The 288,358-nt window shown below is 45.7% G+C and overlaps 3 protein-coding genes across 4 annotated transcripts; 1 reads left to right on the forward strand and 2 right to left on the reverse strand.

The window, feature by feature from the left end:
* Window positions 1-24,094: 24,094 nt before the first annotated feature.
* LOC115476624 (protein-glutamine gamma-glutamyltransferase E-like) lies at window positions 24,095-95,025 on the reverse strand. The gene is made up of 13 exons (XM_030213101.1): window positions 94,961-95,025; window positions 60,974-61,138; window positions 57,931-58,176; window positions 49,459-49,577; window positions 46,983-47,111; window positions 43,446-43,623; window positions 40,952-41,087; window positions 36,748-36,851; window positions 35,022-35,264; window positions 34,589-34,933; window positions 29,902-30,059; window positions 27,060-27,193; window positions 24,095-25,068 (listed from the first exon to the last, which is right to left on the reverse strand). Exons 1-13 carry the CDS (start codon window positions 94,965-94,967, stop codon window positions 24,885-24,887), a joined length of 2,148 nt encoding a protein of 715 aa, XP_030068961.1. The 5' UTR covers window positions 94,968-95,025; the 3' UTR covers window positions 24,095-24,884.
* Window positions 95,026-120,660: 25,635 nt separating this feature from the next.
* Window positions 120,661-212,885, forward strand: LOC115476654 (protein-glutamine gamma-glutamyltransferase E-like). 2 transcript variants are annotated; one of them, XM_030213142.1, is made up of 13 exons: window positions 120,661-120,791; window positions 154,183-154,356; window positions 156,506-156,754; window positions 159,254-159,372; window positions 163,262-163,390; window positions 167,152-167,329; window positions 174,068-174,203; window positions 192,409-192,512; window positions 196,994-197,236; window positions 199,519-199,848; window positions 205,594-205,754; window positions 209,016-209,149; window positions 212,670-212,885. In XM_030213142.1, exons 1-13 carry the CDS (start codon window positions 120,764-120,766, stop codon window positions 212,815-212,817), a joined length of 2,133 nt encoding a protein of 710 aa, XP_030069002.1. In that variant the 5' UTR covers window positions 120,661-120,763; the 3' UTR covers window positions 212,818-212,885. The 2 variants fall into 2 exon arrangements, with proteins under 2 accessions (XP_030069002.1, XP_030069003.1); XM_030213143.1 differs by lacking the exon at window positions 120,661-120,791 and adding an exon at window positions 135,905-135,990.
* An 8,248-nt stretch (window positions 212,886-221,133) lies between these two features.
* Window positions 221,134-273,852, reverse strand: LOC115476416 (protein-glutamine gamma-glutamyltransferase 6-like). Its single transcript, XM_030212786.1, has 14 exons — window positions 273,777-273,852; window positions 261,682-261,852; window positions 258,747-258,980; window positions 253,909-254,027; window positions 253,198-253,326; window positions 251,651-251,828; window positions 248,500-248,635; window positions 246,224-246,327; window positions 238,495-238,737; window positions 233,703-234,023; window positions 232,648-232,805; window positions 230,166-230,299; window positions 227,971-228,132; window positions 221,134-221,829 (listed from the first exon to the last, which is right to left on the reverse strand). The coding sequence occupies exons 1-14, from the start codon at window positions 273,787-273,789 to the stop codon at window positions 221,670-221,672; spliced, it is 2,262 nt and encodes a 753-aa protein (XP_030068646.1). The 5' UTR covers window positions 273,790-273,852; the 3' UTR covers window positions 221,134-221,669.
* Window positions 273,853-288,358: the final 14,506 nt, after the last annotated feature.

The raw sequence follows: 288,358 nt of genomic DNA on the forward strand, positions 1-288,358 counted from the left end.
GTGGCCGTGCAGGCTTCTGTTTCTGTGAGGTTTTTTTATTTTTTTTATTTTATTGCATTTGTATCCCACATGATCCCACCTATTTGCAGGCTCAATGTGGCTTACATAGTTTTTACATACGTGCAGGACGTCAGACTCACAGAAACAGAAGCCTGCCCTTGCAGATCTGCAACATGGCCGCACAGGCTTCTGTTTCTGTGAGGTTTTTTTATTTTTTTTATTTTATTGCATTTGTATCCCACATGATCCCACCTATTTGCAGGCTCAATGTGGCTTACATAGTTTTTACATACGTGCAGGACGTCAGACTCACAGAAACAGAAGCCTGCGCGGCCGCGTTGCTGATCTGCAAGGGCAGGCTTCTACATAGACTGTTGCCAGTGGAGGAGTAACCTAGTGGTTAGTGCAGCAGACTTTGATCCTGGGGAACTTGGTTCGATTCCCACTGCAGCTCCTTCTGACTCTAGGCAAGTCACTTAACCCTCCATTGCCCCTGGTACAAAATAAGTAAACTGCTTTGAATGTAGTTGCAAAAAACACAGAAAGGCAGTATATCAAGTCTTGTTTCCCTTTCCATTTAGTGAATGCCTCTGACCTGCGCATGCCCCTCCCACAGCCACACCCCCTTTTGAGTTGCACGCTATAAGATTTACATGCAGATCTTTATCGACTAGCACTTACCAAGATACTTTTGCAAATCCAACATGTTGGCAATTAACACCAATAATTGATCATTAGCGCCCAATTAGCACTAATTAGGTCATTAACAAATTCAGCTGCACACATCTCAGGATAGAGCATAATGCTGTGTGTGGAAATTTGCATGCCATTTATAAAATCTGCATGTAGGCCACTTACATGCACCTTTAGTTGCTTTGCCGCCACTTACCCGCCTGGGTCCACTTACCTGTGAAAGTTCAGATATTCAGTACATTCTTGTTTACAAGTGGCACTTAAATACATTTTACAGCCTTAATGCGGATACACTGTTTTAGCTCCTTCGCTGATTCTTTAATAAAGGTCTTTTTAAAGACCAACTATGAACTACAACATCTTGGAGATTTATCCATTCACGCAGCTAACAAGATTCCTGAGGCAGGCCTGTGGCCGAAACATAGATCTGTGTCGAATCTTCAATAAATTACTTCAGATATTTGTCTGTTGTCTTGGTCTCTTTTTTTTTTGTTGTTACATTTGTACCCTGCACTTTCCCACTCATGGCAGGCTCAATGCGGCAGGCAATGGAGAGTTAAGTGACTTGCCCACAGTCACTTGAGTCACCAGCCCACTTCCCACTGTTCTTTTCCACTTAAACGTGGAGCCCTATGTAACACCAAGTGTCTATTTTCTAATCTATTACCACCAAGATACATTGTGTAGCTGGGTTGCCCATCCAGGACCCAGCCAGGCTTGACCCTGCTTAGCTGCCTCTTCCTCCACACGACTGTTGCCTTCACTCCACAGCAATCTGGCTCCTCTGAGCCTTGGCTCCAGGCCCTGCGAACTCCCAGGACTTCCTCCTCTCTCCGTTCCTTTCACAGAGGCACATTCAAAGCCCAATGTTTATAAGTAAGAGCTTTTATTTTCTTGCTTCAAATCAACAAAACACCCTTCACTCCAGGTTGTTTAGGCTAGCAGCCCAGAGCACAATTCAGGTTCAACACCGTCAAATTCAGGTTAAAAAACAGTCCATATAACTTCAAACTCAGGTTCAAAAACAGTCCATATAACTTCACTTTAGCTCAGATTACTTCACTTAGGGAACAGTACATTATCAGAGGGAAAAACCCAATAGCTTGGTAGGTTGCAGCCCAGACCTTTTTAGTATGAAACAGTTTACACAGTCTTTCTTGTACCTTCTTACAGCATGGTTACACAGCTTTATTCCCACCTGGTTCAGGCTGGGGTTTCAATTGTGCCCAGCTCTCTTTCTCACCCACAGGCTGCACCTGTTTCCTCTTTAGTAGAGATTTCCCCCAGTGCCTCAGCCTCTCTCCCCCGGTCTTCCACCAGTCTCTCCAAGGTACAGCTAGCCACCCTCTTACAGCAGCTTTTTGGGTTTGAGCCAGGGCTCCAATCTCCATCTGTTCCTCCCCTAGTCCTTCAGTAATCTCCATTTTATCCTCCTCTTCAACTTCCCCCGCCCCCAATCTCTCCAGCTGGCCCTCATCACCTTCCTCAGAGACCATTTCCCAATCTCCTTCCCTATCTCCTTCCCTAACTCTTGCACAGCCGGGTGGGGAAGAGAAGGATTCTGGGACTGGTAGTTCCTCCCCTTCTTCCTTAACCCAGCCAACCTCTCTGCCTCCGGTAGCCCAGCTTTCTGGATGTGGGTGTTGTGCACATGAAATCTGCCCTGTTGGGATTCCCCGGCTCCCTGTACCCCCTTTCTTCATGCCTTCCCGGATCCCCTTTCACCTGCACTCTCACAATTGTAAGCCACATTGAGCCTGCAAAAAGGTGGGAAAATGTGGGATACAAATGCAATAAATAATAATAATAATCTATCTGACATAACATAAATGTCAAGAATGCATTCAAATTGATTCTTATTTTATTTCTATACTGACTTTGGGGGAAATTCTGTAAAGGGCACCCAAGGGGGCACCACGAGAGAAGCAAGAAAAGCCAAGGCACTAATTGGTGTTCTATAAGAGTATATATATATCTAATATAATAAAACGCACCCTCAACGTTCTGAGGACAACGTTCTATGAAGCCTTGAAGCCTGAAGCCTTGAAGCCTGAAGCCTGAAGCCTTGAAGCCTTGAAGCCTTGAAGCCATGAAGCCGTCTGACGTCACTCCCAGGCTGAAGGGTTCGCACCGGATTCGTGGTGTGAAGCCTTCAAACCAGCCGCCTCAAACCAAACAAATCCGGAAGCGAAGCGTCAGGGAAGGAGGCGGCGCTCCCGACGTCTAGCCTTCCCTTCGCTGTGTTCCGCCTTCAAAAGAAGGCGGGAGACAGCGAAGGGAAAGCAAGACGTCGGGAGCGCCGCCTCCTTCCCTGACGTTTCGCTGCACGAACCGCCACGGAGGTAAAGTTAAAACGAAGAAGAAAAAAAAAAAGGGATGCATGGATGCGAAGGGGGGGGGGCATGGATGCGAAGGGGGGGGATGCATGGATGCGAAGGGGGGGACATGGATGCGAAGGGGGGGGGGAAGAAGAGGGCGGGCCAGGCTGGGACATGGGAGAGAGAGGAGCATGGATGCGAGGGGGGGGGTCATGGAAGGGAGAGAGGGGACTTGCTGGAAAAGGATGAATGGAGGCGGCAGGGGACAGAGGAGCATGGATGGGCATGGAATGGGAGGGCAGGGCTCAGGGAGAGAGGGGAATTACTGGAAATGGATGAATGAAGGGGCCAGGGGACAGAGGAGCATGGATGGGCATGGATTGGGAGGGCAGGACTAAGGGAGAGAGGGAAATTGCTGGATAGGGATGAATAGAGGGGACAGATGGGCATGGATGGATATGGATTGCAGGGCAGGCCTCAGGTAGAGAGGGCAATTGCTGGATAGGGAAAAATGGAGGGGCCAGGTGACAGATGAGCATGGATTGGAAGGGCAGGACTCAGGGAGAGGGAAATTGCTGGATAGGGATGAATAGAGGGGACAGATGGGCATGGATGGATATGGATTGCAGGGCAGGCCTCAGGCAGAGAGGGGAAATGCTGGATAGGGAAAAATGGAGGGGCCAGGTGACAGAGGAGCATGGATGGGCATGGATTGGAAGGGCAGGACTCAGGGAGAGGGGAATTGCTGGATAGGGATGAATGGAGGGGACAGATGGGCATGGATGGATATGGATTGCAGGGCAGGCCTCAGGCAGAGAGGGGAAATGCTGGATAGGGAAAAATGGAGGGGCCAGGTGACAGAGGAGCATGGATGGGCATGGATTGGAAGAGCAGGACTCAGGGAGAGGGGAATTGCTGGATAGGGATAAATGGAGGGGTCAGATGGGCATGGATGGATATGGATTGCAGGGCAGGCCTCAGGCAGAGAGGGGAAATGCTGGATAGGGATGAATGGAGGGGGCAGGTGACAGAGAAACATGGATGGCTATGGATTGGGAGGGCAGGGCTCAGGGAGAGAGGGGAATTGCTGGAAAAGGATGAATGGAGGGGGCAGGGGACAGATGGCCATGGATTGGGAGGGCAGGGCTCACACTCTCTCTCTCATATACAATGTCTTTCTGACTCTCACTCTCACACACTCTGTCTCACACTGTATCACATTCACTCTCTATGTGCCACACAGTCACTCACACACTCTCATTCTCACACACACACTCTCTCACAAACACACTCACACCCAGACTCACTCTCTCTCTCACACACTCACACTTTCACTCTGACTCTCAAACAGTCACTCTCACATACACTCTCCCAAACATACACACTCCAAGGAAAACCTTGCTAGCGCCCGTTTCATTTGTGTCAGAAACGGGCCTTTTTTACTAGTATATATATATATATATATATATATATATATATATATATATATATATATATATATGGAATATAGGCATAAGGCGAGACTTATGCATGAATGTGTAACTGCCAACACTTATATTATTTTATAATTCTATTTGTTTATTGATCATATATAATTTTTTATCACCATTCAAGACGTTATTTATGAATATGTCCATGGTTATTAAATTTGAATTTTATTATGTATATGCACACTTTAAATGTATTCTTTCTAATTGTTTAGCATATTATATTTTATGTCCTATTGTTATTGTTACTCATTTTAGACTCCTGAAGCAGGCTCACTGCCGAAACACGGCACTGTGTTGAGTCTTCATCAATAAACATTTTGCCAGCATCTGAAGTCTCCTCATTTGTTCCTGGTCAGCCTGGTCCATTTCTCACTCCCTTCTCTCTCACACGCTGCCAACACTTATGCCATGCTAGTGGCTAGTGTGTTTGCACCTATGTGGGATGATATTCCCGTGTAATTTACAGTATCGTATAAGTTATGTGAAGGGGCATTTTCGATTTGATGTCTAAGTTCAACTTTGGACGTTTTGCTCAAAATGTCCAAAATTCGAGTGGAGAATATAGCCATTTTCAAAACAGAAAAACGTCTATGTGCGTTTATTTTTTTGGACCATTATTGGAAAAAAAAATATGTACAAAATCAAGCAATTGGGATCTAGGAGGAGCCAGAATTCTTAGGAGATTGTTACCCAGCCAGCTTATTATCGAAGGAGATCACCGGCCATCTTCCGACACATCCTGAAGCCGGCCAAATCGGTATAATCGAAAGCTGATTTTGGCAGGCTTCAACTGCTTTCCGTCATGGAGCCGGCAAAACTTCAAGGGGGCGCGTCGGTAGGGTAGTGAGGGCGGGATGAGGGCGTGCTCACGAGATGGCCGGCTTCGCCCAATAATGGAAAAAAGAAAGCCGGCCTTGACGAGCATTTCACTGGTTTTACTTGATCCCTTTTTTTTCACGACCAAGCTTCAAAAAGGAGCCCCAAGTGACCAAATGACCACCGGAGGGAATCGGGGATGACCTCCCCTTACTCCCCTAGTGGTCACCAACCCCTTCCCACCCCACCCCCAAAAATATATTTTTTGCCAGCCTCTATGCCAGCCTGAAATGTCATACCCAGATCCCTGACAGCAGTATGCAGGTCCCTGGAGCACTTTTAGGGGGTGCAGTACACTTCAGGCAGGTGGACCCAGGCCCACCCCCCTACCTGTTACACTTGTGGTGTTAAAATAAAAATAGCTCCCAGGTGCATAGCTCCCTTCCTTTGGGTACTGAGCTCTCCAAACCCCCTCAAAACCTACTGTACCCACATCTAGGTGCCCCCCCTTCATCCCTAAGGGCTATGGTAGTGGTGTACAGTTGTGGGGAGTGGATTTCGGGGGGATTTGGGGAGCTCAGTACCCAAAGGAAGGGAGCTATGCACCTGGGAGCTATTTTTATTATTTTTTTTAATTTTTAGACGTGCCCCCTAGGATTCCCGGTTGGTGTCCTGGCATGTGAGGGGGGCCAGTGCATTACGATTGCTGGTTCCTCCCATGACCAAATGCCTTGGATTTGGCCGGGTTTGAGATCGCCGGCATTAGTTTCCATTATCGGCGAAAACCGATGCCAGCCATCTCAAACCCGGCCATCTCTGACATTTGGCCGGCCCCAACCGTATTATCGAAGAAAAAGATGGCCGTCCATCTTTTTTTTCGAAAATACGGTTGGCTCCGCCCATTTACAGAGCCGGCCCCGGAGATGGCTGCCCATAGAGATGGCTGGCCCCATTCGATTATTCCCCTCCAGATGTCCCAGAAGAGCAATGTGACATGCTAGGGAGCACTACAGTAGTGACCTAGTGGTTAGGGTGGTGGACTTTGGTCCTGGGGAACTGAGGAACTGAGTTGGATTCCCACTTCAGGCACAGGCAGCTCCTTGTGACTCTGGGCAAGTCACTTAACCCTCCATTGCCCCATGTAAGCTGCATTGAGTCTGCCATGCGTGGGAAAGCGCAGGGTACAAATGTAACAAAAATAAAATAGATACTATTGGAGATTCTACATGGAATGTTGCTACTATTGGAGATTCTACATGGAATGTTGCTATTCCACTAGCAACATTCCATGTAGAAGGCTGCGCAGGCTTCTGTTTCTGTGAGTCTGACGTCCTGCACGTACGTGCAGGACGTCAGACTCACAGAAGCAGAAGCCTGCGCGGCCACATTGGTGATCTGCAAGGGCCGACTTCTACATGGAATGTTGCTAGTGGAATAGCAACATTCCATGTAGAATCTCAAATAGTAGCAACAGTGGAGGAGTGGCCTAGTGGTTAGGGTGGTGGACTTTGGTCCTGAGGAACTGAGTTCAATTCCCACTTCAGGCACAGGCAGCTCCTTGTGACTCTGAGCAAGTCACTTAACCCTCCATTGCCCCATGTAAGCTGCATTGAGCCTGCCATGAGTGGGAAAGCGCAGGGTACAAATGTAACAAAAATAAAATAGATACTATTGGAGATTCTACGTGGAATGTTGCTACTATTTGAGGTTCTGTTGCTACTGTTGGAGATTCTACATGGAATGTTGCTATTCCACTAGCAACATTCCATGTAGAAGCCTGCGCGGCCACATTGAGTAGTCTAGTGGTTAGAGTGGTGAACTTTGGTCCTGGGGAACTGGGTTCAATTCTCACTGCAGGCACAGGCAGCTCCTTGTGACTCTGGGCCAGTCACTTAACCCTCCATTGCCCCATGTAAGCCACATTGAGCCTGCCATGAGTGGGAAAGTGCAGGGTACAAATGTAACATAAATAAATAAATGCTCCCAAGTGCACATCTCACCATTGCTTCCTTATCTTGTCTGCTGAGCCCCCCAAAACCCACTATCCCCAACTATACACCACTACAATAGCCCTTATCAGTAAAGGGGACGCCTATATGTGGGTACAGTAGGGTCTGAATGGTCATCTGATCATTTAGGGCACTCTTTTGTGCCTTATTCATTCTAAAAACAGGTCTAGCTCAAAATGTCTTAGTTTTAGTCCTGGACAGTTTTGTATTGTTCCATTATGGCTGAAAAACTCCCAAGTGTTAGGAACGCCCAGATCCCACACTTAACACACTCCTGATACACCCCCTTGTGACCTGAACACGCTTCTGACGGACTTCATAGCAAAACGTCTAAAAATTTGGGAGGGGGGGGGGGGGGGGAATACCAATTTGCACAGTTTTGTGAGAAAAAAGCAACCTAATGCAGATTCATTCCACTTTTTGGACATTTTTCTCTTTTGAAAATGAGCTCCACAATGACATAGTAGCTGACGACAGATAAATGACCTGTACAATCCACTCACACACACACACACACACACACACACTTAAGCGCATATTTGGGAAACCTGTCCATTGCCTGACCAAGCGTGGCCCTTGTGAATGCCCTCCTTCCACATACATGCTAAAGGGACTGCCCATGTATGTTACAGAATCCCAGCTAGCATATGTGCAGGTAACTTTCAATTAGGGGTCCTTTTACTAAAGTGCGCCGAAAAATGTACTGCGCTAGTGTAGGCGTGTGTTTTGGGCGCGCACAGATCCATTTTCCAGCGTGCCTGTAAAAAAGACCGTTTTAAAATTTTTGCCGAAAATGGACGTGCGGCCAAAATAAAAATTGGCGCATGTCCATTTTGGGTCTGAGACCTTACTGCCAGCCATTGACTTAGGGGTAAGGTCTCATGCAGTAACCGTGCGGTAATTGTCTACGTGTGTGGAATGACGATTACCTCCCGGTTTCCGGCGCACATAGTGAAAACGCGTAAAAAACAAAACTGCCGCCCAAGCCTCGCGGTAGCCAGGTAGTAACTCCAAATTAATGCGTGTTGGATGCACATAGGCACCTACGCGGCTTGGTAAATGATCTCCTTAGCGCTGCCTTTTACCCGTGCTTGTGCCAGCTTTCTGTAACATATGCAGATATGTGTTGCTTTGTAAAAGTGCCCCTTTGGTTTGAGGGATATCTGAATTTCTCTTCCTGCAATCTGCAGTTGGGGGGAAGAGGGAGTGGTGGTTGGGAGGCGAGGATAGGGGAGAGCAGACTTATACGGTCTGTACCAGAGCCGATGATGGGAGGTGGGACTGGTGGTTGGGAGGCGGGAAATACTGCTGGGCAGACTTATATGGTCTGTGCCCTGAAAAGGACAGGTACAAATTCAAGGTAAGGTATACACATATGAGTTTGTCTTGGGCAGACTGGATGGACCATGCAGGTCTTTTTCTGCCGTCATCTACTATATGTCTATCAAACAGTTTGTTCTTTCTAGCTAAAAAGGTGCCGGTACTCAAATGCTAGGCCACCCTTCAGGATTGGGGTGATCACTGAGAGGCCCCCTGCAACCAGCCACATAATCTATGACAAGACAGAATTGGAGTGTAGAGCCTGAGCTCTATCATTAAAACTTGGGGTCCATGGATCAATTTTAACAGACAATGGAAAAGGTGCCGGTCCTCAGTACCCCCAAGTACCCCCTCAAAAAAAAGCCCTGCTATCAAATATTTGAACTTTTTTTTCTCTCATAGCTTCTCTTTTTCCAGTTCTGTTTTGCAGTGATTGGTTAACTTCAGGTCATCGGAAATGCTTACTCTCAATTCCCCTTTTCTTTTCTGGTTTCCGGGTCTCGTTCTTCCAAATGATACGTGGCTCGTGGATGGTTGCACCCCAGATGTGTGATTTGACCTTTCTTGGCGCTGAAGCTCATTTTCCAACACGCCTCCACTTTTTCTCCACTCTTTGCAGATTGCAACAGATATCACAGGATCTGGTACAGCATGCTGCGTGGGCACACACAGCACACACCCTCCTGTTGAGTGCAGGCAAGCATCGCCACTGTTTCCTGCCAAGGAAGTCGTTTTTCTTCTTTTTTTAAAGTATTGTTTTCTCTGCTTCCTCACCCCCTCCAAGAGAAGCTTGCATGAACAATATTTTCTTGCTTTTTCAGTATGAAAATCAATGTTGCCATGCAGTTGTGGCATTCTGAGGTTGTACAACCTGCATCGGACTGTTCATTTGTTTTTGGCAGATATTATAGGGCACAATCAGAACCTCACCTTCCAGAAGGCTCTATCCAAAGATGATTACATAGTAACATAGTAGATGGCGGCAGAAAAAGACCTGCATGGTCCATCCAGTCTGCCCAACAAGATAAACTCATATGTGTATAGAGGAATCCTGTGCAGAAGGAATGGATCCTCAGAAGCTTAGCTGAAATTGGGTGGCGGAGCAGGTGGGGGGAAAAGGGGTTGGTGTTTGGGAGGCTAGGATAGGGGAGGGCAGACTTATACGGTCTGTACCAGAGCCGGTGATGGGAGGCGGGACTGGTGGTTGGGAGGCGGGAAATACTGCTGGGCAGACTTGTACGGTCTGTGCCCTGAAAAGGACAGGTACAAATTCAAGGTAAGGTATACACATATGAGTTTGTCTTGGGCAGACTGGATGGACCATGCAGGTCTTTTTCTGCCGTCATCTACTATGTTACTTTGATTTGTACCTGCCTTTTTCAGGGCACAGACCGTACAAGTCTGCCCAGCAGTATTTCCCGCCTCCCAACCACCAGTCCCGCCTCCCATCTCCGGCTCTGGCACAGACCGTATAAGTCTGCCCTCCACTATCCTTACCTCCCAACCACCAACCTCTCTTCCCACACCTGCTCCGCCACCCAATTTCGGCTAAGCTTCTGAGGATCCATTCCTTCCAAACAGGATTCCTTTATGTTTATCCCACGCATTTTTGAATTCTGTTACCGTTTTCCTCTCTACCACCTCCCGCGGGAGGGCATTCCAAGTCAGTTGCTGTTCAGACTTAGAAGGAGGAGGAGGTGCAGCCGGAAGCTCTGCAGGTTCCAGGGAAGGGAGTGAGGCCTAGCTCCTTCCCTGAGGATGCGGAGGGTCCCTGGGGAGCGGTCCTCAGGAAAGGCCCAGGCCATGGGGCCTTCTGGGGCCAGGGACCAGAAGGCCGGGAGAAGCAGCTCTCTTTCCAGTCGAGCTTCTGACAGGAGGGAGAGGAGTCCTGTTGATCGCAGAGAGCGGAGGCCTAGGGGTGGAAGCCAGTCCAGTAACCCCCCCACACTCCAGCAACATCTGGGAGGTGAGAGTGAAGATTGTGGGGAGGGGAGAAAGCTGGTGGAGGCCCTGGAAGGGCACCCTAAGCAGAGAAAGGAAAATGAAGCTATGGAAGTTAGCTCAGAATTTTTTCCTGCATTTGATGAGGCAGAAAGTGAAGAGAGTGGGTCTTCAGAGGAGGAAGAGGAGGAATTCCTAGATATTCCTTATGACCCTGAGGACCCAGCACGTAGTTTGATCTGTACAGTGCGAAGAATTAAACGTGTGGAGAAAGAACTGGTTGATTTGGGAAAGCGTGTGAAAATGACAAAAGTTATGAGTAAACTTGCTCCAGCAGAGCACAAGAAAGGTTATGTGAAGGAGGAAGCCCGTTTGAGAAAACTGATACAAAAGAAGAACTGTTGCTGAGGGGTTTAAAAAAGGGACCTGAGAACCCTTTAAGAGAACTATATTGTAATCAAGAACGTATGGCTTTAAGGTCACAGTCTTCAGGTCAAGGGAGAACTGTGTCCCAGCAAGAGTCTGCAGTTCCCAGGGAAACAGAACTGCGGACATCGGGTTTAGCCTCCTTGTCTCAGGATTTGTCTAAACCAGAAGACTTGCCAGACTCTGCTAGTACATCCACTTTGGCATTTATAAAAAACCTGGCAACTCAGTCCAGGGGACTTACTAAGCAGGCAGACTGCAGGGAGGCAGCAGCAGGATGTGGTTCGGGGGCAGGGTTGGTGACTGCACCTGTTGGAGAAGAGAAAGCAATTAAAAAGCTGGTTAAGACCTTCCAGATTGTGGAGACAGAGGAGGGAGTTTCAGGCTGTCGGCTTTTTTCTACAGAAGTAGTGGCAGAGGTGTCCAGTGAAGGAGATGGTGACTTACCAATATTAGAACCTCCAGAAAGAAAGATTGCAGCAGCGGAAGCAGAGCCGGAAGGATTGCAGCAGAAGCAGGTGTCTTTATCTGCAGCTACATCTCTGCCTCTATGTTTGGAGAAGCCCTGCCCCCGCGCAGCGTCCGGGGTGCACAACGGCATTCTTCTGGAGGGAGAGCTGGCAAACAGTGAGTCGGGTGGTGGATGCGCTGTCCCCGGCAGAGAACGGTTTCCAGAGGCACCGGGAAAGGCTGGCAGTTCATTACTGGATGGTGGCATTTCAGATGGTACAGAGGGGCGAGTGGCGGCGATTGCTGGATTGGAGAGGCCCCACCCACCTGACACGGAGCACCAGGAGACTCTGGTCAAGCAGGCAGCAGGAGAAGGACGAAACTTGCTGGTCGTTGGCAGGCAGGCAACAGGGAATTTGGATCAGAAGAAGGAACTGACTGAAACGGAACTCCCTGTTCGTCTCGCGCAGGACCTGTCGGCTGAGGAGTGGCATGCTGAGCCAGCTTTACAACAGACGGCAGATAAGTTGCTGAACACTTTTCCTGACATTGCTGTGACTCAAGTGGGGGGAGTGTTGAACTGTGAGGGTTTGTGTCCGACTGTTGACTCTGTTCCATGTTTGGGCAAGGACGATGGGGGGAGGCTTGGTGTGCAGGAAGGGGGAGGGGGCAGGGATTGCGGAATGGAGGGGATGTGATTGACATGTCTCCTCCTGTTGAGGGGAATAGGTTAGCAGGTGTGGGGGGTCCGGGGGATAAGGTTCAGGTTGGAGAAGGGGGGAAGGGAGGGGGGGATGATAGGAGCAAGGAAGGGGATGGAGGGGGCCAGAAGGGTTTTGTAAAGGGGGGTTTGGTGTGTGCAGGGCAGGAAGCCTCGAGCGCCAAGGGTGGGGGGGGGGCGGGGGGCTCCTTCTTTTGCCACGGTGGTTGGTATGGGGAGGGGTAGGGGGGATTTGGGCAGCGAAGGGGGGGACAGGGGTGGGTGAGGGGTGGTCTGGGGGGTCTGTTACCAAACGCCGGAATGTGGTTCAATTGCGGTGGGTGGGGGAGGGGGGGATGCCAAGTAGGGATGTGGTGTTAAAAATGGTTCTAGGGTTAGGATTTCTCCTGGAAGATCTGTATGCTTGCATTCACCCGGCGAACATTCCAGAGTATGATGTCAGTTTTTTGACCCAACGGGGAATGGAGATTTTTTGGGAGAAATACGGGGAGGTTAAAGGGGGGGGGGACTGGAGAAATTTTCGAGTTGTGCCTATTAGTAAACCTGACCTGGTGCAGGTGACTCTGTTAGTGCGGAATGAGTCAATCTCGGGGGCGGATTTGACCTACTGGCTGCAGAGGTATGCAGAGTTAAGGACTCCTCTGGTCAAGCTTCCAGACCCTAGTAAGGTATGGGCAGGGGGGTGGGGGCGACAGTGAGGTTATACCAGGTGGGGCACGTCACCCAACACATTCCTTCAGCGGCTTTCATCGGAAGAGATCGGATCTTGTGTTTTATAAGGGACAGCCTAGGCAATGTTTTAAGTGTGGTTCCTTCCGGCATTATAGTATGTCATGCCCAGTGGTTCAGTGTGCAAAGTGTGGGGCGAGGGAGCACGTGGCAGAACATTGTACCTCCATCCGGTGTAATTTGCGCGGGGATCTGGGGCACGCCTTTCGGGCTTGCCCGCAAGCCTTTCATAATGGGGGGGGGGGAGGAGGAGGAATGGGGAGGGGAGTGTGATGAAAGGGGAGATCGTGCTGGGGGGAGGGGTGGAGGTTTGGGGCGGGGCAGTAGAAGTGATTGGACGGGGGGGAGGGTAGAGGAAGAGTTGGGGGAGCAGGGGGCAAACGCTCGGAAGGGTGAGAAGAGGCAAGGAGGGGAGGGGGAAGGGTGGACGCGAGTCTCTAGGAAGAGGAAGGGGGGGGGACTTCTGGTGGAGGCTGGAAGGAAGTTAGGGCAGGGAATAGCAGTGGAGAATAGATTTCGGGTCCTCGAAGATGAGGGACGGGGGGAAGAGTATGGAGAGGAGAACGGAAGAGAGGACAGTGAGGCATGGCAGGGGGTAGGTGAAGAGGGGGAGATAGGGACAGAGGGGGGCGGGAAGGGTACGAGGAGGGGAAGGGGGAGGATGGGGAGGTTGGAGATAGGAGATGGTATGGACGTGCAGGAGGAGGGAGGGAGAGCAGAGGTAGGTGGGGGAGAAGAGGAGAAGAGGAAATTAGGAAAGGTTCAGGGGGAGCAGGGGGTAGAGAGGGGGGAGGAAGGTGGAGGGGAGGGAGGGGGGATGGCGGGTGGGGTGGGGGGGGAGGGGGTGGGGGAAGGGGGAGAGACCGGGGTTTTTCCGGTGAAGGGGGAGGGGGGGAGGAGAGGAAGAAGAAGGGGAGGAAGAAAGCAAGGACCAGGGAAGGATGGAAGGGGGGACCTTTGAGTTTGGGGTTAGGGACTGGGCGGAGGAAGAGGTGGAGGAAGAAGCTGGGCCTTCAAAGGGAGGTCTGGAGCAGAGAGAAGGAAGGATGGGGAGGCAGGGCCAGGGGAGGCGGTTTTCTAATTGATAATGATGGCAGGTTCCTTGTTGGCGTTCATCACGCTGAACGTGGCAAGTATTGCCTCCACAAGGGCGAGGTGTCTGGCCTTTGAGGGTCTTTCCTCCATGTCGGCTGATTGTTTTCTCCTGCAGGAGACCAGGCTGCAGTCTTTGGCCGATGTGAGAAGAGCAAAGCAGGCTTGGAGATGGGGACCCTCTGTGTGGGGGTTGGCAGGGGAGAAGTATGGGGGGGTGGGAATTTTGTTTAAATCTCACAAAGCGGTGATTCAACGGGTGGTGGAGTTAGGGGTAGGGAGGTGTTTGGTGGTGGATGTTGTGTTGCACGGGGTGGCGTTAAGGGTGATAAATGTGTATGGGCCACAAACTAAGAAGGGGAGGTCACAGTTATTTGGGAAAATCAAACCCTATTTGTATTCTTCACGTCAGTTAGTGTGGGGGGGCGATTTTAACACGATTCTGAGGAAGGAGGACAGTGGGGGCAGGTGTGCACAGGTGAGGTATGACGGAGTTCGTTTAGTGTGGATAATGAGGGGGGCAGGGTTAGTGGATGTCTACTTGGAGCACGGGGGTGGGCAAGGGGGTTTTACTTTTTTTAGAGGGAATTGTAGAAGTCGGATCGACCGGTTTTTGGTTAGGAGAGGGACCTGCGTACAGGCTCCCGAGTTGGTGGTCGTAGAGTTTTCGGACCACAGGGCGGTGCGGATAGAAGTAGGGGGGTCGGGGGTCCATAGGCCAGGAAAGGGGATGTGGAGATTAAATTTGAAATGGTTAAAGGAGGGGGAGGTGCATAGAGAGTATGTGGAGTTTTTGGAGGATCAGCAGACTATCTTAGGCATCTTCCCCTCGGTAGGGAGGTGGTGGGAAGCGGTGAAACAACGCACAAAGGGGTTTTTTCTTAGACAGGCAAGGCAGGAGGGGAGGGAGGCGACACGGTTGGGAATAGCATTAAAAAAGAGGAGGGATAATTTAATTTCCAGGGGGGGGAAGAGGGAGGATATAGAGGCTATACAGGTGGAAATTGAGCGAGTTCAGTATGACCGGTACTCCTCATTAGTTTATGAGAGGGATTTTGGCAAATTATTGAGTCCGGACCCGTTTGAGTGCTGTAAGGAAAGAAGGGAACGTAGGGTTATGGAAGGGTTAATGGACAGGGACGGGGTTGTTCAGGATTCGAGGGAAGAGATTTTGCGGGTGGTAGGGGAGCATTTTGGACATTTCTTCTCCGATCTACATTTGGATGAGGAAGACATACGGAGGTATGTGGAAGGGACTCCGGGGGTGGGACAGGGGGGGCCCCATCTTCAGGCCTTGCTGCAGCCTTGGACAGTCAGGGAGGTGGAGGCGGCCATTGAGGCTCTGCGGCGCAAGACGGCACCGGGGCCCGACGGTCTCCCGGCAGAGTTCTATCAACGATTTAAAGTTCAGTTGGCACCTATCTTGTTGGAGGTATGGGAGGAGGCCCGGAAGGGAGGTTCTCTGCCAGAGTCCTTTGGGAAATCGGCCTTGGTTCTTCTCAGTAAGGGGAAAGATGCTCGAGACATAGTAAATTGGAGGCCCATTGCCTTATTGAACAGTGACCGTAAGATCTTTGCTCACATGTTGTTGGCACGTATGCGGCAGGTGGCAGGGAGGGAGTTGGCGGTGTCTCAGGGGTGTGGGGTCCCAGGGAGGGGGGTGTTGGCAGCAGTGGCCTGGGTTCGGGAGGGGGTGGAGCGGAGCCGGGGGGGGGCAGGAGGGTCGTCTAGTAGTGGCCTTGGACCAGGATAAGGCCTTCGACCGGGTGCAGTGGAGGGTTCTTTGGGAGAGTTTGCGGTACTATGGTTTTCCGAGGGCTTGGATTGAGCAGCTCCAGTTGTTGTACATCGGTGTTCGCTGCTTTCCATTAGTTAATGGGTGGAAAGGAAGGGAATTTGACATCACGGCTGGGGTGCGACAGGGGTGCCCGTTGAGCCCCCTGCTGTACACTTTCGCGATTGATCCCCTGGTGCGCCGGTTAGAGTGTGGGGGGGTGGATGGGCTTAGAGGGATAGAAGTGTGTACGGGGGTGTCTCTGCGTGTGGTGGCATACGCAGATGACATAACAGTTTGGGTGGCGGATCAAGGGGAAGGGGAAGTTTTGCACAGGAAGATTGCGGAGTACTCTCGGGCGACAGGATCCAGGATTAACCTGCAAAAGTGTACTTCCTTGTGGGTAGGTCCGGAAGGGGCTCGTTTTGAGTTAGGGGGAGGGTTTCCACCAGGGGTGGAAATGATGCGGGTTCTAGGGGTTTACTTTGGGGGGGGGGGGGGATTATGGACAGTGGAACTGGGAACGGAAGATTTTGGAGGCCAAGGCTAAGGTAGAGAGGTGGAAAGGGTGGAGGATGTCGATGACTGACCGGGTGAGATTACTGAAAATGCAGGTGGTGCCCATGTTTTTGTTTCTTAGCTATATTTGTTTGTTGCCGGAATGTTGTTATACAGGGCTTTATAGTGTTTTTTTCAGTTACTCTGGGGGAACCGAATGAACCCTGTAAAGAGGAATATTACATATCTGCCACGGGGAAAGGGGGGGTTGGGATGGTTAATCCGGTTCTTACGTTCAGTTCTTTCTTTATCCAGTTTAATTTGGGGAAGGCGGTGGGGCGAGATGCTCCGGGATGGGCGTGTAGTGTTGTGCAGTGGTGGGAGGAGTTTTGGGGTCCGTGGTTGGAAGGGGGGAAAGTGGTGGGCCGACGGAGGGGTTTCCCAGGAAGCGTTGGGTATTACAGGACATTGACTAAACTGGTGCGGTTGTGGGGGATTACGGTGGAGGAGGTTAAAGAGGGAAGGAGGGAGGTATGGGTAGAGAGAGTGCGGATGCAGCGATTCTCCTCTCCTTTGGCACTTCGGGACGCTCCAGAGCCAGTTCTGCAACAAGGCTTGCAGTTTGTGGCATCAAAGCGGATTCCACACAAATATCGTGACATTGCCTGGCTGTCCCTACACGGGAAACTGTATGTGAGAGCAAACTTGAATTATAGGAACGTACAAGATCGTGATTGCCCAAGGGGGGAATGTGTTGGTTGTACTGAGACGATGGATCATTTCCTTAGGGAATGTCCATTTTCGATTCTGGTATGTAAACGTGTGGCCTCCCTGCTTCATATCCCCAGCTTTTGCACCTACTCTTATGCGGATTGGGTGTATGGGCGGGGGCAGGGGTCGGGGGGCTTGGACCCAGGGACGGAGTTCTTGCTCTCGGTCATTGTCCGTTTCTATCTTTGGATGGCACGGTGCGGAGTCTCCCTGCGCCAGGAGTTCAGGTCAGTAGAACGGGTTAGCTGGGATATTGTTGGAGCTGTGTGGGAAGTGGCACGTTGGGAGCGGGTAGAAGTAGGGAGGGGTACATTTTGCAAATGGTGGAAACATGTGCGATTGAAGCCACCTTGAATTTGTTTGAATTTATTTGACTGTGTTGGGGGGGGGTAGGGGGTTTGGTCTGTCTTTGTAAATAGGGGATTGAGGGGTATTTATGTACCTTTTAGCTTTTATGTATCTGGTTTTCCGTTTCCATTAATAAACGAATTTTCCAAGCATCCACCACCCTCTCCGTGAAAAAATACTTCCTGACATCTTTCCTGAGTCTGCCCCCCTTCAACCTCATTTCATGTCCTCTCGTTCTACCGCCTTCCCATCTCCGGAAAAGATTTTTTTGCGGATTAATACCTTTCAAGTATTTGAACGTCTGTATCATATCACCCCTGTTCCTCCTTTCCTCCAGGGTATACATGTTCAGGTCAGCAAGTCTCTGCTCATACGCCTTGTAACGCAAATCCCATACCATTCTCGTAGCTTTTCTTTGCACCGCTTCCATTTTTTTAACATCCTTCGCAAGGTACGGCCTCCAAAACGGAACACAATACGCCAGGTGGGGCCTCACCAACGACTTGTACAGGGGCATCAACACTTCCTTTCAACATTAGCCCCCCCCCCTCCTCCAAGACATTCAGGGGTCCTTTTACAAAGGTGTGCTGAAAAAATGGCCTGCGGTAGTGTAGGCGTGGGTTTTGGGTGCATGCAGAATCATTTTTCAGCGCACCTGTAAAAAAAGGCCTCTTTCCCCCCCTCGAAAACGGACATACGGCAAAATCAAAATTGCTGCGCGTCCATTTTGGGTCTCAGATTGATTTATCATGGTGTTTTCCCCACAAAATAGTAGATAGAAGTCTCAACGAAACTGATTAGTGAAAGTGCCCCAATGTGTGCTGAAGAACAGGCAGATAAGAGGCCTTGAAAAATAGAAAGTCATTTCTTTTTTTTTTCTTTTTAATTAGCTGCTTTTGGCCTTGATCCGGTCAGGCTGGTCCATTATTCGGCGCGACTAGGTGGATGCTTAGAGCAGCAGCTTCTGGGGGGGGGGGGGGGAGCGGGGCAGGAAAGAATAGCTGCAGTCAAAGCAAAATAGTTCATGACAAACTGAAAGAACCATCTTTACATACGTTTTACCTGTTGAAAGGGTGGGCAGTTTTCAGATAGCCCATTTGCCTAGGTGAATGACATTTCACTCTCTCTCCAAGTGGCATCTGACGCGTGTAGGTCATTACCGCCCAGGGGTGTGCTGGTAAATTGTTAACAGGGGGCTCTCTCTCGCCAGCAAAGTAAAAGAGAATTCAGGAGGGGCCCAAGCCCACATTTTGGGATCCATTTGTTAAAGTAGCCATGGAGAACCGGCTCCCAAAATTCTTAAAAACTTAACAAACGGCTCTCGAGAGCCTGTGAGAGCCTGCTCCAGCACACCACTGTAAATACCGCCCCAATTCTTTACTGCTGGGTCTGTAGCTGGTGGTAAGGTCTGAGACCCAAAATGGACGTGCAGCAATTTTGATTTTGCCGCATGTCCGTTTTCGGGGGGGGGGGGGGGGGGGGGAAGAGGCCTTTTTTACAGGTGCGCTGAAAATGATTCTGCGTGCGCCCAAAAGCCACGCCTACACTACCGCAGGCCATTTTTCAGCACGCCTTTGTAAAAGGACCCCTGAATGTCTGGGGGGGGGGCTAATGTTGAAGATTCCCCTAGGGCAGTAGTTCCCGAACCTGGTCCTGGAGGCACCCCAGCCAGTCAGGTTTTCAGGATATCTTCACTGAATGCAGATCTCTCTCATGAATATTCATTGTGGGTGTCCTGAAAACTTCATTTTCCCGCACCCCCATTTTTGGCAAGATTTTTTTTTAAAAAAGGCCTTTTTTACAGGTGCGCTGAAAAATGATTCTGGCGCCATCTTTGTGTGATCAGTGACCAGGACTCAGATCTTCAAGTCATTTTGAGTTTTTGGATTGAAGCCCAGCACCCTTCCTGAAGCAGCCTTTGAGTAGGCGAAACAGGGCGCACTTGTTGAAGGGTTCTACAGAAGCTGTGGCCAAAAACAACGCAGGAGTGCCGATTCACCTCGCTGAATAAATCGATGTTAACCCTGGGCGTTCGGGATCCATCACACCCTGAAGCTAAGTACTGTCTGTTAGCTGTTTACATTTCACCTGGATGGTCTTCAGGGTTGTTTGTACGGATTGATTTATGTGGGAGTTGCCAGGGGGTGTATACAAGGGGAGGCCCGTGCAGCCTGTAACATCTATTGGAGCTGGATACAGTTTATTTAATTTTAGTTTGCTGTTTGGTGTGCCCCACTTAGTGTGTAGTAAAGAAAAAAAGGGGTTATTTTTTTTAATCATTCGTTTTTCTCACGTAGAGTGAGTTTTTGCGTTTGATTGGTTTTCCTCTCTTTTTTTCCTTACCGGAACCGATGATAGAAATGGACTCCTAAGCAGATAATGGTGTTTCAATACGTTGGTATTTTTCCCTATCTGGAGATTTTTTTTTGTTATATTTGTACCCCGCGCTTTCCCACTCATGGCAGGCTCAATGCGGCTTACATATACAGGTACTTATTTGTGCAGAAGGAATGGATCCTCAGAAGCTTAGCTGAAATTGGGTGGCGGAGCAGGTGGGGGGAAGAGGGGGTGGTGGTTGGGAGGAGAGGATAGGGGAGGGCAGACTTATACGGTCTGTACCAGAGCCGCTGATGGGAGGCGGGACTGGTGGTTGGGAGGCGGGAAATACTGCTGGGCAGACTTGTACGGTCTGTGCCCTGAAAAGGACAGGTACAAATTCAAGGTAAGGTATACACATATGAGTTTGTCTTGGGCAGACTAGATGGACCATGCAGGTCTTTTTCTGCCGTCATCCACTATGTTACTATGTTACCTGGGGCAATGAAGGGTTAAGTGACTTGCCCAGAATCACAAGGAGCTGCCTGTGCCTGAAGTGGGAATCAAACTCAGTTCCCCAGGACCAAAGTCCACCACCCTAACCACTAGGCCACTCCTCCATAATTATTTAGTTTTGGGGTCATGCCCGCAAACTAATCTAGCGAACACTATTGATTGATAGAATTGTTTTTATGGTGGTTTGCTTTTCCCTGTTTCTACATAGAGTTTTTCAGATTTAATTCAATACCACCTCATGACTTAAGTCAAGAGACGGACTTTTCTGTGTTCTTGTGAAGCCTCTTGTCGTGTTCTCATGATGCTTTTTTGCAGTTTCTTTTATGACTTGTTTTCTAATTCATTTCTGATATTTTTAAAGTTATATTTAGTCTGGCTTCTGCATACCAATATCGTTCTGAGCATGTTAGCTATGTTTTTATACTGACTAATGGATTTCTAAAGAGGTGGCTTACCCATTTTTAAACATGTTTTAAAACGTTCATTTGGAGTTTTTATGGAATGATCATAGAACCCATATTTGAGCACCTGGTTATGTTTTTCGATGTTTTAGCACCATTGGAGATGTTTTTAAGATGCTCTTCTAGGTTTTTTTTTATGGCATTCTGAATACTTTGAAACCCATATTATTTATAAAGTTCTTTTAGCTTGTTTTAACATTTCTGATTGTTTGAAATGTTATTTTGCCCCTGATGCAGCCAGTGTCTTGGCGAAACGTGGACATACCGGGCACAGATGGTTGAAATCCTGGGAGCTTTTTACTGAATAAAGATTGTGTGTTTTATTTACAAGATCCGCCCAGTTGACATTGTGATATTTAATACGATGTCTGTGTAAATTGATTCTTGTCTTTAGCATCTGGCTTGTTTCTCCATTACAGCACACTTCTTCACTCTTTTTGCATTGAGTGATATATACCACATTTGACGAAGAGCATGTGTAGGGTCCCCTTAGGCTGAATGTTTTTCCCATTTGAGTAGCTGTGGGATCCTGTGCACACCCTGCCTCCTATCACTTCCTCAGCCATTTTTCCACAGACCTTCAATATCAAGCCCTATTCTGTCCCTAGGATATATTTTGTCGCATTTGTGTTATACTGCCACCTTGTGGCCTGCAATTATCTGTAAATTTTGAAGCAGTAGCTCAGGGATTACACTCCTGGTTAATTGACCTACTCCCACTGGATTATCCCAATGTCCATTTCTAAGCAACCTCACTGCATTTATGCAACCCAACAGACTTCTTTTGCTTATGGTGGTTGTTGGTAGCACAGAACCCTGCTTCTCATATTCAGATTTGGTATAGGCCACCTACTCTCAGCCTCCCCAGCTATCGGTTTCCCCTGTAGTCCTAACAGCCTTTCTTAGGCCACAGCTAACAGGCAACAACACAACCCATTGCCGGTGGTGGGAGGCGGGGCTAGTGGTTAGGAGGCGTGGATAGCGCTGGGCAGACTTATACGGTCTGTGCCAGAGTCGGTGGTGGGAGGCGGGGCTGGTGGTTGGGAGGCAGGGATAGTGCTGGGCAGACTTATACGGTCTGTGCCAGAGCCGGTGTTGGGAGGCGGGGATAGTGCTGGTCAGACTTATACGGTCTGTGCCAGAGCCGGTGGTGGGAGGCGGGGCTGGTGGTTGGGAGGCGGGGATAGTGCTGGGCAGACTTATACGGTCTCTGCCAGAGCCGGTGGTGGGAGGCGGGGCTGGTGGTTGGGAGGTGGGGATAGTGCTGGGCAGACTTATACGGTCTGTGCCAGAGCCGGTGTTGGGAGGCAGGGAGAGTGCTGGGCAGACTTATACGGTCTCTGCCAGAGCCGGTGGTGGGAGGCGGGGCTGGTGGTTGGGAGGCGGGGATAGTGCTGGGCAGACTTATACGGTCTGTGCCATGAAGAGGACAGGTACAAATCAAGGTATACACAAAAAGTAGCACATATGAGTTTATCTTGTTGGGCAGACTTTTTCTGCCGTCATCTACTATGTTACTATGTTACTATTGCCACTTGCTTGTTCATTTGGGACTGTCAGCTGTGCCCATAAAATAAAAATAAAGGGGTCCTTTTAATAAGGTGTGCCAAAAAATGGGCAGTGCTAGTGTAGGTGCGTGTTTTGGGAGTGCGCAGATCTATTTTTCAGCACGCCTGCAATAAAGGCCTTTTTTTTTCTTTTTGCCGAAAACGGACGTATGGCAAAATCAAATTTGGTGCGCGTCCATTTTTGGGTCTGATACCTTACCACCAGCCATTGACTTGGCAGTAAGGTCTCACGCTGTAACCATGCGGTAATCATCTACGTGCGAAGAATGATGATTACCACCCGGTTTCTGGCGCATGCTGGAAAATAAAAATTGTTTTCCGGCGCGCGGAGCAAACGCGCAGAAAAAAACTGAAATTAACAACCTGGCCTCATGGTATTCGTGTGGTAACTCCAAATTGATTCACGTTGGGCGAGCGTAGGTGCCTACATGGCTTTGTAAAAGGGCCCCAAAAATAATAAAATGTTCCCTACTGCTATTTGAGCTATGACTAGCTCCTGAATTGTCCTCACTGGCATTGCCATAGGCTCTTTTGCAGAGGGACCCCGTCAGTGAAGACCTCGTTGTTTGCTCCCATTGACTCCGAAGCAGCTTCCTGTGGTCTCCTCTGATGACCTCATCACCATGCGCCACCAATATTTTTAAAATACCTATTTACATAACCAATAAGATACTGCAGATGTCAAAAAGAAGTATAATTTTATTATTAGCAATGATGTTTGGATTTGTTTATAAATTAAATCCAGACAAAATAGCAGCATTTCATGATAAAGACAGTATAAATAAATGAACTGTATTCAGTCCTCCATGTCACACTACAAACTTTAACTTCATCTCAGAAACATTGTAGAGTTACATAAAGCAGAAACTTCAGAATTACTGTAAAAATGCAAATATAAGTTAACCATTTTATAAATGCTATAAATCAAAGATGATATTCATATGTATGTATGGAAGTTTGTATATTGTTGCTTATCTATGTCTATGTAATTAAAATAAAAGTTTTCCAACATTTTTTCACAGATTTATTTTATTTTCTATGATAGTATATTTTAGTATATTTTTCTAAAAAAAAAAGCAAAAAAAAAATACAGTCTTTTGTCTGTGCAGTGGCATTCCTAGGGGGGGCGGTGGGTGCGGTCCGCCCGGGTGCACGCTGCTGGGGGGAGTGCTGCGTGCCTGTTTGCTCCGCTCGTTCCGTGCTCCCTCTGCCCTGGAACAGGTTACTTCCTGCACCCAGGGGGGAGTTGTGTCCTTTCACGGGGGGGGGGGGGGGGGGGGAGGTGGCCTTTCGCCGGGGGTGGGGGGGTCGTGCTGCACCGGGGGAGGGGGGGGGGGCGCATCGGCGGTCCGCCCCGGGTGCACGCCACTGGGGGGGTGCCGCGTGCCTGTTTGCTCCGCTCGTTCCGTGCTCCCTCTGCCCTGGAACAGGTTACTTCCTGCACCCAGGGGGGAGTTGTGTCCTTTCACGGGGGGGGGGGGGGGGGTGGCCTGTCGCCGGGGGTGGGGGTCGTGCTGCACCGGGGGGGGGGGGCACATCGGCGATCCACCCCGGGTGTTAGCCACCCTAGGAACGCCACTGTGTCTGTGCATACAATGAGGGTAATGTCATAACGGGGAGTCTATAGGGCAGGAAGGTGTCTATTTGTTTGCCTTTTTAAATAAACATATAGGACCTACGGTTCCCTCTAAGCTGAGAGGGAGTCCTCCACCTATAGCCCTGCCAGTAGGGGGAGCTGTTTCACTATCATATTTTCAATAGTGAGGGACAGGCAACACTCTAGAAAACCTGCCTGTCCCTAGCAATTGAAAACACAGCATTGAAGCACCACCCCCTACTGGCCGCAATGCATTTGGAGGACTCCCACTCGGCTTAGAGGGGACAGTGATAGGGGCTCTTTTACTAAAGTGAGTTAGCCACTTAGGGCAGATTCAATAAATGGGGCCCAAAATTTTAGGCTGAAATAAGATCCGCAACAAGCTAATATTCTGCATAGAATGTCTTTTACAGAATTTCCAGCTTGGGGTCCTTTTACGAAGTTGCGGCGAAAGGGGGGGGGGGCCTGTGCTGGCGTCGGCGCTTGTTCTTGACGCACCCCGAGGCCCTCTTTTACGGCAGTGGGTGAAAGGCTATTGTACTTAACCAGGTCATTTTTGGTGTACCACCGCTGAATATTGGCGGTACCCAAGTAATTCTCCCTGACTCCGATATGCAACGCTGGTAGCCAGTCAGGAGCTGGCACTGAATATCCAGGGTGTAAATCAGCTGCTGGTGCTCACAATTGCTGATCACCGTTAGTTGAGTATTGGCCCCATCAGATTTTACTTCAGAGGTAGTTCAATATCTTAGTGAATTTCGCTGTCTTCAGTGTTCCTGGTTTGGGGCTTCGCTAGGTGGGCTTTTCCCAGCTCTGGACTGTCATCTGTATCCCTGCTGGCTTTCGAGGAGCTGTCGGCAGCCTACAGGTTTCTTGATACAGCCCGGGCAGGAAGAGTGTTAAGGCTGCTGCAGCTGAGGATTGATGCGGACACAGGAATCAAAGATGGGAAAGTATATTGCAAGCTGTAGAACGGGGAGTAATAAAGCTTATGGCCATATACGTTACTTGTGCAGATAGAGACCATTCATTATTGAGGAGGATGCCACGGTTGTGCACCAAAGGTACCAAATTTGTTCACTGTAATATTGTGGAAACCTTTCAAAGTAAAACCTGTGGATTTTATTTCCACCAGCAGCTGTCTGTAGCCAGTCCGGTAAGGAGTGAATTCAACCCGGAACTTTGTATTCTGTTTGGGCCTCAGGTAAGACAATCTAAAAGGACAAGAAAAGATGGAATGATATATACATATATATATATATATATTTTTTTTTTTTACAATGAAAGTCACAAACTGAATTTGAAAACAAAGTTGTGCATCGTTCCATCTCTTAGGCTCTTTTAGGAATTCTTTCTCTATCAGATTTATTATTCTGGTTTTTGATGATTATTTTAATTAAATATTTTTATTTTTTGGCGCACGGGCGGTAATCAGCATTTGGACGCGCGTTGACCATTACCGCCTGGTTAATGCGTGAGACCTTACCGCTAAGTCAATGGCTGGCGGTAAGGTCTCATACTCAAAATGGACGTGCACCAATTTTTATTTTGCCGCATGTCCATTTTCGGCAAATTTTTTAAAAAAAAGGCCTTTTTTAGAGGCGTGCTGAAAAATGGATCTGTGCACGCCCAAAACACACGCCTATACTAGCGTAGCCCATTTTTTCAGCGCACCTTAGTAAAAGGACCCCTAAATAAAAGTAAGAGGAAAAGAAGGCTGCTTTGGTTCTCAAAAGTAGTAGCTGAAAAGGTAAGGAAAAAGAGGTCAGCCTTTATAAACTACAAGAGATTGCAGAAAGAGGAAGACAGGCAACAATATCTGGAAAACAGTGGCGTAGCCAGTATGAGGCCACGGGGGCCTGGGCCCCCATAGATTTGCCCCTGGACCCCTCTGCCAATGACCCTCTCGACCCTCCCTCCCACCGCTAACCCGCCGTCGCCTACCTTTGCTGGCGGGGGACCCCAACCCCCACCAGCTGAGCCGAGGTCCTCTTCTTTCCAATCCCATGCAAGGCTTCGTTCTAGTCTGACGTCCTGCACATTGTACGTGCAGGACGTCAGACTCACAGAAGCAGAACTACTACTACTACTACTACTATTTATCATTTCTATAGCGCTACAACGAAGCCATCTTGCAAGGCTTCATTCTGTTTCTGTGAGTCTGACGCCCTGCACGTACAATGTGCAGGTCGTCAGACTAGAACGAAGCCTTGCGCGGGATTGGGAAGAAGAGGACCTCGGCTCGGCTGGTGGGGGTTGGTGTCCCCTGTCAGCAAAGGTAGGTGACGGCGGGTTGGTGGCGGGAGGAGGGGTCAAGAGGGTCATCAGCGTGGGGGAGGGATCAAAGTTGGTGCGGGGGGGGTTCAGTAATGGCGGGGGAGGGGGGGCTAAAATGTGCCCCCTCACCTCGGGCTCTGGACCCCCCTCCCGCCGAAGTCTGGCTACGCCCCTGCTGGAGAAGCTAAGAGAAGCTGGTAGAGTAGTCAGGAAAGCAAAGATGCAAATGGAATTAAAAATAGCCAATATGATAAAATGTGGGGGGAGGGGGAAGACATTTTTTTTAGATATATTAGTGACAGGAGGAGGTTCAAAAGTGGCATTGTGAGACTCAAAGGTGAGGGAGGAATATGTAGAAGCTGATAAAGATTTAAGGCAGAATTGTTTAACAAATATTTCTATTTTGTCTTCACAGCTGAAGAGCCAGGATCAGCACCACAGAAAACAAACACAGTGCGCCTTTTACTAAGCTGCGTTAGGCTCTACACACTCCCAACACGTGCCAAAATGAACTTACTTCCCGACTACCACGTGCCTCTTGCAGTAATTTCATTTTTGGCGCACGTCCGCTAGGCGCGTCTGTAAATTATATTTTTTTATTTTCGGACGCGTGCCGAGTGGCATAGGTCCTTACCGCGCAGATTCCTTACCGCTAGGTCTATGGCTGGCAGTAAGGTCAGACTCCCAAAATGGACGCGCGTCAATTTTGATTTTGCCGCAGGTCCATTTTTGGCAAAAATTTTTTAAAAAAGGCATTTTTGCTACGTGCGCTGAAAAATATTTCTGCGCGCGCCCAAAACCCGCGCCTACACTATGGCAAGCCCCTTTTTACCGCGGCTTAGTAAAAGGAGCCCACAAACAGGAATGGCTGGGTGGTAGTCCCTGAATGCCGCTGCGGTGAATACTAGAAAACAATGTTATTACTTACTGTCCCGTGAGCTGTCCGGTTATCAGACCGCTGCCTTCTATCAACACAATGCAGTCGTCTACTGGTTTGGGAAGAGGATTCGTAAACGAAACCTCAGCGGTTGCCAACTTATTTAGCACAACCTGTCCGATGACCTGCACAGGAAAAGAAGGTAGGAACATACACAGGCAAGGAAAGGGTGGTTAGTTTTTATTGCTTTTCCCACACATTTTTCCTGATTCTCAGATTTATTTTAGCTAATGTGACAGCATTCAATACATAGATTTAATGCACACTTACCAACAAGTTAAGGCACAATAAATCAATTAGTGCATGTTAAATCAATTTAGCATGCACTAAATTTTTAAAGGCGTGCTAATGAACTGACTGTGTACTAATACATTCACAGCTCTACGAGAGGCATATTAAGAATGCAGCTCTCTGTACAAATGATTTCTTTACAGCTCAGCACATATTCGTATGGGGTAATAGCAGATGTAGAAATGTTAGGATAGAGTTTAGTCTGAAGGTGAGAAAAACGGAGGAGGCCAAACCAATTAGGGAGGCGGGACACAACTGGGTTGTAGGCCAGCGGGAAGGAAAGGGTTAAGGAGAATAGGGAAAGGGGGGGGGCGGGACAGAGAGGGAAGACATAAAAGGCTTCAGCAGGAAGGTGAGAAAAATGCTGACACAACTTTAGACTTTTTTTTTTTTTTTCTTTTTGTGAAAACCTCATTGAACTAAAAACTCTTTTTAGAGTTTCAGGCATGTTGTATTGCTCTGCAATATTTCCAAAGCATACACGGTAAAGATCAATCATGAACCTCGATCAGCTGAAACGTTTACTGCAAATTCATCAGTTTAAAATGTTTGTTTTAATGCTGCTTCTTATTATTAAGCAGTAGCAGCAGTGGCAGTGCTCAGATCAGTGTGACAAAAAGACCCTCTTGTGAAATAGAAGCTGATTGACCCACACCTTCGGCAACTTCAGTATTGGGGGAAACGAGGGGAATGTCGGACAGACCTCTATGGTCTGTATCCCATATCACTTTCAAGATTTGTACAATTGTACACAAAATCATCCACGGAGACGCCCCGACTTACATGCTAGACCTTATAGACCTACCCCCCAGAAATGCCAAAAGATCATCTCGCAAATTTCTTAACCTACACTTCCCCAGCTGCAAAGGACTAAAATACAAGCTAACAAATGCGACCACCTTCTCTTACATGAGCACGCAAATGTGGAATGCACTACCAACAGACCTGAAAACAATCAACGAAACATCGAACTTCCATAAATCTCTGAAGACGTATCTCTTCGACAAGGCCTACAAAGAGAACCCTTAGCTTAACTTTACTACTCCACCAAACTACCTAGCTCAGAAAATCATCTTTCTATAACTATCTGCTTAGATCTCTCTTCCTATCTATAATCTTTTTGCATTACCAATTGTATTTGACATCCTGGAATGGCGATGCCATAACAGGTCTCTGTAAGCCACATTGAGCCTGCAAATAGGTGGGATAATGTGGGATACAAATGCAATAAATAATAATAATAATAATAAATGACAAAACACGGGTGAAAGCTTCAGCAGTTCCAATGTTGTCGATCACCACGTCACATGCTGCAAGTAAGGATGCTGTGCAGCTCAGGGGGGAGGGGAAGACATCTTGACTGGTAAGTTGAATACTGTCAGCAATACTTGGGGATGATAGGTGGTTATAACCAAGATTATATCATCTTTGCCTACCTATATGGTTGGCATGGTGGAGATTTGACACCTAACGTTTAAACGTGGGTGACTGGTGCCCACACAATCTCTGGCTACCTTCTTGGGCAGACTTGATAGACCATGAGGGTCTTTATCTGCTGCCATTTACTGATAATACTTGTGATATCATAACAAATATAGATGAATCAGCAGTATTTAGTACCTTTCTTATCAATCAACACCTGCCTCAGGGGTCCCAATATTTAGTATAAAGATACACAAGCGGGGAAATCCTTTGGATACATATGTAACTCCCCCAAATTTTGATCACAAAAGTTCCTGTCAAAAATCGTCAGTCAGAAAAGGCGGTGACTACGGGGGCATAGCCAGACAACAGATTTTGGGTGGACCTAGGCAAGAAGTGGGTGGGCACCAAGTGTTCTCCACACCACCACCACCAAAAAAATATCTAAGCTGGCAGGAAAACGCTTCTTTCCACCTTGGCAGTCTGCAGAAGGCATACACTGAAAACTGAGCATTCACAGGTTCCGGTATCATTGAGAGTAGCATTTTTGTTACCATTAGGCGGAAGTCTTCAGCTGACCGAGCTTTGGATCCCCACCAGCTACCGCTAAATGTGTGCTACTGTTGGGTGGGCCTGATCCCTGCCCACCCAGGCCCACCTGTGGCTACGCCACTGGTGGTGAGTGCGTCTACTCTTCTCTGGCCTCCATAGGAGCATGGTGCCAGGATCTGGTGACAGCCCAAGAGTGAGTGAGGGGCAGCAGTGGCGGCTGCGTTCCAGATTGGGCCCAGAGGCTACATCCTGAGTGTGGGTGGGGGGCCAGGCGGTTGCATCCCGAGTGGGAGGCACTGGCGGCGGCCCTGCACCTGGCCCGGCTCTGTCTCTCAGCGGCCCTGTTCCCTGCTGGATTTGACCTGCCATTCCAAAAAGAAAAGGCTTCAGGCGGCATGTATTGTGACTGATTCACATTTGGGAAATTTGGGTGATGAAGTGCCAAATTCACAAAATTCAGACTGAATCCAGTACTTGAACTTGCTCATGATTTGTTTCAGTTTCTTATCCTTAAGTCAGTCCTCACTCACTTTTCTTTGACATAGAATTGATAGGACACTTTGTTTACCTTGATGTTGATGGATGGGTTTTCTAAGGATATGTCCTTTCGTACCACGAGCTTTCCCCCGTTCTTCACTTCACACATGGCAGACACTTGTATCATGTTAGGCATAGACAAATACTTCTCATACTCAGAGTAATATATCTGTATGGGAATCTTTTCCTCTGGAATGTAAACATAATTAGAAAAACAGTTTAGGGGCTCATTTTCGAAACAGAAAAATGTCCAAAAAGCGGCATTTGGATGTTTTGGGGGTTTCTTTTAGCTAAAATAGCCAAATCGCTATTTTTCAAAACCCAGTTTTGAGATGTTTTTTTCTATGCAGTTTGTCTGCAGTGCGTTCAAATCACAGAGGAGTGAGTGCGTTGGGGTGGGATTTGGGAGTTCCCAAAATGAGGACAATTTTCTTCAAAAATGTCCAAGGTTACAAGTTAGACATTTTGGTCTAGACCTGTTTCAATTACGACTAAGCCACAAAAAAGTGCCCTAAATGACCAGATGACCACTGGAGAGATTACGGCATGACATCCTTTACTCCCTCAGTAATCACAGACACCCTCCCCCCTTCCCCAAGATTTGAAAGAAACAGTACATACTAGCCTTTATGACAGCTTCAGATGTTATGGAGGGGCATAATCGAACGGGGGCGCCCATCTATAAGGGTGCCCATCTCTAAGGACAGCCTCGTAAAGCGGCGTCCCCGACCGTATTATCGAAACAAGATGGGCGGCCATCTTTCATTTCGATAATACGGTTGAGGATGGCCAAATCTCAACATTTGGGTTGACCTTAGAGATGGCCGACATTAGTTTTCGCCGATAATGGAAACTAAGGACGCCCATCTCAAAACCGGCCAAATCCAAGCCATTTGGTCATGGGAGGAGCCAGCATTTGTAGTGCAGTGGCCCCCCTCACATGCCAGGACACCAACCGGGCACCCTAGGGGGCACTGCAGTGGACTTCACAAATTGCTCCCAGGTGCATAGCTCCATTACCTTGTGTGCTGAGCCCCCCAAACCCCACTACCCACAACTGTACAACACTACCATAGCCCTTAAAGGGTAACGGGGGGCACTTAGATGTGGGTACAGTGGGTTTTGGGTGGGTTTTGGAGGGCTCCCATTTACCACCACAAGTGTAAAAGGTAGGGGGGCTTGGGCCTGGGTCTGCCTGCCTGAAGTGCACTGCAGTACCCACTAAAAACTGCTCTAGGGACCTGCATAGTGCTGTGATGGAGCTGGGTATGACATTTGAGGCTGGCAAAAAAATGTTTTTATTTTTTTTTTTGGGTGTGGGGGGGTTGGTGACCACTGGGGGAGTAAGGGGAGGCTTGGTTGTGAACAAAAAGGGACCAAGTAAAGTCGGCCAAATGCTCGTCAGGGACGCCCTTCTTTTTTCCATTATTGGCCAAGGACGGCCATCTCTTAACCACGCCCCCGTCCCGCCTTCGGTACACTACCGACACGCCCCCTTGAACTTTGGCTGTCCCTGCGACGGAAAGCAGTTGAGGACGGCCAAAATCGGCTTTTGATTATACCGATTTGGGCACCCTTAGGAGCAGGATGCCCATCTACCGATTTGTGTCGGAAGATGGGCGCCCTTCTCCTTCGAAAATAAGCTGGATGGCCAATTCTATTAGAGCAGCAAGCAGGTCACTGGAGTAGCTTAGTGATCAATGTAATGCACTGTAGAGAAGGGAACCCAGGCTCATATCACACTTTAACTGTTACACTTATGGTGGAAAGCATGAGCCATCCAGAACTCACCCAAAAACGTACTGTACTCACATATAGGTGACACCTGCAGCCATAAGGGCTATTGCAGTGGAGTACAGTGTGGTACAGTAGGTTTTTAGTGGGTTTTGGAGGGCTAACCATACAATATAAGGGGGTAACAGTGAGATGTATACCTGGGGACCTTTTTTTGTGAAGTCCAGTGCAGGGACCCCTAGAGTGTGCCATTGCTCTGCTGGGATGTCTGTGTGGCCAGTTTACTAAGAATGCTGGCCCCACATACGTCCCAATGACATGATTTTGTGTGTTTTTTACTTGGGCATTTTTTTTTCAAAATGGTTCAAAAAGATAGATGCACTGAGCACAGTAACATCTAGCAAATGGCCATTTTCAAAACAAAAAGATAGACTTTTTCTGGTTTGAAAATCGCTATGTTCGCCACTAGAATTTTGTACGTTTTCAGCAAAACATCTAAATTGGATTTAGACATCATATCAAAAATAGCGCATACTAAAACCGTTAGGTACGCCCACAGAAATATATGGACATCTCTAACATTTAGCACATGTTTATTTTTAGCGTGTGCTAAAAACGCTAGCGCGCCTTTGTAAAAGGACCTCTAAGTTAATAATTAAATCGAACATCTACCAAAATAAAAAATGAATAAGGTGAATTTTTAAAAAATGTAAAAATGCGAAGAAGGGAAATTTTAAAATCCCCATGCTGCTTTCAATTGTAAAGCGCTGCGTACGACTGGTAGCACTATAGAAGTGATTTATAGTAGTGGTAGTACTGCTTGCAGGTCCGTGGTTATTCCACTGTTGACATAAATTCAAAATTCAGTCACCAAACAGTTATCAAGGTAACTGAACAATTATGCAGATAAACTCATGATAAAATTGTCCTACTTAAAGACTATGAAAGAAATATAAAAATATAGGGGTCGATATTCAAAGCGATTTAGCTGGCCACTGACCGGTTAAAGTTGCTTAGTTGGGGCTAATTTTCAGCAGCATTTAACCATCTACGTGCCACTGAAATTCACGGTTAGTACCAAACTCAAAGTCAGTGTAATGGAAGATGTAAAGGATTGCTTTTCAACCCTGCTTTGTCCAATAATACACTCTGAAATCTTCTGTCTTTGACCGAAAGTAACTTTCCTTGTAAATACAAAAATAAGTTGGAATGCAGAAGATAAGACACAGCTCTAATTAATTTGGTATGTGAAGAGGAGGATGGTGCTTGTTTTCGAAGTTCAGACTGGCCACCTGGACTTGGAAACATGTGACCACATTCCCATAGTATGGCTTGTTTTCCTATTCTCAAGCATTCTGTAATTTTCCTTGGCTCTGAAAATAAGCTTTAGCGTAATAAAAAGGGGGGCTTGTTGCAGCAGAGTTTTGAGGCTCATCTGTGGGTGGACGCACTGTGCAGAAAAGACTTGTTCCTGGTCATAAGGAGACTTCGGGCTTTCGCTGCAACGGGCCTACTACTACTACTATTTAGCATTTCTATAGCGCTACAAGGCATACGCAGCGCTGCACAAACATAGAAGAAAGACAGTCCCTGCTCAAAGTCCCAGCTGATGAGATAAGGGCCTGAAATTCCTGACCAGTGATGTTGTATGTATAATATGTATATATCTGTCTTATAGCTTTCTTTTAGTTAGATGATTTAATCATTGTATATATCTTAATCACTGTAGATTTTAGCACCTCTAATAAAGGTCTCATTTACCTAATACGAATCCAAAAGAATCCAAGGTAATTATTGAGTAGTGTGTGTCAGTGAAGCAGGCTGTAAATCCATAGCAGTACAGTCAGCTATGTTGGGAGCATTCCAGGGGTGGCGTCAGCACTTGGTCAATGAAGTGCTGATATTCAGCCCTTAAGGGCCAGATTCTATATATGGCGCCTGAAAAATCCACGCGGAAAACATTTCCACCCAAGTGTACTCTATCAGTGGTGCCTAGATTTAGGCGTGGTATAAAGAATACGCTTAGTTGTTATCCCAATGCCTAAATCTTTGTGTCTCCATTTATACCAATGAAAGCATGGTGTCAATCCTGGCAAGTAGATTTAGACGCACAGGGTCATATTCTACAACAACATGCATAAGTTCTGGAACAGCCATTTAATGCCCATTTCCCCACCCATAACCTTGCCCCTTTTTGCCTGCATGCATTAAAATATAGGCATAGTGCATTACCGAACATGCTTAGGGATTTGTGTGTGTAAATTCTGATTAGTACTCATTATTGTTGTGTAAGGGGTCCTTTTACTAAGGCGCACCGAAAAATGGCCTGCGCTGGTGTAGACGTATGTATTGGACATGCATAGCTCCCAAAAGAAGGCCTTTTGGGGGGGGGGGGGGCAAAAATGGACGTGCGGCAAAATGAAAATTGGCGCGTCCATTTTGGGGCTGAGACCTTAACGCCACCCATTGACATAGTGGTAAAGTCTCACACGTTAACCAGGTGGTAATGATCTATGTGCGTACAATGCTGATTACTGCCCAGTTAGCGCCGTGTGCTGGAAAATTTCTGGCGCGCTTAGTGGACGCAGATAAAAAATGAAATTACCGCCCGGGCCAGGCGGTAGTTCAAAATTGATGCCCCTAGGATGCACATACGTGCCTACACGGCTTAGTAAAAGGACCCCTAAGTGCTGTTAAAAACGCTGATTGGCTTGTTAAGCTAACTAAGTTATTCACATTGTTATAGAATATAGCTGGATTTCAGCATGGAATGCTAGGCGCGCTATATAGAATCTGGCAGTAAGTGGCCAGGTTTAGCGCATAAATGGGATCGCTTAAAAGTCTGCCCTATTTTTACGTGCTAGTCCATTGCTGCTTAAATGGTAGCCCACAGTAAGAAAGAGAATGACAGAAAATGAATATATTGTTTACATGTCAGCGTTCAAATAACTGGATGCCTTTGTTCTTCAGTTGTCATAATTTACCTTGATAGGGACTTAAAAACACAGATCTAAATTCCTTCAACAATTCCCGCGTCGGTCGCCCGGTGTACAGGATGGAAGAGCCACTGATGCTCACTTTGACACTCTTGAATTCAGGTGTTACGTTTTTAAGATTCAGTATTAGGTTGATATCTTGACCAACTATAGGGGATGCAACCAGCTTGAACTTCCCCAGTATTCCAGGATTTTTCACATCCCCTGTTGTCTCCGAATTTTCTTCTAACCCAGTGCTAGGATTGCTGCTTGCTACAGAATTTGCTCCTCCGGGTACACTCTCTGCAAGCTTCTTAGAAACCTTACTGTATACTTCTCTTTCCTTTGCGGAGCCTGGTTAAAAAGAGAAAGATAACATGGAATGAATGTTGACGTCTCCAGTACAAAATGCTGGCTTCTTCTTGCATCTACTGGTCTTTACCTTCTCGATACTTGTAATGATGGGTGATGTCTACAGGTTGGATGCTGCCCAATGCCTTTGTGCTGATGCGTTGGCCAATTGCAGCAGTGTCCGAGTAAACCTTTTCTTTTGTTTTATCGCTGCGCTGAACCCAAGAAACACGGTCTGAGTTCACCTCTGCATACACAAACATGCAATCATAGTCGAGGTCCACGTCTCCTTCCTTGACAGCTGTGACAGAAGTAGGTCCACAGCAATAAATCCCTAGAACAGTAAAATAAATGTAATGGGAAATAGTGGAGGAATTCAGCAAAGAAATTCAGCATGATATCAAAAGCTTTTTCTTATCAGAGTGCTTTTGGAAACAGACACAGTTGTTATTCTCATGTAAGCAAATTACTTTTTGTATTATAAGTTTTCATTTCAAATATATTTTTTAAATAATCCTTATATGAGAGCTTCACAAAACTGTGTTTGCACAGCCTGTCATGTTTTCAGGATATCCATAATGAATTTGCATGAGATCAATTGTATACATACTGGGTCTCCAACAGTGGCGTTCCTAGGCTGGCTGACACCCGGGGCGGATTGCCGATGCACACCCCCCCCGGGTGCAGCGCGGCCCCCCCCCCCCCGGCGAAATTACACCCCCCCCTGGTGCAGCGCGCCCCCCCGGGTGCATTTTTACCTGCTGGGGGGTGCCGCGCACCTGTTGGCTCCGAGTCCGCTCGTTCCCTGCTGCTCCCTCTGCCCCGGAACAAGAAGTAACCTGTTCTGCGCAGAGGGAGCAGCAGGGAGGGAACGAGCGGACTCGGAGCCAACAGGCGCGCGGCACCCCCCCAGCGGCGTGCACCGCCCACCCCTTGGTACGCCACTGGTCTCCAAGATAGGCAAATTTATCTCATGGTCATTTAAAGTGGATAACTTGAAAACTCAACTGACTGTAGGGAGGGTATGTCATCAGGACAGGGTTGGGAAGTTCTGTCCTAAATGTGGAAGAGCTATTTGTTTGTTTTCTGTATGTATGTGTGTGTGGTGATTATGTTACGTTTTACACCGTCTACTGTATGATGTGACATACCATTTTATTTTATATTGATTTGTTATTTTAGATTCTTGATGCTGACATCTGTTTTACGTATAGAGTTATATTGTATGATGTTGTTATATACTTTACCTTCAGTTTTTAGGAAAGTTAAGTTGGGTAGCAATATTCAAGATGGCCGCTGCCTAAGATATCCGGGATATGTTATATGGATATCTTTATGCAGATTTTCAGCCTATCTTAGATTACTGAATATGTAGTCTCAAACTCTAAATAGTTAAGTTATCCATTTAAATTAATACTGCTCTATAAGTGGCCCAGTTAAATGGATAAATTATCTGGATAGTGACTGAACATTGTTGTTAACCACATAACTCTTGAACCTACCCCTAGAACACACCTGGCCCCTCCGCAACTTAAACAGCCAAATTCTGATTATAATTCAACTTGTAAAGATAAAATTTATCCAACCACTAGTGATAACCTTTTTGTTTTAAATGCCCAATACTGCTCTTATAAGTGCTTTTGAACGTTGACCAGAAGGTGATCGATTGGTTGGTTTAATTTTCTTTAGCAAGACATTCATCCATGGGATATTTGTTTTTACAGAGGCAAATATTTTTGAAATGAAATATTTTTTAGGGAGTGGAATTCACAATAGCAGGACATATTACCACTATCTTTCCATTGTCACCATCTTACCTTTACTAGGCTCCTGTGGAGTGGAGTCCAGGACCTGCCATCCATCATAATAGGAACCCAAATCTCTTCGAATAAACCAGGACTCATTCCAAACATGGAAATTCCTGTACCATTATTGGAACAAATTGTAAAAAGCTCTTTGAAGTTAAACCAAAATAGACACAAGACTGTTCGACAAAATAAGACATACAGAAATCTAGTGGTCCTCAGTCATGTTCTTGAGGCCTACCTGTTGGATTTCCTAACTTTACCAGTTAGCAGTCTGAATTTCACTGCTAACCAGATCACATCACCACTGATTCCAGATATTTAGCATTGGCTGAAATCTGGTGATTGGTACTGAATATCCATTTCAGTGGTGTTCCTAGGCTGGCTGACACCCGGGGCGCGGCCCCCCCCCCGGCGAAATTACACCCCCCTCCCCGGGTACAGTGTGACCCTTCCTGGTACATTTTTACCTGCTGAGGGGGAGGGGGGTGCCACGTGCCTGTTGGCTCCGAGTCCGCTTGTTCCCTGCTGCTCCCTCTGCCCCGGAACAGGAAGTAACCTGTTCCGCGCAGAGGGAGCAGCAGGGAGGGAACGAGTGGACTCGGCCAACAGGTGCGCGGCACCCCCCCAGCGGCGTGCACCAGGGGCGGACCGCCCCCACCACCCCCCCTTGGTACGCCACTGATCCATTTTTCCTTTAACCATGGCAGCAAGTAATTAAAAATAATGCTAACCACCACAGCTCAATAATGGGCCGCTAGAAGCATAAAATATAATGACAAGGAAAGATTATAAGGCCTATGTCATGCAGTTTCATTTCTGGTGCAATTGCAAGGATCACAGTTCATCTTGAGCTTTTCTCTCACCTCTTTGCAAGAAGGAATTTTCCGTGTGTATCTTTGGTTTTCCGCATAAAGGAAGTTGAATGGATTACTTTTAAGTAGATAAGTACATACGTATTGCCATACTGGGACTGACCAAAGGTCCATCAAGCCCAGCATCCTGTTTCCAACAGTGGCCAATCCAGGTCACAAACCCCTGGCAAGATCCCCCAAAAGTACAAAACATTTTACACTGCTTATCCCAGAAATAGTAGATTTTCCCCAAGTCCATTTAATAACGGTCTATGGACTTATCCATTAGGAAGCCGTCCAAACCTTTTTTAAACTTTGCTAAGCTAACAGCCTTTACCACATTCTCTGGCAACAAATTCCAGAGTTTAATTACACGTTGAGTGAGGAAAATGTTTCTCTGATTTGTTTTAAATTTACTACATTGTAGCTTCATCGCTTATTTTCTAAACCTTTGCTAAACCATTGCAGAAACCTCTTATTAGCTTTTACTCAAAAGTGTTTGAAGAAAATATAATGGTGTTCTATTTAACGTTAGAGGCCTCCAGTCAATTTATGCAGAAATACTGAGCTAAGAATCCTTAACATTGGTCGCTGCATCTCAAGAAAGATATAGTAGAATTGGAAAAGGTGCAGCGAAGGGCGACTAAAATGATAGTGGGGATGGGACGATTTCCCTATGAAGAAAGACTAAGGAGGCTAGGGCTTTTCAGCTTGGAGAAGAGACGGCTGAGGGAAGACATGATAGAGGTATATAAAATATTGAGTGGAGTGGAACAGGTGGATGTGAAGCGTCTGTTCACGCTTTCCAAAAATACTAGGACTAGGGGGCATACGATGAAACTACAGTGTAGTAAATTTAAAATAAATCGGAGAAAAAGTTTCTTCACCCAACGCATAATTAAACTCTGGAATTCGTTGCCAGAGAATGTGGTGAAGGCGATTAGCTTGGCAGAGTTTAAAAAGGGGTTGGACTGTTTCCTAAAGGACAAGTCCATAAACCACTACTAAATGGACTTGGGAAAAATCCACAATTCCAGGAATAACATGTATAGAATGTTTGTACATTTGGGAAGCTCGCCAGGTGCCCTTGGCCTGGATTGGCCGCTGTCGTGGACAGGATGCTGGGCTTGATGGACCTTTGGTCTTTTCCCAGTGTGGCATTACTTATGTACTTATGTACTTATGACCCAGGGAGTGGATGGCCTGATGCAAAGATCCAATCTGAGGCTTTCCAAGTGACAGTGGACCAGTTAAAGGGCGATTTTATACACTAGGCTTAACATTTATGCACCTACCCCGGGATTCCATATAATCATGCCTTAATTTCCATGTGGAAATCGAAGCGTATTCTATAACAATGCACATAACTTAATTGTTTAACGAGCTAATCAGCGCTGTTAATTGGATGTTAACAAACAATTATCAGTACAAATTAGCATTAAGATTTACACGCACAACTCACTAAGCGTATTCTGTAACGTGGTGCACCTAAATTCTAAGTTGCATAGTTGAAAAGGGAGTGTGGCCATGGGTAGACCATGGGCATTTCTAAAATCTTTGTACCTGGAGAGGTGCTTGGTGTAATTCTATATACCACATGGAAATTTAAGCCTATTCTATAAAATGTAGTAGTACTAAAGCGAATGTGCCTAGGCGTATTTTTTTCCACATGGAATTTTCAGGCAGCATGAATAGAATCTAACCCCTAGTGCATATGTAAATGTTTAAAATACTAGTGTACACGTCAGGGGCATAGCCAGACCTCGGCAGGAGGGGAGTCCAGAGCCCGAGGTGGGGGGGGCACAGTTTAGCCCGCCTCCCCCAGCCGCCGACCCCCCCGCCACTTTTGACCCCACCTGCCACCGCTGATCCCCCCGCCACTTTCGACCCCCCCTCCTGCCACTGACCCTCCCCCGCCACCACTGCCTGGTACCTTTGCTGATGGGGGTCCCCAACCCCTGCCAGCCATCTCTGGTGCCTTCGCTGATCTGTTTCTGTGAGTCCTGACGTCCTGCGTGCGTTACGCACGCAGGACGTCTGGAGTCAGGACTCACAGAAACAGATCAGCGAAGGTGCCAGAGACCGGCACTGAAGAAGACTTCAGCGGCAGCGGGAGAGGGGATCGTCAGACTCAGAAACAGAACGAAGCCTTGCGCCGGAAGAAGATGACCTCGGCTGGCGGGGTTTGGGGTCCCCTGCCAGCAAAAGTAGGTGACGGCAATGGCGGGTTGTTGGCAGGAGGGGGGTCGAGAGGGTCATCGGCAGGGGGGTTCAGAGCCAAATCTATGGGGGCCCAGGCCCCCGTGGCCCCATGTAGCTACGCCACTGGCCAGCTCTATGGCTGGTGTAAGTGTGGTGCCTAAATATTAGATGCACTAATACCAAGTAACACTAATGATCTATAATGGAACCCAGATGCCTAGGATCCTTTATAGAATAAGATATTACTGTGTGACCCCCGGGGCATCTAACTGGAGGTGCCCAGCTATAGAATTATCCCCTTACCCCCAAATTCTATATATGGTATCTTAAGTTGTGTCTACCAATTTGACCTCACGACCAAATTGCACACACAACTTAATTGATTAACAAGCCAATCAATGCCAATAATTAGCTATTCAAAAGCAATTAGCGGCATTAATTGGCTTTAATGAGAATTTATGCACACGACTTTCTAAGTGTATTCTATAATGCGGTGCATGTATATTCTAATGCGTACAGTTGGAAAGAGTGCATGGCCATGGGCTGTGGAATGGGTGGGTTGTGGGCATTTCACAAAAATATATGCGCACTATAATGGAATACACCCAATCTGCGCCTAACTTGAGTACAGGTATTTAAGCCTGGTTTTAGGTGACCTAAATGGGTGCGCCTACATTTTAAGCTCAGGAATAGCATATGACTGTATTCTATAAAGTACGCCTAACTTTAGGCGTAGTTTATAGAATCGTGCTAACCATGTGGTTTTACGGTGCTGATTTTTAAGTTGCCATAGATAGAATTTCCCCCTGAGTGCATCAAGCTAAAACATGGAGTTCTATGGAAAACATTTTTCTTTATTTGAAAATAACTTGCAAAAGCGGAATTAAAAAAAAATAATTGAGTAATTGAGGGTATCATATATTTGTGGTGTATTGTATGTCACTTGAGTTATTGAGACCTTTCTTAAAACTCTTCAGGTGATCAATCTCAACTTAGGTCCTAATTAAAATTTCCACTATGGAATAGAATATTGTACCACATTACCATAGACGTGTTTAATTCATTTTCAAACATTGTTTTCTTCATACTTGAATTTGATGAAAATGACACCAGAAGACAATCGATACATAATTCTAATAGAGTAATTGCAGAATATTTACCAAATACTGTCGTCATGTATGTCCAGGACCTTTCCATCTTCATCGTAAAATATGTCGATGCTCAGGACTCCATCTGTGTTATGCGCTGAGTTATAGTTCGTGGTCACCCGAGTAGGAATCCCCAAACACCTCAAGACTAATACAAAATGAAGAGAAGAAATGAAATGACCTTCATAAATGACCTGACATCAAAACTCTACCAGAACCAGACAAAATCGGACTCTCTATACCTGTTTGCTTCAATTAATTTGTCACTAATGAACGTTAATGCATCACCCCCCTTATTTCTCACGCCTGAAATGTACTGTTTATCTAACTTACTTTACAATTTATTTTAACAATTATGAACTTTAAATGTATTACTACTTTGTATTTCTCTTTCCGGAAATGGCGATCGCCATTACGGCATAACGTAAGCCACATTGAGCCTGCAAAGAGGTGGGAAAATGTGGGATACAAATGCAACAAATAAATAAATAAATAAATAAATACCCCAGTCTTCATGTCAAACTGTTAAAGACTGTTGTTTGGAGTTTTCATAGAGTGCCAATGTGAGAGGAAGAGGCAGACAATACCACTGGTTGCCAGCGATAAGCCAAACACACTTGGTTTATTCCTTTATTTGGTTATTTATTCATGACATTTATACTCCACATTAGACCGAAATAGACTTCTAGTTCAATGTGGCTTACAAACAAACAATAAAGTGAATAAAACATAATAATGTTTAGGTGTTCTGTTTTTTTTTAAACTTTATTTAAATTTCATGGTTCTACATTTAAACTATGTATCTGCAAAATATTTGCAATGACCCTAGCATTTGTCATGCTTCACCCAAGCCAGCCACACCCTAGTGGAGGAGTAGCCTAGCGGTTAGTGCAGTGGACTTTGATCCTGGGGAACTGAGTTCAATTCCCACTGCAGCTCCTTGTGACTCTGGGCAAGTCACTTAACCCTCCATTGCCCCTGGTACAAAATAAGTATCTGAATATATGTAAACTGCTTTGAATGTAGTTGCAAAAACCTCAGAAAGGCGGTATATCAAGTCCCAGTTCCCTTTCCCTATTTGAGATTCTACATGGAATGTTCCTACTATTTGAGATTCTACATGAAATGTTGAGATTCTGTTGCTACTATTTGAGATTCTACGTGGAATGTTGCTATTCCACTAGCAACATTCCATGTAGAAACCTATGTGCAGGACGTCAGACTCACAGAAACAGAAGCCTGCACGGCCGCATTGCTGATCTGCAAGGGCAGGCTTCTACATGGACAGTTGCTAGTGGAGGAGTAGCCTAGTGGTTAGTGCAGTGGACTTTGATCCTGGGGAATTGGGTTCAATTCCCACTGCAGCTCCTTGTGACTCTGGGCAAGTCACGTAACCCTCCATTGCCCCTGGTACAAAATAAGTACCTGAATATATGTAAACCACTTTGAATGTAGTTGCAAAAAAACCCTCAGAAAGGCGGTATATCAAGTGCCATTAACAAGATTCCATGCACAATCTCAAAGAGTAGCAACATTCCATGTAGAACCCCAAAGAATAGCAAGATTCCGGAATCCCAAGGAGTGGAAGAGTAGCCTAGTGGTTGCTACTATTTGAGATTTTACATGGAATGTTGCTAGTGGAGGAGTAGCCTAGTGGTTAGTGCAGCGGACTTTGATCCTGGGAAACTAAGTTTGATTCCCACTGCAGCTCCTTGTGACTCTGGGCAAGTCACTTAACCCTCCATTGCCCCTGGTACAAAATAAGTACCTGAATATATGTAAACCGCTTTGAATGTAGTTGCAAAAACCTCAGAAAGGCAGTATATCAAGTCCCATTTCCCCTTTCTCACTTTATCCTTGGCACATTCTAGTCATTTTAAATTCTACTCTATTATATTTGACACATTGTAAACTGCTCTGGTGCCTCCAGGTGCTTTGTGGTATAAAAAGGGATGGAATAAAGTAAACTCTACTCTTCCTTCCTCACTTCCATGGTAGCTGTAACGTATTTTGACCTTGGATGGCACAAATTGTCATTTTTGTCCATGGTTGGCGGAGTATCAATGTACGCTTGTGTATTACATACTCTAGGAACATACAAGCACCATTTCTGACCCCCCGCAGCACACTACAATGAAAGTGAGAAATGTGTAGGAGCTGATGACTATAAAGCGGAATTGATTAACACTTCTTTTTGTTCTGTGCTCACGGATGAAGGGCCGAGAGTAGGATTGCAGAAGGCAAAAGGAAAGGAAGTGAGATAGACCTTAAAAACAGTTTTCAGAAGAATGTGTTTTCGAGGGGTTAGCTAACCTGCTTACTTTCGAAGGAGATGGCCGGCCATCTTCCGACAAAAATCGGGAGATGGCCAGCCATCTCCTAAACCCGGCCAAATTGGTATAATCGAAAGCCGATACCGTGTAATAGAATTGCCCTTTCCAGCCTCACAAAAGAAGTGCTCTCTCAGGAGGACTTAGAGTTCAATTGTTCCTAAAACGTGGCATACCTGTACACATTACCCCTGCAAAAACCCAGCACTGGCCGTATTTGACAGGCTGATACCCTCCTTTGCGCCAGTTTAAAAGGATCTCAGCACTCCCATTCCAGGTAGTTGGGTCAACTCCTTCACTGAAGTCCTCTTCCCACTTTCCCTCCAATACTCCATTTTCATCGTTGCTGTTGATCTGTTCAAAAATGCAAGAGTTTTCATCTTTTGTATGATAACAACAAAAACAAGGGGAAAATATGTAAATGGATAAGAGACAAAAAAACAAACAAACAAACACAACGTGGGTTTGGAAAGCAAAACCAATGAAAGTTTCTGGCCTTTTTTAGTTGACTTATGCAAGACGATTTTGAAAGAATATAATAATTATTCTTTCAAAATAATTTTGCTGATAATAGTGCAGTGTTGTATTTGTGGGAGATCAGGGGGGGATCGATATTTATCTGGTGGTACTCAGCATTTTGCTGACTGCTGCCGGTGTTACAACGCTGTGCCGTGTCTGGTCTCGGCATTGAATTTCTGGGTTTATGAAGCCACCGAAACCATAGCTGGACTAGCTATGATGAACTGCATAAAGATGGAACTGACTTTTATGCTGTCCTATTTATGCAGTTAACCTTGGCCAAGTGCTGCCTCTGCCTCTGGAATGCCCCCAAAGTAGACGTTTTTGAGTTGGGCACTAACTGGCCATTTTCATCAACACTAACCAGTTAAGTGACACTCCTGCTTATTTTCGAAGGAGATTCCGACACAAATCGGGAGATGGCCGGCCATCTCCTGAAACCGGCCAAATCGGTATAATCGAAAGCCGATTTTGGCCGGCTCCATCTGCTTTCCGTCGCAGAGCCGGCCAAAGTTAAAGGGGGCGTTTCAGAAGGGTATGGAAAGCAGAACGGGGGCATGGTTATGAGATGGCCAGCTTCGGCCGATAATGGAAAAAAAAAGGCCGGCTCTAACGAGCATTTCGCCGGCTTCACTTGGTCCATTTATTTTTAGGACCAAGCCTCAAAAAAGTGCCCCAATTGACCAAATGACCACCGGAGGGAATCAGGGATCACCTCCCCTTACTCCCCCATTGGTCACCAACCCCCTCCCACCCCAAAAAAAATGTTTTTAACATTTTTTTGCCAGTCTCTATGCCAGACTGAAATGTCATACCCAGCTCCCTGACAGCAGTATGCTGGTCCCTGGAGCAGTTTTTAATGGGTGCAGTGCACTTCAGGCAGGTGGACCCAGGCCCATTTCCCCCTACCTGATACACTTGTGGTGGTAAATGTGAGCCCTCCCCCCAAACCCACTGTACCCACATGTAGGTGCCCCCCTTCACCCCTTAGGGCTATGATAGTGGTGTAGAGTTGTGGGGAGTGGGTTTTGGGTGGGATTTGGGGGCTCAGCAACCAAGGTAAGGGAGCTATGCACCTGGAAGCAATTTTTGAAGTCCACTGCAGTGCCCCCTAGGGTGCCCGGTTGTGGCCTGGCATGTCAGGGGGACCAGTGCACTACAAATGCTGGCTCCTCCCACGACCAAATACCTTGGATTTGGCCGGGTTTGAGATCACCGGCCCAAATGCTGAGATTTGGCCGGCTCCAACCATATTATCAAAACGAAAGATAGCTGGCTATCTTTTTTAGATAATACGGCTTGCCCTGAACAAGCGATTTAACCAGCCAGGTATCATTTCTGACCTGTTAAATTGCTTGGAATATCGACCCCTAGGAGTATTTGCTAGACTTGGCGGAGTTTGAGTATTCCAGTTTGTCATTTAACTCCCTTAATAAAAACAGGTCGACAAATACCAACCAGGTACTGTTAAAGTTTCCCCTATAGATCTCAATAGAGCAACAAATTCCTCTCAACCTTCCTCTGTATGCTCTATTGCTCTTCCAAGAAGCCTCATTTTGGAGTCATTATTCCATACTTATTGCTCTTGTTAGCAACTAACATTATATCACAGATTTAGGGTTGGTAGAGGCTGTTGGTACTCTTGGGGCCCTTTTTACTTAAGCATGTTAAACAACTAACACAGAAATAACTAGGACTCATTTTCAAAGCTCTTAGACTTGCAAAGTTACGTGGAGGGGCATAATCGAACTGAGCGCCCATCTTTAAGGGCGCCTATCTTTAAGGTTCAAAACAAGATGGGCGGCCATCTTTTGTTTTGATAATATGGGGGGGGGGGGGGGGTGCCCAAATCTCAACATTTAGGTCGACCTTAGAGATGGCCAACCTCGGTTTTTGCCTATAATGGAAACTGAGGACGGCCTTCTCAAAAACATCCAAATCCAAGCCATTTGGTCGTGGGAGGACCCAGCATTCGTAGTGCACTGGTCCCCTCTCACATGCCAGGCCACAACCGGGCACCCTAGGGGGCACTGCAGTTGACTTCACAAATTGATCCCAGGTGCATAACTCCATTACATTGGATGCTGAGCCCCCCAACCCCCCCCCCCCCAAACCCACTACCCACAACTGTACCACACTACCATAGCCCTTAAAGGGTAATGGGAGGCAAATAGATGTGGGTACAGTGGGTTTTGGGTGGGTTTTGGAGGGCTCCCATTTACCATCACAAGTGTAACAAGTAGGGAGGGGATGGGCCTGGGTCCGCCTGCCTGAAGTGCACTGCGGTACCCACTAAAAACTGCTCCAGAGACCAGCATACTGCTGTCAGGGAGCTGGGTATGACATTTGAGGCTGGCATAGAGGATGGCAAAAAATATATTTATTCGTTTTGGGTGGGAGGGGGTTGGTGACCACTGGGGGAGTAAGGGGAGGTGATCCCGAATTCCCTCTGGTGGTCATCTGGTCAGTTCAGGCACATTTTTGAGGCTTGGTCATGAACAAAAAGGGACCAAGTAAAGTCAGCCAAATGCTCATCAGGGATGCCCATCTTTTTTCCATTATTGGCTGAGGACGCCCATCTGTTAACCACGCCCCCGCCCCGCCTTCGGTAAACTGCCGGCACGTCCCCTTGAACTTTGGCCGTCCCTGTGATGGAAAGCAGTTGGGGACGGCCAAAATTGGTTTTCGATTATGGTGATTTGGGCGCCCCTGAGAGATGGACGCCCATCTCCAGATTTGTGTCGGAAGATGGGCGCCCTTCTCTTTCGAAAATGAGCTGGCTAGAAACCTATGGAACTCTGTAAGTCTAAATTCTTTGAAAATACGCCTCATAGCAGAAACATTAGAGAGAAGGCATCTAATGAAGCAATCCAGCAGCGTGTTTATCAGAAACAACCCATGGATTTTATTTCTACAGGATAATGCAGAGATATGGGCAAAATGGGACTGACCAAAAATTTGTGGAAGTTAGAAGCTGGAAGCTGTTTAATTTAAATACTGCTGGAATCTGGGAGGCCTTGTATTTTTTGTCAATAAACATCTGCTAAGCAATAATTGTTTGCCTGTACTGGGTAAAGGATGTGTGGCTAGATTATCTGTTCAATGTGACATTTTTAATATGTTCTAATTCTGAGAATACTATCAAGGAAGCAGCACATTTATTCTAATGGTTATCAGCGTAACACTTTCCTTACCATTGCACTGATCACCCTGCCCACATATACAGGATCACCCCTCTTGGAACAGTCAGCTACCGGATCCTGGGTGTATTCCAGACTCTTATCCAGAATATCCAAGGAAATGTCCAGAATACCTTTCTCAAACTGTAAACGAAACCAGATGAAGCTATCAGTTCTGATATGTAAATGACAATGCTACAGACAACTTCATGACCATGATTCACTAAGCTTTAATTCCCATACATAAAGAATGCAAGAAAACCCTTAGGGATCATTTTACTAAAGTGGGTTAAAAGTAAGAGGCTTTGCAGTATGTTATGCATGCTAAAATGCACGTTAAGTACATAAGTAATGCCACACTGGGAAAAGACCAAGGGTCCATCGAGCCCAGCATCCTGTCCACGACAGCGGCCAATCCAGGTCAAGGGCACCTGGCGAGCTTCCCAAACATACAAACATTCTATACATGTTATTCCCGGAATTGTGGATTTTTCCCAAGTCCATTTAGTAGTGGTTTATGGACTTGTCCTTTAGGAAACCGTCCAACCCCTTTTTAAACCTTGCTAAGCTAACCGCCTTCACCACGTTCTCCGGCAACGAATTCCAGACTTTAATTATGCGTTGGGTGAAGAAAAGATTTCTCCGATTTGTTTTAAATTTACTACACTGTAGTTTCATCGCATGCCCCCTAGTCCTAGTATTTTTGGAAAGCGTGAACAGACGCTTCACATCCACCTGTTCCACTCCACTCCATACCTCTATCATGTCTCCCCTCAGCCGTCTCTTCTCCAAGCTAGGTAGCATGTTGCACTTACCGCATGCTAAGTGGCTAACAAGTAGCTCATGTGGGCCCACTTACAGACTCCTAAATAGGAGGTACTAAGTGCTTCCACATTAACAGTTGTCAGGTTGGATGTGCTAAAGCAAACACTAATATGAGACCTAAACAGTAAAATACTGGTCCTTCCCCTCCCCTTCCCCCCCCCCCCACCCAACGTTGCATAAAATTTGCAGCTACCACACGGTATAGTCTCATGAAAAAACACAGTAACTGCAAATTTGATCACACTTTAGTAAAAGGGTCCCCTTTGTAAATCAGACCACATGCCTGCTTTCTCCTTGGTCTTATGTATAAAGTGAAAGATGTACAGATTTTTATTTATTTTATTTTTGTTACATTTGTACCCCACGCCTTCCCACTCATGGCAGGCTCAATGCGGCTTACATGGGGCAATGGAGGGTTAAGTGACTTGCCCAGAGTCACAAGGAGCTGCCTGTGCCTGAAGTGGGAACCAAACTCAGTTCCTCAGGACCAAAGTCCACCACCCTAACCACTATGCTACTTCTCCACTATATTGAGATATTGAGGCAGACTTTAGATGAGTTCACTTGTCCAGTTCAGGATATGGGGAATTCCCATCCTATTTTACAAGAGGATCTGCCAAATGTAGAGCATCTTGTAAAACGGGTCCAGGACTGCGCACCAAAGTCCTTTCACGTACAAAGGGACAGCGATTTTACAAAGCCGCACACGGGGAAAACAAATTCTGTTCATCCCACGTAGACATGGGAGAAACTTTTGTAAGATTGCTGCCTCCAGAATTTGTTCTCCCTGTCCTCGTTAACTACTCCCCACAGTATAAACACCCCCATCCCCCATATATAGCCCTTATCATGGCTGCAACCCCACTCCCAACGGGAACCCCCCTTACAAGAAGAGCCCCCCTGCGACATTGCCCCCTGATATGACCCCCTTTTATCATACGGATAAAGCCTGGGTAGAGCATGGGTAGGAACTCTAATGTGCATTTATAGAATGCCATAAATTATACGCTTATTTCTTAAATCTAAATGTACACATCTGGAATTTTGGTGGGAATTTTCCCCGGACAAAATTTGAATTTTGGCGGGAAAGTCTGATGGTCACAAATTGTGACCAATGGCCTTTCCTGTCAAAATTCAAATTTGAGACCAACAGACCTTCCCCGTCTCAATTTCCTGTAGAAATCTATGGCTGATGTAAGTGCTCATGCCAGTGGTTCACAAACCTGATCCTGGAGGCACCCCAGCCAGTCAGGTTTTTCGGATAGCCACAATGAATACTCATGAGAGAGATTTGCATGCAGTGGATGTAGTATATTAGTCTAGCATGGGAATGATAAAACAGGACACTAGGGATTGGTACCAACATTTTGCTTTTAAGAAACATCTAAAGAACTATGGTAGTGATCACAGCCCAGATGCATTACTTATAGTTTTTTACGTGATTTAGGAATTCTCTTCACACCTCTAGTCTAAGAATATGAGAATATCTTGAGGGTCCCCCCCCCCCCCCACACATTTTGCTTTTAAGAAACATCTAAAGAACTATGGTAGTGATCACAGCCCAGATGCATTACTTATAGTTTTTTACGTGATTTAGGAATTCTCTTCACACCTCTAGTCTAAGAATATGAGAATATCTTGAGGGTTCCCCCCCCCCCCCAGTTACCTGGCCATAGTTCCATCCAAAGTACTGCAGGTTCTTCACAGTTCCCATGTACATGATTCCACTGTCATTCAAAACGTACTCTTTTCTTTCGTCTTCATTTGCCATGTAGACATCATCAGCTGAAAACCAGAAAGAAGGCTCTGAGAATTCAATCGACTCTTCTATGTAAATCAAACCTTACTTATTATTTAATGTTCCAACAGTAAGAGTTTTGTGAAAACCAAAGATTAGGTTCCCTACTTCTTTTGTGCCAGTTCTTTTCTTTGCCAAAGTATCTATGTTTAGAATTTCAAAAAGGACTGAAATCACCGAAAGCCCATCTTCAGATAGCGGCGGTCGGTGTTTCTTGAAATGTTGGTCTCTCCTGGCTAAATTAGACCTAGTTATTTACTGTAGTGCCTGCCCCAATCTGAGGACCAGATCTGAGGGGTCCTTTTACTAAGCTGCGGTTAAAGGGGGCCTGCGCTAGTGTCAGCGTGTACTTTTGACATGCGCCGAGGCCCCCTTTTACCACAGCAGGTGGTTAGCTTAGCGGAGTTTAAAAAAAGGTTTGGACGGCTTCCTGAAGGAAAAGTCCATAGACCGTTATTAAATGAACTTGGGGAAAATCCACTATTTCTGGGATAAGCAGTATAAAATGTTTTGTACATTTTTGGGATCTTGCCGGGTATTTGTGACCTGGATTGGCCACTGTTGGAAACAGGATGCTGGGCTCCATGGACCTTTGGTCTTTCCAGTAGGGCAATACTTATGTACTTATGTTCTGGAAAAGATTGGCTATGCGGTAAGTGAACCACTTGCCATGCAGCCATTTCAGGGGGAAGCTCCCGCGCTAACCTGATGGTAACCAGGCAGCGCCACCGGCGCTACAAAAATAGATTTTTTTTTTAGTGCCAGAAATGGAATGCGCTGGGGGGGGGGGGGGGGGGGAACTACCACTGGGCTTTTATATTTATTGCATTATATTTTATGCTGTGTGTAAGTTGTTGCATTACTTATTTCTTTTCCTTTTTTCATGGTAAGTGCTCTCGCTAACATTAACGCATGGCCATTAATAAAATAAATTGGTAAAAAAAAGCCCTTTTTGATGGCCGTGCTAGAAATGGGCTTAGCATGTGGGAAAGATTTGCATACGGGCATATATAAGCCCATTTCTTAGTTCAGCCTAGTAAAAGGACCCCTTAATTAACCTGTTCAATAAGGCATAACACAATGATCCATCCTAAATACCAGACAACAAAAGTCAAACCAGAACTGGATAAAACCTAACTCCATATACTCGACTACCAAGGTCTAGTCTACCACGAATGAACTTCAATGCAATGACACCACATCTCTCATTCTGAATATGAACTCTTCATAATTGACTGCCTAATCGACTTATTTTCCGCCAGAATCCTTATGCCCACACTAGCCCACTCCTCAAGTCACTTCACTGGCTCCCTGTCCGCTTCCGTATACAGTTCAAACTCCTCTTACTGACCTTTAAATGCATCCACTCTATGACCCCTCATTACCTCTCCTCTCTCATCTCTCCCTACACTCCTCCCCGTGAACTCTGCTCTCTGAACAAATCTCTCTTGACGTCCCCCTTCTCCTCCACCGCTAACTCCAGACTTCGTTCCTTTTATCTTGCGGCACCTTATGCCTGGAACCGTCTTCCTGAACCCATATGTCTAGCTCCATCTCTACCTGTTTTTAAATCTATGCTGAAAGCTCACCTTTTCACTACTGTCTTTGGCTCCTAACTCATTTGCCCTACTCCCCCTGTTCCTCTTTACCCTGTAATTCCCTTGCCCGTAATGTCTTGTCTATCTGTTTTTATCTAGATTGTAAGCTCTTTGAGCAGGGACTGTCTCTCTATGTCAGGTGTTCAGCGCTGCGTGCGTCTGGTAGCGCTATATAAATGCTATTAGTAGTAGTAGCAGTCAATCATGATCTTTAATGTAATACCACTTGTATCTCTCATTCCAGAAATGGCGATCGCCATGACGGAACAATGTAAAGCCACATTGAGCCTGCAAATAGGTGGGAAAATGTGGGTTACAAATGCAATAAATAATAATAATAATAATTGTTTAAATGGACAAAGATTAGCTTTAAAATGGGACATGGTTTAAGGGTGCAAGGAGTGGCAAAGGGGTTCTTTTACAAAGGCGCGCTGCAAAATGGCCTGTGTTAGTATAGGCGTGGCTTTTAGGCGCACGCAGAATAATTTTTCAGCGAACCTGTAAAAAGGTCTTTTTTGTTTTGCCGAAAATGGACGTGCGGCAAAATCAAAATAGCCGTGCATCTATTTTGGGTCTCAGACATTACCGCCAGCCACAGACCTAGCGGTAAAAAATGTGGGTGGTAAGGACCTACATGCGTCAGATGCCACTTGACTCACGTCCGCTACATGTGCCAGAAAATAAAAAATATTTTTCAGACGCGCGTAGTGGACACACGCCAAAAATGAAATTACCGCAACAGCCATGCAGTAGTCGGGTGGTAAGTCTGTTTTGGCGCGTGTTGGGCGTGCGTAGGCACCTATGCAGCTTAGTAAAAGGGACCCAAAGTTATCTGTTCGGCAGTGGAATTCAGCCATTAAGTGGATAACTTTTATGTTGAACTTCAAATGCATACAAGTCAAGAATAACTTTAAACTGATAAATTATCAGTTTAGAGTAAAATGTGGAGTTTTAACAACCAAGCATCTACATTTCAGCTTGCCGAATATCCACATATCTTTAAACAGATATCTTTTTTTTTTTTTTTTTTAATGATGTGGTCCATGGACCACTAGAACGTGACCTCAATTTCTTCACCTTCTTTTTTAGGCCAAGCTGAGTACCCTGGTGCACATTCTTAGAGCAACGCAGTCTGTACATTACTGGTAGAATTTATGAAAAAGAGGTCAGCTGAAGGACTTTTCTGACTAGCACAATTCGTGAGAAGGATAATCAACATTCCAAACTTTGCATATTGCTACACTGTATCATAGTAATCATTTTTTACTCTAACCAGTCATTTCCAATGATGCATCATGCGGTTTGCAACAGAAACAGGCCTCGCAAGGAATGAAAATTGTGGCCACTCTCCAGATAACTGTAGTAGGTGTCATTCTATGACCTTCAGAGAAAATTGTGCTTTGTCACACCAGTGTGATTGCTAAGGGGTTTGTCTCTAGCATGATTGTAATGTATGTTTAATTCTATCCATTGAATGCATTTTAGTGTTGCATGGATGTTTGATTCTTCACTGCATAGGATAGTCTTTGACCAGATTTGCGGGGTACAAGAGTTTCAAATTAATAAAAAACATTTGCTTCACTCTTTAATGCAATGCTACTTATTGAAACAGAAGTATCAGACGATCACACCCAAATATCACTTGGTTATTCAGGGCTAATTTATTTGTAATACCTAGGTCTTACCCAATGCCACTGACATCTACCTAAGTTCATCTCTCTCTTTTTTTCTATGTTCCAGACTCTAATGCCTATGTTTACTAAGCGGCGCTCTGGGAGCGTTAGCATTTTTAACGTGCCTAAATGGTTTACATGCATTAAACGCTAATGTGCCCATAGAAATGTATAGGCGCGTTAGCGTTCAATGCGCCTTAAATTTACACATGCGTTAAAAATGCTAACGCACCTTAGTAAACATACCCCTAAATTTCATAGATAGCAATAGTGATGGAGATTTTATGAGAGGGCGGCTAGACAAGAAAGGCACATAGGTGTATATGTTGCATCTACTGAATCGTATAAAGACAGTATATGATCTGATATGTGTGTATAACATAGGCAGTGGCCTCCAAGCTTTTCTATGTAAAGGACAGAAAGCTCCAGGGACCACCACAAGATTTTAGACGTACGAATGTAATTTTAAACATATTTTTTTTTAAATCACTTTCTTTTGGCTTGTTAACAGTTACAAAAACCATAAATCAGACTCTGTTTCTGTGTTACTATTAATCCTCTCCATCCCACATGAGCTCAAAGGAAATACATTAATTTATTCTTAATAGTTCTGCAGATATAAAAGGAAAAGAATGTACCGGGAGGTGGGGGTGTCCTACAAATGTAACAACCACTGGGTCACGTGTGACTATCAGGCTTATTTTTGAAAGAGAAGGGCGCCTATTTTCCGACACAAATCGGGAGCTGGGCGTCCTTCTCTCAGGGTTGCCCAAATTGGCATAATCGAAAGCCGATTATGGGTGCCCTCAAATGCTTTCCGTCGCAGGGACGACCGAAGTTCGCAGGGGCGTGTTGGAAGCGTAGCGAAGGCGGGACTGGGGCGTGCTTAAAAGATGGGCGTCCTCAGACGATGATGGAAAAAAGAAGGGCGTCCCTGACGAGCATTTGGCCGACTTTACTTGGTCCATTTTTTCTTGCAACCAAGTCTCAAAAATGTGCCTGAACTGACCAGATGACCACTGGAGGGAATTGGGGATGACCTCTCCTTACTCCCCCAGTGGTCACCAACCCCTCCCACCCTAAAAATTTTTTTGCCAGCCTCTATGCCAGCCTCAAATGTCATACCTAGCTACATGACAGCAGTATGCAGGTCCCTGGAGCAGTGCACTTCAGCCAGGCGGACCCAGGCCCTTCCCCCCTACCTGTTACACTTGTGGTGCTAAATGTGAGCCCTTCAAAACCCACCAGAAACCCACTGTACCCCCATGTAGGTGTCCCTCTTCACCCCTTAGGGCTATGGTAGTGGTGTACAGTTGTGAGGAGTGGGTTCTTTTTTTGGGGGGGGGGGTGGTGGGCTCAGCACCCAAGGTAAGGGAGTTATGCACCTGGGAGTCCACTGCAATGCCCCCTAGGGTGCCCGGTTGGTGTCCTGGCATGTGAGGGGGACCAGTGCACTACGAATGCTGGCTCCTCCCATGACCAAATGGCTTGGATTTGGTCGTTTCCGAGATGGGCATCCTCGGTTTCCATTATTGCCGAAAACTGGGGACGACCATCTCTAAGGACGACCTAAATGTTGAGATTTGGGCGTCCCCGACCGTATTATCGAAACGAAAGATGGACACCCATCTTGTTTCGATAATACGGGTTTCCCCGCCCCTTCATGGAGCCATCCTGTGAGGACGGCCCCAGGAAAACTTGGGCGCCCCATTCAATTATGCCCCTCTACGTGGTCACACATACACACATGGGGAGAGGCGAGTTGACCAGCACTTGCATGCATGTGCATCAATATGACCGTGCAGGCACACGTGACCCAGTAAAGCTTCACAGTGCCTTTTTACTATCTGCAGTAGCGGCGGGGGTTGCTGGATATGATGGCAGCAAAAATGGACTGTGGGAGCTGCATGCAGCCCAGGGGCCCCATGTTGGAGACTACTTACATGAGTTCTCTGAAAGCTCCTGCGCAGTTACACATGTTCCAAGGCTGACCCATATTGGATCAGACCAGTGGTTCATCTAGCCCACTTTCCTGCTTCCAACAGTGGCCAATCCATGTCACATGTACCTGGCAGCAGTGGCGTCGCGAGGGCAGCTGACACCCGGGGCGGGTCGCCGCTGCGCACCCCCCCCCCGGGTGCAGCACGACGCACCCTCCCCCCTCTGTAGTGCAACACCCCCCCCCGCCTGCCCGCACACGAGAACATACCTGGAAGGCGGTGAGGGGCGGGTGGGAGGGCTGCCGAGTGCACGCCGCTGGGGGGGGTGTCGGCGCCGCGCTGGTTCCTTGCTCTCTCTGCCCCGGAACAGGAAGTAACCTGTTCCAGGGCAGAGAGAGCAAGGAACCAGCGAGGTGCCGACACCCCCCAGCGGCGTTCACCCGGGGCGGACCGCCCCACCGCCCCCCCCTTCCTACGCCACTGCCTGGCAGAATCCCAGTTAGTAGCAACATTCCATGTAGAATCTCAAAGAATAGCAAGATTCCAGAATCCTAGAGAGTAACAAGATTTCAGAACCCCAAAGAGTAGCAAAATTCCATGCTACCAATCCCAGGGTAAGCAGTGGCTTCCCCGTGTCTATCTCAATAGATAGACTATAGATTTTTCCACCAGGAACATATCCAAACCTTTTTAAAACCCAGATACGCTAACCACTGTCACCACGTCCTCCGTCAACAAGTGCTGGTAAGTGTATGCATGGCAATGTATGCCCTGTCCATGCTTCACCCAAACTCTGCTCATCTGAACTTCCACCTGCAAAGCATGCGTGTGCCATCACATCCTAGTGCATACTTACAAAACACTGTGCAGTCAGAAAATTATCATAGTCAGTGCCGTAGCGAGGGTGCCTGACACCTGTGGCCGCTGTGCACCACCCCCAGGTGCAGGGCACGGCGCACCCCCCCTCCGGAGCGCACCCCCCCCCCCGAAACGCACCCTCCCCCCCGAAACGCACCCTTACCTTGCAGCGGGGGGTAGGCGGGAGGGCTGATCCGCCCCCAGTGCACGTCACTGGAAGCTGCGTCGGCTCTGCTGCTTCCCTGCTTTCTCTGCCCCGGAACAGGAAGTAACCTGTTCCGGGGCAGAAAGAGCAGGGAACCAGCGAGCCGACACCCCCCCAGCGGTGTGCACCCGGGGCGGACCGCCCCACCGCCCCCCCCCCTTCCTACGCCACTGATCATGGTAGACACTGAATGCAATTTAACCAGCCAGAAATGGATCCTGGCAGGTTAGATTACCTGTTCAGGGCTAGCTCTGATTTTCAGTGGTGTTTAACCAGTTAATGCTGATAAAAATAACTGGTTAGTGCCGAACTGCAAACTTGATATTTTTGGGGTGCTCCGGGGACTGATATTCAGCACTTAACCAGCCAGGTTAACTGCATAAAAGTCAGTTCTATCTTTATGCGGTAACTCATAACCAATTATGTATTGAGTATTGTACTTAGGGGGTCTTTTAATAACATAGTAACGATTGTAACGTAGTAGATGATGACAGAAAAAGACCTGCACGGTCCATCCAGTCTGCCCAACAAGATAAACTCATATGTGCTACTTTTTGTGTGTACCTTACCTTGATTTGTATCTGTCATTTTCAGGGCACAGACCGTAGAAGTCTTGCCTAGCACTAGCCCCGCCTCCCAACCACCAGCCCCACCTCCCCCCACCGGCTCTGCGGTAAGCCCAATGCAGGCTTACCTTTCACTAATTCAGAACTACTGCCAGGCTACTTCAGCAGCCCGTCAGTAGTTCCCACCCTCAGTGCGTGCCACTTCCGGGGCTACAAAAATATATTTTTTATTTTTGTAGCGCTGGTGTTTACCTGGCGGTAATCGGGCAGTGCTGTACGCTGCCCAGTTACCACCAGGTTAGCGCAGGAGCCCCTACTGCCACCTCAAAGGGTGGCGGCAAGTACCCCTGAAATAGACATGCGCCAAGTGGTTCATTGACTGCATGGCCAGTTCTTTAAAAAAAAAACGCAACGGTACAAGGGAGCCTCAGCGCGTGTCAAAAGCACGTGCTGATGCCAGCGCAGGCCCCCTTTTACTGCAGCTTAGTAAAAGGGGCCCTTAACCAGCTATGCGTTAGCGGGCTCTGCAAACCTGGAAATTCAATGCCGGTGTCTGGACATGGCTGGCGTTCAATTTCCAGATCCAACGCAGGCAGCGATCAGCAAAAGGCTGATTGTCGCTGGCTTAATATTGGGCTCTTAATTTATAATAGCGATTTTAAAAATGCATGCCAGCACATAAAGGAGTTTGTACCTGGGGACCAGGGGTTAAAGATCAGTACGAATTTTCCCAGTGTGTGAGAAGATGTGCCTACCTTTTTGATGCTGCTTTTAACTCCTAACCCTTATTCACTTGTTCAGAACCCTTATTTTATCACCCTAATATTCCTTTATCTCTTGTTTGTCCTGTTTGTCTGTCCTAATTAGATTGTAAGCTCTGTCGAGCAGGGACTGTCTCTTCATGTTCAAGTGTACAGCGCTGCATACGTCTAGTAGCACTATAGAAATGACAAGTAGTAGTAGTAGTACTCTTTGGGATTCCAGAATCTTGCTACCCTTTGTCCTTATCCCTTATTTGTCCTGTTTCTGTGTCCTAATTAGATTGTAAGCTCTGTCGAGCAGGGACTGTCTCTTCATGTTCAAGTGCACAGCGCTGCGTATGTCTAGTAACGCTTTAGAAATGATAAGTAGTAGTTGTAGTAGTAGTAGTAGTCTTTGGGATTCCGGAATCTTGCTACTATTTTGGGATTCCACACAGAATCTTGCTACTGTGGGATTCTGGAATCTTGCTACTCTTTGGGATTCTGGAATCTTGCTATTATTTGGGTTCCGGAATCTTGCTACTCTTTGGGACTCTGCACAAAAGCTTGCTACTCTTTGGGATTCCAGAATCTTGCTACCCTTTGTCCTTATCCCTTATTTGTCCTGTTTCTCTGTCCTAATTAGATTGTAAGCTCTGTCGAGCAGGGACTGTCTCTTCATGTTCAAGTGTACAGCGCTGTGTACATCTAGTAGCGCTTTAGAAATGATAAGTAGTAGTAGTAGTAAAGGAGTTTGTACCTGGGGACCAGGGGTTAAAGATCAGTACGAATTTTCCCAGTTTGTGAGAAGATGTGCGTTCCCCAGAGGAAATATCGATGCTGAGCTCATAACGTCCAATGACAGCACTGGCAGGGCTGTAGATAATGATCCTCAAGATGCTGGATGATTTGGATGATTGAACGGCATGCCAGGTACCATTACCATTTCCAGAATCAGACAATGGGAAGACGGCTTTTGTGTTATTAGTCACAGAAGGATCCGGTCCTTAAAAAAAAGAGGGAACAGTGAACATCTATCGTGAAGAAGACAAAGAGGGATCGAGCGTACACAAGCCAAAGCAGAACAAAAAAAAAACCAAAACCCACACAAGGACCTTCAAGATTGGGACAACAGTTATTCAGAAAAAGACCCGACACAGGCCGTGTTTCGGCGGTGGTCCACCTGCCATGGAGATGGTGGTGACTTATTCTCTGTGATTGCGCAGATGATTTATTGAAAACTTACCTTCTGTATTGTTTACTATTATTTTTCCTGAAACGCTTAAGAAGAAAGTTGGGACGTTTCTATGACCCCCAAGGCAAGTGAACCACTGCCGAAACACTGCCCGTGTCGGGTCTTTTTCTGAATAAATCTTCTCCTATTTTCCCAGTCTTGAAGGCCCTCGTGTACTTTCTTGTATTCCGTGTATCTTTCATACCCATTTTTCTGAACATGCATATTGCCTTTTTTTTCATGCATTCCAACTTATCAACGTTCCAAAGACGGCAATTTCTTAGGGATCGATATTCAAAGTGGTTTAACCGGCCAGAAACAGCTCCTGGCTGGTTCAATCACTTGTTCTGGGCTAACCAGTCATAGTGCCATTGAAAATGACCAGTACGTACTTAAAGCAAAACTGGTTGTTTTAGGGTAGTTCTGGAAGTGGAGTTGGCACTTGGGCTGGTTAAGCACCAATATTCAGCACATATTATGCACATTTAGGGACCCTTTTACAAAAGGCTTGGCAAGCCCACCATGGGCTTGCCGTATGCCAATTCGGCAGTACATCCGGGCTACCGCAGAAGCCTAGCAGTAGCGCCTGCCCCCAGTGCATGCCTTTTCCAGTGTGCCATTTTTTGTTTTTTACATTTAGCGCTGGGGGCTTAACCGGCAGTACTTGGGCAGTGCCACACACTGCCCGATTATGGCCGTGTTAGCACGGGAGCCCCTACCGCCTCATAAATAGGTGGCAGTAAGGCTTTCCCGGGAGATGGCCGCACTGCAAATGATTAACTTACTGCATGAACAAAAAAGCAACACTGGGCCTTCACGACTGAGATGATCAAAGTCTCTTGTTTATTAATTGACTGATAGACCCAACACGGGCCGTGTTTCGGCGCACTGGCGCCTGCCTCAGGGATCAGCTAATCCTGATCAAAAAATTGTAGGTGGTACTGTCACAGTGTAGAGTCTCAATTGCTCCAAACGAGTAATCAGCGTAGGACAATGCTGTATTTGGCGTTTTTTTTTTCAGACTGACAGCGTTGTCCTATGCTGATTACATGTCGGGTCTATCCATCAATTAATAAACAAGAGACTTTGATCACCTCAATCCTGAAGGCCCAGTGTTGCTTTTTTGTTTCTGTATTATTTTGTATGCTGTTTTACCCTCTCTTTTGTATCTAACTTACTGCATGGCCATTTCCTTTAAAAAAAAAAAAAAAAGCTTTTTTCCTACTGCAGAAAAAAAGGGGACTTTGGCACGTGGCAAACCTGTGTGCTGATGCCAATGTGGGCCCCCATTTTACTGCAGCATGGTAAACTGGGTCCTTAACTGGCTATTGTATAGCCAGCTTTGGAAGCTTGGAAATTTGAAGCCGAAGCCCAGACATGGCCCAGCATTGAATTTACCGGCATAATATCAGTGGCGATCAGAAAAAAAAATGATACTGTCACCTGCCACTAAACAAACAGTGTTTTCCAAAGGATACTATTGTTTGTTTATTGGCTATGGCAGTATTTCTCAACTGGATAAATGAAGCTTAAAAGTTGTCTGTGACTTGGTTCCTGGTACATATATATACCAGGGTCTACCATATATATGGTATATATGGTATATATATACCATTTTGGGATATGGTAGACCCCAGACGTAGGCGACACACACTGAAACACAGCTGTGTTGGGTCTTTTGCAAGCTTGATATATTTGATGTTTCCCAAATAAACCTTGGATTGCATGCATTTGGTCTTCTTGAAAGTCGCCTTTCCTTGCCTCGGTCATCACCGCTGTTCTTTCCACTGGATTTACTATTGTGGAGATTGTCCTCTTATTGTTTTCGGATTGTTCGATTAATCATTATTTATAATGAACATGACTATGCTGAGGCCATAATATTAAAGCAATAACAAAGGAGTGGAAATAGACCAGGCTAACCAGAGACAAAAGGGAAGACTTCAGTTGATTGTAGATAATTTATTGGTGAAGATTCGACACAGAACCATGTTTTGGTTGGTGGCCTGCATCAGGAGTCTTTAAATAAAACATTTAACAACATGAAATGGCCAATAGACGTAGACACAAGAAGATGGAACAATGCATCTACGTTTATTGACCATTTGATGTTGTTATGTATTTTATTTAAAGACTCCTGATGCAGGCCACCAGCCGAAACACGGTACTGTGTCGAGTCTTCACCAATAAATTATCTACAATTGACTGAAGTCTTCTCTTTTGTCTATGGTTAGCCTGGTATATTTCCCACTCTTTTGTTATTGCTGTTGTTTCATTGTGGGATCTCGGCGTCCCTCCGCCTTGGCGGACTCTCACCGAGCCATAATATTAAAACCACTCTTCAGATTGCCATGATGTTGTGATATTGTGGTATCATGTGGAACTGCCTATATGTGATTGGCATGGCAACACATTTCCAACTCCCTTTACTGTGATGCCAGTGTTTAATCTGCACAGATAGGTGGGTGTAGCTCTGATTGCCTTGTTGGGCTGACTGGATGTGTTACTGTGTGTGTTATAGTGTTATTAATCTTTTCCCTCATATGACAGAGGTCTATAAAGTTCATACCTGTTGCAACAGTAAATTCAATTTTCTGTTCAGGTTCAATGGGTCTGTTGAATTCTAATGAGACAGTGAAAGGTTGGGCTCTTCTCACTATCAGCCCGGGGCTGTTGTAGACATCGGTATGGTGTGCTTTCCGGTTTGGGATGCGTGCATGAAGGTTTTCATTTGCTGCATTAAAAGAAGAAACACAATACAGAAGCACTCAGAGATCACATCTCTAACAATTTGTCTAATATTTAAATAGAATTGAAACATAAAAGACCATAGCCCTCATTTGCTAACCTAGGTGGTCTGGGCACTTAGGTAGAGGCAGTCATTCCAGTAACATGGAACAATAATTGCTACTTTCTGTTAACTACATGATTGCTAATGCAGAATGAAGGTGTATTTAATCATGGAAATAATCTTCTACATTAACAGTTAATGCACATTAATGACAGTTGTGTTAATGGCACGACACACTCACCACCACTGTTCTTTCTAAGCTGAGTGGGAGTCCTCCATCTACAATCTTGACAGTCGTGGGTCCTGTCTCACTGTCACATTTTCAATAGTAAGGGATAGGCAAATTCTGCAGAACTCCAGGGAACCCACCAGTCTCTAGAGTTAGGGACTGTCTTTGTGACTGATGTTGTAGAAGGATTGTCTGGTAAGATTTGTCTCTTTGGGGACGATACCAAACTCTGTAATAGGGTGGACACCGTGGAGGGTGTGGATGGCATGAGGAAGGATCTAGTGATGCTTGAAAAATGGTCAAATAATCGGCGAATAAGATTTACTGCTAAGAAATGCAGGGCCATGCACTTGGGTTACAAAAATCCAAGGGAGCAGTACAATATAGGTGGTGAAGGGCTTCTGTGTACGAAAGAAGAGCGGGACTCGGGGGTGATTGTGTCTGATGAGCTTAAGGTGGCCAAACAGGTATAAAAGGCAACGGTCAAAGCCAGAAGGATGCTCAGGTGCATAAGGAGAGAGATGACCAGCAGAAGAAAAGAGGTGATAGTGCCCTTATATAAGTCTCTGGTGAGGCCCCATTTAGAGTACTGTGTGCAACTCTGGAGACTGCACCTATGGAAAGATATAAACAGGATGGAGTCGGTCCAGAGGGTGGCTACAAAATTGGTAAGTGGTCTGTGTCATAAAACATATAAGGACAGGCTTATGAACCTCAACATGTATACGCTGGAAGAGAGATGGGAGAGAGGGGATATGATAAGAGACATTTAAATACATCAGTGACATTAATGTACAGGAGGTGATCCTTTTTCAAATTAAGGGAAACTCTGGAATAAAGTTAAGAGGAAATAGGCTTAGGAGGAATCTAAGAAAATACTCTTTCATAGAAAGGATGGTGGATGCATGGAATGGTCTCCCGATGGAGGTCGTGGAGAAAAGAACTGTGTTAGAATTTAACAAAGTGTGGGACAGGCACCTGGGATCCCTTAGGAAAAGGAGGAGTTGGTAGTTATTGAGGATGGGCATACTGGATGGTCCATTTGGTCCTTATCTGCCATCATGTTTCTATGTCTATTGAAACACCACCCCCTACTGGTAGCAATGCAATTGGAGGACATCCACTCCTTCTCCAACCCTTCTATGCCTCCAAGCATATATTTCTAGTTTAGATTTTTAACAGAGCAATTATCACATGCTGCTGATGTGACACATCGGGGTTGTTTTACTAAAGGACATTAAGCCCTTACTGTACAGTTAAAGCATGCTAACAGCAACTGCAGCGTCGTGTGCTAACCAGGGGCGTAGCCAGACTTCAGCGGGAGGGGGGGTCCAGAACCTGAGGTGAGGAAGCTCATTTTAGCCCCCCCGATGCTGTCGACCCCCCCCCCACCATTAGCGACCCCCCGCCGACTCCCCCGACATTGCCGACCCCCTGCGCCGCCGCCAACTTTGACGACCCCTGACGACGACCCTCCCGACCCCCCTCCCGCCGCCAACCCTCCTCCGCCGTCGCCTTGGGCTGCCTTTGCTGGCGGGGGACCCCAATCCCCGCCAACCGAGGAGGTTCTCTTCTTCCTCCGAAGGCTTCGTTCTGTTTCTGACGTCCTGATCAGCTGATCAGCCAGGCTTCATTCTGTTTCTGTGAGTCTGACGTCCTGCACGTACAACGTGCAGGACGTCAGAAACAGAACGAAGCCTTCGGAGGAAGATGAGGACCTCCTCGGCTGGCGGGGATTGGGGTCCCCCGCCAGCAAAGGTAACCCACGGCGATGGTGGGGGAGGGTTGGCAGCAGGAGGGAGGGTCAAGAGGGTCATCGACAGGGGGGTCCAGGGCCAAATCTACGGGGGCCCAGGCCCCACGTAGCTACGCCACTGGTGCTAACCTGCGCATTAATGATTTTTTTAGCAGTATTGTTTTGGATAGGGCATGCAATGGGCACGGAGTGGGCATTCCCACATTATCTGGCTAGCACATTACAATTAGCAGAAACTAGATAGATAACACAGAGTTTACACAGGAGCACTTAGGACTAGATTTTATACATAGCGCCTATAAAATCCACACCAAACAAATTTCTGCTTAAGCATATTTATTTATTTATTTATTTGCTGCATTTGTATCCCACATTTTCCCACCTCTTTGCCGGCTCAATGTGGCTTACATTATGCCGTAATGGCGATCGCCATTTCCGGAATGAGAAGTACAGAATATTATTGCAATTAAAGTGCAGAAAATATAAAGTAAATTAGAAGTAAATAAATCAGTGGCGTTCCTGGCCTGGATGGCACCCGGGGCGGATCGCCGATGCTCCCCCCCCCCCCCCCACTAAATGACACCTCCCCCCCTCCAGCAAAATGACATCCCCCCCAGGTGCACGCCGCTGGGGGGGATGCCGTGGCGCGCGCCTGCTCCGAGTTCGCTAACGTCACTCGTTCGCTGCAGCTCCCTCTGCCCCGGAACAGTAACCTGTTCCAGGGCAGAGGGAGCTGCAGCGAACGAGCGAAGTTAGTGAACTCGGAGCAGGCGCGTGCCGCGGCACCCCCCAGCGGCGTGCACCCAGGGCGGACCGCCCTCCCCTTGGTACGCCACTGAAATAAATATACAATTCAATTCAGGTATTTGAGATCAAGGGTAATGTAATGTAAGCTACATTGAGCCTGCAAATAGGTGGGAAAAGATGGGATACAAATGCAACAAATCAATCAATCAATCAATCAATAAATAATGTGATTAAATTAATCAAACAAAAGAGTTCAATGTTAACTTGTTCTGGTAAAGTTTAGATGTCAGGTCATTTATGAAGGATCCTTTTGATAAGTCTCCTTGAACAGGTTAGTCTTTAGTAATTTCCCGACGGCTGCCTGATCGTGCGTTGTTTTTATGGCATTCGGTAGTGCATTCCATAGTTGCGTGCAGATGTAGGAGAAGCCGGATGCATATATTGATTAATATTTAAGTCCTTTGCCATTGGGATAATGGAGGTTCAAGAATGTGCGTGTGTATTCTATAAGCTGCACCTAAATTTATACGTGGTATATAGAATATACCTAAGCAGTTTATAGAATATGCTTAGGTGCCATTACTACACGTAAATCTATGCGCATCCATTTTCACCAAGGCAAATATGGCATAAGTGCCAGCACTCAGATTTCAGCATGGAGGGGCGAATTCTATAACAGTGTGCATAACATTTTTGGAACACCCACAAAATGCCCATTTCCTCACCCATAGCCACACCCCTTTTTGGATCTGCACATTAGAATTTAGGTGCAGTGCACTACGGAATACGCTTAGCGAGTTATCTGCAGGACGGAATAAAATGGGTCTTATGGTAGATAACATGTGCTAACCTTTAGTAACCCCCCCCCCCCCATGCAGTTTATTGGGAACAGGGCACTGTGGCAGGTTTTCCAAACCCCCCCCCCCCCCCATTCTGATTCCCTGATTTCCCAGGTCACTGATCTCTCAACCTTTCTCCAATCCCCACTCATCTGTCCCAACCCAATCCTTCCTCTATCCCTCTGGGCCTTACCCAATGGTGGTTCCTACTGGCCTAGTGGGTCAGGGTGAGAGTTGTTCCCTTTCCCTGCCCCATCCAGTTCTGGATTCAAAGATTTGCAGCTCTGACCCATAGCAGAAGTCGCATAGTATTACCGCTAGGGGATGCTAAATATGGTCATTTTCACAGTGATGTGTTCTGTACTCCTCTGTGAGAGAAAATCCGCTGGCAAGCGGAGAACTCAAACGCCCCACGGTAAAGACAACAGAGAACAGAAAGTGGGAGAGCGACCAAGGATATCAGAGACTGGAGGATGTTCTTAAAATGAAAGTTTATTAAGAGTTTCGAAGACTCGACACAATGTCGTGTTTCGGCCGTCAGGCCTGCATCAGGAGTCTATAAAAACATACATTTATATACAATGAAGAAACAATAAAATTACAAAAAATATATAAGATATATATATACACATATAGAGTAGTATATATGTGTGTACAATAAAGCTATGTATGTTAAGAAATGTGCATGACATATCTTATATATTTTTTGTAATTTTATTGTTTCTTCATTGTATATAAATGTATGTTTTTATAGACTCCTGATGCAGGCCTGATGGCCGAAACACGACGTTGTGTCGAGTCTTCGAAACTCTTAATAAACTTTCATTTTAAGAACATCCTCCAGTCTCTGATATCCTTGGTCGCTCTCCCACTTTCTGTTCTCTGTACTTCTCTGTAATATAAACCTGAGTACAATTCATTTTTACTGGATTTCTGTGAATGCTCATTGCATCATAATTAGTTTTCATTTGACAGGTAAGTACTGTACAATGAACCATACACAGGGCACAATTACTAATAATTATAGCATACTCTGCCAAAAACTATACTCAGTTTAGTGAAAGGATTAAGTAGGCAGATGGGGGTAATTAAAAAACCTATTCATGGATAAATCAGCCTTTTGAAATGACATGTCCTAGAATTGCCATAAATATATGCGCTTAAACAATTGGGGGTGATTCTATAAAGTGGGGGACAAGACGTAGCTGCCACTTAGGCCCATCAAAGGTGTCTTTAGTTGACAGGTAGGCGCCTATTTGCACAAGACTCTATTCTACATATAAAGAAATAAATGCAATAGTGCAAGGGGGATGTTCACGTGGGCAAAGCATGGACAGGCAACGGACATGTCTCCAGGTTATGTGCACCTAGGCACCTCAACTTCCACCTGTCATTGATATGGTGTAAGATGGTGTGCTGGGAACAGCAAAAAGGAAGAACATTTACGCCAAATCATCTGATCAAACAAGAGTAGAGGGTGACCAAAGGACAATCCAACGCTGGTGATAGTGCTTAAAAGAGGCTTTTTTTGCTGCTTGGACAAAAGGAACCAACAAGGTCTGTATTTCGGCGTCACAAAAGGCCTGCTTCAGGGGTCACGATAGTATTCCAAGGAATATACAGTGATACCTTGGTTTTCGTCGATAATCCATCCGAAAACAATCGGCGAAATCCGAAACTGACTAAAACCGAGGCAATTACTTCTGAGCAGTAGAACGCGTGGATCACCCTTTGTTTTCGCAAAATTAGCAGCGAGGTCATGTGGGCACACCGACAAAATCCGAGGCAACTGACGAAATCCGAGACAAATTTTTCGCGGAAAAAATCAACGAAAACCGACGATAACCGAAGTCAACAAAAACCGAGGTATTACTGTACTGAACAAACAAAACTGCCCGAAGGCATCTGCTTGAGAGAAGATACCAGCGCTACCCGAAAGAGTCGGCTCAATGTATCGTGACCCCTGAGACAGATGTTTTTTGACCCCCAACGTGGGTGCCAGTGGCAGTTCTACCCCTAGCATGTGGCACTTCCAGTGCTAGAGGAAATATTTGAAAAATATTTCTACAGGGGGTTACCACCAGGTTAGCGCAGGATCCCTTACTACCACCTCAAGAGGTGGCGGTAAGTGCTCCCCCCCCCATGAAATGGCCACATAGCAAGTGCAGCAAGGGAGAGACCACACTAGGTGTGGAGGTGCACTGGATCCCCACGAAAGAAATCCAATGGAACAGCAGAGAAGGAGTGGGGAAGGTAGGCTCTTTCCAAACGCAGAGACAGACGTACGATTAGAAATGGTTTATTGGTAACATCAAACAAATATATGACTCAACACAGCTGTGTTTCGGCGCCATAGCGCCTTCTTCAGGCGTTTTAGGAAGGACTATGATGTTAAAATCCAGCTAAATATATAGTGCAAGTGGGACCACGGTCCACAATCCAGATTGTCTTTGACGCTGCATATTCTGCTCGCAGAAGTTACTCGATCTGGATTGTGGACCGTTTGGAAAGAGCCTACCTTCCCCACTCCTTCTCGGCTGTTCCAACACAGCATGTGCAAACATGCTGCACGGCCATTTCATTTTTGGCCATTTTCACCCGCTGTGGTAAAAGGGGCCTTAGTGCGTGGCAAAAGTGGCTGCTGCCGCAAGTACCCCCTTTACCCATATTATTTATGTATTTACTTATTTGTGACACTTATACCCCGCGCTTTCCCACTCATTAGCAGGTTCAATGCGGCTTACATAGTACTACAGGTTAAACAAAGCAGCATAGAATGGATGCAGCTGTGATATAGTAAGTAAAGAGGTGGTCATTTAAATAGTAAGAGGAAATCCGCCAAAAAACGGAGAACTCAAACACTCCACGATAGAAACAAGTGTGTTCAAAAAAGTGGGAGAGCGACCAAGTTGCCAGAAACTGGAAGATGTTCGTTAATAAACAACTTTATTAATAATTTGAAGACTCGACACAACGTCGTGTTTCGGCCGTCAGGCCTGCATCAGGAGTCTGCTTTGCACAGTGCTGCAGGGCAATAATAAAGATAAACCTTTGGAGATCACACAGCAGACTCTAGGGCAAAATATTGCTGAGTAACATTGAAGATGATCCTTCAGTTGTGACGTAGTAGTCTTTAGAAAGACTGTTTTTAAAAAGAAAGGGGGACCGTCAGAAGCACTGCACGCGCTTCTACGTCACACCTGAAGGATCATCTTCAATGTTACTCAGCAAGATTTTGCCCTAGAGTCTGCTGTGCAATCTCCAAAGGTTTATCTTTATTATTGCCCTGCAGCACTGTGCAAAGCAGACTCCTGATGCAGGCCTGACGGCCGAAACACGACGTTGTGTCGAGTCTTCAAATTATTAATAAAGTTGTTTATTAACGAACATCTTCCAGTTTCTGGCATCCTTGGTTGCTCTCCCACTTTTTTTCACACGTTTAAATAGTAATACAGATAAACAAGTTAATATAAAATGCATGTAGATGTAATATAGTAAATAAAGAAGTGATCGTAAGATGTGGATAGGTGAGATGGGCAAGGAAGGAGGATGGTAGAGGTAGGGAATGGGAGATGGGTGTGTAATGGGGGTTAGCATGTTCTTTATAACGGGAGAATGAAAGGGAGGGAAGGATGCACTAGGATGTATAGGGAGGTGTAGGAAGCGGAGTGCACTAGAAGAATTATACGGGGGACACATTCCAGATTTAGTCTTCGTATTGTTGCATGTCATTTTTTGTGTTTGCTGTAATCCACAGGAAAGCACCCAGAGCAGCAACAGATAAACTATACTTGGTAAGCTCCATTTATGCTAAACAGCTGGAGGAAGTGCAAATCATTACATGGGCTCTGACCAGGGCTAGAAACCAACGCTTATTTACTGTACTTTCTGTTAACTGCATGACTGCTAATGCGGAATGAAGGTGTATTTAATCATGGAAAGGATTAAATCATTAGCCATGCACTAATTGAAAAATTAGCACATGGCCATTAAAGAAAAATATACAAATGAGATCATTTTACCGCCCCACTAAAAGTGGCCACAGCACATGAGAAACCCATGTTCTAACAACGGGGCTGGCCACTTTTTAGTGTGGCTTAGTGAAGGGCTCCCATGTCAGGTGTAAGTGGTCGTGTTGAAATTATAGACTACTACTAATCATTTCTATAGTGCTACTAGACATATGCAGTGCTGTACACATTATATGCAGGTACTTTCCCCTGTGCCTAGAGGGCTCACAATCTGAGGGGCTCTTTTACAAAGGTACGTCAGGACTACGTGCATGCAGCATGTGTCAAATCGGCTTTACCACCTGGTGGTAATTCCAAGTTTGGTGCATGCTCGGGAGCTCGGGAGCATATTCATTTTGGCCGGTTCAAATGCCACTGCTGCTCCTTGTGACAAGTCACTTAACCCTCCATTGCCTCAGGTACAAACTTAGATTGTGAGCCCTCCTGGGACAGAGAAATATCTAGAGTACCTGAATGTAACTCGCCTTGAGCTACTACTGAAAAAGGTGTGAGCAAAATCCACATAAATAAATATTAGAGATTCTACATGGAATGTTGCTACTATTTGAGATTCTACATGGAATGTTGCTGAGTGGAGGAGTGGCACCAGCCTTGCAATCCAGAGGTGGCCGGTTCAAATTCCACCCCTGCTCCTTGTGATCTTGGGCAAGTCACTTAACTCTCCATTGCCTCAGGTACACTCCTGGGCAGTGGCGCAGCCAAGGGTGGGCCTTGGGTTCAGGCCCACCCAGTAGTAACATATCTATGATGTGGCTGGCAGGGATTCCCAAGCCCCATCAACTGAAAACACCCAACAATTGCCCATCCTGCATATCTTGTAAATAGCATATCTTTGCCCGCAGCAAGCAGTGACTGATACATACTGCTTGCTTCGGCCCCACAGCCTTCCCTCTGGTGTATTCCCACCTATGTGGAAACAGGAAGTTGCATCGGTAGGAAGGCTGTGTGGGGCAACATGAGCAGTGTGTATTAGTTGCTGCTCGCTGACAGTGAAAATCTGTTATTTAAAAGATATGCAGGGGTGTGGGGATGTTTGAGAGACCATATGGCATGCAGGTGAGAAAAGAAGAGACCAAATCACCTGTGAGATGGGGCAGAATTCCTCTGCCCACCCATTTTGGTCCCAGGCCCACCCAAAATTAGGTGTCTGGCTACGCCCCTGCTCCTGGGACAAAGAAATATCCAGAGTACCTGAATGTAACTCACCTTGAGCTACTATTGAAAAAGGTGTGAGCAAAATCTAAATAAATATATGGAATGTTGCTACTATTTGAGATTCTACATGGAATGTTGCTACAGTGGAGGAGTGGCCTAGTGGTTAGAGCACCGGTCTTGCAATCCAGAGGTGGCCGGTTCAAATCCCGCTGCTGCTCCCTGTGATCTTGGACAAGTCACTTAACCCTCCATTGCCTCAGGTACAAACTTAGACTGTGAGCCCTCCTGGGACAGAGAAATATCTAGAGTATCTGAATGTAACTCACCTTGAGCTACTACTGAAAAAGGTGTGAGCAAAATCTAAATAAATAAATAAAACAAATTATCACATACATATGGTGCTGAAAAATTGGCAGGGATAACATTTTGCACTAAGCGTTATTCTACGAATGACACTCAGATATGGGTGATATTTATAGAATATCATTTGGCACCAGAATCTGTGGCCAATTTTAGGCACAAAGATTTATGCTAAGTAAAACCTGGTGCAAATGCTCAAACCTAAATTATGCGCGGATCTCCCTTAATCTATAAAACTAGACATAAATTCCAGGAACACCCCCAATCCACTCATGCCCCTCCCATGGCCACACCCCTTTTTAGGATCCACCGTAAAATTTATGCACGGATCCCGCCGCCTAAAAATGTGTGTGTGAATTTCAATTGATGCCAATGAACACTGATAATTCGTTATTGGTGCCCACTTATTGGGCACTAATTGGTTTGTTATTCAATTAAGTTGCACATGGACACTGGATGCATGCCCAAATTTCCACGTTCAGTTTTGAGCAGCATATATAGAATTAGGCTGATAGTGTGCACATGCTTATACACGATCAGGAAAAGAGTACACACTTTGCTTTCAAGACAACAAAATGTCCAAACGAAAATTCCAGGAAAAGACCCGGGAATTGACACAAAACTCAAATTTTCTTGCTCTGCTCTGCCTGAATCATGGATGACACCTGATACTGGTACATGTAATCGATACAGTTACCATTCTTGTTTCAATCACTGTATCAACATGCTTAAATGTTACTGTTGCATGGTTTAATAACATGCTGCTTAACAGTGATAATGAAAGCCTCAGATGAAAGAATTTCACATTTGTTAGCAAATGCAACAGTATTTGTGACTGTTCGACATAAACAGGATTAACATATAGTTGAGATGTGTTATAATCATGAGCTGTTACTCTCACATGTCATATGCCCTGAGCAAGAATTGACTAGTTGAGCAGGAATGTACTAGCGAATGTTGACCTTGCACGAAGTACAAACTAGAGTTATTAGTGTCACACTAGTTGTCACCATGGAGGAGGGGTGACTCAGTCTGGAAGGAAGATTGGTAAAGAGTCCACATTCAAGTTCTTTTCTTTTCAGTGGGATGTTTAATCAGGTTGAATACTTAAATGCATTAAACCATTGTCAAAAGCAATGAGTGAAAATTATTAGAAAAAATTCTATTGAGGACCTCCAGAGCTTATTTTTTTAAGTGAAAGAAGGTGCTTATTTTCCTTTCTAAAATACCTGCACATAATTTGGGGTGGAGGAGTGGCCTAATGATTAGTGCAGTGGACTTTGATCCTGGAAACCTGCAACTCCTTGTGACCTTGGGCAAGTCACTTAACCCTCCATTGCCCCAGGTACAAAAATTTAGCAGTCCTTTTACAAAGGCACGCCAAAAAGTGGCCTGTGGTAGTGTGGGCTCATGTATCGGATGCGCGCTGAACCATTTCTCCAGCACATCTGGAAAAAAGTTTTTTTTTGGGGGGGGGGGGGCTGGGAAATGGACATGCAGAACACATCATTTTAGGGCCTGGGCCCTTAACGCCACCCATGGACTTAGTGGTCAGGGCTCATGCGTTACCCACGTGGTAACCATCCAGCGAGCGCCAACTGCCGATTACTGCAGGGAATGCTTTCCTGCGCCAAACTTGGAATTACCACCAGGTGCTCTAACCACTAGGCCACTCCTCCACTATAGCAACATTCCATGTAGAATCTCAAATGGTAGCAACAGAATTTCAAATATTAGCAACATTCCATGTGGAAACTCAGATAATATCAACATTCCATATAGAATCTCAAATAGTAGCAACATTCCATGTAAAATCTCAGATAGTAGCAACAGAACCTCAAATAATTTATTTGGATTTTGCTCACACCTTTTTCAGTAGTAGCTCAAGGTGAGTTACATTCAAGTACTCTGGATATTTCTCTGTCCCAGAAGAACTCACAATCTTAAGTTTGTACCTGAGGCAATGGAGGGTTAAGTGACTTGCCCAAGATCACAAGGACTGGCAGTGGGATTTGAACCAGCCACCTCTGGATATCAAGACTGGTGCTCTAACCACTAGGCCACTCCTCCATTATAGCAACATTCCATGTAGAATGTCAGATAATATCAACATTCCATATAGAATCTCAAATAGTAGCAACATTCCATGTAAAATCTCAGATAGTAGCAACAGAATCTCAAATAATTTATTTGAATTTTGCTCATACCTTTCTCAGCAGTAGCTCAAGGTGAGTTACATACAGGTAGGCTGGGTATTTCCCTGTCCCTGGAGGGCTCACAATCTAAGTTTGTACCTGAGGCAATGGAGGGTTAAGTGACTTGCCCAAGATCACAAGGAGCAGCAGTGGGATTTGATCCGGCCAAAAGGAATATGCTCCCGAGCTCGCGCCAAACATGGAACTACCACCAGGTGGTAAAGCCGATTTGACACATGCTGCATGCACGTAGTCCTGACGTACCTTTGTAAATGAGCCCCTCAGATTGTGAGCCCTCTAGGCACAGGGGAAAGTACCTGCATATAATGTGTACAGCACTGCATATGTCTAGTAGCACTATAGAAATGATTAGTAGTAGTCTATAATTTCAACATGACCACTTACACCTGACATGGGAGCCCTTCACTAAGCCGCACTAAAAAGTGGCTGGCCCCGTTGTTAGAATGTGGGTTTCCCGTGCGCTGTGGCTACTTTTAGTGTGGTGGTAAAATGATCACATTTGTATATTTTTCTTTAATGGCCATATGCTAATTTTTCAATTAGTGCATGGCTATTACCGCAACCTATTTTGTGGGCGCTAAGGGCTGCCACACTAACTCCACAGTAATCGGGCAGCATGTCCACCCTAGCTGATTAGCATAAGGCACGCCTACTCTGTTCCCATAGTCACACCTCCCGCACTGAGTGCAAGCTTAGTGTGCTGATCGACACACTACCGCATCCTGTGGCAGTGCTTTTTGGCTGGTGGGGGTCCTCAACCTCTGCCATCTGAAGCACTGCTGCCGCAAATACCTTGGTTGGTGGGGGGTCTCCAACCCCCGCCAGCTGAAGACTTTGTCCAGTGTTGGTCTCCGGCACAGCCATATTGCCTTCCCTGCCCTCTCTTCCCCTCACGTCTGGCAAGCTCCTTTTAGTGTACCCAATGTGAAGGGATGAGAGAGCAGGGCAGGCAATTCGGCAGCGCCACTGCAGACCAGAACTGGATGAAGTCTTCAGCTGGTGGGTTTTGGGGACCCCCGCCAGCCAACCAGGGGCCCAGTGCAAATTTGGACTGGCCCAGGCCCCCATGGCCTCACCTAGCTACACCACTGCACCTAGCATTCTGTGCTGAAATCTAAGTATATTCCATAACAACGCATATGCTAATTGACTTAACAAGCTAATCAGCATTGATAACAGTGCCTAACAAGCAATAATGAGCACTAATTGGCAATAATTAGAATTTACGCGCACAACTCGCTAAGCATATTCTGTAATGAACTACATTTTAATTCTAATGCACGCAGTTCAAAAAGGGTGTGGTCATGAGTAGGGAAATGGGTATTTTATGAGCATTCCAAAATGTACATGTGTAGCTATAGAATATGGTCAAATGCATGTAAATCTATGTGAAGGGATTTATACCACATTTTTGTTGGTGTAATTGGAGGCACATGGCTTTAGGCAATAGGATATCAACTATGCGTACTTTTTTTTCTTACATTTGTACCCCGCGCTTTCCCACTCATGGCAGGCTCAATGCGGCTTACATGGGGCAATGGAGGGTTAAGTGACTTGCCCAGAGTCACAAGGAGCTGCCTGTGCCTGAAGTTTGAATTGAACTCAGTTCCTCAGGACCAAAGTCCACCACCATAACCACTAGACCACTCCTACATTCTATATTCTGTGTCTAAATATAAGCACCCCTTATAGAATATACTTAGGCAGAAATGTTTTCTGTGTGGATTTTCTAGGTGCCATATATAGAATCTGGCCCTATGTAACTCTGACAGGGTATTGTCTGGAGTTGGTCTTTGGCGATGAGAGATGTACATACATTGGGTATTCTAAAATTTTTGCATATGGGATGAGACTGTAGAAGTGTTATGTAACCATTTACAAGTGTAACATATTTACATGTGTAGATCAGCATGCATGGATAAGTAATGATTGTCCTTTAAACTACTGGGTGAATATTCGTCAGGATAGTCAATGTTTTTTTTTATTTGCAACGCTGGCCACCACTGCTGAAATAAATTTGGATATTTAGTACTGGAATCTGGCTAGTGGCTGGCACTGAAGATCTGGATAGGGCATTCAGATCTCTGGCTCCCAAAATGCGTACAAGGAAAATTGAGAGATCAAAAAAATATATAGTACAAATAAGATCGCCACAAAAGACTCAAATAAAAAGTACATAAGTATTGCCATTTTGGGAAAGACCAAAGGTCCATCGAGCCCAGCATCCTGTTTCCAACAGTGGCCAATCCAGGTCACAAGTACCTGGCAAGATCCCAAAAATGTACAAAACATTTTATACTGCTTATCCCAGATAAAGTGGATTTTCCCCAAGTCCATTTAATAACGGTCTATGGACTTTTCCTTTAGGAAGCCGTCCAAACCTTTTTTAAACTCCGCTAAGCTAACCGCTTTTACCACATTCTCTGGCAATGAATTCCAGAGTTTAATTACACGTTGAGTGAAGAAAAGGTTCCTCCGATTCATTTTAAATTTACTACCCCCTAGTCCTAGTATTTTTGGAAAGCGTGAACAGACGCTTCACATCTACCCGTTCAACTCCACTCATTATTTTATAGACCTCTATCATATCTCCCCTCAGCCGCCTTTTCTCCAAGCTGAAGAGCCCTAGCCGCTTTAGCCTTTCCTCATAGGGAAGTGGTCCCATCCCCTTTATCATTTTCGTCACCCTTCTCTGCAAGTACAAAAACCTTTTATTATGAAAAATTCAAAAATATTCAAAAAACCTTCTTCTTAACATTTTCTTCACAATCGTCACATTCTGTACATAAAATTTACATTCTTCCTTTGAAGATATCATTGGCTATTTTACTTATTGCCAAGATTGAAGATCTCAGTTGTTAATGAAGAATGAGTACAATGTAAATTTTAGGTGAAGACTATATAATGCTTGTGTAAATGCTGGTACCTAGTTCCAGGAGATAATCTACTATTACTACTACTACTACTTGACATTTCTAAAGCGCTACTAGGGTTACGCAGCGCTCTACAATTTAACATAGAAGGACAGTCCCTGCTCAAAGAGCTTACAATCTAAAGGACAAATGTACAGTCAGTCAAATTGGGGCAGTCTAGATTTCCTGAAAGGTATAAAGGTTAGGTGCCGAAGGCAACATTGAAGAGGTGGGCTCTGAGCAAGGATTTGAAGATGGGTAGGGAGGGGGCTTGGCGTAAGGGCTCAGGAAGTTTATTCCAAGCATAGGGTGAGGCGAGGCAGAATGAGCGGAGCCTGGAGTTGGCGGTGGTGGAGAAGGGTACTGAGAGGAGGGATGTGTCCTGTGAGCGGACCGCATAACTTATAGTATTTTATCATGTTACACATGTAAATATGCATTTCACCCACACCCTGCCCAGACTCCACCCATGTGTATGCCAACCTGCAAACTACTTGCCTTCAGAGATCTACATGTAGTTAAAGAGTAGCTCTTAGAGGGGATATTGGCATGTGTGTATGAACATACACACATGCAATGCATGTAGGCTGGCATTCTAAACATTGATGCCTGTAATTGCTCTTTCGCCAACATCAGTTTCAAAATTGCATCAGCGACTCCAAGCAGTAGGTCTTGCAGTGCTACCATTATGGGTTAAGCTGCTGTAGAAGGACAAAAGGTGCTTTGGATAATTGTGTGTGTTTGTGTTTGTGTGTGTGTGTGTGGGGGGGGGGGGGCATTAGACGAGTGGAGGAGTGGCCTAGTGGTTAGGGTGGTGGATTCTGGTCCTAAGGAACTGAGTTCAATTCCCACCTCAGGCACAGGCAGCTCCTTGTGACTCTGGGCAAGTCACTTAACCCTCCACTGCCCCATGTAAGCCGCATTGAGCCTGCCATGAGTGGGAAAGCGCAGGGTACAAATGTAACTAAAATAAAATAGATACTACTGGAGATTCTACATGGAATGTTGCTACTATTGGAGATTCTACATGGAATGTTGCTATTCCACTAGTAACATTCCATGTAGAAGGTTGCGCAGGCTTCTGTTTCTGTGAGTCTGACGTCCTGCACGTAAGTGCAGGACATCAGACTCACAGAAGCAGAAGCCTGCGCGGCCACATTAGTGATCCGCAAGGGCCGACTTCTACATGGAATGTTGCTAGTGGAATAGCAACATTCCATGTAGAATCTCCAATAGTAGCAACAGTGGAGGAGTGGCCTAGTGGTTAGGGTGGTGGACTTTGGTTCTGAGGAACTGAATTCGATTCCCACCTCAGGCACAGTCAGCTCCCTGTGACTCTGGGCAAGTCACTTAACTCTCCATTGCCCCAGGTACAAATAAGTACCTGTATACAATATGTAAGCTGCATTGAGCCTGCCGTGAGTGGGAAAGCGTGGGGTACAAATGTAACAAAAAAAAAGTACTCAGGGGCGTTGCAAGATGGCTTTTATTTGGGTGGCATTGGGAGCGGAAAGTCTTCAGGGCAGAGGGATATAATAGGGGATGGGGGAGGAGGCAGCAACCTGATGATCCTGGGATGGAAAAATACTGCCAGTGGTGTTCACTGAAAGCTGCATTAGATTTACATAGTCAAAAAAAAATGTTTTGCATGCATTTGTTTACATTAGCGTCTCATTACTGTGTATCCTACAATAACTTATCTTAACTTGTGTTGCATGATATACCATATGTTATTACCTTTTAACACACATTATGGGTAATAACACGGTGTAGGGTAATAATGCATGTTAAACTACCCTCTTAATCATGTATCCTTCAGGTTATTTGAATAGGTCTGTCATGTTGCTCTCCATCCTCCCTTCTTCTCAAACATTACAGAACAATGGAGTATAATATCACAGTTTTGTCATTAATTCATATTCCTGGCATATCAGAAAAAACCACCTAGAGAGACACAGTTCACAACAAATGAATACACTAATGCAGGTTAATAAATCTAGCTCTTAATCAGGGGATCTTTTACTAAAAAAAAGACCTCCTCAGTCTTTAGAGAATATATTTGGAGAAACATCTAACCTTCCCTACACGCCTTCCTGTGCACTCCGTTCCATGGATAAATCCTTCTTATCTGGGGGTTGGTGTTGGGAGGCGGGGATAGTGCTGGACAGACTTGTACGGTCTGTGCCAGAGCCGGAGGTTGGGAGGCAGGGCTGGTGGTTGGGAGGTGAGGATAGTGCTGGGCAGACTTATACGGTCTGTGCCCTGAAGAGCACAGGTACAAATCAAAGTAGGGTATACACAAAAAGCAGCAAATATGAGTTATCTTGTTGGGCAGACTGGATGGATCGTGCAGGTCTTTTTCTGCCGTCATCTACTATGTTACTATGTTCCCTTCTCCACTACTGCAAACTCCAGACTTCTCTCCTTCTGTCTCGCTGCACCCTACGCCTGGAATAGACTTCCTGAGCCCCTACGTCTTGTCCCATCCTTGACCATCTTTAAATCTAGATTGAAAGCCCACCTCTTTAACATTGCTTTTGACTCATAACCACTTGTATCCATTCACCTCCACCTACCCTCCTCTCCTCTTTCCTCTACACATTAATTGATTTGCTTGCTTTATTTTTTTGTCTATTAGATTGTAAGCTCTTTGAGCAGGGACTGTCTTCTAAGTTTGTGCAGCGCTAAATAGTAGTACTTATGCTAATCACCTGAATTTACTGGCAACAGTGAACTATACTGATTTAACACATTCATGCACATAGTTCTAGAACTAACCCGGTGCTAAAATCCAATCAACCCATTATGCCAACTATTTCCAAGTCATTTAAAAATAGAAAATGCCATTCAAATTTACTAGACTACTAACACGTGCAGAGCAAATGTAACAGCCTAATGAAATGTACAGCAGTGCATCACATGACATGATGTATCAGCTTAGCTCACCCAGGGAAGTGCTTTTCCAGTAAGTAATGGCTAGGCACATGAACGTTATTTAGGGCACATTATTTCACCAGCCTGTCAGTTAATCTGCACCATTGCTGCATGCCTCATGAGTAATGCATGAAAAAATGAGTTTGCTTCTCATGACTAATCATTCCAGTTATTCTATTCTTCATAATGTCAAAGTTCAATGGTTTAACGTAGTCTTATGGCTGTAGAATTTAAGGCAGAATTTGCTTATTACCTATTACTCTCTGTGCTAATAAACTTCTTATTAAGATTATGTTCCTAACTTTGCAGAATGTTCAGTAATGGTGCAAAATTCTTTTAATAGAAATGTATAGTTTTCAGATTGAGAAAGATTTAGCACTAAGAAAAGAAGCCAGGCAGGCAGGCAAATCGTGAACATTTAACTATTTTTCCCTAAATAAAAGAATGTGGGGATGCACCCCAATGCAGTGCAGGGGGTACTGATTCTAAAATGGACTCGAGTCTGGGCTCCCTGATTACTTTATAAAATAAGTACAGTAAACCTGCAAATCGCTTGCTTAAGTTTAGGGTCCACTTTGGGAGTCAACACCCAAGAAAAAGATTTAGGTATCATTGTAGACGATACACTCAATTCTTCTGCCCAGTGTGCGATGGCGGCCAAAAAGCAAACAGGATGCTAGGAATTATTAGAAAAGGGATTATAAATGAGACCAAGAAGATTATAATGCCTCTGTATTGTTCTATGGTGCGACCTTACCTTGAGTATATTGTGTTCAATTCTGGTCACTGTATCTCACAAAAAGATATAACGGAATTATAAAAGGTTCAAAGAAGAACGGCCAAAATGATAAAGGGGATGGAACTCCTCTCATATGAGGAAAGACTAAAAGGTTAGGGCTCTTTAACTTGGAAAAGAGACGGCTGAGGGGGGATATGAGGGAAGTCTATAAAATGCTGAGTAGTGTAGAATAGGTAAAAGTGAATCGATTTTTCACTCTTTCAAAAAAATACAAAGACTAGAAGATATTCATAATTACATGAAAATACTTTAAAAACAAATAGGAGGAAATATTTTTTTCACTCAAAGAATAGTTAAGCTCTGGAACTCTTTGCCGGAAGATGTAGTAACAGTGGTTAGCATATCTGGGTTTAAAAAAAGGATTGGACATGGGGAAGCCACTGCTTGCCCTGAGATTGGTAGCATGGAATGTTGCCACTATTTGAGATTCCATATGGAATGTTGATACTATTTGAGGTTCCGGAATGTTGCTACTAGTTGGCTTTCTGCCAGGTACTTGTGACCTGGATTGGCCACTGTTGGAAGCAGGAAACTAGGCTACATTGACCATTGGTCTGACCTGGTATGGCTATTCTTATGTTCTTACACCACACCAATGGCGCGTGAATGAATTAGGCTAAGTGCAGCACACTCCACCTACATGTACACTCCTTGCAGCTATGCACTGTCCCCTGGATTCTATTTATCATGGCTAAATTTCAGTGCTCAACTTTGCATACACAAAGAGATGAAATACACATGCAAATAAATTGACTAATGAGCTTGGACACATCAATAATTGGGTGCTAACAACAATTAGCCCCAGGTTACATGTACAATCTGATTGACCTTCCAGCCAGAAACGACTCAAAATCTTCTCAAACTTATCTCAACTTACATCTCCCCAATTGCAAAGGACGTAAATACAAAACTTACTACGCATCCAACTTCTCCGTCATAGGCAGCCAACTATGGAATGCCTTACCAAGATCCATTCGAACAGTCAATGACCATCTACCTTTCCGGAAGCTGCTAAAAACTTACCTCTTCAAGCAAGCCTACACAAATGACCTGACTTAGACTATGAGTCCATCTGCGCTACCCGGATCAGACTATGAAGACTGAACCTGGAATATGCTCCCTATTTCTAACACATCCCTCTTCCTACCCCTCCCTATACATTCTCCCATACTTAACTACACGCTAATCCCAATATACACCCTCCTCCCATTCCCCTACCTTTACCATCCTCCTTTCTTGCCCATGTTACCTATCCACATCTAAATGACCACCTCTTTACTTACTATATTACAGCTACATCCATTCCATATTACTTTGTTAACCTGATATACCACGTAAGCCGCACTGAACCTGCTAGTGAGTGGAAAAACGTGGGGTATAAGCATTACAAATAAGTAAATAAATAAATTATCGATGTTACTTGGCAGTCTTAAATATTTGCACGTGCATCTAGCTGCAAGTTATTCTATAAAGCATGGGGCCTAATTTCAATTGTGTGTATTCGAAAAGGGGGCTTATCAGGGTGTTCCCAAAAATTTGCATATGGATTTGCAGAATTCTTCCGAAGCATGCATAAGTTAGGCACCAGCGTTTACACCTGCTTTTAGCAGACGTAAGTACGGCACAGAAAAGTTAGGCGCTGGATCCACGCCGAATCCTATTCTATGAAGTGTGCGCTTCCTTTGTAGAACAGCACTTCATGCTCTATCTTTTCGGCGACAAATTTTCGGCACCATTTACTGAATTCCTTTCAGTCTTATAGAATTGTATGTAGTGCATTTCTGCATTCAAGTGATACTTTTCTGTGCACTTACGTGCACGAGGTGCACCATTACTGCACATTGCCTTTTTCATGACTTTGGGACCCTTTTACTAAGATGCACTAGCCCTAGCAAGGGCTTATCACAACCAAAAAAGGTTTGCAGCAGGGTATGCTAAAGCGACCAGCTGTAGTTTTTCTGTTTGCACATGGTAATCATGCACAGTGATGATCCTAGGTCGGCTGCCACCCTGGGTGGATCGCTGATACGCACCCCCCCTGGTGCAGCACGACACCCCCCCCCCCCCCGGGCACAATGACACTCCTCCCCTCGGGTGCATTTTTAGCTGCTGGGAGAAGCCGCACGGCTCTCGGCTCCGCTGGCTCCTGGAACAGGAAGTAACCTGTTCCGGGGCAGAGGGAGCAGGGAGCCAGCGGAGCCAACAGGAGCACGGCTGCTCTCTGCACCCCCCCCCCCAGCAGCGTGCACCCAGGGCGGACCGCCCCCACCGCCCCACCCTTGGTACGCCACTGATCATACATACACTGTTTTTTCAATATTTTGGGGGGAGGGGACATGTCAGCGCTAACCAGCTACTACTACTACTATTTAGCATTTCTATAGCGCTGCAAGGCGTACGCAGTGCTGCACAAACATAGAAGAAAGACAGTCCCTGCTCAAAGAGCTTACAATCTAATAGACAAAAAAAAAAAGATCAAATCAATTAATGTGTACAGGAAGGAGGAGAGGAGGGTAGGTGGAGGCGAGTGGTTACAAGTGGTTACGAGTCAAAAGCAATGTTAAATAGGTGGGCTTTCAGTCTAGATTTAAACATGGCCAAGGATGGGGCAAGACGTAGGGGCTCAGGAAGTTTATTCCAGGTGTAGGGTGCAGCGAGACAGAAGGCGTGAAGTCTGGAGTTGGCAGTAGTGGAGAAGGGAACAGATAAGAAGGATTTATCCATGGAGCGGAGTGCACGGGAAGGGGTGTAGGGAAGGACGAGTGTGGAGAGATACTGGGGAGCAGCAGAGTGAGTACATTTATAGGTTAGTAGAAGAAGTTTGAACAGGATGCGAAAATGGATAGGGAGCCAGTGAAGGGTCTTGAGGAGAGGGGTAGTATGAGTAAAGCGACCCTGGTGGAAGACGAGACGGGCAGCAGAGTTTTGAACTGATTGGAGAGGAGAGAGGTGACTAAGTGGGAGGCCAGCAAGAAGCAGATTGCAGTAGTCTAAACGAGAGGTCTATTTTACAACTACAGTAAAAATGGGTTTAGCACATGGGGAAAGTCCCACATTAGGGTGCACTCAGCCCTTTTATACCTCAGCTTAGTAAAAGAGCTCCCTTTGAGTTTTAGGGCCCGAGTTATTCTCCGTTTTGGAGGCAAACACCTTGTGAAAAATGTCATTTGCGGACACAGTTATGCTGTGCAACGGTGCACGTGTTTTTAACTGTGCCAAAAAGGAGCCGAACTGGGGATCAGCAAGTTCGGTAAAGAACAGCACAGAAAAGGGTCCAAAGTACACAACAAAGTCCAAAGAGCGAAAAGATGCACCAGGAGCCTTGAAAATCGAGACACACAGTTTCTTTAATCATGTGACTTGAACATCAGTTCTTTCCAAAATGACCCGACACGGGCCGTGTTTCGGCACTCAGCGCCTGCGTCAGGGGTCAGTTGAGTTGTGATTTCTAAGGATTAGCTGAGCTTTCTCCTTTGGAGATGACAAGTTGGATGATTGTCCCGCTTAATACAAATAGAATGCGCTTGATCGCTCAGCATCAATAATCGGTTGTTGATGGTTAACAGCTCATTACGCAATTAAGTGTGCCTAAAATTGGACACCATATGTAGAATCTGAGGGACAATGTGGAAGTACAGGCTGTGCAGGGGCATAGCTATTATTGAATGACCCCGGCAAAAAGACTGAGCCACCCACTGGTGGGATCTGCCTGTTGTAAGGAAATGTTAATACTACTACTACTACTACTATTTAGCATTTCTATAGCGCTACAAGGCGTACGCAGCGCTGCACAAACATAGAAGAAAGACAGTCCCTGCTCAAAGAGCTTACAATCTAATAGACAAAAAATAAATAAAGTAAGCAAATCAAATCAATTAATGTGAACGGGAAGGAAGAGAGGAGGGTAGGTGGAGGCGAGTGGTTACAAGTGGTTACGAGTCAAAAGCAATGTTAAAGAGGTGGGCTTTCAGTCTAGATTTAAAGGTGGCCAAGGATGGGGCAAGACGTAGGGGCTCAGGAAGTTTATTCCAGGCGTAGGGTGCAGAAATGTTCTGGCAATACTTTGTTTCTTTGTTCCCTCCATTCTGCGTGCGTAAATATTAACGTCTAGTTTATAGTGTTTGGGGTTTAACCTGCTGACGTTTGAGCATATTACTGCCTACTTGAAAAGATTGCGGTGGCTACCAATTGCTTATCGCACAAAGTTTAAGCTGTTAATGATGTTCCATTGTTCACTTTATCAAGCGTCTTCTTTTTACCTTCAACATGCTGTACAAAGGTAAACATAGTAGATGACGGCAGAAAAAGACCTGCACGGCCCATCCAGTCTGTCCAAGAAGATAAATTCATATGTGCTACTTTTTTATTTGTACTGTCCTCTTCAGTGCACAGACCGTATAAATCTGGCCAGCCCTATCCCCGCCTCCCAACAACCAACCCCGCCCCCCCCAACCACCAGCTCTGGCACAGACCCTATAAGTCTGCCCAGCACTATTCCCGCCTTCCAACTACCAGTCCCGCCTCCCACCACACCATATAAGTCTGCCCAGCACTATCCCCGCCTCCCAACTACCAGTCCCGCCTCCCACCACCAGCTCTGGCACAGACCGTATAAGTCTGCCCAGCACTATCCCCGCCTCCCACCACCGGCTCTGGCACAGACCGTATAAGTCTGCCCAGCACTATCCCCACCGCCCAACCACCAGCCCCGGCACAGACCGTATAAGTCTGCCCAGCACTATCCCCGCCTCCCAACCACCAGCTCTGCCGTATGTGCCATTACGGGAGCTGCGGTCAGCAGTGGCCTGTGATTTGGCTGTGCCTCCCTTGAATTGATTACATTTGGATCAGACAAGAAAAGGGGCCTTTTCTATTGCTGGGCCAATTGAATGGAACAAGCTGCCTTGTAGACTGAAAAGAGAAGCTCAATTATTGGCGTTTAAACATCAGTTGAAAGGCCACCTACCATATTTGGTTTATTTTGCCCCTGCTGGACACAGATATCTTGCTGCCTAGGGAGCATGGATTATATTGGAAAGTAACTGCGATTACTCCTGTTACCACTGGAGAATATTGTCTGGGTGTGTTGTATATTGAGTATGTTTTGTGGTTGTTTAATTGATGTGATTTTATGGATGTTATTCTGTTCACTGCCCTGGGCAAGGGTGTGTTATAAATAATAAAATCTAAATCTATAGAACTGATCGTATACAGGCACGCATAAGTAGCATAGCATAGCATATAAATGCAAGCAGGTGGACATAGTAACATAGTAGATGACAGCAGATAAAGACCTGTACTGTCCATCCAGTCTGCCCATGGGTGTATCTTCGATTTAAACACATAACTTATGGAATACTGTAAGTTACGCACACCCTTGTCTCGTGTACGTGACCTCATTTAAGCTAGGCCAATGTAACTGTTGGCAAGTCAATGTTAGGCGTACCAGGTTACGCTTATAAAACTGTCTCTGTAACATTCTTTAGTAAAGAGGCCCCAAAGAAATTGAGAAGATTGAGCATAACAAATAGCCATGTTCAGGAACTTTCATGGGTTGATGATTTTTCCTTTGAAAATTGGTGCAAGTTTTGCACACGCCTGCCTGATGAGTTAGGATGCAAGCTTGTTAGAAAATTATCTTCCCTATCAACATGTTGTTTTCAATATCTAATTAGTAAAATAAATATTTGTCTTTCATCTACAGAGGTTTTCACTGTTTGGGGCCAATGGACTGAAACTCAAGAAAAATATATTTTAGTGCGTGCACACTAAATATTTTAGTGCACATGCTAAAGACTCATTCCACCCAATATTCAGTGCTATTTAACCAGCTAGGAACACCTCCTGGCTAGTTAATTAGCCTTGAGTCAGCTAAGCACTAATATTCAGCATGAGATAGCCAGCTATCTTGACTGAATATTAGCACTAGTGGCTATTCGGGGCACCGGCTATGTCACATGACGTGGCCAGTTAGCGCCAATATTCATCGACTGAATGGCTACGTTTAGTGGCCAGATAGACCCACATAAATATCAGATCTATCTTTTTGGCTACTACAACTTAGCCGGTCAGTCAATGAATATCGTCTTAACCAGCTATGTTAGTAGCAGCCAAAATCCTCCAGAAATTCAATGCTGGTTGCCGGACACAGCCCAGCGTTGAATTTCCAGGTTCACCACCAATGACGGGAGTTTGCTGGGTTGACTCCTGCAGTCTGAATATTGACCCCTCTGTGTAGAGTGGAAGAGTGGCCTAATGGTTAATGTAGTGGGTTGCAGACCTAGGGAGCTGGGATTGATTCCTTCTGTTGCCTGATGCTCAGCAGTGGGTTGAGATTTTGGAGAACCAGATTCAATTCCCCCCATGGCTCCGTGTGAGGGGGTGGGCGGGAGACAGGATAAGTCACTTAGCCGAGAAGCTTAGCTGAGATTGGGTGGCAGAGCCGGTGGTGGGAGGCGGGGATAGTGCTGGGCAGACTTATATGGTCTGTGCCAGAGCCGGTGATTGGGAGGCAGGGATAGTGCTGGGCAGACTTATATGGTCTGTGCCCTGAAAAGGACAGATACAAATCAAGGTAAGGTATACACAAAAAGTAGCACATATGAGTTTATCTTGTTGGGCAGACTGGATGGACCATGCAGGTCTTTTTCTGTCGACATCTACTATGTTTACTGTGTTACTATGTTTACTGTTTATTTGGACTTACTATACTGCCTAGCCTAACCTGCAGATCCAAGAGGTGTACAGAGCAAAAACCAATAACACAACATTATTTGAAAGGAACTACAAAAATTATGATAGGAAAGAAATCGCATTTATACCAAGACAAACTAATACAGACATGACAAGAAGGGGAGGGAAATAGAAGGAGAGAGAGGGTGAAGGTCTGGGAAGAGGCGATCAGCAATCCGGACAATTAGCCTAACCTATACCAAAGGCTTGTTAAAAAAAAATAAAAACTTTTAGCACAATTTTACAAGTTTTAAAGGATAATTCAGAACAAATAGCCAAGGGTAAAGAATTCCAGAGAGAAGGGGCAGCAAAGAAAAAGGTGCAAGGTCTGGTGGATTCCAACTGAGCAGTACGTGGACTGGGGAGCACTAGACGATAATCATTAATAGAGCAGAGTAACCGGACAGGTAAATAGGGAATCGTGAGAGCAGATAGGTAGGGTGGCTGACCTGGTCTAAATGCCTTAAAAGTGAGCGTAAGAAGTTTGTAAAGTAAGCATTTTTCAACTGGCATCCAATGGTATTTACGAAAATTAGGGGAGATAGGGTCAGATGTTCGAGCATGACAGAGGAGACGGATCACATTGTTCTGAAGTGATTGTGACTGAGGGCAACCCAAATAAACAATATTTGGGAAGGCTGATGAGTGATGAAATCACCTGTGCTAAATTTGACTGTGGACTGGTTAGCTTGAGGGATTTCAACATGAAGTGTGCATATTAAAAATTTAATAACTGGTCCAAGCGAGTATTAAATATTAGGCCTCGGTAGATTTGCGGAAATAGCACATGAGGACAGCATTCCATACTAATTCATACATGGCTGCTATAATCTGTTAACATTCCCTTATTTCCATGATGATATTGAAAATGATTTCTTTATTTTATTTTATTTATTTGTTACATTGGTATCTCACAATTTCCTACCTATTTTGTAGGCTCAATGTGGCTTACATAGTACCGGAGAGGCCTTTGCAGGCTCCAGTGTGAACAAATACAGGGTGATATTGTGGTAAGATTAAGTTCATGTGGCACAGTTCTCCGATTCCCTAATAACGGAAGAGTTGTGTTATGTCCATTACACAAATGATTGCAGACAAGGGCTGCAATCCCATTCCTTATAAAACCCAGAACACCTATTTGATTCTAGACTTTATGCGTTTAAAGATCCCTTGATGTGCATGGGAAAGGTTTTTGGTTCATTTTTGGTTCACTGTGTGCTTTCCTCCCCAGTTTTCATAGTTTTCAATTGTTAAAACACATTGGCGGCAATTCTGTTAATTGGTGCCTCCTTCTTGGCGCCCCAATGCAGCGCAGGGAGTGCCAAATCTGTAACAGGGAACCCCGGTGCCATTACAGACTAGAAGCACAAACCCAAATTGGTACACCAAAAAGAAGGCACATCCGCTTACGCCAAGTACAGGAGGACGTGCCAAGCTGTGTCAATCAATGTGCACATCTAACAGCATTCTGTAAGATACAGTCACGACCACAGGACGGTGAGCCCTTGGACCACAGCCGGAGCTGTGGCAGACAAATCCCCTGGGCTGGCACAAGACAGGGATTGAGGCAAGGCTGGAACAAGGGCAGACAGGACTAGTCAGGACAAGGCAAGGCAAGACTAGACAGGACAGGGCTAGAATGAGCACGGCAGGACTACACAAGGCTAGACAGGACAAGGACCAGATCCAGACAGGGCAAGGAAAACAAGGCATCAGGGTTAGAACTGGGTCCAGATAGGCAAGACAAGGCAAGGCAAGACCTGGATCCGGACGGGACTGGACAAGCTGATGAGCAAGACATAGAAGACTGGGACTAGACACAGAAGGCAGAACAAGATAAAAAGGGAAGCAAGGACTAGGCAAGACAGTGTTGGAGCTTGGCAGGAACTTGGAGACAAGACAGGGCTGGAGCAGGAACAAGGCTGAAGACCTCATTGTGAAGGCCCTGATGGAGGGAAGGCACCGCCCTTAAGTACCTGCCAGGCCAGAAGCTGAACTCCGCAGGTGTCGCTGGAACTGCAGCACACTGCCTCTTTAAAGGCAGATCTTCAGCGCTTTCATGTGCCTAGGGGAACACCCTCGATGCTGCCGTACCAGAGTGAACGGCACGGGACCAGGCCACGAGGCAAGGCAAGAGCACTGGAGGAGCAGTGCAGGACCCAGCTTGATGCCCCCATGGCGTCGGAAGGTGAACTGGGGCGCGAGTCATGGCAGGAGCCATGACAGATGCATACTGTGATAGACACTCTCATGTTCTTTCTCTAGCTTCTTCCACATATATACCCCATTTTCAGTTGCGCGCTATACCACTTACACATAAGCTTATAAAATAGCAGGGGTTTTTTTTGTTACATTTGTACCCCGCGCTTTCCCACTCATGGCAGGCTCAATGCGGCTTACATGGGGCAATGGGGGGTTAAGTGACTTGCCCAGAGTCACAAGGAGCTGCCTGTGCCTGAAGTGGGAATCGAACTCAGTTCCTCAGTTCCCCAGGACCAAAGTCCACCACCGGCCCTTGCAGATCACCAATGTGGCCGCGCAGGCTTCTGCTTCTGTGAGTCTGACGTCCTGTACGTGCAGGACGTCAGACTCACAGAAACAGAAGCCTGCGCAGCCTTCTACATGGAATGTTGCTAGTGGAATAGCAACATTCCATGTAGAATCTCCAATAGTAGCAACATTCCATGTAGAATCTCCAATAGTATCTATTTTATTTTTGTTACATTTGTGCCCTGCGCTTTCCCACTCATGGCAGGCTCAATGCGGCTTACATGGGGCAATGCAGGGTTAAGTGACTTGCCCAGAGTCACAAGGAGCTGCCTGTGCCTGAAGTGGGAATCGAACTCAGTTCCTCAGTTCCCCAGGACCAAAGTCCACCACCGGCCCTTGCAGATCACCAATGTGGCCGCGCAGGCTTCTGCTTCTGTGAGTCTGACGTCCTGCACGTACGTGCAGGACGTCAGACTCACAGAAACAGAAGCCTGCGCAGCCTACTACATGGAATGTTGCTAGTGGAATAGCAACATTCCATGTAGAATCTCCAATAGTAGCAACATTCCATGTAGAATTTCCAATAGTATCTATTTTATTTTTGTTACATTTGTACCCCGCGCTTTCCCACTCATGGCAGGCTCAATGCGGCTTACATGGGGCAATGGAGGGTTAAGTGACTTGCCCAGAGTCACAAGTGTTGACAAGTGTGCTTACGTTTCTCTTATTCTCTACTTACGTGTATCAGATGTGCCTAATGCAGGTGTACATTGCATCGAATTTCCCTCATAACATGCAGAATTTGATTGTGCTCATATTAATTTGTAGACTAATGCGCGTTAATTCAATCTTGTGTGCATTTTTAAAAGGTGGGTTAAACTGGATCCCCCCGCTATTCAAAAGCATTTAACTGGCCAGGATTGGCACCTAGTTGGTTAAATGCCCCTTAACTGGCTATCTGCGAATTTTCAGCTGGACATGGCCGGCCATGACCCACTGAAAATTTGCAGTTAGTGGCTAGCCGATCATATTGCACGGCATAACTGGCTAGCTGCCAATTTTCAACTCAAGTTTAGTGCCAATATTTGGCCGAGTGAATACCAGGCCTATCTTTGACCAGTTCAAACTTAACCGGCTAGCGCTGACTATCGGCTTGGCCGAAAACTGGATATTCATTGCCAGTCAGCAGAAATGGCCCGACACTGAATATTTAGGCTCAGCACCAACTGCAGGAGTGAGCCGGGCTAACTGCTAAGGACAGAATATCGGGCCCAGTGTGTTCTAACAAATCCACACCCCTAATTTCTTGAATTCTGTTACTATTTTTCACACTTACTGTCTCCTTTGGGAAATGTCCATATATCCATTAATCTTCCAATGATGAAACCTTCCTGTATTTTGTGCCCTCTTTCAGCCTCATTTCATGATCTCTTGTCAAAGGTGCTCATTTTATTTATTTAGATTTTGCTCACACCCTTTTGAGTAGTAGCTCAAGGTGAGTTACATTCAGTTCCAGGAGGGCTCACAATCTAAGTTTGTACCTGAGGCAATGGAGGGTTAAGTGATTTGCCCAAGGTCACAAGGAGCAGCAGTGGGATTTGAACCGGCCACCTCTGGATTGCAAGACCGGTGCTCTAACCACTAGGCCACTCCTCAGTCTTTAGGGTTCTACATGGAATATTGCTACTGTTTGAGATTCTGCATGGAATCTTGTCACTCTTTAGGATTCCAGAATCTTGATATTCTTTGGGGTTCTACATGGAATGTTGCTATTGTTTGAGATTCTGAATGGAATCTTTATTTATTTAGATTTTGCTCACACCTTTTGGAGTAGTAGCTCAAGGTGAGTTACATTCAATTCCAGGAGGGCTCACAATCTAAGTTTGTACCTGAGGCAATGGAGGGTTAAGTGACTTGCCCAAGATCACAAGGAGCAGCAGCGGGATTTGAACCGACCACCTCTGGATTTGACATATTAGTGGCAAAATATAGTGCTGTTCTCACGGCCTATGCATATATTTCTCTTTAAACAATTCAGCTTCCTGATTTGTAACATAGTAGATGATGGCAGAAAAAGACCTGCATGGTCCATCCAGTCTGCCCAAGACAAACTCATATGTGTATACCTTACCTTGAATTTGTACCTGTCCTTTTCAGGGCACAGACCATTTAAGTCTGCCCAGCAGTATTTCCCGCCTCCCAACCACCAGTCCCGCCTCCCATCACCGGCTCTGGTACAGACCGTATAAGTCTGCCCTCCCCTATCCTCGCCTCCCAACCACCACCCCCTCTTCCCCCCAACTGCTCCGCCACCCAATTTCAGCTAAGCTTCTGAGGATCCATCCCTTCTGCACAGGATTCCTCTAGGCATATCCCACGCATGTTTGAACTCCGTTACCGTTTTCATCTCCACCACCTCCCGCGGGAGGGCATTCCAAGCGTCCACCACCCTCTCTGTGAAGAAATACTTCCTGACATCTTTCCTGAGTCTGCCCCCCTTCAATCTCATTTCATGTCCTCTCGTTCTACCACATTCCCATCTTGCACCAATGACATTCTCTGATACACAATTGGGTTGACATTCAATATGATTTAACCACCAGAAACAGCTCCTGGCTGGTTACGTTTGCTTGTTTGGGGTTTAACACTCATTTTCAGTGGCACTTAACCAGTTAGTGCTGAACTGAAAACCGGCTATTTCGGAGGCTTTCCAGAGGCAGAGTCGGCACTTGGCAGGTTTAACATTTATCCCGCCCTTTTACCAAGCGGCGGTAAGCCCAACGTGGGTGCCAGTGGTGGTTCTGGCACGTGCTCACGGCAATTCCAGCACTCCAGGAATTATTTTTGTAGTGTGGCACTAACCTGCTGGTAATCGGGCATCGCTGCGCGGGAGTCCTTACAGCTGCCTCAATCGGTAAGTTTTCCCCGCTGCATGGCCGCTGCAGTAAAAAGGGCCTGGCGCATGGGAAAAACGCCCATGCAGTTTCCAAAGGGGTAAAATGACCCCTTTATGCACTAACCCATAGCCGGTTAAGTGTTGAATATCGCACTAAGGGGCCCTTTTACTACGCAGAGGTAGGCTCTATGCGCATGCAGCATGCACCAAAATGAGACTGCTCCCGGCGGTAATTTCGGATTTGGTGTGCGCCCGAAATGCCTGGATGGTTTTTTAATTTATTTCCTCCCACATGCGCCGTTTCTGGCGGGTAATTGGCAGTTGGCATGTGCCGAACAGTCACCGTACCTGTAGCGCATGAGCCCTTACTGCTAGATCAATGGGTGGCATTAAGGGCTCAGTCCAGTTTGGGATGCGCAGCAGTTTCAGTTTTACCGCCTGCCATTTTCCCGTCCCGTTAAAATAAAGCACGTGCCCAAAAACATGCGCCTACACTGCCGCAGGTCACCTTTTACCGTGGCTTAGTAAAAGGACCCCTTAACCAGCTATGTATTTCCGCTTCCGCATACGGTTCAAACTTCTCCTTTTGACCTACAAGTGCATCCACTCCGCAGCTCCTCAGTACCTTTCCGCTCTCATCTCTCCCTACACTCCTCCCCGTGAACTCCGTTCGCAGGGTAAATGTCTCCTGTCGTCCCCCTTCTCCCCCACTGCAAACTCCCGGCTCCGTTCCTTCTATCTCGCTGCTCCCTATGCCTGGAATAGACTCCCTGAGCCAGTATGTCAGGCTCAGTCTCTGGCTGTTTTCTAGGCTTAAAGCCCACCTCTTTGCTACTGCTTTCGACTCCTAACCATGACTCTCTTACTCAACACCCTCACTTATCACCCCTACCACTGCAATTTCCCCACCCCTAGCTGTCTGTTCGTCTGTCCAATTTAGATTGTAAGCTCTGTTGAGCAGGGACTGTCTTTTCATGTTCATTTGTACAGCGCTGCGTAAGTCTAGTAGCGCTATAGAAATGTTTAATAGTAGTAGTAGTAGTATGAGCCAAGTATAGGACAGTCAAGCCATTGTGACATTACTGATGAGGTTGGCTCTTAGGCATTGGTGGACTGAGGCATTATGACATCACAATGTCAGCTCTGGTTAAATCACCGCAGTTCCTCAGTACCTTTCCGCTCTTATCTCTCCCTACACTCCTCCCCGTGAACTCCGTTCGCTGGGTAAATGTCTCCTGTCGTCCCCCTTCTCCCCCACTGCTAACTCCCGGCTCCGTTCCTTCTATCTCGCTGCTCCCTATGCCTGGAATAGACTCCCTGAGCCAGTACGTCAGGCTCAGTCTCTGGCTGTCTTCAAGTCTAGGCTTAAAGCCCACCTCTTTGCTACTGCTTTCGACTCCTAACCATGACTCTCTTACTCAACACCCTCACTTATCACCCCTACCACTGCAATTTCCCCACCCCTAGCTGTCTGTTCGTCTGTCCAATTTAGATTGTAAGCTCTGTTGAGCAGGGACTGTCTTTTTCTTGTTGATTTGTACAGCGCTGCATAAGTCTAGTAGCGCTATAGAAATGTTTAATAGTAGTAGTAGTAGTAGTACTATGTGTTAACTGGCTCCACAAACCAGGAAATAACACTGATTGCCACTGGCTGAATATCGGGCCCAATGTTTTGTGCTTCACAGGGCTTAATTTCTAGGAGAACTGCTGGATACACAGTTCAGGTCCTTTTTTTTTTCTTTTTCCTGTTGCTCAAGTCCCTGGTTTGCTCTCCTCTCCTCCTCCACCCCCTACGGTTCCACTTCTTCTTTTTTCCTACAAATTACGCCAGGGTGTATCTACTTCTATTGAGAAGCCCTTTCTGTCAAGCTTGTTTGAGACACACAGAGAGAGGGTCCGATATTCAGTCTGCGAGAGTTAGACCGGCTAAACTCCCGCGGCCGATGTTGAGCACGGATATTCAATGCCAGGCCGTTTCCAGAGACCGGCATTGAATACCTAGTTTATTTTTGGTCGGTTTAAAGATACCGACTAAGTCAACATTCAGAGTTAGCCGGTGATCTTTAAACCAGCCAAAGATACCCCACTTTTTCACACGGCCAAATATGCCAGCTAAACCGACTTTAAAAATAGGCGGATAGCCGGTTATGTTAGGCGATATACCGGCTATCTGTTAGCCGCTAACCAAGGATATTCAGTGGGGTATAATCAGTTATCCCCCGTTGAATATCGGTGGATAGCCAGCGAAATGCTATTTTCCTCTCTACCCTTTACCTCTCTACCCTCCTCTCCCCATATGTTCCCAACTGTAACCTCCGCTCTCAGGACAAATCACTTCTATCTGTACCCTTCTCCACCACCGCTAACTCCAGACTCCGCCCCTTCTGCCTCGCATCACCTTATGTCTGGAACAGACTTCCCGAGCCCATACGCCATGCGCCCTCCCTGCCCATCTTCAAGTCCTTACTCAAAGTCCATCTCTTCTCCCTTGCTTTTGGCGCCTAACCACCTTCCCCATTCCTGATACCTACACTGACTACATAGTTTGTTACCTTTAGATTGTAAGTTCTCTTGAGCAGGGACTGTCCTTCCCATGTTTAAACTTGTACAGCGCTGCGTAACCCTGGCAGCGCAATAGAAATGCTGAGTAATAGTAGTAGTAGTAGAAATGCTATTTAACCGGTCAGCAGCCATTCTGGCTGGTTAAATAGCACTGAAAATCGGGTGAATAATCTCAGACGATACCTCAGAGTAGTAGCAGACCCCAGAATATGAAATATAACCCTATTAAAAATGTTAATATCTGCTATGTTGATTTAGGGGGAGGAAGTCATCAATGTGGGCTAATGTTGAGATGAGTTATTTTACTTCCAACTCACGCTGTTTCAGCAATGAAACCTAGTTACCAACAACTGGGGTTTCACAGTAAAATAACCCATCTTAACATTTAATTATTTTTAAAATGTATACACCACCTACAAACATAATAAAACAGGAACAAATCAAACAAACAAACAAAAAAAAACAACAATGCAATTACACAATTCTTCATTCCAGCACAAGGATGTAGCTGCCAAACAAGTGGACTATTAACATTTCACATATTACTTCACCCTTAATAAACTATTATTGCTCTGGCACATAGCACAACATACTATGCATTCAGTAGCAAAACATAATATTTATGGTAACAAAACATTTATCAGAGAAAGCAAACTGATGTATGTATCCAGTGGTGTGCTGGAGCAGGCTCTCACAGGCTCTCGAGAGCCGTTTGTTAAGTTTTTAAGAATTTCGGGAGCCGGTTCTCCATGGCTACTTTAACAAATGGATCCCAAAATGTGGGCTTGGGCCCCTCCTGAATTCTCTTTTACTTTGCTGGCGAGAGAGAGCCCCCTGTTAACAATTTACCAGCACACCCCTGTATGTATCAAAAAAAACTACTCCATGTTGAAGATAAAATTGCCTTGTAAACTAAGCAGTTTGAAAGCAAAATATACTAGCCCAGCAACGTTTTTCTTATCCTTATGGCAAAAAGAAAAACCTAAGAAAAAAATCAAACTCCATGTGGTGCAAAGAATGCAGAGAAACCCTTCACACCATCTCCCCTAGACAGAGATAAACGTAGCTGGACATTGAATATCTGCTTCTCCCATCCATTCTACTCACAGGACATGACTTCTTCCCTTCTGCACCTTACTCCTCTGGTTTCCTCTTGACGTGTTCAGACATTCGTTAAAAGTGTACTGTGTGTGTATGGTCCAACTAGTATTTGTAAGATGAGGTTGAGTCCTCTGCTTATTAAACCCATTAACATTCAGATGAGCTGAGTGTGCGGTAATCACCAGGTAATGATGGCTATGAAAGATTCCACTTGGAGCATGCTTCCTGACAGGCTTTAATAAGCAAATCTGGGAGGTGGCAACTGGAGAAAGGAATTTCTTTACATACCTTATTATGACTTGGATTCTTAGATTCAGTGATTATCAATGCATGGAAAGGACACTTGGAGGAAGTTTGCTGGATGGAGACGTTAGGTGTGGGGAGGAGGGGGGGGGGGTTTACCTGAGTAGGGCTAAGTCCATCATAATATGGCCTCATAATATGGTGGATGCTTGGAATGCCCTCCCGTGGGAGGTGGTGGAGATGAAAACGGTAACGGAATTCAAACATGCGTGGGATAAACATAAAGGAATCCTGTTCAGAAGAAATGGATCCTCAGGAGCTTAGCCGCGATTGGATAACAGAGCCGGTAGTGGGAGGCGGGGATAGTGCCGGGCAGACTTATACGGTCTGTGCCAGAGCCGATGGTGGGAGGCGGGGATAGTGCTGGGCAGACTTGTACGGTCTGTGCCCTGAAAAAGACAGGTACAAATCAAGGTAAGGTATACACAAAAAAGTGGCACATTTCTTGGGCAGAATGGATGGACCGTGCAGGTCTTTTTCTGCCATCATCTACTATGTTACTATGTTATAATATGGCCTCAGCCTGGGCTAGGGAAGGGGATTTAAACTGACAGATTTAAATGCCTCCCTGGTAGGAACCAGAACAAAGAGAACAGTTGTTCCCTGTCAGGTAGCCTTGGAGCTTGGCAGGGTGGGAAGGGGTAATGCCGGGGGGGGGGGGGGGGACGTCAGACTCACATAAACAGAAGCCTGCACAGCCACGTTGCTGATCTGCAAGGTCAGGCTTCTACATGGAATGTTGCTAGTGGAATAGCAATATTCCATGTAGAATCTCAAATAGGGAAAGGGAAATGGGACTTGGTATACTGCCTTTCTGAGGTTTTTGCAACTACATTCAAAGCAGTTTACATATATTCAGGTACTTATTTTGTACCAGGGGCAATGGAGGGTTAAGTGACTTGCCCAGAGCCACAAGGAACTGCAGTGGGAATCAAACTCAGTTCCCCAGTATCAAAGTCCACTGCACTAACCACTACACGCATCCAACGCGTGTCAAATTGGAACTACCGCTCGGCTACCGTGTACCCCAGGTGGCAATTCCATTTTTGGCATGCGCTCAAAACACGCAGGAGAAAATATTTGATATTTTCTACCACATGGCGCTTACCTGGCGGTAATCTGCAGTTTATGCGTGTTGAACGCTTACCGCCCGGCTATTTCGAGGGAGAGCTCTTACCGCCATCCATTGAGGTAGCACTAAGGGCTCCCGCACTAACCCGGCAGTAATTACCGCTGGGTACAGTCCAGCACTACAAAAATAAATAATTTTTTATAACACCGGAAATGACGGCACAGTTGGAGTGGGAAGTACCGCCGGGCTGCTGTGGTGGCCTGGCAGTACTCCCGTTACAGTGAGTGCTAAGCCCGCGTTGGGCTTACCGCTGCTTAGTAAAAGGATCCCTAAGTGCTGAGGTTCCGTTAGAGAATAGGCACCTACTATGACCCCCAGTTATACAATTGTTCCTTTTCTGTTTGAGGTTGGTAGTCATGTAGAGGATAGGGTTAAACTGTGCAGTTTTACGCTTAAATCCCATTTGTAGACAGTTTTCTCGTTCATTTTAGTTTATTTATTTATTTGTAACATTTGTATCCTACATTTTCCCACATGCTTGTAGGCTCAATGTGGCTTACATAGTATCGGAAGGCGTTTCCCGGCTCCGGTGAGAGCAAATACAAAGTGATGTTGTGGTAGGATAAAGTTTGTGTGGCGCAGTCACATTTAGGAAACGTGCAGCAGAGGAGTTGAATTATGTCCATTACGTACTTTAATTTTGTTGTGTCGCAGAGATCAGGCATTTGGGTTGGATCGGCGGGGTATGCTTTTTTGAATAGGTTAGTTTTTGGTGATTTCCGGAAGTTTACGACATGGCCTAAAATTTGCACATTTTTTAGCTGAAGGTTACAACATATGAAAAAACTGTGCAAAATACTGAAATTTCTCAGTGTGTGCACAGTCCCAATTCTTTTGCATGTTTTCTCAATTATTCCAGGGGCGTAGCCATGGGTGGGCCTGGGCCCACCCCAGTTTGGGTTCAGGCCCACCGAGCAGTGGAGCACCTTTGTCAGAAGGGCAGCGGAGGGAGCAGGCTGAGCTCCGATCCTGCATCTGCTTCCCAGACGCTGCCTACCGCCGCCACGATCCTGCATCTACCTCCCTCTGTCTCAGCAGCAGCGGACCAGCGGTAGCGATTCATGCTGCCTCCTGCTTCTAACCCGGAAGCATCTCCTCTGCTGCGTCCCGCCCCCATTATTACAACTTCCTGTTTCTGCTGGGGCAGGATGCGGGCGCGCAGCAGAGGAGACGCTTCTGGGTTAGAACGAAGCAGGAGGCAGCATGAATCGCTACCGCTGGTCCGCTGCTGCTGAGACATAGGGAGATAGATGCAGGATCGTGGCGGCGATGCAGGCAATGAAGGCGTGTTGCTGCCATGCCAGAGAAAATGCTGAGGTACACCTGCAGGGCTGCCAGGGGGATAATACTGGATCCGGGGTTGGAGAAAAGGGAGAGAGACGCAGGACAAAGGGGGGGGGGGTAGTTTTAGGTCTGGCTATGCCACTGTTGCAGCCTCCCATAAAAGAAAATTAAAGCGTTCAGGTTTTTTGCGCATAGTAGTACATGTTTGCAAGTAGTCTGCTGAGAAATTTTAGGACTCTGTTTACTAAGCCGCGTTAGAGGTGCGTTAGCATTTTTACTGCACGCTAACCGTGTAGAAGCTCATAATATTCCTATTAGTGTGCGCTAAAAATGCTAGCACACCTTAATTAACAGGGCCATTAATGTTAATTCATTATCAATGAGAAGCTATAATGCAAAATCATACCGATCACTTTATTAATAATACATTTTGAGAAAACCTATGTGCGAACATGAACCCAAAAATATTTATGAAAATCAGGGAAAAAAGCTAAATATTTTGAAATCAATGGAATTTTTCCTTTGTCTACATTCCTAGTTTCTTTTGCAATCACATTCTCCTCAAGGAGTGGCCACAATAGCACAGTTCAGCTATTTCTTTCAGTGCAGCCCAGAGGATTTTAGTCAGAGGGTTTTGGATCTGAGAAGAAAAAAATGGATAAAATGCACATGTGATCTCCGTCCCAATGTAAGCACTCCATGTCAGGCACACTTTTTATTAATTTGTAAAAAGTGGGAGTACGACCAAGGATACCAGAAACTGGAAGATGTTCTTAAATAAAAAACTTTATTAAAGTCTTCAAACCTTTAATAAAGTTTTTTATTTAAGAACATCTTCCAGTTTCTGGTATCCTTGGTCGTACTCCCACTTTTTACAAATCATTGTTTTTACCGTGGGGTGCTTGAGTTTTCCGCTTGCTGGTGGATCTTCTCTCACACTTTTTATTAATTCATTCCACAAGACAGATTTTCATTAAATAATGCAAAAGTATGGGTAACACATTTTTTAAGTGGTCATAAAATTATCCATGAACCACATTTCCCTTTTGCATAAATTTGTAGAATGCAGTAATTTATCAGAATGTATAGCATCTGCTTGATAAATATACTTAGGATGTATTCACATCTGATTAGAATTTTATCATCTGTACTTTTATTATAGCAATTAATATTAGGTGGGACTCATCTGGATAGGAACAGCTTCAGCTTGGACAAGCCCAAAATGGACATACGCCAATTTTTATTTTGCCGCACGTCCATTTTCAGCCAAAAAAGAGGCCTTTTTTGCAGGTGCGCTCAAAAATGGACCTGCGCATGTCCGATACACATCTACACGAGTACAGGCCATTTTTCAGCGCACCTGCAAAAAAGGCCTTTTTTTTTTTGGCCGAAAACGGACGAGCGGCAAAATAAAAATTGGCATATGTCCATTTTGGGCCTGAGACCTGCTGACCCCTTAATCAGTTAACAGAGGGGAAAACCAATCATGAGGCAGCACATTTCAGCATGGAGGAATTTTACCTCAGTGTCAGCCTGTCTGAGCTTGATCTACTCACCCTTCCCTGTGGCTCAGATGGTGGGAATTTCAGACTTCCCCCCTCCCCCAAGGCAAAAGCTAGTAAATGCCTCCTAGCAAATGTGTGGGAAATCATGAGAATTCTAGTGTTATTTAATAGGTTTTGCCATTAGTTTAGCTACAATTTCATGCAGTTACTAGAATTGAACTGTTTCCAGCCAACTTTGATGCATCAATGCATGAGGCAAAACCAAGTCCTTACAAAACCAGCTCAAACTCCTTTTTAATAATTCTTTCAAACTCTAGGTTTTGCCTTGAGTGGTGGTGGGGTCAGATTTGTTGGTGGAGGGCTGTTTTCAGAGCTTCAAGAATTTAAGTTTTAGACTTGTACTCGAGGATATCCTCGGAGACGAGTTTTTCTTCTGAGATGTGCCCATTTTTCAGACGGCCATAGAACACAAAATTAGGGATTCTGTTGTCCTCCTTCCTTATGACATGGTTTGTCCTTTTTTTTTTTGTTACATTTGTACCCCTTGCTTTCCCACCCTTGGCAGGCTCAATGCAGCTTACATGGGGCAATGGAGGGTTAAGTGACTTGCCCAGAGTCACAAGGAGCTGCCTGTGCCTGAAGTGGGAATCAAACTCAGTTCCTCAGGACCAAAGTCCACCACCCTAACCACTAGGCCACTCCTCCACTGTTGCTACTATTTGAGATTCTACATGGAATGTTGCTATTCCACTAGCAACATTCCATGTAGAAGTCGGCCCTTGCAGATCACCAATGTGGCCGCGCAGGCTTCTGCTTCTGTGAGTCTGACGTCCCGCACGTACGTGCGGGACGTCAGACTCACAGAAACAGAAGCCTGCGCAGCCTTCTACATGGAATGTTGCTAGTGGAATAGCAATATTCCATGTAGAATCTCCAACAGTAGCAACATTCCATGTAGAATCTCCAATAGTATCTATTTTATTTTTGTTACATTTGTACCCTGCGCTTTCTCACTCATGGCAGGCTCAATGCGGCTTACATGGTGCAATGGAGGGTTAAGTGACTTGCCCATAGTCACAAGGAACTGCCTGTGTCTGAAGTGGGAATCCAACTCAGTTCCTCAGTTCCCAAGGACCAAAGTCCACTACCCTAACCACTAGGCCACTCCTCCACTTTGTGCACCAAAGCTGAACTTTCTCTAACTATCCCATTATACTAGAAATCTGGCACATAATAATATAGTCTAAGAAAACAAGAAGGCAGACGATCCGCAAAATCCAACGTGGAAGCAAACAGAAGCGGATCAATCAAGGTGTAGTGTACAACATGAAACCAGGACCAGATCAGATGTCTTCGGCCTGCTAAGTGGATTGAGCTAGTTTTGGAGGAACGCATTATGCTGTTTTGTTTTTTTTTTGCTCCCTTGTGAACCTGCTTTCGTTTTCATTATTGTAGAGCCCCTGACGCAGCCCTAGTGGGCAAAACACAGTCTGTGTTGGGCGTTTTTTTTAGAATAAAGTTGTACACTACACCTTGATTGATCCGCTTCTGTTTGCTTCCACATAATAATATAGTAAAGGGTCCTTTTACTAAGGTGCGCTGAAAAAGAGACTTGCGGTAGTGTAGGTGTGGGTTTTGGGTGCGCGCTGATCCATTTTTTCAATAGTAGAGGTGGATATGGGATAGTAAGGGTATGTATTTATGAGCATTTATCTGGTTGGTTAGTGTGCATTAAAAAATGTACGCCCCTGTTTACCAAGCCGTGCAGCAATGCCGACACAGCCCATTCAAATAAATGGGCTGTGTCGGCATTAGCACACCACAGCCGCTAGCACTGCTTAGGGGGGGTTAGTAAGTGCAAAATAGATTTAGGGGCAGAGCAGAGTTGTTCTTGTAGGCTACTGTTAAGACATGTTCTACCACAAATTTGGGCTATTTTAGCACAAGTCCCTTTTTATGCAATGAGACCTAGTTACTACTACTACTACTACTACTACTACTACTACTACTACTTAACATTTCTAGAGCGCTACTAGGGTTACGCAGCGCTGTACAATTTAACAAAGAAGGACGGTCCCTGCTCAGATGAGCTTACAGTCTAAAGGACAAAGTGTCAAGTTGGTGTAGTCTAGATTTCTGAGTATAGGTGTGGTGGTTAGGTGCCGAAGGCGACATTGAAGAGGTGGGCTTTGAGCAGTGATTTGAAGATGGGCAGGGAGGGGGCTTGGCGTATGGGCTCAGGGAGTTTGTTCCACGCTTGAGGTGAGGCGAGGCAGAAAGGGCGGAGCCTAGAGTTGGCGGTGGTGGAGAAGGGTACTGAAAGGAGGGATTTGTCTAGAGAGCGGAGGTTACGGGTAGGAACGTAAGGGGAGATGAGGGTAGAGAGGTAAGGAGGGGCTGCAGATCGAGTGCATTTGTAGGTTAGTAGGAGAAGCTTGAACTGTATGCGGTACCTGATCGGAAGCCAGTCAAATGACTTGAGGAGAGGGGTGATATGAGTATATCGGTCCAGGCGGAAGATAAGACGTGCAGCCAAGTTCTGAATGGACTGAAGGGGGGATAGATGGCTAAGTGGGAGGCCAGTGAGGAGTCGGTTGCAGTAGTCAAGGCGAGAGGTAATGAGAGAGTGGATGAGAGTTCGGGTGGTGTGCTCAGAGAAGAAAGGGCGAATTTTGCTGATGTTAAAGAGGAAGAAGCGACAGGTCTTAGCTATCTGCTGGATATGTGCAGAGAAGGAGAGGGAGGAGTCGAAGATGACTCCGAGGTTGCGGGCAGATGAGACGGGGACGATGAGGGTGTTATCAACTGAAATAGAGAGTGGAGGGAGAGGAGAAGTGGGTTTGGGTGGGAAGACAAGAAGTTCGGTCTTGGCCATGCTCAGTTTCAGGTGGCGATTGGACATCCAAGCAGCAATGTCGGATAAGCAGGCCGATACTTTGGCCTGGGTTTCCGCAGTGATGTCTGGTGTGGAGAGATAAAGCTGGGTGTCATCGGCATAGAGATGGTAGTGGAAGCCATGAGATGAAATCAGGGAGCCCAGGGAAGAGGTGTAGATTGAAAAAAGGAGGGGTCCAAGGACTGATCCCTGGGAGACTCCGACAGAGAGCGGGATAGGGGAGGAGGACGAACCATGAGAGTGTACTCTGAAGGTATGATGGGAGAGATAAGAGGAGAACCAGGAGAGTCACTAATAACTAGGGTTAAGAGTAAAACATCACGTCTTAATGGTAGCCCACACTGATAAGTTCTTCCCTTAATTAAGAAAAAAAGAAATGTCTCTAGAAATCGAAATCACTGCTATATGCAATAACAATGAGCCAAGTAACATACATGTGGTAACATAGTATAAGACAATTAAGCCATTCTGACATCACTGATGAGGTCAGCTCTTAGGCATTAGTGGAATGAGGCATTACGACATCACAATCTCAGCCTTGGTTACCAGAAAATGAACTTCTTCACACTAAGGGGTGTAGTTTTCATTGCGGGCTACTATTAAGACATATTATTTTACCAGTAACATGCTATTTTAGCACGGGTCCCATTTTCTTACAGTGAGGATAACAGTAAAATAACATATCTTAACAATAGCTCACATTGATAACTTCCTACACCTCCTAGTACAAATTGACATGCATTTTGTTTAAACAAATGAAAAAAAAAAAAAGAACACACCCAGAAATCTGGAAAAAGAAGCCGGAATAAACTGAAAATGAATTGATTTTTTTTTTTTTTTTACTTTCTGTACAATTTTTATTGGATCAATATAAGAACATCAAAAATAGTTTCAAATGAATTATATTGTAAATGATTACCCTATACAATAAACACACCAAGGGCCCTGTTTACTAAGGTGTGTTAGTGTTTTTAGTGCGCCTGCACTTAGCGTGCACGCTAACCATGTAGGCGCCTATAGGGATATCGTAGGCACGTACATGGTTGATGTGCCTACATGGTTAACGCACGTTAAAAACCTGAATGCACCTATAACACCGCTTAATAAACAGGACCCTAAGGGATTTATAAAATATACAAATAAAAGGAACACTTAACTTTAGCAAAGCAGGCGACCTCCCTCAACACAATCAGGTTTCGTTTAAACTGCAAACTAGAGCTTGTAGGGTATCACTTTGTCCATCAACTAATCAACTATTGAGATACCTACAAATGACGATGTTTAATATTGTTAATATGGGAGGAAAAGCCTCAATAAATCAACATTAGGGAGGCCCGCACATTCATCACTGGCAGAGGAGTGTGGTAGCCGTGTTAGTCCACTCTTAAGGTAATCAATAGAAATCAAACAAAATAAAACATGGAAAAGAAAATAAGATGATACCTTTTTTTATTGGACATAATACATTTCTTGATTAGCTTTCGAAGGTTGCCCTTCTTCCTCAGATCGGAAATAAGCAAATGTGGTAGCAGATAGTATATATAAGAGAAACATCAAAGCATTTCGTTGATAGTCTAACAGGGTGGGAGGATGGGGATGGGTAGGAGGTATGCATGGGGACATCAAAGCATATCATTGATATTCTAACAGGATGGGTGTGGATAGGTGAGGGGTGGGGTGATCAACAGAGACATACAGTTTTATGGTTTATAATGGGCTAGGAACCCCAGATCCTTGTTAAGTCCTTTCTGTTGGGTGTTAAAATATTCAATCATTCTGACTTCAAAGGTCTTACGTTCTTGTATGGTTTTAAAGTTACCTTTCAGGATTCTCACTATGAAGTCACTGGTACAGTGTCCTGGTTCTGTGAAGTGCTGTCCCACCGGGACACTGGCAGAAAAACCTCCTGTCTTGTTATTGGTACAGTTTTTTTCTCTCCAAGTAGCTCTTAAATTAAAGTATGAAAAGAGACTTATCTTTCCAACCAACCAGTCGTCTGCTTAATCTGTGACCACTACCCATGGCCCGACTTTGGCCAAGGTTTCGGCTCCTGCATCAGGGTCCGTGGTATCCACAAACTGATGTTTTATGTGCTGGATCTTTGCACATCCAGTCTGGATGAATGTGTAAAGATCCAGCACGTATAGGAGAAATGGCTTATAGATTTACGCAAAGAGGCTATCCTGTAAAATATATTTAAAAAGGCAGTGGTGTAGCAGGGGAGGCTGCCACCCGGGGCGGGGCGGTTCGCCATTGCACCCCCCCCCCCCCCCCGACGACCAGCTCCCGCACCCTACCTTTAAAAAGAATACCGGGAGTCGCGCCTGCCCTGCACGTACAAGAAATGTGCACCGTCGGCTCTTCTCTCGCTCTGTCCCGCCCTTGCGGAAATAGGAAGTTGCGTCAGTGGAGGGCGGGACAGAGCGAGGGAAGAGCCGACGGTGCATATTTCTTGTACGTGCAGGGCAGGCGCGACTCCCGATATTCTTTTTAAAGGTGGGGGGGTGTCGATTCGCCGAGGGGGGGGAGCTGGCAGGGAGCACCCCCTCCCGAGCAGACACCCGGGGCGGACCGCCCCTCCCACCCCCCCCCCTTGCTACGCCACTGGAAAAAGGTATAGTAAGAGCAAAACAGGTACAAAGAAAAGACCTTTTGCAGAATAAGGAGAAGAAAAGTAATGACCAAAAAGTTATTTGCACTTTATATTATGATTATCTATATTCTGATATCATTAAAATATTAAGAGCTCATTGGCCGTTGATCCAGAACATTCCATCTTTTGCATATAAAGAATTGTTGATAACATACAAAAGAAATAAGAATTTGAAAGATTTTTTGTCACCTTGGAATGCCCTCCCGCGGGAGGTGGTGGAGATGAAAACGGTAACGGAGTTCAAACATGCGTGGGATATGCATAGAGGAATCCTGTGCAGAAGGAATGGATCCTCAGAAGCTTAGCTGAAATTGGGTGGCGGAGCAGTTGGGGGGAAGAGGGGGTGGTGGTTGGGAGGCGAGGATAGGGGAGGGCAGACTTATACGGTCTGTACCAGAGCCGGTGATGGGAGGCGGGACTGGTGGTTGGGAGGCGGGAAATACTGCTGGGCAGACTTATATGGTCTGTGCCCTGAAAAGGACAGGTACAAATTCAAGGTAAGGTATACACATATGAGTTTGTCTTGGGCAGACTGGATGAACCATGCAGGTCTTTTTCTGCCGTCATCTACTATGTTACTATGTTACTATATCAGCATTACCAGTCCCACTTTATAAGGATAGAGCAGTGGCGTAGCAAGGGCGGGGCGGTGGGGGCGGTCCGCCCCAGGTGTCAACGGGTGGGGGGTGCTCCCTCCACCACTACCACCCCCCCCCCGGCGCAGCGCCTCTCACTCCCCCCGACAGTCCCCACCTGCCTACCAGCTGAGCTCCGGCTGGCACCTCCAATCTGCAGCGCTGCTGACTTTAAATGAAGAAAACCATCTCGTTGTTGGCCCTTCACTACTGAGTCCCGCCCTCTGATATAACTTCCTATTTCCTCGAGGGCGGGACTCAGTAGTGAAGGGCCAACGACGAGACGGTTTTCTTCATTTAAAGTCAGCAGCGCTGCAGATTGGAGGTGCCGGCCGGAGCTCAGCTGGTAGGCAGGTGGGGACTGTCGGGGGGAGTGAGAGGCGCTGCGTTGGGGGGGGGCCGGGGGTTAGGGTCCACGCCAGGGGGGGGGTGCCGATGCCAGGGGGGGTGCCGTTCCACGCCGGGGGGCGCCGTGTTGCACTACACCCGGGGGAGGGGGGTGCGTGCAGCAGCGATCCGCCCCGGGTGTCAGCCAAGCACGGAACGCCACTGGGATAGAGTAAGGGGTCATTACCCACGCTTAAATTTTTCCATTTGTCCAGTCAATCTGAAAACAAAATGTTTTGAACACCCTGTAACAGGAGAAAAAAATCAGTTAAAACATTACTCAAATTGCAAGACTTCGGGTAACTTGTAATAAACCACTTCTTCTGTTACCCTCCTGTTCCATTTTTTTTGTCTTGTTTGATCTGCTTTTTTTCTTTTGGTTTGCTAGTCCTGCTAGACTATTGCTAGGAGTTACAGGTACCATTTCACTTCTGTCCCATAATCTCTATTTCTTCAGTAATTGTTTCACTTGGATGTTCATACATCTTCTGAGAGGGGGGAGTCGTTGCGGAGAGGAGGGAGACACACATCTCACACATTTTGTCGACAGAACCAGAATCTTTTAAGTTGGCAACTGGGAGCATTAGGCTGCATGCTAGCAGCTGGTTGCTTTCAGGAAGGAGCTGGCATTCCTTTTTACCCTGGAATAGCACTGCTTGCAAAGTTCATTGCAAACTACTTTATTTGATTTACATAATAATGAGGTGTTTTGCATATATTGCAGAAGAACGTAAGCATTGGCAAACTAGGACAGACCAAAGGTCCATCAAGCCCAGTATCCTGTTTCCAACAGTGGCCAATCCAGGTCACAAATACCTGACAATTTCTCAGAATAGTAAAACAGATTTTATGTTGCTTACCCTAGAAATAAACAGTGGATTTTCCCAAGTCCATCTTAATAATAAGGACTTTTCTTTTAGGAAATTATCCACAATATCCAGAATAACCTTTTTTTTTAAACCCTGCTAAGCTAACTGCTTTTACCATATTCTTTGGTAATGAATTCCAGAATTTAATTACACGTTGAAGGAAGAAATATTTTCTCCGGTTTGTTTTAAATTTATTACTTAGTACCTTCATTGCGTGACCCCTAGTCCTAAAATATTTGGAAAGAGTAAACAAGCACTTCACCTCTACCCGTTCCACTCCACTAGACATCTATCATATGTTTTTTTTTATCATGTTTCCCCTAAGCAGTCTCCTTCTCCAAGCTTTGCATCTCATTATTATGTAGCCTGCCTGTGCTTAGCTAAAATAATGTGTGTTAAGGGTTACAAACCATGTGTTATTCCCTTAACTTCCCCACACAGGCCACTATCAGGAAAACTATCTGGATAAAGCTGGAACAGCAAAAGAAGGACCTAACTTTATCTACTTTGCTATCTGGATAACAGTATCAATATCATCATTGTATCTAAATCTGTTCTAGCCACTGTCCGGATTCTGCTGCTAAATATCCAGATTATTTCAGCTGTGGCGACTGGCGTTTAAAAAAAAAAAAAAAACGACCACCAAGGCTAAATATCAGTTGGACTGTTCCTAGTTCAGTAGTTTCACCCGGTTCAGCCGTGGTACGTTGCATTATATAAAAAGGATGAGCCCAGGGAGTCTTTGCACTGATTATTTTTGCTTTTATTGGGCTTAGTCAGATTGGAGATGCACTCTGAAAATGTTTATTTGGCATTTTCCAAGTTTGTTTTCGTTGTCATGATGCATCATGTTTAATTATCCATGATGGTGTTTGCACTAGCGTGCAAAATAACCTGATTAAAAAATCATTTGACTGAAATGTTTTGTTTGATATATCGAAGTGTGTTTCATTTTGTTCTTTGCTACAGGTATTTAGTCATAGTTATTTCATAGCATCAGACTGTGGCAGAGATCAGTAATATTCCCTTTCATCTATGTTTGTATTTGTAAAAAGAATGAATTAAACAGGCACAAACTATTATTATTTCATACCTTTCCTTGCCGATTTTCACAAGTTGCTTTGCAGTGCTGTACAATGGATGCGCATACGTGGTGTCTGGAAAAAACTGAACTCCCGACATTTTTTTCCAAATAACCCCAAAATGTTCTGCTGCAGCAGAAACTTCTGCCTGAAATTTGAGACATTTCTGAGTACTTTATTTTTCAACGGGATTGAGCTCCAGCAGATCGAGCTCGCAAAACACTCGAGTTCTTAATTAATGAAAACCCAGAATTCATTGAGCCGATAGCTCAGTGGCATGGAAGACTTCATGAATGTGTCAAGGTTGCAAGAGGACATTTTGAACACAAATTATGAATTAACTAAAAGAAAAATCCATTATACTAATGTATTTTCAAAGGTTATACTAAATTGCAAAGTATTTTGAAACTATGTAAGGGGTCCTGTTTTTTTCCAGACATCGTGTGCAATCTCTTCACATTGATTCTCTAATAGAAATTACTACATTTCAGAATTCAAAATGAATAAAGTATCACCCAGCAAATGGCTTTTCCAAGGATTTAGTACTGTTTTTCTTTTAATGAAGATGTCTGCGTTGCATTAAATTGAAACTTTGTTTGTGAGAATAATCAACAAAGCTAAAAATACGCCAACTCGATTGTCTGCAGTTAATAAAAGGACAATCAAAATAGGACATGGTCAATGTCAGTGGTGCACCCGGCCATTTCAGCTTCAGGATTCCTGCAATGACTATACATGAGATAGATCTGCACCCATATGCATTATAGGTATCCTGAAAATGAAAATGGCTGGGGCTTGGAGGGCGTCCCAATGACTAGGTTGGAAACCACTGGTCTACACAATAAGCCATGCATAGACTGAAGCTGTTAAAGATGCAGGAGAAATGGAGGCATGATACATATATTCAAATATATTGGAAGTTTAGGTAGTACTTTTCCATAAAATGAAAACTCTGGTCTGATCTGAATGTGCATTCATCAAGCCCAGTATCCTGTTCCCTTCCTTCCTTCCTTCCTTCCTTCCTTCCTTATCCAATCAGTCGAGTATGGCTCTCGGTCACTGTATGGATCAGTGTTCGCCATGCCTTCCGATCTCTCATAGCTTCTTTCAGTTTTTCTATGTTCATTCCAGTATCTTCCTTGATAGTATCTATCCAGCAAATTCTTGGGTGGCATATTTTTCTTTTGCCACTAACCATTCCAAGAATGATGCCTTTTTGTAAGGGACTTGCTTTGCATGATGTGACCAAACCAAGAGAGCTTTTATTTTGATACCTTGGCCTCCAGCAAGGTTTTTTTTTTTTTGGATACATTCCAGAATTGCTTGGTTTGTTATTTTGGTTGTCCATGGGATGCGTAACAGTCATCCCCAGCATTATAATTCAAATGCATCAATTTTTCACCTGTCTGCCTTTCTCAACATCCAAGATTTACAGTCGTTATGTTGCTATTGGGAAGATGATTGCACTGACCAATCTACATTTGGTTGCCAGGCTGATGTCCTTGCTATTCCAGATGTTCATGCTGACCATTGCACTTCAGCCGTCTCTTGATCTCAGGGGTACACTCACCATTGTGTTCAAAATCCTTCTTATTTTCAGCCAGCAAGGTGGTATCGTCCTGTTTCCAACAGTGGCCAATCCAGGTCACAAGTACCTGGCAAGATCTCAAAACAGTACAATTCATTTTATGCTGCTCATCCTTGAATATGCAGTGAATTTACCCGTCCACATTAGTAGTGGCTTATGAACTTTTAAGAAAATATCCAAACCTTTTTTTAAACCTTTTTTAAACCCTGCTAAGCTAACTGACTATTCTCCAGCATAAAGTATTAGAAGCCAAATGTAAGCCACACCATAGTAGAAAAAACCAGCACAAGCTCAATTCTAAACGCCAAGGTAGAATCCGCCAACTAAGCATATTCTGCAAGCCTTGCCTAGATTTAGGCACAGTATCTAGAATACACTTAGTTGATATCCCAGTGCTTAAAAATACACGCTTCCATTTACACCAGTGAAAACATAGTGTAAATCCAGGCACGTAGATTTACGCACTGGGCCATATTCTATAACTAAACATATAAAATTCAGAATGACCACAAAACACCCATTTCCTTGCCCATAACCACACCCCTTTTTGCCTGCATGTGTTAGAAGTTAGGCGCACTGCGTTACAGAATACGCTTAATGAGTTGTGCACGTAAATTCTAACTATTGCCAATTAGTGCTCATTATTGCTTATTAAGTGCTGTTCTCAATGCTAATTAGCTTATTAAGCCAGTTACGTTACGTGTGTTGTTATAGAATATGCCTGGATTTCAGCGCAGAGCTCTAGGCGTGCTATATAGAATTCGGGGATATGTGCGTAAGTGACGCTCTCCTTTGCAACACATTGGCTTTAAAATGTATTAACTTAGTCCAGTAGCAAAGGCATTGAGTGGAGGAGTGGCCTAGTGGTTAGGGTGGTGGACTTTGGTCCTGAGGAACTGAGTTCAATTCCCAGCACAAGCAGCTCCTTGTGACTCTGGGCAAGTCACTTAACCCTCCATTGCCTGCCGCATTGAGCCTGCCATGAGTGGGAAAGCAAGGGGTACAAATGTTACTAAAATAAAAAATTATCTTCTTTTCCTTTCTCTTTTTGTTTGTTGTGATTTATTAATCTAAAGTACACTAACACCGTGACCACACTGTTCTGTCCTGTAACCTTTTGAAAGATACCCCAAAAGAAATTTAGTGGCAGAGGAAAGATGAAGAACGTTGAACTTGGGAGGACGTTTTCAGGAAATGAACTCACCTGGAAGAAGGAACTTGTGTCGTGAAGTTCCATGGTAGGGTTGGCTAGAGGAAGGCTAGTGTTAGAAGGGTTATTTTTTGAAGGGGGGGGGGGGGGGGTTGTGTTGAGAACCAGAAGGGGGGTGGGTTGCTTAGAAATAGCAATTTGTGTTGGGGGATTCTAAAAGTAAGAAGGAGGAATGATCACAGGAAGAGGGGCAGGATTCATTCCCTAATTATCTCTCTGTGCTAAAATTTGGTTTTCCAACATTCAGTTTAACATGGTCATATTATTATTATTTGTTACATTTGTACCCTGCGCTTTCCCACTCATGGCAGGCTCAATGCAGCTAATTAGCATCTTTACTTCCTTGCATTAGGAACTTTGTACATTGTACGATTTTGAACCCACTTCAGTGAAACTGACCCATAATGACCCGTAACGAACTAACTAACTTTCGCAAATCCTTGAAAACATATCTCTTCAACAAAGCCTACAACGAGAATCCTTAAGCATCTACCACACACTACCACTGCTCCCTTATTCGGACTCTCTTCCTACCATAACTGATTGATTAGAACGTCTTGACCTCCTTGATACCTTTGTAACACCAATTGTATTTTGCACCCTGAAATGACGATGCCATAACAGGTCTCTCTGTAAGCCACATTGAGCCTGCAAACAGGTGGGAAAATGTGGGATACAAATGCAATAAATAAATAAATAATGCAGCTATTTCTAAAAAAAAAAAAAAGTCAAAAGATAAAAACCATCTACACGTTTCTGTATCATACAAGCCTACCTCAGAAGTCATGGTTTTTCTAATTGCAAAACAAAAGTAATGTGTGGTGTTAAATGATTTGACATGCCATTTTGTTGTTTTATTAAGTCATTCTAATTAACTCAATTATTAATTTCTGGTACCTTCACTTGCGCATAATGGTCATCCATAACTTCTGATGTAAAAATATTGACTTTATAAGCAATATAAGCAGCTTAAAGCTAATAGCAACCTGAGCCACACAATGGGTATGCTACAAGTCAAAATGATGATGATAATTATTATTATTTTTATTATTACTATTATTATTATTACTATTATTCTTTCTGCAAACAGAGCCATGTGTCGTCAGCCAGCCAACAGCAGCCTCATCAGCTCTATGAAGTGCTGCTAAACCACCGTCTGGCTAGGACAGTGGACTGGAGTCAATGACATGAGACAATGTCTATTTCTCTGCAATCGCACAGGCCACTAGTCACCATTCTCCACCTCTTGAGGCAGACTTTGTAGTGACCCTGTCCTGTGCGGAAATGGCTATGAAGGACCACTGGCAACAGGGAAGATTAAATTCTGGTTGTTGAATAGTAGAGTCATCTAAAAGGGTTGAATTAACCACAGGCATCAACTTCAATATATCTTTCTACTCAACTGCAACATTGAAGTGTTCCATAATTTTGCATAGTGGATATCGTGAGATAAAATGATATGCTGATATCTTCAAGGAACAGGACCCCAGTCAGGATGATCATATATCTTTTGGATAAGCCTTGCCATCACAGGCCTTCAACACAGTGGAGGAGGTTCAAAGTTTAATAGAATACGAAAGCAAACAGAAGATAGGGAATCCAAAGTACAGAGGACCAAGCCAAATGTAGAAAAAAAAAGCATGATGAGCCTTCAAAAGGAGGTTGACATCTAAAATGGGATTTTATTAGGAGATCCGACAGGGGCTGTGTTTCGGTGGTATGCCTTCATCAGAGGTCTATTGGATACAGTCCTATTGAATTAAAATGAATTCAACCAGGGAGATGCATTAAGAAACGGACAGCAAATCACCAACCAGTCTCACTTTACCGCCAAAAAGCACAGCACATTTGTATCGGTAGTACAGGAAGTCATCATAACAGGGTTGGACAAGGAGTAGCAGTGATGAGTCACATTGAGGTACACAGTTGTACATCAACAAGTTTGAGGTGGTAAAATGATATCCGGACTGGCACGCAATGCTCCGCAACAGAGTAACAAAGAGTCAGGGCTGATATACAAAATGTGGCTGCATTGGCACCCCAAAAGGGAGCCTGTCTGTTGGGTCAACAGATTATTATGGGTTTTCAATTTACCTGTGGTCTTTAAAAGGTGTTCACAGTATGTCAATGCGTGGTCCAGGTTGACACTCAAGTAGACTGGGAAGAGCTTGTGCTTTAGTTGCCGTCCATTAAGACGGATTGTCAATTCCTTTTTTGTGCTGGCATTGTGATTGTGTAATACAATTAACCAGTAACGAAATAACACAGCAGATAAAGACCACGTGGCCCATCTAGTCTGCCCAACAGGAAGTTACATCACAGGAGGCAGGATGCGACAGAGGAAAGACCCAGCTGAACCGGCCACAGACACTCTGTTTCACTGCCTCTGCTGGTCAGACCCCAGGACTGGAGGACTGTGGGGGGGGGGGGAGGAGGTGGGAGCTGAGAGATACCAGACTCCCACTGGAGGAGACCACGAGCAAGCAGAAGCAGAGATTGATGTTGGACCCACATGGGGAGGAGGGGGGTGGAGAGCAGAGAGGAAAGGCATGCCCCCCCCCCTCAGTCTACCTCTGAGCCCACCAAATGGACTGCTGGCTGTGCCCATGGTCCTTAGTGAGATACAGCCTCCAAAACTGAACGCAGTACTCCAAGTGGGGCCTCACCAACAACTTTGAAAGGAGCCACTGAATCTCTGCGCTGATTGCTGTTGGCCTCTCCACTTCATACTGGGTCGTCTGGGGAACAGAGTCAAGACAGAGCTAGGAGGTTTGTGCCAGTGCTCGCATAGGTAACCAAGTATGTTAGACCACACATAGCCGCCAACAAAGCCGCCAAAATTCCCCGGGCCCAGGCCTCCAAGGGGGGCCCGGCGCCGCAGTCCCACCCGCCTTCTGTCGTCAACCATCTGCCCCCTGCATTGAAATCGCAGTCTCACCTCCATGAAAGCAGCGCTGCAGGCAGCAGAACACCACCCTTCGGGCCTCCTTCCATCCCTGTGTCCCGCCCTCGTCTGACTTAACTTCCGCGAGGGCGGGACACGAGGGAAGGAGGGTCGAAGGGAGGCATTCTGCTGCCTGCAGCGCTGTTTTCATGAAGGTGAGACTGCGATTTCAATGCAGGGGGCCCGGCCAGGTGGCAGACGGAGGGGGGGGGAGCGGCGGCGGTGACCTCGGGGGAGGTGGAGGGGGGAGCGGCAGCAGCGACCTCGGGGGGGGGGGGGGGGGGGGGCGGCGAGGGCGGGGCCGGCCCAGTCTTTTGGTGGCCCTGACACCACATGAAAAGCAGTCCGAACTATGCTTGGTTAGCTATGTGGATACAGCACTAAATATCAGCCACCAAAGAACTATGAGGCTGACATTCAAAGGGATTTAAGTGGGCAGGAACCTCTCCTGCCTGCTTAAATAGCTTCCCGCCACCTAACTGGCGATATTCAGCTGCCCTTAAGTGGACAGTGCCCCTAAATATCCCCTCAGGCCACCCAAACAAAAAGTGGGCAGGTGTTGGCTCTGAATATCGGGCTGGCACCTGCATACATTTAAATTTTTGTTTAATTTCTTTTTTTTTTCTTTACTAAAGCCCCCTCACCAATTTCTCCTTCTTTCCCTCCCCCCTTCCAGCCCGAATCAAGACTCTTTACCCATCTTGATGCAGGCTGGGAGGGGGGAGGGAAAGAAGAAAACATTGGCGGGGGGGGGGGGGGGGGGGGGCTCGAGGGGGCTTTGGGGCTTTAGTAAAGAAAAAAAAAGTTATGCGGGCTGGCTGGCCCGATATTCAGTCCATTGAGAATAATTGGATTGGTAATACATACTGAAGGGTATTTTCAAACAAATGTCTAAGTCCAAAAAAAGTATCCTACTCATGACATCAAAAAAACGTCCATCTCACGGCCATAATCAAACAAGCAAAATGTCTAGATTTCCTGTTCGATTATGGCTGTGAGAAAAGGTGGAGCGAAGGGCGACTAAAATGATAGCAGGGATGGGACGACTTCCCTATGAAGAAAGACTAAGGAGGCTAGGGCTTTTCAGCTTGGAGAAGAGACGGCTGAGGGGAGACATGATAGAGGTATATAAAATAATGAGTGGAGTGGAACAGCTGGATGAGAAGTGTCTGTTCACGCTTTCCAAAAATACTAGGACTAGGGGGCATGCGATGAAACTACAGTGTAGTAAATTTAAAACAAATCGGAGAAAATGTTTCTTCACCCAACGCATAATTAAACTCTGGAATTCGTTGCTGGAGAACGTGGTGAAGGCGGTTAGCTTGGCAGAGTTTAAAAAGGGGTTAGACGGTTTCCTAAAGGACAAGTCCATAAACCACTACTAAATGGACTTGGGAAAAATCCACAATTCTGGGAATAACATGTATAGAATGTTTGTACATTTGGGAAGCTCGCCAGGTGTCCTTGGCCTGGATTGGCCGCTGTCGTGGACAGGATGCTGGGCTCGATGGACCCTTGGTTTTTTCCCAGTGTGGCATTACTTATGTTTTTGCACTGAAAATGTCCAAATTAAATAGCCATTTTCCAAAGTGAAATGTCCAACTTTTTCAAGTTTCACTTTCAGGAAAGGGGGGGGACAGCAATCACTGGGGGGGTCATGCCTTAATCTCTTCCATGGTCAGCTGTTCAATTAGAGCAACATTTTGTAACTTGGACATGACTGAAACAGGTCTAGATTTTTTTTTAAGTCCTTTTTTTTTTTTTTTTTTTAGACAGGGATGTTTCATCCCATTCGACATCCTACATTTGGGCCCTCCCTTGTCCCATCCAATGCACGTCCACAACATGTCTCCTTGTTATTTAGATGATCTGCAGTATGAACCGTCCACATTCTGACTTTCCAAAATCAGGATTTGGACGTTTCTAGCAGATGGATGTTTTTTTTAAGGCATTTTAAGACGTCCATCCGGTTTGAAAAAAGCACCACTGTGTGTTATAAAATGAGGGCCACAGTTAACAATGATTATCAATGAGAAAAGAGAATCCTTGCTGCTTCTTTTCTCAGTCTGCAGCTGTAAACACTAAGCTACTCCTCCATCTAATACACATAAATAAAATTACACAGGTTTTCTGTTTGGCCATTCTATAATTTTAATACTTACTCCTGCTACCTTGTGGCCACTGAAGGTAATGCAGCTTCTGCTTGACAATTAAATACAGTTGTTCAATCTAGCTCAGCCTGATTTACTAATGACAAATTGTGTCACAGGAAAGGAAGCCAGTGAGTCCTTGCACCGGAATTAGTATGCCATCAATGCAAATAGCTTGCTCTAAAAAGAATTAGTGCACATTAATTTCAAATAACTTGCAATAAAAATTAATGTGCTCTAACTGAACATAATGCATACTGAAAAGAGAATAATGGAAAAGGCTTTGGTATTTGGTGGAGGAGGAGAGAGGAAAGAGGGGATGGCCAATGGGATAGAAGGGCAAAGGTTGAGAAACAAGAGTAAGAGGATTAGAGGGGAGGAAGAGAGAGGAAAGAGAACAAAGGAACATAAGCATTGCCACTGGGACAGGCTTCAGGTCCACGAAGCCCAGTATCCTGTCTCCAACAGTGGCCAATCGCGGTCACAAGTACCTGGCAAAACCAGATTTTATGCTGCTTATCCTAAAATATGCAGTGGATTTTCCCAAGTCCAGCTTAATAATGACTTATGGACTTTACTTTTAGGAAATTAGCCTAACCTTTTTTTAAACCCTGCTAAGCTAACTGCTTTTACCAGATTCTCTGGATTGGAGGTTAGCAAAAAGCAACTTGGAACAAGGGAGGGAAGTTGAAATGGTTAGAAGGAGAAAGGGAAGTGGAAGAAGGACAGAAAAGGGGGTAAGGAAAAAACAGAAAAGGGAAAGAGCAGAGAATTGGTGAGAGGAAGAGAAAGATTAAATTCTTTTAGGAAAAATTGAGAGTTCAGCCAAGTAATGTCCCATTTGTCTGTGGTAAAGAAAAGCAATAGTAACAAAGTGAGAGGGTTAGGTAAGTGACGTCCCATGTATGTAATTCCAGTTGTCTCTGGTCTCTTTTGATAAGGTTTTCCACTAGTATATGTGTATTTGATTTTTTTTTGCTTGTTTTTATGCTGCTGGCTAAAGTCTATTATTGGTAATTTTACTTTTTACTCTTTTCCTGTCATTTCATTGATGTTCTTTTCATTTCTTTGTATGATCATTTTAAGTTTGTCTACCGCTTTGAATGTACAGCTGGAAAGGAGGAACAGTAAATATCAATAAACATAAACATGATTTTTTTTTGTTACATTTGTACCCTGTGCTTTCCCACTCATGGCAGGCTTAATGCAGCTTACATGGGGCAATGGAGGGTTAAGTGACTTGCCCAGAGTCCCACTAGCAACATTCCATGTAGAAGTCGGCCCTTGCAGATCACCAATGTAGCCGTGCAGGCTTCTGTTTCTGTGAGTCTGACGTCCTGCACGTCAGACTCACAGAAACAGAAGCCTGCGCAGCCTTCTACATGGAATGTTGCTAGTGGAATAGCAACATTCCATGTAGAATCTCCAATAGTAGCAACATTCCAGGTAGAATCTCCAATAGTATCTATTTTATTTTTGTTACCATTTGTACCCTGCGCTTTCCCACTCATGGCTGGCTCAATGTGGCTTACATGGGGCAATGGAGGGTTAAGTGACTTGCCCAGAGTCACAAGGAGCTGCCTGTGCCTGAAGTGGGAATTGAACTCAGTTCCTCAGGACCAAAGTCCACCACCCTAACCTCTAGGCCACTCCTCGGCTCCTCTCTTCTTTTATATGTGTGAGTGTAGAGAGAGATCTGTCTCATAAAGTAATAATTTAACATTTCATTATAATGCACCTCTCTCTTTTTATAGATCATGTGACTGAATTGCATTATCATTCTCTGAGAAAGTAACAGTTCATACAGCAAACAACAATGGAATGAAGACAGTGTTATATAAACAGGGATGAAGATAAGGAAATCCTCTGTTGTTCCCAGGCTTTAACTGTTGAAAATGTGGAAGTAATTTTTACTTATTGAGGAACACATTGGGCATCAGGTATTTTTCATCTTACTCTCGGTTTCAATTTTGTACATGTCACAGTGGCAACCAGAAAGTTTATTGCAATAAAATCTTTCCCAAAGAATGGGGTAGAAAAAAAGCATTTTTATTGCTCTTTATAAACAGTTGTAACTCATAAACACCAGCACTTAATAAGGATGTAATTTCACTGGAAGCTAACTAGGAAATTGGGATAAACATTTCCATTTCATTTCCTTTAGGTTTTAAAATTAAGGAAAAACGGCAAAACCACCACAACCAAAAAAAAAAAAACTGTCCCGTTTCGTTTTAAAGGATGACCTGAGCCATGCTCCACCTCACCCCCTTTGGCCCTTCCCCACTCCCTGTACCTTACTCCATCTGTGGACCTTCAATCAGTGTCATTTTGGATTCCTGCACCAGTAGGCCAGGAGTAGCTGGGGATCATTCATGTCCTCTTTTTGGCCACGGCTGTGGTAAGAGGGCCGAGGGAGGGAAGATGCCAGGTTTTGAGTGGCCTTTACCAGGGACAGACTAAGAGTACTCTGAGATCCGGGGACTGAGACTACTCTGGGCCCCCTACCATGCTGCTGCTACCCCTCCCCCCTGCCATGCTGCTGCTGCCCACCACCATGCTGCTGCCACTGCCAGCAGTGCCCCCACCCCCGCCGTGCTGCCTCCCTTCCACCGTGTTACCACTGTTCCCTCTACCTGGAAGGTCCCTGGTGGTCTAGTGGCTGTGGCTTTTTTTGGGGCAGGAAATAAATCCCCTCTGTCCTGCCCATCTGCTGCATCTACTGTGCCCGGTGTGGCGCTGTGTTTACAAAATGGCTGCCGTTTTGTAAACACAGCGGTGCAACCAGGGAGAATAGCGGCAGCAGCCACTAGTCCACCAGGGGGCTGTAGTGTGCAGCAGCGGGCAACCAGGCACAGCCTCTGGGCCCCCTAGAGTCTATGGACCCTCGGGCACTGCCCAGTTGCCCAAATGGTCAGACGCCCCTGGCCTTTACTTATTTAGGGGCACTTTTACTAAAGGGTTGGCGTGCCGCAACAGGCTTGCCATGCGGCAATCCGGAACTACCACCACAGGGGCCTGGCAGCAGTTCCCACCCCCAGTACGTGTCATTTTCGGCGCTACAAAAATGGTCACGCGGCACTGCTTGATTACCACTGGGTAAGCATCGGCACTACAAAAATATTGCGTTGCCTGCTTTCTGCTGGGTTAGTACGTGAGCCCTTTCTGCCACTTACTGCATGACCATTTCTTTTCCTGCAAAAAAGACAGTCTTTTACCCGCTGCGGTAGATGGACCCGTCATTTATTTTTACCATAGCTGCCGAGAGGGGGGGGGGGCAGGGGGGACAAAATTCCCCGGGCCCGGGCCTCCAAGGGGGGCCCGGCGCCGCAGTCTCACCCACCCTCCGTTGTCGACCGTCTGCCCCCTGCATTGAAATCGCAGTCTCACCTCCGTGAAAGCAGCCTCCCTTCGGCCCTCCTTCCCTCCCTGTGTCCTGCCCTCGTCTGACGTAACTTCCACAAGGGCGGGACACAAGGAGGGAAGGAGGGCCAAAGGGAGGCATTCTGCTGCCTGCAGCGCTGCTTTCACGGAGGTGAGACTGCGATTTCAATGCAGGGGGCCTGGCCGGGTGGCGGACGGAGGGGGGAGCGGCGGCGGTGGCAAACGGGGGTGGAGGGGGGAGCAGTGGCTGCGGTGACCTTGGGGGGGTGGAGGCGGGGAGCGGTGGCAACCTTCGGGGGGTGGGGGAGTGGTGGTGGTGACGGGCGACCTCGGGGCGGCAAGGGCGGCAGGGGATCTTTTACTAAAGCGTAGCTCATGGGCGTAGTTTGACTGTTTCATTTGGGGGGGGCAAAAATGGGGTGGAGCATATTAGCATATTCATTTGCATATATATATATATATATATATATATATATATATATATATATATATATATATATATATATATATATAGTCAAATGAATATGCTAATATGAAGGAAGGAAGGGAAAAAGAGCTGGCTTTGGCTTTTTTTGGGAATAGCCATAATGAATATGTATGAGATATCAAGCAAAGCTTCTATTCTGCACATGGAGTAAGGAGATTGAGGAGGATTTTGGTGATTAAATGAAAAGGAAGTCTTACTTTCTTTCTTTTTTTTTTTTCATCTCATTTTCACAATTTCATATGCACAGTGTGCAAAAGAAATATCACAGCTGCTGGCACACACCGATCCACCGAATCAATAATTGCAAATCAAGGGTCTCCCCAAATATCTGTAAATCAAATTTAAATCGAGATAAGGGTCAATTATTTTCTACGAACAAATGAGATTCACGTGGGAATGTTTTGTTTTTTTTTGCAAGATTTTCTTCTCACTTTTCCAAAGGGATGCAACGTTTGTCGTGTTGTCGAACTCCGTCCTTCGCTTCCTGAATCCTGCCCTCTCTCTGCGTCCCGCCTTCCTCTGATGTCATTTCCTTTGGGGCGGGCGGGACGCTGAGAGGGCAGGATTCAGGAAGCGAAGGACGGAGTTCAGCGTGGCTGCTTGCTTGCTGCTTTCCCACCCGCCCTTTCGCCGCTGTGGGAAAGAACTCGTCTTCGTTGTTTGGGGGGGGCACTGCCCCCCCAGTCTACGCCTATGGCGTAGCTTGAGTCATCTGCAGCAGGGCTCATTATTGTTTAAAAAGCAACAACAACACCAAAAACAAAAAATGAGAAGGCCAAATCAAAATGACCCCCCCCCTTACATCCTTACCATTTGTTCATAATTTTAACAACTGTGCTATATATATAACGAACGATTTGTTTCTAACTTACACTGGGGTTTACTAAGCCGGTGGCGCAGTTGGCTGTGCCCTAGTGCCGACGTAGCCCATTCACTTTGAACGGGCTGTGTGGGAATGCCCATGCAGAAGCCGCTTTAGTAAAAAGAGCCCTCAGTATCCTATTTCTCTGCTTTCATCACATTAGGCCAGGTTGTAGCTGCTAATGTGACCAGACCAGGAGAGCTGGGAGGTTTTCTTTCTAAGCTCCAAAGGAATGAGGTAGAACTGGTCCCGCCAGGGAATTTTGTTAGATGCAACACTGTCTATTTTGTCAGCGGCACATTTGTGGCCCATCCCAGTTTAGAAGAGACACTTCTAATTTCCAGTTCACTAGCTCTTGGCCTCAGTCGCTTTGCTGATACTCGAAGGACTGATAGCAATTACTGAAAAGAGTGTTGGAAAAGGCTCTTTGCGGTACCGGCCATGAATTTTCCTCGATCTTCTGCTATGGGTGAATATGCATGATATTCTAGTAACAGTAGCAGCAAGAATGAATTGTGATTCTCTCTCATGCAATAATGACTAACTCTAGTAGCTGTAAGAAAACTCCTGCTCTGCTGACTAGGCTTGACAAATTATGAGGGCCTTTACTGAGCCATGTAAGCGTCTCCGCGCACCCCACGTGCGCCAATTTGGAGTTACCGCCCGGCTACCGTGTGGCTCTTGTGGTAATTTCATGTTTTTGGCGCGCATCCGATACGCGTGTGCGAAAAATAATTTTTATTTTCTGGCAGGCGTCCGCTATGCGTGCCGCGGCATTTGAGGCGTGTAAGTCATTACTGCTCGATTAGCGTGTTGAGACCTTACCGCTAGGCCAATGGCTGGCGGTAAGGTCTCAGACCCAAAATGGACGCACACCAATTTTTTTTTGCCGCAATGTCCATTTTCAGGAATTTTTTTTTTTAAAAAAAGGCAATTTTTGCCGGCGCACTAAAAAATGGATCTGCGCATGACCAAAACACACGCCTACACTACTGCAGGCCATTTTTCAGCGCACCTTAGTATAAGGACCCCTATCGTTGTCATCATATCAAGATCCCTACGGGGTTCTTTTGCCAAGCTGTAGTTAAAAAAATGCCTCAGTATACCCTTAAGCGACTTTTTCCCATGAGTTAAGGTCGTTTTTACTACAGCTGGAAAATGGCTCATTTTCCTGTTTTCTGAATCAAGGGCTCAGTTATTGTGGTAACTTCAAGTTATTCTTAACTTCAGGAAATTACTGAAATCCAACTTGTTTAAGAAGGCCTACCCCCAAGACCCATACTAATCCTCTACTTCCTGCGACACCGGAAAATATGGACTGTACTAGACTTCTATCACCATCCCTTCATTATCTCTTTGTTGCCTTATACTAACGTTCTTACACGCCTATGAATTTACTATGCATTTATATTATTGAACCGGAGCCCACCGCTACGGTATTGTGTAAGCCACATTGAGCCTGCAACTAAGTGGGAAAATGTGGGATATAAATGTGTTAAATAAATAAATGTAAATGTGATAACTGATTAGTGCGGAAATGCTGACTTTATGCCCCAGACATGCTTCCTCCCAGAAAAACTGCAAAATATTTTTTAGTGTGTGGTTTATGCATGCAGGTCCAAAACTTACCGCAGGATGCCTGAGTTCATTCTGCGAGAAGTCATTGTAACCTGTGGTAAGCGCATTCTAGAGCTTAGTAAAAGAACCTGTAAATATTTGTGAATCCACTGCTCTGGCTCACAAGCCTACTGCGCTGTTAAATTCACAAGAATATATTAAGTGTATAAGTATTGCCATACTGGGACAGGCCGAAGGTCCATGAAGCCCAGCATCCTGGTTTCAACAGTGGCCAATCCAGGTTACAAGTACCTGGCAAGATCCCAAAACAGTACAATACATTTTTTGCTGCTTATATTGGCAAGAAGCAGTGGCTTTTCCCTAAATCTATTTTAATAATGGCTTATGGACTTTTCTTTTAGGAAGCTATCCAACCCTTTTTTAAACCCCGCTATGCTAACTGGTTTTACTAATGCTCTGGCAACGAATTTCAGATTTTAGTTACACGTTCGGTGAAGAAATATTTTCTCCGATTCGTTTTAAATTTACTACTTTGTAGCTTCATTGCATGCCCCCTAGTCCTAGTATTTTTGGAAAGAGTAAACAAGCGATTCACATCTACCCGTTCCATTCCACTCATTATTTTATAGACCTCTATCATATCTCCCATCAGCCGTCTTTTCTCCAAGCTGAAGAGCCCCAGCCTCTTCAGCCTTTCCTCATAGGCAAGTCGTCCCACCCCCTTTATCATTTTATGTCGCCCTTCTCTGTACTTTTTCTAATTCCACTATATCTTTTTTGAGATGCGGCGACCAGAACCGCACACAATATTCGAGGTGCGGTCGCACCATGGAGTGATACAAAGGCATTATAACGTCTTCATTTTTGTTTTCCATTCCTTTCCTAATAATACCTAACATTCTATTTATTTATTTATTTATTTGCAGCATTCCTACACACAAGCAGGCTCAATGTGGCTTACAAGTCAATAAGAAATAGGGACAGGTAAGGGAGGGGGTACATGTGTAAAATTAGATATAAAATAATAAGGAATAAAATGGTCCTTTGAGGCAATGTAATGTAGAGTCTATTGAGTAGCATCAGTAGGGTAGGCCTTACAAAACAGAGGTCTTTAAAGAGCACCCAAAGTCTTGATGATCATGCAGCGTTTTCACACAGTTCGATAATGCATTCCACATCTGCGTTCCTAAGTAGGAGAAATTAGACGCATAAGTGGTTTTGTATTTAAGACCAATGCAACTGGGATAATGAAGATTCATATAATTACGAGATGATCTGTTTCTGTTCCTCACCGGAAGATCAAGTAAATCAATCATATAATCCGGGGCTTCACCATAGATTATTTTGTGGACCAGAGTACAAAGCTTTCTTAGGTAGGCATATCTTATCACACAAGTTACTGGAAAAGGATGGAGTATCTAAATTTGTCCAGATAAATTTGCAGGCTGTCATGCCAGGCAAGGCTATGCCGTCGCCTAGGGTGGCAGCTTCTTGGAGGGACAGTAAATGTAAGGTACTTTTAGGGCCCTTTTTATAAAGGCATGCTAAAAATAAGCATGAGCTACAAATGCTACTACTACTACTATTTAGCATTTTTATAGCGCTACAAGGCGTACGCAGCACTGCACGAACATAGAAGAAAGACAGTCCCTGCTCAAAGAGCTTACAATCTAATAGACAAAAAATAAAGTAAGCAAATCAATTAATGTGTACAGGAAGGAGGAGAGGAGGGTAGGTGGAGGCGAGTGGTTACAAGTGGTTACGAGTCAAAAGCAATGTTAAAGAGGTGGGCTTTCAGTCTAGATTTAAAGATGGTCAAGGATGGTCAAGTACTTGTATACTATTTAATATGCAACAATTACTGCATTAGCCTCTATCCCAAAAATTGGCCTGTGACTGTCTGGACTATGTGGAAAGAAGAAGGTATAAACCTATTTCACTCTCGTATTCTCTCGTATTCTCAAAGAACTGACATCTTACTGCCATAGAATTTCACAGCTGGATACAAAGCGTAAGTTTGTGACAGACAACAATGAATGCTATTTTTTTCACTACTACTACTATTTAGCATTTCTATAGCACTACAAGGCGTACGCAGCGCTGCACAAACATAGAAGAAGAAAGACAGTCCCTGCTCAAAGAGCTTACAATCTAATAGACAAAAAAAAAAATAAAGTAAGCAAATCAAATCAATTAATGTGAACGGGAAGGAGGAGAGGAGGGTAGGTGGAGGCGAGTGGTTACAAGTGGTTACGAGTCAAAAGCAATGTTAAAGAGGTGGGCTTTCAGTCTAGATTTAAAGGTGGCCAAGGATGGGGCAAGACGTAGGGGCTCAGGAAGTCTATTCCAGGCGTAGGGCGCAGCGAGACAGAAGGAGCGAAGTCTGGAGTTGGCAGTAGTGGAGAAGGGAACAGATAAAAAGGAGAAAACCATATATTCCTATGGGAGTCTTGAGCATTTATTTGTAGCATTTGTATCCCACATTTTCCCACTTTTTGCAGGCTCAATGTGGCTTACATTATGCCGTAGTGGCGATCGCCATTTCCGGTATGAGGAATACAAGCAGGCTTATTTTCGAAAGAGAAAGACACCCATATTTCGACCCAAATCGTGAGATGGGCGCCTTTCTCCCGCGGGCGCCCAAATCGGTATAATCGAAAGCCGATTTTGGGCGCCTCCAACTGCAGTCTGTTGCGGGAACGAACAAAGTTGACGGGGCGTGTCGGAGGCGTGGTGAAGGCGGGACTGGGGCGTGTTTATCGACCGAGGAGAGATGGGCGCGCTCGGCCGATAATGGAAAAAAGAAGGGCGGCAGAAGCAAGAATTTGGGCCGCTTTTTTTGGACCCTTTTTTTTCACGAACAAGTCCCCCAAAAGTGCCCCAACTGCACAGATGACCACCGGAGGGAATCGGGGATGACCTCCCCTGACTCCCCCAGTGGTCACTAACCCCCTCCCACCAAAAAAAAAGGAATTTTAAAAACTTTTTTTGCCAGCCTCTATGCCAGCCTCAAATGTCATACTCAGCTCCCTGACAGCAGTATGGAGGTCCCTGGAGCAGTTGTTAGTGGGTGCAGTGGACTTCAGGCAAGTGGACCCCGGCCCACCCCCCACCCTACCTGTTACACTTGTGGTGGTAAATGGGAGCCCTCAACCCCCACCTAAACCCACTGTACCCACATGTAGGTGCCCCCCTTCACCCATAAGTGCTATGGTACTGGTGTAGAGTTGTGGGGAATGGGTTTTTTTTTGGGGGGGGGGGATTTGGGGGGCTCAGCACCCAAGGGAAGGGAGCTATGGACTTGGGAAGTATTTTACTGGTTTTTTTTACTATTTACAAGTGCCCCCTAGGGTGCCCGGTTGGTGTCCTGGCATGTGAGGGGGACCAATGCACTATGAATCCTGGCCCCTCCCACGACCAAATGCCTTGGATGTGTTCGTTTTTGAGCTGGGCGGCTTCGGTTTCCATTATCGCTGAAAACCGATACCGCCCATCTCTAATCCGCCCAAATCTGATGCATTTGCCCGGCACCAACCGTATTATCAAAACAAAAGATGGAAGCCCATCTTTTTCAAAAATACAGTCTGTCCTGCCCCCTTCGCATACCCGTCCTCGGAGATAGTCACCCATGGAGATGGGCATTCGCGTTCGATTATGCCCCTCAAAATGGTATTGCATTAAGAATATAGATGGTAGAGTAAATCATAAATTAAATAAGATAAGCAGTTCATTTCGGCGTGAGAAATAAGGTGGAAGTGTATTCGCGGTCATTAGTTATTGAAGCAGTCAGGTGTAGAGAGTTCGGTTTTGTTTAATTCTGGAAGAGTTTCGTTGTCTGGTGTTTAGGATGGATAATTGTGGTATGCCTATTTGAACAAGTTGGTTTTTAGTAATTTTTGGAAGATTGTTAGGTTGTGCGTTGTTTTTATGGCATTCGGTAGTGCATTCCATAGTTGCGTGCTAATGTAGGAAAAGCCAGATGCGTATGTTGATTTATATTTAATTCCTTTGCAGCTGAGGTAGCTGAGATTCAGGAATGTGCATTCTGACCTTTTTGCGTTCCTGGTTGGTAAGTCTATGAGGTCTGACAAAAATGCCGGTGCCTCACCGTGAATGATATTATGGACCAGGGTACAGATTTTGAACGCAATTCATTCTTTTAGCGGGAGCCAGTGCAGTTTTTCTCTTAGGGGTTTGGCGCTTTCGTATTTCGCTTTTCCAAATCTGAGTCTGGCTGCTGTGTTTTGGGCAGTTTGGAGTTTCTTAATGATTTGTTCTTTGCGACCGGCGTAGACGGCATTGCAGTAATCTAGGTGGCTTAGCACCATTGATTGTACCAGGCTGCGGAATATTTCTCTTGGGAAGAAAGGTTTTACTCTTTTGAGTTTCCACATTGAGTGGAACATTTTCTTTATTGTATTTTTCGCACATGCTAATGATCAGCGTGCACTAAAAATGCTAGCACGCTTTTGTAAAATAAAAGACCCTCTTATGGAGTTGCTATGGGATGATCCTGATCGTTGAGTTTAATGATTTAACTCTTGGGGAAAGGGAAACGTACGAAGGCCAGAAATCTACTTGAAGAGGCTAAAGGTTCACCTAGGCTGACTAATGATTGGACTGAAAGAGGAGGTGTTCAGTCACAGTAGATTTTGAAATCAAAAGAACATGGCAACACTGGTGTAAACATTACTTTGATTTGTCCCAAGGCATGAAAGTTTGTGGATTTTATTTTTCTTCTGTAAACTACTTAATGCTTACTCACTACAACTCTTTTCAAACATGGCTCATTATAAACCCAACATTCTCCATCTTCGTGGAACAGCCTGGTTTCCCACTGGATCTCTTTCTCCCTCATTTCTCTAGCTTCAGCTCTTTGCCTCTCTTCCAGCCTGTGGCTACATTAATATCTTCGATTTTTAAATTGTTAGTTTTTTTTTTTTTTGTTACATTTGTACCCCACGCTTTCCCACTCATGGCAGGCTCAATGCGGCTTACATGGGGCAATGGAGGGTTAAGTGACTTGCAATATTCCATGTAGAAGTCGGCCCTTGCAGATCACCAAGGTGGCCGCGCAGGCTTCTACATGGAATGTTGCTAGTGGAATAGCAACATTCCATGTAGAATCTCCAATAGTAGCAACATTCCAGGTAGAATCTCCAATAGTATCTATTTTATTTTTGTTACATTTGTACCCCACGCTTTCCCACTCATGGCAGGTTCAATGCGGCTTACATGGGGCAATGGAGGGTTAAGTGACTTGCAATATTCCATGTAGAAGTCGGCCCTTGCAGATCACCAAGGTGGCCGCGCAGGCTTCTGCTTCTGTGAGTCTGACGTGCAGGACGTCAGACTCACAGAAACAGAAGCCTGCGCAGCCTTCTACATGGAATGTTGCTAGTGGAATAGCAACATTCCATATACAGTGGTGGAAATAAGTATTTGATCCCTTGCTGATTTTGTAAGTTTGCCCACTGACAAAGACATGAGCAGCCCATAATTGAAGGGTAGGTTATTGGTAACAGTGAGAGATAGCACATCACAAATTAAATCCGGAAAATCACATTGTGGAAAGTATATGAATTTATTTGCATTCTGCAGAGGGAAATAAGTATTTGATCCCCCACCAACCAGTAAGAGATCTGGCCCCTACAGACCAGGTAGATGCTCCAAATCAACTCGTTACCTGCATGACAGACAGCTGTCGGCAATGGTCACCTGTATGAAAGACACCTGTCCACAGACTCAGTGAATCAGTCAGACTCTAACCTCTACAAAATGGCCAAGAGCAAGGAGCTGTCTAAGGATGTCAGGGACAAGATCATACACCTGCACAAGGCTGGAATGGGCTACAAAACCATCAGTAAGACGCTGGGCGAGAAGGAGACAACTGTTGGTGCCATAGTAAGAAAATGGAAGAAGTACAAAATGACTGTCAATCGACAAAGATCTGGGGCTCCACGCAAAATCTCACCTCGTGGGGTATCCTTGATCATGAGGAAGGTTAGAAATCAGCCTACAACTACAAGGGGGGAACTTGTCAATGATCTCAAGGCAGCTGGGACCACTGTCACCACGAAAACCATTGGTAACACATTACGACATAACGGATTGCAATCCTGCAGTGCCCGCAAGGTCCCCCTGCTCCGGAAGGCACATGTGACGGCCCGTCTGAAGTTTGCCAGTGAACACCTGGATGATGCCGAGAGTGATTGGGAGAAGGTGCTGTGGTCAGATGAGACAAAAATTGAGCTCTTTGGCATGAACTCAACTCGCCGTGTTTGGAGGAAGAGAAATGCTGCCTATGACCCAAAGAACACCGTCCCCACTGTCAAGCATGGAGGTGGAAATGTTATGTTTTGGGGGTGTTTCTCTGCTAAGGGCACAGGACTACTTCACCGCATCAATGGGAGAATGGATGGGGCCATGTACCGTACAATTCTGAGTGACAACCTCCTTCCCTCCGCCAGGGCCTTAAAAATGGGTCGTGGCTGGGTCTTCCAGCACGACAATGACCCAAAACATACAGCCAAGGCAACAAAGGAGTGGCTCAGGAAGAAGCACATTAGGGTCATGGAGTGGCCTAGCCAGTCACCAGACCTTAATCCCATTGAAAACTTATGGAGGGAGCTGAAGCTGCGAGTTGTCAAGCGACAGCCCAGAACTCTTAATGATTTAGAGATGATCTGCAAAGAGGAGTGGACCAAAATTCCTCCTGACATGTGTGCAAACCTCATCATCAACTACAGAAGACGTCTGACCGCTGTGCTTGCCAACAAGGGTTTTGCCACCAAGTATTAGGTCTTGTTTGCCAGAGGGATTAAATACTTATTTCCCTCTGCAGAATGCAAATAAATTCATATACTTTCCACAATGTGATTTTCCGGATTTAATTTGTGATGTGCTATCTCTCACTGTTACCAATAACCTACCCTTCAATTATGGGCTGCTCATGTCTTTGTCAGTGGGCAAACTTACAAAATCAGCAAGGGATCAAATACTTATTTCCACCACTGTAGAATCTCCAATAGTAGCAACATTCCATGTAGAATCTCCAATAGTATCTATTTTATTTTTGTTACATTTGTACCCCGCGCTTTCCCACTCATGGCAGGCTCAATGAGGCTTACATGGGGCAATGGAGGGTTAAGTGACTTGCCCAGAGTCACAAGGAGCTGCCTGTGCCTGAAATGGGAATCAAACTCGGTTCCTCAGTTCCCCAGGACCAAAGTCCACCACCCTAACCACTAGGCCTCTCCTCCACTACATCTTTCTGTAGCTTTCGAGACTCAAAGTCCCTCCTGATCCTCAAGTTTTCTCACCTTTTCCTTAACTATAGGTATTTTCTTGGTATCTATAAATGAAACATTCTCCCCGTTGCATATTTTACGTACACGACGCCATTCCATTCTCCTTCAACTGAACAGAAGGACTTCTTGCCTAATGATTGGGACGGTCCTGTCTACCTGCGCATCGGGAGGTGAGAGAGACCATTTTTATAAAAAGACATTTCTGCGTCTGAAACATTGTCTTACCTGGAGAAATAGCTTTTTAAAATGGTTTTCCTTGAAAGTAGCAGTGGGAACTACATTTCTGCTTTCTTTGGCATCAAGGTAGCCTTTTGTTTTTGTCTGGGTGTGTTACAAAGAGATGCTAACCTGGATCATGTCACAGCAGGTCACTGAAATCACATAGGGACACACCTAGGTAAACAAAAAATAAAAAGGTATCGCCCCACAAAGAGTTAAATGCGTGCACAGAAAGTGATCTATAGGCAACGTAGCAGTGCAGAGAATCAGGAACGACCTAGGATCCTTTGCATGCGGCTAGTGGGATCCCTTCTGACAGAGTCTGAGATTTGGGTTCTGTGCTCATTGAGAGATATCAATGGAGTTAGATGCTTAGGGACCCTTTTACTAAGCCGCGTAGGTGCGTACGCGCATCCTACGCGTGTCAATTTGGAGTTACCGCCCGGATACCGCGTGGCCCGAGCAGTAATTTTGTTTTTTTTTCTGGGTGTCCGCTAATTTTTATTTTCCTGCGTGCAGTGGAAAACGGGCAGTAATTGTCATTCTATGTGCGTAAATGATTACCGCACGGTTACTGTGTGACACCTTACCACTAAGTCAATGGGTGGCGGTAAGGTCTCAGGCTCAAAATAGATGAGCACCAGTTTTTATTTTGCTGCACGTTCATTTTTGGAAAAAATAATTTAAAAAAGGGTTTTTTTAGAGGGGCGCTGAAAAATGGATCTGCGCACGTCCAAAACACGCACCTACACTAGCGCAGCCAATTCTTTTAGTGCACCTTAGTAAAAGGACCCTTAGTTTATCTATAATGCACACTCCCCCCCCCCCCCCCCCCATCAAACTCTGTCACAGACTGTTTTATGAAATTGCAAATATGCATGGACCACAGTTTTCATGGATACGTACCTGGAACATGGTATAAATCTAGAGCCCGACTAAAATTCGGTTTCGTTTAGTGCCAAAGCCAACTCGAAAAGCTGTTTTTGGCATGTTTCTGCAAAAAAAACCCTTTCTGCAGGGTATCGGTTACAGCAGAAACTGTTCTCTTGTTTACAGTGGTTGCTGAAACCTTGGCCCATTCCCGGGCCCGGAAGACAAGCTCACATCCAGTAGCAAAAGGAGCAGCCAGGGCTGGTCTTAGGCCGAGGCGACCATCCGCTCCCGCACCAGCGCTCACAGTCCGCTGCCAACCACCCGCAACCCAGACCTAGCCAGACTGCGTGAGCCGGCTGCCTGCCAGAGACTTGCAGCAGCCGGGCTGCAGCGCTCCCTGGCCCTGCTCGCCAGTGGCCGCTCAGGACCGTACCTCTCCTCCTGAATGAGTCCGCACCTCTGACCCCCCTGGGCTGCTTGGCATGATGGTCACGACGCGTGCTGCGTGCGTGAGCACCGCAGACTGTCTGCAGCAGAGCAGCAGAACCGTCCTGCTCGGTCCTCCTGAGTGACAGACAGTTCTGGTCTGCCACTGATGATGCGGCCCACCCCCACGACAACTTCCTTCTTCAAGGGCGGGCCGTGCGGGACGGGCAGAGAGAGTTCAGAGAGTTCCAGTTCCAGCTTGAGCTTGAGCTTCCAGCCGCAGCCAGTCAGAGACAGAGTGACAGACAGAGTCGGAGTCTTCTTGAGTCAGAGAGTTGTGGTATATATTTTTAAACGATTTTAATACCTTGGTGGTCTATATGTTTTTATATTGTATATTATATTTTACACATCACTTTATTTTATTGTATATCTTTTCATTTCATTTTTATTTTATTTCATATATCTATATTATTTTTGCTTATCAATGGGGTGGAGCTAGGGTGGGGGCGTGGCTGGGCAGGGGCAGGGCTAGGATGGGGCCCCCACCAAATTGGTCTGAACAGGGCCCCGCACTTGCTAAAACCGGCCCTGGAAGCAGTTCACTGGCTTTGGCAGCAAAAGGAGAAGCAACAGCTCAACCCCAGTAGCATTAAAAGTTCACCTCCAGCGAGAAAAGAAAGTGTGGTCTAACTTCCACTGCTATGGGCAAGACGCTAACATTCAGTAAATGAATTTCGAGAGTGCGATCAGTGCATCAGAATAAGATCAAAGATAACCCAGATCCAAAGAGATTCAGATTCAGTACATTTACTAACAAAACATAAGTACATAAGTAATGCCACACTGGGAAAAGACCAAGGGTCCATCGAGCCCAGCATCCTGTCCACGACAGCGGCCAATCCAGGCCAAGGGCACCTGGCGAGCTTCCCAAACATACAAATATTCTATACATGTTATTCCTGGAATTGTGGATTTTTCCCAAGTCCATTTAGTAGCGGTTTATGGACTTGTCCTTTAGGAAACCGTCCAACCCCTTTTTAAACTCTGCTAAGCTAACCGCCTTCACCACTTTCTCCGGCAACGAATTCCAGAGTTTAATTACACGTTGGGTGAAGAAAAATTTTCTCCGATTTGTTTTAAATTTACTACACTGTACTTTCATCGCATGCCCCCTAGTCCTAGTATTTTTGGAAAGCGTGAACAGAAGCTTCACATCCACCTGTTCCACTCCACTCATTATTTTATATACCTCTATCATGTCTCCCCTCAGCCGTCTCTTCTCCAAGCTGAAAAGCCCTAGCCTCCTTAGTCTTTCTTCATAGGGAAGGCGTCCCATCCCCGCTATCATTTTAGTTTGAAAATGTGAACAAGCTCTGAGACTGCACTGAAATAACATACATAGCAGAACTTTCCTTCAAGCAGCCTATTTACCTTAGCCCAGGCTATCCTACGCACTTCAGTTTCAAGCAGTCAATTGTGCTCTAACTGCTGCTGCTGCTATGCAGGGTTACCATATGTCCGGATTTTCCTGGACATGTCCTCTTTTTGAGGACATGTCCAGTATCATCCCGAACTTTCCTCAACCTCCACTTCCCTAATTGCAAAAGCATAAAATACAAAGCGCTGCACGCATCAACCTTTTCTTATATGAGCACGCAATTCTGGAATATACCACCACGCAACCTGAAAACGATCTACGAACTAACCAACTTCCGCAAATCATTGAAGACTCATCTCTTTGATAAAATTTATTGAAAGGATCAAAACACATGAAGTCCACACACACGGTTTAGTAATGCATCAATACATTCTCTTCTGAATTCTCATCCCCCGTAATTTTACCACATTTATACCTTTACTCACAGAAAAATGTTCTCCTACTATTGTTTTGTTGCCCTATCAGTTTCCCGTTGTTTCTTTCCATTGTTCCATTGTTCTTTTCCATTGTTCTATTCCCTTAACGATACTTGGACTTTGTCTTCGCATAATTCCTCACAATGTAATCCATAACCGAGTTGTAACAAATTGTATTTCCATCATTCACAATGTATTGTAAGCCACACTGAACCCGCAAATAGGTGGGAAAATGTGGGATACAAATGCAATAAATAAATAAATAAATAATTCAACCCTTTCACAAACAGTCTCTTCAAAGGAAACCACTACTTAATGCCCCTGTCCTCTTCACAGCACCCAGGAGAACCCTGTACCAAACAGGGCTGGCAACATTCCTCCTACCTCACAGCACCACACCCCTGTGGCCTCTCACACTGCCTTCATGTGCTGGTCAGGGTTACATCTACATTCTCACACCCCATGGCAGCTTACTCTTCCCCCCCAGGGAAGCTCCAGTGGCAGGCCCTTTCCGTCCTCCACCTACTCCATGGCAGCTTCTCTCTCAATCAGTTTCCTCTCTCTCCTGGTGGCTGGGAGCCACGCGGAAATCGCTCTCTCTCCTCTCACAGTTGGAGGGAATTATATAATGGCGATGCAGCTAAGGGACTGAGCTTCACCTCCCCTTCTCCCTCTAGTGGGGAAGGGAGTAACTGGCACCCCTAGCACTGAGCCACTGCTCCACCTGCTGGGGTTGGAAATCCATTCCACCCTTTTGGGCCTACCCTCCTCTCTCCTACTTGCAAGGGCTTCTGGGAACCGTAGTTCAGGGATTAGCTGCTTCTCTGTCGGGCCCCGAGTGCTAGCTTTGTCACAATATCTATAAGCACAACCAGATGAGCAAAATTACGGGGCCTGTTAAGAAAAGTGTGATCAGCAGTTACTGTGTATATTAACATATGCTAACTAATTTGTGTGGTAACAACTTCAGCGTTAGGGGGCAGGACATGGGTGTGAATAATACCTTATAATTATCGCATGGTAAGGTACCATGTGCTGTCACGGCTGCATATAGATCACCTGACACCTGGAACATAGCCTTCCTCCATCCCAACAGTTCCCCCCCCCCCCCCCCAAAAAAAGATCCATAATATAACCCTCCAACTCCCTACACCCTCCTGACACCAAGAGACAAGTCCACCCAAATCCCCCGAAACTCATCAGCAGAATCTATCCTAGTCTCCCACCCTTGACACACCTCAGCAGGCCCCATGAAATTCCCCTCCCTCTGACACACCCTGACCAGGTCCACCAAGGGTGTAACTCTATATACAATGCCAAACGTTAAAGCACCAATCAGACACCTAACCTTTGATGCTCAAACAGAAGTTGCTGGTAAATAAGAGTCAAAATGAGGGAAAACGTAGTCAGGCTTCAAAGCATACTTAGGTGCTATTCTATAACTTGGTACCTAAGGGCAGTGGTGTGCTGGAGCAGGCTGGAGCAGGCTCGCAAGAGCCGGTTGTTAAGTTTTTAAGAATTTTGGGAGCCGGTTGTTAAAGTAGGGCCCTCCATGGCTACTTTAATAACTGGCTCCCAAAATGTGGGCTTGGGCCCCCTGCTGAATTCTCTTTTACTTTGCTGGTGGGGATGCTGAGCCCTGCCAGCCAAGTAAATAGACTACTGCTGCTCCCCGCTCCTTGTTTCCAGCTCTGGGCAGCAGGCTGGGACTTCTCGAGCATGTGAGAGAAGTTCCAGCATGCTGCTCAGAGCAAGACGTTGTGAGTGGTGGCAGTCCATTTATTGGCTGCCAGCAAAGGTATGCCTAGCATGCCCACATGAAGGGAGGGAGGAGAGAGAGGCAAATGTTGCTCCTCCCCCACCCCCTTGGCCACCCCTGGCCCTTCCAACTGCACAGCTGGCTACGTCCGGAGAAAGAGCCTGTTGTTAAAAATTTACCAGCACACCCCTGCCTAAGGGGCTCATTTTCAAAGCACTTAGGGATTCTTTTGCTAAGCGGCAGCAAGCCCACCATGGTCTTATCATGCTCCAATCTGGAGGTACTGCCGGCCCAATGCGGGCACCGGTGGCTGTCCTCCCCCCCCCCCCCCAGCATGTGGCATTTCCAGTGCGCTAATGGAAATATTCAAAACATATTTCCGCAGGGGGTTACCCGGTGTTAAGCGTGTAGCGCCGCCTGCTACCCAGTTACCGCTGGGTTAACATGGAAGACCTTACCACCACCTCAATGGATGGTGGTAAGTGCTCTCCTCCCTCCCCCCTCCCCCGCATGGCCACATAGTAAGATCAATCTTACCGCATGGCCATGTCTTTTTTTGGGTCCTTTTACCAGCTGTGGTAAAAAAAAAGCCTCAGTGCGTGACAAAAATGGCCTCCGCCGCTAGTGCAGGGCCCTTTTTACCGCAGCTTAGTAAAAGGGCCCCTTAGACTTCCATAGGTTGCCCTGTAACTTTGTAAGTCTAAGTGCTTTGAAACAGGGGCGTAGCCAGACTACAGATTTTAGGTGGGCCTAGACAAGAAGTGGGTGGGCACCAAGTGTTCTCCCTCCCCCTCCCCACCCAAAAAATATCTCAGCTGGCGGGAAAACGCTTCTTTCCACCATGGCAGTCTGCAGCAGGCATGCGCTGAAAACTTAGCATGTGCAGGTGCCGGTATCACGGAGAATAGCGCTTTTGTTACCATCAGGGGGAAATCTTCAGCTGGCGGAGCTTGGGCTCCCCACCAGCTACCGCTAAATGTGTGCTACTGTTGGGTGGGCCTGAGCCCTAAGTGGGTGGACCCTGGCCCACCTAGGCCCACCTGTGGCTACGCCACTGCTTTGAAAATCTGCCTTTTGTGTTCTAGCATGTAACTGCAAAGGGGGCATTCACGGGGAGGGCATGAGTGGGTCACGGGCGTTCTGACTATTTCAGTGGGCGCTTTATTGAATACTTTCAGTTAGGCGTCTAACTGCTGCATTTAGATGCTCACATTTATACCTGCCATACAGCAAGCGTATGTGATGGTGTGTAATTGTGGACACACTAGTATTCTATAACGCATTAGGCACACAAATGTGCTGTTATAGAATACCAGACTAGCACCTAGATTTTGGGTGCCTAACACCCTTTATAGAATTGCTCCCCCAAATCCTAAATATCAAATGCAGCATAATTCCCAGGACTGCACAGCCTTTTGAAACGTAGAACTTCAAAGGACAACGTAGGTGGAAAGTTTTCAGCCGTTGTTTTGTAAGTGCTGCAGGCCTCACCCAGCTCATTTAAATTCTGGTCTAATTACAGGAGAGGTTGCATTATAAAAATACTTGCTGGATCAGATACAATTTTGGAGTCTGTCTGTAAGCTAGTATCAGAAAAGAAAGGAAATAACCGGGGGGGAGAGTGAGAGAGAGAGAAACCATGGCAGGTAAGTACAGTAAAAGAGTGTATTATCCTTGTAGTAGGATTATTTTAGAAGGATCAGCTCCTGTAAAGGATCCCAACCTAATCTTTTGCAGCAACAGATCATTCAGACCTCATAATTCCACTCTCACGGTCCATTAACCTTCTGTTTAATGGCTACAATACATTTGAGTTTGTGAGATTTCTGAGTCAAGGATCAAGGCTAGTAATCCAAAGACTGGTATTCAAGATTTATGAATTGTTTTGAGGGAAGGGCGTGCAGTTAGTTTTCGTTTTGTGTTATTATCATGTCAGCTTTGTGAATGTTGGATTTGTTTGGGTTTTTTTTTCCTTATGTTGTCATGGGAGCAACGTGATTAAAAGTGCAAGCTCGCTTGGAAGAAGCACACACTCTTTCGAAAGACTACACATTTTCGAAAGAACACACACACTGCTCGCAAAGATGAAATTGAACGTGGACAAATGCAAAGTGAGGCACGTTTGGAAGAATAATCCAAATCCTAGTTACCTGATTCTGGGGTCCACCTTAGCAGTCAGCACTCAAGAAAAAGTTGTAGGCGTCATTGCAGACAGTACACTGAAATCTTCTGCCCAGTGTGTGGCGGCGAACAAAAAAGCAAACAAGATGCTAGTAATTATTAGGAAAGGGATTCCTCTGTATCGCTCCATGGTGTGATCTTATCTTGAGTATTGCATTCAATTCTGGTTGCCTTATCTCAAAAAAGATGTGGAGGGGCATAATCAAACGCGAACGCCTATCTCCATGGGCGTCTATGTCCGAAAACGGGTACGTGAAGAGGTGGGATAGACCGTATTTTCGAAAGAATGGACGTTTTTCAGCTGGGCGTTTTTTTTTTTTTTTTGCGATAATGGAAACTAAAATCGCCCAGCTCAAAAATGTCCTAATCCGAGCCATTTGGTCATGGGAGGGGCCAGGACTCGTAGTACACTCGCCTCCTGACATGCCAGGACACCAACTGGGCACATTAGAGGTCAGTGCGGTGGACTTCAGACAACGCTCCCACATGCATAGCTCCCTTACCATGGGTGCTGAGCCCCCAACCCCCTCCCCCCACTACCCACAAATGTACAACACTACCATAGCTCTTAGGGGTGAAGGGGGCACCTACATGTGGGTACAGTGGGTTTTGCAGGCCTCCCATTTACCAGCACAAGTGTTACAGGTGGGGGGGGGGGATGGGCCTGGGGCCACCTGGCTAAAGTGCACTGCGGTACCCACTAAAAGTGCTCCAGGGACCTGCATACACGCAGGCCTCTAGGACTGGTTGCTGCTATATAACATTGGCACACCAGTTGACACCTGAAGACTAATCTCTCCAAAAACGTCCTTTATTGGAATAACCACGCTTACTCACAGTTAACTGCAGATCAGAGGTTGTGCCCCACTGGCAATGAGTCTCCCTGGTACTGAGATGAGCAGTAGGTCCGAGCTGGCAGAATGCTGTACAATGCCCTCTTTCAGCCACATTCAAGGGAAGAACTAAGTTCTGTAACGTGGCTAACATGTGAAAGGGATCTAAAAAGCTCTCTTGAGCAGGGACTGTCCTTCCCCTTGTTTAAAATTGTACAGCACTGCGTAACCCTAGCAGCGCTATAGAAATGCTAAGTAGTAGTAGTAGTAGTAGTAAAACTGGCTTACAAAAATGGCCACTACCTCATGGACTACCGGAAACAAAACAGGGAGCAGTCGCACTCTGACCCAGTAAGCAGGGGGGAAAGCACCATGGGAGTAGAGCCTACCAACTACCAACATCGTGAGCATTTGCCACAAGCTAGTGGAATCACGGAGCCCAATACCCTACCCCCACCACAATGCATTGCTGATGTGACTCTGCAGTGCCCTTAACAGAAAAGGTGTCACACTCACCCGAGAGCCACATCAGAACCAGGGAAAGGCTGTCACAGGATAGAGCACATTCTGCTGTCATGGAGGTGGGTACGGCATTTGAGGCTGGCCTATATCCCACAATATCCAAATCGAGTTTGGTTCTATGTGGCTTGCTTACACAGTACGTGAGGCGTGGCTTACATTGTGCTATAAAGCTGGTTTACAGTTTAGTACATAAGTACATAAGTAATGCCATACTGGGAAAAGACCAAGGGTCCATCGAGCCCAGCATCCTGTCCACGACAGCGGCCAATCCAGGCCAAGGGCACCTGGCAAGCTTCCCAAACGTACAAACATTCTATACATGTTATTCCTGGAATTTTGGATTTTTCCAAGTCCGTTTAGTAGCGGTTTATGGACTTGTCCTTTAGGAAACCGTCCAACCCCTTTTTAAACTCTGCTAAGCTAACCACCTTCACCACTTTCTCCGGCAACGAATTCCAGAGTTTAATTACGCGTTGGGTGAAGAAAAAGTTTCTCCGATTTGTTTTAAATTTACTACACTGTAGTTTCATCGCATGCCCCCTAGTCCTAGTATTTTTGGAAAGCGTGAACAGAAGCTTCACATCCACCTGTTCCACTCCACTCATTATTTTATATACCTCTATCATGTCTCCCCTCAGCCGTCTCTTCTCCAAGCTGTATAGCCCTAGCCTCCTTAGTCTTTCTTCATAGGGAAGTCGTCCCATCCCCGCTATCATTTTAGTCGCCCTTCGCTGCACCTTTTCCAATTCTACTATATCTTTCTTGAGATGCGGCGACCAGAATTGAACACAATACTCAAGGTGCAGTAGTTTTTTTTTTTGGTTACATTTGTACCCCGCACTTTCCCACTCATGCCCAGAGTCACAAGGAGCTGCCTGTGCCTGCAGTGGGAATCGAACCCAGTTCCCCAGGATCAAAGTCCACCATACTAACCACTAGGCCACTCCTCCACTTGTAAATAGAACAGCAAAACTTCATAATAATAAGGTTGTTTTGGGGCCTAGTCTAACGATGCCTCTATTAAGTAACAGTAGATAGAAAGCTACAAATATCGTGCTTAGAAGATAACAGGGAACTTAACTATGACATCAAATCCACGGTGTAGGGGTATCTTTGTTACAACGAAGTGGAGAGGTGTGGTAGCCGTGTTAGTCCACTCTTAAAGGTTATCAATAGAAATCAAACAAAATAAAACATGGACAAGAAAATAAGATGATACTTTTTTTATTGGACATAACTTAATACATTTCTTGATTAGCTTTCGAAGGTTGCCCTTCTTCCTCAGATCGGAAATAAGCAAATGAGGTAGCAGATAGTATATATATGAGAGAAACATCAAAGCATTACTTTGACTGTCTGACAGAGTGGGAGGGTGGGGGTATGCATGGGGACATCAAAGCATTTCATTGATATTCTAACAGAATGGGTGTTGGTAGGTGAGAGGAGGGTAATAAACAGAGAAATAAACAGAGAAATACAGCTTTATGTTTTATAATGAGTTAGAAAACCCAGATCCTTATTAAGTCCTGTTTGTTGGGTGTCAAAATATTCAATCATTCTTATTTCAAAGGTCTTACGTTCCTGTATTGTTTTAAAATTACCTTTCAGTATTCTTACTGTGAAATCACTGGTGCAGTGTTCTGGTCTTGTGAAGTGTTGGCCCACAGGGGTGGGGGCCTGACTGGCACCGGCTATTTTCATGTGATGTCTGTGTAGATTGAATCTTGTCTTAAGCATCTGGCCTGTTTCTCCAATATAGCATCCTTCGTTACATTTTTTACCCTGAATGATATATACCACATTGGAAGATGAGTATGTAAAATAGTCCTTTATGTTGAATATTTTTCCTTTGTGAATGCTTGTGGGGTCTTGTGAAATGTTTTGGCATAGTTTGCAGCTGGCTGTGTTACACAGGAACGTGCCCTTTTCTTTTATCGTCTGTATTGGAAGTTTACTTCTGATCAGCTTGTGTTTTTAATTTGGTGGCTGTCGGAAGGCCAGCACTAGTGGGGATGGGAATATCTCTTTCAGTAATTCATCTTCCTGAAGTAGTGGCTGTAGGTCTCTTATGATTTTCCTCAGTTTCTCCAGCTCTGGGTTGTATGTCACTACCAGGGGAATTCTGTCGTTGGCTTTTTTTTCTTTGTACTGCAGCAGATTTTCCCTGGGTGTTTTGAGGGAGGAGGCAATATTCTTGGAGATTATTTTGGGGTTGTAGCCTTTCTGTTTGAAGGATGCAGTCAGGGTTTCAAGGTGTCTGTCTCTGTCCCCTGGGTCAGAGCAGATACGGTGGTATCTTGTGGCTTGGCTGTAAATAATGGATCTTTTTGTATGTGAAGGATGGAAGCTGGAGTTGTGGAGGTAGCTGCATCTGTCTGTGGGTTTCTTGTATATAGATTTTTGTATACAGCCATCACTGATTGAGACTGTGGTGTCCAAAAAATTGACTTTTTCTGGGGAGTAGTCAATTTTGAATCTGATTGTAGGATGGTATGTATTGAAGGAATAGTAAAATTGTTTCAGAGTTTCTTCCCCCTCCGTCCAAATCATAAAAATGTCATCGATGTACCGGTAGTATTTTAGAGGTTTGGTCTGGTATGTATTCAGAAATGTCTCTTCCAGCTCAGCCATAAAAAAGTTGGCATATTGGGGTGCTGTCCTAGCAAACTTGATGAAATCCAACTATATTCAGATCTAGAAGAATTCTTCAGAAAAATGCGTCTTAGAGCGCATTTCCACAATAGAGGGAAACCAAACAGACCGGAATACAGTCTTAAACAAAAGAACACTTATTTCACCCCACAGGAGGGACAAAACTACAAGCCAGATAATTACATAGGGTTAAATCCCAACTCTCCAACAAACAAAAAAAGAATTCTGTACAATCTTACCCCACCAGAAAGAGCGGCCATAAGAACTCTACAAACTAACGAACGCATTATCATTAAACCCGCAGACAAAGGAGGCGCAGTGGTAATTATGGACACACAAAAATGCATTGAAGAGGGACACAGACAGCTCTCAGACAACAAATACTACAGGAAACTAACTGAGGACCCCACACAGGATTATACAAAGCAGCTAAAAGATCTTATCAGAACATTTCCTACACAAGCACAGCCACATCTGAAGTAACTCATACCAAACCAGCCTTCTGTGGGCACATTCTACATGTTACCCAAAATCCAAAAACCTGGAAACCCGGGCAGACCAATCATATCAGGTATTGGCAGCCTCACGGAGGAAATATCTGGACTCATAGAGGGAATTCTGAAACCTCTCATGCACAAAACTAACAGCTTCATACAAGACACCACAGACTTTCTGAATAAATTGAAAAATATCAAACAATTACCACCAAACACCCTTCTGGTCACGATGGATGTAGAATCACTATAAAGCAACATTCCACATGCGGATGGCATAGCTGCATGTGGAAGACTCCTAAAAAAATCCACACTGGACCATCAATACTCACCAGAAACTATTACAAAATTAATCAAATTAATTTTAACTCACAACTACTTCCACTTTAACAATGATATCTATCTGCAAATAATGGGCACTGCGATGGGCACCAGGACAGCACCCCAATATGCCAACCTTTTTATGGCTGAGCTGGAAGAGACATTTCTGAATATACATGAGACCAAACCTCTAAAATACTACCGGTACATCGATGACATTTTTATGATTTGGACGGAGGGGGAAGAAACTCTGAAACAATTTTACTATTCCTTCAATACATACCATCCTACAATCAGATTCAAAATTGACTACTCCCCAGAAAAAGTCAATTTTTTGGACACCACAGTCTCAATCAGTGATGGCTGTATACAAACATCTATATACAAGAAACCCACAGACAGATGCAGCTACCTCCACAACTCCAGCTTCCATCCTTCACATACAAAAAGATCCATCATTTACAGCCAAGCCACAAGATACCACCGTATCTGCTCGGACCCAGAGGATAGAGACAGACACTTTGAAACCCTGACTGCATCCTTCAAACAGAAAGGCTACAACCCCAAAATAATCTCCAAGAATATTGCCTCCTCCCTCAAAACACCCAGGGAAAATCTGCTACAGTACAAAGAAAAAAAAGCCAACGACAGAATTCCCCTTGTAGTGACATACAACCCAGAGCTGGAGAAACTGAGGAAAATCATAAGAGACCTACAGCTCCTACTCCAGGAAGATGAATTACTGAAAGAGATATTCCCATCCCCAACAGTGCTGGCCTTCCGACAGCCACCCAACTTAAAACACAAGCTGATCAGAAGTAAACTTCCAACACAGACGGAAAAAGAAAAGGGCACGTTCCTGTGTAACACAGCCAGCTGCAAACTATGCCAAAACATTTCACAAGACCCCACAAGCATTCACAAAGGAAAAATATTCAACATAAAGGACTATTTTACATGCTCATCTTCCAATGTGGTATATATCATTCAGTGTAAGAAATGTAACGAAGGATGCTATATTGGAGAAACAGGCCAGATGCTTAAGACAAGATTCAATCTACACAGACATCACATGAAAATAGCCGGTGCCAGTCAGGCCTCCACCCCTGTGGGCCAACACTTCACAAGACCAGAACACTGCACCAGTGATTTCACAGTAAGAATACTGAAAGGTAATTTTAAAACAATACAGGAACGTAAGACCTTTGAAATAAGAATGATTGAATATTTTGACACCCAACAAACAGGACTTAATAAGGATCTGGGTTTTCTAACCCATTATAAACCATAAAGTTGTATTTCTCTGTTTATTACTCTCCTCTCACCTACCAACACCCATTCTGTTAGAATATCAATGAAATGCTTTGATGTCCCCATGCATACCCCCACCCTCCCACTCTGTCAGACTGTCAAAGTAATGCTTTGATGTTTCTCTCATATATACTATCTGCTACCTCATTTGCTTATTTCCGATCTGAGGAAGAAGGGCAACCTTCGAAAGCTAATCAAGAAATGTATTAAGTTATGTCCAATAAAAAAGGTATCATCTTATTTTCTTTTCCATGTTTTATTTTGTTTGATTTCTATTGATAACGAAGTGGAGGAATTTGTTATTAAAAGGTCAAGCAGAGAAGGGGGATAGTCAAGTATTGGTATAACTAAGTGTTCCGGGGTGCCCAAAATTTGCAAGTGGTGGGTCATGGCCAAGACATCGCAGTTCTTGCACATAACTCACAGAATATTGCATCCCTGTCACACTTAAGTGTGCGCACCTTTGGTCTATATGTGAGCACCATATCAGGGAGAAATCCCAGGATGCACTGGGCAGGGCTGGGCGGCAGAGCCGATGGAAGAGGACAGAAGCTACCTCCCTCCTCCAACTGAAGTTAGGGGGGTGGGGAAGGGTTGCTAGACCACCAGGTGGGGGGGATTGAGCTGTGGCTAATTGGGCCACCAGGGACATCTGAGGGATGCAGTGGGGGTTGGGGGGGCTGGAGACCCCCGGATCTCAAGCCTCCTGAACTTGTGTCGGGTGGATCAGAGGGTCCGGAGGTCCGCTGGACCTCCGGCCCCCATTTCGCTTGGCTCAGGGCGGGGGTAGTTGGGGTCTGGTGGTCCCATGGACCTCCAGCCCCTGTGTTTGACAGGTCTGGGCTTTTGACAGCCCAGACCTGTCAAACAAATGCAGGAGGATTGTCAAGTGCGGGAGGATTGTGCCTGAGTGCATACACATGGCACAATCCTGTCGCATTTCTGCCCCATGATCAGAGAGAATTGTGTGCTTAAATTTGCATGCAATTATCTCTGATCATAGGTGCGGTAGAGCCCCGCACTTTTCCAGTGCTATTTTTAGAGTGCTGTTTTGAACAGTGCGGGGCTTTTGATCATCTGCCCATGAGTGCTTTTCTTTATTTTTTTCATTTGTGCCTTGTGCTTTGCATCCTCTCCGTGCTGTTTTGTCTACTTACGTATAATAACATAGTAGATGACAGCAGATAAAGACCTGTGCAGTTCATCCAGTCTGCCCAACAAGATACTATCTATAATGAGTTTATGATGTGATACTTCATATGTATACCTGATCATCATTTGTCCTTGCCATTTTTAGGGCATGACCTATAGAAGTCCGCCCAGCATGGTTCTTCTTCAAAATTTCTGAAGTTGTCAAAGCCCCAGAAAAGCTCCATTGCAGCCCATCTATTCAGCCATGATCACGGCACAGACCGTAGAAGTCTTGACCAGCACTGGCTTTGCTTCCCAATTAGCGGTGTTGCTACCTAATCTCTGCTAAGCTTCATTGTATTTCATATCATTAAAAGATTAGTTTTGTAAAACACAAATGCTGCAAGAGTTACATAAGTACATAAGTATTGTCATACTGGGAAAGACCAAAAGTCCATCGAGCCCAGCATCCTGTTTCCAAAAGTGGCCAATCCAAGTCACAAATACCTGGCAAGATCCCAAAAAAGGTACAAAACATTTTATACTGCTGATCCCAGAAATAGTGGATTTTCTCCAAGTCCATTTAGTAATGGTCTATGGACTTTTCCTTTAGGAAGCCATCCCAACCTTTTTTAAACTCCACTAAGCTAACCGCCTTTACCACATTCTCTGGCAATGAATTCCAGAGTTTAATTACACGTTCAGTGAAGAAATCTTTTCTCCAATTCGTTTTAAATTTACTACATTGTAGCTTCATCGCATGCCCCCTAGTCCTAGTATTTTTGGAAAGCGTAAACAGATGCTTCACATCTACCCGTTCTACTCCATTCATTATTTTATAGACCTGTATCATATCTCCTCTCAGCCGCCTTTTCTCCAAGCTGAAGAGCCCTAGCCGCTTTAGCCTTTCCTCATAGGGAAGTCGTCCCATCTCCTTTATCATTTTCGTTGCCCTTCTCTGCACCTTTTCTAATTCCACTATATCTTTTTTGAGATGCGGTGACCAGAATTGAACACAATATTTGAGGTGTTATTGCACCATGGAGCGATACGAAGGCATTATAACATCCTCATTTTTGTTTTTCATTCTTTTCCTAATAATACCTAACATTCTATTTGCTTTCTTAGCCTCAACAGCACACTGAGCAGAAGGTTTCAACATATCATCAACAACGACACCTAAATCCCTTTCTTGGTCCGTGACTTCTAACGTGGAACCTTGCATGACGTAGCTATAATTCAGGTTCCTCTTTCCCACATGCATCACTTTGCACTTGCTCACATTAAACGTCATCCGCCATTTAGACGCCCAGTCTCCCAGTCTCGTAAGATTCTCTTGTTTTTTTTCACAATCCTCCGGCAATTTAACGACTTTGAATAACTTTGTGTCATCAGCAAATTTAATTACCTCACTAGTTACTCCCATCTCTAGGTCATTTATAAATATGTTAAAAAGCAGCGGTCCCAGCCAGTGGCGTTCCTGGGGGGGGCTGGCACCCGGGGTGGATCGCCGATGCGCCCCGCCCCCCTGGTCCAGCGCCCACCCCCGATGCAGCGCGGACACCCCCGCGAAGGAACCCCCCGCCGGGTGCACGCCGCTGGGGGGGGGGTGCCGCGCGCGCCTGCCCTCCATTGGCCCATGCTTCTTCTCTGCCCCGGAACAGGAAGTAACCTGTTCCGAGGCAGAAAAGAAGCATGGACCAAGGGAGGACAGGCGTGCGTGGCACCCCCCCAGCGACGTGCACCCGGGGTGGACCGCCCCCACCCCCCCCAGGAACGCCACTGGTCCCAGCATTGACCCCTGGGGAACCCCACTAACTACCCTTCTCCATTGAGAATGCTGACCATTTAACCCTACTCTCTGTTTTCTATCTTTTAACCAGTTTTTAACCCACAATAGAACACTACCTCCTGTCCCATGACTCTCCAATTTCCTCTGGAGTCTTTCATGAGGTGCTTTGTCAAACGCCTTCTGAAAATCCAGATACACAATATCAACCGGCTCACCTTTATCCACATGGAAGGTTCTTTGAGTCAGTGAAATGTTATCAACATAGAGCAAATCAGTATCATGTTTTATTTATAATACTCTATTGGCGCTATCCTTTGCCCGTTCCATCACCTTGTCTGTTATTGAGCACATGGGCTATTTAATTGGTTTACTTAATTGAGATTATTAGTAAGCTAAATCTCAGGAAAAGAGCTGAGATTAAGTCATGAGAATATCCTGGGCGGAAAGAAACTACTGCTCAATATTTTTCTTTGCGAAAGTTGAGACTGAGCCACTGTTTTTGCTGGACTAAAGCCACAGCAAGTACTAAGCTCCAAATTCTATTCAGTAAAAAAAAAAAAAAAAAGGAGAAATGTGTTGATAGGGCCTATTTACGAAGCCATAGCAGCTGTTAACTTGCCAGTAAGTGAGTGCTAACTGTTAATGTTTCAGTGTGTTCTATTTTTTGTATTCACTTTCTAATGTAGAAGGAGGCAGGGAATGGGCAGGGAAGCACATCCCCCCCAAATTCTATATAATGGAATTCAAGCATGCGTGGGATAAACACAAAGGAATCCTGTTTAGAAGGAATGGATCTATGGAATCTTAGCGGAGATTAGGTGGCGATGCCAGTAATTGGGAAACAAAATGGGAGCTGGGCAGACTTCTACGGTCTATGCCCTGATCATGACTGAATAGATACGGATGGGCTGGAGTGTAAATTTTAAGGTGCTTTGACGTCAGTTTCAGAACCTTTAGTACAAGAACAGTGCTGGGCAGACTTATACGGTCTGTGCCCTGAGAATGGCAGGGACAAATCCAACTTGAGTATAAAGTATCACATACCATATAAAATGAGTTTATCTTGTTGGGCAGACTGGATGGACCATTCAGGTCTTTATTTGATGTCATTTACTGTGTTACTATGTTACTCTGGGGTTCTACATGGAATGTTGCTACTAATTGGGATTCCAGAATCTTGTAATTCTTTAGGATTCCAGAATCTTCAGAACTTTTAGTACAAGAACAGTGCTGGGCAGACTTCTACGGTTTGTGTCCTGAGAATGGCAAGAACAAATCAAACTCGGGTATAAAGCATCACATTCCATGTAAAATGAGCTTATCTTGTTGGGCAGACTGGATGAACCGTTCAGGTCTTTATCTGCCGTCATTTACTATGTTACTATGTACATAGCACGCCTAGAGATCCGTGCCAAAATCCAGGTGTATTCTAAAATGTGCCCAACTTAATTGGCTTAACAAGCTAATTAGCATTGATAACAGCACTTGAGAAGCAATAATGAGCACTAATTGGCAATAATTAGAATTTACGTGCACAACTCACTAAGCATATTCTGTAACACAGTGTTCCTAACTTCTAATGTATGCCGACAAAAATAGAATATGTCCTGGCCCTCTGTGCCTAAATCTACGTGCCTGGATTTATGCCTTGTTTCATTGGAGTAAAATGGAGGCGTGTAGTTTCAGGCGCTGGGACATCAACTAAGTGTATTCTATATACCACGCCTAATTTTAAAATATGCTTAGTTGGAAATGTTTTCCACATGGATTTTTTAGGCACTGTATATAGAATTTCCCGCATTATGGCTAATGCAAAGGTAACATAACAGGTAACAGAAAAAGACCCAGGCGCTGGGATATTGAGTAAGTACATTTTATATAGCATTCCTAAATCTAGGCACCGCTTATGGAATATGCTTAGTCAGAAATGTTTTCCACATGTATTTTTTAGGCACTGTATATAGAATTTCCCCCATTATTGCTAACGCAATGGTAACATAACAAGTAACAGAAAAAGGCCAGCATGATCTATCTAATCTGCCCCTCTATGCAGAACAAGTAGGCTACCTCCTCTTTTGCCTTTGTTTAGGATTGTACCTGCTGATCTTTGCAGGATCCACTCCTCTATGTCTTGTTTTTCTTTGATCCCATCCCCTTGCTACAGTGGCATAGCCAAGGGTGGGCCCGGGTGAGCCCAGGCCCACCCACTTTGGGCTCTTCTTTCATTCCATGTTGACAAATTGCTGGTCACTTCATGGGAGTGGTTAGGTTTGTCTCTGCTGGCAATTTTAGAATCAAGTGTATCATGGGTCTTCCGCTATTATCAAGTCCTGAAAGAATGATACAATGTATCAATAACTACTACTACTACTACTATTTAGCATTTCTATAGCGCTACAAGGCATACGCAGCGCTGCACAAACATAGAAGAAAGACAGTCCCTGCTCAAAGAGCTTACAATCCAATAACTAAGTTGCATCGAGGGAAGGACAGATGCATTTTCCTCAGAGCTTCCTGTTTCAGCATTTTTAATGATACAGTGTTTCAAGGAAGGGTAAAGTCTGTGATACTGCGAGAACTTTTATATTATGGCAAAATATTCTTTTTTTCAATTGTTAGTTTTCCAGTCATCTTTTCAACTATATACATTGGTTCCCCCATTGCAGATTTGCATTCCAAGGTATTGCTTTGTAGTGAAAGTCGAGGACCCAATTATTAATAGCTTTTCAATAAGTCATATCTGAGATGCACTTAGGTGTCCTTTTACTAAGATGTGCCGAAAACTTGGGTTACACTAGTGTAGGCATGTGTTTAGGGCACACGCAGATCTATTTTTCAGCGTGCATGTAACAAAAGGCCCTTTAAAACTTTTTGCCGAAAATGGACGTGCGGCAAAATAAAAACTGACCCATGTCCATTTTTGGGTCTGAGACCTTACTGCCAGCCATTGACTTAGCCGTAAGGTCTCACATATTAACCGTATCAGGGTGTCAAACGGGTTGAATAATTTACCTTTAGTTATTAGATTATTTCTTTACTGTACTTTTAGAAGAGCATTAAAAACATTGTTGATCAGTGAGAGCGATAATTGTAAGAGTTAATGAGAGTAAGATTTAGAAGGTCACTTACTAATTTTATTGTACTTTTCCTTGATTCACGGAATCTAATTTGTGATTTGCTTAGAATCCTTTTGAATATAGCGGAATATAAAAACATGTACAGTATATTATAGTATGCCTTTATAGAATTGGTGCCTCTAAATGTTGACACCAATTTATAGAATTGTCACCAAAGACATGAAGGTTTCTTTTAGTCAGAACTTAGAAGCAAGAAAGCCAGTTGACGTGAAATCAGTTGACCTATTTAGAGCTCTGACATAAATGTCCTTGGGTTTGATCTGTGCTCCCTAGATCTTGATGCAGTCGGAAAAAGCTGACTCAGTCGTCTGTTCTTCCTTGAATCGGTTCTTCCTCTTTTCTTGGAAAGCTTCCATCTCTTATTTTAAAGTCTGACCTCACTAAGGGTCGGTTTCATTTAACCTTGGACAAACAGTGTTGATGAATCACAATGGTTGCCATATTACTGACAACCAGTTCGCAAATCATACTAACTTCTTGCTCGTAATGCAAGTGATTTTTCTCTCACCAGTCCCTGTTTCTGATCTGAACAAAGAGACAGGATTTTGTCTCTGAATGGATTCACCACAGGAGATTTTGCAAAATGTAGTTATAGTGAGTGAATGAATGAATTTTTTAACATTCCTATTTATTTATTTGTTTGTTTGTTTGTTTGTTGCATTTGTATCCCACATTTTCCCACCTATTTGGAGGAGTGGCCTAGTGGTTAGGGTGGTGGACTTTGGTCCTGGGGAACTGAGGAACTGAGTTCAATTCCCACTTCAGGCACAGGCAGCTCCTTGTGACTCTGGGTAAGTCACTTAACCCTTCATTGCCCCATGTAAGCCGCATTGAGCCTGCCGTGAGTGGGAAAATGCGGGGTACAAATGTAACAAAAAATAAATAAATAAATGTGGCTTACATATTGGCGATCGCCAGTTCCGATCTAACGGTTACAAAGTGAGTAATGGTATAATAAGGTCCGTGTGTGCAAGACACAATAGTGGATTGTAGCGAGGGGGAGTTATGTTTTGTCCATACGTTCTTTGGTTTCGCTAGTGTTGCAGGGTTGTTGTTTTTTGTTACATTTGTACCCCGCGCTTTCCCACTCATGGCCGGTGGTTGGGTCGGTAGGTTATGCCATTTCAAACAGATTAGTTTTTAGTAATTTCCGGAAGTTTAGGTGGTCATACGTTGTTTTTACGGCTTTAGGTAATGCGTTCCATAGTTGCGTGCTTATATAGGAGAAGCTGGATGCATAAGGACTGGTTCATTCTATTTGCCTTTTATCTAGAGGCACAATGATCTGCATTATAATAAACTGATTGGATCCAAACTTGGCAAAAAGGTACCATGTGGGCCTGGCACCTACCCTACTGGAAAACTGCTGATCCAGTCAGAGTGAGGATGAGTTTAACAAGGTCACAGATGAAAAGCTCTAGGAATTCCATACAGAAACATGATTTTCTTGTCTGTCCTTTTTTAGACTATGGTAAGTACACGTTTACTTTTAATTAAGGATTACTTAAAATTAATAAATATGGCTATAGCCTTATGTGATTTGATCTAGATTTGAGGACATTTTAGGATCCAAAATTCAAATATTGTTGGCCTATATGAAAATGTTCTTAACTGTGCCTTTCTGTCAGCAGAAACAGACTTTTAATAGGTTTGAAATTGCAAGATATTTTCTCACTTACTTTTTTCTTAGATCGAGTCCGATATTCAAAGGAAGTTATTTGGTTACTAACGGCTGGTGAACTTATCCATGGATTTTAGGTCACTAGTATTGAGCTGAAAATTCATCTAAGTGGTTTGATACTAGGCTTCATAGGGGGCCTATCCAGTGAAGGGGCAAAGGAAGAGAAACGTGAGGGTTAAAGCGCAAAATTATCTCTATAGGTATCAGGCATGCTATTCATTAAGAGACCTAATAATCAACTTGGGCTCCCATTAAGACATGTTATTTTGCCATTAAGCCATGCTATTTTAGCACAGGTCTCACCCTATGAATGTCTCTAGTGTTAGCGTGTGCTAATTTTTAGAACACGCTACAAATGCTAGCTCACCATAATAAATAGGGCCCTTAGTTACTAATCCTATCAAAATCCAGTATATAGATGGGTTTCACTAATAACTGGGATTAACAGTGGTTGGGAGGCGGGGATAGTGCTGGCTAGACTTATACGGTCTGTGCCAGAGCTGGTGATTGGAGGCGGGGCTGGTGGTTGGGAGGCGGGGATAGTGCTGGGCAGTCTGTGCCCTGAAAATTGACAGTTACAAATCAAGGTAAGATATACACAAAAACTAGCACATAAGAGTTTGTCTTGTTGGGCAGACTGGATGGACCGTGCAGGTCTTTTTCTGCCGTCATCTACTATGTTACTATCCTGCTTATTTTCGAAAGAGAAAAACGCTTATAGTGTGACCTAAATCGGGAGATAGACATTTATCTCGCAAAGGCACCCAAATCGGTATAATCGAAAGCCGATTTTGGGCGTTTCCAACTGCACTCCGTCGTGGAAACGAATAAAGTTGATGGAGGGCGTGTCAGAGGCGTGGTGGAGGCGGAACTGGGGCGTGGTTATCAGCCGAGGAGGGATGGGCGTCTTTAGCTGATAATCGAAAAAAAAGGCGTTTTTACCGCGATTTTGGGTCACTTTTTTTGGACCCTTTTTTTTCACGAACAAGTCCCAAAAAAGTGCCCCAACTGCCCAGATGACCACTGGAGGGAATCGGGGATGACCTCCCCGGACTCCCCCAGTGGTCACTAACCCCCTCCCACCAAAAAAAACCCACTTTACAAACTCTTTTTCCAGCCTGTATGCCAGCCTCAAATGCCGTACCCACCTCCATGACAGCAGAATGTGTTCGATCCTGTCACAGCCTTTCCCTGGTTCTGATGTGGCTCTCGGGTGCAGTACAGGGTCACATCAGCATTGCATTGTGGTGGGTGTAGGGTATTGGGCTCCGTGATTTCATTAGCTTGTGTTACAATCTCACGATGTTGGTAGTTGGTAGGCTCTTCTCCCATGGTGCTTTTCCCCTTGCCTACTGGGTCAGAGTGTGCCCTGTTGTGTTTCCTGTTGTAGTCCATGCGGTAGTGGCCATTTTTGTAAGCCAGTTTTAGTTCCCTTTCCTGTGTTAGCCACGTTACAGAACTTAGTTCTTCCCTTGAATGTGGCTGAAAGAGGGCATTGTACACCATTCTGCCAGCTCTGACCTACTGTTCATCTCAGTACCAGGGAGACTGATTGCCAGTGGGGCACAACCTCTGATCTGCAGTTAACTGTGAGTAAAGGCGGTTATTCCAATAAAGGACGTTTTCGGAGAGATTAGTCTTCAGGTGTCAACTGGTGTGCCAATGTTATACAGCAGCAACAAGTCCTAGAGGCCTGCGTGTATGCAGGTCCCTGGAGCACTTTTAGTGGGTACCGCAGTGCACTTCAGCCAGGTGGCCCCAGACCCATCCCCCCACCTGTAACACTTGTGCTGGTAAATGGGAGGCCTCCAAAACCCACTGTACCCACATGTAGGTGCCCCCTTCACCCCTAAGAGCTATGGTAGTGTTGTACATTTGTGGGTAGTGGGTTTTGGGGGAGGGGGGTTGGGAGCTCAGCACCCGTGGTAAGGGAGCTATGCATGTGGGAGCTTTTTCTGAAGTCCACCGCACTGACCTAGGGTGCCCAGTTGGTGTCCTGGCATATCAGGGGGGCCAGTGTACTACCAATCCTGGCCCCTCCCACGACCAAATGGCTCGGATTAGGACGTTTTTGAGCTGGGCGTTTTTAGTTTCCATTATCGCTAAAAAAAAAACAAACGCCCAGCTCAAAAACGTCCATTTTTTCGAAAATACGGTTTGGCCCGCCCCTTCACGGACCCGTTCTCGGAGATAAACGCCCATGGAGATAGGCGTTTCCGTTCGATTATGCACCTCTATGTAACACATCTTAACAGTAGCCCACATTGAACACTTCCCTCCTTGGTTTACGCCTGCTGCATAGGAGGCGTAAAGTAAACATGAAGAGGGTAACTTTAAAAACCCTTTTTATGTATAAAACAGTCTTATAAAATTCACTCACGTCTGGAAGTAAGTGCAGTCCAAGTAGATGTGCATTTGCTGATCCCGTACACACCTGTCTGAGCTCTCCGATCCTTACAGCAAAATCTTATATTTGTCCCCACTTCCAGACAAATCACGTATGATTCCACCCGTTGCCGCATTTTCTCAGTGACTGGTCTGACTTCATGAAATATATGGCCTTCTTCCCTTTGTTTGGAAACCTCCTTAGACAAATTTAAGGCTGCATTTAAAACCTTCCTAATCAAAGACGCATATTTCTATAGCACCAGCATTTACCCGGCGGTAATCGATTACCACCAGGTTAGCACGGGAGCCTTTACCACCACCTCAGTGGGTGACAGTAAGTGCTCCCCCCTAAAATTGCCATACAGAAAGTGGTTCACTTACTGCATGGCCATTTCCTTTCCAGCAAAAAAGACAGCCTTTTATCTGCTGCGGTAAAAGGGGGCCTCAACCAGGGGCATAGCCAGACCTTGGCGGGAGGGGGGCCAGAGCCCGAGGTGGGGGGCACTGTTTAGCTGCCTTCCTCCGCCATTTTGGACCCCTCCCGCCGCCGCAAGCACAAACCCCCCCGCTGCAACTGCAACCCCCCCCCCCCGCCACCCGTCCCCTGCCCCGCCGCTGCATCAGGTACCTTGTTTGCTGGCAGGGGTCCCCAATCCCCACCAGCTGAGGAGTCTTCTTCAGCGCCGGTCGACTCCGGTGCCTTCGTTGTGTGAACATCTGTTTCTGATGCCTTACGTCCTGCACAGGGCTACATGCACGGTGCAGGACGTAAGGCATCAGAAACAAATGATCACACAACGAAGGCGCCAGAGTCAACTGGCGCTGAAGAAGACTGTTTGGCTGACAGGGTTTGGGGACCCCTGCCAGCAAACAAGGTACCTGATGCGGCGGCGGGGCAGGGGGCAGGCGGGTGGCGGCGTGGGGGGTGTCAAATGTAGAGGGGGCCAGGGCGTAATCTGTGGGGGCCCATGCCCCCATGGCCCCACGTAGCTACGCCCCTGGCCTCAACACATGTTAAAACACGCACTGACACTAGTGCAGGCTCCCGTATACTGCAGCTTAGTAAATGGACCCCTGAATGCATTAATCACATGTGTATTCAGTGCTACTGACTCAACGTCTAGCAACCCTGAACACAGCATCAATTGAAAGGCTGGTGCTGGATTTTAAATGGACGCAACAGTAACCGCCACTGATGTATTGGGTCAAGTGTATTGATTTTGTCAGGAAAAGTACATCAGTAACCCACCCAGTGAATACTATGCATGTACGTTTTGTGTGATCACTGAGTTATAAAATTACCCCTTGAGGTTCCAACTCTTTTCATGCAAGATGTCGGTCGGTGACAAATAAATGTTGATTATTCATGTTAATGAAGTTTTATCTCTTTCACAGACCTGCAGGTGACCAAAATTGACTTCCAGCTTGCTTTGAACAAGACAGCACATCACACTAACCTCTACTGCTGTGAAAAGCTAATAGTAAGGCGGGCTCAATCCTTCAACATTATTCTTAGTTTCAACAGAGAACTGCAGTCCCAAGAGTGCATTGAATTCACTGTAGAGACAGGTAATCTTGCTTGCATTCATCTTACAGAGGCTTATATATTCATAGATTAATAATATCACCTCATAGAGTTAATTGTACTCAACATGCTCATGTTTATGCATGAAGAGTGGAAGAGTAGCCTAATGGTTAGTGCAGTGGACTAAGGTCTTGGGGAACTGGATTCAATTCCCACTGCAGCTCTTTGTGATCCTGGACAAGTCATTGACCCTTCCATTGCCCAGGTACAAAAACTTAAATTAGGAGCCAACTATGGACAGAAAGTACCTGCATATAGGGGGACTTTTACAAAGGCACACTGGGCACTAGCATTTTTAATGTTAGAGACATCCCATTCTTATATTTCTATGGGAGTCTCTAGCATTTAGCGCATGCTAATCATTAATGTGCACTAAAATCACTAGCACGCCTCTGTAGAAGACCCCCATAACGTGTATAACACTGACTGTCCAGCTTATTTTCGAAAGAGATCGCCGGCCATCTTCCGACACAAATCGGGAGATGGCCAGCGATCTCCTGAACCTGGCCAAATCGGTATAATCGAAAGCCGATTTTGGCCGGCGCCAACTGCTTTCCGTTGCGGAGCCGGCCAGTCTTCAAGGCAGGGTATAGAAGGTGGGATGGGGGGGCGGGGCGGGGGCATGGTTATGAGATGGCCGGCTTCGCCTGATAATGGAAAAAAGATGGCCGGGTCTGACGAGCATTTCGCCGGCTGTACTTGGTTCATTTATTTTTAGGACCAAGTCTCAAAAAAGTGCCCCAATTGACCAGATGCCCACTAGAGGGAATCGGGGATCACCTCCCCTTACTCCCCCAGTGGTCACCAACTCCCTCCCACCTAAAAACAATTAAAATAAAACATTTTTTTTGCCAGCCTCTATGCCAGCCTCAAATGTCATACCCAGCTCCATGACAGCAGTATGCAGGTCCATGGAGCAGTTTTAATGGGTGCAGTGCACTTCAGGCAGGTGGACCCAGGCCCATCCCCCCCTACCTGTTACACTTGTGGTGGTATATGTTGAGCCCTCCCAAACCCCCCAAAACCCACTGTACCCACATGTAGGTGCTCCCCTTCACCTGTAAGGGCTATGGTAGTGGTATACAGTTGTGGGGAATGGGTTTTGGGGGCTCAGCACACGAGGAAAGGGAGGTTTGCACCTGGGAGCAATTTTTGAAGTCCACTGCAGTGCCCCCTAGGGTGCCCAGTTGATATCCTGGCATGTCAGGGGGGCCAGTGCACTACAAATGCTGGTTCCTCCCACGACCAAAAGGCTTGCATTTTGCCAGGTTTGAGATGGCTGGGCCGGTTTCCATTATAGCCAAAAACCAAAGCTGGCCATCTCTAAATCCGGTGACCCCAACATTTGATCTAAATGTTGAGATTTAGCCGGCGCCAACTGTATTATCGAAGGAAAAGTTGGCCGGCCATCTATTTGGCCAGCGCCATTCGATTATGCCCCTCTGTGTCTATTAGCACTATAGAAATTATTAGTAGTGGAAGGATCATGCTTATCATGGTAAGCACATAACAAATCCAAAGAACAGAGCAGTAGGAGGTCCAAATTAGCTGCAGCCAAAACAAAGGAGTAGGGGTGGACCAAGGAATCTCGCCATCCGATGGTAGGTAACTTTGTTTGGCACCAGATATGTACGTGACCCGACACGGGACCATATTTCGACTAGGCCCACCCAAAATCTTCTGTCTGGCTACGCCCCTGCTTCGTCCATTCAGACATTCACAGATTGTCTCTACTAGAATCACTTTAACCTGTGATAGGCTCATTTCGGATATATCAGGGGTGGGCAACTACTGCCCTCACGGGCCACAACCCAGTAGAGTTTTCGAGATTTCCGCAATGAATATGCATGAGATCTGTTTGCATACAGCGGAAACAGTACATGCAAATCAATCTCTTTACATATTCATTGTGGAACTCTTGAAAACCTGTCTGGGTTGTGGCCCTTGAGAATCACGGTTGCCCACTCCTATGATATACCATCAACATAGGCACATCAAAGTCATCTTTTTTGATACATCGCTGAGAGGTCTACTAATGCCAAAGAGCTCTAAGTTTGATGTCATTGTATTTTAATGATATTTTAGGAATAAATGTGCTTCATGAACATCGCTGTTTTCTTTTCTCTGTTAAAGGACCCACCCCTTCAGAGTCTTATAAAACAAAGGCCGTGTTCCCTCTTTCCAGTTCTGAGAGCACCAGCTCCTGGAGTGCCAGTCACGAGGCCAGCGATTCAGAAGACATGAGCGTCACTATCTCCAGTCCTGCCGACGCTGTCGTTGGCTATTATAACTTGAGTCTTCAGGTCATTCCAGAGTGCGAAGACCAGACCACCTCCAGCAAGCTTGGAGAATTCATACTTCTGTTTAACCCTTGGTCTTCTGGTATACCTATAATAGAAACCTCAAGACATTTTGTTTCATCCTTATGATATTTTATTGAACAGTATAGTCGACAAGTTGCCCTTCTATCTGTTCTTAGGTAGAAAAATCATGTCTGTTCTATAGCTTTTGAGGAAATGTAGAAGATCTTAGTCCATCTAATTAAGCACTGATGAAACAGGAATTATTTGAAGACCGTATGGTTGAAATATTATTGCTAACACACACACACACACACACACACACACACACACACACGGAAATTGGAAACCCTACATATACATGGACAGAACCAAACCTAAACAGAGGAACTAAGATAAGCCCATGCTTGTCATATCAAAATGTGCGAAATCACACATGAAGTAAAATACTTCAGTTCACTTTATTTCAATAGGCAAAGAGGTAACGCTTCCCAGCAATTTGGCTTCTTTTAAAATCCGGCTGCAATTGCCTTCAAATCACTTTCATTTGGTCTCTTCATTCAGAAAGCCTGAGAACTACAAATCCCATCAAACCTGAGCCCCAACTTCATTTCCTTCCTGGGCCTTAGTGAGAATTCTAGAGTTTCTGCCTTTCTTTTGCTAATGACTTGGTTTGCTAGGCATCAATGGCTTATCATGCCCTTCGTATCCTATATTTCTGCAAGATTTAACCAGTTGGGAACGTGCCTAACTTTTAAATCCGGCTGGCTGGCTCTACCCTTGATATTCAGTTTGCACAGGCTGCTGTAACAGTACCTGCTTAATGCTGGGGGTGGCCCAGGGGTAGGGTTACCATATGGCACCAGAAAAAGGAGGATGGATTGAGCCAGCCGGGTTTTACTTCCATTGCTTTCAAAGCAATGGAAGTAAAACCCGGCTGGCTCAATTACTTCCATTGAAAGCAATGGAAGTAAAACCCGGCTGGCTCAATCCATCCTCCTTTTTCTGGAGCCATATGGTAACCCTACCCAGGGGCTAGAATCAGGACGGAGCTAGGACATACCCAGTTAGTGACAATTTTCAATCTACTAACTGGGAAGTACCTGGATAAAGTTAGGACAGTGATATGGGCTCCAATCTGAATATTGCCGGCAACCCGGATAACTTCTAAGATCCACCGAAGCCCAGATATTCTATGCTGGTTCCTGGATTAGGCCAGCATTGAATATATGCATCACTTAGTGCATGCAGGGGTCAGCACCTCTGTAATCACTGACCCCTGCGGTCAAGGTATCATCCGGAAAATATTTTGACCTATGATGTTCCTTGCAAATTGAATTTTGTGGTTTTTATAGTGTTGTAAGTGTTCATTGCTGATTAGATGGGTGAAGATAGATCAAAGGCAATAAAAAAATAAATAAGGGGTCCTTATAGTAAGCCGCAGCAAAAAAAAAAAATGGCCTTAGAGCGCTCGTTTGCAGGTCTTTTCCATGCATAAAACCATTTTAACTGATCTTCTATTTTTTTTTTGTATTAATGTCCATATGTTAATGTTCAGATTCCAACCTCAAACTGTGGACAATATTATATATGCTCTTATAGTGTTAACACATTGAATATTCACAAAATTTTCTGTTTTAAGGGTTTTCAGTTTTTTCATTAGGAGGAAAAAAGACCTCAGAAGCCTACTGTGCTCAGTGCCACAGCACAGACAGTTTTAAGCACTAAATAGGAACTCGGCTCGATCATGGGTCAAAGAACCTGCATTTTTTTTTCTTTGCAATTAAAACATCAAAATAGGACTCTTTTTTTTCCAAGCACAAATAACCAGCACTTAACATCTTGCAGCAATCCCGACGGGGACCCGTTTCGCCACCAAGCAGGGCCGCCGAGAGACTAGGCCGGGCCCGGGGCAAGGCCGCCACCCCGCCTCCGCCCCCCCACCGCTGCAGTCCGCGGTCTCACCTGCCTGCCTCCACGGCTCCGGGCCCCCTTCATTCAAAGCGGCAGTCGCAGATTGCGTCTCTTCTGGCCTTCCCTCCCTGTGTCCCGCCCTCATGTGATGTAACTTCCAGTTTCCGCGAGGGCAGGACACAGGGAGGGAAGGACAGAAGAGAGGCGATCTGCGACTGCCGCTTTGAATGAAGGGAGCCCGGAGCTGAGGAGGCAGGCAGGTGAGACCGGTGACTGCAGCGCTGGCGGCCTGACCCTGGCACCGGGCCCCCCTTGGAGGCCCGGGGAATTTCCACCCCCCCCGCCCCCCTCTCAGCAGCCATGTTATCAAGGGAACTGACTGCTTTTATCTTGTGCCCCTACCCCATCTGCCATTATCTAAGCTGCATTTTAAAATGCAGATGGGGTACGGGCACAAGATAAAAGCAGTCGGTTCCCTTGAAAAAGCAGGATACTGGGCTAGATGGACCATTGGTCTGACCCAGTATGGCCATTTTTACGTTCTTATATTGTTATTAGTGCCTAGTGCAGCTTATTAAAAGGGCCCCTAATTAAACAAATAAATAAATAGATAAAAATACCCTTTTGTGGAATAATTGTAACCACATGTCTGATTCTGGCCTCTCAGGTGACGATGTCTATTTGGCTGATGAGGATCAGAAGCAGGAATATGTTATGAGAGATACTGGAATCTATTTTCTGGGGCATGAAAACAATATCATGAATGCAACGTGGAACTACGATCAGGTAAACGGAGAATTAGAAAGCTCAGTTTTCAAAGCCTTTCACCCCAACCTCTTTTCTGCCATTGCGTTATATAGAGATATTTTATTTATTTATTTATTTATTTGTTGCATTTGTATCCCACATTTTCCCACTCATTTGCAGGCTCAATGTGGCTTGCATTGTTCCTTCTTACAGTGGGGGACTCTGGAGGTCCCGCTTGGATATCTGGTTTCCAGTCCTGAAGGGGTTGGAAGTTGCTCCTCCTGATGAAGGGCAACACGAAATGTGGTCTCGCATAGAGGAGCTCACGTGTGATCAGCTGTTTTGACATTTGCTGGAGTCGGATGGAAGCCCTCTTCAATCCGCGCTTTGCTACCTGAAAGAGCCTATGGAGATATTGATTCTTTGAGAACTTTTTCTCCAGCACAAGCAGCGGTGATTTTGCCATTGCATATGAATGATTTAAGTAAAGTGACCGCACAGGATATTCTATGCTGTGCGAAGACCAGTATCGGGACTGAAGCCCGATACTATTTGGACTTATTCAATGTCTTTCATGCAGAGTGCTGGTTGATTCAATTATTTATGTAAATTTGAGGATATACGTAGAGCTGTGACAGAGTGGTTGAGTGAAAGGTTGAATGAGTGAGTTCCGTAGACGCCAGTTAGATTATTATTTAAGAGGTTGTATGAAATATAGAGTGGCACCAATAAATTAGTATTGTTATTTAAATAAGGAGTATGTTTTTTTGATATAGTTAAAATTTAATACCAAGAAGTGCAGAGTGATGCATTTGGGGTGTAGAAACCCAAAAGAGAGAGATACCGAATAGGAGGGGAGAGATTAGCAAGCTCGACTCAGGAGAGAGACCTTAGGGTGTTGGTGTCGGAGGATATGAGATGAAGAAACAATGTGACAAGGCGACGGCCATGGCTAGAAGGATGCTGAGCTGCATAGAGAGGGGTATAACCAGCAGAAGAAAGGAGGTGTTGATTCCCCTCTACAAGTCATTGGTGAGGCCCCACTTGGAGTATTCTGTTCAGTTTTGGAGGCCGTATCTGGCTAAAGATGTAAAAAGACTGGAAGCGGTGCAAAGAAAAGCTACGAAAATGGTATGGGATTTGCATTGCAAACCATACGAGGAGAGACTTGACGACCTGAACATGTATACCTTGGAGGAAAGGAGAAACAGGGGTGACATGATATGTTCAAATATTTGAAAGGTATTAATCCGCATACGAACCTTTTCCGGAGACGGGAAGGCGGTAGAGCTAGAGGACATGAAATGAGGTTGAAGGGGGGCAGACTCAGGAGTAATGTCAGGAAGTATTTTTTCACGGAGAGGGTGGTGGATACATGGTATGCCCTCCCGCGGGAGATGGTGGAGATGAAAACGGTAATGGAATTAAAACATGTGTGGGATAAACACAAAGGAATTCTGTTTAGAAGGAATGGATCTATGGAATCTTAGCGGACATTGGGTGGCGACGCTGATATTTAGAGAATAAAACCGGTGCAGGGCGGACTTTTACAGTCTGTGCCCTGAGAAAGGCAGGGACAAATCAAACTCGGATATACATATAAAGTCTTACATACCATGTAAAATGAGCTTATCTTGTTGAGCAGACTGGATGGACCGTTCAGGTTTTTATCTGCCGTCATTTACTATGTTCCTGATTAGTGAGCAGTAAGCCCGCATTGGTCTTACCACTGCTTAATAAAAGTCCCTCTAAGTGTTGACTCTGCTCCCAGAATGCCCGCAAAAATAACAGGTTTCAGCTTGGGCTCTAACCGAGCATTTTCAGTGTCACTATCCGTATACTACTACTACTACTATTTAGCATTTCTATAGCGCTACAAGGCGTACGCAGCGCTGCACAAACATAGAAGAAAGACAGTCCCTGCTCAAAGAGCTTACAATCTAATAGACAAAAAATAAATAAAGAAATCAAATCAATTAATGTGAACGGGAAGGAAGAGAGGAGGGCAGGTGGAGTCGAGTGGTCACAAGTGGTCACGAGTCAAAAGCAATGTTAAAGAGGTGGGCCTTCAGTCCAGACCCAAAGGTGGCCAAGGATGGGGCAAGACGCAGGGGCCCAGGAAGTCCACTCCAGGCATAGGGTGCAGCGAGACAGAAGGCGCGAAGTCTGGAGTTGGCAGTAGTGGAGAAGGGAACAGACAAGAAGGATTTATCCATGGAGCGGAGTGCACGGGAAGGGGTGCAGGGAAGGACGAGTGTGGAGAGACACTGGGGAGCAGCAGAGTGAGTACATTTATAGGTTAGTAGAAGAAGTTTGAACAGGATGCGAAAATGGATAGGGAGCCAGTGAAGGGTCTAAGTATAAGTACCAGTGAACACGCCCAGTTAGCCTATATAAATGATTTAAATAGCCAGGAGCCATTTCTGGCCATTTAAATTATTTTGAATAGAGGCCCCATCATGAATATATAATGTAAATATTTATGAAGTACAATAAATGAAATAAATTTTTGGAAACTTTACTACAGTAAGCCAGTTCATGCGTCCGTCGGCAGTCTGAACAGAATATTTTTAGACCGGAGGTTTTGAGACAGCAGTGGCGAAACGAGAGCTCACATCGACCACGGTCTTAACAGTTGAATGAAGGAGCCATTGAGGTGTTTGGCGGAAAAAGTTAAAAGCTAAGTACTGTTTTGTATAACATCGGAATGAGTTCTATATACCAATAACGCCGTAAAAATGTTTTGAATATGCAAATTTTGAAATCAAATTAATTAAATAAATCCAGGAGGGTTTTTTCCTTTGATGAAGAAGCCCTTGCCCTTCTATTGGTCATTAAGAACATATGAAAGTGCTTCTTGAGGTTTTTCCTCCTGTTTTATAAAACAACTGGCTTACTGTAGTAAAGTTTCCAAAAATTTATTTCATTTATTGGATTTCCCAGATAGTGGAAACTGAATCCCTGATATTGTTTAAGTAGGTTAAACTAATTATCTTCAAGATTAATACTTATGAAGTACTCATAAATAATATCAATAAAACACATTTCCCCGATGTTTAGTTTATGGGTACCTGAGCTCTGGCGCTTCTGTATTTTGCACTTCCTGTTCTTATTAGATAAAACCCTGTAGCTAGTCCTACTCAACAGTGGCGTACCAAGGGGGGGGGGGGGGGTGGGGGCAGTCCGCCCCGGGTGTCAACGGGTGGGGGGGTGCTCTGTCCACCCCCCCCAGCATGGCACGGCACCCCGTCTCGTCGTTGGCCCTTCACTCACTGTGTCCCGCCCTCGAGGAAATAGGAAGTTACATCAGAGGGCGGGACTCAGTGAGTGAAGGGCCAACGACGAGACAGTTTTCTTCTTTTACAGTCAGCAGCGCTGCAGATTTGAGATGCCGGGTGCACGGAGCTCAGCTGGTAGGCAGGTGGGGACTGACGGGGGGTGCGCGCAGCGGCGATCCGCCCCGGGTGTCAGCTAAGCACGGAACGCCACTGTTACTCAAATTACAAAAGACAGGGAGCGGATTCTAGAAAGCTGGAGCTCAGGCTGCACATACTGCAGCAGGACAAGTTTATCCACTCCTACCCTAGCTGAGATAACATTTAATTATTTCTATGACTTCATGTGCAACTTTCTTTTAAATTAGTCACCTTATTTTCTAACTCCTCTTACTCTTTTACCCATCTGTACGTTGCATCTTTGCTTATACCCTATGCTGTCTATTAAAATGTTCTATTACATATTGTGTTGACATTGTAAGTAGTATACCACGTCAGACTTTGTATTGTTATTTGAATATTTTTACAGCTGTAATTGTCTATTACTTATGTTTGATTTACTGTACACCACCTTGAGCGAATTCTTTCAAAAAGGTGGTAAATAAATGCTAATAAATGCATAAATAATTATGTTTTCTTGTCACTTTTTTCAGTTTGAAAGCGACGTTCTGGATATCTGTTTCACCATTCTGGATAAAAGTATAAACCATGCTCGGGACCCAGTAGCAGACCACGCCAAGAGGAATAACCCTCTATATGTGAGCAGGGTGGTCACTGCCATGGTGAGAAAAGGGTTAATTTATCCAAAGTTACTGGAGCTTGACTCAAATATATCTAAAGCTAGGGTAATTGGGAGGAATTTTAATAAAGGTGTTTCAGTGTGTGAAGTCAAGAAGTTGTGGAGTAAACACAAAAGATTACTTTATATAACAAGGTTGATTGGTTGGTAGAGCCGGTGGGGGGAGGTGGGGCTAATGGGTGGGAAGCGGGGCTAGTGCTGGGCAGGCTTCTATGGTCTGTGCCCTGAAAATGGCAGATTCAAATCAAAGTCAGGTATACACATAAAGTAGCACATATGAGTTTATCTTGTTGGGCAGACTGGATGGACCGTACAGGTCTTTCTCTGCCGTCATCTACTATGTAACGATCCTGCTCATTTTCGAAAGAGAAGGTCGGCCAAAAAGCGACACAAAAGGCAGATGGGCATCCCCGTGAAAGAAGGTCGGCCAAGTCCAATAATCAAAACAGGGCCGTAAGGGCGTCCTCAATGCGTGTTAGGGGCGTGTTATGGGCAGTGTTACGTGATGTGCGCCCCCAGCGTATAACGGCTTGTGAAATGATTTTCAGCGATAATGGAAACTAAGGACGCCCATCTCAGAAACGACCAAATGCAAGCCCTTTGGTCATGGAAGGAGCCAGCATGAGTAGTGCACTGGTCCCCCTGACATGCCAGGACACCAATCGGGCACCCTAGGGGGCACTGCAATGGACTTCAGAAATTGCTCCCAGGTACATAGCTCCCTTACCTTGTGTGCTGAGCCCCCCAAAATCCACTCCCCACAACTGTACACCACTACCATAGCCCTTACGAATGAAGGGGGGCACCTAGATGTGGGTACAGTGGGTTTCTGGTGGGGTTTGGAGGGCTCCCATTTACCATCACAAGTGTAACAGGTAGGGGGGGATGGGCCTGGGTCCGCCTGCCTGAAGTGCACTGCACCCACTAAAACTGCTCCAGGGACCTACATACTGCTGTGATGGACCTGAGTTTGACATTTGAGGCTGACAAAAAATATTTTAAACTATTTTTTTGAGGGTGGGAGGGAGTTAGTGACCTCTGGGGGAGTAAGGGAAGGTCATCCCTGATTCCCTCTGTGGTCATCTGGTCAGTTTGGGCACTTTTTCAAGGCTTGGTCATAATGAAAAAAGAATCAAGTAAAGATGTCCAAGTGCTCGTCAGGGACGCCCTTTTTTTGATTATGGGTCGAGGACGCCCTTGTGTTAGGCACACCCAAGACCCGCTTTCGCTACGCCTCTGACACGCCCCTGGGAACTTTGCTTGTTCCCGCGACGGAAAGCAGTTGGGGACGTCCAAAATCAGCTTTCGATTATGCCGATTTGGGCGACCCTGGGAGCAGGACGCCCATCTCCCGATTTGTGTTGAAAGATGGGCGTCCTTCTCTTTTGAAAATAAGCCTGTAAGTGCTGGTCTGCAATGGTACAGAAGTGTCATAGCACATAAATGCAAAGAAACATAAGAACATAAGCATTGCCTTAATGGGACAGACCAAAGGTCCATCAAGCCCAATATCCTGTTTCCAACAGTGGCCAATCCAGGTTGCAAGTACCTGGCAAGATCCCAGAATAGTAAAACAGATTTTATGTTGCTTATCCTAGAAATAACAAAGCCCATCTTAATAATGGCTTATGGACTTTTCTTTTAGGAAAATATCCAAAACTTTTTAAAACCCTGCTAAGCTAACTGATTTTACCACATTTTCTGGCAACAAATTCTAGAGTTTAATTACGCATGGCATGAAGAAACATTTCTCTGATTAGTTGTAAATTTACTACTTAGAAGCTTCATTGCATGGCCCCCAGTCCTAGTATTTTTGGAAAGAGTACACAAATGATTCACACCTACCTGTTTCACTCCACTCAGTATTTTATAGACCTCTATACGAGTAGGAAATGGGAGGGACTCCCACTTATGAATGTAACTTATAGAATCCTGTAAAACTAAATGTATTCCTATAACATTTATGCGACTGCAGTTACTCCAAATCTACGGTTGGCATAACCGCGGCATGTAAATGTAAGTTGCACTGATTTGGGCTTTTACTTTAACAGAATCTGTGCATTGTGTAGTACTGGGATGCCAAAATGGAGGCATCTCCGTATAGAATTACTTCCTACATGTCTGATTAAAAATAGCTTTATACAGGGAGTGTTCCATGCCAATTTAATTGAAGAATTTATACTCTGCTTTTCCATTTGATAGATTGTAGAAGACGGTCTACAATGAATAATTTATTTAGTTAGTTATGTCACAGTTTATATACCACTCTATCCAAGATACTAGGCGGTTTACAAAATAACATATATAATTAAAAGGAGCAATAACTATAAATCAAGCCACGAAAAATAATAAACAATAGAAAATAAAATAAACAAATAAAACAATCTGTACATCAATAAAATTATGCCTATCAAATTAGTCTGACAATCAAAAGCCTTTAGAAATAGGAAAGCTTTCACTTCCGAAAAAGCAAATAACTCTTCATTTTAAGCAATCATTAAAACTATAAACTATAAAGAGGGGCATAATCGAACGAAAACGTCTATCTCCATGGGCGTTTATCTCCCAGAACGGGTCCGTGAAGGGGCGGACCGAACCGTATTTTCGCAAAAAATAGACGTCCATGTTTTATTCGACAATTTGTGAGCTGGGCGTTTTTGTTTTTCAGCGATAATGGAAAATGAAAGCGCCCAGCTCAAAAACGAATAAATCCAAGGCATTTGTTCGTGGGAGGGGCCAGGAGTCGTAGTGCACTGGTCCCCCTCACATGCCAGGACACCAACCGGGCACCCTAGGGGGCACTTTTACAAAAACAAAAAAAAAGGTAATAGAGCTCCCAGGTGCATAGCACCCTTCCCTTGTATGTTGAGCCCCCCAAATCCCCCTCAAAACCCACTGCCCACAAGTCTACACCATTACTATAGCCCTAAGGGGTGAAGGGGGGCACCTACATGTGGGTACAGTGGGTTTGGGGGGGTTGGACGACTAAGCATTAAGCAGCACAATTGTAACAGGTAGGGGGGGATGGGCCTGGGTCCACCTGCCTGAAGTCCACTGCACCCCCTAACAACTGCTCCAGGGACCTGCATACTGCTGCCAGGGAGGTGGGTATGACATTTGCGGGTGAAAATAAAAAGTTGTGAAACATCATTTTTTTTGTGGTGGGAGGGGGTTAGTGACCACTGGGGGAGTCAGGGGAGGTCATCCCCGATTCCCTCCGGTGGTAATCTGGTCATTTAGGGCACTTTTTGGAGTCTTATTAGTGAAAAACCAGGGTCCAGGAAAAGTGCCCTAAATTCTAGCTACAAACGCATACTTTTTTTCCATTATTGGCGAAAGGCGCCCATCTCTGTTCGGGTGATAACCATGCCCCAGTCCCGCCTTCACCACGCCTCCGACACGCCCCAGTCAACTTTGTACGCTTCCGCGATGGAGTGCAGTTGAAAACGTCCAAGTTCGGCTTTCGATTATACCGCGTTATTCGTTTTTGTGCGATAAACGTCCATCTCCCGATTTAGGTCGGAACTTGGGCGTTTTTCTCGTTCGATTATAAGCAGGAAAGTAACTTTAGCATCAAATATTTAAATAAATAAATTAGTTAATGGGATTGTAGTTTTTTGATACAATCTGTACTCATGGCTAATTCATAAGGACGTGTCTCCTACGTTGCATCTTGATTGTAGATGGATTCCCTTCTTTGTAAATGTTATCTCATCTCACTGGGCAAATTCTTATTTTTTTTAGGTGAATTCCAAGGATGATAATGGGGTGCTTGTTGAAAACTGGAATGGAGAGTACGCTGATGGGATTGATCCAAAGGAGTGGAGTGGAAGTGCTGCCATTTTGCAGAAGTGGTACAATGAAGGATATGCGCCTGTCAAATATGGACAGTGTTGGATCTTTGCAGGTCTAGTATGCACAGGTGTGTTCCAACAGTGACAAAAACCATTCATTAATCTAAAGCTCTCAACTGGAGCATTCGGCATGCACTCTCATCGCCCCATAATCCCCAATAATACTCAGAAACCACTTCTTCGACAAAATTTGGAATTTATTAAGGCCGCATACATAACTTCTTATAACTTGCCAAATTCAAACCCTGGGGTACACAGCTTTACTTCATAATGCGCCCCAATCCGCTGCCGGTGGTGCCGTCTAAGCACACCCACCGCCAACCTGTGCTTTCTTATAGCACCCGATGACTATGGTGTATCCCGTTTAAGGATACGCCCCAGATAAGTTCCTGGTCTCCTGGCCGTCCAAGCCAGGAGACAAGCCATATCCCCACTAAATTAACTGTAAACCTGCCCCAACTTTAGGCATAACATTGTACTTCATATTGCACTTAACATTAGGGCAATTATTCACCAATAACATAACAGTCTTCTGCGCTCACTTGCTGTGTCCCTGGATAATCACCGCCACGCATCGCTCCAGCTGCGACAACCTCCTCCAACGGGAGGGTGGGCCCGGGTCAGCTCCTCTCACCAACCTCTTTCTAGCTGCTGACGAATCCCTACGTCAGCAACATTACTTTATATCCTCCCACTTCCCCTCCCACCCTTCCTTACTTTAACCCTTTCCTTACTCTCTAGCCTCAAAAACCCCTTCTCCCTACCTTCTACCTTAACCCTCGCTAGCTCTCAGCTCAGTTGTGATCGGCCTCTCCCTAACGGGCCGGCCTCTTTCTTTCCAAGTTCACCATAACTATTAAGGCAGGGACAGCATGCACATTTTGAATGAGCTCCAAAATCAGGATGTGCAACTAAATTTGACATAGATGCAAAACCAGATGAATTTTGAGCCTGATTTCCTTTCACAGAAATCCTACTTTTTAAAAAACAAATTATTAGCAATGATAACACCTAGAAGCCTCGCTATGACCCTTATTTAGAAGCTTTATTCATGCCATATGGCATGGAAGTCTAAACTCCGATTTTATAAAGGTGGGAAACAACTGCAGTACATCCTTATGACAAGGGGATGTAGTTTGGGTGTGTTTTGCACAGGACTAGGGAGAGACCAAAATATGGACATTCAATTCCAATTTCAGAAGGGGAAGGGACATTTATGTCCAAAAGGATGGACACTGGTAATAGCTAAATGCGCTGTGATTGGATGAGAGAGACCTGGAGGGAGGGACATCCAAAAAGTTTTGATTTGGATGTCCTCACATGTCCCGATCCTGGGGGTGGGGGGGAGGGCGCAAGCAGAAAACAACCTTGGAGGGGAATGTTGAGAGAACTGTGGTTGTGGTCAGTTTAGGCAGGTAAGAAAAACAGGGACGTCCTTTTTTTTTCTTCAGAGAAGTCCTTCCTAATTGCAGGTAAGAAAAGCACGTCCAAGGAGGACGCCCATCACAAAAGCTGCAAGAAGACGTCCAGCTCGTGTTAGATGTCTCTGACGAGCACTTGGACGTTTTTTTTTCCTGATTTTTTGTTTTGTTACATTTATAGACGTTTTTAGAGGCTGCGCAGCCCCAACGAGAGGTACAGACCTCCCGTTAGATTTTCCACGGTTAGGCAATCGGAAAACGGTAGTGCATCTCATTACAATACGATTTATACACATTGGGGTACTAATTTGCTCATCTGCATTCCGTTTTCGTTAGCTGCTACCCTGATCAGAAAATGGCTAGGAGACGCATTTAGTGCATGCCACAGTTTACTACTTGCTCATTAATGGCTCGTTAAGTTTAGTGCATCTGGCCCTGATTTCTTAGGACCACTGGCCTAATAAGTACCAAAAACAACTATAAACAAAATAAGCTTCTCACGTTAATAAAGTTTATTCTTACCCAAGAACATGAAAAATAAGAAATTAGTAGCAGAAGATAAAAAAAAAACAGGGTGGGGGGGGGGGGGGAGAACATAAACATGGAAATGGTCACATATTCCTTAGTCTGCTGAGATAAACTGAGGAAGACTTTCAGCCACCCCTTCTGCCTTTCAGACCAGGCATTTATATCGGGTTTCTCAACCCAAAGTAGAGGAGTGTGGTAGCCGTGTTAGTCCACTCTTAAGGTTATCAATAGAAATCAAACAAAATAAAACATGGAAAAGAAAATAAGATGATACCTTTTTTATTGGACATAACTTAATACATTTCTTGATTAGCTTTCGAAGGTTGCCCTTCTTCGTCAGATCGGAAATAAGCAAATGTGCTAGCTGACAGTGTATATAAGTGAAAACATTCAAGCATTACTATGACAGTAAAATAGATACCATTGGAGATTCTAGATGGAATGTTGCTACTATTGGAGATTCTACATGGAATGTTGCTATTCCACTAGCAACATTCCATGTAGAAGCCTGCGCGGCCAGATTGGTGATCTACAAGGGCCGACTTCTACATGGAATGTTGCTAGTGGAATAGCAACATTCCATGTAGAATCTATAGAAATCAAACAAAATAAAACATGGAAAAGAAAATAAGATGATACCTTTTTTATTGGACATAACTTAATACATTTCTTGATTAGCTTTCGAAGGTTGCCCTTCTTCGTCAGATCGGAAATAAGCAAATGTGCTAGCTGACAGTGTATATAAGTGAAAACATTCAAGCATTACTATGACAGTAAAATAGATACTATTGGAGATTCTACATGGAATGTTGCTACTATTGGAGATTCTACATGGAATGTTGGAATGTCGCTATTCCAGTAGCAACATTCCATGTAGAAGCCTGCGCGGCCACATTGCTGATCTACAAGGGCCGACTTCTACATGGAATGTTGCTAGTGGAATAGCAACATTCCAAGCAGAATCTATAGAAATCAAACAAAATAAAACATGGAAAAGAAAATAAGATGATACCTTTTTTATTGGACATAACTTAATACATTTCTTGATTAGCTTTCGAAGGTTGCCCTTCTTCGTCAGATCGGAAATAAGCAAATGTGCTAGCTGACAGTGTATATAAGTGAAAACATTCAAGCATTACTATGACAGTAAAATAGATACTATTGGAGATTCTACATAGAATGTTGCTACTATTGGACATTCTACATGGAATGTTGCTATTCCACTAGCAACATTCCTGCGCAGGCTTCTGTTTCTGTGAGTCTGACGTCCTGCAGGACGTCAGACTCACAGAAGCAGAAGCTTGCGCGGCCACATTGGTGATCTACAAGGGCCGACTTCTACATGGAATGTTGCTAGTGGAATAGCAACATTCCAAGCAGAATCTATAGAAATCAAACAAAATAAAACATGGAAAAGAAAATAAGATGATACCTTTTTTATTGGACATAACTTAATACATTTCTTGATTAGCTTTCGAAGGTTGCCCTTCTTCCTCAGATCGGAAATAAGCAAATGTGCTAGCTGACAGTGTTTATAAGTGAAAACATTCAAGCATTACTGTGACAGTCTGACAGGGTGGGAGGATGGGGGTGGGTAGGAAGTATGCATGGGGACATCAAAGCATATCATTGGTATTCTAACAGGGTGGGTGTACCCAAAGTACAAAGAACTATTTTTTTTTCAGAAATACATCATATAGGATATGTCATTTGTTTGTTACAATTGCCAAAAGGTTCATAAAAAATATTGCATTTCCTTAAAAGATACATCCTCGGTCCTTTTTATTAAATAAACACAACCTCAGTAAAAGAATCCTCATCTCACTTCAAAAGGAGTCAGGGTTCAGTTCTCACAGAGTTCCCACCATATATTTTTATTTTTTATTTATGCATTTCTATCCCACACTTTCCACCTCTTTGCAGGCTCAATGTGGCTTACATTACACCGTAATGGCGATCGCCATTTCCGGAATGAGAAGTACCGAATATTATTACAATTAAATTATAGAAAATATAAAGTAAATTAGAAGTAAATAGATATACAATTCATTTCAGGTATTTGAGATCAAGGGTAATGTATAACGTTCAGTAATGACAATGTGATTAAAGTAACCAAATAAAAACAGTTCAATATTAACTTATTCTGGTACAGTTGTGACGTCAGGTCTTTCATGAAGGATCCTTTTGATAAGTCTCTTTGAACAGGTTAGTCTTTAGTAATTTCCGGAAGGCTGCCAGATCGTGCGTTGTTTTTATGGCATTCGGTAGTGCGTTCCAAAGTTGCGTGCAGATGTAGGAAAAGCCAGATGCATATATTGATTTATATTTAATTCCCCTACAATTGGGGTAATGGAGGTTCAAGAATGTGCGTGATGAACGTTTTGTGTTCCTTACTGGTTGATCTATGAGGTCTAACATATATATCGGGGCCTCGCCATGAATAATTTTATGAACCAGGGTACAGATTTTGAATGTAATTCGATCTTTTAGTGGGAGCCAGTGTAATTGTTCTCTGATGGGGTTTGGCGCTTTTGTATTTCGCTTTTCCAAATACAAGTCTGGCTTCCATATTTTGGGCTGTTTGAAGTTTCTTAATAATTCTTGTTTCCTGTCTTGAGGCTACAGAATCTTGTCTCTCTCCATCTCTGTCACTTGCCTTGCCCCCTTCATGTGGTAATTAGTTCTTATCAGATGGAAACCTAACTGCAGCCTAAAAAGTCTCCAACAAGCCTCTTTGAATACACCTATGGAAAACAGTGAATTGCATGACTCCTTGTCTTTCAATTACCTGGTCAGAAAAGGGGAGGAAGTGGGTGCTTACTTGTTTGCTTGTGCTGGGCACCAAATGGCCTTGTTTGTTTCTTTGTAACCCACAGAAGAAAAAAATGTCTCCACACTTCTCCGTCTGTAGATTATGGTTATTCTTTGTATTAAATATTACCAGCACTGGTACTGCATGGTCTTGACCTTCATAATTGCACCCCCAACAACAACCCTAAGAGTAAAACCGTGTGCACAGGTTTATAGAAAGAGGGGGTATAGCTCTAATAGGACCCCTTTTACCAAACTGTGGCAAAAGGGGGCCTGCGCTGGCATTAGCGCATTTTTGACACGCTCCGAGGCCAATTTTACCGCAGCTGCTAAAAGGGTAGTCTTTCTTTTCTGCAGGAAATGGCCACACGGCAAGTAAAGCACTTGCCGCATGGCCATTTCAGGGGGAAGCCTTTACCACCACCCATTGAGGTGGCGGTAAGGGCTCCTACGCTAACCCGGCCGATTACCCGCCAGGTTCACCCCTGCGCTACAAAAATAAATATTTTTTGTAGCGCCGGAAAAGACAGTGCGCTGAGGGTGGGAAGTACCGCCGGGCTGCTTAGTTTAGCTTAGCCCGGCGGTACTTCCTGCTTAGCGAGCGGTATTGGGTTTACCGCCATTTTGTAATAGGGGCCCAGAAAGAAGATTCGATATAACATTGAAACATTTGTAACAATCACAAGGGAAGTTTTTTTTTTTTTTAAATATTTTTATTAGATTTTTGAAAGATACATCTAACCAGTGGTGTGCTGGAGCAGGCTCTCACAGGCTTGCAAGAGCCGGTTGTTAAGTTTTTAAGAATTTTGGGAGCCGGTTGTTAAAGTAGGGCCGTCCATGGCTACTTTAACAACTGGCTCCCAAAATGTGGGCTTGGGCCCCCTGCTGAATTCTCTTTTACTTGGCTGGTGGGGATGCTGAGCCCTGCCAGCCAAGTAAATAGACTGCTGCTGTTCCCCGCTCCTTGTTTCCAGCTCTGAGCAGCAGGCTGGGACTTCTGGAGCATGTGTGAGAAGTTCCAGCATGCTGCTCAGAGCAAGACGTTGGGAGTGGTGGCAGTCCATTTATGGACTGCCAGCAAAGGTATGCCTAGCGAAGGGAGGGAGGAGAGAGAGGCAAGTGTTGCTCCCCCCCCCCCCACCCTCGGCCACCCCTGGCCCTTCCAGCTGCAGAGCTGGCTATGTCCGGAGAAAGAGCCTGTTGTTAAAAATTTACCAGCACACCCCTGCATCTAACACAAGAGAAAAAAAAAAAGAAAAAACCCAACAACATGTGCGAATGCACAATATGATAAGGTATAGAAAGCTGAGTTCAAGCAAGTAAGTTCTATAAGTTTAAGCTGCAGATGAGAGAAAAAGGTCTAGAGTTTTCCATTTCTGATGACTAATTTTATGTCCAGGAATAGAGTTTATTACAGACTGCTCATAGATTTTGTATAATAAAATCCAGTTCCACCCAGTGGCGTTCCTAGGGGCGCTGACACCCGGGGCGGATCGCCGATGCACCCCGCCCCTCGGGTGCAGCGACCCCCCCCCCCCCGGCGAAATAACCCCCCGGGTGCAGTGCGACCCCCCCCCCCGGTGAAAACCCCCCCTGGTGCACGCCGCTGGAGGGGGGGTGCCGCGCGCCTGTCGGCTCTTCGTTTCCATGCTCCCTCTGCCTCAGAACAGGAAGTAACCTGTTCCGGGGCAGAGGGAGCATGAAAATGAAGAGCCGACAGGCGCGCGGCACCCCCCCCCCCCCCCCGCGGCGTGCACCCTGGGCGGACCGCCCCCCCCCCTTGGTACGCCACTGGTTCCACCAAAGGATAACATTGACTTGAGAGTTATCTTTCCAGTGTGAGATTATTCATTTCAATGCCACAGAAACTAAGAAATCAAACAGTAGTTTATCGTTTTCTGAAAATAAAAACGGAATGCAAGGGGACTTCCAAATTGCATGCTTAGGTAAAAAAAGATTCTTGAAATCCAAAAATCTTTTGTAGTTTATCCCAGTGTAACATTTGTAACACTCACAAGGGACGTTTCTGCTTGTTTAATTTTTCAGTACTCAGGTGTTTGGGCATTCCAGTCCGTATCATTTCAACTTTTAATGCTGCTCAAGACAAAGATGGAAACCTGACTATTGATGTATATTATGACATTTCTGGAAAGCGTGAAAATGTGAATGAAGAAGGCATATGGTAAGTACAGAATATTTATTTATTTATTTTTTGTTACATTTGTACCCCGCGCTTTCCCATTCGTGGCAGGCTCAATGCGGCTTACATATTGTATACAGGTACTTATTTGTACCTGGGGCAATGGAGGGTTAAGTGACTTGCCCAGAGTCACAAGGAGCTGCCTGTGCCTGAAGTGGGAATCGAGTCGATATTTCCACGGTGCAAATTATTCTATAGTGCATGGAAGCAGTTGTGAGAAGTTACCCAAATGGTGAAGGGCCAACAATCCATTGAGGCCTAAGGTATTCAAAATGTATTCTTCAAATGAAAAGAGAGAGAACAGTAATATAAGGGAAGCATTCAAATACGTGTCAGGTTTCTGTTAAGTATGGGGACAATTTTCAGCCAGAGTGGTGAGCGGGTTAAGTTAAATGCCAGCCCTGGCCCTGAACACGCACAGTTTCTCTTTATTGACATCTACCAAATCGAGGAGATAGCAGGTCGGGCAGACAGAAAACAGTGAGGGGAAGCTCCCAGTTTGTTTTGCTTTTTTGGGACAGGGGGGAGGAAAAAGAGAGAGAGAGAGAGAGAGATAGGGTAATGTTGGAGGCAGGAAATGGGAGGAAAAAAAAGTGAGGATGATGGGAAGGGGGAGGGAAGAGGGCAAAGCTGATGGCTGGGGGAGGGAAGAGATAGAGGGGATAGTGGGTGGAGGAGAAAATGGGCAATGCTGAATTGAGGGAGAAGAGAGGCTGAGGGGAGATGGTAGAGTGAGGAGAGAGAGGAAGGGGCAATGCTGGTTGGTGGGGGGAGAGACAGAGGTGCATCGTTGGATGGGGAGAGAGAGAGACAGACAGAGAAGAGATCCTGGACGGCTGGGGGATGGGGAGAGAGAAGACATACTGTATGGCAAGTGGAGAGAGAAACAGAGACAGAAGATTCTGGATGGTATGGTAGGGTGGGTAGGGTAGGTGGGAAAGAGCGAGAGGAGATACTGGATGGCGGAGGGGGAGGTTGGACAGAGATAGAAGTGCTCCCACAGGCACACATGTCGTGACCCCCCCAAATTTAAATTTAACCCACCTCACCTTGCATTAGCCCTGCCCTAGTTTAGCATCCCTAAAGATCTGAGCCATGAACTACCTTTGGCACATTGCCATTAACACAAAAACTACAAAATCAGCCATTTTACTACTGCAGTAAGAATGGCCTTAGTGTCTGGGGAAACAGCCATGTAAGGGCGCTCTAAGGCCACTTTCTAGCTTAGCTAAGTAAAAGGACCGCTAAGCATATAACGGTTTGCCCAGCCTATGCACTGCCCAGTTTGTGCAACGCTGCGTATGCCTTGTAGCGCTATAGAAATGCTAAATAGTAGTAGTAGTAGTGCCCTCCCCTGTGAATGCCACTTGCAATGACATGCTAAGTCATATGTATGCATGAACTATAGAATAGCACTGAGAATGCTGCTGCAATTGACATGGGTAAATGTACAGTTATGCACATGGATGGTAGGATTCTATAAATTTAAGCATGCAAGTGACATTTACGTTTGGGCGACCTGGTTATAGAATAAATAGAAGAAGGGGGAAACTGTCAAGATAGTCTGACCAAATAATCAGCAATACTATCTGGTTAAGTACCGGTGAATATTTGACCAGGATGTAGTCATCAGAAGTTAAGAGGACAGGAACTGCTCCTGCCCAACGAGCTCCCACTGAATATTGACCCCTTTCGGCCTAATTCTATAAAAAAAAGCATTAAAAATTGTGTGAAAATGTGGGCGTGTGCCCAGTTTAATTGAATAACAAGCTGATAAGTGCCGATAACTGACTTTGTAATAAGCAATTATTGGCACTAATTAGAATTAATTAAGATGTACACACCTAAATTTAGGCATGGGATCCGTACCTAACTTTTACATGCGAGTCAAAAAAGGGGTAGGGAAATGGAAGGGTTATGGGTGGATCAGGGGCGTTGCGCTCAGGGACGTAGCCAGACTTCGGCAGAAGGGGGGTCCAGAGCCCGAGGTGAGGGGGCATATTTTAGCCCCCCCCCCCGGCACCGCCGACCCCCCCCCCCCCCCCGCCATTGCCGACCCCGCCGCCACCACCAACTTTGCCCCCTCTGCCGACGACCCTCTCGACCTCCCCTCCCGCCGCCAACCCGCCGTCGCCTACCTTTGCTGGCGGGGGCCCCAACCCCCGCCAGCCGAGGTCCTCTTCTTCTCCTAAAAGGCTTCCTTCTGTTTCTGACATCCTGCACGTTGTACGTGCAGGACGTCAGAAACAGAAGGAAGCCTTTTGCGAGAAGAAGAGGACCTCGGCTGGCAGGGGTTGTGGTCCCCCGCCAGGAAAGGCAGGCGACAGCGATGGCGGGTTGGCGACGGGAGAGGGGGTCGAGAGGGTCATTGGGAGGGGGGTCCAGGGCCAAATCTACAGGGGCCCAGGCCCCCCTGGCCCCACGTAGCTACGCCACTGGTTGCGCTTAATGTAGGTGTGAACATTTGCGCCTCATTTCCAATGGTATAAATGGCTGCGCCTAAATGTAGTCATGGTTTCTGGGCATAAGTGCAATTCTATAAACCATGTCTAACTTTAGGCGCAATTTATATAGGGTTACCATATTTTGTCCCCCATAAAGGAGGACACATGCCCCACCCCCACCACACACCCATTAGATTGTAAGCTCTTTGAGCAGGGACTGTCTTTCTTCTATGTTTGTGCAGCGCTGCGTATGCCTTGTAGCACTATAGAAATGCTAAATAGTAGTAGTAGTAGTAGTAGTACACCCTGCCCCGCCACTTTCACACCACCCCGCCCCCTTTCATGCCCTTGCTCCGCTCTCTGTCACATTTTCCCCTCCCCATCACACACCCCGTCACCCCCCCCGCCCCGTCATCCCCTCCCCTTACCTTACTACTGCCCTGGTGGTCTAGTGACCTCTTCGGGGCAGGAAAGAGCCCCCTCTTTCCTGCCCGGAGTGCTGCCCTGCATGCATCCTTCCTGTTGGTGATCTTGGCGCCGATTCAAAATGGCCACCAAGAGTTGAAGTCTCGCGAGGTCACTTCAACTCTCGGCGGCCATTTTGAATCGGCACCAAGATCACCAATAGGAAGGATGCATGCAGGGCAGCACTCCGGGCAGGAAAGAGGGGGCTCTTTCCTGCCCCGTAGGCAAAAGAGGTCACTAGACCACCAGGGCAGAAGTAACTAAGGGGAGGGGAGGCTAGCAATCTACCTGTTTGTCCGGATTTCTGGACAAAGGGGCAGATTGGCAAAACCCACCCGGTTGCCCGGATATGTCCTCAAAAAGAGGACATCTCCGGGTAAATCCGGACATATGGTAGCCCTAAGTTTATAGAACAGCGTTGAATGTTTTCTTTCTTTTTTTTTGGTGCCATATTTATTTATTTATGCAATCCTATATCCCACTATTTTTGAAAAACGAGTTTCAGTTCAAAATGGCTTACAATTTGCAGTTAGGTGTAGGTTACAGTAGTGCTTTCGGTTGGAATGTGTTGTGTGGCTAATTATAGAACTTTTTTGTGTAGGTAGGTCTTCAGTTCTTTTCTGAACTGGAGATAGTTAGTGGTGCTTCTTATAGCCTTGGGTATTGAGTTCCACCGTATCAGGGGCGTAGCCAGATAGCAGATTTTGTGTGGGCCTAGGCAAGAAGTGGGTGGGCACCAAATGTTCTCTTCCCCACCCCCACACCAAAAAAAAAAATATCTCAGCTGGTGGGAAAATGCTTCTCTCCAGTCTCCACCTTGGTAGTCTGCAGCAGGCATGCACTGAAAACCGAGCATGCGAAGGTGCCAGTATTGTGGAGAGCAGCATTTTCATTACCATGTGCTACTGTTGAATGGGTCTGAGCCCACCCGTGGCTATGCCACTGCACCGTATATAGAATTTCGTTTTAAAAATATATGAATAGTTATATGTTCCGCAAACCATTGGTGAGTGTATTACTTATTTGAATACTGTCTCTGTCTCATATGTCATTTTTGTCATTGAGTCATACACTCAAGGGATAGAGTCATGCAATCAACCTGATCTGAAGTGTACACAGAGGAAATTGATGTAAATCATCTTGGGTTAACATTGAGAAAGCATGTTAAAATTTGACTAGATAAATAAATAAGCAAATACCAGCAAATGGCACTTTACTGAGAGAGTTGAGGTTCCAGAAGGAATCACCTTCCGGCAGGTGTGGTCATAAGCAAAACTGTGACAGTCTTCAACCATGCTTGGGATGACTCACAGGATGATGATAAAGTCAAGGTTAGGGGATGACTGAAGACTGAATTTTGTGTGGAATGACACAGAGGGCAAATATATTAGACAGAGGGTAGGCCAGCTGATTTTTGGCTACCTATAACTGAGATGCCACAAAGTATTTTAAAAAATTTGATACGGTAATGCCTTTAGGAAAAGTGGTGTATCGGTGACGTGACTAAATTTGCAGATGACACAAAACTATTCAAGGTTGTTAAAACACGTGTGGACTGTGAAAAAATTGCAGAAAGAACTTAGGAAATTGGAAGACTTGGAGGGGCAAAATGGAAAGATCGTCCAAGTACGAATTAGGGCGTTCTTACGATAACGTCCAAAAATAGACCTGTATAATGGAAAAATAGTGTGGGCGTTTTTCGATAATCGATTATCCCTGTAAGAAAACAATCAAATGACGAGCGCATAAGCGTGACTAAATTGGGCGCCCTAACACGGTCGACTATTGCAGGTGCAAACAACCAAATCACGTGGTGTGTAAAATAATGTACATAGGTGTATCGCAAGTACTACAGTACATGTTGTTCAGGCCATCCAGGTAGGGAAATATATGACGAACGCATATATGTGTCAACTACAGACATATCATGCTGCTCCACCCATTCATTCATCATATGTGCCCATCTGAATGTGCGGATCTGCATGCACTGTACACCTACTGAACATGCAGTAAATGTATATTGTGTACATGTGAAAAGGGTCGGGTGGGGTGCGTCATACTCATCTATAGAAGGCACGTTTCACACTCCTGCAGGCATGTGCACGTCAAAGACGTCTATGCTTACGAGGGCATCCACGTGCTGATAGGGGCCATATATGGAATGGTCATCCATATATGGAGCTGTGCATGAAACGACGTCCCTCACGCAAGGTCGTCTATATAAGGCACTTCTTTTCCAACACGTGGGAAAAATGGCACAACGGCGAGAGCCGAATTTTGGGGAACAGGAGAGCTTGCTGCTCGTCAGGCTGTGCCTAAGGCACCGGCACACCCTGTTCATACAACATCACCACCTGCCCCCCAGGCTGCAGGCCATGCGAGCCTGGTCCCGCATCCGGGAACGATTAGAAAGGTAAGGTTATGGCCCAACCCCCCTCACCTCCTGTACCTACACATATAACAGCTCCGTCATCAATGTTACCACCAGTAACTGGAGTGTCCATGCAAGGATCATGAGTAATATAGGAACATGCACAATCACTAATAATTTGTATGTTATTTAAACGACCACCATTCCCACATCCCTACAAGAATGTATTTCGTTAGGTTAGTATCGTGACTATGCTATTAGTGTTATGTGAAAATTTCGTTAGTTATGTGAAGCCACATTTTCCAACCCCTCTTTGCAGCCAGTGGGTTACAACGCCTCCAAATAGTGGAAGCATGAGACCAATGAAACCTATACCATACTTTATAACATGGTCATGATAACACATATAAAGTAGTTTAACAAGCATACATTATAATGTATACAAACGGTACTGTCTGGCCTCATGCCCACCTCTCTGGCATCATCTGCATAGGAACCAACTCGGTGGCTGCTGTGGGTGCTTCACCACCCCACCCCCAATATCAAATATGTATGGAGGGAGGGGTCATCTCCACTGGGGGTTCCACCCCCAAAAATGGTAAAAAGGTGGCTCCTATGATTCACTACCAATGGAGGTACCCCCCCCCCCCCAACACTGTAGACCCTCTCTCTCTGGTATGTGAATAGTAAATTAATGTGTGCAGAGGACAAAAAGGACCAACACCCCTGACCCCTGCTCTACAAACTTATATCTTACAGACGCTTTGGAGTCCACCGGGACCTAGAGTCCCTGCGGAGGTGGTTCCGCAGGGTGAGGCGGGAGAGGCCCGACATCATCCGGGCGGTGCGAAGGCACCTCAGGGCTCGCCGTAAGTATTCAAAAACAGGACACCTGTACACATTACTACATACATTTCATGAATAAAGCAAATGTGTTGTACAATATCACTTCCCATGTGCCTAATAGCCACCTAGTAATACCATATCTGTCCCAGATCAAGGATGCAGGTTGCAGGGGTTCTCCCATGAGCGTGCTTGCAACGTCCGACCATCCCCCCGAGATGAATGAGATGATATGCCACACTTTACTATTCCCCTTATTGTGGTGGCTGATTACTGTGTCCTGGTACAGCTGCCTGAGGCCCTACTTTTACTGCATGTTATGGCCTAAATCACATAAAAGAATTGTGCTCAACACCCTTCCCACTGCCCCCCACCCCCCAATAACTCCTACAACAACTGCCCATCAACCCCTCGTTGCATCTCACAATGCAAACATGCTGGTCAGCAATGAATTTGGTATGCCCACATGTCCTGCGTGGTGTGTGTCAGAGGAGGGTCCAGGGTTCTGTTTCATGTCATCTGATGCAGCTCATTCCCCGTGGGCATAGGCTACGCCTTACCACACCCTGCCCCATCCCCTGCCTCACGCCACCCAGCTACTGCACTATGCAAGCCATGGTGTATGCACTGATCTCAATCACACTCCTTTTACATACACAGGGCTCCACCAGCAGGAAGCTGAGCGGGAGGATGAGGAGGGCCACCACCTCCAGGAGGAGGAGGAGGAGGAGGAGGAGCAGGAGGAGCAGGAGGAGGGGCACATGGAGGAGGAGGAGGAGCAGCAGCCAGGCCAGGAGGCGGGCCACCAGGGAGAAGAGGAGGAGGAGGACTCGGAGGAGGGAGTCCTCATCATAGACATTCCTGAGGACCCCTCCCCACCTGCAGCTCCTTATGAGGGCTCTCCCTCCCCACCTGCAGCGCCATCGCCTGGCCCACCTCCATCCCCTGGGCCAGCTTCTGTGTCCCCTGGCCCACCTCCATCCCCTGGGCCATCTTCCGTGTCCCCTGGCCCACCTCCAGCCTTTGGCCCGGCTACGGTAGTGCGCCTCCTGCAGCAGCTGGTAGATGGCCAGCACCAACTTATAGTTGGCCAGCAGCAACTTCTAGTTGGCCAGCAACAGCTGCTGCAGGAGGTGACAGCCCTACGGCAGGGCAATGAGCAGCTCCAGGGCCCACTAAGGGTACTGCTGGGGCTGCTCATTGCCCTGCTACAGAGGGCCTTACTAAGAGGGCGTGGCCGCCCTTAATTTAAATAGGGGGGGGGGCCTGTTGGGGTTGTGTGTGTGGGGGGAGGGAGGGAGGGAATTGTTGGGGTTGTGTGTGTGGGGGGAGGGAGGGAAATGTTGGGGTGTGTGGGGGGGAGGGAAATGTTGGGGGTTCTGTGGGGGGTGGGGGAGGGAATTGTTGGGGTGTGTGGGGAGTTGTGGGGGGGAGGAGGGCATTGTTGGGGTTATTTTGTAGGGGTGGGGGTGGGGGGGGGAAATAAATGTTTGTTATAATATAACTATCAGGGTGTGTGTGTGTGTGTTTGGCTCCCTTGTGCATTACATATCACCAAATGGTGCTGTTGAGTTGAGAGGAAGGAGGCAGCAATATGCATAGCATTAAATGTGCTGTGTGAATGAGAAGGTGATGTATGTCTGAGAATGTTGGCCAGACAGAACGCCACCTGTTCATTCCAACCTGCATGGCTATATGTGCAGGGGGGTTGGGCCGGGGAGGCTGGATGGATATTTGTGTTCATGAATAAAAATGGCCAGCCAGCATCTCTCTCTCCCTTCCTCCCTCCCCTCCACCATACTGACCCACAATACAGAGTGCCATCAATAAGAGATGAATATTGTACCACGTGTGATCTGCCAGGTACACACTTCCACATAACTCCAGGTACCACATACAAAGTGTTTGCTGTCTGATGGACACATATCCTTACCCACAAGCCACATTGGTGGGGGAGGGGGGGCCAAGAAGGACCTACAAACAGCTGGCTCATATTTTCACATTGAATACATCAGCTATGGTATATAATGCTGAGGAGTAAAAGGGAAACAATGGGAAACCCAATAGATGGATGGTTACTTCATCACAGTTGCAATGTAATACTTGTGTTAGGGAAGGGCACAAATAAAAATGGTGCTCATTATTTGCAGGTGTGATCACACTTTCTCCAGTAGTTGATCAAGGTGTGTTACATTCAAGTATTCTGGGTTTGTGTCAAACTTTGTCCCTGAAGTGACTTGCCTTAGGTGGGATTTGAACCAGCAACCTTATGATTATAAGGCTGGTGCTCTAACCACTAGGCCACAGCAGCCACCAGGCTTTATCCACCACCAGTTACTTTGGGTTGGTACCTGTACACACACCCCTTTCCCTCACCACCACGTCATAGGCCTCAGTGGCACTACCTGTAGCCACCTCGATCATTTTGTCCAGGCTACCGATTAAAAACAATGTAATGTGCATGTTCCCTACCCTACTACCTATGGAGCAATTTAGGAAGGTGTTGCATAAAGTGCTATACACATCCATTGCATTAATCATTCTCCCCTCCCCCGCCTATGGACCTTGAGAATGGGTGGCCACTTCATAAATGGGGACTGGGGTACACCACATAAACAAGGAAGATGGAAGCTACCGGGAACCAATACAGCACCTCCAACAGCTGGCCCACACCACTGAGGACCTGCCAACCCCACAGTACAGTGCACAGGAACCTGGTGAAAACAGAGCTACCTAACATCTGACTCCAGACTACATACATACAGTGAATGCACACTCCTTGACTATGAGCACAAAGAGAAGAGGTGGCAGACAAATGAGAGCTTACCATGAACGTCTGTTTCAAGACTGTGTAGTGCGCCTTTTATCTTCTGGAACATTAGCTGCACATCTCCCTGATTGAAATGACCCTTACCGAGGGGTGCTTGATTTGGGGTGAGTGTAGCAAATTCGTGGCCCCCACACACTGCCTGCTACAACCAGGCAGAGAGAATGGGAGAAAGGAAGGGAGCATCAGGCGATGTGGAAGAAAGGAAACGGAAGGCGTGGTGGCTGAGGGCCAATAATAATCCCCCCCCCCTAAATACACAGGTGTACCCAAGCATGCTAAGTGAGGGTAAAACCCTGTAAATGATTATTACGAACAACCGGCAAGGTCTCAGTGCAGGAAATGGCAGGTAAAATGGCAATGAAGAAAGGGAAGGCAGGTGGAGACGCCCATACTTATCTACTCATAATCGAAACCATGTGTTCCTAATCGCTATCTCAGCTGGGCACACTTAGGAATTATGTGTATAATTGAAAAAGTAGCGCCCAAATCAGAAACGCCTATTCCCCCGTCTCAATGGGCGTTCTTGGCGCCTATATAAACGCCCACTCCGTATTTTCGAAAACCCCATTGGTACAATGCCACCACGCATGCCGCCGACCCGGAAGGGTAATTTTCTCGAGGCAGAGGTGGAGCTCCTGGTACAAGAAATTGTACAGCGGCACCGGAGTCTGTTTGCTCCCACAGGACAGAGGCTGGCAGCAACAGTAAAGCAGCGGGAATGGGAGGCAGTACGGGACAGCCTGAATGCTGTCTTCCATGCTGGGAGAGACGTGGAGGACTGCAAGAGGAAGTGGCGGAAGCTGAGGAGGGATGTTCGGAGGAAGGCAGGGGCCAATCCCCCAGGCAATGACACTGCCAACCTTACACCAATGGAGCTGATGGTGTACTCCCTCCTACCCCAGGAGGGCATCCACGGGATTGGCTCCATGGACACCTCGGGCCAGGCTGAGGACTCAGGTAGGTGTTTCATTATGCAGTTGGGGTATCTGTTGTGCTGCAGTACACTTGTGTTATAGAAGTTGGGGTCAGGGGGAGGGAGGTGAGGAGTGGGGGGCAGGAGGAGGGAGGTAGGTGGGGGGGGGGAGTATCTCTGGCTGTCTTTCTGTATATTAACAGGCCACCTTTATGATGCTGTTGTGACCTGGTAACCCCTACTCCCTAGCTCTCTACCCTTACTCCCTATCCCTACCGTTGTCATTGGGTTTCCTCTTACTTGTCCTGTGTGCCCATATTTATAGAATTAATTGTAAGCTCTATTTGAGTAGTGGTAGTGGTCATGTGTGTTATAGGAGCAAGCAGACAGGGTGGGTGCTGTGTGTGTGTGTGAGCACCCCCAATAATGAGGAAAGATCATGTAGCTGTGCAGGGAGGAGGGTTGGTCACTGGGCTTAGCACCCCCAATACTACTTTCCAGTTGGCTCCTATGGGTGTGTGTAGGTTACTACTGTGGCAGAACTTTGGGGGCCGTCCTTCCCTACTACTCCTCTATTTTCCCATTACCAACCTGTGCCTAGTTCCTCCTGTGACCTCTGTGCTCTACTGAGTGTGGGCCACATGCATTCAACTGAAGGAGCCTGTAATGGGGGTCATAAAGCAGTTCTATGCAGTTTAGCAAGTCAGTAGTAACACAACACATGCTGCAATGTTGTTCAATTTAACATTTATACAACTAACAGCTTGAGCACAACGTTGTGAGTGGTGTCCTTCTCTTGGCTGCTCATCCACCACCTCTGCCCAGCTGCCTGCGGGGCTCTCTCTTTCGTACCCGTGTCAATTCCATTCCTCCTCACCATCTCTTTGCTGGGTCATCAGGTTGGGGGACATACCAATGTATATGAATGCTGAAAGACAAAAGTGGGTTATTTGCACCAACACTATTCCTCACTCTTGTGCTATACAGGTGAAGACTCGGAGGAGGCCGGCCCTAGTGGCCTGCAAGGCCAACGCCCTACACCATCCGTCCAGCCTGAACCTCCACAGCCTGCAGCACCAGCAGTCCAGCCTCCACCACCTGCACCAGCTATGCATCCTCTGCGTCCACCACCACCTGCACCAGCTGTCCAGCCTCTGCCACCACCACCTGCACCAGCTGTCCAGCCTCTGCCACCACCACCACCACCTGCACCAGCTGTCCAGCGTCTGCCACCACCACCACCACCTGCACCAGCTGTCCAGCCACCACCACCACCTGCACCAGCTGTCCAGCCTCTGCCACCACCACCACCACCTGCACCAGCAGAGGCCGCACCTCCAGCACCGGAGGACTTTGTTGAGGAGGAGGAGGGCCCAGCTCCCCGCCAGAGGCCATCTGGCCAAAGGAGGCAACTCCTGCGGCTGGCCACGGAGCTACTCCGCCACAACGTGCGCTTGGAGGAGTACCGGCAGCAGAAACTGGAGCTGCAGCGCCAAGCACTGGAGGCACAGCAGCGAGCACACCAGGAACTCCTCCAGGCGCACCGTGAAGGCCACCAGGAGGTGCTCCAGCAACTGAGACGGCTGGAGCAGAGCATCCAACACCTGCGCCCTCAGGGCACCGCGCCTACTCCAGCCCCCGTGCTGCTGGAGCAGCCCCTGCCATCAACATCCTCCTCCACTGACCACCAGCAACCACCAGCTAAGAGGTGGGCATTGCGCTCCTCAGCCTCCGCACCCACTCCTGCAGCAAAATCTGCTCCCATTCTGGGTCCTGTGGCCAGACCACTAGAAGCAAGAAGGTGGCCTGATTTCCACGGTGCAGCCGAAGCCGCAGGCTGCCGTGGGGATACGGAGGAGGACACTGGGAGCAGCAGCTCAGAAGAGACTTCCCATGCAGCACCAGCTGCAAAGGAAGGGCGTGGGAGGGGTAGGAGGGGACGGGGGAAGGGAAGGGGAAAATGATGGGACATGCTGTAGGGTGAGGGTTGGTGGGAGGGGGGTGGGTGTGGGAGGGGGGTGGTGGTGGTGGTGGTGGTGGGGTTGACCAAACACATATGCACTGTATGTACAAAATAAATGTTCACTTACATTCACCTAAAACTTGTTTCAATGAGTCTTTGTCTTGCTCTTACGCCAAGCTGGTAGGCATTGAGCTCTGCTCTGTGGGCTGGGGGTGGAGGGGGCTCCTCTTCCAGCTCATCTGGGGCCTCTTCTGGTGGTGGCTGTGGCTCCTCTGGGAGAGGCTGTCCTCTGCGCTGGGCCAAATTGTGTAACATACAGCACGCCACAAAGATCTTGGCCACCTTTTCTGGACTGTAGAGCAGCTCTCCTCCAGACCGGTCCAGACAGCGGAAGCGGTTTTTCAATAAACCAAAGGTGCGCTCAATGATCCCCCGGGTGCTGCGATGTTTCCTGTTGTAGGTTTCTTCTGGCCCTGGTTGTGGGTGGATCAGGGGGGTCATAAGCCATGTCCTCTGCGGGTAGCCTCGGTCACCTTTGCGGAAAAGCAGAATGAGATAGATGAGTGTGTATCGCTTGGAGCAGGTACAGGGGGGGCGGGGGGATTTGGATAGTGAGTTGTGGTGGAGGAAGCCAGGGCGGAGGGTTGCCCAGTGGAGGAGGTCTAGTATGGGTGGTACATGCATGTTGCACTTACCTAGTAGCCATCCACCAATGAACTCCCCTCGCTCGAACCTGCGGAAGATGCCCGAGTGCTGTAGGATGTAGGCATCGTGGCTGGAGCCGGGGTACCTGGCACACACGTCTAATATCTCCCCCTGGGCATCACATACAACTTGCATGTTCATAGAATGAAATGCCTTCCTATTTCTGTAGGTGGCTTCGTGTGCCCGGGGGGGTCTGAGGGCTACGTGTGTGCAGTCTATCACACCGATGACCGAGGGGAATCTAGCAACAGCATAGAAGGCGGCCATGTTGTTGTGCAGGGCCTGGGGGGTGGTGGGGAAAGTGATGTAGTGTGAGGTGTGAGTTATGAAGGCATCCAGGAACTGGGTGAGACAGTGTGAAATAGAAGCCTGGGTGAGGCCTGTGTTAGCAGCTAATACGGATTGAAAACTGCCAGTGGCCAGGACAGAGAGAGCGGAAGTGATTTTGAGGTGGGCAGGGATGGGGTTACTCCTACGTGTCTGGGGCTGAAGGAGGGGGTTCAGCTGCTCAAACAGCTGACGAATGGTGGCCCTATCAAACCTGAACCTTGTTAGACACTGCTGGTCAGTGAGTTGTAGGAAGGTGGTGCGGGGCCTAAACTCTCGGGGCCGTGAATACCTCCTGCAGTGGGTGGCCTCTTCGTGTAGCATGCATGCCACAAGTGCATTAAGTGCATCCATATCCCCACCACCAGTGCAAGTATTAGGACTAGTAGTCAAACAAACAGCAACACACACAGATCTGTCACTTCCAGCCACCACGCCCTCTGGCCACTCACTCGCCAAACAGTACAGGAACACAGAGACAAACGGAGGTCAGGGAATAGAGTATACACGTGGGAAGAGTGAATGGGGAGGGATGGGGGAGGGGAAGGGGGCGATGGAGCAAAGGAGTAGGAGTAAGGAACGGTGAAAGGGTAAGACACAAAAAGAGGCAGGGCACACAGACGACCGTCACAGGTACTCAACACGCTCGGCTTTCTCTCTGCAACCACCACTTCAGCTCTTCCACCAACAATATCGCCACTCTCCAACTACACACAATCGCTAATGGGTCTAAAGACGATTTCCTCCTTGCTCTGGTCGCTTTTATTTCGGGTCCATCATATTACGCCCATCTTCCCGCCCAACCAGAGCCCTTTCGCTATTCGTTATACGTTGTACCCGTCCACGTCGTATCACCGCCCCTAACACGCCCCCGACACGCCTCTTATTTGGACGTTTTTACGTCCACGTACGAGCGACACGGACGCACTGAAACATTGCTTTCAATTATATGGATTTACTCGTTTTTGTGAGATTAACGTCCATCTCCCGATTTAGGTCGACTCTTGGCCGTTTTTTTCGTTCGATTATAAGCAGGTTGGGCATCCACATGGCAGATGAAATTTAATGTGGACAAATGCAAAGTGACGCACATTGGGAAGAATAATCCAAATCGTAGTTACCTGATGCTAGGGTCCACCTTGGGGGGGTCAGCAAGTGTGCGGTGGTGGCCAAGAAAGCAAACAGGATGCTAGGAATTCTTAGGAAAGGGATGGTAAATAAGATCGAAAATACTATAATGCCTCTGTATCGCTCTATGGTGTGACTTCACCTTTACTGTGTTCAGTTCTTTTTCCCATATCTCAAAAAGTTATAGCAGAATTAGAAAAGGTTCAAAGAAGAGCAGTGCCGTAGCGAGGGCGGCTGACACCTAGGGCGGGTCTCCGCTGCGCACCCCCCCCCCCCGGGTGCAGCACGGCGCCCCCCCCTCGGCGCGCACCCCCCCTCCGGCGCGCACCCTCCCCCCCGGAGCGCATTGTTACTTACTTTAGAAGCGAGGGGCGTGCGGGAGGGCCGATCCGCCCCCGAGTCCACGTCACTGGGAGCTGCGTCGGCTCCATTGGTTCCTTGCTCTCTCTGCCCCGGAACAGGAAGTAACCTGTTCCGGGGCAGAGGGAGCAAGGAACCAACGGAGACAACACCCCCCCAGCGGCGTGCACCCGGGACGGATCGCCCCACCGCCCCCCTTCCTACGCCACTGAAGAAGAGCGACCAAAATGATTAAAGGGGATGGAACTCCTCTTACATGAGGAAAGGCTAAAGAGGTTGGGGCTCTTCAGCTTGGAAAAGAGATGGCTTAGGGGAGATATGATTGAGGTCTACAAAATCCTGAGTGGTGTAGAACGAGTAGAAGTGAATTGATTTTTTACTCTTTCAAACAGTAGAAAGACTAGGGGATACTCAATGAAGTTACATGGAAACACTTTTAAAACAAATAGGAGGAAATATTTTTTCACTCAACGAATAGTTAAGCTCCGAAACTCTTTGCCGAAGGATGTAGTAGCATATCTGGGTTTTAAAAAGGTTTGAGCAAGTTCCTGGAGGAAGAATCCGTAGTCTGCTATTGAGACAGGCATGGGGAAGCCACTACTTGCCCTGGGATTGGTCACATGGAACATTTCTACTATTTAGGTTTCTGCCAGGCACTTGTGACCTGGATTGGCCACTGTTGGAAGCAGGAAACCGGGCTAGATTAACCATTGGTCTGCTCCAGTATGGCTGTTCTTATCTTCTTATGTAATAAACCTTAAACCATATATGTTAAATGTATAGGCAACCAATATCTGCCTATACATTAAGGGCTAGATTCAATTCATAGCGTCCAAATTTGGAAGCAGAAATAATATAAGCGCTGGCTGCCACTAGCTCATGCCCCTTTTACCGCAGTTTAGTAAGAGGTGTCCTTTGGTATGAATTTGGTGTCTAAATATTGGAGCCCAGTTCATGGAATTAGCTCCAGTCAGGATTTTAAACTGGATCCCATAAAGAGAGGAAGCCAATGGTACAGGAACAATTGTGATCATATTGCAAGCTCATATTCACCTTGGTGAAGATATCAGGTCGTTTTCAGCCAGTGAATCACTTCATTCCATTATTATCATTTGTTATCTTAACACTCCAAGACAACTACTACTACTATTTAGCATTTCTATAGCGCTACAAGGCGTACGTAGCGCTGCACAAACATAGAAGAAAGACAGTCACTGCTCAAAGAGCTTACAATCTAATAGACAAAAAATAAAGTAAGCAAATCAAATCAATTAATGTGTACAAGAAGGAGGAGAGGAGGGTGGGTGGAGGCGAGTGGTTACAAGTGGTTACGAGTCAAAAGTAATGTTAAAGAGGTGGGCTTTCAGTCTAGATTTAAAGGTGGCCAAGGATGGGGCAAGACGTAGGGGCTCAGGAAGTTTATTCCAGGCGTAGGGTGCAGCGAGACAGAAGGCGCGAAGTCTGGAGTTGGCAGTAGTGGAGAAGGGAACAGATAAGAAGGATTTATCCATGGAGCGGAGTGCACGGGAAGGGGTGTAGGGAAGGACGAGTGTGGAGAGATACTGGGGAGCAGCAGAGTGAGTACATTAATAGGTTAGTACAAGAAGTTTGAACAGGATGCGAAAACGGATAGGGAGCCAGTGAAGCTACTTGAGGAGAGGGGTAGTATGAGTAAAGCGACCCTGGCGGAAGACAAGACGGGCAGCAGAGTCCTCCCAAGGGGTATCCCTAACCACAAACTCTCCAAAAGACATTACACAGTATGATACCTGCAAGCAAGCCTTCTCCAGAGTAACCCCCCACACTCCTTACTTATACCCTACGCTTTCTGTTAAAATGTTCTAGTATGTACTGTGTTGACATTGTAAGTGGTGTACTATTCCATACTTTGTAATGTTATTTGAATATTTTTACTGCTGTAATTGTCTATTGCTTATGTTTCATTTATTCTTACTGTACACCACCTTGAATGAATGTTTTCAAAAAGCTGGTAAATAAATCCTAATAAATATATAAATAAAATAAATAAACACTGACAATTAAATTTAGGTATTTTCAATCTCACCACCAAAAGTGCTGATGGTCTTTCTTTATTCACCTGAGCTGAGCTTATCTATCAGGTATCAGGAATCCTCTGTTGTTCTCCTAAGTCTACTGTTGAAGAAGGAAGGTTCATCTAAACAGAATTAAACCCCTCTTACCAGTTATTTTTATTAATGATTTGAGATGCAAACTCCCAGCTCTATAGTTCTATGTTAGAAAAGTTTCCTTTGATTCAGAATGTGCAGTCTATGTAGGAGACTGAGGGGAAAGGAAAGACCTTGAGCAGTCTTCTCCTTTCCTCAGGTGGTTGGGAGGCAGGGATAGTGCTGGGCAGACTTATACAGTCTGTGCCAGAGCTGGTGGGAGGCGGGGCAGGTGGTTGGGAGGCAGGGATAGTGCTGGGCAGACTTATACAGTCTGTGCCAGAGCTGGTGGTTGGGAGGCGGGGCAGGTGGTTGGGAGGTGGGGATAGTGCTGGGCAGACTTATAGAGTCTGTGCCAGAGCTGGTGGTTGGGAGGCGGGGCAGGTGGTTGGGAGGAGGGGATAGTGCTGGGCAGACTTATACGGTCTGTGCACTGAAGAGGACAGTACAAAGAAAAAAGTAGCACATATGAATTTATCTTCTTGGGCAGACTGGATGGACCATGCAGGTCGTTTTCTGCCATCATCTACTATGTTACTATGTTACTATCCAGCTTATAATTGAAAAAGAAAAACGCCTATATTGCGACAAATCGGGAGATAGACGTTTATCTCACAAAAACGAATAAAGCGGTATAATCAAAAGCCGAATTTGGACGTTTTCAACTGCACTCCGTCGTGGATGCGGACAAAGTTGATGGGGGCATGTCGAAGGCGTGGTGAAGGTGGAACTGGGGCGTGGTTATCGGGCGATCAGAGATGTGCGCCTTTCGCCGATAATGGAAGAAAAATATGCGTTTTTAGCGAGAATTTAGGGCACTTTTCCTGGACCCTGTTTTTCCACGAATAAGGCCCCAAAAAGTGCCCTAAATGACCAGATGACCACTGGAGGGAATCGGGGATGACCTCCCCTGACTCCCCCAGTGGTCACAAACCCCCTCCCACCACAAAATATGCCGTTTCACAACTTTTTATTTTCACCCTCAAATGTCATACCCACCTCCCTGGCAGCAGTATGCAGGTCACTGGAGCAGTTATTAGGGGGTGCAGTGGACTTCAGGCAGGTGGACCCCCCCCCACCTGTTACACTTGTGCTGGTAAATGGGAGCCCTCCAAACCGCCCCCCAAACCCACTGTACCCACATGTAGGTGCCCCCCTTCACCCCTTAGGGCTATAGTAATGGTGTAGACTTGTGGGCGGTGGGTTTTGAGGGGGATTTGGGGGGCTCAACACCCAAGGGAAGGGCGCTATGCACCTGGGAGCTCTTTTACCTTTTTTTTTGTTTTTGTAAAAGTGCCCCCTAGGGTGCCCGGTTGGTGTCCTGGCATGTGAGGGGGACCAGTGCACTACGACTCCTGGCCCCTCCCACGAACAAATGCCTTGGATTTATTCGTTTTTGAGCTGGGCGCTTTCATTTTCCATTATCACTGAAAAACAAAAACGCCCAGCTCACAAATTGTCGAATAAAACATGGACGTCTATTTTTTTCGAAAATATGGTTCGGTCCGCCCCTTCACGGACCCGTTCTCGGAGATAAATGCCCAAGGAGATAGACGTTTTTGTTCAATTATGCCCCTCCACATTACTATGTTACTATGTTACTATGTATATTCTTTTTTTGGTAATTTTACTTGCTTTTATCTAATGTATAGGAATGTCCATATATGGAATGAAGCCTGGTTCAACCGTAGAGACCTGGGATCATCTTATAATGGATGGCAGGCCATGGATGCAACTCCCCTGAAGCAAAGCGAGGGTACTACATACTATGACTTAAACCACGTAGCGCATTGCATTATTTGATGATTTTCAAACTAGTATGCGAGTGTTTTCTTACCCTTTAGACACTGCACCAGTTCTCAAAGGGAAAGTAGGAGACCTATACTTAGCCTTTCAAACTTGTTAACGGTGCAACACACAGACAGATAGTTGCACCTGATTTTTGAATGTGTACATTTTTAATGGTGACCAACGCAGGTAGATCTTAAAATGTTAGTTTCCTCTCAAATAACTCATCCTTAGTAATACCCCCTTATCATGGAAAAGGTTTATAGGCTGCCACATTATTGTGTGGTCCTCAGCATATGAGCTCTTTCAGCCGCCTATTTTGTAGACAGTAGAAGTTTATGCGTTAAACCTGCGCTAATTAGTTTGCGCACAGCGATGTAGCTATAATAACCGATTAGAGGAAAATTTTAAATATGGCGCCTAGAAAATCCACACAGAAAACATTTCCACCTAAGTATATTCTATACGGGTTGCCTATATATAGGTGTGGTATATAGAATATGCTTAATTGATATCCTAGCGCAGTGATGGCGAACATTTCAGAGACTGAGGCCCTCATGATCAAAAGCCCCGCGCTGTTCCAAACAGCGCCCTAAAAATAGTGCCTGGACAGCGCAGGGCTTTTCTGCATCGATGATCAAAGATAATGCATGCTAATCTAAGCAGCGCTATTATCTTTGATTATCGTGTTGAAGTGCGGGAGAATTGCGCCTGAGCATGCGCTCAGCACAATCCTTCCGCACTTGTTTGACAGGTCTGGGCTGTCAAAAGCCCAAACCTGTCAAACAGTTGTCTCCAGCCCCCCCTCAAACCCCCAGAAAACGTTGAGGCTGCCGCCGCCGCCGCCAGCAAACCCTCTCCCATCCTCCCATCCAGCGACGGGGGGGGAGGGGCTGTAGGTCCCCCGACGATCCGACCCCCTCCATGCTCAGGGAGGGTTGGAGATCCGGTGGGTCTCCAGCCCCCCCTGAACCCCCATAAATCCTGGTGGCCGCCTCCGGCCAAACGCTATCCCACCCTCCCTCCCACTCAGCGACGGGGGGGGGGGGGGGGCTGGAGGTTCGGTGGGTTTCCAGTCCCCCAAACCCCAAGAAATTGTTGTGGCCGCCACCCTGTTATCCATCCCTTACATGGTCTGTAGCCCCGCCCACCGCATCCCAGGATGCAATGGGCGGGGCTGGGCGCCGCCATTTTGCATCGGCGTCGACGGGAAGAGGAGGGAGGCAGGCAGGCTGCGTCCCTCCTCCAACAAAAGGTAGGGGGGGCCAGCCAGGGGGGCCGGCAGGGAGGGTGGATGACCACGGACCACCAGGGATTCTGAACGCTGGGAGAGGGGATGGATAACAGGGTGGCGGCCACAACAATTTCTTGGGGTTTGGGGGGCTGGAGACCCACCGAACCTCCAGCCCCCCCCCTCCCCCGTCGCTGAGTGGGAGGGAGGGTGGGATAGCGTTTGGCCGGAGGCGGCCACCAGGATTTATGGGGGTTCGGGGGGGGGGGGGGGCTGGAGACCCACCGGATCTCCAGCCCTCCCTGAGCATGGAAGGGGTCGGATTGTTGGGGGGACCGGAGGTCCTCCGGACCTCCAGTCCCCTGTTTGCGTTTGCTTTGGGGGGGAACAGGAGCCTGCCAGCATGCAACTGCATGCTGGACAGGGCTCACCATTCCTCCCCAATGATCCGCAAAGTCTAACGCCAGCTCAGAGCTGGCGTTGATTTTGCCACAGCCAGTGACCAAATCTTTGTCGCGCTGGCCACTGATCATTGGGGATGAATGCGTTAAGCGCTGATTAGCATGCATTTGCAAGCTAATTGCGCTCGAAGCCCTGTTTAGCATGCATTTGCATGCTACTTGTGCTAAGAGCCCTCGAGTGAGTTGTTTCAGGTGCTCGAGGGCTCTGATCATGGGTCGGCAGCAAACTCCGGCGCTTGCATGGCGTTAACAGCCTCTAGCGCCGGAGTTTGCTTTTGATCATGAGGGCCTGAGTGTCCAAACAGCAACCCAAAATCTAATTATTTATCACAAAGTGCCATTCCCCCCTCCCTCATCCCCCCTCCCCCTCCCTTGTCCCCCCTCCACCTCCCTCTGAGTTCCAGGCCCCCTCCCTCCGAGTTCCAGGGTCCCCTTTCCCCTCTCCCTCCTTCCCTTCGAGTTCCAGAGTCGTCGTCCCTTTCTCCCTTCCTTTGAGTTCCAGGCCCCCTCCCTCCCTCCCCACGAATTTTAAAAGCAGTGCACTTTTTCTAGTGAAAAAGGTGCCGGTACTCAAATGCTAGGCCACTCTTTAAGGGTGGGAGTAATCACTGAGGGACCCTCCCCACCATAGCCAGGACCCCTGCAACCAGTCACAGAACCTATGACAAGGCAGAATTGGTGTGTAGAGCCTGAGCTCTTTCATTAAAACTTGGGGTCCATGGGTCAATTTTAGCAGACAATGGAAAAGGTGCCGGTACTCAGTACCCCCAAGTACCCCCTCAAAAAAAAGCCCTGTTTAAAAGTCCTCTTGACTTACCTCGTCGGGGACAGGTTATGGCGGCCAGCAGCAATGTTAAAATATGTGCAGGCTCGGCCCTTATCTCTCTCTCTGAGCTCTGGTCCCACCCTTGCGGAATCAGGAAATGAGGGTGGGACCAGAGCTCAGAGAGAGAGAGAGAAGGGCTGAGCCTGCATGCATTTTAGAGCTGCTGCCAGCCGCCGTAACCTGTCCCCGATGAGGTAAGTCAAGAGATGACTTTTAAAATTCAGAGGGAGGGAGGGACGGGGCCTGGAACTCGAAGGAGGGGAGGGAGGGAGGAAGGGAGGGACGACTCTGGAACTCGGAGGGAGGGAGGGAGAGGGGAGAGGGGACCGTGGAATTGGGAGGCGACTCTGGCTGAGGTGAAGGCACGCGTGCCATAGGTTCGCCATCACTGTCCTAGCGCCTAAAACTACTTGCCTCTATTTACATCAATGAAAATGTGGCATAAATCCCCGCATGCAGATCTGCATGCACTGGGCCATATTCTGTAACTTTGTGCGTACATTTTGTAATGCCCATGAAACATCTATTTCCCTGTCCATAGCCACACCCCTTTTTGCTTGTGTGCATTAGAATTTAGGCGTAGTGCATTAGAGAATACGCCTAGCAAGTTATGCATGTCAATTTTAATTATTGCCAGTTAGTGCTCATTATTGATTGTTAAGTGCTGTTAACAACGCTGATTGGCTTTTTAAGCCATTTAAGTTACGTGCGTTGTTATAGAATACGCTTGGATTTCGGTGCACGGCTTTAGGCCTGCTATTTAGAATCCGGGGGTTAGTGCAGGACACGACACTCTCTGTTCCCAGATATGCTCCCTGTGCAAAAAAAAATAAAAAAAATACTTTTTAGCACGTGGGTGGCAGACTGACATGGCGAAATTCCTGCAGGACCCCTTCAGCCCAACTGGGTGCCAAAGTTAACGCTGTGCCACATGAACTCGATCTTACCACAACATCACCCTGTATTTGTTCACACCGGAGCCTGCAAAGGCCTCTCCGGTACTACCGTGTTTCCCCGAAAATAAGACAGTGTCTTATATTAATTTTTGCTCCCAAAGATGCACTAGGTCTTATTTTCAGGGGATGTCTTATTTTCGGCGAAACACGGTACAAGCCATACCCAAATGCACCACACTAGAGGACCAAACGATTACACATACCAAAAAAAAAAATCCCAACGATGGCCCCTGAAAGAGGAAGAACGAGGAAAAGAATGCGTTGCTTTGTGTTATAGACGACCGGCTCTCACAAGGACACAAAACAAACAAACAACCTCCCCTATTAAACCACAACACAGTACCATATCGCCATCACTACCTCCACACTAATAGGAACTGGGCTGGGTGGCTAGTTGCCAAATAGTGAGCTTCTGGTGGGAGCAGTGGCGTAGCCAAGGGTGGGCTGGGGTGGGCCCAGGCCCACCCACTTTAGGTTCAGGCCCACCAAGTAGCAGCATACCTATAATGTGGCTGGCAGGGACCCCAAGCCCCACCAGCCCAAAACTCCCATCTTTTTGCTGCCGGTGAAAATCTGGTATTTAAAAGGTATACGGGGGAGAGGGGATGTTTGAAAGACCATATGGTATGCAGGCAAGAGAGGGAAAAACCAAATCACTTGTAGGACAAGGCAGAGTGCTGCCCACCCACCTTGGGTCCAGGCCCACCCAAACTTGGGTGTCTGGCTACGCCCCTGGGTGGGAGAGAGTGGGCACCCATCGGGGCCAAACAAAAACTTTGCTAGGTCTTACTTTCGGGGGAGGCCTTATATTTAGCAATTCAGCAAAACCTCTACTAGGTCTTATTTTCGGAGAAACAGGGTATGTAATCCACACTGAGCCTACAAATAGGTGGGAAAATGTGGGGATACAAATGTAAGAAATAAAATAAAACGAAATAAACACATGCTACTCTTTTATTCGTTCTGACACTTCAGGAATCTACTGCTGCGGCCCTTCCTCGGTCGCAGCCATTAAAGAAGGCGACGTGGACCTCGCCTATGACACCGCTTTTATGTTTGCAAAGGTGAACGCGGACTACGCCGTCTGGATTAAAAACGAGGACGGAACTAAAAAAAGAGTTTACAATGATGCCAAAGAAATCGGTAAATTCATAAGTACCAAAGCTGTTGGCAGCGATGACCGAGAGGATATAACCGAGACCTATAAATACAAGGAAGGTAAAGTCGCTTAAACTACGGAATCTGTTGCCAGATAATGTGGTCAAGACTAATTATCAGCTAATAGTAATAATAATAATTATTATTATATTATAACTAATTATTAGCACAGCGGTTGCCAAACCTGGTTCTGGAGGTATCCCAGCCAGTCAGGCTTTCGGGATACAAACAGCAGCAAGGCAGATGGTCCGCCAAATCCAACATGGAAGATAAATCAACGCAATGGTGTTGACACCCGGGGTGGATCGCCGATGTAGCCCCCCCCCCCCGGTGAAAGGAACCCCCTGCGAAAGAACCCCCCCGGGTGCACGCCGCTGGGGGAGGGGGCCGCCGCGCGCACCTGTCCTTCGTTCGTTCCATGCTCCCGCTCTGCCCTGGAACAGGAAGTAACCTGTTCCAGGGCAGAGGGAGCATGGAACGAACGACGGACAGGCGCGCGCGCGCGCGGCACCCCCCCCCAGCGGCGTGCACCCGGGGTGGACCGCACCCACCGCCCCCCCTCTAGGAGCGCCACTGAATCAACAAGGCAGACCTTGTAAAAATCAGCTTTTATTAATAGACTAAAAGCTCCCAGAAATTTCACATAAAATGCCCGACATGGCTTTCACTGCAATCACAGCATCTTTATGAGAGACTGATCCCAGAATCTAGCTTTCTATGTTTTAACAGTTACACCAGCCGGGCTATTTTTGGAATTTTATATCAGCTGGTGAACCACTGCCCCTGATGCAGCCATTTCATACTGGCGAAAGCATGGCCATGTCGGGCATTTTATGATCAATTTCTGGGAGGTCTTAATCTATTAATAAAGGGGCCCTTTTACTAAGGTGTGTAGGACCTACGTGCGTTCAACGTGCATCAGTTTGGAAGGCTCCGAGATTTAGGTGCCAGGAATGTGTATAAAGCTAATATTCCAGCGATAAGCTGTTCTATTAATCAGGGCTCCTTTTACCAAGCTGCGGCCCAAGGGGGTTTACACTCACTCCGCGGTCCCCTTTTACCGCAGCTGGTAAAAGGGAAGTCTCGACTTCCTACAGTGAATGGCCGTGTGGCAAGTAAAGCTTCCGTGTTAACCCAGCGGTAACCAGGCAGTGATTGGCACTGCCTGATTACCACCGAATACACTCCAGTGCTACAAAAATAAATACATTTTTGTAGCACACTAGGGGTGGGACATATCACCGGGCTGCTGCGGTAGCCCGGTGGTACTTCCTGTGTAGCGAATGGTAAGCCCGCATTGGGCTTACTGCCACTTAGTAAAAGCAGTCCTTAGTAGACTGAACGTGATGGCATGTAGTTTGAAGGCGGGTATTCATATGGGCAGTCAGTGGCGTTCTGTGGTTCACTGCCACCCAGGGCAGATCGCTGCTGCATTCACCCCCCCTCCAGCTGCAGGGCAACACGGCACCCCCCCAGCGAGACACGGTGACACGGCACCCCCCTCGACCCAGTCCCCACCTGTCTACCAGCTCCGTCCACCTCTGCGCTGCTGTAAAAGAAGAAAATCGCCTCATCGGCCCTTCCCTCACTGTGTCCCATCCCGCCCTCTGATGTAACGTCCTATTTCCTCGAGGGCGGGACAAAGGGCCGACAAGGCGATTTTCTTCTCTTACAGCAGCGCAGACGCGAGGCGCCGCACCACACAGCTGCCGGGTGGATGGAGCTGGTAGGGACTCGCCAGCAGAGCACCCCCCCACACCCGTTGACACCCGGGGCGGACCGCCCCCACCACCCTGCCCTTGCTACGCCACTGTGGGCAGTGTCTGGGCAAAGCGTGGACTGGGCATAAAGTTTCATACATAGGTTATAGAATAATATTATCTATGCGTGTTCTAATACAATTTAGGTGTGATCATTGCTCAAGCTCTATGGCTGGTGTGACTCATTTGTAGGTGTGTGTTTGATATTCTACACTGGTATTCTATAAAGAGAATTATGTATGTCCTTTTTTTATAGCATAGTCTACAAATGGACAAATTATAGGTAACTGAACATAGATGCCTTTCTACTACATTGCCTTTGATATGTACTGTCTTACAGAATGTTATCTAATTTTGGTGCAGGGTTCTTTCTTTATTGCTTTATATTCCCCCAACGTGAAAATATATATATTTTTTGGCCTGTGAATTTGTTTGTGTTAACGGTATGACAAATGATAGTTGAGCCGCCAAGATCATTACTAAAGCAGCATTATTTCATGCAGAGTTGATGTGAGGTTTAAAAATAATCATCACATGCCCAGTGTTTATTGCTAAATTGTAGTCAAGATTCTTCTCTACCAGGCTCTGAGAAAGAGCGAGAGGTGTTTAAAAAGGCTACAAGCAAGCTATATTCAGGGAATGCCATGACGGAATTACATAAAGCCATTGCAAAACTCCGGGAAAGATCTTCTGTAAAACCTTCACGAGGACCTCAACTGTCAGGGGAGTTCAAGCTTGAAAAGTCTCCTCTGGCTGGCCAAGACATCGACCTTATCTTTGTTCTCAAGAATCTGACCTCCGAAAATATGGACGTGGAGGTACATTTCAATGCATCTTCCACCTTGTACAATGGGAGACGGATCAATGGCATCTGGAAGGATTCGAAATCTGTTGCACTTGAACCCGAAGAAGGTAACTTATTGTGTGATTTTATAACAACAACAGGTTTGGTTTGACGCAAGGGCAGTGTCTAAAACCAAGATTTGTTTTGGTGTAATTTGGTGGTTGGTGGTGGAACTATGAAGCCAGAAGGGCTGCCATCAGTTTGAAAATGTTATCAGAAGCAAAGACCAATAAACATGGAGTTAATGAGGGACAATATCAACATGGACTACCATTAAGATATGTTATTTTACTGTTAACCCAGTTATTAGTAACTAGGTCTAACTGCATAAAATGGGAAAATAATATATGTTAACAGTAGCCCATGTTCGTAACTACATCCCTTTGTGGTAAAATAATACATCATTTTTAAATTTATAATTTAAGCAGTGTTACACAAGGATTAACACTTGTTAAGGAATTACGGACCAAATATGTAAAGACAAAATAAATTTATGTCAATACAACAATTTTGAAATCCTTCTTAGATCACAAAGGGGGTATTTTACTAAAGCTTAGTTATCTGTAGTAGGGCCCATTTTATTCCTATGGGTCCTGCTGCAGATATCTCAAGCTAAGCTTTAGTAAAAGACCCCCAAAGTTTTGGGGGTAGGGGGCGTGAAAAGAAAAGAGGAGTAGAAAATAAGAAAACTGAAGACATGACAACTTGATATACCACCTTTCTGTGGTTTTTGCAACTACATTTAAAGTGGTTTACATGGGTATATACAGGTACTTATTTGTACCTGGTGCAAGGGAGGGTTAAGTGACTTACCCAGAGTCACAAAGAACTGCAGAATCGAACCCAGTTCCCCAGTATCAGAGTCCACTGCACTAACCACTAGGCTACTCCTCCACTCATTCCACCAATAAGAGCCAACCTCATCAGTGATGTCACAATGGCTTGATTGGCCGATACTTGGCTCACTTCTGATATTGTGATGTCATAAGGGAAAGGGAAATGGGACTTGATATACCGCCTTTCTGAGGTTTTTGCAACTACATTCAAAATGGTTTATGTGGGTATATACAGGTACTTATTTGTACCTGGTGCAATGGAGGGTTAAGTGACTTACCCAGAGCAGGGGCGTAGCCAGACTTCGGCGGGAGGGAGGGCCAGACCACGAGGTAAAAGGGCACATTTTACACCCCCCCCCCGGTGCCGCCGACCCCCCCCTGCTATTGCCGACCCCCCCGCCACTGCCAACTTTGATGACCCCTGCCGATGACCCTCTCGACTCCCGCCGCCAACCCTCCCCCGCCGTCGCCGTGGGCTACCTTTGCTGGCGGGGTCCCCAATCCCCACCAGCCGAGGAGGTCCTCATCTTCCTCCGAAGGCTTCGTTCTGTTTCTGACGTCCTGCACATTGTACGTGCAGGACGTCAGACTCACAGAAACAGAACGAAGCCATGCAGGATGTCAGAAACAGAACGAAGCCTTCGGAGGAAGAAGAGGACCTCCTCGGCTGGCGGGGATTGGGGACCCCGCCAGCAAAGGTAGCCCATGACGACGGCGGGGGAGGGTTGGCGGCGGGAGGGGGGTCGAGAGGGTCATCAGTAGGGGTGTCCAGGGCCAAATCTACGGGGGCCCAGGCCCTCCCTGGCCCCACGTAGCTACGGCACTGACCCAGAGTCACAAAGAACTGCAGAACTGAACCCAATTCCCCAGGATCAGAGTCCACTGCACTAACCACTAGGCTACTCCTCCACTCATTCCACCAATAAGAGCCAACCTCATCAGTGATGTCACAATGGCTTGATTGCTCGATACTTGGCTCACTTCTGATATTGTGATGTCATAAGGGAAAGGGGGAAAGGGAAATGGGATTTGATATACCACCTTTCTGAGGTTTTTGCAACTACATTCAAAGCAGTTTACATATATTCAGGTACTTATTTTTCTACCAGGGGCAATGGAGGGTTAAGTGACTTGCCCAGAGTCACAAGGAGCTGCAGTGGGAATCCAACTCAGTTCCCCAGGATCAGAGTCCACTGCACTAACCACTAGGCTACTCCTCTTCTCCAATAGCCCCTGCTTTAACACAACCTAAATTCAGGATTCTCTAGTTGCAATCTTTTTCAAGTTAATGAAAGTCTTCAAATGTTCAGGAAGAAAAGAAGGTGTATTTTATTCCCAAATAGTTAACTCAACATTTGCAGGCATAGCCCTATAAATGTAAAATAATACATCTTAATGGTAGCCCACATTAATAACTGCACCTCTAATACAATTCTTGGATAATTTTCAAAAGTACCTGCAGACTTTTCACCTATTCTCAAAGGGAGACTATAAGCAAGCTTACTGCATTATTATTATTATTAGCATTTGTGTAGCGCTACCAGACGCACGCAGCGCTGAACACCTGATACAAAGAGACAGTCCCTTCTCAAAAGAGCTTACAATCTAAATAATACAGACAGACAAGACACTTATGGGTGAGGGAAGTAATGGGTGAGAAGGGAGGAAGGGACAAGGGGAGGGAAATTGTGGCTAGGAGCTAAAAGCAGCAGTGAAAAGGTGGGTTTTCAGCATCGATTTGAAAACAGGTAGAGATGGAGCTAGACGTATGGGTCCAGGAAGTCTATTCCAGGCATAAGGTGCCGCGAGAGAAAAGGAGTGAAGTCTGGAGTTAGCAGTGGAGGAGAAGGGGGACGACAAGAGAGATTTGTCCAGTGAGCGGAGTTCACGGGGAGGAATGTAGGGAGAGATGAGAGTGGAGAGGTAACGGGGGAGGCTGCAGAGTGGATGCATTTAAAGGTCAGTACTTGCACTTGTAGAGATGTATACCTTCTTTTTCTGTGATTGTTTTTCTTTTCAAATGCAACGTACATATGTTGGTTCCCTCTCTAGACCTAACACAGAAATATAGAAATGATGGCAAAAAAAAAGACCTAGGGGCTCATTTTGAAAACAGAAACATGTCAAAAAAGTGGCTGAAAGCAGCGGTGGACTTTTTTTTTCGCCAAAACGTCCAAATTGCTTATTTCAAAACACATTTTTAAGATGTTTTTTCTGTGCAGTTCATCTGCAGTGCATCCAAATCACAAGGGAGCATGTTGCGGGTGGGATTCCAGCCTTCCCAAACTTGGACGTTTCGCTGTCATAACGGAACAAAACAAAAATATCGAGGGCTACAGTTTAGACATTTTGGTCTTCTAGACCTGTTATCATGCCTAAACCATAAAAAGGTGCCCTAAATGACCAGATAACCACTGGAGGGATTAAGGCATGACCCCTCCCCTTACTCCCCAGTGGCCATTGTCTCTTTTCGACCCCCCCCCCCCCAAAAAAAAAGATGTGAAAGAAACAGTACATATCAGCCTCTAAAACAACTTCAGATGTTATGGCCAGTCCTATTAGAACAGCAAGAAGGTCCCTGTAGTAACCTAGTGGTTGGTGCAGTGCACTGTGGAGAAGCAAGGTTGCCAGATGGGAAAAATTTTCCCAGCCCAAAATCAGCCCTAAACCCGCCCAAAAAATGCCCAAAGTCAAACCCCGCCTCCCACATCACCAACCACGCCTCCCACGTCACCAGCCCCGCCTTCCACGTCATTAACCCCACCCCCTGATGTCACCCCTGAGGTCATTAACCCCGCCCCTGGCATCAACCCCGCCCCTGAAAAGCTTCTATTGGACCAAATTGGACCAATAGAAGCCCCGGAAAAAAGCGCACAGTGGCCACAGGAAAAAAGCCCAAACCCGCACCCCCACAGCTGCCGAAAATTTTCCGCAGCTGCTTGCAGAAAACCCGCCCAGTGTTGCGGGAAGACCGCAACCCTGGCGACAATGTGGAGAAGGAGACCCAGGCTCATATCCCACTCTAACTAGTACACTTGTGGTGGAATCTGTGAGCCCTCCAAAACTCACCAAAAACCTACTGCACATCCATATAGGTGACACTTACAGGCATATCCCTGGATCCTATACAGTGCGCCTAGGGTTCCCCTAAGCAAATTCTAGAACAGTGCATGTAACTTAATTGGCTTAACAAGCCGATCAGCGTTGTTAACAGCGCTTAACAAGCAATAATGAGCACTAATGGACAATAATTATTATTTATACGCTCAAATCGCTAAGCGTATTATATAATGCAGAGTGCCTAAATTTTAATGTGTGTAGGCAAAAAGGGGTGCGGTTATTGGCGGGGAAATGGGCATTTCATGTGCATTCTAAAATTTACGCACTTAGTTACCGTATGTCGCTTAGTGTGCTTAAATCTATGTGCCAGGATTTATGCCATGCTTTTGTTGGTATGAATAGACGTGTGTAATTTCCGGCGTTGGGATATCAACTAAGCGTATTTTATATACCACACCTAAATCTAGGTGCCGCTTGTAGAATACGCTTAGGTGGAAATGTTTTTCACATGGATTTTTTAGGAGTCATATATAGAATCTCCCCCCCTAGTAGGTTTTTGGTGGGTTTTGGAAGGCTCACCATACAATATAAGGGGGCAATGGAGAGATGTGTACCCTGGGACCTTTTATGGGAAGACCACTGCAGTTCCCCTAGGCTGCCCCACTGTTCTGCTGGGATGTTTGTGTGGCCAGTCTACTAAGAATGCTGCCCCCCCCCCCCCCCCCCATACATCTCAATGGCTTGTAAAAAGATAGACCTTTTTTTGTTTTGAAAATGGCCATGTTCACTACGGAAGTTTTGGACTTTTTCTGCAAAACGTCCAAAGTCGGATTTAGACATCATATCGAAAATGCCCCTCCACATCAGCTCTGCAGTCTACCCATCCAGAGCAACAGCCCAGTTTGTACAACCCATTTGCCTTCCTCACAGCCATAATTCCTTATATGGGTGATTCCCTTTACAGATTTTACGTGGGTAAAGGGTGGACAATTTTCAATCGGTCAATTTAAACTGGATAAGTCAGTATTAATTTGGGTAATGTTTTTTGAAATTCATATTCCCTTTGACTATGTTTCAAGAACTAACACTCCCTTCCTCATGAGCACACAAATTGTCATGCATAGATTTACACCTGCTCTAATGAAGGTATAAATGTATGTACTCTATGGGCAGACATGCGTATTTTATCAAATACATATATAGTTTACATCTCTGCCCTTGCTCCACCAAAAGTATGCCCCTAGGAATGCCTATGCACGATTAAATGAGCCTTTATGCAAAAGTAAATCATGCTTAGTTTCCCCACAGAAATGGGGGCAGTTCTACAAAGGGAGCCAAAAGTTAGGAATAAAGATGCAAGGACCTTAATCTTCTGTGAAGCTAAACTAAGTGTTTTTGTATATTTTTTGCTATGTTACACTGTCCACCAATTAGATGATTTTGGATCTGTTTGCGTTTTAATCGTTTTTACTTGGGGTTGGAATTTTATTGTTCGTGATTTAGCTATTTTTGAACCAGGTTTTTTCTCTGATTATTGGAGGGTTTTTTTCATAGTTCTCTTTTTTTCTGGACTTATGGTAAAGGGCCAATGATAGTGGGACTCCACTGCAAGGGTTAATGGCTTAGGCCAGTAATTGCCTTGGGAGCTTTGAGGCCAGTTGTTGCTCTAATAAGTTGTAAGCCCCACCCAATCATTTCCAATCCTAAGTTTTAGCAAACACAGTTGGGGGAATGTTTAGAAATTGAATGGCGTCCTTGCCATGGAATATTGACGTCATGTGGTCTTGACGAATCATGGTGAATCCCATAGAAATAGCTATAGAAAATATCGAGCACAGTTAGAAAAACTGTAGATCATCACTGTTTCTGCAAACTGCCCTGTAACCTGGTTTTCTAATGAATCCTAATGTTTTCCAGAGAAAGAAATTGCAGTCAAGATAACTAATGAAGAGTACGAAAAACATTTGCACAATGATACCATGATAGGCATTACTGCTGTGTGTGAGGCCAAGAAGACAGATGAGAGAATCCTGGTAGAGATGGACATTCTTTTGGAGACGCCGTCCATCAGTATCAAGGTAAAGAGATGATCACGATTTCTAGTAGGGTAAGAAGTAGAAAAGGGCTGTGATCTAGATTTAGTCAGCTCCAGGTCTGTCTTCCATTGAGAGTCCTGTTCCTGTTCCAAGAGAACAACTTTCTCTTGTTCTGAGATGAGCATTACAACTTCATGCGGATGTGTCTTAATATTTCTCATAGAACCTTTGTGGAACGTGGCTGTGTAATGTACAGCCAACTCTGTATTTATACAGTCCCCTATATGCAGATTATATGTGGCATAGATAATTAGGATTGGCTAGAGCTAGTCCACAAAGCACCCATATGTAGCTGATCAATTAACAGATTGTCGCAAAGGCAACAGAACAGAATGAAATACATAGGGATCCTTTTACTAAGCAACGGTAAAAAGTGTCCTGTGGTACTGTAGGTAAAGTAGAAAGTGGGATGCTTGACCACGGAAAACCAAACACTGGAGGGATTAATTCTTAAAACAGCCTTTTGCTGATATTTCGTTCGTCTATGAGCAAGTTTCTCCCGGAAAGGTCTTTTTAAAGACCAACCTCATTGATCATTGCACGACGTGGCTCTTAACGTTTTGCATCAGCTGTTGCTCTGCCGTTTTAGACCAACCTTATTGATCATCAAACCACGTGCTCCTAGACATTTATAACATCTGTTCACCGTCGATTGAGACTCCTGATGCAGGCCTAACGGCCGAAACACAACGTTTCTGTCGAGTCTTTTTTTATCATCAATAAACAACTGTTTTAAGAATTAATCCCTCCAGTGTTTGGTTTTCTGTGGTCAAACATCCCACTTTCTCCTATACCTGTTTTCTCCCATGGGGCGTTTGAGTTCTCCGCTTGTTGCGGATTATCTCTGGTACTGTAGGCGCATGTATTGGGCACACGCTGGGCCAGTTTTTACTGCATCAACAAAAAGGGGCTTTTCTTTTAATGGGACGGGAAAAGGGCCTGTGGAAATGAAACCAACGCATGCCCAAAATCGGCCTGAGACCTCAATGCCACCCATTGATCTAGTGGTAATGGCTCATGCGGTACACGTATGCTGACCAGTCAGTGCACCCCAAGTGCCGATTACCACCAGAACTGGTGTGCGTAGGAGGAAATAAATAAATAATTTATCCAGGAGGGTGCGCTGGCCTGGCAGTAGTCTCATTTGGGCATGCGCTGCACACGCACAGAGCCTACCGCAGCTTAGTAAAAGGACCCCATAGTCCATGACCCTACTAATTTGTTTCCCACACAGCATCAGCAACCTGGGTGATGGGGTCAAGGATATATCTTGGTATGTTTGGCCCTTCAAAGGAAAAATATATTCTGCTTTCCCTGGACCCTCAGGTCTGATTAGAAAGAAGTGGGCCAATGTTCATCCAGCGCTGATCAGTATATTTTTAAAATGCTGACCACTGAAGGCTGAATAGCATCTGCCCTATCAGGGTACGATTCTAAATATTCAGATACTCTTTGACTCCAGGAAATTATCTGAGTACCGCCAATATTCAACGCGTGCACCTCGATAGCCATCCGAACAAGTTAGGGCTACTATTTATACAGTTCTGCTTGCCCAGGTAATCATCCCGACAACATCACCAAATATCAGCAGCGCTCAGATAACTCCAAGATATGCCTCCGCTCTACCTCCGGATCATCCCGGCGCTAATTGGACAATGTGTGGTGGGTCTCTGCTAATACTCAGTGACATTCTCCAGTTAGGGGTCGGAGAGTTGTGATTCAAATAATTAGAACTGATTATGATCAGACCACAAATCAGCATCTATAAATAGTATCCAGTTGTAGTCTGGCTTGGATAAATTCAGATTGCTTTCCACTCAACCTTACTCTCCATATTTGCTCTGTCTGAATTTATATCCCCCAACTTAAGTGCATAAAATATTCTGACTCAACATGTCTTTCAAATGCGTCACTGGGATGAATCTGTAGATATTTGCATGTAACCAAACTGATGAGAGAAAATCAGAGGTTCTGAACCTAGACCTTGGGACACACCCAGCAAGTTTGATTCTTAAGATCTCTTCTTTGAATATATATATTTTTTTGTTACATTTGTAGCCTGTGCTTTCCCACTCAATGTGGCTTACATGGGGCAATGGAGGGTTAAGTGACTTGCCCGGAGTCACAAGGAGCTGCCTGTGCCTGAAGTGGGAATTGAACTCAGTTCCTCAGGACCAAAGTCCACCACCCTAACCACTAGGCCACTCCTCCACTGTTGCTACTGTTTGAGATCACCAACTGTTTGAGATCGGCCCTTGTAGATCACCAACGTGGCCGCGCAGGCTTCTGCTTCTGTGAGTCTGACGTCCTGCACATACGTGCAGGACGTCAGCCTCACAGAAACAGAAGCCTGCGCAGCCTTCTACATGGAATGTTGCTAGTGGAATAGCAACATTCCATGTAGAATCTCCAATAGTAGTAACATTCCATGTAGAATCTCCAATAGTATCTATTTTATTTTTGTTACATTTGTACCCTGCGCTTTCCCACTCATGACAGGCTCAATGCGGTTTACATGGGGCAATGGAGGGTTAAGTGATTTGCCCAGAGTCACAAGGAGCTGCCTGTGCCTGAAGTGGGAATCGAACTCAGTTCCTCAGGACCAAAGTCCACCACCCTAACCACTAGGCAGTGGCGTTCCTAGGGGAGCTGACACCCGGGGCGGATCGCTGATATGCCCTGCCCCCCCCCCCCGGGTGCAGCGCGGCTCCCCCTCGGTGAAAGAACCCCCCCCCCGGGTGCACGCTGCCAGGGCGGGTGCTGCACGCCTGTCCGCCCCGCCCGCCTCCATGCTCCCCCTGCCCCGGAACAGGGAGTAACCTGCTCTGGGGCAGAGGGAGCACAGAACGAATGCAGCGGACAGGCGCGCGGCACCCCCCCAGCGGTGTGCACCCTGGGCGGACTGCACTCACCACCCCCCCTTGGTACGCCACTGCCACTAGGCCACTCCTCCTCTCCTACATTGTATGAAAATATATCTTCTGCACATTTATTGGGGGGGGGGGGGGTATCATGACTGATGGGTGTTTCCCCAAGAACAGGGTTAAGAGACACTGGAGTAAATCATTTTTGGTGGGAAGGGCCAGGGGGTTGAAAGTTCTTTGAAGCGCTGTCGGACCTGAACCAAGTGAAGGGTTAGTCTGATCTGAGTCAGTTCTTTTCAGTTTGAACCTAGTTTCGTGACGGGTTGGGAAAGATTTGCCCATTGCTAATCCAGATGTGCTCTCACCTTTTGTTCTATAGGCTCCAAAAGCAGCAGTGATTAATAAAGACGTTCCGATAGAAATAATAATTACAAATGATCCCTCAGAGCAGCTGAACAATTGCTGGCTGTCGGTGGAAGGCAGTGGCCTGATTGAAGAGACCATCACAGTAGAGTAAGTGGGTTTCAGAAATACCCATTATAAAGGTAATTCTAGGAGGGGGCATGCATGTTAAGGGTAAGTGCACTCCCACTTTGGGGTATTTTAATTATGTGAGTGGCAACGTTAAGAGCCAGAGAAACACCACACAAAGTGTGGAGGTGCACTTAATCCCCACGAGACAAATAGGAGGGAACAGAGAAAGGGTGGGGAAGATAGACTCTATCCAAACAATGGGGGAGACGTATAATTTAATTAAACAATGATATTTATTGCAAAATGGTTGACTCCTTAGAGAATACCACTAGTTGAAAAGGACATGCATGATATGAAGACATGTACTTTGCTAGTAGAAGGAAACAAACAAACAAAAAAGGAATACCTAACAGCAGTAGCGTTCCTAGGGGGACTGACAACCGAGGCGGATAGCCGATGCGCCTCGCCCCCCCCCCCCCCCGGGTTCAGCGCCTTTCCCCCCCCCCGAACAGCGCGATGCCCCCCCCCCGGTGAAAGAACTCCCGATCCCCCGGGGAAAGAACCCCCCCCCGGGTGCACGCCGCTGGGGGTGGGGGTGCCGCGCGCCTGCCGGCTCTTCGTTTTCATGCTCCCTCTGCCCCGGAACGGGAAGTAACCTGTTCCAGGGCAAAAGGAGCAGAAAAACGAAGAGCCGACAGGCGCGCAGCACCCCCCCAGCGGTGTGCACCCGGGGCGGACCGCCCCCACCCCCTTGGTATGCCACTGCCTAACAGCAAAATACCTTTAACATATGCTCAATGAGAACTCTTTCAGTGGCATAGCCACAGGTGGGCCTGGGTGGGCCAAGGCCCACCCACTTTGGACTCAGGCCACCCAAAATTGTGACATTCTTGCTGTGGCTGGTGGGGATCCCCAAACCTTGCCAGCTGAAGATTTTTTTTTCTCCTTAGGCAGCCCTCGCTCTTCCAAATGTCAACTTACAGCACTTGCCTTGAGCTGACGCTGAGACCGGCCCCTCCGCACATGGTCAGTTTTTGCACGTACAAAAGCACTGAGCATGCACGGCCTGCCGGCAACAGCATCAGTTTGAGGCAAGGGCTGCCGTTTGGAAGAGTGCTGGCTCCTCGAGAAGGAGGAGGAAATCTTCAGCTGGCAGGGTTTGGGGATCCCCACCAGCTCAAGTATTTAATATTTGGGGTTTGTGGGCAGGGAGGGGTGGAGAGAGGAGCAAACCAGAGGGGGACGGGGGGTGAATTCTATGTCCACCCACCTTGGGCTCAGGCCCGCCCAAAATTGTCCATCTGGCTACGCCCCTGCTTGATATCTACTATAATAAAACTCACCCTCAACGTTCTGAAGACAACGTTCTGAAGTCACTCAGTCACTCCCTGAAGGGTTCATGGATTCATGGTGGTGAAGCCACAACACTGACCATGTCTCTCTGCCCCGCCCTCGCATGACGGACCAATCAGAAAAAACACCCTCAACATTCTGAAACACAAAAGACCATCACAACACCGTTCCCAGGCAACACTAGGCAACGTAAGACGGACCAATCAGAGGAAACTACGTGACAATAAGGGAGGAGCATTCCCCAGCAGAATGGCTCATTATCTGTGCAGCACGGAGAGCACAGAACCACCGCTGGAAAAAACAAAACAAAACAAAAAAAGACACACATCAACAACCTGCACACACACCGCACCCTCACACACTCACACACACACACACACACACACACACAAAATAACTCTGTGATACACACACACACACACACAAAAAGCCACATGCTAGCGCCCGTTTCATTGGTTTCGGAAACGGGCCTTTTTTACTAGTGTTCAAAAATGCTCTGCAAACAATTCTTTTCCAGCAGGCTTTTGGCAACAGTCTGACTTTTGGTTAAACGACATTTTGGGGCTATTGTAGTGCCGTACAGTTGGGTGCAATAGGTTTTAGGTGGGTTTGGAGGGATCACCGTACAATATAAGGGGGTAACAGTGAGAAGTGTACCTGGGACCTTTTATGTGAAGTCCATTGAAGTATCCTCTAGGGTGCCCCACTGCTCTGCTGGGATGTCTATGTGGCCAGTCTACTAAGAATGCTGCTCCTTACACATCCTAATGGTTTATTTTTCTACGTTTTTCCCTAGAACGTTTTTGTTTTTAAATGCCACCCAAAGGTACAAGCAAAAAAACCCAACACATCTAGAAAATAGCGATTTTCAAAACAAAAAGATAGACATTTTTCTATTTTCAATAATCGGTATGTTCGCCACTCTATTTTTGTACCTCTTCAGCAAAATGTCCTAAATCGGACTTAGACATCATACCCTTCCACGTGTCTTTACAAACTATTAGCCTGAGCAGCAGAACTTGCACCTAGATTATTCTTTTAATCAATGTGCAGGCTTGCAAACTCCACCCACATTCAATTCAAGCTCTACCCTGTACACGCCTACTGGCAAGGCGTGTGCCTTCGTGTCAACATGCATACTTTTCTCACTCTCAGAATTTTATAACAGTCCATTTAGCCATGCATGTGGCCACATATGGATGACAATGACTTGGTAAAAGTACCCCAAAAAACTACTATAGGGTACAGAAAGGCAAAATCAGTTTTACACTAGAAAGCCCAATCTGCAAAATCATAAATGAAATCCTCCTATAAATAAATGGAGAAAAGAACTCAGTTACCTGTACAAAAAAAGAAGTATTCAGCTTCAACAGCAAACATCGGCGTTAGAAAAACTCTCCATAATGGTGACGAATAATGCAAAATCTTTGAAAAAGACATGGCAATTGAATACCAACTCAGTTGAATTATGTAGAGTGTCTTAGATATCAAAAAACGCGAGTGCGCCTTAGTACAAGACCCCCACAGAAAGCAATGTGCAGGAGGGGTCTTTAGCAATTGCAATGGCTGGAAGAGCCTTGTGAGTGAGCAATTCCCATCAAGAACCCTTGTTTTGCTGAGGCTGCATCAGGGGAGTTCTGCTCAGCGACAGAAAGATTCAATTTCAGCACGGTTTGTAAAAGCACTCACATAAACTCTAGGGACTTTTCACCATTAGTCTTGCCGCCTAGGAACTCTCACAAATCAGCTCCTTCGTACTTTAATCTCCATTACCCAATATTTTGTGGCCTCAAGACCACCTATGCATCCACCTTCTCCTATATTAGCGCTCAACTGTGGAATGGGCTGCCTCAATTGGTCAAACTTACTCCTGATCACCCGACCTTCCAGAAGCACCTCAAAACCTTTCTTTTTGGAAAAACTTACGCTCCACACCCACCTGGCATTTCTTACTTCTGAATTAAAACTGTCGTAGCGACATAATGATCACCGCTACTCTTTCTCCTTTTCCCTCCTTAGCTATTACCCTTTTTCTCTTTCGCTTTTTTGTCATTGATTGTTTGTTTACTGAATTGTTGTATGTTTTTATAGACTGTCGTAGGCCACATTGAGCCTGCCCATGGGTGGGAATATTGTGGGATATAAATGCTATAAATAAATAAATTAATTAGTGTTTTAAAAATTATTATTATTATTATTATTCTAGGTTGCCGCCGCTGACGCCCACTGAGAGAGCAAGAGTTCAATTTGACATCACACCTTTCAAGAGTGGCACTGGACATCTTCTGGCCACTTTTACTTATGACTATTTCTCTGTTAGGGCATCCCACAGCATTGAGGTGAAGGCAGTGTAATTCCCATCATTCTTTATCCCAGGGGCGTAGCCAGACTTTGGCGGGAGGGGGGTCCAGAGCCCAAGATGAGGGGGTACATTTTAGCTCCCCCCCCGCCGCTGCTGCCACCACCACCAACTTTGACCCCCCCCTGCCAACGACCCTCTCGACCCCCCCCCTCCCGCCACCAACCCTCCCCCACCGGGAAACAGAACGAAGGAAGAAGAGGACCTCGGCTGGCGGGAGTTGGGGTCCCCCGCCAGCAAAGGAAGGCGACGGCGGGTTGGCGGCAAGAGGGGGGGTCGAGAGGGTTGTCGGCAGGGCCAAATCTACAGGGGCCCAGGCCCCCTTGGCCCCACGTAGCTACGCCCCTGCTTTATCCAAAGATGAGATTCTGGCTCCTCCTGTACCTTGTGCTACCAAATGTATTTTAATTATTCATAGGGAGAGACTGTCATTTGCAACGACATGAAAAATGTCAACGTCAAATCCCATGTCCTTTAATGCCATTAACAAACAAAAATGAGCAGAAATAACATGGCATTTTGGGGGCAATTGTATAATTATGTGACCCCTGTTAATCACCTCGATGCTGCCTAGGGAGCCCTGGATTCAATATATGGTGCCCAGATTTGGATGACCAAATTTGGGTGTTATCTTGAGATGCGTGTGCAATTTAATTGGCTAATGGGCCACTAACGAGCAATAATTGGATGCTAAGAAGAAATTATTGACATTAATTGGCACCAATAGCTGTGTACTATTCTGTAATGCTGGGTTACCAAATCCCATAGTGTGCAACTCAAAAGGAGGAGTGGTTATGGGAGGGGCATGGACGTGTGAGCAGTGTTCTGAAAAGTTGCGCGTGTTGTTACAGAATCATGGGTCAGCATGCCCAATTCGGGTGACAACATTTACACCAGGTTTCAGCAGGCATTAAGTAGCTTATTTTCGAAAGGGAATGACGCCCATCTTCCGACACAAATCGGGAGATGGGCGTTCTTCTCCCGAGGTCGCCCAAATCGGCATAATCGAAAGCCAATTTTTTTGCGTCCTCAACTGCTTTCCATTGTGGGGATGACCAAAGTTCACGGGGGCGTGTCGGCAGTGTACCGAAGGCGGGACGGGGCGTGGTTAAGAGTTGGGTGTCCTTGGCCGATAATGAAAAAAAGAAGGGCATCCCTGACAATTTGGTCTACTTTACTTGGTCCCTTTTTTTTCACGACCAAGCCTCGAAAAGGTGCCCGAACTGACCAGATGACCAGCGGAGGGAATCGAGGATGACCTCCCCTTACTCCCCCAGTGGTCACCAACCCCCTCCCACCCTAAAAATAAAATTCAAAAACATTTTTTTCTAGCCTCTATGCCAGCTTCAAATGTCATACCCAGCTCCATCACAGCAGTATGCAGGTCCCTGGAGCAGTTTTTAGTGGGTGCAGTGCACTTCAGGCAGGCGGACCCAGGCTCATTCCCCCCCCACCACCTGTTACACTTGTGGTGGTAGATGTGTGCCCTCCAAAACCCACCAGAAACCCACTGTACCCACATCTAGGTGCCCCCTTCACCCCTAAGGGCTATGGTAGTGGTGTACAGTTGTGGGGAATGGCTTTTGGGGGGGCTCAGCACCCAAGGTAAGGGAGCTATGCACCTGGGAGCAATTTGTGAAGTCCACTGCAGTGCCCCCTAGGGTGCCCGGTTGGTGTCCTGGCATGTGAGGAGGACCAGTGCACTACGAATGCTGGCTCCTCCCACAACGAAATGGCTTGGATTTGGTAATTTCTGAGATGGGTGTCCTCGGTTTCCATTATGGCCAAAAACCGGGGACGACCATCTCTAAGGTCGACCTAAATGTTGAGATTTGGGTGTCCCCGACCGTATTATTGAAATGAAAGATGGACGTCCATCTTGTTTCGATAATATGGGTTTCCCCGCCCGTTCGCCGGAACGTCCTTTGAGATGGATGCCCTTAGAGATGGTCGTCCCCGTTCGATTAGAAGAAATGCAAAGTGATGCACTTAGGGAGTAGAAATCCACAGGAGACGTATGTGTTAGGCGGTGAGAGTCTGATAGGTACCGACGGGGAGAGGGATCTTGGGGTGATAGTATCTGAAGATCTGAAGGCGACGAAACAGTGTGACAAGGCGGTGGCCGTAAGTAGAAGGTTGCTTGGCTGTATAGAGAGGGGAGTGACCAGCAGAAGAAAAGAGGTTTTAATGCCCCTGTATAAGTCGTTGGTGAGGCCCCACCTGGAGTATTGTGTTCAGTTCTGGAGGCTGTATCTTGCTAAGGATGTAAAAAGAATTGAAGCGGTGCAAAGAAAAGCTACGAGAATGGTACGGGATTTGCGTTACAAGACGTATGAGGAGAAACTTGCTGACCTGAACATGTATACCCTGGAGGAAAGGAGAAACAGGGGTGATATGATACAGACGTTCAAATATTTGAAAGGTATTAATCCGCAAACGAACCTTTTCCGGAGATGGGAAGGCTGTAGAACTAGAGGGCACGATACGAGATTGAAGGGGGGCAGACTCAAGAAAAATGTCAGGAAGTATTTTTTCACGGAGAGAGTGGTGGATGCTTGGAATGCTCTCCCACGGGAGGTGGTGGAGAGGAAAACGGTATCGGAATTCAAACATGTGTGGGATAAACATAAAGGAATCCTGTTCCGAGGGAGTGGATCCTCAGAAGCTTAGCTGAGATTAGGTGGCAGAGCCGGTGGTGGGAGGCGGGGCTGGTGGTTGGGAGGTGAGGATATTGCTGGGCAGACTTATACGGTCTGTCCCAGAGCCGGTGGTTGGGAGGCGGGGCTGGTGGTTGGGAGGCGGGGATAGTGCTGGGCAGACGTATACGGTCTGTGCTCTGAAAATGACAGATACAAATCAAGGTAAGGTATACACAAAAATTAGCACATATGAGTTTATCTTGTTGGGCAGACTGGATGGACCATGCAGGTCTTTTTCTGCCATCATCTACTATGTAACTATCCACCTTATAATTGAAAGAGAAAAACGCGTAGATTTCGACCCAAATCGGGAGATAGACGTTTATCTCACAAAAACGAATAACGCGGTATAATTGAAAGCCGAACTTGGACGTTTTCAACTGCACTCCATCGCGGAAGCGTACAAAGTTGACGGGGGCGGAGGCGTGGTGAAGGCGGGAATGGGGCACCCTCAAATGTCATACCCACCTCCCTGGCAGCAGTATGCAGGTCCCTGGAGCAGTTGTTAGGGGGTGCAGTGGACTTCAGGCAGGTGGACCCAGGCCCATCCCCCCCCTACCTGTTACAATTGTGCTGCTTAATGCTTAGTCTTCCAACCCCCCCAAACCCACTGTACCCACATGTAGGTGCCCCCCTTCACCCCTTAGGGCTATAGTAATGGTGTAGACTTGTGGGCAGTGGGTTTTGAGGGGGATTTGGGGGGCTCAACACACAAGGGAAGGGTGCTATGCACCTGGGAGCTCTTTTACCTTTTTTTTTGTTTTTGTAAAAGTGCCCCCTAGGGTGCCCGGTTGGTGTCCTGGCATGTGAGGGGGACCAGTGCACTACAAATCCTGGCCCCTCCCACGAACAATGCCTTGGATTTATTCGTTTTTGAGCTGGGCGCTTTCATTTTCCATTATCACTGAAAAACAAAAACACCCAGCTCACAAATTGTCGAATAAAGCATGGACGTCTATTTTTTTCGAAAAAACAGTTCGGTCCGCCCCTTCACGGATCCGTTCTCGGAGATAAACGCCCATGGAGATAGACGTTTTCGTTCAATTATGCCCCTCTATGTTACTATGATTATGCCCCTCCATGTCTGGTCCCAAAGGTAGGGTGCAGGAATTGGTGCTAAGCACTGTTTTATAAAGGGTGTCGAACATTTATGGTGCCTATTTTTGAGAACCATTGTGACAGAATCAGGTGCAGTTTCTATAACAATGCGCACAACTCAATTGGCTTAGTAAGCTAATGAGCACTGATAACAGCACTTAAACAATAATGAGCACTAATTGACACTGATTAGAATCTGGGCGCAAAACTCACTAGGCATGTTCTGTAATGATATGCATCGAACTTCTAACATGTGCAGGCAAAAAGGGGCGTGGCTTTAGGTGGGAAAATGGGCATTTCATGGGTGTTCTGAAATTTATGTGCCTACTTATAGAATATGGCCCAGTTTGCCTAATTCTACATGTCAGGATTTACATCACGTTTTCATTGGATGCGTGTAGATTTAGGCACTCAAATATCAACTAAGCGTGTTCTATATCAGTGCCAATTATAGAATACTAGCCATTGAGCCTGTAAAAACAAGCTAGTAAAGGAGGGGGGTTGAAAGGCCCTCCCCGGATAGGTCGCCGCCGCCGCCCCTCCCCCCCGGAGTCACCGCTGCCGCCGCCCCCCCCCCCCCCCCCCCGGAGTCCCCTCCGCCACCCCTCCACCCGGGCCAGGTACCTGGCTTCACTATTCAAACCGCCGGAACGCAGCACACAGCTCATCTGAGCTGCCGTCAGCCTTCCTTCTTCTCTGCGTGTGTTCCGCCCTTGTGTGACGTAACGTCGGCAAGGGAGGGACACAGGTGAGCTGTGTGCTGCGTTCCGGCGGTTTGAATAGTGAAGCCAGGTACCCGGGCCGGGTGGAGGGTGGGTGGCGGCAGCAACTCCGGGTGGGTGGGGGGAGCGGTAGCGGCAACCCTGGGGGGGGGAGCGGTGGTAACGGCGGTTCCCTCACTCGCAGGTGCGCAGGTTCCCTCTCTGTCACGCCCCCATCATCACGTATTGACGCGGGGGCGGGACAGAGAGGCTCTCTACTGCGCATTTGCGAGTGAGGACGCCTCTTGCCATTTATATGTTTGATGCTTAGTCAGTGCTGATTTCAGCGCCAATTTTTTAGGTGCCATATATAGAATCTCCCCTTCCGCACCTAATTTAGACATCGGGATTTAGGCCAAGTACAACATGGCCTACATGGACACGGCCAAATTTGGCCACGTGGAGAGGCGCTCAGTGTATTCTATATATCGTGTAGAAAAGTAAGCCTATTCTATAAAATTTAGGTGTATTTTTTTTATCGTGCAGAATTTTCAGGCTTCATATATAGAATCTAGCCCTACGCAGCGAAACCTAAAACACCCAAAAAGCATCATTCTTCGTCCAGTGGATAAATTTTGTCTGAACTAGTGCGGAGTTGAGGGAGAAGGGGGAGGCAGTATGAATTAAAATCTTTGGAATACCACGTTTAAGATCCTGTACAAATATACAAAAGGTTGTATTCATTCAACAGAATTATAATCCCTGGACAACAAGAGGCATGAAATACTGGCTTTGCTAATTAACTGTTGTCACCAAAACAATATTCATGAGATATTCAACAACAAAAAAATAAAACATATCGTGTTCATCCTAAAGAAAGATTACTGCTGCTGCTATTATTAAGCTTTTCTAGGGTGCTATGAGATGTGTTGTAAAAATATACAGGGAAGGAAATTTTCAAACCCATTTGCAAGAATAAAGCAATGCATTAGTGTAATTGGAAATACTGCACCCTATTAGACGATCCTGCTTATTTTCGAAGGAGAAGGGCGGCAAATGTAAGCCACATTGAGCCTGCAAATTGTTGGGGAAATGCGGGATACAAATGCTACAAATAAATAAATATAAAAAAATCTGACACAAATCGGGAGATGGCCGGCCTTCTCCTAATGCCAGCCAAATCGGTATAATCGAAAGCCAATTTTGGCCAGCTTCAACTGCTTTCCATCGCAGGACCAGCCAAAATTCAAGGAGGTGAGTCGGCAGTGTACAGAAGGCGGGACGGGGGCATGGTTAAGAGATGGCCGGCCTCGGCCGATAATGGAAAAAAGGTCGGCCCTGACGAGCATTTGGACATCTTTACTTGGTCCCTTTTTGTTCACGACCAAGTCTCGAAAAGGTGACCGAACTGACCAGATGACCACCGGAGGGAATCGGGGATGACCTCCACTTACTCCTCCACTTACACCACTACCATAGCCATTAAAGGGTAACGGGGGGTACCTGCATGTGAGTACAGTGGGTTTTGGAGGGCTCCCCCTCCCACCCCCCAAAAAAAATTAAAATACATTTTTTTGCCAGCCTCCAAAGTCATACCCAGCTCTATCACAGCACTATGCAGGTCCCTGGAGCAGTTTTGAGTGGGTGCAGTGCACTTCAGGCAGGCGGACCTAGGCCCATCCCTCTCCTACCTGTTAAACTTGTGGTGGTAAATGGGAGTCCTCCAAAACCCACTGTACCCACATGCAGGTGCCCCCCGTTACCCTTTAATGACTATGGTAGTGGTGTACAGTTGTGGGTAGTGGGTTTGGGGGGGGGGGCTCAGCACCTGGGATGAATTTGTGAAGTCCACTGCAGTGCCCCCTAGGGTGCCCGGTTGGTATCCTGGCATGTGAGGAGGACCAGTGCACTACAAATGCTGGGTCCTCCCACGACCAAATGGCTTGGATTTGGCCGGGTTTGAGATGGCCGCCATTAGTTTCCATTATCGGCAAAAACCAATGGCGGCCATCTCTAACTCCGGCAATCTCTAAGGGCGGCCCAAATGTTGACATTTGGCCGGCCCCAACCATATTATTGAAACGAAAGATGGCCGGCCATCTTGTTTCAATAATACAGTCGGGTATGCCGCTTGACGGGGTCGTCATTAGAGATGGCCGCCCTTATAGATGGCTGGCCCCGTTCGATTATACCCCTCGATATGTGTGTATGAGACCGAAAATACTATAATGCCTCTGCATCACTCTATGATGTGCGCTAATGATATAGACACCCGTTATATTCCTATGGGTGTCTCTAGCTTTAGCACGCGCTAAAAAGTGTGCGCACCTACAGCACAGCTTAGTAAACAGAACCCTTAGGGGCCCTTTTACTAAACTGCGTAAGCCCAACATGCACCAAAATGGAGTTACCGCACAGCTACCGCGTGGCCCTTGTGGTAATTTCATTTTTGGTGTGTATCCGTTACGCGCACACAAAAAATATTTTTTATTTTCTGGTGCACGTCAGCTACATGTGCCAAGTGGTAATTGGTGCACATAGGTCATTATCGCCCGCTTACTGCGTGAGACTTTACCGCTAGGTCAATGGCTGGCGATAAGGTCTCAAACCCAAAATGAAAGCACGCCAATTTTCCTTTTGCCGCACGTCCATTTTCGGCAAAACTTTAAAAAAGGCATTTTTTTGCAGGTGCGCTGAAAAATGATTCTGCGTGCACCCAAAACATGCGTCTACACTCCTGCAGGCAATTTTTCAGTGCTCCTTAGTAAAAGGACCCTTCAGTCATTATGAAATGGTGACACTTAGAGGCCATATTAAAGACTTGTATTTATTTATTTTAAAAACATAGACCCCGCCTAAAAAAAACTAAGCGGCTTTCTATTCAACATTCACAATTTAAAACAATGCATTAAAAAAAAAAGACCTAACAATAAAATCTACTCAGATTGCACTAAAAAATTACCTAGAGGGCTCTGAACAGACACTTGGTCCATGGTGGCTGGGAGAAAACTATGCCAGCTGAGTTAATTTGGAAGAAAATATAAAATTGGGTTGAGGAAGTTAGATGGTTCCAAAACATGCAAGGTTCCATGCTAGGAGTCACAGACCAAGAAAGGGATCTAGGTGTCGTCGTTGATGATACGTTGAAACCTTCTGCTCAGTGTGCTGCTGCGGCTAAGAAAGCAAATAGAATTTTAGGTACTAGAAAAGGAATGGAAAACAAAAATGAGGATGTTATAAAGCCTTTGTATCACTCCATGGTGCGACCGCACCTTGAATATTGTGTTCAATTCTGGTCGCCGCATCTCAAAAAAGATATAGTAGAATTAGAAAAGGAGCAGAGAAGGGTGATGCACATGATAAAGGGGATGGGACAACTTCCCTATGAGGAAAGGCTAAAGCGGCTAGGGCTCTTCAGCTTGGAGAAAAGGCGGCTGAGAGGAGATATGATAGAGGTCTATAAAATAATGAGTGGAGTTGAATGGGTAGAAGTGAAGCATCTGTTTACGCTTTCCAAAAATACTAGGACTAGGGGGCATGCGATGAAGCTACAATGTAGTAAATTTAAAACGAATCGGAGAAAATGTTTCTTCACTCAACGTGTAATTAAATTCTGGAATTCGTTGCCAGCGAATGTGGTAAAGGAGGTTAGCTTAGCGGAGTTTAAAAAAGGGTTGGCTTCCTAAAGGAAAAGTCCATAGACCATTATTAAATGGACTTGGGGAAAATCCACTATTTCTGGGATAAGCAGTATAAAATGTTTTGTACTTTTTGGGGATCTTGCCAGGTATTTGTGACCTGGATTGGCCACTGTTGGAAACAGGATGCTGGGCCTGATGGACCTTTGGTCTTTCCCAGTATGGCAATACTTATGTACTTATGTACGTATATACTTATAAGTCTCATGGTGTCAATGTCAAGTACAGGTTAGCACTGATTAAACTGGAAATCCAAGAAACAGATGCAAATTACAGGGACAATAAAAAAAAATGGCCAGAGAGCTCCAAACATACTTGGTCAGTTTGCTATTCCACGATAGTTATTTAATAACTAAAATAAGTCATAAACAATCTCAGACACAATGTTTTATCAGGCAGCACCAACCAACCGCCAATTTAAAATTCTAGTGTCCTGAGGAATCCATATATCTCAGTTACTTCACATTGATATTGCCATATTATTTCCAAGGCAAGCTAAAATATAAATACATATATAAAATGCTCCCAAATAACATTCAAGAAAGGATTTGTTTCGGCTACAGCAGGTCATTGAATACTGTAGATTCAATGCAGAGCTTTGAGGAACAATTTGCTCTTTTGCATTGTGAAAATAATGGTGCGTCGGGCAAATTAAGATGAGGGTGGTTCCGTCACGTTAATTTTCACAAATCCTTTAATGTCCTGCAGTTTGTCACTTGTAAAGTTGACCAACAATTGTTTTTCGCCTGTCTTGAAGGGTGTAATTTCAAATTTGAGTTGTATTCTCTCCCTTTCATTCAATGATGGCACCCTGAAAGAAAAACAAAAACCAGAGATAGAGAAAGAGAAATGATTAGTAAATGATTTTTTCCAGCACTTCATTTTACAGTATTATGAGGGAGGACTTGATTGGGGGAGGGGGAGGGGAGGAGGCTTAATAAGGAAGAACTATTTATCTTCAAAGATACAGAATCTTTTTTAATCATACCTTTCAAGTCTTGCTATACATATATTTCCTCTGCATTTCAGAGAGGGACCGTAGCGCTGTGGCGTTCGGTCAGTTGAAGCACGTGTTTCATGTTTTTTGTTTCTGAGTACAGGGTTCTTTGACCTTTCGGGGTTGTAATTGTTTATTGGTTTCATTTGTTTTCTGCTTTGTTAAGGATTTACTGGCTGCTTGGGGGTTGGCTGCTAGCTTATTCTGGTTTAAGTTTTAGTCTTCTCAGTCTCCCTCTGCTGGTAGGCGTGCATAACCCCTATCCTGCGGATCTCTGAGAGCAGCCCCCCATCAACCGAATAGCCGTAGCCTTGGTAACCGCGGTCACCACCGCATCCACTGTCGGCGACTTAAAGGAGTCCTTATCCCCTTGCGGAATAGGGTACAGTCTCGCCATAGCTCTGCTCACCCTACAAGGAGAATCTGGGGAGGACCACTCCTGGACTATCATATCTCTGAGATCCGAATTCATGGGAAACGTACGCGCTGCCCACCGAATTCCCTTAACTAAAGGGTCAAGCTGCTTAGCATCCGCTACCACCAGCTCAGGCGAATCAAACCTAAGCGTGGACACTACCTTGGGTAAAAACGATGGAACAGGCTTCAAAGAGACCTATGTTGCTATGGCTGAAAGGTATCGTACTTAACTACTACTACCAGAGCCGTAGCTAGGTGGGATGCCAGGGGAGTGACTGCTCCCCCAAATGGATGGCGCCTATTTTTCACTCGATCTGTCGTGTCCGCTCTCCACTCCCCCCAATGGCTCAACCTGGCTACCATTCTGACTACTACTACTACTACATATCATTTCTATAGCGCTACTACACGTACACAGCACTGTACACTTGAACACGTAAGACACAATCCCTGCTCGAACAGAACTTACAGTCTAATCAGGACAGACAAGCAGGACAAATAAGGGATAAGGGAATTATTTAAGGTGGGAATGATAAAACAGACACGGGTACTGAACAAGTGAATAGGGGTTAGGATTTAAAAGCAGCCTCAGAAAGGTGGGCTTTTAGCCTAGATTTGAAGATGGTCAGAGATGGAGCTTGACCTATTGACTCAGGAAATCTATTCCAAGCATATGGTGCAGCAAGATAAAAGGAACGGAGTCTGGAGTTAGCGGTGGAGGAGAAGGGTGCAGGTAAGAGAGATTTACCCTACGAACGGAGTTGCCGGGGAGGAGTGTAAGGAGAAATAAGAGTGGAGAGGTACTGAGGAGCTGCAGAGTGAATGCACTTGTAAGTCAATAAGAGGAGTTTGAACTGTATGCGGAAATGGATAGTGAGCCAACGAAGTGACTTGAGGAGAGGGCTAATATGAGCATAGCGACACTGGTGGAATACAAGTCGTGCAGCAGAATTTTGAACAGATTGAAGGGGAGAGAGGTGGCTTAGTGAGAGACCTGTGAGAAGCAAGTTGCATTTAGAATAATGACATATATACGTATATGTGCATGCATACGTGCAAAACTTCTAAGTGCCATTCTGCAAATACAGATTAACTTACACGGGACTAGGATGAAAGGTCACGGCCACCATATTGAATGAGGCCGCCACCATGGGCAGGAGCAAACTGGCATCAATTCTGCCCCAACGGATCCCTGCTAGACCACCAGAGATTCAGAAAGGCATTGAGTGGGCCTACTGGGAGTGCGGGTGTGTAGGGAGGGAGGCCAGAAGAGGGGACCCTGTTGTTGTCAAACCCGTTGGCAAATGAAACCCTGCTCACTTTCATTTGCTAATGGTAGGAAACGACAGAGGGAATGTCTTTTTTAACAACTGTTCGTTTCTATGATATATTTGACCTTCTCAAAGGATATTTCAAGTCTAGGACTAAATATGGTAGCATGGGCAGCACTGGATATCTAGCCTTCACTCATGCATGCACTCTTTCTCCACAAAATCCAACCCTATATTACCTAATCTACAATAATCACAGACACAAAAACTGGAAAGCAAGGACTGCAGCTTTATTGTCATGACTTAGACATGTAACATTGCTGAACTAATCGATGACACAGGTATTGCCTGAGTGACCTCTCAACTATATCTCAGCAAAAAGGGCTATCTCCAGTGGAGGAGTAGCCTAGTGGTTAGTGCAGCGGACTTTGATCCCGGGGAACTGGGTTCAATTCCCACTGCAGCTCCTTGTGACTGTGGGAAAGTCACTTAACCCTCCATTGCCCCAGGTACAAAATAAGTACCTGTATATATGTAAACTGCTTTGAATGCAGTTGCAAAATACCACAGAAAGGCAGTATATCAAGTCCCATTTCCCATAAGCCAGCCAAATACTGCCATGTCCTAAAACCCTGCCATGTCCCACCTGGGTCACCATCTTCAGATATGACTGCACCTGGTCATATCAATGATCCCCAGTATGTTGCAATGTTGTTTGCTCGATGAGCTGCACAAGTCACATCAAGATGCCATGAACAAGAAATGGCTTGTATTTTTTTTAATCCCCCCCCCCCCCTTTCAGTTGTGAGATAAATCAAATGAACAAATGCAGCAGTAGAAAAAATGAAAATAAGAAGGTAAGTGGGAGGGATGGCTGCTTCTGAGGGTATATCAACACTGTGCTGAGTAAGAAATGCCTTGAATATTCTCCAATAAGCACTGGACTGTCACTGACTAGTCTATGTCCTACCAGCAAAGCATGAACCTTGATCACTGAACCAATATGTGTTCCAAGGCTTCCTGAAAGGCATTATTGAGGGTCATCTGCCCAATGTCTGAAAAACCAAATCATTCCAATAAAGAAGCCAGAACAATCCAATGCCCAACTGTGAGAGATTCACTGACCATCATGAAACTGCAACCAAGAGCCAATTTGCAGATAAGATTTTCTGATTTTGAAACCAGTGTGCCCTTCATTTCAGTCTAGGAATCATATTAGGTCCTTCCTAACAGCATCGATTACTTTCTGGTAAGACCGTTAGTGTAAGTCATGGTCACCTAAGTTTATATAATCCACCTTCCTTGGACAGTCCCCTTTTTCATAGTGACGTCATCAATGACAATGCCTCTTCATAGTCAGAGCCACGTATCTCTTCAAGCATGATCTGGAAGGGCCTTGATAGATTAATAGAGATGCTTGCTTGTTGCTATACCTTTTCTTTGCTACCACTGCGTTCAGAAGAGTCTCCATTGCATCAAGGTTTCTGACCGACACAAGAATGTTCATTGAGCTGGCTCCACTGGCTCTCTTCTAGGTCAGCTCAGTGCCTTTTGCAATGTCCAGTTCCGGACCCCACCTCCCTGCCTCCCTCCCTCCGATTTGCAGACCCCCTTCCTCCGATTTCTGACCCCCCTCAGAGTTCCTGACCCCTGGACCCCCCTTCCGCGACCCTCTCAAGCCCCCATTCCCGCCGCCAACCCTCGGGGCTTCGGATCCCATCTGTGAAGGAAGTTACGGACACAGGCAGGCAGACGCATAGAATGTTGGAGGTGAGAATTATTATATAGGATTCTATTCTTAGAGCATCAGCCTTTGTATCTGTATCCACCTCTTAATAAGAAGACTTTACCACACCCACTGGTTAATGACACCCAGGTCAGGATCGGGAGGTATGCAATTGGCTTCATGCTGCTGGTTTCCAATTGCTAAAGGTAATTGAGCATTTGCACTCCTTAAAGTTTCATTCCGGGGTCTAGACCCCAGAATAGAGACCTCTTGGAACAAAGGAGTCAGCAATCAAATTGTGTAATCAACGTTTGGGACATGCTGCACCCAAGCAGTAATATTAAACTATAAAATAGTAAGTAGTGCAATACATTCCTAAGGTAAGTCTGAAACCACAACACATTTTAATAATGGCTAATTAATTACCTCTACCACACAAAGGCTATAATATCAGAATATTATCATCTCACAAGCCTCGTGATCCATACTGTCCTTGGTAATCAAGAAATGAAGTGATGTGCCATAACCCCTAGCAATACACCACAAAACCAGCATCCTTTGCAGCATCTATGCAAAAATGCAAGTCCCTGGTGGAGACAAGATCCACTTGTCAAAAAGACCCTAGTAAATCAGGAAAGAAAACTATCCTATACTTCCAAATCCCCTCCACAAATGATGGGTTACCTGAATAAAATTATATTTGAAGTGCATACCAGACATAATGACATGTAGAGGGGCATAATCTAATGGGGGCACCCATCTATAAGGGCGCCCATCTCTAAGGACGGTGCTGCGAAAGGGTGGGGAAACCTGCATTATCAGAACAAGATGGGCGTCCATCTTTCGTTTCGATAATACGGTCGGGGACAGCCAAATCTCAACATTTGGGTCGACCTTAGAGATGGTCAACCTAAATGTTGAGATTGCCGACCTTAGAGATGGGCAACCTTGGGTTTCACCAATAATGGAAACTAAAGATGTCTATCTTAAAAAAAATGGCCAAATCCAAGCCCTTTGGTCGTGGGAGGAGCCAGCATTTGTAGTGCACTGGTTCCCCTCACATGCCAGGACACCAACTGGGCACCCTAGGGGGCACTGCAGTGGACTGCACAAATTGCTCCCAGGTGCATAGCTCCCTTACCTTGTGTGCTGAGCCCCCCAACCCCCCCCCCCCCAAATCCCACTACCCACAACTGTACACCACTACCATAGCCCTTATGGGTGAAGGGGGGGGCGATGTGGGTATAGTGGGTTTGTGGTGGGTTTTGGAGGGCTCACATTTACCACCACAAGTGTAACAGGTGGGGGGGATGGGCCTGGGTCCGCCTGCCTGAAGTGCACTGCACCCACTAAAACTGCCCCAGGGACCTGTATAATGCTGCGATGGACCTGAGTATGGCATTTGAGGCTAGCAAAAAAGTATTTTTCAACTTGTATTTTATGGTGGGAGGGGATTAGTGACCACTAGGGAAGTAAGGGGAGGTCATCGCCGATTCCCTCCGGTTGACATCTGGTCAGTTCAGGCAACTTTTTGAGTCTTGGACGCAAGAAAAAATGGACCAAGTAAAGTCAGCCAAGTGCTCGTCAGGGATGCCCTTCTTTTTTCCATTATCGGCCGAGGACGGCCATCTCTTAATCATGCCCCAGTCCCGCCTTCGCTACCCTATCGACACGCCCCCGTGAACTTTGGCCATCCCTGCGATGGAAAGCAGTTGTGGATGGCCAAAATCGGCTTTCGATTATGCCGATTTGGGCAACCTTGCGAGAAGGACGCCCATGTGTCGAAAGATAGGTGTCCTTCTCTTTCGAAAATAAGCGTGATAGTCATCTCAAAAGCATTCAACACTGAGGGAAGTCATTTAGCTTCTAAATTTACATTAAAAATAGCAGACCTAAAATTAAGCAGCTATGATCAGGAACATTTTCAGCCAAGCTACTAAGCAAGGATTGCATATAATGCAAAATTACCTTCTTTGATATGAGTTTGTGACACTAATCCCTTTAGATGCCAAAATTTGTTTCCTGACATATGAGAGGTCATTTGAACGGAATCAAGTTTCGTTACTACAAGGGTCAACTGAGTGGCTGCCCATATGTCTTGATGTGGGTAGCAAGAATACTATTACCCTCAGCCATGTGCAATAAGCTACCCAGTTACCCAGCTGTTTTGCTACAGTATTTTATATACATAAATGTGGTTGTGACAATTAAGTGCGTTTATGACTAAAACAAAACATATTACAATGTAACAAAATAATACTAAAAGGAAATTCATGCATATGCTCATCACAATGGTCAGAGGGCAACAACTGTGAACTTGCTTTTGGTTTCTAAGTCAACAGAATCAATTCAACTGTGCCTGTAAAAACTGAGGTCTCCCCTTATTTGACTGAGAAGAATATGAGGTGCCATGTGGCATCAGCGTCCTACTGCATTTAGCTCACCTGCCTGAAGAATGGTCAGACTTCTCACTATAGTTATCATCTTGAAAGCTGCCACACTCAATATTGCCCGGGAAGGAAATATAAACATTTAACTCACCCTGCACAGAGGCATTGAGACCACAATCCAGTGAACATCTTTTGCCAGGACCGCAATGTTCCTCTCCTGCTGACTACACTCCGCCCCCCGGATATCCTCTCCGAGTTTCCCGCTGCGGTGTCCCCAGAGTATCTCCAGGTTGAATGCATGTCACCAGGCCACCTACATTAGGAAGACGGGGGGAAAAAAAGAAATAGTTTCATTCCGGAATACCCATAATCTTTTTCTCGGTCCATCCTTGTATCAGACTGTGAAAGGGCTCTCCAGTAGATGGAGTTATACAAGATCTGGGGAAACCAAAACCCAACAAACATTCCAATCCCATCTAGAAAGTTCTCTGTTGTACACTTCTTTGGGGACCTTCTAATGACCCCTACTACCATCCAATGTAAAAAGAATTAAAACAAATTTCAGGTCTGGAAAGCTACAAAATTTCAAGTATTGACTGCCCATAGAACTTTGTCCCATTCCAAGAACTCAGGAAACTATTCACCATTGGTTCACAGCTGTGAGCATACTGGCTACCACATTCAATTGATGAAAGTGCTTCTCTCTTAGGAGTCTGTGGAAGGACGTTTTAGAAGGGACGTCTAACTCAGAATATGGACTTCCAAGTCAGTACATCACACGTGGAAGTACATCTCACATGTATTTTAGAATAGGATACCGCCTGTTTTAAAATGAATTTGAGATGGACATCCATGTGTTGGAGATATCCAGTGTGAACATTCATTTTACAAACTGAAACATCCAAATTATGAATGGGGAAAACAAGAATCATAAACATCTGTGTGGCAACATAGCAACATCTATTAAATAACATGGCCGCACAGATGTCCATGCAGAACAGAGGGGTAGACTAATGGTTAGACCAGTGGGTTGAGACTCAAGGGACCCGGGTTAAAATATCCTGGCTTCATATAATCAGGATTTGGACGTTCATGCAATATGGATGTCTAAATGCCAGTTTTCAGACACCCAAAACAAGAAAAGAGCTTCTAAAATAACAACCTATGACTTCAACTCTCCAATTACGAGTGGGAAAACCACATTGCAAGGGAAACGGTACTGGACCCTGAATTCTGACACCAATGGTCCTTGCAACTCATCAGTCACAATGACAATACTCTCATCTGGAAGCTGTTTCCATATTTCTCCACCTGCAGCCTCGGTTGTGAAACCACAATAGGTAGCAGCTCAAGGCTACAGGTAACGATGCCATCAAGAAGTAGATTTATCACCACCCAAGGGGCACCAATGAAAGGAGAGCCTTATGCCTCTCACCTTTTTATTTTTGCACCCACAGGTTTCTCCATCTCCTGAGTCTTCCGGGACAACTCATAACCAGAGGTGGAATTTTCCTGCTGAGTGAGGACCATTTGTGAATTTCATCAGGAGTGTGTATGTTTGTGTTTGGGGGAAGAAGAGGGGACAGTCACAGTCCAATCTGGAGGCCTATCGTCTCTGGCAGCTAAAGAGCAAGCTCTGCTAGCCCTAAATACTATATACACTCAAGGCAATCTTGAATCCCATCTAAAAAGGTCCCCTGATAAATGCCCCTCCTTATTGTGAGTAAAAGTTCCTGATTTGCTGAGAAAGCAGATATTTTTTTTTTTACCAGCAGTGAAGAAGAGCAGTGTCGGATTGAAGAGAGAAAACATGAGAACGTCTTTTGTTGAGGTGTCATTGGTAATTTCTAAATATTCATACTGCTTCAAGAGGGCATTCAGTGTGTTGCCTGCTTAGTTTTCAAAAGGAAACCCCACTGAGAATTCCCCTTTGAAAATGAGCTTACAGTGTCCAACATATCGTTTATCTAGTGTTACACCATTTTGCTACCCGAATGAAGAATCCCTATATGGGTTCGTAGATTGCTCTTCCATTTGTACCTACCTTGCCATTGTTTGCACAATGCCCATATTTTAATATGTTACAATGCATGAGGCAAAGTGCAAAGCCCAATGGCAAACTTGTTTTGGTAAGAGAGAAAAATGGACCAAAGACCGATTATGTCAATAACGTCTGGGTAGAATGTTACTACTATTTTTTTAAAACATCTGCTATAGTGAAAGAGCAGACAATAACCATTCCACATTATAAATATCATGCAGATGATCATGATGGAATCAACTGTGTGGAATCTTCTCACCCAACCATCCAATAAAATTGTCAAGAGATGTTCATTTCAAACTTACGTCATTTTGACTTCCTTCTCAGTCAAGCCGCTGCCTTCTGCAGTTACAATGCAATCATTCAGTTGCTCATTAAGAGGGTTGAAAATTGTGACTTCTATTTTAAGTTTCTTATCTTTTATGGGTTCTCCAAGAACCTGTGGACAAGGAGAAGTGTCATTTTGAGAATTCTTCGACCATGCAACAAGCCATACAAAATTACATCACCAACCCACCCAGTTATTAACGTCCACCTTCTATTCTGCCTAACACCTTCCTTCCTTCCTTCTTTCCTCCCTCACTTAATCTTTGTACGTTACTAATTGTTTCTGATATCATGGAATGATTATGACATAACCAAACTCTGTAAGCCACATTGAGCCTGCAAATAGGTGGGAAAATGTGGGATACAAATGCAATAATAATAATAATAATAATAACAACAACAATAACATCATACCTATAAAACAAGGATGACTTTGAAACATGAAACAAGTTTTGGGGGGATTTTTAAGGACTGATGATTGGTAATCCATTTCTAAATTGGATGTGCACATGTTCAGTATACTGCAGCACAACCATGGCAACTGTCGGCAGGATGAGCGGAGGCTAATATTAGGGGACTTCCTTGAAAAAGCAATTTAGCAAAACGCATGCCGTGTCGAAGAGTGCCCCTAAGCCGACTAGATCAGAGTTTACATTTTAAAGATGAGTATAATAATAATTTGATGATAATATAATTTGAAGAACATAAGATAAGTTTATTCATGCACAAAAAGATTTTGTAAAACATAAACGGCCCTAAGGCCTGCTTCAGGGGTCTTCACAACCTCAGAAAATGTATATCAAGGTATGTACTCCAAGGCAATTATCTGAGCGGAAAATCTCTAAGATCTGTGTACTCCTCTCTTCTAGAAAAACATATATATAAAATGTGCTGAAAAGCACAAAAAGCGTATAATTGTAGACATCTCTTTGGAGAGAAGCATTATACGCTTTTTGTGCTTTTCAGCACATTTTATATATATGTTTTTCTAGAAGAGAGGAGTACACAGATCTTAGAGATTTTCCGCTCAGATAATTGCCTTGGAGTACATACCTTGATATACATTTTCTGAGGTTGTAAAGACCCCTGAAGCAGGCCTTAGGGCCGAAACACGGCCGTGTCGGGTCCGTTTTATACTTCATATAACCATTGTTATTTTTTTAATTTTGATTTTTTATGCGAATAAACACAATTTTTGGTATCCTCATCCATTTTCCTCACTTTTTTTCTTTCTATCTCACGGTTTCGTGAGGGTTTTTACCTCCTTTTTGTTTTTTGTTTTGTAAAACATAAACAACATAGGAAGGTGACAGTCAAGGGACCAGTGAAGACTTGAGTATGTAAGACACTGTGCATGAGTAGATTAAACATAGTGCATTACTGCTGAGGTTCATTGACCAACCCTTTACTTGTGTTGATTCTCTGGAGTTTGTGGATGCCTATGAAGAATATTAGACATCCCAAAGTGTTTGCTATATAAATCCAGTATTCATTTAAAGTGGTGCCTGGCTGATTTGGTCCTTTGAACATATTATAATATAGCCACAAAGCTGTCCATGTAGAGGAATAGTCTAATGCTTAAGCAATCTACTGAGAACCAGGGCAGAGAAGCAAATTCCATTGCAGCTATTTGAAAATTTCTGGGGGGGGGGGGGGGGGGGGGGGGGGGTTCTTGTTTTCAATTGTGAGACCTCCAGAAACAGAAAAATACCTACTGTGACCTTCCTTACCCATGTGGAGAACTGCTCCATAGGAGCACCTTTATGTCACCAAGACAGAAGCCTAGCTGAAATTGGGTGGCGGAGCAGGTGGGGGGAAGAGGGGTTGGTGGTTGGGAGGCGAGGATAGGGGAGGGCAGACTTATACGGTCTGTACCAGAGCCAGTGATGGGAGGCGGGACTGGTGGTTGGGAGGCGGGAAATACTGCTGGGCAGACTTATATGGTCTGTGCCCTGAAAAGGACAGGTACAAATTCAAGGTAAGGTATACACATATGAGTTTGTCATGGGCAGACTGGATGGACCATGCAGGTCTTTTTCTGCCGTCATCTACTATGTTACTATGTTACTATGTAAGTACCAGGTCTAAATATGGACATCCATCTCTTTGTACAAATGCTAGTGGCACGTACTAGTGGCCCTACACCTTCTGCAATAGGGGTTGGATGTCCATATTTTGGCCCCTCCCTTGTCCCATTCAAAAAACATCCAGATTACGCCTCCTTCTCATATGGATGTACAGCAGTTTTAGATGTCCATATCCTGTCTTTATAAAATTGGAATTTGGATGTTTATACAATATGAATGTCTAAATGCCAGTTTTTAGACATACAAAACATGAATACAGCTTATAACATACCCAGCAAACTATAATAATATATGTTCTTCTCTCTCTGTCATTTTAAAGCAAAGACCCTCCCCTATTACGTTACAGTATTTCCAGGATAGAGCTTTGGTTTACCTTAATGATGATAGGAGGTTGTGCTAGGGTGATGACTTTCTCCACTATTATACTTCCCATTTGATCATCTTCACACACAGCTGTCACTTGGATCATATTGTCCTTAGTCAAATTATCTTTATACATGTCATAAGTTATAATTATATCAATTTCCTTCACTGGAAAATAACATGAAGTTTATAAGGTTAAAAGAGTGTTCCAATGTATAGAGTAATTTTATCCATGAAAATAACTTTGAAAATTACTCTCACAATCTTAGAATAACTGTGATTTACATAGATCAAACTGTGGAGGAGTGGCCTAGTGGTTAGGGTGGTGGACTTTGGTCCTGGGGAACTGAGGAACTGAGTTCGATTCCCGGCACAGGCAGCTCCTTGTGACTCTGGGCAAGTCACTTAACCCTCCATTGCCTGCCGCATTGAGCCTGCCATGAGTGGGAAAGCGCGGGGTACAAATGTAACAAAAATGAAAACATTAGCAGACTTTAACGAATCTACTTGTTAACAAGGCTGAAAAGTGTATTAAGGATGATACGTGATAGTCAGTGGCGTAGCTATGGGTGAGCCTGGGTAGGAACAGGCCCACCCGTTCTTGACTCAGGCCCATCTTAAATAGCCCACCAAAAACATTCAGTGGCAGTGACCTCGCTCTGCTCTCTTCTGCCCCAGGATCTGGCATTCCCCTGCTATGGTCCGGAAGCTTCCCCTCCCTCTCTGATCTACCTCAGCATCTTCACCGGCAAAGCAGCAACGCACTTCCACTGCCAGCATCAGCCCTGCAGGTTTCCTTCTGCCTCATCTTGCCCTCACTGATGTCACTGTTTCCTGGAGGCCAGCATAGGCAACGGAAGTGCATCACTGCTGTGCTGGCAAAGATAATGAGGTAGACCAGGGAGGCTGCTGGGCCACAGGAGGAGAGCAACTGCTGAATTTGGGGTTGAACGAGAGAGGGAGAGAGATGCAGGACAAATGGGGGGAGAAGTTTTGAAAGGCCCACCCATCCTTACTGTGGGCCCACCCAAAATGATGGTAGTATTGAATTCTTTAGAATTGTACCTTCATTAGCAGAAAGAATAACTGACTGTGAATCCTTCCAGATCTGATGTACTTCTCTCTTGGTATAGGAAATGGAAGCAGCACTCCTGTTTATTTTCACATTCTTTGAGGTATCATTCAAGTTCTTGACAGTCAAAGTTCCTGTGATACTGTCACCAACCACAGGGCTTCCAGACCAGGTGATCTCCCCAGAAATGTGAGGATTTCTTGCCGGGGCAGCTGACGACCCTGGGCTAGGTTGTGCTGACATAGCCCTAAAATGAGGATTTTCTTGGATCATCTTCAAAGCCTTCTGATAGACGCTTCTCTCTCTACTAGACCCTGTTAGTGGAAGGAATAGGCTAATAAGAACCAGGCCGATGATGACATCCATTGCTCTACATCTTGGTTACTAATAATGCACAAAGGAGGCGATTCTATGACAGGACACCATCATCGAGGCACTTCAATGCCCACATAAAGAGACATAGATTCCATTATAAAATAATAGTGCAACCTGGCATCAGTGCGCCTAATATTTACATGTTCACAATTACACCAGCCATAGCCCGAGTGGGCGGCCTGATGGAGCAAGGGTCAGATAACCTACAGTAAAGAGGTCTTTTACTAAGGTGCGCTAGCATTTTTAGCTTGCACTACACATCAGCTGGCACTAAATGCTGAGACGTCCATAGGAATATAATGATCGTCTCAGCATTTAGCGCCAGTCTGATTTGAAATATGAGTTAAAATCGCAAGCACACCTTAGTAAACGAATCCCTAAGTTATATGCATAAGTAGGAGCCCCATCCTTGCCCTTCCCATGCTCCACCCATGCGAATGCTCCCTTACAGTTACACGCTATCGCCTAATTCTATAAAAGTTGTTAAAAATTGCAGACACAAATTTGGGCGTGTGCCCAATTTAATTGAATAATGAGCTAATTAGTGTCAATAATTGGTTTGTTTAACAAGCAATTATTGGCACTAATTAGATTTAATTGGCATTTACACATGATCTGAAAAAAGGGGGTGGAAATGGGAGGGTCATGGGCATTATGGGGGCATCCCTAAAATTAATGCATGTTGTTTAACGCATGTTGTTATAGAATAACAGAGATACGCACCTAATGTAGGCGCATGCATTTCTGCCACATTTCAGTTGGTGCAAATGGCCATGCCTATAGTTAGGTGTGATTCCCGGGCGTAAGCACTATTCTATGAATCACGCCAAACTTGAAGCACGGCTTATGGAATAATGTTTTTTCAGCGTCAATTTTTTTAGCATCATATATAGCCTTATGCCACTTACAGAATCGCGCTTAGGCACTCTGCTAGCGTTTACGCCCCCACTGCTATTGCCTTACCTCTTCCAGGATGCAGACTAAAGTTTCAAGCGGACTCCGGGTCTGCGCGTCCCGCCCTCCCCCTGTGTTGGAGGGAGGGCAGGATGTGGAAGTGCTTGAGCGTCAACCCACGTTTAGAGGGCACATGCTGCTTGGAACTTTGGCCTGAGTCTGGGAAGAGTTAGGGCAGGGGCAGCGGAGGCAACAAATGAAGGCCAATCAAATTTCGGTTTTGGTTTCAGTTACAGTTCTGAAACATCATTTTTGTGCCCGGTTTCAATTCTGGCCGAAAATGACCATGCATTGTCAGTGGAAGTCAAAAATGTGTGCTTTGTCCCATTTGTCTCCCTCACTCCCTCCCTCCCCCTCTTCCCTGAGTGGGATTGCCCTTCCTCCTGGACCCCACGAGTTTTTCTCATCCACCCAAATTGCCCCTGGCCCTATCTTAAAATCCCTAGTGAACTAGGGGTATAGTTGGGGCAGGAATGGTCCCCCCAGTTGCTTTTGCTGATTCCAACTCTGCTTTGAAAAATACTAGGACTAGGGGGCATGCGATGAAACTACAGTGTAGCAAATTTAAAACAAATCGCTTTTGGATCAACCTACTCAGGCAAATTGAGAGCTTATGGAAGGCAAAATGGAGGTATGGGCCACTATTACTGTTTGGCAAACCAGAACTTAGTAGGCCTGGGCCTAAGGGCTATGTGGCCTTCGTGAAGAGAGCTACTATGATGGCAAAGAAAACTATCTTAATAGACTGGCTAGAGATCACAGGACCCTCGATTCAGACATGGCGAAATCAAATGATAAATCTCATGAGGATGGAAAGGCTACAGACAAAGGAGCAGCCACGTACAGAGTTTGACCATTTTATGGACAGATGGAGCCCGTTTCTGGCAACGCTGACCTCTGAATCTAGAAGTCAATTATTGAACATGTAATAGGAAGAGAATGATAATCGTTGTATCTGTCTCACATTAAGATGGGGCGGGGAAGGGGTGGGGGGGGGAGGGGAAGGGACAGGGAGTTAAAGTGTTAAAATGTTGGTATCAGAACCTACAGAATTGCTTGTAAGAATTATTCAGTCTGTTACCAATAAAAATGATTTAAACATAAAACAAATCGCAGAAAAGTTTTGCTCCAGGTTTCGGTATCTTTTCCACTTCCTGCTTCAGGGTCCGTGGTCTTGGCGTACTCTACAGTTGCTATAGAGTACGCCAAGAAACCTGGACCAGAGTTGGCCGTGGCAAAGAGAGCGTTAAAGAGAGCAACATCAGGTCGAAGCTAAGATAAGTGCGAGTTTTGACTCTCAATAAATAAGCAATAAAGTCGAGGAGGTTTTTTAAGCTTGTGATGACAGATAGAACTCCTATGAACTGATAGTCGTAGAGGTAAATTTCAGGAGTCTGTTGAGGCGTTTTCCTCCTGTACAACAACACATAGAGGTTTATAGCTTAGGAAATATATAGAGATACACCAGTAAACCACCAGGGTTAATAAGGTAGTCCGGGGGATGGGGGGGGGACTGCTCTTTCTATTCTTTTTTTATTTTGTACTGCAATTGCAAGTAGTGTGGTTTATGATCTTGCACATAAATAAATAGAATGTTCCGAATAAATGTTTTGATACAAACTTTTAGCAGGAACCTAAATCTGTAACTTTGGAATGATAAGCCCCTTAAGGAATTAGCCTGTCCGTGGAGTTATGACATCAGTTTTCACTCTGCGTGAGGCACAAAGTCAGCCTCTGTAAAAGCACTGTGGCTTTCAGTATCAGTTTTTCTTAGCTCCAGTCCATGTGTGTGGAGGCTACTTTGCTTGGAGGTAAAATATGGTCTTTTCATTATTTAAATTATTATATTTTAGCTTTGGGTAATGGGATTTAGCAAACGAATGCAGACTGCAAGCTCTGACAATCCCCAGAGTTGCCCTTACTGGTTCACATTCACGCAACCAAAATTGAGTCGGACCGAAACCAGATGATGAGTTTTGGCTGTAGTTTTGGTTTTGGCCAAAAAAATCTTTCAGACAGTTTGGGTGGCAGTTTCGGTTTCAGGCAAAACTGAAAAAGAAAAGCAGTTTTGATCGGCCTCTAGCAGGAAAGAGGGGGGAGACGCTGAACACAGGATGGGGAGGAAATGAAGGACAGGGTATACAGGGGTCATACACCTGTCCTATAAGCATTCTGTTATAGAATTACTAGTAAAAAAGGCCCGTTTCTGACACAAATGAAAAGGGCGCTAGCAAGGTTTTCCTCGGCTCCCCTGCAGCTACCCGTGTCCAGCGACCCTCCTCTCCCCCTGCCCCCCCTGCAGCCACCCATGTCCAGTGACCCTCCTCTCTCCCCTGCCCCCCTTCAGCCACTCATGTCCAGCGACCCTCCTCTCCCCCTGCCCCCCTGCAGCCACCCATGTCCAGTGACCCTCTTCTCTCCCCTGCCCCCTCCAACCACTCATGTCCAGCGACCCTCCTCTCCCCCTGCCCCCCCTGCAGCTACCCATGTCCAGCGACCCTCCTCTCCCCCTGCCCCCCTGCAGCCACCCATGTCCAGTGACCCTCCTCTCTCCCCTGCCCCCCTTCAGCCACTCATGTCCAGCGACCCTCCTCTCTCCCCTGCCCCCCTTCAGCCACTCATGTCCAGCGACCCTCCTCTCCCCCTGCCCCCCCTGCAGCCACCCATGTCCAGCGACCCTCCTCTCTCCCCTGCCCCCCTTCAGCCACTCATGTCCAGTGACCCTCCTCTCTCCCTTGCCCCCCCTCCAGCCGCCCATGTCCAGCGACCCTCCTCTGGACATGGATCAGCTGTGAGGCATGTTTTTCTTTCCCCCGGGTTCTGAAGTTGACATCATAATGGCTACGGTGATGCCAGCCTGATCTACGGAGCCTAGCGGACCAACTCGGAATGAGCCACGGTCCCAGGCAGCAAGTCAGAACGTTGGAGGTGAGAATTATTATATAGGACAATATATAAATTTCCTCTTGAGGAGGTAATAAATTGCAGCTGTGCTGACTGCATATGTAATAGCATGTGCTAAGTTCTATGCACAGTGTGCAATACACGCCCAACTCTCCACCCATAACCCGCCCAGTTCCTGCTCTCTAGCACAGCATGCAGTTTATGCATGAATTACCATGTGCCACCATGCTGCTCCGGTATAGTTACAGCATGCTAATTCAGGATTAACTGCTTACTGCATTTTAGCAAAAGGCCCCTCAGCGTTTTCCCCCCATGCTTTAAAAAAAATAAAACTTGCCGGGAACCAGGAATATGTGGCTATCACTCCTGTTCACAATATGTTGCACAACAACTGGATCTCACCAAAACAAGAACATATACACGATTAGGGACAACTCTTATTGATTGTTAAAATGAATGAACAATAATTAAAAAAAAAAACTTCTTAGACGCAATTAGAAAATAAACAAGAAAACAATATGGGATAAAAACAATGGATACAGGTTCTCATACCTTCTGCATACTTATAATTAAGTGTAATGTCCATCCGCCCATCAGAGCCCACAGCCTTTGTGCTGATATATTTTCCTACTGCGCTCGTGTCGGTATAGGTTTTCGCTATATAACCATTGTCATATACAATGAAACGTTCATAATCTGCATTCACCTCAGAAAACACGAATGGAGCATCGAAGGGGTGCTGCACTTCTCCTTCCTTGATGGCTTTCACTGAGGTGGGGCCAAGGCAGAATATACCTAAGAACAGAAAGACAAATAGGAACAATCATGTTTTGTAAATGCGCTTCTGTTACATGCGAGCTTGTTGCACTCTCTGTAACATAGACTAGTTCCTTCTATCTTGTTTAACTGTACATAGAACTCGGGGTGATTGTGTTTGAGGACCTTAATGTGGCCAAACAGGTAAAAAAGGAGACAGTCAAAGCCAGAAAGATGCTTGGGTGCATAAGGAGAAGGACTACCAGCAGGAAAAAAAGAGGTGATAGTGCCCTTGTATAAATGCCATTTAGAGTGTTATGTGCATTTCTGGAGACCGAACCTGCGGAAAGAAATAGGCCAATCCGATTAGGAGGGGCCGGACACAACTGGGCTGAAGGACAACGAGGGGTAGGATTGGGAGGGGGGAGAGAGAGAGAGGTGTTGCAAGGAAGGAGGAAAGGTGGGAGATAGTAGGTAAGGAAAGGGTTAAGGGGAGGGAGGGGGAGGAGAGAGAGGGTGATAAAGTAGAGCTGCTGACATAAGGAGGGGTCATTGTGAGGGAGCAGCAGCAGGGTTAACGGAGCTGATCCGGCCCACCCACCCTTGGATAGGGGGCAGTTGTCGCAGCTGGGCAGTAAGTGACGGTGATTATGTAAGACTATAGTGGGTACACAGCATGTCAGCACATAATAGTGCTTAGCTATTGGTGAATAATTGCTAAAATGTTACTTTCAAGATGAAGTTTAAGGTTACGTCTGTATGTTGGCAGGTTGCAGTTAATTGAGTGTGATTATAGGTTGTCTCCTGGCTTGGACGGCCGGGAGGCCAAGATCTTCTGCGGGGTGCATCCTTAATTGGGATGCACCATAATCATCGGGTGCTATAAGAAACAGCACATATAGGAAGAGGGTGTGCTTAGACGGCACAACTGGAAGGGAGTTAAAACGCGTTGGGGATGAAAAGCTGTGTACCCAGGGTTTTGATGGGGTTGACATGTTATAAGAAGTTATCCAGTTTTGTAACATATTAAGTGGCAGTTTGTGAAATAGAATGTTGAAAGTGCCTGGCTGTGGCCTTAATAAATTTCAAATTCGTTCAGAGGAATGTGGCTTATGGGTCTTGTTGGTTTGCAGAAGGAGAGTGGATGTGCGAGTTGGTGCCGAATGCCCCAGTTGAGATATAAACAGGATGGAGTGGGTCTAGAGGGCGAATACAAAATTAGTAAGTGGTCTCTGCCATAAAATATATAGGGACAGGCTTAGGAACCTCAACATGTATACTCTGGAAGAGAGGCGGGAGAGAAAGGCTATGATAGAGACATTTAAATACCTCAGTGGTGTCAATGTACAGGGGACGAGCCTTTTTCAAATGAAGGAAAACTCCAGAATGAGGGGGATCATATGATGAAGTTAAGAGGAAATAGACTTAGGAGGAATCGTTCACCGAAAGGGTGGTGGATGCGTGGAATGGCCTCCCGGTGGAGGTTGTGGAGGCGAGTACTATGTCAGAATTTAAGAAAGTGTGGTGCAGGCACGTGGGATCCCTTAGGAAAAGGAAAAGTTAGTGTTCACTGAGGATGGGCAGACTGGATGGGCCATTTGGCCCTTAGCTGCCATCATGTTTCTATGTTTTTATGTCTATTGAAACACCACCCCCTACTGGTAGCAATGCACCTAAGTTTACATGCAGAGCATTATTATTCTGTAATTATACTTGTAACTCGAGGCCACACCCCTGTTCCACCCCAAAACACCCATGACCCTCCCATTTCCACACCCCCTTCTTTGGACTGTGTGTAAATTTTAGGCGCAGATCCTGCGCCTAACTCTACGCACAGCAGTCCCCAATAAATCTAATTCATATCAATAATTGCTTGTTAAAAAGCCAATTATTGGCACTAATTGGCTTGTTATTCAATTAAATTGTCCGTGCCAATTGGGAACACACCTAAATTTGGGAGAATCAGGGGTAATATGCGTAAACGTCAGGACCAATTTTACAGAATTGCCCCTTACACCCAACAGAGCATTTGCTTATTTTATAACAGATCTGATTTACTTATAGATTATTTTTTATACTTGGTGGAGTAGATAGATATGTGTGACTGTCAGGCAGACTGGATGGATCACATAGGTCTTTATCTGTCATCATTTACTATGTTATTATGATATAGTTTTAGTTACAGATATAGTTATAATCAGCGCGTTTTTTTCTAGCAAAAAAAGGTGTCGGTACTCAAATTCCAGGCCACCCGTCAGAGGTGGGGTGATCACTGAGGGACCCACCCCACAATAGCCAGGCCCCCTGCAACCAGTCACAGAATCTATGACAAGGCAGAATTGGTGTGTAGAGCCTGAGCTCTTTCATTACTAACTAACTAGCATTTCTAAAGCGCTACTAGGGTTACGCAGCGCTGTACAATTTAAACATAGAAGGACAGTCCCTGCTCAAAGAGCTTACAATCTAAAAGACAAGAGAACAATCTAGAGACAAGTGAACAATCTAGAGGACGAGTGAACAGTTAATCTGATAGGGTGGATAGATTGGGGCATTCTATATATCTCGAGCAGTTAGGCGCCGAAGGCAGCATTGAAGAGGTGAGTTTTAAGCAGAGATTTGAAGATGGGTAGGGAGGGGGCATGGCGTATGGGTAAAGGAAGATTGTTCCAGGCATAGGGTGAGGCAAGGCAGAATGAGCGGAGCCTGGAGTTGGCAGTGGTGGAGAAGGGTACTGAGAGAAGGGCTTTGTCCTGTGAGCGGAGGTTACGGGCGGGAACATAGGGGGAGATGAGGGTGGAGAGGTAGTGAGGAGCCGCAGACTGAGTGCATTTGTAGGTAAGGAGGAGGAGCTTGAATTTTATGCGATATCTGATCGGAAGCCAATGAAGTGATTTGAGGAGGGGGTGATATGAGTATATCGGTTTTGGCGGAATATAAGACGTGCAGCAGCGTTCTGAACTGATTGAAGGGGGGATAGATGGCTGAGTGGGAGGCCGGTGAGGAGTAAGTTGCAGTAATCAAGGCGAGAGGTAATGAGAGTGTGGACGAGAGTTCTGGTGGTGTGCTCAGAGAGGAAAGGGCGAATTTTGCTGATGTTGAAGAGGAAGAAGCGACAGGTCTTGGCAGTCTGTTGGATATGCGCAGAGAAGGAGAGGGAGGAGTCGAATATGACTCCGAGGTTACGGGCAGATGGGACGGGGAGGATGAGGGTGTTATCAACAGAGATAGAGAGTGGAGGAAGAGGAGAAGTGGGTTTAGGAGGAAAGACGAGGAGCTCGGTCTTGGACATGTTCAGCTTCAGGTGGCGGTTGGACATCCATGCCGCAATGTCGGATAAACAGGCCGATACCTTGGCCTGGGTCTCCGCGGTGATGTCAGGTGTGGAGAGGTATAGCTGGGTGTCATCAGCATAAAGACGATACTGAAAACCATGAGACAAGATCAGCGAGCCCAGGGAAGAGGTGTAGATTGAGAAGAGAAGGGGTCCAAGGACAGATCCCTGGGGAACTCCAACAGATAGTGGGATGGGAGTGGAGGAAGATCCATGGGAGTGTACCCTGAAGGTGTGGTGGGAGAGATAAGAGGAGAACCAGGAGAGGACAGGGCCTTGGAACCCAAAAGAGGACAGCATGGCAAGGAGTAAATCATGGTTGACAGTGTCAAATGCGGCGGAAAGATCGAGGAGGATGAGGATGGAGTAGTGACCTCTGGATTTGGCCAGGAGCAGGTCATTACAAACTTTAGAGAGTGCTGTTTCTGTCGAGTGCAGAGGGCGAAAACCGGATTGAAGTGGATCGAGGATGGCATGAGAGGAGAGAAAATCAAGGCAGCTGCTGTGAACGGCGCGCTCAAGTATTTTGGAAAGGAAGGGTAAAAGAGAGATGGGGCAGTAGTTGGAGGGGCAGGTAGGGTCAAGTGAAGGTTTTTTGAGGAGAGGTGTGACAACGGCGTGCTTGAAGGCATCAAGGACAGTTGCAGTGGAGAGAGAGAGGTTGAGGATGCGACAGATGGCGGGGGTGACAGTATGGGAGATGGTGTTGAGTAGGTTGGTGGGGATGGGATCAGAGGAACAGGTGGTGCATTTCGAGGAGGAAAGAAGGCGGGAAGTTTCATCCTCGGTGATCTCAGGAAAAGAGGAGAAAGAGACCTGGGTAGGTTGGTTGAGGGAGAGGGTTAAAGGGTGAAGAGGAGGTGGTGGCTTGGTCGTGAACTCAAGGTTGATCTTTTGCACTTTGTCGCGGAAATAGTCAGCCAGTGATTGAGGAGAGAGAGAAGGGGGAGTAGGAGCGGGGGGCACTTTTAGGAGGGAGTTAAGGGTGGTGAAGAGACGATGAGGGTTGGAGCTGAGAGAATTGGTCAATTGGGTGTAATAGTCCTGTTTTGCACGGAATAGGGAGGAGTGGAGGGAGGATAGCATGAATTTGTAATGGAGGAAGTCTGAAAGGGTACGAGATTTCCTCCAGAGGCGCTCAGCGGATCGGGTGCAAGAGCGAAGGTAACGGATGCAAGGAGTCAGCCAGGGCTGGGGATTGGTGCGCTTTGTGGGACGGGAGATGGATGGCGCGAGGGTGTCCAAAGCAGAGGAGAGAGCGGTATTGTAAGCGGAGACCGCTTTGTCGACAGTTTCGGAGGACGTGATGGAGGGGAGGAGATTAGAGATAGTAGATGATAAGGTGGAGGGGTCAATAGCCCGGAGGACCATGGGTCAATTTTAGCAAACAATGGAAAAGATGCCGGTACTCAGTACCCCCAAGTACCCCCTCAAAAAAAAGCCCTGCCCATGCAAATGATGCTTTGGGCCTTTCCCTTAGATTTTGATAACAATCAAAGATGCTTGAGCAGGAATATGCAGAAATACCCAGTGTACCTGAATGTAACTCACCTTGAGCTACTACTGAAAAAGGTGTGAGCAAAATCCAAATAAATTATTTGAGATTCTGTTGCTACTATCTGAGGTTTTATATGGAATGTTGATATTATCTGAGATTCTACGTGGAATGTTGCTACTATTTGAGATTCTACATGCAACCAGTCACAGAATCAATGACAAGGCAGAATTGGTGTGTAGAGCCTGAGTTCTTTCATTAAAACTTGGGGACCATGGGTCAATTTTAGCAGACAATGGAAAAGGTGCTGGTACTCAAATGCCAGGTCACCCTCCAGGGGTGGGGTGATCACTGAGAGACCCACCCCTCAATAGCCAGGCCCCCTGCAACCAGTCATAGAATCTATGACAAGGCAGAATTGGTGTGTAGAGCCTGAGCTCTTTCATTAAAACTTGGGAAACATGGGTCAGTTTTAGCAGACAATGGAAAAGATGCCGGAACTCAGTACCCCCAAGTACCCCCTCAAAAAAAAAAGCTCCGGTTATAATACCAAATGTATGCAGCGTTGATAAAAGTGACTTTTTTATAGTACTAGTTACAGTTATCCATTATTTTCATAAAGCATGATTAAGCACAGACATTCATCGTGAAGTGTCATCTGATATAAAGGTTGGAAATTATGGTGCACAAACTTTTCTATTTATTTCATCAGTATTTATGGGTCTTGGCCATGTGTTTAATGTCACTGCCCCAGACTGTTCTTTTCGATCCTTTTCCCGCCTCTCATGTGATTGTACTAACTTGCAGGAGGTGCGTGACAATATCTTGAAATACGCAGAAAAGATAAAATGTCAGGATTTTAGTGTGGCTTTCTGTGCGAAACCCTATTTGCAAAAAAAATAAATGTAACATTTTGGCACCTTGCTGTAGAAAACCTTTCTATGTAGCCTACAATGCATCAAGGTTTATTTAAATTCACGAATAACAAGCTATTGCAATGTGAAAGCTTGCAAAATGGCTCATTAGTTATGACTTTCATTTACAACCAGGGCATGAAAATGGTCACACATTAGTTTTTCCCCCTCCCTGCCCATCTTCAATTCTCTGCTTAAAGCCCACCTCTTCAATGCTGCCTTCGGCACCTAACTCTTACCTTCAGGATGTCCAGACTGCCCCAATTTGACTGCCCCTATCGAATTGACTACTCACCTGTCCTTTAGATTGTAAGCTCTTTGAGCAGGGCCTGTCCTTTTATGTTAATTGTACAGCACTGCGTAACCCTAGTAGTGCTTTAGAAATGTTAAGTAGTAGTTGTAGTTTTTGCAAAAAGTTTCATATGCAAGTTTCTTATGGATCTCACTTGCAGCAAACCTTTTTCTTCAGAAAGAAGCAGCTAACCCATGGGAAATCCTGTGGTTTCGTTCATTAGCGCCTTAATTATCTAATTTGTTTATATAGAAAAAAAGTAATCACCCAACTAATGAAATCATAAAAGCAAACCTGGTGGGGGGGGGGGGGGGGGGGGGGGAGAAAAGACTTCAAAACTTTTATGTTGCATAGGGCCTCCTATAGCGCCAGCTATTCCAAACCCATGCGTTAAGTTGCACTGTTCTTATCGGGTGTCAAAAAGGTCCCACCAGTTGCATCAAACTTTATTACACTACAATAATAATTTATGAAAAGTCTTCAGACTAAGGAAAGAAAAGAAAAGTGACCGCAGTTGTATCAGGACAACAAAAAAGCCTGTGTTAACCAGGTAAATATCGGGATACTGCTTCTGAATATCGGAGATACTCAAGGAGTTTTGATGAACAGGAGATGCCATGACGTCACAAAGCTGATGTCAGTCCACCCGAGGAGGTTGTCATTCTCCCCAGTGCAGCCACCACCATCTTGGTGCACCCAAACCGCCTCTCACTCTCTCATGCAGTCATTCCTGTGAGATTCTCTTCTCAGCTAATCCCCAGAAATCTATATCTTAGCATTTCAAATAGGCATAAAGGGGTAGATGTTGTAAGTGGTGCTTAAAAAATCAGTAACGAAAAAATAGCGGTTAGCGCTGTTCTATAAACCATGCTTAAAGTTAGGCGTGGTTTGTAGAACAGCGCTTAGAGTTGGAAGTCACAGCTACATTAGGCGCTACACCAATGAAAACCTGGTGCAAATTCCCACGTGCAAATTAGGCGTGGATGCCACTAATTCTATAATAAAGTGCATAACGTTTAGAAATGCCCTGACCCCCCATACCCCCCCACCCATGCCCCATTTTCGGATCTGCGCACTAGAATTTACGTGCACCTCTTTATAGAATATGCCTAAGAAGATGTGCGCATAAATTCAAATTATTGTCAATTTGCGCCGGTAATTGCTTGCTATTGCCCAATTATCAGGACTGATTGGCTCGTTAATCAATTAAGCTGCGCGTGCAAATTGGATGTGTGTCCAGATTTGTCCATGCAACCCAAAGCGCCATATATAGAATCCAGGGCAAAATATGCAGGCTTCCCTAGCCTGACGTTCCCCTCGCTGTTTTTGTAATTTGGGATTTAAAGTTTCTCTTTCAGTGCTTTACACATGTAGAAAAGATAATTAAAGGATAATAGATAGTCATATGTATATATATATATATATATATATATATATAAAGAAAGAGAGAGAGAGAGAGAGAGAGAGATATTCATGCATAAATCTTGGATTACCACCACTAGTCTCCTGGGGAGTTGAATCCAAAACTTGCCATCCATCGTAGGATGGTCCAAGGTCAGGTCGCCGAAACCAACCTTCATTCCACACATGAAAATTCCTGTAACAATAGCAATGGAATGGGACAATGAATGACTGGACCACCTTGGTGGAAGATCCCAGGGGCTGTCAAACTATTTACTATTGTCTTCTGACATGGAAAGTGACCAAAGCTGTATGGCAAGATGGCCAGTCTTATTAATGGAGAAACATTCCTCCACAATGATATGTATCATATTTGAATTAATTTCGGTTATAAACATTTTCGATATCCTTGTGACCCTGGGCAAGCCACTTAACCCATTCATTGCTCCAGGTATAAAATACACTGGCCCACTCAATAGTTTAAGTAGACAGGAGTCTCTCCTTTCTCCTTAAACCCCAATGAATATCAACCTGTTCCTGTCTATAAAGTTACAACAATAGGGAAGTTAAACACACAGGGCCCTGTTTATTAAGGTGTGTTAGCATGTTTAGCTCACGCTAACTGTGTAGGTGCCCCTAGGAATATACCATAGGGTATATATGGGTATAGAGGGTAGTGGCATTCAGAAGTTATTGAATTACAAGGAATAAAAATGGAGTTTCGTATTGGGCATCTCTTTTGTGACGTTGCTGCTGCTGATTTTCACTTCCGGTTTGGGTGGGTGGCGTTTAGTCGCCATCTTGTAAATGACATGCAACGCCGTGAAGTGTCAGTGTTTTATACCAGGTATGTGAATGTATCCGTTAGAACGTGTTATGCTATGACTGATTTTGAAATAATGGAATCGTGTATTGAATTGGGCATATTTATGTATTTTAGGGCCAGTGTCCTGACGCAGCTATGGTGAAACGTGACCATGTTGACGTGGGTCCTGATATTTTCTATAAGTGAATAAATCATTTTTTATTTTACATACCATTGAGTGTTAAGAAGAATTTTTAGCACTGGGATGTGTAACTTTTTTGAGTGAAAGCCTCCGCTGGTGAGAAACAGGATCATTTGATTTGAATCATAGGACTATTATAGGCATCTATATGGTCAGCATGCTCTAATGTTTAGCGTGCGCTAAAAACGTTAGCGCAGCTTAGTAAACAAGGCCCACAGTTTGTTACATTCAAACCTCTAAGATCGATATAGTGTGCACTTAAGTGGAGGGGCATAATCGAATGAAAACGTCTATCTCCATGAGCGTTTATCTCCGAGAACGGGTCCGTGAAGGGGTGGACCGAACCGTATTTTCGCAAAAAATAGACGTCCATGTTTTATTCGACAATTTGTGAGCTGGGCGTTTTTGTTTTTCAGCAATAATGGAAAATGAAAGCGCCCAGCTCAAAAACGAATAAATCCAAGGCATTTGTTCGTGGGAGGGGCCAGGATTCGTAGTGCACTGGTCCCTCTCACATGCCAGGACACCAACCGGGCACCCTAGGGGGCACTTTTACAAAAACAAAAAAAAAGGTAAAAGAGCTCCCAGGTGCATAGCACCCTTCCCTTGTGTGTTGAGCCCCCCAAATCCCCCTCAAAACCCACTGCCCACAAGTCTACACCATTACTATAGCCCTAAGGGGTGAAGGGGGGCACCTACATGTGGGTACAGTGGGTTTGGGGGGGTTGGACGACTAAGCATTAAGCAGCACAATTGTAACAGGTGGGGGGGGGGGATAGGCCTGGGTCCACCTGCCTGAAGTCCACTGCACCCCCTAACAACTGCTCCAGGGACCTGCATACTGCTGCCAGGGAGGTGGGTATGACATTTGAGGGTGAAAATAAAAAGTTGTGAAACATCATTTTTTTGTGGTGGGAGGGGGTTAGTGACCACTGGGGGAGTCAGGGGAGGTCATCCCCGATTCCCTCTGGGGGTAATCTGGTCATTTAGGGCACTTTTTGGGGCCTTATTCGTGAAAAAACAGGGTCCAGGAAAAGTGCCCTAAATTCTAGCTTCAAATGCATACTTTTTTTCCATTATCGGCGAAAGGCACCCATCTCTGTTCGGGTGATAACCATGCCCCATTCCCGCCTTCACCACGCCTCCGCCCCCGTCAACTTTGTACGCTTCCGCGATGGAGTGCAGTTGAAAACGTCCAAGTTCGGCTTTCAATTATACCGCGTTATTCGTTTTTGTGAGATAAACGTCCATCTCCCGATTTAGGTCGGAACTTGGGCGTTTTTCTCGTTCGATTATAAGCAGGATAGTTGTCCTATGTGGGACCTTTGTGAAGTTAAATATGTTGAGATGCTGATAGTTACCAAATGCTGTCATCACTCATGCCTGCAGGCACTCCAGACACATCAACGTAAGATTCAATCTTCAAATTTTTATTTGTGTCATGGGCAGAGGCAAAGTTTGAGATACAGCGGGCCCCAATTCCAAGACATCTTAGTGCTGGAAATTTAAAAAAAAAGTTTCATTTCAATTACAGAAGTTGCTCTTGATTTTTAAAGACAATCTGACTGACCTCTTGTTGATATGCAGTTTTCTTGATCTATAAAACTCTCTTCTACCACTAGAGTGCACTAGACATCAGACAAGGATCGAATCAGACATTGCAACCAAGTTCTTTAAAAATATGTGACTACCTCTAGGAAAAGGTTACTAAAGTTACCAGAACAAAAAAAATGAGGTTGAATGAATTCTGTTAGAGAAAACAAACCTGTAATACAACAGTCCAAATCTCATCCTTTTATGTAAAAAAAAAAAAAAAAATAACAGTTAACGAAGTTTAAACATTTAGGGGCCCTTTTACAAAGACACATTGAAAAAATGGCCTCCGGTAGCGTAGACACGTGTTTTGGGCGCGTGCAGAATCATTTTTCAGTGCACCTGTAAAAAAGATTTGTTACATTTGTACCCCGCGCTTTCCCACTCATGGCAGGCTCAATGCGGCTTACATGGGGCAATGGAGGGTTAAGTGACTTGCCCAGAGCCACAAGGAGCTGCCTGTGCCTGAAGTGGGAATTGAACTCAGTTCCTCAGTTCCCCAGGACCAAAGTCCACCACCCTAACCACTAGGCCACTCCTCCACTTTTAAAAGGCCTTTTAAAAAATGTTTTCCAAAAATGGACGTGTGGCAAAATGAAAATTGCTGTGCGTCCATTTTGGGTCTGAGACCTTACCACCAGCCATTGACCTAGCGGTAAAATCTTATGCCATAACCAAGCAGTAATGACCTATCCGTGTCAAATGCCACTTGGTGCGCGCCCAATATGCGCGTCTGAAAATAATTTTTTTTCGGACGTGCATATTGGACGCACACTAAAAATGAAATTACCACAAGAGCCATACGGTAGCCGGGCGGTGACTCCATTTTGGCGTGCATTGGGCACACGTAGACGCTTATGCAGCTTAGTAAAAGGGCCCCTTGACTTTTTCAGCTTGCTTATGGACCCATGACACGAAAGATTAGTCATTCTCAACATTTTGGATCTGCTATTTCAATGGAAGTAGGATTTCGTAAACTGCCTCTCTGTGGTTAAAATCAAAACAGTTTACACATTTATATACAGCTACCTATTTTGTACCAGGTGCAAAGGAAAATTGAGTGATTTGCCCAGAGTCACAAGCAGCTGCAATGTAAATCAACCCCAGTCTCGCTGGTTCACAGGCCACTGCTCTAACCATTAGGCCAGGGCTACTCAAGTCCAGTCCTCAAGGTTCACAGGCAGGCCATGTTTTCTGGATATCCACAATGAATATGCATGAGATAGATTTGAATGCACTGCCTCCTCAGTATGCAAATCTCTCTCATAGTAACATAGTAACATAGTAGATGACGGCAGAAAAAGACCTGCACGGTCCATCTAGTCTGCCCACGATAAACTCATGTGTATACCTTACCTTGATTTGTACCTGTCTTTTTCAGGGCACAGACCGTATAAGTCTGTCCAGCAGTATTTCCCGCCTCCCAACCACCAGTCCCGCCTCCCATCACCGGCTCTGGCACAGACCCCGTATAAGTCTGCCCTCCCCTATCCTAGCCTCTCAACCACCAACCCCTCTTCCCCCCGCCACCCAATTTCAGCTAAGCTTCTGTGGATCCATTCCTTCTGCACAGGATTCCTTTATGCCTATCCCACGCATGTTTGAATTCCGTTACCATTTTCACATTCATTTTCGTTTTCTCTCGTCCACATTCATTGTGGATATCCTAAAAATCTGGCCTGTCTGTGGACCTCAAGGACTGGAATTGAGTAGCCCTGCATTAGGTCATTCCTCCACTCACCTGTTCCTAGAAACGGTCATATATTATTCTAGGACAGAAAAATGAGATGAAGTATTGTGAGAAGCTCTGATTTTTCAATAATAGTAAACCTAATTTTCCAAAACCATTAGCAGGGATAAAGTCTATGGCCTGGGCCCTCACTTTCAAGCCTCAAGGGTCACCAATAGAGATCTATATACGATGGAGTCAGTAGGCAAACTTTCTCTTATGAAAATGTATTAGTTACATCCTAAAAACCTGACTCAATGGTGAATGGAAGAATGGGAGTGAAGACCAAGGGCCAATGGGTACTTTTGTACTTATTTACCATTAGCAGAGTTTTCAGCAAGAAGCTACTTGAATAGTTTGTCTTTGATGATGGACTAAAGCTATACTGGTATATATACCGGCAGAGCTGGTGGGGGGAGGCGGGGCTAGTGCTGGGCAGACTTATACGGTCTGTGCCAGAGCCGTTGGTGGAAGGCGGGACTGGTGGTTCAGAGGAGGGGATAGTGCTGGGCAGACTTATACGGTCTGTGCCAGAGCCGGTGGTGGGAGGCGGGACTGGTGGTTGGGAGGAGGGGGTAGTGATGGGCAGACTTATACGGTCTGTGCCAGAGCCGGTGGTGGGAGGCGGGACTGGTGGTTCAGAGGAGGGGATAGTGATGGGCAGACTTATACGGTCTGTGCCAGAGCCGGTGGTGGGAGGCGGGACTGGTGGTTGGGAGGAGGGGGTAGTGATGGGCAGACTTATTCGGTCTGTGCCAGAGCCAACTGGTGGGAGGTGGGGCTGGTGGTTGGGAGGTGGGGATAGTGCGGGGTAGACTTATACGGTCTGTGTCCTGAAGAGGACAGGTACAAATAAAAAGTAGCACATGAGAGTTTATCTTGTTGGGCAGACTGGATGGACCGTAGAGGTCTTTTTCTGCCGTCATCTACTATGTTACTATGTTACTTTGTTACAGAGAGTTCCCATAAACTTTTGGGCAATGCAGCTCATTAAAATTTGCCCCCTATATAGGCAAATTCTTTAAAGCCTTCTGTCTACTGAGTCGTTCATCAAATTTCATGGGATCCCTTGAGGTTTTATGAGATCAGCCCAACAGAAATACTTTAGACTCATTCTGTTCTACATTTGAAATATTTGGTGGTTTCCTAATTAATTTTTTATTGGTGCTTTGTTTCACATTAGAAAATACCTGTACATAACACCCCTGCAAAGACCCAGCACTGTCCATACTTGACAGGCTGAAATCCACTGCTTTGCCATTGGCGCAAGATGGAGGCACTTCCATTCCAGCTGGTTGGGTTCTTCCCACTTGAATAGTTTCCACTCCAGCTTCCAAGCACCACTCCGTTATCATCATTGCTGTTGACCTGGAAGTGATATAATCATATAAGAGAAAGGGAATGGTGAGAGGGACAGTAAATCAGAAAATTAATGATGTGTAAATGGAATATCTAGTGGCCCTTTCACTAAAGGGCATTAAGCCCTAACACAAATTTACCCCCAGATTCGATATATAACACTAAACGTTGCATGCTCACAATTGGCAGTGCGGCCAAATTGCACACGCAACTTAATTGGTTAACAAGCTAATCGGCACCAATAATCGTCCCTAACAAGCACTAATTGGCACTAATTAGAATTTACGCATGCAACTTTCTAAGCATATTCTGTAAAGTGGTGCATGTGAATTCTAACATGGGGGGTGTAGCCATGGGAGGGGCATGAGTGGGTGATGGGCATTTCTAAAAATTACACGCACGGGCATTTATACGAAGTTTTAGTTGGAATAAATGGTTGCACCTAAATTTTAGTCATAGGAATGGGTGCTACAAGTATTCTATGAACTGCACCTAACTTTAGGCGAGGTTTATAGACTAGCGCTAAGTGCGGTTTTTCAGCCCTGATTTTTTTGGGGAGCCCTTTTACTAAGGTGCACCTAAAAGTGGCCTGCACTGGTATAGCTGCGCGTTTTGGACTTATGCGGGTCCATTTCCTCATTGCGCGTGGAAAAAAAGGCATTTTTTTTTGTGCCAGAAAATGGACGTGTGGCAAAATTAAAACCAGTATAAGTCCATTTTCGGGCTGAGACCTTACTGCCACTCATTGACGTAGCGGTAAGGTCTCATACTCTAACCAGGCAGTAAGTGGCCAACGCGTGTAAACTGGAAATTACCACCGGGTAAGCGCCTTGCAGTAGAAAATAGAAAATATATTCTACCACGTGTTTTGTTCGCTTGTCAAAAATGGAATTACCAGCCAGGGCATGCGGTAGACAGGCGGTAGTGCACGTGCAGGACATCAGACTCAGAAACAGAACGAAGCCTTGCCCCGGAAGAAGAGGACCTCGGCTGGTGGGGATTGGGGCCCCCTGCCAGCAAAGTTAGGCAACGGCAACGGCGGGTTGGCGGCGGGAGGGGGGGTCGAGAGGGTCATTGGCAGGGGGGTCCAGGGCCAAATCTACGGGGGCCCAGGCCCCCGTGGCCCCACGTAGCTATGCCACTGGTAGGCACCTTCACATTTTTGTAAAAGGGCCCCTTAATCTGGGTTTAGCGCAAGGGAAACTCCCTTGTTAAAACGTGTTAAGGCCAGATTTTAACATGTTTTAGTAAATGAGGCCTCTCGTTTATCTGAATGTAACTTATTTTGAGGTATTACTGAAAAGCTGCAGGGCCAAATCCTAAATAGCAATAAAGAAATCATAATAAACAAGTAAATAAAAGTTATATCCTTTCTCACCATGGCACTAAGCACTCTGCCCACATAGATAGGATCATTCCTTCTGGAAATATCAGCCCCTGGGTTACGGCGGTAATTTATGCTCCGGTCCAACATCTGGATGCAGATATTTAAAATATTATCTTCAAACTGCAAAAGAAAAGAAAAAAGACTTAAAAAATACTATTTTCACTTTAACAATAGGCTCACTGGGAATTATACATAAGGCTTTTGATTCTAGGTTTTAACCAATAAACACTTAAAAGTAAAAACTTTAACCTGGAATATGCTCCCCTACTTAATCCTTTCTAGTACATCCCTCTTCCTACCCCTCCATTACATTTCCCACACTAAACAATATGCTAATCCCAATACACACCCTCCTCCCATTCCCCTACCCAGTGGCGTAGCTACGTGGGGCCTGAGGGGGCCTGGGCCCCCATTGATTTGGCTCTGGCCCCCTCCCGACGATCCCTTTGAACCCCCCTCCCGCCACCAACCCTCCACCGCCGTCGCCGCCTGCCACGCTGCTTCAAATACCTTGTTGTTAGCTGGCCCCGCCAGCCGAGAACCTAGTTCTTCGGCGCCGGAGTAGCGCCTTCATTCAATGCAGTTCCTGGCGTGATCAGCTGTTTCTGACGCCGTACGTCACGTGGACTGCACATAGGAAATGATACTTTGCTGGTTTTCTTGGTGATACCCAGAAAGAACTTAACGACTTTAGTCACTAACCTGACCAAAATCCCATAGTCTGTAGTCTATTTGGGATGCAGTTCCTACAAACATCATTCCAACCTCTTCCATAAGGTACTCCCGTCGTTCCCTATTGTCAGGCATATAAACGCTATCACCTAAAAACCCCGAAAGCAAAAGTAGCTGTTGTTATATGTGCATCATTGGCGGTAAGGAATAATGAGAACCTATTTGCTGAATAACTTTTATCAAAGGATACAGGTAAAATTTAATGGCCAATACAGACTGGAAGGGTTAATTATTAGTGCTAGGGGGTACTGTTCCCTCTAAGCTGAGCAGAAGTCCTCCACCTATGGTCCTGCCAGTGGGGGATGATATTTCACTATCACATTTTCAATAGTGAATGACAGACAAACTCTGGAGGACTCCGGGGAACCTACCTGTCCCTAGTAATTGAAAACACAACATTGAAGCACCGCCCCCTACTGGTAGCAATGGAGTTGGAGGAACTCCTGCTCAGCTTACAAGAAACAGTGCTAAGGGGTAATTGAATGAGTAGCTGACCAACTGTAGGTGCTAAGAATGTGTGCAAATGCTGACATTTTAGTCATGTATGCATGTAAGTGGCCATTTGTGGATGTAAATGACCTCTTTTAACATGCCAACTAGAATGGAAGTATGTGTGCAGGTCCCATGGCTCATCCTTCACTTTGGGCACGTACAATGGCAGGGTTTACGCAAAATATGGCAGAGTCCTCACAAGCCTAGATTACAAATTCTTTTGGGGCCCTTTTACAGAAGGGAATGTGCATGGCAATGGGCTTGCTGTGTGACAATCTGGAACTACAAAAATATTTTCTATTTTTGTAGCGCCGGTGCTTACCTGGTGGTAATTGGACAATGCCACATGTTGCCTGGTTACTGTTGGGTTAGTGCGGGAGCCCTTATAGCAACCTCAATAGGTGGTGGTAAGTACTCCCCTTCCCCACCCCCGAAATGGCCGTAGAGACAGCCTTTTACCCTCTGCAGTAAAAGTTGGCCTCAAGTGCATCAAAAACACACGCTGATGGTAGCACAGGACCCCTTTTACCACAGCTTAGTAAAAGGCAGGGCTGCCGAGGGGGGGGGGGGGGAGGCAAAATTCCCCAGGCCCGGGCCTCCAAGGGGGGCCCGGCGCCGCTGCCCCTGCCACTGCAGTCCGTGGTCTCACCTGCCTGCCTCCACAGCTACGGGCCCCCTTCATTCAAAGCGGCAGTCGCAGATCACCTCTCTTCTGGCCTTCCCTCACTGTGTCCCGCCCTCGCGGAAACCGGAAGTTATATCAGACGAGGGCGGGACACAGGGAGGGAAGGCCAGAAGAGAGGCGATCTGCGACTGCCGCTTTGAATACAGGGGGCCCGGAGCCGTGGAGGCAGACAGGTGAGACCGCGGAATGCAGCAGCAGGGGGAGCGACGGGGGGGGGGGGGCAGCAGTGGGGGGGGGGGGGGGGCGGAGGCGCAGCGGCCTTGTCCCGGGCCCCGCCTAGTCTCTCGGCAGCCCTGGTAAAAGGGTCCCTTAGCTTATACATCTACATGCATAAAGAATGCTTTAGCATTTACATCAGTCATAGTTCTGTGTAAGTACTTGTGCCAGGTTTCAGCAGTGTAAGTCTGGCACCCAGAGAATCAGTGCAGATTATTATTCTATCAAGAGAGTTCGCCCGTTATGGAATCACACTTAGCACTGATCTTTTCTGGTACCCCTTTTTGAGATTCAACTAAAAGAGAATCACACTGATCCACTTATAAATTCTCTGAACCAAGGGGAAAAATGACCGCAAGATGTTGTAACTGCCACCTTACAGTGTGGTTAAAAATAACACATCTTTAGTGTCAGCTCTGGAACTCTTTGCCAGAGAAGGTTGTAACAGCGGTTAGAGTAGTTGGGTTTAAAAAAAGGTTTGGACAAATTCCTGGAGGAAAAGTCCATAGTCTCCTATTCAGACAGACATGGGAAGCATCTAGTATGGAGTATGGAGTATGGGATTTCTAGCATGGAGTGTTGCCACCAGTGGCGTAGCCAAGGGTGGGCTCAGGTGGGCCCAGGCCCACCCTCTTTGGGCTCAGGCCCACCCAGTAGCAGCACACCTATGATTTGGCAGGCAGGGATCCCCAAGCCACACCAGCTGAAAACTCCCAACAACTGTTCCTCCTGCATACCTTGTAAATAGCAGATCTTTGCCTGCATCAAGCAGCGACTGATACATGCTATTCACACCGGCCCCACAGCCTTCCCTCTAGGGTTACCATTTTGTGTCCTCTGAAAAAGAGGACACATGTCACGCCCCCTACCCCGCCCCCGCCACGCCTCATACCCCGCCCCCGCCACGCCCCCTTCGAGTCCTCGTTCCGCCCCTCTATTCCCCGCCCCCCGTCACATGGTTCCCCCCCCTCACTTACTATCTAGCCCTGGTGGTCTAGTAGGGTCTTCTCTTCGGGGCAGGAAAGAGCCCCCTCTTTCCTGCCCGGAGCGCTGCCTGTCCTTGCCTGCTGCATCCTCCTCGGTCTGGCTGGAGATTCAAAATGGCCACCGAGAGTTGAAGTGGCCTCGCGAGAGTTCAACTCTCGGCGGCCATTTTGAATCCCCAGCCAGACCGAGGAGGATGATAGACAGGGGAGGCAGCGCTCCAGGCAGGAAAGAGGGGGCTCTTTCCTGCCTCGAAGACGTCACTAGACCACCAGGGAACATGGTAAGGAAGGGGAGGGGACGGGAGTAGGGTTACCACGGCGCCGATCGCCCGCCCACACGCACGCGCCTGCCCGCACCCGCGCCGACGTTTGTCCAGAAATCCGGACAAACGTGGGTGCAGGCAAAATCCGCCGGACGCCCCGGACATGCCCTCAAAAAGAGGACATGTCCGGGGAAATCCGGACGAATGGTAACCCTACTTCCCTCTGATGTATTCCCACCTATGCAGAAACAGGAAGTTGCATCAGAGGGAAGGCTATGGGGCCAACATGAGCAATGTGTATTAATTTCTGCTCGCTCCGGTGAAAAAAACTGCTATTTAAAAGGTATGCAGGGGAGCGGGATGTTTGAAAGACCATATGGTATGCAGGCAAGAGAGGGAGAGACCAAATCACTGTGGAATACGGTGGAGTTCTTCAGCCCACCCATCTTGGGCCCAGGCCCACCCAAAATTCAGTGTCTGGCTACGCCCCTGGTTGCCACGATTTGGGTTTCTGCCAAGTGCTTGTGAGCTGGCTTGGCCACTGTTCGGAAAACAGGATACTGGGCTAGATGGACCATTGATCTGACCCAGTATGGCTACTCTTATGTTCTTATGAACTCAATCCTTAGTCCAAAAATACCTCAAAGCAAAAACTGTAATATATACAACCGTAGTTCTTTCTTCTTATAATTTTTTCTTTCATATGCTAGTCTTTTTTTTTTTTTACATTTTGTTCATCATTCTTAAAAACATTATGAGCACCATTTATAGAATTCCTTAAGAGTGCACATTATTTGTAAAGAGGGGTCACTCTTTCAGAAAGATTGCACACTGTTTCCCAAAAGTGCACTCATGTACACACTGTTTGTGCAGGCACAATGATTCACACATACATGCACTAGCGGGAAAGAGTGCACACTTTTTCTGAAAGATTTCACTTTCTTTGCAAATTGTGGGCACCCTTTATGAATAGTGTATACTCTTTACAAAAAGAGCGCCCTCTTATGAAAGAGCGTTTTCGCTATCCTGCTTATTTTCGAAGGAGAAGGGCGCCCATCTTCCGACACAAATCGGGAGATGGGCGTCCTTCTCCCAGGGTCGCCCAAATCGGCACAATCGAAAGCCGATTTTGGGCGTCCTCAACTGCTTTCCGTTGCGGGGACGACCAAAGTTCATGGTGGTGTGTCGGCAGTGTACCAGAGGCGGGACGGGGGCATGGTTAAGAGATGGTCATCCTCGGCCGATAATGGAAAAAAGAAGGGCATCCCTAACGAGCATTTGGCCGACTTTACTTGGTCCATTTTTTCTTGCGACCAAGCTTCAAAAACGGTGCCCTAACTGACCACATGACCACCGGAGGTAATCAGGGATGACTTCCCCTTACTCCCCCAGTGGTCACCAACCCCCTCCCACCCAAGAAAAAAAAAATTAACAAACATTTTTTTTCGAGCCTCTATGCCAGCCTGAAATGTCATACCAAGCTCCATCACAGCACTATGCAGGTCTCTGGAGCAGTTTTTAGTGGGTGCAGTGCACTTCAGGCAGGCGGACCCAGGCCCATCCCCCCCTACCTCTTACACTTGTGGTGGTAAATGTTGAGCCCTCCATACCCCCCTAAAACCCACTGTACCCACATGTAGGTGCCCCCCTTCACCCATAAGGGCTATGGTAGTGGTGTACAGTTGTGGGGAGTGGGTTTTGGGGTTTTGGGGGGGGGGGCTCAGCACACAAGGGAAGGGAGCTATGGACTTGGAAGCAATTTCTGAAGTCCACTGCAGTGCCCCCTAGGGTGCCCGGTTGGTGTCCTGGCATGTCAGGGGGACCAGTGCACTATGAATGCTGGCTCCTCCCATGACCAAATGCCTTGGATTTGGTCATTTTTGAGATGGGCATCCTCGGTTTCCATTATCGGCGAAAACCGAGGTCGCCCATCTCTAAGGTCGACCTAAATTTCATGATTTGACCGTCCCCGACCATATTATCGAAATGAAAGATGGACGCCCATCTTGTTTTGATAATATGGGTTGCCCTGCCCCTTTACATGCCGTCCTTAGAGATGGGCACCCCCGTTCGATTATGCCCCTCTATGTCATTTCAAATGAATTCACATCCCTAATTCTAGAGAAGTTGTAGTCCATTACACAGGGAACATAGTTTGTACTCTACCTGTAGACCAAGGATTGAAGAGCAAGGTGAATTTCCCTAAATCACGGGAAACTCCTGAGGTCATGGCACTCAAAGTGTAATGTCCAATGATGGCATCACTTGGGGAAGTAATAGTGATGGTCATATTATTTGAACCACTTTGTCCCCTGACAGCACTCCAAGAGTTGATATTTCCAGAAGCAGAACTAGCAGAAAACATAGCCAAAGTCTTAGTATGCACACTTGGAGCTGGTCCTAAAAAGGCAAGAGAACAAAATGTTGATATTCATAATGTTGATACTAATACAAGATTCTACAAAACAAATTATATTTACATAAAATAAGATAAGACAGCCACTCATCCCCTAGAGAGGGTTTTTTTTTTTTAAATTTTTGTTACATTTGTACCCCACGCTTCCCACTCATGGCAGGCTCAATGCTGCTTACATAGGGCAATGGAGGGTTAAGTGACTTGCCCAGAGTCAAGGAGCTGCCTGTGCCTGAAGTGGGAATTGAACTCAATTCCCCAGGACCAAAGTCCACCACCCTAACCACTTGTCCACTCCTCCACTGTTGAGATTCTACATGGAATGTTGCTATTCCACTAGCAACATTCCATGTAGAAGTCGGCCCTTGCAGATCACCAATGTGGCTGCGCAGGCTTCTGCTTCTGTGAGTCTGACGTCCTGCACATACGTGCAGGACGTCAGACTCACAGAAACAGAAGCCTGCGCAGCCTTCTACATGGAATGTTGCTAGTGGAATAGCAAACATTCCATGTAGAATCTCCAATAGTAGCAACATTCCATGTAGAATCTCCAATAGTATCTATTTTATTTTTGTTACATTTCTACCCTGTGCTTTCCCACTCATGGCAGGCTCAATGTGGCTTACATGGGGCAATGGAGGGTTAAGTGACTTGCCCAGAGTCACAAGGAGCTGCCTGTGCCTGAAGTGGGAATCGAACTCAGTTCCTCAGGAGCAAAGTCCACCACCCCTAACCACTAGGCCACTCCTCCACGGATTCTCAACACGGTCCTCGGGACATGCACAGACAGTCAAATTTTCAGGATATCCATGAAGAATATGATTGGCACAGATCTGCATACAACGGAGGAGGTGCATGCGAATCTAGCTCATGGATATTTATCGTGGGTATCCAGAAAACCTGACTGGCTGGGTGTGCCAAAGGACTGGGTTAAGCAACATGAAATGGTTGTATTGTTTGGGATCTGCTGAGTATACCATCCATGGCAGGATACTATGGTCAATTGACTCTTTGCCTGACCCTTCATGACACATATACTTGCTGAAGGTAATTCTGATTTATAAGGTCAATTCTATGACTTGATGCCTAATACTCACATGAGTCAAAAGCTCCAAAATCAGCAGTTATACACTTAAGCATACTAAGGGGTGAATTCTATATATGGTGCCCAAAAAATTGGCACAGACAAAAGCGCTATTCTATAAGTCATGCTTAAAGTTAGGTGCGATTTATAGAATAGCGTTTACGCTCGGGACTCACGTCTAACTTTAGGCACGACCCTTTACACCACCTGAAACATGGTGCAAATATCCACGCCTAAATTGCGTGCACATCTCCCGTATTCTATAACAATGCGCATAAATGCTAAGATCACCCTCATTCCACCCATGACCCCTCCCATTTCTGTGCCTTTTTTTTTTACTTATGTGTAAAATGTAGGCGCAGATTCCATGCCTAAATTTAAGCATGTAAGTTCCAATAAAATCTTAGTGACAATAATTGCTTGTTAAAAGCCAATTATTTGCACTGATTACCTCGTTATTCAATTAAGTTACATGCACCAATTGGGCAGAACCCCAAATTTGCACATAAACGTTTTGGTACCTTTTATAGAATTAAGGGGTAACTCTAATCTATAAGATTGGATTGAAATGCAATAGTGTGTAATTGCAAGGGAGGTGTACATATGGGCAGGCTATGAGAAGGTCTCCAACCAATGCATATAATTCATCTATGGGAGGCCAAGAAGATGTCTATTTTAATCTATTTTATAATAACATGTAAGTGAAATTCTGTAAGTAGGCACCATGTATAAGGTACCCTGATGGCTGCTGAGTGCCAATTCTAGAACTGTAGTTGCAACACAGATTCTATTATAGAATACAGGCATTTAGTTATGCCAAGTCAATGGAAGATGTAACTGGATGCAGCTACATTATTATTATGGTTACATTTGTACCCCGCGCTTTCCCACTCATGGCAGGCTCAATGCAGCTTACATGGGGCAACCGAGGGTTAAGTGACTTGCCCAGAGTCACAAGGAGCTGCCTGTGCCTGAAGTGGGAATCAAACTCAGTTCCTCAGTTCCCCAGGACCAAAGTCCACCACCCTAACCACTAGGCCACTCCTCCGCTCTACATCCTACAACATTCTGTAAGTTACTCATGTAAGTGGGAGAGACACCCATGACCCATCCATGCTCCACCCATGCATAAGTCCCGTGCAGTTACAATTAGTGCACTGACATGTTACTTTATAGAATATTTGCGTGGTGCCCATTCGCTCGTAAGTGCCAATTTTCTCGGCATTTATGTGCATTTATAGACTTGTCCTTCATGTGACTTTATCAAATCACCCCTCAAAACCCACAATTATCATGACTAAAATGCAGCTGTGCACAGTTACACTTGCTCAGGAGCTGATCTAAATATACAAAGTATGTGTGCAGAAGTGTATTCCATAACTTACGCGTGTATTTTAAACTCGGCTCAAGCTCCACCCAAACTCCTCCCCCAAACACGCCTACATCTGGGTCACTGAAATATACGTGTTTTCTTGTCAGCACACACACTTTTATGCATGAGGTGATGATATAAGAGGCCTTTTATATGAATAGAGAGGTATGCATAGGTGGAAAAAAACCCTTTATTAAATTACCCCCATCTGCTTGTATGGATTAGAGATTACCTGTCTTTACAGTAAACGTGATGTCTTCAGACTGGATGGGTACGTTGAAAACCAGAATAATCTTAAAGGAGTCCGCTCTCCTCACTACCAGCTCTCTAGTGCTATATTCCATGGTGTTATGTGCCGTTCGATTTTCATTGTAAAGGAAATCCCAAGACTGAATTTGAACACCTTTAAAACAAGAGAGAACGGAAATTGACCTTTCGTTAAGCCAAGTTTGAAAATCACAGAACAAAGAATATTTGGCATCAAGAAAAAGGAATTCTTACATCAAACAGATCATTTTTACCCTGGAAGAGTAACTGTTAATTATTATACGTTAAAAATGACCAGAATCTTTGAGTCATACCATTAGTTGGGAGTTGATAATGCAGGTGTATTCTCTTCTGTCATTTACGTTATAAACTAAAATGTTTTTGCTGTTCTAACGTTTTGCAGTTGTAGTTATGCAAAAGTAGGGTGCATGGTGCCAATGGTTGAAACTAAGCAACACAGGACAGTTTTCATCACACCAAAATCAAGCTCAAGAAGAAGTGTATATATATTGTGATAAAGTCACCTTCAGGATACCCTGTTTCCCCGAAAATAAGACAGTGTCTTATATTAATTTTTGCTCCCAAAGATGCGCTAGGTCTTATTTTCAGGGGACGTCATTTTCGGGGAAACACGGTAACATGATTGGATTATTGCAGTTCTTTACTCAATATCAGCTGCAGAGGCTACAAGCTGTTCAAAATACCCTACTACAGTAAAATTGCAGCTTCTTAGAGAAAATGGCCACTGCAACTTTTAGCAGTAGCTTCCTCGAATTTCAGCAGCCTTTTGAATTTCACAGCAGCAGGACAAGAAGTCAGCATTAAGTAAATTAAGGGGAAGCCTTGATACAGCTTGGTGAAACATGAGTCGGCACAACAATCCCCCTACAACGAAAAAGGAGACTGAGCAATACAGTGCACAGAATCTCCATTTACCTACCGTAAGATAAGTACAGCATTCTAAGTAAGCTTAGTCCTTAGGGTTCCTAATACCCCCTTCCCTCCATGTACCTTCTGTTGAGACACTCACCCAGTTTTAAAGATGTCAGGAGGCTGCCAAACGTCTGTGGGGAAGGGCAGCGGCGGCTTGACTTCAGCCTTTCCCTTCAATGTCCCGCCCTCGCGGAAACAGGAAATACCTCATCAGAGGAAGGCGGGAGACTGGAGAGACTGGACTCGAACTGCCGCAGCGACTTAAAATAACAGCTGAGCTTTAAATGCAGGGCGGCATGTCCGGAACGGAATGGAAGGTAATATGTCGGGGAGTTGAGGGCGGGCTCAGCCGGGGGGTGGGAGGCGGAAGATACAATTTGGAGCTAGGTCTTACTTTCGGGGGAGGCCTTATATTTAGCAATTCAGCAAAACCTCTACTAGGTCTTATTTTCAGGGGATGTCTTATTTTTGGGGAAACAGGGTAGTTGGGTTAAGGTAGTTTCAGTCTGAAATACAAGTCCCAGAAGGCATTGCAGGCAAGGAGCCATAGGGTGAGATGAAGAACCCGGACTGGACTCCTAGCTGCAATCGGGGAAGACATGGGTGTAAGCTGGCAGGTTGTGTAGAGTGGCTGCCACTGGGCGGAAAGAGAGTTAGGAAACCCTGTGTGCAGGAGCTCATCATTGGTCTCATTAGTCTAAGGCTCAACTCAGCTGGTTTGGGTGTGAGGAAGCTAATGGAAGGAGAATGATTGGTGGTGGTAGCTGAAGTCAGGGATTGATTAGGCAGGTGGGAAGGAGTCCCAGGAGTGGAGTTCAGTTCAGGAGAGAGAAGCAGAAGGAGGGAAGCTGATGCAGGGGAAAACCCTTGGGTAGAAGGGGTCCCTAAAATATTGAACTCTCCTGAAGGCAAAAGAGGATAGAAGGTAGAAACTGCTGCTTGGTGACTGAACTGTGATGATGAACTGAAAGAACTGTTTGTCTGGGGAATTGAATTACTGTTTATTGTGCACTGGATAAAGAGCCCAGACTGGAGCCTGTAAGCCTGTATTGAATCCTGGTATGTGCTATGCTGCTGTTGGAACTGTGTACTAGAAACCTGCATGGAATAAAAGTCCTTAAGATTGAAGGTACTGGTGGACATCTATTTCTTCATTGTACCGGGAGACTGTGGCTGGAGGAGATTGTTCTATCCCTGGCTGCACAAGAGAGGCGCCTGGTTACAATATATATACGTGTATATATATATACAGTATATATATATATATATATATATAATGACATTTATAGCCCACATTTTCCCACCCATGGGCAGGCTCAATGTGGCTTACATCAGTCTAAAAGACATACATCAAACAAGCAATAACAATCAAGTACATTGAAGTTGAAGAGGTTAGGGAGTAATTACAGAGGAGACGAGAAGGAGAAGGGCAATAGGGTTCAATAAGTCGTTATGATAGCTACAGTTCAGGAGTTATGGATATAAGGAGGGACTTTGGTGTAAGCTTTTCCAAATAAATTTGTCTTGAGAGATTTTCTGAAAGTCGAATGATCATGAATAGTTTTTACTGATTTAGGTAATCCATTCCACAAATGTGCGCTAATATAGGGAAAGGTGGATGCATAAGTGGTCTTATATTTGAGGCCACAGCATGCTGGGAAATGGAGATTTAAGTACGAACGAGATGATTTGTGAGAATTCCTTGGTGGCAAGTTTATAAGGGTATCCATATAAGCAGGAGCTTCACCATAGAGGATTTTATGCACCAGGGTGCAAACCTTAAAACTTATTCGGTCCTTGACAGGAAGCCAGTGCAGTTTTTCACGAAGTGGTCTTGAACTTTCGAATCTCGATTTTTCCATAGATCACTCTAGCAGCTGTATTCTGGGCAGTTTGCAACTTTTTTTGAAGCATTTCTTTACACCCTCCGTATATTCCATTGCAGTAATCAAGTTGGCTTAAAACTAGTGATTGAACTAAATTGCGAAATACTTCTCTAGGGAAATAAGGTTTTATACGTTTTAGTTTCCAGAGAGAGAAGAATACTTTTTTGATGGTGGCGTTTGTTTGCTGGTCTAGTGTTAGGTTTCCATCAACAATTACTCCTAGTATTTTTAGAGTCTCAGAGATTTGGTAGGGCAAGCTCAGGAGTGATTAAGTTGGAGGGTTTATACTTGTTATAAAGAGAGGAGAATATATATATAAATAGGTCATAAAAAAGTAGACAAATAGGCGGCCTTCAAAAATTCCACAATGAATCAAGAAATATATGGGTAAAATTTTAACGCCATAGTTTGTGTTTCTTTTAAATGCTGTTTGCCATGTTTAAACACATACCCTAATATTCATCAGCGGCTGCTTTCCATATATTGGTGCTGAATTTCCAGGGATACTGACTACTGTTGCTGTTATTCAGGTAATGGTGATATTCAGAGTCAGTCTTCAGCTGTCTCCGAGATCCTCTCAAGCAAGTGAGGTCCCAACAGACGTTACTCTTGCTTTCTTCATGACAGAAGCAATGGTCGGGACCTCACTTGCTTCAAAGGACCTCTGATGCAGATATTGTGCTGAAACAAGGCCATGTTGCACCAGCTAATAAAGATCCTATCATTTTACATAGGGCCTCATTTTCTAAACAGAGAAATGTACAAACAGTGTCACCAAACCGTATTTGGACGTTTTTCTTGCCAAAACGTTCTAATCGGTATTTTTGAAACTCATTATTTAAATGTTTTGATATGCAGTTCATTAGCAATACATCCAGATCACAAGGGGGGCATGTCGGGGTCATGTTGAGGGTGGGATTTGGGCGTTACTAACACTTGGATGTTTTTCTGCCATAACGAAACAAAACAAAAACGTCTAGAGCTACAATCTAAATGTTTTGGTCTAGATCTGTGTTTAGAAGGAATAAGGCAAAAAAAAAAAGGTGCCCTAAATGACCAGATGACCAAAGGTATGAAAGAAACAGCACATACCAGCCTCTATGACAGCATCAGATGTTATAGCCAGGCCCATTGGAGCAACAAGCAGGTCCCTGGGGTAGCCTAGTGGTCACTGCAGGTCACTGTAGAGAAGGAAATCCAGTCCCATATCCCACTCCAACTGTTACACGTGTGGTGGAAAGTGTGAACCCTCCCACACTTACCAAACACCTACCGTACCCACATATAGATGACCCCTTCAGCCATAAGGACTTTGGTAGTGGTTTACAGGTAGGGACAGTGGACTTTTGGTATGTTTTGGAGGGCTCAGCACGTTATCTAAGGAGGTAATGGTGAGACATGTACCCGAAAGCTCTTATGTGAGGTCCACTGCAGAGGCCCCTAGGGTGCCCCATTGCTCTGTTGGGATGTCTGTGTGGCCAGTCTACTAAGAATGCTGGCTCCCCCTGCATCTCAATGACTTGATTTTGCTGCATTTTTCACTTGGACTTTTTTTTTTCTTCAAAAATGGACCAAAAAGATAAATGCATTGGGCACAAAACATCTAGCAAATGGAAAGGATCGGCGTCCTTTATAGAATAACCCTAAGCATATAAACAACACCTAACTTTATGGGCGGGCAATTATGCCTGCTGAAAGCAGATGTAAATGCTGATGCCTAAGTTAGGTGTCAATTGAGTCTATTCTGTAACAATGCGTGCAAATTCTGGGAATGTCCCTGGAACACCCCTTAAAAATCCCCAGTCCATACCCCCTTGAAATTATACGCTATAGGAGTTCCACGACAGCATTAGAGAACATGATATGCATGTTACTCCCAATTAAGGAGAATTAGCACCAATAATTGGTTGATAGCAGCCAATTGTGGGTGCTGATTGGCTCATTAATCAATAAAGTTGCACATGCAAATCGGCAATGAGCTGATTTCCTTTAGTGGCCATATATAGAATCGGGGGTTAGTGTATGATATTACTAAACAGTATTCATTAATAAAAGCATTGGACCACTCAAGTTTTCTCAGGTTCTCCAGGATTCAGGAATTAGTACTACTACTACTTAACATTTCTAAAGTGCTACTAGGGTTACGCAGCGCTGTACAATTTAACATAGAAGGACAGTCCCTGCTCAAAGAGCTTACAATCTAAAGGACATGTGAACAGTCAGTTTGATAGTTGGGTCTGCAGACTGGAACAGTTAAATTGGGGCAGTCTGGATTTCCTGAAAGGTAAGAGTTAGGTGCCGAACGCAGCATTGAAGAGGTGGGCTTTAAGCAAAGACTTGAAGATGGGCAGGGAGGGGGCTTGGCGTAAGGGCTCGGGAAGGTTGTTCCAAGCATAGGGTGAGGCGAGGCAGAATGAGAGGAGCCTGGAGTTGGCGGTGGTGGAGAAGGGTAATGAAAGGAGGGATTTGTCCTGTGAACTGAGGTTTCGGGTGGGAACGTAAGGGGAGATGAGGGTAGAGAGGTAGTGAGGGGCAGCAGACTGAGTGCATTTGTAGGTAAGAAGGAGGAGCTTGAACTGAATGCGGTATCTGATTGGAAGCCAGTGAAGTGACCTGGAGACTGGAGAGTGCAGAGGATTTTTGAGCAGACATAACAGACCAGAAGCTCAAGGTTACCCAGAAGTCAAGAGGAGCCAGGTTTGTCATAGAGGAATAGCTGAAACGGGGAGATGATAGACAAAGATCATGTTTTGTACATGTAAAGCCAGAGAATGTTACTTCTTGCAGCATTGTTTAAATTGATGTTTATACGTAAAGTTTTGGAACACCAAAGAAGTGGAGGCTTATTGAGAGACCACGAGAACACCTAGAGGCCTTGAGGGGAAATCCTCCCCCCCCCCCCCCCCCACACACACACAAGGTTTAAATTCCACCTTTTTAAAGCACATCAAAGGCTAATGCATACAGTTTCAAAAACAAAGCAAAGCAATTAATAACCTGACAAACACCCATCCCAATGCCCTCCTCCCAAACCTATTTCTAGCACCTGACCTTACCCACCCTACACTTACCTCGTGGTACCCAACCTTCCATTTTCCAACAAGCATAGTCTAGTCTTCAATAACCAACAAAGCTGTAAATTATTTGGGGCTACTTTCTTTCCTACAGACAACCTGTTCTCGGTAGCTGGAAACTCCTGTTTTTTTGATTCCTGGATTAAATAAATTACATGTCTCACTGGATCATAGCCTTCTTTCCAGGACATACCTTATAATCTCATTTCTCAAATTCTGAGGTTCCAGCCCATGCTATGCCATTTAAGTTAAGACAAAACCATAAGTTTTTTAAGGGGGGGGGGGAGTTGCTAGCCTGCCAATTCAAGATGGCTCCATAATCCCCCTGACCTGCTCCTCCTCACGCTGCTAAAGCCTACCTAAATGCTGTTTGAGATCAATAATGTCCCACTCCAACTGGAGCAGATTGAGATGATCCTGAAATGTGATCTAGTGAACGTCATTCTCTAAAGACAATCACTGCTGTGCTGCCCCAACGGGGCCAAAAGCAACCGCAAAAGTGGAGAAACTGGATCCGCTACGAGGGGAAGACCAAAAGCAACCGCAAAAGTGGAGAAATTGGATCCGCTACGAGGGGAAGACCAAAAGCAACCACAAAAGTGGAGAAATTGGATCCGCTACGAGGGGAAGACCAAAACAACCGCAAAAGTGGAGAAATTGGATCCGCTACGAGGGGAAGACCAAAGCAACCGCAAAAGTGGAGAAATTGGATCCGCTACGAGGGGAAGACCAAAAGCAACCGCAAAAGTGGAGAAACTGGATCCGCTACGAGGGGAAGACCAAAAGCAACCGCAAAAGTGGAGAAATTGGATCCGCTACGAGGGGAAGACCAAAAGCAACCGCAAAAGTGGAGAAATTGGATCCGCTACGAGGGGAAGACCAAAAGCAACCGCAAAAGTGGAGAAAATTGGATCCGCTACGAGGGGAAGACCAAAAGCAACCGCAAAAGTGGAGAAATTGGATCCGCTACGAGGGGAAGACCAAAAGCAACCGCAAAAGTGGAGAAATTGGATCCGCTACGAGGGGAAGACCAAAAGCAACCGCAAAAGTGGAGAAATTGGATCCGCTACGAGGGGAAGACCAAAAGCAACCACAAAAGTGGAGAAATTGGATCCGCTACGAGGGGAAGACCAAAAGCAACCGCAAAAGTGGAGAAACTGGATCCGCTACGAGGGGAAGACCAAAAGCAACCGCAAAAGTGGAGAAACTGGATCCGCTACGAGGGGAAGACCAAAAGCAACCGCAAAAGTGGAGAAACTGGATCCGCTACGAGGGGAAGACCAAAAGCAACCGCAAAAGTGGAGAAACTGGATCCGCTACGAGGGGAAGACCAAAAGCAACCACAAAAGTGGTTCACATTCCTTTTATTATGTTTTAGATGCTTTTATGTACCTAGATTTTGTGTCTTCCACATACCTTTATATGTGTTTCTAGATGGCTATATATATTGTAACTGTTCAAATTAATATGTACGTAATTACATATCCATCTACTCCACTCTGTTATATGCATTTTAATGGACTCATATTTATATATTTTTTAAATTGTAGACTCCTGAGGCAGGCGTTTCTTGCCGAAACACGGTGCGTGGTCGAGTCTTATTTCCCACTATTAAAGGACATTTTTACTACTTATTCTTCCTGGGTTTTTTTGGAAGTGTCCTGTTGATCATGCTACTCCTCTGTTTCTGGCCTAACATAGTAACATTGTAAATGACGGCAGAAAAAGACCTGCATGGTCCATCCAGTCTGCCCAACAAGATAAACTCATATGTGCTACTTTTTGTGTATACCTTACCTTGATTTGTACCTGTCCTTTTCAGGGCACAGACCGTGTAAGTCTGCCCAGCACTATCCCCGCCTCCCGCCACCGGCTCTGCCACCCAATCTCGGCTAAGCTCCTTAGGATCCATTCCTTCTGAACAGGATTCCTTTATGTTTATCCCGCGCGTGTTTGAATTCTGTTACCGTTTTCATTTCCACCACCTCCCGCGGGAGGGCATTCCAAGCATCCACTACTCTCTCCGTGAAAAAATACTTCCTGACATTTTTCTTGAGTCTGCCCCCCTTCAATCTCATTTCATGTCCTCTCGTTCTACCGCCTTCGCACCTCCGGAAAAGGTTCGTTTGCGGATTAATACTTTTCAAATATTTGAACGTCTGTATCATATCACCCCTGTTTCTCCTTTCTTCCAGAGTATACATGTTCGGGTCATCAAGTCTCTCCTCATACGTCTTGTAACGCAAATCCCTTACCATTCTCGTAGCTTTTCTTTGCACCGCTTCAATTCTCTTTACATCCTTCGCAAGGTACGGCCTCCAAATCTGAACACAATACTCTAGGTGGGGCCTCACCAACGACTTATACAGGGGCATCAACACCTCCTTTCTTCTGCTGGTCACACCTCTCTCTATACAGCCTAACAACCTTCTAGCTACGGCCACCACCTTGTCATACTGTTTCGTCACCTTCAGATCCTCAGATACTATCACCCCAAGATCCCTCTCCCCATCCGTACCTATCAGATTCTCCCCGCCTAACACATACGTCTCCAGAGGATTTCTATTCCCTAAGTGCATCACTTTGCATTTCTTCGCATTGAATTTTAATTGCCAAACCTTAGGCCATTCTTCTAGCTTACTCAGATCCTTTTTCATGTTTCCCACTCCCTCCCGGGTGTCCACTCTGTTACAGATCTTAGTATCATCCGCAAATAGGCAAACTTTACCTTCTAACCCTTCGGCAATGTCACTCACAAATATATTGAACAGAATCAGTCCCAGCACCGATCCTTGAGGCACTCCACTACTCACCTTTCCCTCCTCCGAGCGAATTCCATTCACCACCACCCTCTGGCTTCTGTCCGTCAACCAGTTCCTAATCCAGTTCACCACTTCGGGTCCTATCTTCAGCCCATCCAGTTAACGGGGTCCATAGATTCTTGAAAGAGAAGTGCTATAGGGGTTTACAACTTGGAGAAAATTTCAGTGGCGTTGCCACAGGTGGGCCCGGCCCACCCACTTAGGTTTCAGGTCCATCCAACAGTAGCACATGTTTAGTGGTAGCTGGTAGGGATCCCAAGCTCTGCCAGCTGGAGACTTCTCCCTGATGGTAACGAAAACGCTACTCTCCAAGATACCGGCACCTGCGCATGCTCAGTTTTCAGTGCATGCCTGCTGCAGATTACCAAGGTGGAGAGAAGCATTTTCCCACCAGCTGAGATATTGTTCTGGCGTGGGGGGGGGGGGGGGAGAACACTTGGTGCCAACCCATTTCTTGCCTAGGCCCACCCAAAATCTGCTGTCTGGCTACGCCCTTTGGAGAAATGTCTGACCTTGGAAGCAGAAGATGTTGATAATAGCTTTAATAGTAGCACATATTTATGCGGTTTGGCGCATCTTTACAACGAATCCTGTTAGACAAAAAAAAAAAAAAATCTCTCAGTCAAGTAGAAAGAAAGTGTCCGGATTTATTCAATACTCAACCACAAAAAAAGAAGAAAAAAAATGTAGTGGTAAGCAGCACTTTCTCCATATTCAATGCAGCATCAGTTTTTAAAGCGTCTATGGTGTAGTAAAATTAGCGAGGTAAACCAACTAGATAAATACAAATCCCAGAAAAAACCACTGGTGCTTATTAAAGCTTCAAAAATATAATAAACCAGGGTCGCACTGGAGAGTACACAATGGGAGAATGGCTATGTCTCTATCAACGCAAATAAATCGAAATAATTCAAGTGTATGTGGAATAATCTCAGAGTAAAATCTCACCCAAGCGAGGCTACATTCATGTGATTTATGCCTCTGAGGGTGGCTACGTTTCTCAATCATTGATTTACTCCACTTTTTTTTAGAATATTATGTGAGCAAACACCCAGTGCTCAAATTTTAAACAAAATCCTCACCTTCAATTAAAATAACCATGCTCTCATTGTCCCCCCTCAGTGACTGAACTCCCACTAGTACCCGATAATGATACTCTGGAGTTGTACTCCTAATCTTCTTAATCTCAGGCACTTAGCTTATGTGGAACGAATCCGCTGTCCAAAATCCACTTGTATAATGGCGTCCAATACTTTCCGCTTATGCTGCAACTCGCGTTAGTCCAAAGTAGTAAAATTATCAGCATAAGCAGAAACCACCTGTTGTGCGAAGGACCAACGGGACCCATTTCACCAAAAAATATACGGCTTCATCGGAGTCTTCAACTATATAGGCAACCAATTTTGCAGTTGCTGTGTATGTGGCGAAGACAATCTTACGTCTAGGCCTAGCGCTGAGGTTCTCAGAAATACAACGGTTTGGTGCATCTTTACAACACGTACAGGCCCAATCTCTTGTAAAACCAATTTGAATATTACAGCACTGTTGTGCTGTCTGGCTCTTCCTTCAAGACACAAGAGATCGGTTTCCATAAATAGTTATTTTATTGTTCTTTGACACAGTATAACCTTGTGCAGGCCTTTCATCACACATTATGCTTTGGTCAGTGCACCAGCAGTCTTTCTCGCTTGAGTTATTGTTGACAGTTCTAGTTGTTACATCCATTGTGTCGATTAGAGATCACTTTATGTGAATTAAAATTGTTTTGTATTTTTTAGTGCACTGCTTTTTCGAGTGATTCCGTATCATATGGTCTTATTTTTAAATGACAATGCTTAGTACTATGTTGAATTGCCACATGAGGTACATTGTTTTGTGATGTATGGAAACTACTACTACTACTACTATTTAGCATTTCTATAGTGCTACAAGGCGTACACAGCGCTACACAAACATAGAAGACAGTCCCTGCTCAAAGAGCTTACAATCTAATAGACAAAAAATAAAGTAAGCAAATCAAATCAATTAATGTGTATAGGAAGGAGGAGAGGAGGGTACAGAGTGGGTGACGGCTGAGAATAACAGTACAGATGTTGTTAGATATCAGATTGTGGAGGCCCCACTTGGAGTATTGTGTTCAGTTTTGGAGGTTGTATCTTGCTAAAGATGTAAAAAGACTGGAAGTAGTGCAAAGAAAAGCTACGAAAATGGTATGGGGTTTGCGTTGCAAACCATATGAGGAGAGACTTGCTGACCTCAACATGTATACCCTGGAGGAAAGGAGAAACAGGGGTGATATGTTACAGATGTTCAAATATTTGAAAGGTATTAATCTGCAAACGAACCTTTTCCGTAGATGGGAAGGCGGTATCACATACCATGTAAAATGAGTTTATCTAGTTGGGCAAACTGGATGGACCGTACATGTCTTTATCTGCCGTCATTTACTATGTTACTATGTTAGATACAAACGGAAGATATTCCAATACAAAGATTTGCCCAAGCCCACCCATAGCTACACCACTGTTGTAAACTCCTGGTCTCTACTCCAAAGGTCTTCCCTATCACATATAGATCTTCCCCACACCCATATAGACTTCCTTTTTAAGACCTTCCTGAAGGCCCTCCCTGAGCCTAACTTAATGGCTCCCTGGTGTATAGTGGGTCGAGGAGAATCAATTCCCTGTCACTCCTACCCTTACTGACACCAGGTCTAAAACGGCGCTGGAGACCCTAGCACTGGGGGTCAAGCTGCTGTTTAAGCAAAATATGTACGATAAATTCACGTCTTTTACTGCATGTTTGTAATTCCTTTCTCTGCCCCCCCCCCCCCCACACACCCTAATTGATGTAATCAGGGAAACTGGGAAAGGAATATCAGAGAGGCAGCAAAAGTAGGAACAATACCAGCATATATTATCAGAAAGACGAAATGGGCCTATTTTATAACAAAGCGGCTATGTGAAAAGTCCAAAAAAGGTACCTATGTGCTTATATAAAATAGGATCATAAAATAGCCCCAGCAGCACACAAATGTCATCACACAAATTTACACCTCATAGTGGCAAAAGTTGCAAAGTATATTAAAATGAAATCTAGCATAACACAGAAAAACATACACCTTATCAACACAAATCCAAAAATGTACCATAGCTTCTGTTATCAGAGAAAAATGCACCCTGATAAGAATATAGTAGATACAAGAGTCCTCGTTAGATATATCTACACACTGGTACCGGCGTTAAAAGTTTGGGTTTGTGAGAATCCATTTTATACTAATGCATTCTTATTAAAGAACCAACACACTTGATTATACATTAAAGTCATTTTCACCATTGCACCTACCTGTACCAGCCATGATTTTCCTTGTGCCTTCAGTAATTCAGGCAAGGTTGGAGAAAGATGTGACTACAAGAACCAGCTGATTGCATGAGTACTTATACCTTCTCCTTATGAACAAGCGCATTAACATTCAAAGGAGCTGGGTGTGTCAGTGAGTGCCTGATTACGATGAAACAATGAGTCTTTCCAAATATGCACCCAGGGTTGGTGTAACACATTAGGACTCAAGGCAGAAACTAACAAGCTGTCTCAATGTAAGGAAGGCCTTTATCCTCTAATGATATGGTCTGGGGAATGCTCTGTTCACGTTTTCCTCATTCTGTAGGGCGGAGGATGCTACCTAGCTTGACTTTCTGCGAAAAGGCACTAGATCAGTGGTTGCCAAACCTAGTCCTGGAGGCACCCCAGCCAGTCAGGTTTTCAGGATATTCACAATGAATATTCATGACAGAGATTTGCATGCACTGCCTCCACAATGGACATTAGATTGGCTGGGTTATCCAGGTCCAGGAGGTAGATTTTAGGCTGTATTTAGAATTCTGGTAGTTCCCATCCTGATGCATTGTGGGACCTGCACCACTCATTTCAATGGGTGGAATCAGGGACTGCAAATGCCATGCAGCTTTGGGATGTAAGCTCAAAGTCGGGACTGGTCAAAAAGTCATCCTCCCGGAGCTGGGTAACTTTCTAGTTCAAGGATAGGCACGAGATAGATCTAAATGCAATGGAGGCAGTCCACGTTAATCTCATATATAATCATTATGGATAGCCCCAAACCCTAAGGAATCAATATTCAGCTGGCTGAATTAGACCTAAATACTCAGTGCTGGAGCATATTTAGGCACCGGAACTGAACATCTGGGTCTGGTGAGTTTTCTGTGCGCCGCCAAGATTCAGCAATGGGACCCAGATAGATCCCACTTAAATTAGGACAGCCTTTTTTGTGCAGTAGTTGAATATCAGTGGTGCCTGGGTATCTTCTTCAGCCCTGGCTCCACATCCAGACCAACCTGACAGATAAGGGGTAATTCTATAACTGGTTGTCAACATTTAAGCACCCAAATCAAGCTGGTTGTCCACCTGTTCTACTATAAGAACGCATTGCGTTCAAGGTCTGCACTCTGGTTCATAAGATCATACACGGTGAAGCTCCGGGGTATATGTCAAGCCTTATAGACCTACCAACCAGGAATTCTACCAAATTATCACATACGTTCCTGAATCTCCACTATTCTAGCTGCAAAGGTCTAAAATATAAATCAACATATGCATCCAGTGTCTCCTATATAAGCACGCAAATATGGAATGAATTACCAAAATCCATGAAAACAACACACGACATAAATAATTTCCGAAAATTAATGAAAACTAACCTATTCAATAAGGCATACCACAAAGATCCATCCTAACTGGTCGTACGAAAAAGCCAGCCAGGCGAAAAGTGTGCCTGTCAGCATCTTTGCTGAGATAAGTGATATGGAGGGGCATAATCGAACGGGGGCACCCATCTATAAGGGCGCCCATCTCTAGGGACGGCCCCGTAAAGAAGCGTACACAACCGTATTATTGAAACAAGATGGCCGGCCATCTTTTATTTCAATAATATGGTCGTGGACGGCCAGTTCTCAACATTTGGGCCGCCCTTAGAAATGGCCGCCATTGGTTTTCGCCTATAATGGAAACTAAGGGCGGCCATCTCAAACCCGGCCAAATCCAAGCCATTTGGTCGTGGGAGGAGCCAGCATTTGTAGTGCACTGGTCCCCCTCACATGCCAGGACACCAAACGGGCACCCTAGGGGGCACTGCAGTGGACTTCACAAATTGCTCCCAGGTACATAGCTCCCTTATCTTGGGTGCTGAGCCCCCCAACCCCCACCCCCAAAACCCACTACCCAGAACTGTACAACACTACCATAGCCCTTAAAGGGTAATGGGGGAGCACCTAGATGTGGGTACAGTGGGTTTCAGGTGGGTTTTGGAGGGCTCCCATTTACCACCACAAGTGTAACAGGTAGGGGGGGATGGGCCTGGGTCCGCCTGCCTGAAGTAGTACCCACTAAAAACTGTTCCAGGGACCTGCATAGTGCTGTGATGGAGCTGGGTATGACATATGAGGCTGGCATAGAGGCTGGCAAAAAAATGTTTTTAAAATTTTTTTTAGGTGGGAGGGGGTTGGTGATCACTGGGGGAGTAAGTGGAGGTCTTCCCCGATTCCCTCCGGTGGTCATCTGGTCAGTTCGTGCACCTTTTCATGGCTTGGTCGTCAACAAAAAGGGACCAAGTAAAGTCAGCCAAATGCTCGTCAGGGCCACCCTTCTTTTTTCCATTATCGGCCGAGGACGGCCATCTCTTAACCATGCCCCCGTCCCGCCTTCGGTACACTGCCGACATGCCCCCTTGAACTTTGGCCGTCCCTGCGATGGAAAGCAGTTGAGGCTGGCCAAAATCGGCTTTCGATTATGCCGGTTTGGCCGGCCCTGAGAGAAGGCCGCCCATCTCCCGATTTGTGTCAGAAGATGGGCGCCCTTCTCTTTCGAAAATAAGCAGGATGGTTATTCAGCATTTATGATGCTTTTAATGAATATAAAAATACAAAAATGAAAATAAGAACACTGGCATTCATTGATGAAAGATAATAAAATTAGTACAATAAGGGATTTTTGGACCAATGATTGAAGTTTCGCTCATAAGAGAAAGTAGCCACAAAATATGACGGCAATTGCATTATTGAACGTTGTCTGAGGTCCTTTTTTCCCCTGATTAGACAAAATTATATTGTGGAATTGGAGAAGTTCCAGTTGGATTGCCCTTTGTAGAGTGACATTTATAGAATCCAGCCCTGTGCTAATAAGTAATGAACTGTTTTTGCTACCTCATTAGCACACTTTTCACATTAAAACTAATCAAAAGCTTTACAAATACTAACATGAGTAGATTTACCTTGCACACATTAACCACACTAATATAGCTTTTAATATGTGCTAACCCCTGGAATAGCATCAATGCACTTTAGTACATTCACCACCAACAACTGCCGTCGTATTTATTTATTTGTCGCATTTGTATCCCACATTTCCCCACCTATTTGCAGGCTGAATGTGGCTTACAATGTTCCGTCATGGCATTCGCCATTCCAGAGTAAAAGATGCAATTGGTATTACATAAAGAACATGGATGACACAATAGAATTAAGCAATCAGGTATAGAGAGATAACATTCAGAATATCAGGTAAATGGTGATGCGCTGCAGTTCCTATTATGGATCGTTGTGGTATGCCTTGTTGAAGAGATGAGTCTTCATTGACTTGTGAAAGTTGATTGGGTCGTAGATTGTTTTCAGGTCAAGTGGCAATGCATTCCACAACTGCGTGCTCATGTAGGAAAAGCTGGACACATGTATTAATCTGTATTTTAGTCCTTTACAGCTAGGGAAGTGAAGATTCAGGAATGTGCGGGATGATCTTTTAGCGTTCCTGGGTGACAAGTCAATAAGGTCTGACGTGTAGGCCGGGGCATCTCCGTGAATGATTTTATGTACCAGAGTGCAGACCTTGAACGCAACACACTCTTTAAGTGGAAGCCATGTATATAACGTTAACAAAATTGTAAGTTTTATGTGAAACGGTACCTGCCAGTGGCATAGCAAGTGGGGTGCGGGAGGGGCGGTCCGCCCTGGGTGTCGGCTCAGGGGGGGTGCTCCCTGCCAGCTCCCCCCCCCCGACCCAGTGCCTACCCTCCTCTGTCCAACCAGCTCCCTACCTTTAAAAAAATATCAGAATCCGAGGCGAGGCGCAGCGCCTCGCGCCTGCACATAAAAGAAATGTGGACCATCTCATCGGGCCTTCCCTCGCTCTATCTGTCCCACCCTCCGCCGACGCAACTTCCTATTTCCGCAAGGGCGGGAAAGACAGAGCGAGAGAAGGTCCAATGAGACAGTCCACATTTTTTTTACGTGCAGGCGCGAGGCGCTGCGCCTCGCCTCGGATTCCGATATTTTTTTTTAAGGTAGGGAGCTGGTTGCATGGAGGAGGGTAGGCACTGGGTCGGGAGGGGGTTGTCGATGCGTCGAGGGTGGGGGGATGTCATGGTGCTGCACCCGGGGGGGGGGGGGGGGCGGGTGCAACGGCGAACCGCCCCGTCTCGGGTGGCAGCTCCCCCCTGCTACGCCACTGGTACCTGCTGTACACTGCCTTGGATGAATCTCTTCATAAAGGGGGTTAAAGAAATCCCAATAAATTAATAAATTATAATGCAGGTCTTCTTGCATTCCATGGACCTATCTTTGTGTTTTGTGCGTGTGCGTGTGTGTGTGTGTGTTTTCATACCTCCAGGTTTTATCTGCATCTCATTTGGGCCAAGTGATGTAGTTTTACTGAAAAGTACTGCCTTTGTTGTCATTTGATTTTCACTGAAAACTTCCTATGGGGAGGATTTTCAGAGATCCATGTGTCTGACTTTAGAAGTTATCCAGATAAATCAAACAAGGGTCAATTTGTGAGCCTTAAATCACAAAGGGAGGGGAGCAGATCCAGAGGCTTCCAGAGGTAAGGTTTATATCAGCCAAGTAAAGTAGGATTTTCAGGTTTTGAAGAGGCTAAAGTTTACGCTCACACAAATGACTGCTCTTAATCTAGCTGGGTATATTTTGTATGGCTAAATTTAGGCAGGATGATATTCAAGGATTATTATGTTTTGTTTTTTTACTAAAGCAGTGAGGCTGACCATTTCTAAATATCTGGCCATTTAGGGGCAGCTTTTTTGCACACTGGGGTGGAGATAAAATGTGTCTGTGTAATAGCAAAATTTGGCCATTGAATAGATAAGTTATCCATTTAAGCCATGCCACAGAAACAGCAAGCCTAACCAAACAGCTAAGTTACCTATATATTCAGCAGCTCACTTCAAATGGAGAAGGCTGTTGAATAAATATAAATAAAGTTAAGCAATTCAAGCTCCCGCTTCACTATGTGATGGTGGCTCATTTGAATATGGCTCCCAGGAAGACTTTAAGCTGAAAATGTAGCTGTTGAGACGTGACTAACAACTAGGTTAAAAATGGCAGGCTACGTCACCTGCTAAGCAAGTTTTTGAAGACTGGCTAGTATATTACTCACTGCATTTAGCAAAGGATGTGTAAAGCTGGGGAAGAGAAATTGAGGTAGAGTTCCGGATCCACCTAGATTTGAACCGGTCTCCGACGACAGCTGAAAGAAACACATCAGATGACAGAGTGTACAATGTTCACAGCAGCACTTCCATAGCTCTTCACCGAACGCAGGCACATGGAATTGAGTGGTGACCGCTCAACTTAATTGATACATCTAAAGCATTTCATTGAAAAGCCTCCTGCTGCTGATTGATTTACCGTCCAAGATTTATTATGTGCTTAGCTTAGTTACATTTGTGCCCCGCGCTTTCCCACTCATGGCAGGCTCAATGCGGCAGGCAATGGAGGGTTAAGCGACTTGCCCAGAGTCACAAGGAGCTGCCTGTGCCGGGAATCGAACTCAGTTCCTCAGGACCAAAGTCCACCACCACTAGGCCATTCCTCCACTGTTGCTACTATTTGAGATTCTACATTCCACTAGCAACATTCCATGTAGACGTCGGCCCTGGCAGATCACCAATGTGGCCGCGCAGGCTTCTGATTCTGTGAGTCTGACGTGCAGGACGTCAGACTCACAGAAACAGAAGCCTGCGCAGCCTTCTACATGGAATGTTGCTAGTGGAATAGCAACATTCCATGTAGAATCTCCAATAGTAGCAACATTCCATGTAGAATCTCCAATAGTATCTATTTTATTTTTGTTACATTTGTACCCCGCGCTTTCCCACTCATGGCAGGCTCAATGCGGCTTACATGGGGCAATGGAGGGTTAAGTGACTTGCCCAGAGTCACAAGGAGCTGCCTGTACCGGGAATTGAACTCAGTTCCTCAGTTCCCCAGGACCAAAGTCCTCCATCCTAACCACTAGGCCACTCCTCTGTGTCTTTTGTATTTTAACTTTCTTCTCACACCTTTTTCATGTTCATTTTTTTTTCTTGCTACAGTGTATAAATACAGACACTGGTTGGCATTAGTTGGGTTCATGTTTGATCTCTCATTGATTGGAACGTGTTGAATAAATTAGTAGTACGTTGGTAAAACTAGTAGAAAAAAAAAGTAGGTTATTAGTTTCTCCCAAATATTAAGAAGACTTTTATAGATTGTACTATGAATTAAAAACCTCTCAAGGTTTGTGTTGGGTTCTTTTTTTCTCCAAAATTAGAAAGTTATTTTTTTTTCTTTTTATAATGTTTTATTTATCATTTTTGGTGTAACGGCACAGATAACGCAATACATTATGCAAATATAAGAATGAATAAGAGCCGAGATGAAAAATATTATTCACATTGGTATATTAAGGGACTCGTTTTCAAAAGAGAAAAACATCTCAAAAAATAGAATAAGTGGCACTTGGATGTTTTTCTCTGAAAAACATCCTAATCATAATCTTCAAAACTTGGATTTGAGATGTTTTTCTCTGCAGTGCATGCAAATCACAAGGGAGCTTGTTGGGGGTGGGATTTGGGTATTTTTTAGCAACATTCCATGTAGAATCTCCAACAGTATCTATTTTATTTTTGTTACATTTGTACCCTGCGCTTTCCCACTCATGGCAGGCTCAATGTGGCTTACATGGGGCAATGGAGGGTTAAGTGACTTGCCCGGAGTCACAAGGAGCTGCCTGTGCCTGAAGTGGGAATAGAACTCAATTCCCCAGGACCAAATTCCACCACCCTAACCACTAGGCCACTCCTCCACTGTTGCTACTATTTGAGATTCTACATGGAATGTTGCTATTCCACTAGCAACATTCCATGTAGAAGTCGGCCCTTGTAGATCACCAATGTGGCCGCGCAGGCTTCTGCTTCTGTGAGTCTGACTTCTGCTTCTGCAGGACGTCAGACTCACAGAAACAGAAGCCTACGCAGCCTTCTACATGGAATGTTGCTAGTGGAATAGCAACATTCCATGTAGAATCTCCAATAGTAGCAACATTCCATGTAGAATCTCCAATAGTATCTATTTATTTTTGTTACATTTGTACCCTGCGCTTTCCCACTCATGGCAGGCTCAATGCGGCTTACATGGGGCAATGGAGGGTTAAGTGACTTGCCCAGAGTCACAAGGAGCTGCCTGTGCCTGAAGTGGGAATCTAACTCAGTTCCTTAGTTCCCCAGGACCAAAGTCCACCACCCTAACCACTAGGCCACTCCTCCACTGTTGCTACTATTTGAGATTCTACATGGAATGTTGCTATTCCACTAGCAACATTCCATGTAGAATCTCCAATAGCAGCAACATTCCATGTAGAATCTCCAATAGTATCTATTTTATTTTTGTTACATTTGTACCCCGTGCTTTCCCACTCATGGCAGGCTCAATGCGGCTTACATGGGGCAATGGAGGGTTAAGTGACTTGCCCAGAGTCGCAAGGAGCTGTCTGTGCCTGAAGTGGGAATCAAACTCAGTTCCTCAGTTCCCCAGGACCAAAGTCCACCACCCTAACCACTAGACCTCCACTCTGGGTAGTCCCAAGACCTGGATGTTTTTCTGCCATAATGGAAACAAAGCAAAAATGTCCAAGGCTAAATGTTTTGGTATAGACCTGTTTCAATAATGACTAGTCACCAAGTCACCACTGGAGGGATTAAGACATGACTCCCTCTTACCCCTTCCCACCCACCAAATATGTGAAAGAAACAGTACATACCAGTCTCTATGACAGCTTCAGATGTTATGGCCAGTCCTATTAGAGCAGCAAGCAGGTTCATTGAGCAGCCTAGTGGTTGATGCAGTGCACTGTAGAGAAGGGGACCCAGGCCCATATCCCACTCTCACTGGTACACTTGTGGTGGAACATGTTAGCCCTCCAAAATCCACCAAAACACCTATATATAGGTGGCACCTGGATGCATACGGGCCGTTGCAGTGGTGTACAGTTGGGTACAGTAGGTTTTTGGTAGATTTTGGAGGGCTCACCATACAAAATAAGGGGGCAACAGTGAGATATGTATCTAGAACCTTTTCTGTGAAGTCCTCTGCAGTTCCTCCTAGGCACTGCTCTGCTGGGACGTCTGTGTGGCCAACCTACTAAGAATGATGGTCCCCCATCCATCCCAATGGCTTGTTTTTGTGAATTTTTCCACCTTGGACCTTTTTTTTTAATGGTCCTAAAAGATAGATGCACTGAGCACAAAAACATCTAACAAATGGTCATTTTTGAAACAAAAAGTTGGAAATTTTTCTGGTTTGAAAATGGCCATGTTCGCTACTGGATTTTTGGATCTTTTTTGCAAAACATCTAAAATCGGATTTAGACATCATATCGAAAATACCCCTCTACATCAACAACCAACCAACGATCATTTCAAGGTATGTTACAACAAAAGTGTACAAACATAAAAAATAATAGAATATACTTAGTTTGAAGCAACATCATAATAACAATAAAAACAATGATACTTGTAATAGGGATGGGCATTCATTTGCAATGATATAGGAAATGTCAATGACATATCCCATATCAAGGTATGTAATCAAATGAAAATGAGCAGAAAAACATGAAAATTAATAACAGTGCACATTCTATCGAAAGAGTGCACACTCATTGCAAAGATAGCGCCCCTTGTGCATGCATGCATGCATAGAGCATGCTCTTTCAGAAAGAATACATCCTCTTTGTACACAGTGCACCTTCTTTTGAAAGAGTGCACGCTCAATGACCAAAGGAAATGAATACAAGAAACATTTCTAGAAACGACGTGGGAAACAATACAAAATAATTTGAACCCTTAATCAATCTTCAATGGCCGCAGGTGTCACAGAAAGCTAAGCAGCTGAAGAAGTCCCTTGAATACGAAAGCCACTCTGTGCTCGCCATTTTTGGAATTTAGCCAGAATGATGCTGGTAGCCACACCTGTAGGGTACGGAGATTTATCTAAACGTTTCTGCCTTAAACATTAACTTATTGGCCAGCCTTTATTTTTGCCAGAGGAGCAGAATGAAAGGCAGACTTTGATGCAGCCCAAGCAATTTTATTTTCAAAAACTTATGGGGCTGATTTTCAATGCACTAAGACTTACAAAGTTCCATAACAACCTATAGAACTTTGTAAGCTTAAGTGCTTTGAAAATACGCCTCTACATCTCCTGGACTGATATCTGAGTGACTGATTGCTATGCTATGAATAGCATCCAAATTCGGGAGCCAAAAAATCCAGCACTTAGCGCCATTTAATAAAGGGCACGTGGCTTATATAGAATAGTGCTTATTATGGATCCCTGGCCTAACTTTTGGATACTAAAATACAAATGTACTCGTTTTTTACTATAACAATGGAGTGGATGTGAAGCGTCTGTTCACGCTTTCTAAAAATACTAGGACTAGGAGGCAAGCGATGAAACTACAGTGTAGTAAATTTAAAACAAATCAGAGACATTGTTTCTTCACCCAACGTATAATTAAACTCTGGAATTCGTTGCCGGAGAAAGTGGTGAACGCGGTTAGCAGAGTTTAAAAAGGGTTTAAAAAGGGGTTGGACGGTTTCCTAAAGGACAAGTCCATAAACCGCTACTAAATGGACTTGGGAAAAATCCACAATTCCAGGAATAACATGTATAGAATGTTTGTACGTTTGGGAAGCTTGCCAGGTGCCCTTGGCCTGGATTGGCTGCTGTCGTTGACAGGATGCTGGGCTCGATGGACCCTTGGTCTTTTCCCAGTGTGGCATTACTTATGTACTTATGAACTTGTAACGTATACCACACATACATCATAACCTATCCTGATATCTAAGGAACTCACTCATTCAAGCCTTTCATTTCACCATCAGGCCCCCCACCCACTATGACCAATATACATTCTTTATATCAATATGTCCAGTATATCTAAACAACTACAGACATATATTTCAATTACTTCCACTTAAGTCCATTTGACAAGCACTGGGCAGTTTATCAAGCTCAAAGTTAGTCCACTTGAGGTACCGTATCCCCTGTACTGTGCATCATCTGTACAGCAGTGTTTGCTACAAGAGTTTTTTTGAAGAAAATCCTCTGTTATAAAATGTCGAAGTAGGCTAGCTCGATAGCAAAGCGCAGTTTGAAGAGAGCTTCCGTATGATATCACCAAACAATCAGCAGCTGATTTCGCTTTAGCTCCTCAATGCGAGACCGCATTTCGTGTTGTCCATGTCTATATCGGTAGCTGTGAAAGTAAATGCCAATTCCCTTGACAAAGCAGCAGATTGCGAAACAGGCTCCTGTCGGGCTGGCATCGGTACCGGAGACATAATTAAATGGTGACAAGAGAAAGAGAAACCTTAGAGGCACGAAAGGTCTTTTACATATGGATACAGCGAACATTAAAAGGGCTCGTAGCTTCAGGTAACCTAAGATAAGTTACTTTTGCATTCCATTTAAGTTGTTTGCAACAGGCGGCAGTGCACTAGAAAACTAGAAAAAAATGATATGAGCACAATGTTAAAGACATTTGGATTTAAGTTATAGCAATTGGTGATTCATCACGAGCAAATATGTCAATGATTATACTGTGTCACTATTGCAGTGGCTTAATATAAGCATGTCAAAAGTTTTCTGCGTGACAGTATGAGACGTCCCCTTTCAAATAATATATTGCTGTTGCAGTCATTTTGCTCTTCCTACGCTTAGTTGTGTCTTCATCAGGATGAGCAACTCCCGAGACCTTCTGGAACAAATATCCACAAGGGGAACCTCCGCCGATGGTATACGTTACAATGATGATTAAAACTCCATTGTTATAGTAAAAAAAATGAGTATGTTTGTATTTTAGTGTGCAGGAATTGTACTCCAATATAATTCATTTACCCCTGCTGGAGTAGATACTAACTTTTGGGTGCCAGGCTTACGCTTGCTGAAACCTGTAAATGCTGGCACCCAAGTTAGGTGCCCTTAGGCATTATATTGTAATTCTGCATCAATGCCCCTGATATAACCATGGCCACAGCCCTTTTCAGATACACACTATTGAAGTCAGGCGCCGTGTCTTGTAGAATAGTGCACAGCCAGATGTGCATGGAAATTTTAATAAGTGCCAATTAACATTAAATTAAATTGGTTGTTAGCATCCAGTTGTTCATGGTTCAGAGTTCATTATCCAATTTATTTATTTATTTTTATTTATTGCATTTGTATCCCACATTTCCCCACCGATTTGCAGGCTCAATGTGGCTTACAGAGTATGGTTATGACATAATCATTTCATGATAACAAGTACAGTGCTTAATGTTTGAAGATTATGTAAGGGAAGATCAACAGAATCATTTCATGATAACAGGTACAATTCTTGATGTTTGAAGGTTAGGTAAGGCTTGCACATCTTGGAAGGGTACCCCAAAGTTAGGCGTGCAACTTTGGGTGTCATAGAAAGAATCTGGGGGCATGTGCATAACCAGTTCTAGAGATGAAGGGTACCTCTGACATGGGACACCTATGATGTGGCTTGCAGGGATTTCCAAGCCCCACCAGCTGAAAACGCCCAACAACTGTCCGTCCTGCATACCAGCAAGCAGTGACTGATACATACTGCTACTCACACTGGCCCCACAGCCTTCTCTCCGACATATTCCTGCCTATGCGGAAACAGGAATTTGCATCAGTGGGAAGGCTGTGGGGCCAACATTAACAGTGTGTATTAGTTGCTGCTGTGGAGGAGTGGCCTAGTGGTTAGGGTGGTGGACTTTGGTCCTGGGGAACTGAAGAACTGAGTTCGATTCCTGGCACAGGCAGCTCCTTGTGACTCTGGGCAAGTCACTTAATCCTCCATTGCCCCATGTAAGCTGCATTGAGCATGCTATGAGTGGGAAAGCACGGGGTACAAATGTAACAAAAATAAATAAAATAAATACCGGTGAAAATCTGCTATTTAAAAGGTATACAGGAGACAGAGGATGTTTGAGTGACCATATGGCAGGCAGATGAGAGAAAGAGAGACCAAATCACGTGTGGAATGGAGTGGGGTTCTTCTTGCCACCCATCTTGGCCCAGGCCCACCCAAAATTGGGTGTCTGGCTACGGTCCTGATTCAACTGTTCAGTTAGTGGTATCAATGTCATCGATAACTGGTCAGCACTGATCCCCGGATATTCAACACCACCAGGGAGTCAGAGTCAGTTTTGGTGACAGTGTTCTTGAAGAGTCAAGAGGAGTTCCACGCATATTAGACTCCATTGGTGCATTACTGGCTATAATTGAATTTTATTTTAGGTCTCTGATGAAACTCCCAACGCAGGCATAGTGATGGCGAAACACGGCCTATGTCAGGTTATTTATTTTATTTTTGTTACATTTGTACCCCGCGCTTTCCCACTCATGGCAGGCTCAATGCGGCTTACATGGGGCAATGGAGGGTTAAGTGACTTGCCCAGAGTCACAAGGAGCTGCCTGTGCCGGGAATCGAACTCAGTTCCTCAGTTCCCCAGGACCAAAGTCCACCACCCTAACCACTAGGCCACTCCTCCACCCTTTATTTGAATAAAGGCCCTTTGTGCTGTTTTTTTCCACACTTGGTGCTGTGTACTTTGCCCCTCTCGTTTTTGTACCTTAATATCAAACTCCAAATTCTTTTAGCTTTGATGTACTATGAAAGAACGCAGACATGCAGAACTATCAGAAGTAGGACATGCCATCTCTGACTGGAGAGGAACAATTTAGTTTCCATAATGCAAGCAAGAGCAAGTGAATTCAGGTTACATCACATCTTTCTTGCTGCTTCTTATCCTGAAAAAACACCCCGTGTTTGTCAAAGCAGCTAATGCATTCCTTTATTTATTTGGTTTTATTCCAGATGTTCATATCATCTGTCGGTCTTCACATATGAATCGATACTAATGGGATGTGAGGGATGGGGGTTCACATTTCTCTGGTCCCGTTAGTGAGGAACGCAGAAATCAATGCAGTATGGGCTGGAATTAAAATGTTCAGTTTAACTTGACCATTTTAAAACCACTGTGTTGAGCATATTCCCCAAGGATTTTATATATGGCACCCAGATATGCACACCCATGCTTCTGCATATGATCAAAATGCTCATTGTCACGATTGTGACTATATTCCCTGTCAGACTTGCTTTGGGGTTCCTCCAGCCAAGCTAAGTTGGCGTGTAAACCCTGAAGCCTGGGTGGAAATCCTGAAATCCATTCCAGTCCAGGCTAGTCCATTCCGGGATCCTGTTCCAGCCAGGCTGTGCTCTGCTCTTATGTTGCTGAGCCCCACCCTGCTGGTGACCTTACCTGTAGTGCCTTTATTACCACCTGGGAACTTTCTAACTTTGCATCCCTATAGGTCATTTGGTGTGCTTCTGCACTTCTGCTTCTGTGTTCTGTCTGTGGGCTTTTGCCTTCTGCTTCTGTGTTCTGTTTGTGGGCTTTTGCCTTTGGCTTTAGTGTTCTGTCTGTGGGCCAGTGGCGTTCCTAGGGGGGCTGACACCCGGGGCGGATCGCCAATGCACCCCGCCCCCCGGGTGCAGCGCCCCCCCCCTGGTGCAGTGTGACCACCCCCCCACCCTGGCGAAAGACCCCCCCCCCCGGTGCATGTCGCCGGGGGGGGGGGGGGGTGCCGCACATTGGTCAGCTTCGTTCGTTTCCATGCTAACAGGTACGGACCGCCCCCCACTTGGTACGCCACTGCTGTGGGCTGTTGCCTTCTGCTTCTGTGTTCTGTCTGTGGGCTGTTGTCTTCTGCTTCTGTGTTCTGTCTGTTTGTGGGCTTTCTGTTTTATTTCCCTGTGTGTTGGTGGCTGCCTGGTGTTCAGCCTTCTGTTGTGTTCTGGTATTAGGTGGTAGTTGTAGCCCAGCTTTGGGTTTAGCCTTGTCTGTCTATTTTGTGTTCTTATTTCCCTCTGCCTTTCCCTCTAGGCCTTGTTTGTGCAAGCTTGTTACTGAGTCCTGTTACCTGGGGAGGTTTCCCCAGTTCTGTGTCCTGATTCCTGGCCCTGTTAGTCAAGCTTGCTCTCGAGTCCTTTCCCCTGTGTGTGTGCTCTTGGATCCTGTAAGTCCTGCTGGCCACCTGCACCTGGGGGCTCAACCCCTGGGGAATGGTGGTCAAGTGTAGGTGAAGTCTGTTCCAGTCCTGTATCCCTGCCTGGTTATCTACGTCTGCAGTTCCCTGCCGTGTTGGTCTGTTGCCCAGTACTGGTTGGGGGTTTTGCCTGCCACTGTCACTCGACGGCAGTGGCCCAAGGGCTCACAAATCCTGTTTCCCCTTGAGAGGCCTGACACTCATACAAGTTGAATAATGAGCCATTAATTGGGTGCTAACAACCAACTATTGAAGTTAATTGGTGCTCATTAAAATTTGTGCATGCATCTGGCTGCATGCTATTCTATAAGGCATTGTGCCTAATTCTACTAGTGTATAACTCAAAAGGGGGTGTGGCCACGGGTGTGTCAAAGGCATTCCAAAAAATTGCATCCGTAGTTATAGAATATGACCTCAGCACGCCTAACTTGGGTACCAACATTTACACCAGGTTTCTGCAGATGTAAATGCTGGTGCTTA

This window comes from Microcaecilia unicolor, chromosome 8, assembly GCF_901765095.1.
Source record: "Microcaecilia unicolor chromosome 8, aMicUni1.1, whole genome shotgun sequence".
NCBI classification, from domain to species: Eukaryota; Metazoa; Chordata; class Amphibia; order Gymnophiona; family Siphonopidae; genus Microcaecilia; species Microcaecilia unicolor.

What these genes read in the sequence shown, in the direction of transcription:
- LOC115476416 (XM_030212786.1), bottom strand. An exon ending in GCAGAGTGCTTAGTGCCATG is followed by an intron (nt 251,829 to 253,197) that starts GTGAGAAAGGAT and finishes TATCACTTCCAG; the next exon opens with GTCAACAGCAATGATGATAA. An exon ending in TAATTATAAGTATGCAGAAG is followed by an intron (nt 234,024 to 238,494) that starts GTATGAGAACCT and finishes TTCCACTAACAG; the next exon opens with GGTCTAGTAGAGAGAGAAGC.
- LOC115476624 (XM_030213101.1), bottom strand. An exon ending in CTTTAACCCCTGGTCCCCAG is followed by an intron (nt 49,578 to 57,930) that starts GTACAAACTCCT and finishes TCTGGTTTTCAG; the next exon opens with CTGATGATGTCTACATGGCA. An exon ending in ATACATGACGACAGTATTTG is followed by an intron (nt 36,852 to 40,951) that starts GTAAATATTCTG and finishes ATAATGGTACAG; the next exon opens with GAATTTCCATGTTTGGAATG.
- LOC115476654 (XM_030213142.1), top strand. Translation starts at nt 120,764, where the DNA reads ATGAATTTTCCTCGATCTTCTGCTATGG. An exon ending in CAACGTGGAACTACGATCAG is followed by an intron (nt 159,373 to 163,261) that starts GTAAACGGAGAA and finishes CACTTTTTTCAG; the next exon opens with TTTGAAAGCGACGTTCTGGA. An exon ending in GCAGGGTGGTCACTGCCATG is followed by an intron (nt 163,391 to 167,151) that starts GTGAGAAAAGGG and finishes TATTTTTTTTAG; the next exon opens with GTGAATTCCAAGGATGATAA.